Source organism: Lutjanus erythropterus, chromosome 3 (assembly GCF_056507025.1).
Source record: "Lutjanus erythropterus isolate fLutEry1 chromosome 3, fLutEry1.hap2, whole genome shotgun sequence".
Taxonomy (NCBI): domain Eukaryota; kingdom Metazoa; phylum Chordata; class Actinopteri; order Lutjaniformes; family Lutjanidae; genus Lutjanus; species Lutjanus erythropterus.
In genome coordinates this window covers 36,647,918-36,936,275 of record NC_139319.1, presented here as the reverse complement: position 1 = coordinate 36,936,275, position 288,358 = coordinate 36,647,918, and the positions used below count along the sequence as shown (strand labels likewise).

At 39.2% G+C, this 288,358-nt stretch overlaps 18 protein-coding genes and 1 long non-coding RNA gene across 28 annotated transcripts in view; 3 read left to right on the top strand and 16 right to left on the bottom strand.

Moving 5' to 3' along the window:
* The window catches only part of mri1 (methylthioribose-1-phosphate isomerase 1), a 16,872-nt gene extending 7,069 nt beyond the window's left edge, over nt 1–9,803 (bottom strand). Inside the window, exons 1-2 of the mRNA XM_084716019.1 lie at nt 8,899–9,803; nt 4,028–4,251 (exon numbers count right to left, since the gene is read on the bottom strand). Of these exons, the coding sequence (XP_084572145.1) occupies nt 4,028–4,251; nt 8,899–9,030 (356 nt within the window). The 5' untranslated portion in view covers nt 9,031–9,803. The remainder of the gene's footprint in view (nt 1–4,027; nt 4,252–8,898) is intronic.
* A 4,765-nt stretch (nt 9,804–14,568) lies between these two features.
* cc2d1a (coiled-coil and C2 domain containing 1A) lies at nt 14,569–41,444 on the bottom strand. The gene is made up of 28 exons (XM_084716017.1): nt 41,241–41,444; nt 40,891–40,961; nt 40,626–40,761; nt 39,699–39,802; nt 39,212–39,460; nt 38,703–39,021; nt 37,727–37,836; nt 37,554–37,626; nt 36,074–36,172; nt 35,821–35,948; nt 32,700–32,772; nt 32,374–32,510; nt 31,151–31,238; nt 30,951–31,027; nt 30,691–30,786; nt 28,678–28,800; nt 28,390–28,448; nt 27,603–27,719; nt 25,272–25,345; nt 25,126–25,184; nt 24,887–25,038; nt 22,919–23,009; nt 22,680–22,835; nt 18,601–18,732; nt 18,343–18,469; nt 18,177–18,253; nt 17,075–17,122; nt 14,569–16,855 (listed from the first exon to the last, which is right to left on the bottom strand). Exons 2-28 carry the CDS (start codon nt 40,945–40,947, stop codon nt 16,823–16,825), a joined length of 2,994 nt encoding a protein of 997 aa, XP_084572143.1. The 5' UTR covers nt 40,948–40,961; nt 41,241–41,444; the 3' UTR covers nt 14,569–16,822.
* A 1,410-nt stretch (nt 41,445–42,854) lies between these two features.
* On the top strand, nt 42,855–48,415 carry LOC146330464 (uncharacterized). The gene is made up of 6 exons (XM_084714484.1): nt 42,855–42,971; nt 43,052–43,797; nt 44,649–45,171; nt 46,134–46,273; nt 47,122–47,223; nt 48,334–48,415. The coding sequence occupies exons 1-6, from the start codon at nt 42,855–42,857 to the stop codon at nt 48,404–48,406; spliced, it is 1,701 nt and encodes a 566-aa protein (XP_084570610.1). The 3' UTR covers nt 48,407–48,415.
* Nucleotides 48,416–49,931: 1,516 nt separating this feature from the next.
* nanos3 (nanos homolog 3) lies at nt 49,932–51,277 on the bottom strand. Its single transcript, XM_084714020.1, has one exon. It carries the CDS (start codon nt 51,269–51,271, stop codon nt 50,600–50,602), a length of 672 nt encoding a protein of 223 aa, XP_084570146.1. The 5' UTR covers nt 51,272–51,277; the 3' UTR covers nt 49,932–50,599.
* Nucleotides 51,278–55,045: 3,768 nt separating this feature from the next.
* Nucleotides 55,046–62,076, bottom strand: LOC146330462 (afadin- and alpha-actinin-binding protein). Of its 4 annotated transcripts, none has more exons than XM_084713991.1 (14): nt 62,020–62,055; nt 61,816–61,867; nt 61,703–61,723; nt 61,113–61,204; nt 60,970–61,032; nt 59,235–59,358; nt 59,035–59,113; nt 58,819–58,939; nt 57,750–57,903; nt 57,491–57,594; nt 57,245–57,406; nt 56,628–56,745; nt 56,363–56,528; nt 55,046–55,217 (listed from the first exon to the last, which is right to left on the bottom strand). In XM_084713991.1, exons 2-14 carry the CDS (start codon nt 61,865–61,867, stop codon nt 55,109–55,111), a joined length of 1,365 nt encoding a protein of 454 aa, XP_084570117.1. In that variant the 5' UTR covers nt 62,020–62,055; the 3' UTR covers nt 55,046–55,108. The 4 variants fall into 4 exon arrangements, with proteins under 4 accessions (XP_084570117.1, XP_084570110.1, XP_084570131.1 ...); XM_084713984.1 differs by having other exon boundaries at nt 60,970–61,038; nt 62,020–62,054; XM_084714005.1 differs by lacking the exon at nt 61,703–61,723 and having other exon boundaries at nt 62,020–62,076.
* A 1,391-nt stretch (nt 62,077–63,467) lies between these two features.
* On the bottom strand, nt 63,468–71,849 carry LOC146330461 (guanine nucleotide-binding protein G(I)/G(S)/G(O) subunit gamma-5). The gene is made up of 3 exons (XM_084716016.1): nt 71,649–71,849; nt 70,988–71,114; nt 63,468–64,444 (listed from the first exon to the last, which is right to left on the bottom strand). Exons 1-2 carry the CDS (start codon nt 71,736–71,738, stop codon nt 70,989–70,991), a joined length of 216 nt encoding a protein of 71 aa, XP_084572142.1. The 5' UTR covers nt 71,739–71,849; the 3' UTR covers nt 63,468–64,444; nt 70,988.
* Nucleotides 71,850–73,679: 1,830 nt separating this feature from the next.
* LOC146330460 (uromodulin) lies at nt 73,680–81,667 on the bottom strand. Its single transcript, XM_084716015.1, has 9 exons — nt 81,611–81,667; nt 81,436–81,527; nt 79,555–80,340; nt 79,104–79,312; nt 75,707–75,858; nt 74,479–74,721; nt 74,218–74,377; nt 74,039–74,114; nt 73,680–73,937 (listed from the first exon to the last, which is right to left on the bottom strand). The coding sequence occupies exons 2-9, from the start codon at nt 81,509–81,511 to the stop codon at nt 73,918–73,920; spliced, it is 1,722 nt and encodes a 573-aa protein (XP_084572141.1). The 5' UTR covers nt 81,512–81,527; nt 81,611–81,667; the 3' UTR covers nt 73,680–73,917.
* Nucleotides 81,668–87,012: 5,345 nt separating this feature from the next.
* On the bottom strand, nt 87,013–108,380 carry LOC146330459 (scavenger receptor cysteine-rich domain-containing protein DMBT1-like). The gene is made up of 22 exons (XM_084714483.1): nt 108,345–108,380; nt 108,169–108,260; nt 104,464–105,249; nt 103,193–103,627; nt 102,739–103,053; nt 100,726–101,160; nt 100,272–100,586; nt 98,264–98,698; nt 97,810–98,124; nt 97,443–97,651; nt 95,900–96,051; nt 93,913–94,155; nt 93,652–93,811; nt 93,065–93,140; nt 91,356–91,431; nt 89,830–90,440; nt 89,484–89,692; nt 88,747–88,907; nt 87,957–88,211; nt 87,696–87,855; nt 87,517–87,592; nt 87,013–87,415 (listed from the first exon to the last, which is right to left on the bottom strand). Exons 2-22 carry the CDS (start codon nt 108,242–108,244, stop codon nt 87,396–87,398), a joined length of 5,520 nt encoding a protein of 1,839 aa, XP_084570609.1. The 5' UTR covers nt 108,245–108,260; nt 108,345–108,380; the 3' UTR covers nt 87,013–87,395.
* Nucleotides 108,381–114,123: 5,743 nt separating this feature from the next.
* On the bottom strand, nt 114,124–124,307 carry slc26a11 (solute carrier family 26 member 11). The gene is made up of 14 exons (XM_084716014.1): nt 124,132–124,307; nt 123,767–124,023; nt 122,106–122,298; nt 121,546–121,631; nt 120,989–121,211; nt 120,645–120,823; nt 120,422–120,494; nt 119,352–119,463; nt 119,162–119,217; nt 116,981–117,121; nt 116,773–116,900; nt 115,471–115,570; nt 115,216–115,349; nt 114,124–114,686 (listed from the first exon to the last, which is right to left on the bottom strand). The coding sequence occupies exons 2-14, from the start codon at nt 123,974–123,976 to the stop codon at nt 114,522–114,524; spliced, it is 1,800 nt and encodes a 599-aa protein (XP_084572140.1). The 5' UTR covers nt 123,977–124,023; nt 124,132–124,307; the 3' UTR covers nt 114,124–114,521.
* Nucleotides 124,308–126,002: 1,695 nt separating this feature from the next.
* sgsh (N-sulfoglucosamine sulfohydrolase (sulfamidase)) lies at nt 126,003–137,961 on the top strand. The gene is made up of 9 exons (XM_084716013.1): nt 126,003–126,318; nt 127,680–127,840; nt 127,931–128,036; nt 128,135–128,505; nt 130,257–130,338; nt 130,434–130,637; nt 133,452–133,615; nt 133,714–133,931; nt 137,623–137,961. Exons 1-9 carry the CDS (start codon nt 126,237–126,239, stop codon nt 137,804–137,806), a joined length of 1,572 nt encoding a protein of 523 aa, XP_084572139.1. The 5' UTR covers nt 126,003–126,236; the 3' UTR covers nt 137,807–137,961.
* A 1,641-nt stretch (nt 137,962–139,602) lies between these two features.
* Nucleotides 139,603–143,445, top strand: npb (neuropeptide B). The gene is made up of 2 exons (XM_084716012.1): nt 139,603–139,999; nt 141,082–143,445. The coding sequence occupies exons 1-2, from the start codon at nt 139,736–139,738 to the stop codon at nt 141,208–141,210; spliced, it is 393 nt and encodes a 130-aa protein (XP_084572138.1). The 5' UTR covers nt 139,603–139,735; the 3' UTR covers nt 141,211–143,445.
* Nucleotides 142,794–176,903, bottom strand: gnav1 (guanine nucleotide binding protein (G protein) alpha v1). 4 transcript variants are annotated; one of them, XM_084716008.1, is made up of 9 exons: nt 176,577–176,903; nt 175,396–175,487; nt 165,273–165,365; nt 164,415–164,575; nt 160,920–161,048; nt 151,605–151,734; nt 151,385–151,489; nt 146,790–146,877; nt 142,794–144,098 (listed from the first exon to the last, which is right to left on the bottom strand). In XM_084716008.1, exons 1-9 carry the CDS (start codon nt 176,701–176,703, stop codon nt 143,908–143,910), a joined length of 1,116 nt encoding a protein of 371 aa, XP_084572134.1. In that variant the 5' UTR covers nt 176,704–176,903; the 3' UTR covers nt 142,794–143,907. The 4 variants fall into 4 exon arrangements, with proteins under 4 accessions (XP_084572134.1, XP_084572135.1, XP_084572136.1 ...); XM_084716009.1 differs by having other exon boundaries at nt 151,385–151,456; XM_084716010.1 differs by lacking the exon at nt 146,790–146,877.
* Nucleotides 176,904–181,108: 4,205 nt separating this feature from the next.
* LOC146330454 (uncharacterized) lies at nt 181,109–182,154 on the bottom strand. Its single transcript, XR_014769318.1, has 2 exons — nt 182,119–182,154; nt 181,109–182,087 (listed from the first exon to the last, which is right to left on the bottom strand). It is a non-coding gene; the product is annotated as an uncharacterized LOC146330454 (long non-coding RNA).
* A 1,097-nt stretch (nt 182,155–183,251) lies between these two features.
* On the bottom strand, nt 183,252–195,759 carry pcyt2 (phosphate cytidylyltransferase 2, ethanolamine). Its single transcript, XM_084716007.1, has 12 exons — nt 195,454–195,759; nt 192,424–192,512; nt 190,854–191,015; nt 190,610–190,761; nt 189,439–189,480; nt 189,176–189,314; nt 189,001–189,083; nt 188,199–188,276; nt 187,589–187,654; nt 186,493–186,558; nt 183,858–183,946; nt 183,252–183,741 (listed from the first exon to the last, which is right to left on the bottom strand). The coding sequence occupies exons 1-12, from the start codon at nt 195,576–195,578 to the stop codon at nt 183,624–183,626; spliced, it is 1,209 nt and encodes a 402-aa protein (XP_084572133.1). The 5' UTR covers nt 195,579–195,759; the 3' UTR covers nt 183,252–183,623.
* A 2,782-nt stretch (nt 195,760–198,541) lies between these two features.
* On the bottom strand, nt 198,542–205,375 carry sirt7 (sirtuin 7). Its single transcript, XM_084716005.1, has 10 exons — nt 205,133–205,375; nt 204,852–204,989; nt 203,324–203,428; nt 203,177–203,247; nt 203,001–203,073; nt 202,799–202,897; nt 202,199–202,435; nt 201,657–201,737; nt 201,458–201,564; nt 198,542–199,446 (listed from the first exon to the last, which is right to left on the bottom strand). Exons 1-10 carry the CDS (start codon nt 205,235–205,237, stop codon nt 199,242–199,244), a joined length of 1,221 nt encoding a protein of 406 aa, XP_084572131.1. The 5' UTR covers nt 205,238–205,375; the 3' UTR covers nt 198,542–199,241.
* Nucleotides 205,376–207,658: 2,283 nt separating this feature from the next.
* On the bottom strand, nt 207,659–221,322 carry cp110 (centriolar coiled-coil protein 110). 2 transcript variants are annotated; one of them, XM_084716003.1, is made up of 10 exons: nt 220,880–221,322; nt 219,705–219,830; nt 216,458–219,098; nt 215,302–215,429; nt 212,119–212,220; nt 211,500–211,616; nt 210,187–210,288; nt 209,903–210,019; nt 208,503–208,585; nt 207,659–208,134 (listed from the first exon to the last, which is right to left on the bottom strand). In XM_084716003.1, exons 1-10 carry the CDS (start codon nt 221,006–221,008, stop codon nt 207,975–207,977), a joined length of 3,705 nt encoding a protein of 1,234 aa, XP_084572129.1. In that variant the 5' UTR covers nt 221,009–221,322; the 3' UTR covers nt 207,659–207,974. The 2 variants fall into 2 exon arrangements, with proteins under 2 accessions (XP_084572129.1, XP_084572130.1); XM_084716004.1 differs by lacking the exons at nt 207,659–208,134; nt 208,503–208,585; nt 209,903–210,019; ... (1 more) ...; nt 211,500–211,616; nt 212,119–212,220 and adding an exon at nt 212,230–212,779.
* Nucleotides 221,323–229,169: 7,847 nt separating this feature from the next.
* mafgb (MAF bZIP transcription factor Gb) lies at nt 229,170–249,111 on the bottom strand. 3 transcript variants are annotated; one of them, XM_084716000.1, is made up of 3 exons: nt 248,841–249,111; nt 231,067–231,132; nt 229,170–230,976 (listed from the first exon to the last, which is right to left on the bottom strand). In XM_084716000.1, exons 2-3 carry the CDS (start codon nt 231,100–231,102, stop codon nt 230,491–230,493), a joined length of 522 nt encoding a protein of 173 aa, XP_084572126.1. In that variant the 5' UTR covers nt 231,103–231,132; nt 248,841–249,111; the 3' UTR covers nt 229,170–230,490. The 3 variants fall into 3 exon arrangements, with proteins under 3 accessions (XP_084572126.1, XP_084572128.1, XP_084572127.1); XM_084716002.1 differs by lacking the exon at nt 248,841–249,111 and adding an exon at nt 231,289–231,608; XM_084716001.1 differs by lacking the exon at nt 248,841–249,111 and adding an exon at nt 231,307–231,608 and having other exon boundaries at nt 231,067–231,136.
* A 9,624-nt stretch (nt 249,112–258,735) lies between these two features.
* On the bottom strand, nt 258,736–269,894 carry pycr1b (pyrroline-5-carboxylate reductase 1b). The gene is made up of 9 exons (XM_084715999.1): nt 269,738–269,894; nt 268,632–268,725; nt 267,411–267,481; nt 267,056–267,235; nt 266,375–266,482; nt 266,182–266,295; nt 262,891–262,983; nt 261,786–261,949; nt 258,736–259,679 (listed from the first exon to the last, which is right to left on the bottom strand). Exons 2-9 carry the CDS (start codon nt 268,696–268,698, stop codon nt 259,505–259,507), a joined length of 972 nt encoding a protein of 323 aa, XP_084572125.1. The 5' UTR covers nt 268,699–268,725; nt 269,738–269,894; the 3' UTR covers nt 258,736–259,504.
* A 13,119-nt stretch (nt 269,895–283,013) lies between these two features.
* LOC146330448 (myeloid-associated differentiation marker-like protein 2) lies at nt 283,014–287,325 on the bottom strand. Its single transcript, XM_084713965.1, has 2 exons — nt 285,825–287,325; nt 283,014–285,163 (listed from the first exon to the last, which is right to left on the bottom strand). The coding sequence occupies exons 1-2, from the start codon at nt 286,103–286,105 to the stop codon at nt 284,512–284,514; spliced, it is 933 nt and encodes a 310-aa protein (XP_084570091.1). The 5' UTR covers nt 286,106–287,325; the 3' UTR covers nt 283,014–284,511.
* Between the last annotated feature and the right edge of the window lie 1,033 nt (nt 287,326–288,358).

Below are 288,358 nucleotides of genomic sequence, written 5' to 3'. Positions count from 1 at the left end.
AGTACTGAACAATTATTATAAATTTTATTGAAACTGCAATTTGACCTACTGCAATTTTCAAATCGCAGGAGGAGCAAAGAGTTTATCAAAACATCACTGGGCCAATGGACAATACCATTAAAAGCCTTGTGTATTTGTGGTAGTGTGTCCCCTTAGAGTTGCTATAAGGTTTGAGTTTTTAGCAAACTTCTGTTTTTGACATGTGGGAAAGAAAATAAAAAGAAGCTGTTGCTGGTTATTGCACCATGTCTCCACCACTATATTTGTTAATGGTTTTCTTATTAAACCTGTCCAGTAAGGTGAACCTAAGACACTCTGTTACACTCTGTTACTGTTTGGTGGCAGTGGTAGTTCTTTTCTGCGGGTAGTTGTCAGTGTTTCCACCAACGTCATCGTCCATCACACGTTTCACTGTGGACATTGTCCTGTGCCAGTTAAGTAGAAACCGCTCGGCCCTAATCGTGCTGCCGAGGTGTCTTGAGATCATATTCTACAAAAGGTTGTCAAAAGTATCAATACTTAAAAAGACCAAGTGTTAAGATCAATACAATACTTGTTAATTATAGTATCAAGCCCCAAAGCTATATAAAAAATTTTTTTTTCCTTTTTTTGGGATTGTAGTAAGCTGTTAGTTAGTGAAAAGAGTCTTAGTCAAATAAGTTTTCATTTATTCGTTTGTCACAGAAAATAAAAATAAAAATACTCCATTTGGGAGCTGCACCTTGCTGTTTGGCCTGCAGGATTGTTGTAACATGGACCTTTTCTTTGGTAACACTGTAGTCAGCTGTGCACTATTGCTAATTATACTGTAGCTGGTACTAGCTAGTTAGCTCAGTTAGGAGTCCTATTAGACTGAGACGCAGCCTACAAAACTGACAGTGGGCAGTTTGACGATGAGGAACAGAGTATCGAGGTAATTTAATGTTACAGGGCCTCCGACCAGGACTCTGACTCCAGGGATGATGAACACACAGCGGGTTCAGGCGAGGACTGAAGGCATGAAGAGGGTGAGGAGCAAGTTTATAACTTAGCGAGGTAATTAAGTATACATCATGCATCGTGTTAACTAAGTGGGTATTTGTTTTTTCATTCATTCATTTTGTGCCGAAAAAATATAGATCTAAAAAAAAGAACTAACTGTAGTCACTCAGCATTTTTCAGTCATTTGTTTCATATAGTATACACAACATGTTTGGAACCTGGCCCACAATTCAACTCATGCCAAGTCTCAAGAACCGAAAATCATCCAGTATCACTCCTCAGCACAAACTATTCTATGTTACACACTGTATAAAGCAGTGTATATGTATATGTTTCCTGTTCTATATTACAGTTTCAGAGTAAAACATCATTAACTCAGAACAATTAATTGGCGCCTCCACTTTGCTGCACTGTTACTTTTAGCTACACAGATTAATCACCCAGCACCAGATGTGCAGGCAGAGGTGTTTTCTATCACCCAAAACGAGAGACGCCTTGATTCAGATTTTTCTTTCCTGATACTGATTATGATCCTTCAACTCACTTTATTTGTTGATATTGATTCCCGCTCTGTGTTTTCTTTGTCCCAAACTTAAAATCTTTACACGTCTCTGTGTAGACCTCCTCTGGATCATTGTTCTGTGGAGTCGGGAGTCCGCTGTGACTGAACGACTGTAACTGATACCAGAAACACTGACTTTTAGAAATGACATTGACCAAGAAACTGTATTAAATGAGGATTGGTCACATCTGGCTGACACCTGATCCGTTCAGTATTTGAGCCCATATTGATCGGTCGTATTGGATCAGCGAATCTCTACCCAGAATTGGGTGTATTGTTCTAACATGACAGCCACTATCCACCTGGATCACCTTTTTTCCATCAATACAAACACCAACATCTTTCCTAACCCTTCACATATGTTCTGCTTCTTTCTGAATGTGCAGCTCTAAACTACAGTGTGGCGGAGCAGATGAGGACTGAGAAGATAACACTACTCAGGGTGCTTCTTTTTCAATTACTCTGCAATAACAGGTTTATTATATGGCCTTCCTGGTTTTCACAGTATCGGATCTGTAACTTTCACAATTAAAAAAGGAAAACAAAACGAAACACCTGCAGCTGGTGTTGAAGGAGGAAGTGCTACAGCAGCTCCTATCCTGGTACAAGTTGAGATCATTATAATGCAAAATGAATGTCACAGCCCATTTTGAAATCTGAAAATCTTCTGCAGCCCACTGAAATCACAACTCTGATCAATACACAACACTAATCATACCAACGACGAGATATACAATACATTTTGGTGTTAAAATGACCGGCCATCAAATACAGGTTAAACTAGACTAAAAGAATAAACTCATAATTTAAATCATATGTCTTTGTTTAATTAGTTCTGACTACTTGTTTTTAATAATAATAAATAATCCATGGTAATGTCAAACCTGAAATGTTTTATTTATTTTTAATGACTTCCATGCCCCACCTGCAGTACCTTCACAGGCCACCAGTGGGCCGAGACCCACACTTTGGGAGCACTAATGTAAACAATAAAATGGCAGCACTTGAGGAGGCTACTATTGTGTTAAAGAAACAAACAAATAATATATCCGCAACAGTTTTTGAAAGGTGAAGTAATGCTTCTCCTAGATTTTTTTGGATTTGTGAATGCATGATTCCAAAAAAAAAAAAAAAAAAAACCCTGACAGGTCTAAACAAAATCTTTTGTTTGTTTTTGTTTTATTCAATGAACAAGCAGCCACTTGAATGAAATGACTGGCTGAATGTGGCTGAATGTTATAAATATTACTGATGGCACCTTTAATTCTGAGATAGGCACCGCCCCCTGCTCCATTTTTCCAACAGTTTTTGTTTTCTAAAATGTCACTGATCTGTCGCCGTGACAATGACACATATAGATGATAATTGTAGACTGTATATTCACATTATTGATGATTATTTATCAAAAATCTCAACATGTTAATAGTTTGTGAAAGCACCCACACTTTATATACTGCTGGAGAGATTAATCTACAGCAATGAATGGTGTTCTATAATATCATCATATATTGCACTACTTAATGGAAGAACTAAAAATATCAAGATATCATTTATAATCCATACTGGCCAGCACTTTTGTGGAGACTACTTTCTAAAGATATGAAAAACTAACGCTCCAAATGAAGGATATGTGAGGCAGCCTTCATGCACGCACAAAGGGGTAGTTAGGGCAAATATATCTCCAGGTTTAAGAGAGGTTAAAAAACCTGTACTGCAGAACTAATCCAAAGTCTTTAGAGTGGCCCGTCATTTTGGGGTGATGACATACTGAAGTCATGTGTCACTGAGGACAACTGGGAGGAGAGTGTCGTTTCTAATAAGGCCTGTTCTGGAAAAAATGTAAGGGCTGTAAGGTCTAATAGCGGCCGTTCTCACTGTTGTTCAAGCAACTATTTTGCATTTGGAAATTCCCACATGGTCAGTAGGTGACAAAAGAGCCCCCCCACCAGAAGAGTGTTCAGGAAAAAATGCACAGTCTTCAGTCAGTGCATTTCAAAATTTAGCAGAAGGCAACGTTCAGCTTTGGTTAAACATTATCCAACTCAGGCCAGCTTCAGCAGTCTGAAATATCAAGTGGGTATCTTCCATAGTTACTGTGTTTATAGTGCATAATTTCCTCTTTTTATTTGTTCAGACAAAGTTTTCTTGATTCCAGGTGAAAGGATAGTGACAAAAAGAGAGAATTCTGCAGAAAAACACTGCAGCCTTTGAAGATATTGGTTTCATTTGACTAAATCAAACTGCTGAAGCAATACATTCGCTTTGGTTAAACTTTAAAATGCCTTTTTTAATGAAGGAGGACTGTGAATTTTGTCCCACATCACCGGCATCATGTGGATCAGGGTGTGATCTGTGAATTTATGTACATCTGTACTTGAATGAGTGCTTCAATGAATCGAATGACCACAAACCAGCCGACAAACTCTGAGTGTGTGCAGTGGCTCAGCTGGTAATCCAGCTCTCCCATCGCTCTGACCAGCCCACCTTTCTCTGAGCTGCTCCGAGTTCTTCTCCATGCTCTCGTTCTCAGCAAACTCCATCAGCTCGCGGGCAGCGCGGCCCATGTTGACGGCAGTGGGCCGGGCTGAGGTCAGGTGGCACAGAGACTCCCTGATGAAGGTCACAGGGTCATCACCCCCTGCGCCTGCCCGCAACTCCACAGCCAGGCTGAGGCAGCCGACGATGGCGATGGCTGGGGCGCCCCGCACCTGGATGAGAAGCAAGGGGGAAAGTCAGCACCACGTTGTGATCCTGGGGCTGGAATACAGAAAATTCCTGACTTGTGGATCCTATCTTAACTGATTTGTAACCATGGTAATTAGGTTCAGGACCTGGGGCCTCCTATATAAAATGGATTTACAATCAATTTTGATCTTAAGAATAACTTCAGCAGAAAACCACATTTAAGTAGTTATTTATAATATCTTAGTTTGACAAGGAATTGATCTCTAAGCAAAGTCTAGTCCTGACTTAAAGCTGTGGACAGCTGCTGAGAGCCGGGGAGCTTTGGGGGAGAGAGCCGGGGACAACAGGAGCTTCTGGCTAAAGAAACACTACAGTCACACTGATTTTGCTGTGGTGTGGACTCCTTACTGGCAGAAGCATGGCTCAGTGTTTATGTTGCAAACTTTTGGGATTAAAAAGTTGATTCATCTTGACTGTCACTTCTCAGCCAGTGTGCAGCAGTGACATGCGGAGGAGCCGACCTCACTCGTCTGTTTACCGCTAATTAGTATCTCTGTCCCTGTTGACTGCTGACCAGAGGAGAAATGTACTTTAAAGTGACTTTATAAATGTTCAGAGAGGATGGGGGGAAAGAAGAGGGACATGAGGGACAAAACAGAAAGAACTGGCTTCTGGTGCGCGCGCACACACACACACACACACACACACACACACAGAGCTGGTGCCTACTGGCTGGTGCTCACTTGCTGCAATTGCACGACTGCAGTTAGGGCGGACAGCCTCCTACCCAAAACGCTGGTATCTCACGTCCTGGAGATGAGACTCAACACTCAACTGTTTTTCTAGGCTTTCTACCTGCTGCAGCTATAGGCAATTTTATTCCTGGTTATGTAGAGGTATTGCAGCCTGTGGTGATTTTATCAATTAAAGGTCTGAGGACACACTCACTGAATGATTAAAAAAAATCACTAAGAACATAAAATTTGGTCACAAAATCATGAAAAAAAGTTTCCTCTGCGCTGAAACACTGGGGACGTGTCCACTCTGTTGTCTCAGTGTCAAACACCACTACGACCTGAAAACAACCTGAAAAGTGGATGTTCTGTCAAGCAGCTTTATTGGACATGTCCAGATATGTTTGAGCCACCAGAGCCAGAGGACGGTGACAGGGTGGCATTTTTTTCTTCTATGTTGGGTTGTTGGAACTGAAGTGAGCTGAAGTGAACTGAAGTGAACTGCTGGGCTGATGTGGATTCAGAGAGTCATTGAGGTATGTTCTTAACTGACTGTTAGGGAGTGTGAGGGCAGGGGGACATGGTTTGTGGAGCTTGTATACTGTTGGGGACCATAGCTCCAGCACATCAAAAAAATCCTGAACACAATAATCATGAAGAGTTTAAAGATCTAACTCTAGAATTATAGTTCTCAGTCTTTTCATGTTTTCCATAAGACTATGTTCTAACATGTATAATGTGTTTTCCTTTACACAGACTTTGAGCACATCATTGAAAAGAGTCGTGAGACTAAGTTCAAGTACAAATCTAGAAACATTTTTCTAAATAAGGTCCCAGATTTAGGAAAAAAAGGCATTACAGATAAACAGTTCCTAAGTCAGTGTTCTTCTCTTGTGCAGGCTATTACACAAGCAGTCCAACTTCCCCAAATCTTACATAAACTATTCTAACTTTAGGATAAATGTTGAGCTGTCCTAAGTTTCACTTTTCCAGCTGTAGCAGTGGCTAACTTACTAATTAGCTAATGGCAGCTAACAGCAGTGTTCACTAAAAGTAGCTATGGGTAATGTTAGCTAACAGTAGCCAACGGTAGTGTTTCCTCAGAGTACCCAACTAATTAGCTAACTTGTATCATCCGTATAAATGTTTTGGGTTTTTTTTTTAATTGCTTTGACACAGAGGATGACAGATACGCTGGATCATATATCTGCTATCTTAGCCTACTCTGCTTTTACCTCCTGAGTTAGCATTGTTGTAAAAGAACATCTTTGGATTTCTCTACCAACACCTCTAACTTGTAGGGTGTCAAGACGTCCCCAATTTCCAGGGACAGTACCCGTTTTTGGTGGCGTGTCCCTGGCTGGAGCTGTCCCAGGAAATGTCCCTGCTTTTTTTAACAGTGCATAAACACAGACTGCAGAGTGAAATAATAATTTACGTGGCAATACCAGCTGACATCTCTGGATCTTGTATAATTTTTCATTTCATTATAAACTTTATATTTTGTTTTGTTTTTTTGTTCTGAAGACATTTTGATACTTCAGAGTAATTAAAGTACAGGAGTGCATGTAAATGTAAATGTGAAGATCTTACATAAAGAGCATAGATCCAGTTTACCATATCAGACTACTGAACACTATGATTATCTGACACAGTTTACGAGGTTATTTGGTATCCAGTTTTATCTGTTGGCCTGCACCATACTTTACAGTACAGTTACCATGGTCAAAATATAAAATCGGAAATGTCCCCTTGTTTTCTCGCACAAATAATAACAGTGGATATTTTAATGACATCTTGACCACTTAATTGGAAATGTCCCCTGTTTTCATTCCAGAAATCTGGTCACCAGCTCGTCTGTCTTGAACTTGTTACTGCCATCAGAAGGAACTCGAGAACTCGTAATTACGACATGGGAAGCTGTGTACACGACTCATGAACTTACGATATTGTGAATACCACAAGAGGGGTTCATATGAACTCTTTGAATATGGTAAAAACGACCCCATTTTCCACCTTGCTTTTTGCTCCATTTTTGTTGTTTTGTTTCAATGTATGTTTCAAAAACAATATATGACAATGTATGTTAAAAAATACAGGTTACTACTGGTGTGTTCAAATGGGGTTGTGTTTACTGTGTTTACGAGGTAAGACCATTTGAACACGCCCCTCATGTTGTACTCACAGCATCGTGAACTGGAAGTTTTCCGTTAGCTCCAACTTCACAATGGTCTATTTATGACTTCTGTCTCGTAATTACAACTTCATGAATTCCATTTAAACACAGCAAAAGATTTTTAGCTTGGCAGTATGAGAAAAGTAGTGTCAGTTGCTAGGTAACAAACATAAATGTTGATAAGTGATCATGGCCTGAGTCTTTAGGATTTCCTAACCTGCGATAAGACAAGATGAAGCGAGATAAGATTACTAAAGTTACTTATACCAATATGGGAAAAATTCCCTCTTGGGCATTTTCACACCTTCGTTGTTTGGTCAGGACTCTCTGACTTTTCAGTTTGATCTGGACTGGAAAATTGCAGGTATGAAACCTCCAGACCATTATCCAGACCAAAAAGCCCGACTTCGGTCTGGTGAAAATAGGTGGTCTTGGTCCAGATCAAACTGAACCATGGTGTTTAATTAACATCTGCCAACTTTATGAAGAGTCAAATGGAAAATAAATTATGTGAATCTGTTCATTCATCTCTCTCCATAAACAACCACTGAAGTTAGACTACCTGCCAAACTGTACACAACCCAACGTCAGACACACATCCATCTACAAACCAATTAGTGTCAAATATTGGGAGACACAGCCCACATAGGTGATGACGACAGGATACGGGTCATTTAATGTTCTTTAGTCCGCTTGAATAATTGCAATGTGAAACTAAAACTAACTGGACCAAATGTAAACAGTGTCTCAAAAAAAGAACCTTGATTTGGACTTTTAGGTGTGAAAGCACTCTTTGACTCTTTTTTATCTTAAGTTAAAATATAAGAAAGTTTTTGTAGTATGGGTCCAGGTCTTTGGTTTCTTTGCCAACTTCCAGCAGCTCTCTCCAAGATTTCATGAGGGTTATTAATCTCTCTCCACCACAGAGTTGTAAGGGGGTGATGATCGCTGGGCCAAAAGTTGTCACGACAGCTTTTGACTGAAATGAAATCATCTGTCTTGGAGTCATTTCTCTCTTTTTGCCATTAGACTCCATTATCATGACATCACTCTCTCTGCTTATGGTACATTCCTTCACTCTGACACTCTCTCACTCACTCACTCTCTCATACACACACACACACACACACACACACACACACACACACACACACACACACACACAGAGGATCAAACGTGCAGGCAGCTGCTCTGTGTGTGTGTGTGTGTGTGTCACTGGGAAGACAAAAGAGTGAAATATCTGCTCAAAGCATAACATGTGAACCTGCTGAACTTGAACACCTCTGTATGTATGGGGGGGCTTCAGGTACTGATGGAGGAAACGAGCTGGAGGAGGTGTCACTGAGTGCAGCACAAGACCGAACAAAAAAAAAAAAACCCTGGCAAAGGTCATTAATAATTCATCAATAATCTCTCCCAAAGAAAGACGAGGATGGAGGGGGGTGTTTCATGGGTGGGTGCAGATGTAGTTTGTCGCGCTTGTAGATGATAATGTGAAAACTATAAAGAAGGATGGGGGAGGTTTGTGGGGGGGGAGGGGGCTGCAGGTGCATCCAAAACAAAAATACAGGCCGACAACGGGAGCGCGGCGGCGGGCGTATGGCAACACACGCGTGCAGCGGTGGGAGCACAAAAGATCCGACACACACACACACAAAAAAACAACATGCACGACGGGGGCAGATACACATTGCAGCGGGCGGGCGTGCATACAGGTCGGCCGGGAGGTGGGAAAGAAAAAGGGGTGGAGGAAGCCGTACCTTCATGGACTTGATGGCCTCGTAAGCGTCCTGCACCGAGCGGACCTCGTCGTACACGGTCTGGTGTGGCAGCAGCAGCTGGTTGAGGACCTGCAGAGAGCCGGCCCGGTAGCGGATCGCTTCCAGCGTCATGACCGAACAATCGAGGCGGGATAGCGGGAGAAATACCACGGATGGACCGGCTGCGGGAGGTCACTCACACTCACACTCTCTCTCACACACACACACACTCACACACACACACTTTTTCCCCCACACACACACACTCGGATACACGTTGAAGTGACCGCGGCCTGGCTGTCGGCAAGTCCCGGGAACCGACCGTCGCAAAGTGGAGCAGGAGGTGCGGGTGGGACGGAGTAAAAAAGACAGGAGCAGATCCGCCGTGTTATACGGGAGGATAAAAGAGGGGGAGAGGAGTAAGAGAAGGGCTGGAGAGCTTCACACACTGACAGACAAGCAGAGGGAGGCAGACACGGAACCACGTGTTCAGCTGAGCAGGAAGCCCGAGTCTTGGTGACCACGCCCACCAAAGTGTCGCGGGTCGCCCAATTCGTTTTCTTTTTTTAAACCACCACCAAGACTGAAGACTCCCCTCTCTTCCCGTGTCTGTGTGCACCATCCCCCCTCTCTCTCTCATCTTTCCCCCCTTTGTCAGGGGAAATTTCACATTCAGATACGTTATTAGCATAACACCAAAGCCCCAAGCTTCCCCCACAACAACAGCAAGCATTGTCTGCAAAAGATCTATTTTTATCTGATTTTATTGTTTTAACCCCTGTCTTCTGGTGATACTGACTTTACTTCCTCACACACCTCACTGTAAATAAATTGTATCTATTATTACAAAATCAACCAATGTGTTTTCCTTAAAATATATTTTCTTTTCTTATGACCTTTTAAAAACCTGCTGTGAAGGCCCTTCCCTCTTACAAACTGAGCTTGCACATCTGATGGTGGCAAAACACAGAAACGACCATAAATATTATACTAAATAAGTTAATATTTCATGTTTCATATTCAATATGCAAGAACACACATTTTCAATTAAAAAAGACTTCCAGTAGGGATAATATTAATATTTTTAAAGCTACTGCAAGGAACCTTCGTATTTTGTTGATTTTGGAGCCCCCTGTGGACAAAAGTGGTGGTGTTTCCATCACCATAAACAGAAACTATAAGGGAAAATAAAATGATCTCCATCATTCTGCTTCTTTCTAATGTACTACTCACTGTACCTTTGGCTGAGGAAATGTGAACACGGGCTCGTTTCAACTGATTTCAAACTGAATCTTGTTAACTTATGTTGGTCATATAGAGGCATTAGTATTAAACTGAGACTGTTTCATAACCAGTTAAAAAGTCCTTGTAATAGCTTGAAGCACTGGACCCACAACCCCCTAGGCCCCTAAATTTGGTGGCCAAAGAACATTTTTGGTGGCCCAAATGTAAACTTATGTAAAAAAAAATCAGAAATCAGATGAGGGAGCAAATTTTTCTTTAGAAATTCTTATTTTTAACTTAATATTTTGTAGTTATTATGGTGGAAAATTAAAGTTAAAATGTGTGACAAAACAGCATTATAATGAAGTACTATATTGCTCTAGAGATGTCTTGGCCTACAAGTCTTGTTCTCCACATGTAAGAAATGGTGACAGAATAGAGACATTACCATAAAGCAGTGATATTACACACAAGTGAATATTTTATCTTATAATGTTTTCCAGTTAGAAAAGACTTCCAGGTGCAGACCTCTACATCTGTGCGTCTGTATCTACATGCATGTACAGTACTTCGGGTGAGATATGCTTTGTAAAAACATCCTCACAGATTTAGATCATATGACAATTAATTGTGTTTACCAGAGCCTGGCCACACTCTGGATTTTTGAGACAGATGCCTTTACACATTTTTAACAAATGTGTAAACACTTTGCAAAGACATGTAAAGACATGTAATGGAGGTAGGGTATTTTACACTTTAACAATAAATGTTATTGTCCATGCCACTGAAACAGTAAAGTGTCACTGGTATTTTTTACTAATTATAAATAATTGTAGATCAAACAAACACAAATAGAACAAAATATATATTAAAACTTGAATTTTAAAAATGATCAACATTTCATAAAATGGTGCCTATAAAGCCAAAAAATAAAAACATTACAGAAATATGCACTATGATCTGTAAAAAGAGTTTTCTCTGTGAATACTGGACAACATACGTGCTGATACTGATACAGGCCAATATATAGTTGTGATAGGTCAATATCAGGCTGATAATATTGGTCAGGCTCTAGTGTTTAACCACAATTTGCAGCTGTTTTCTCTGAAAACCCAAACAGAGGCAATTTAAGTACATTTTCTGTGTCGGACTTCTGAAACATGAGTAGAAGGTAACACACACAATACTGTCTTTGTCTCTTTTGTGTTGTGTGGAATCAGATCTTGAGACGCGTCCTTGTGACGAAAACATTGACCTTTTTTAATAGATTAGCGCAGGGGTGAGAAGTGTGTGTGGGAATGGACCTTTTTCTTTTGAATTAGACTTCAGAAAGTGCCATCAGTTGAAAATCAGGTTTAGAAAAAAATCCTATGCAATTAGAAAAAGTCATGAAGTCAGTTGTAAATATATACTATGTTTTAGGGACAGTTAACCCCAAAATCTGGCCTGTAGTACCATTCATCCATCTGGACTGTCACAGTGTGATTTGCAGTGTAGATTATACCTTAGAAAGAAAGCAGTTCCTGCATGAAACAGCTCACCACAAGCTCTGTGGATTATCTTGAGTCAGGACTTCTGGAAAAGGACATCACTGTTAAGTTTCAAACATATTTCTGGGGGCTTTGAGCTCCGCAAGCCACATGCCGTTTAGTCCCATTATACTTGAGAGAAAGCAGACATCTCTTTGTCTGATATCTATAAAACTCTGCAATCCACACCAAAACAAGATGGATAAATAGCACTACAGGCCAGGGGAAAAAATAAGTAGTATTTATTTTGGGGTGAACTGTCTGTTAAAGAAAATTCTGGACAGGGGTTTTCAGTTCAATGAAGACAAAGAAACTCAGTGCTGTTTCACCATTTTATTCATGTTAACACTGACCTCATACATGAGATAATGAAGCCTAAACAATCAGGCCTTCATACATTCCCCCTTTTGAGCTGCACAAATCATGACGACTTACACTTAAAAATAGAGACAGTGCATATTATGCTGTATATTTACTGTATATAAATATTACATTTATACTGATTGCCCTTACATGACTTAACAACAGATTAAAAAATGTATTTTCCCATGCCCAGATGAATACATTTACTGCGGCTGATCAGGACAGAAATACCAACAATTATGACAATTCACCAAACTTTCTCCTTTTCAAATGGAGTGTAGTCAGATTACAGAATAGGATGGGGAAAAAAACAAAACAAAAATAGAGCCACACAAAGTTAAAAAAGCGAGATGGTGGGTGTGTGTGGTGTCTTGTAAATGGAGTGTGAGTCACCAGCAGGACAAACTTTAACAATATGTCCCTCTTTCCCGGGTCCTGACCATCCAACTACCACACTGAATGCTGATGAGCTCGTTGCCACGACAACGGGACAGCCTCAGAGGCCACGAGGTTAAATGAGGAGTGGGGTGATGTGGCAGGAGTGTGTGTGTGTGTGTGTGTGTGTGTGTGTGTGTGTGTGTGTGTGTTTGAGGTGACATGGGGTTAAGGGGTTTGGAGTGAAAGAGAAGGTTGCTGCACAGTTGCAGTTTTTGTGTGTGCGTTCAAACGTGAGTGCTGCGATCCAAGTTTTACATGTTTCAGCCCATTTACTACAAACCACAACTACGTCACATCACAGCTGGTCCTGTCTGCAAAACATGTTACTGTTATGTTTAAGAAATGGTGAGAACTTTTAAAGCCATAACACCAAATATTTCCTATTGTCCAGCTTCTGAATCGTGAGGATTCGTTGCTTTTGTCTTATGTGATAGTAAACTGAATCTTTTTACTTTTTTTTTGCCACTGTGAGTCGACAAAACAAGAAATTTGAAGCTGTTGCTTCGAGTTTTAGGAAACTTTAAGAGTAATTCTTAAATTTTATTGTGGTATTTGATCAATCTATATATCGAGAATATAATCATCAGAGTAATCAATAATGAATTGCGTTTTCATTAGTTTCCACACAGTATGAAAACCACTTAGTAGACTTGAAATTTGCTTGAATTCCATTGAGTCTGCATTAATTTCCATTAGTTACATTATCTTTTATCTGTAATATATTTACTGTAATCATAAATCATAATGATCACGAAAAATCATCAGAGATCAAGGAAAATGCTATGTTGAAAAACTTGCAACTCTGTTTGAATTAATGTAAAATCTTCACCAAATGTGTAAGTGAGTCGTAAGAAATCATTAATAATCTTTCAGAAGGAGTAGATATAACAGTTTAAGTGAGCAAAATGTTAATGGAGTCTGGCAGACAGAAGAAGAAACTCCAGAGTGTATATTTTCAATGAGCTTTTCTTTTCAGGATAACAGACTTAACTTGACTTTAACAGACAACTGACAGTTATGAGCAGCCGATAAACTTACAGTGTAGGACTCATCACTTATTGTCAGTTTACAACGTTGCGCTCGTCTTGTGCTCCTGCAGTGCTCCTACAGCCTGCCTGAGCTTTTCTCAAGTTGGGGGAGGAGGGGGTGAGGGAAAAACATCTCACTTTAACTACAGATCATATATTAAATAGGATTTCAACCTATTTAATATACAGTCTAAGGCTCCAACTCACTATTTGGACTGCAGTACTTGTTCTTGGACGTGCAATTGGCCCGTTAATCTTTGTCATTAACACACAGCATTTTAAATAAATCTGCATTTAAACTGCCCTACTGCATAATGCAGCATTGACATTAATGCAGACTTGATGTTTACTGTGATAGATTACACAATTCAGTCGGCAAAATGTTTGGCTCAAACTCAAACAAATTTCAAGAGTCTGCTAAATGATTCGAGTACTGAACAGAAATAAACAGAAACTACTGGCTGCTTGGAACGGTGGGGAAAACATTTCCAATCTGAAACTGTCCTGAATGCACTGAAAAACAAATAAAGGCAGAATATGCAGGATTTGTCCGTTGCTGTTTGTAAATGTGCCGTTCAAATGAGAGAGAAAGAGCAGCAGTGGTCAAGAGAGCTGGAGAGTGTATGAAGTGAGAGAGCAGTGTTAGCAAGAACAAAGCAGTGAATCAGAGAAATAAAACATTATTTTCTTTCTCATCGGTTAAGTTCTAAAGCATAAACACGTCCATGCTTCCACACAATGCAGAATTTTGTGTGAATACAACCATGGTGATGTGTGTGTGTATCTCTCTCTGGAGAGAGTCACAATGTTACTGTTGATCGCTGGATTTTATAGAGTACTGACCTCAAAACCAGCATGTTGTTATTGGCTTGGGGCGACACACTACCACCAAAATGCAGATGTTCAGAAATGTCCTGAACAACTGTAAAAAAAAAAAAAGTAATTGCTTTTATTTTGATTGATATTGCAACTGTGATATGATTTTTGATACTGAGGTGAATAGTCATTTTTAGATAATTCTTCTCATTTTCATTGAAATAGATTAAATTGATATATGGTGTGACTTTAGCGGGGATCTGTACCAAACAAATCCTGTAGAAAATTATGTGAAGGCAGGACATTTCTGCAGCACAACAATATTTAAATTAAAATGACATTTTGGAACGCATTACACCTTTAACAAATACTGCGCCTCCTGCGATTTGAAAATTGCAGCAGACCATATCGTGATTTTGATAAGATTTCAATGAACTGTTAAGCCCTACAACAAAATAATGAGAAAATTAAAAAATATAGGCAGAGGGTGGGGGCCTCTGCAGATACAAACACCACTGCACACTTCTAGTGGTCATAAGTGATGATTTAGGAGGATTATTTTACTCTTTTTTTTCTTTTTTTTTTTTTAGGAAAATCCTGCATAGTATGCCTTTAAGGAGCTAAAAGTTGCAAACAAACTGAAATAGTCCTTTAAGTGCCATCTCATATTAAATTAAAGGTTATTATTTCATGTTAAGCCTTATCTGATCCCACCTAAAACAATATCAGAGTCATCAACATCCTCTCCCAAGAGATTTTAAAAAAAGTGGGGGCAGGGGTGTTACATCAAAATCAACACAGACTACGAACGGCCACATCAGGTCAAATTTAACCAGGATTATTTGCTAATGGGGTGAGGCAGCGGATGGATTAGAGCAAACACATGATCCTCTGCTGTGTCACGTGACCAAAAAACTATTAGTGGAGTTAACAGACATCATCCACATTAAAGAGTCAAATAAAAAAATACAGTAAGGCCCATCTAAAGTAGTCTGTTACATCTTGACCGCCTGCAATCAGCATGGATCAGCAGCATCTGCTGTCGTCTGCTGTCAAGTTAGCAGGTTGTCAAACACTTAGAGGAAACATCTGTCCACAGCACTAAGCAGAGCACAGAATACATGGCAGCAATGTGACACATTTGTCAGTGTTGTTGTGGCAAAATAAATTATTTCATGGCGCCTGCACTCATCACACATTTTTATGAAATTTTACCCAGTTCGTCTGATTTCTGTCGCCTTGACTTCATGGTCAAAAAATGTGTATAGTTGAGAGGAATGACAAGGATGCCTATGACAGGGATGTCTATGGGGGAACAGAAATAGAAATGAGCAATTACCCAGCCTCACTGACATTGGGTTGTGTTTCTGTGGGCAGCAGCCACTGTGCTGCCACTGGAGAGCTCAGTGGGACAGAATCTGGTTTTGTAAACGGCATATGCCAAAATCTGTGAAAAACAGCAGCACACTGACGCAGCAGCCGTTAATTATTTTCTAATCGACAGCACAATGGACTTAATATTGTTTAGGGGTTAAAGAAAATCCAAGAGGAGCAGCCCATTACTCATGACTCTGAATAATCTATGAATATATGTGAAGGATTTCGTGTGAAGAGAGTGAAGATGAAGGAGACAACAAAGAAGAAACAGCTGATGAAGAAGAAGAAGAAGAAGCAATCCTTTTGCAGAGCTAAGCTTCTGCCAAATTCACGGCACGCCGTTAACACCCCCTCTCCCCAGCCCCAAAGGCGACTCTACGTCTGATCTAGTCGTCTCCTTGGTGACACAAACACTAATCCCTCATTATGGGATGTAGGCTGCGGCGCCCCGAAGCCCCGTTTTTTTATTCCCATATCACACCACTCCAAACGGAGCAGATTACTGTAATCTGGGAACACTGGAGCAGACAGATTAGATTAAGCTCATTACACACATAAAATATGGGAAAAGGGGTTAAAAACACCTCCATCCATTGGTTAAACACACTTCAGAGCACACACACACACACACACACACACGCACACACATTTTTGGTCATCTGTAGACACCAAAAGACTCTCTGAGAGTCTCTGGTGTCAAATGTAAAACTTTAAGTCTTCTGAAGAATCTCTTCACCCACAGTTCGCAAAGGAAAGATGAGGATAAAAAACAATTAACCGAGTGCAGGTAAAGTCTGTAAAGCCGTACTTTAGAAGCAGCTTTCTGTAGTGTCTGTCTTGTTTAAGTGCAAATAAACCTGTCTCTCCTTCAGCTTTTTTTTCATTGTAATGTTTGCTTTAATTTGTGTCCCTTCGTAGTTACAAATCTGTTCTTAATTACTGCGGCAGACCACGAACCACAAGTGACACAAGTTATATGATGAGCTGACAGAACTGTCGGGTTGGTTCATGCAGTTGTCATGGACATGAACAGCACAGAGTCATGCTAAAGGTGCTCAAAGTACCCACTGTAGTGTTTGTATATGAATGTGTATGAGAGAGAAATGATATAACAGTATTTCAGCCAAGTCTCCACTGCCGACTCTCCTCTCATCCAGTGCGTTTCCTTTTCAGTGATTCCAGCTGGAGCAGAGAGAAAAGCAAGTACATACATTGTATATATGTACAGTCATGATCTTTATAAAACACACACACTGTCAGTAAGGTTATTGTAGTTAACTAAAACTAAACTGAACTGAAAACAAAAATTAAAAACGAAATGAAAATAAAAATAAAATGAAGGTACAAAGAAAAAAAAAAAAAACACAATAACTCTGACTGCTACAACACTGCGAGCCTTACCTCATTCTCTACCATCTTCAGCCTGCCCAGTACATCCTTGGCTGCGTCCTATAAAAAGAGAATTACAACAATAACTGCTTGATTTCACCGGACACGACTCAGTGATGTTTTGATCTGTCCTCCACACAGCTTCATAGCCCATCAGGAGAGTTGCAGAGGTGGTTGTGGAGTGTTTTGCCCACCTGATTTTGTTTTTTTCCCTTGATTTTTGTGCTTCTAACACGGGTAGGTTGCTACATTGTTAAATGGTTTCCTTTTTCTCTGCACGTGTTGTTTTATTTTGAAAAGTGAATCGATTCTCTATGCCATTCCTGTGTCTCACTTCCTTCCCAACTCAATCTGCTCTTTGCAGCTTGATATGGATTCCATCAAAAATAGACTCTGGAGTCTACAGTGTATTTCCCACAAAGTAGTGTGAAGAGCCACTTCTGAAACATGCTGTGGCATAGGCTTGGCCAGTAGAAAGGTATCCCAGTATGCCAGCAGCTAAGCCGAAGAAGACAAAATTGCCTCTGTTCCTGTCATGTAGAATTTAGTCCTGATGATAAAGGTGAGCCTGCAAACACTGCAGATGCACTGATTACTCGGAGAAGTGTAGTGTGCTAAGTGAGCGCAAGAGAGAGTGAGCGTCAGACTTATTACTGTCTATGGAGGCAGATAGTGACAATGAATGGAGTGGAGGAAAAGGTGAGTTGTGGAGTTGTCAGTCTGGTAATAAAAGTACAGTTTCTGTACCAAACCAAACCAAAATGTACCAAAGCAAAGCTCCTGTGTGTGTTGTTTTTTTCCAGCTGCAGGAATAGCCTCACTATTGCGGACAGTTTCGGCTACACTGAGGGAGTGCTGTCTGTGATGGAGCAAATTCAAGTTTTACACAAATTTTACACAAATACTGTCATGATACCCAATACCCCAGTAAAATACCAGGGTGGTATGAAGGTATGACAAAATAGATACTGGCCAAGCCTACTGTAGGGGGCCTGGTGGAATCACAAGCATTGTCTAGAATGGCCACAATCGGCCAGTCAGACCCAACACAAACACACAAAAATGCAGCCACAATCACATTCCAGTCAACAGTCAGCTCTGATCCTGTGCTCACCCTGTTGCCTTGGCCGGAGTATTTCTTCACAGAGTCAGCGAGTCCTTGGGCTAAACGCCGCAGCACATTTTCATACTCTGCAGATGTGGTGAAGGGAAATGAGGGTGAGACATATACTTGTCTTATTAAGGTACATACTAGTGTGTATTCTCTGTGTGTGTGCTACCTGTCAGCAGAGCAGGAGGGGCTCGCTCCAGCTGTGCTTTCTGCCACTGCAGCCTGTGTGTGACCTCTTTGTGTTGATGGATGAGGTCAGATGGGGGATCCCGTCGCGCTTTTCGGTATTCTGCCATCTGAAAGACACACGCAATGACTGACAAGACCTTCATGCCTTTGGGGGCCATTAGAGACATTAGAGAAGTGGATGTTGTGGACAGGCTCAGACCACAGGAACACACACACACACGCACGCTCACACACATACCTTTCTCTCCAGCCGCTCCCGGTCATAGTTGAGGAGGCTGAAGCTGTAGAGTTTATACTGTGGAGGAGAACTGTTGGGATGGCTGCTCCTGCTGCTCGCTTCTTGTCTGGGTCTGGACCGAGGAGATGGAGCCTGGTTCAAACAAACACACAAACACACAGTGAGACTTAACTGAACTGACACTATCAATATATTTTTGTGCCCGTGGTGTTAGCTTCTGTTACTTCTACTTTTAGAGATCAGCAGCTTACATTCTGACTGAGTTCGGCTCGGAACAAACTAGTTTGTATATTGTGCCATCCAACCAGGTTGAATTTTATTTATTTCATTTTTTTATTTTACCTTTATTTAACCAGGCAATGCATTGAGAACAAATTTTTATTTACGATGACAGCCTGGCCTGTCTAAGGGCAAAAGCACACTTGAAGGCCTGGTGAAAAGCCTGCTGTCACAAGACAGTCCATCCCTCCAAATATAACACATATTTTAATCTCCAGAGATCAGCAAAAGAAAATGCAAATTAAAGGAGTTTCTACGCACTACCATTCTGCCAGTACTAGGAGTTGATTCATTGAGATATACAGGTGGTGGCACCAACAGCCGTCGTACACGAGACGTGACACACAGGTAGGGTGGAGAAGGATTTTTTTTACCTGCTACACAGACTCTGTCATTGTAGCGTGTAGTTTCTACCAGCTTTAATTTCTGAAGAGATTTAAAGGAGGATAGATGATAAGCTTCACTGTGTGCATACTGGTTTTGCCAAGTGTGGTTATGCACAGTTTGGAAGCAGAAGCTCTATCAACTTGTACTGAATTAATTAACTAGATCATTTTAGTTACAGGATCATGGATACAGATTTATTTGTGGTGTTAAAACACTCACAAGGTCATTCTGCTGCATTACTACTAGTACAATGAGATATTTTTTTAAATCATTTTTTAACAGATTGCGCTTGTTTTTTTTAATATTTAATATTAAAATTTAACAACACCCACATAAACTCACAAAACATGGCTTCAAATCCCCTCCCTGTCCCACCCACATACAAACTAAAACAGGACTTCACTCTAAAGTAGAGTGAGTAAGTAGACAAATTAAATCTGAAATCAATTTAAAATTGAAAAGAAAGGAAAAAACAAAATAAAACAACAACAGGCAATGTAAACAATCCTATCTTACTCTGACAACATTTTTATATCACATCTGATAATATGTAGGTCCAACAGGGCTGATAAATCTTCTGAAAGTGTAATGTGGTTTTCATTTCCTAAAACCAGAGCACTGTGGGGAGATGGGAAACAGACTTGCACATAATTACTAGACACTTCCTGACATCGCTAAAGCTATTTCTGAAACCTTTTTGGAAGTTTCTTAAATGTGTACTAATGGTTGTAACATTCCCTAATAAACAAAATTGTGAATCCAATGAGATTCATGTTTTGTCACAATGTCACTGAAGTTGGGTCAGAATGTATTAAGTTTTCTACATGACCAGGTAAAATCAAGAAAGAGTCCTCCTACACACAGTTGATACCTCATGTTTATATCAGTGATTACACTTGTTTTTTTTTGGGCATGTGGTGGCACATGTGATGCTCTGCGCCCATGCTCCCATGTATTTCAAATAATTGAAGATGGCGTGAGGAGATGGTGGAATCAAAAGAGTACTTTAAACGAACGAATGCTATGTAAAAACATTATGGAAATAAGGCAAATGCTAGTTTGACTATTTCATAACCAATTAAAAACTTCTTCTAGTACATTTAACAGGGACCGTACACATAAACATTGTTATACAGATGAGCAATGTAACAGATGTGATGTAGACACGGTGTCAGGCTGCAGCCTTTGTAGCCCTGGTCCCTGGTTAGGCTTCTTTTTCTCAACCACAGACAAGTGTAAACTTTTTATGTGTGACATTAAGATTTTTCTTTTCAAGTTTCTGGCATTTCTACCATCTTTTAATGTGAAAATTGAAAATAATCAGAAAAATCAGTGGATGGAAATGCACTTATAGAGACAGAGCACAAAGTGTCAAACCACACCCAGCGGAGGGGAAAATGATCGGCGCCACAATATGCAACCAAAGGGCTGAAACTCTAGATAAACACATTAGATTTCAGTGTGTCAAAGGATTTTCTAGCGACGTATGTCTACCAGAGAGAAAAAGTTACACTGACATCAATATTGGCTGTACATCTCAGTATCTTGTTTTTCTGAGAAATGATCCCAATAAGTAGACAGAATTTAAATAAATAAAAAATTTATAACTATTTGATTGAATACAGATCATAATTTACCTTTAACAAAGATCAAAACCAGGCCTTTTATACTTTTGTTAGCTTCAACCTTTGCAGATTATCTGGACAAATTAGCAACTGTAACTTATCAGGATCCCACAGGATTTCCTATGCTAAAGTTCACTTTTTCTGTTTACCAGCTTTAAAAAACTTAGTTTTGTGTTATTTACTCTGCTGGTAGTGCATCCCAGCACATAACATTTTTAGAAATTTTTCTGTTGTTTGCTAGCAGACAGAAATGAAGAGGAGGCGCCTTCACACAACACAAAGACAATAGCCTTCCGGTGTGGGCGAGGCTTAATTGAGCTCTGTCTCTATATAAAGTGTGGCGAGACATGATGATGATGTTTCAAATACTTAATTTTAATTTCAAGTGAGTTTCTTTTACAAGCCCTCAGTTTTTTTTTCATTCCATCTGACCATTTTTTATGCTATTACATATTTCCTCTCATGTATTTTATTATAAGCGCAAATAAAGAACTAAAGAACTAAGAACTATGGATCACTGGTTTCGAAACATTACAAAAATCACAGCTAACCCTGGAAAGGTGTGGGGACCGGTTTGATGATCTGATAAGCACTTCATACAGAGCATACCGTCCTGAAACATAGGACCAGAGGCACTATCTATGGGGAGGCATTGCGTTTGCCACCCCACAGTTAAAGATGGGGTTGCAATGCCCCCAATCCTGAGGCAAAGCAGGAAAAAATGCAGTTGTTACTACTTAATTTACATGATGAGACATAGCGTTTGTGTTGTTGCTCCTATGTGTTGCTGGCTGAACACACAGAGCGCTTTAATGAATTAGTAAACATGATTTCTGCCAGCAGCTTTGTGTGGAAATACTACAAAAGATTAAACAATGAGGATATCAAGTGTGCGCTGAGTTATACGGTGGGATCAAATGCACTGGACTCAGGTTTGCTGCAACATTTGGAATCTTGGGAAAAACCCCAAGTGATAGTCCAAAGCGTGCAACAACACTGGATTTATACTTAATTCAAAAACACTTCTGGGTGAAATACTGGCAGACATGGCAGCATATGATGGATGTACCTTCAGCGATTGGCTGTGGTGAAATGTGCCTCTTACTGAAGAAAGATGGCCAAAATCCATCCAAAATATTACACCAAATGAGTGAGAGCTTTTTTAGAGTTTTGCTTTTTAACTTTGAGTATCAGTAACTTTATTAGGCCGACTGTATCTGACACTGCAGAGTGCACGGTGCCAGCCTTCTACTGGAGACGCACCAGCAGCTTCTGAAGGAAAACAGAATATGGAATCTGTCTCAGCTTAATAAAGTGACGTTGAAAAGACCAAACTACTTAGTGTAACACATTTTGTTAGTTTATAATATGAAGAATTTTGAAATATCAGACAGACAGACAGTCACAAATCACAAACTGAACTTGGCCTTTCACCCCCACTGCCACAGCAGAGATCAAGCTGCATGCAGCATGCACAGTTTATATGCTCATTATAATGTTGATGAATGTTGAAATGAAATGAATTGCTCTTCTGCCTCAGTAATTATTACCACCAGATAATACACTGAAGTGGTCAAGCTTTGAGCCCACATACATCAGAACAATTTTTAGGATTGCATGCTGGCTCAAAGTTCTAAGTGTGAACTTGACTTGGATGACCGCAGCCTTTGTGATGAGTTTGCGTGTTCTTCCTGTGTCCTCTGAAATCCCACTTCCACACAAAGACGGAGATTTGCTCTGTTTCGGTCTACACACATGCAGGTCAGCGGAACAGAAAACTCTACTCACTCGTTCCTTTTGTCTCTCTGGAGGAGAGAGGGAGGAGACGGGATCGAGAATCAGCCACTTCTCTGTCACTGGGTGGAGATCAATTCCTGATAACGGCTTATTGATCTTCACCCTCACCTCCAACTTGCCACCTGTAGCTTTGCGTCCATCCATCACCTACAAAACACACACACACTCTTTTATAGGTCTGATGTGTACATGTGTGTATGTATTTGTGTTGACATGTTATCAACACTCACGTCGATGATCTCTCTGATCTCACAGTGGTTATCTAGAGCCTCGAGCTTCAGCTGAGCATTGCCCACAACTTTGTCTGTCTTAAACAGGCCCCTGTAAAAACAGAGAGAAGAGAGATCTTCAGCTCTCTCACACAAAAGAGGGAGAGGTACAGCGGTAGTGTTTATATTGGAGCTGACATAAGCTAACATTGATGGAACATAACTATATACACATAAGCTACATAGCTTTGTGTGGCCTGTCTCGACAATGTTTAGCACAAGCAATGTTTAGCTTTGCTACTATCACTTTCCTTTCTTTATGTTTAAATGTTTAAAACGACAACTATTCCTCCTGACTAATCAAAACTTTTGTCGTTAAGAATCATTTGAACATGATTTGGGGCATCTGACATTAGCTTGCATAGTTGGTCTGTTGAAAAAAAATACAAAAGCATTCTCAGACATTTTAAACTGCAAAGTTAACAGATACCACATATTATACAGGCCTTGTACTTTGAAAACACTGCTGGCTGCCTGCTCCCAATGCCATGAAAAACACTGCTTGGATGATCAGTTTATTTTTAGAAATTCTGAATTTTATGTTTTAGAAAAAAGAATAGGGTCAGGAATCCTGAAACAAAAATATTTCTCTATTTCCCTTTTTTTAAAGGTTATTTTTTGGGGCTTTTGCCTTTATTGGGCAGGCCAGCTGAAGAGCAGACAGGAAAGGGAGTCGAGGGGGGGGGGGGGTGACACGCAGCAAAGGGCCACAAGTGGGAGTCTAGCCGCTGGCTGCTCTACCGGCTGAGCTACAGGGGCGCCCTGTTTTTTCCATACTTATCTAGACCTGGAAATTACTGAAAGCAAAGTCCCACCTGTGGTCTATTTGCTGCGCATCATCTCTCTCTCTACCAGCTTTCCTGTCATATCTTCAGCTGTTCCTATCAATAACGCCACAATGCAAAAATAAATCTTTAAGAAAAAAAAAAAGTTTGATATGGTTGACATGTTTTGCAGATGAACTCGTTGTGATTTAGGGAGACAAATTTTATGACAGAGGATTTGACTGACATCTCTTCTCATACAGCCGCAGCTTGTTCTCCTGTCTTCTACATTCACTTTCTTGGAGAGTATGGAGGCATTTGACCCTTTCCCCATTACCAGTAGGTCTTTATGTTTTTTTCCCCCCAGTGTGTGCTTAGACTCAGCTCATGTGTATGCAGGAGAGCAGAGAGAAAGAGGTTTTTAAGTCTCTGTATGTTCAACTCTCAATTCTTTTGTAGCTTCCTAATTATATACAGTGATAACCTTGTTGGTTTGAAGTTTAGTTTCTCTCCTGTATTATAGTTGGTACTTTCAGATATTTGCCTTATTTTACTGTTTCATACTAGCTTTCATCTGATTGAAGTCGTGTTAAGTTACTGCTGATGAAAACTCAACATTTGTTGGATTTCTGATGTTGCTGCTTTATCACAGAAACTTTTAGGGGACTTTTATTGTGAGGGATTTATATGAAGTAAAATTTTTATACACATTCAGCTGCCTCAACTAAGTCAAACTAAGTCAAACAGCGTGTGTGAAAAAGGAGCAAAAGACGCAACCAGCTTTCATTGCCTGTGCCGAAAAGGGGTATAAATAGCATGTCCACCTGGATGTGATGTTTACATCATTGCCGATCAGAGCAGGAATGAATAAACGCCTGTGACTACTGCTGGGTCATTTGACACAGGAACCCTTTCCCACTGAAGAAGAAAGCCAGATGTTAGCAGATGTTACAGAGTTTTTTGTCCAGTGGAAAGGGGGCTTAGGAAGGAGTTATAGGCTGAATTTGAAGGAGTTAATTTTACATCCAATCACAGTAATGATGTTAAGTAAATCAGACAACACACAGTTGTCAACAGGCAATTCAGTGATATCTCCATAGTTGTGGTCTTGAAATAAAATTCTCATTGTCTGAGAACTTTGTCCCAAAGTTGTTGTGGTTTTTACCCTTTGTGGATGATTTCAAACTTGATGCCTTTGGACTGGACGACTCGTTTGAAGCCTCTGTGAGTGCGGTTGATGTTGAGTTTGAACTGCTCTTTAAACTCTGGACTGCTGGTGTTCTTCACTGTGCTGGTTTTGTCCCTCTGAGCCTCCTCCTACACACACAGTAGACAAATTCATTTAACACACTGAGACATAAACAAAGAGAAATATGCATAATCTACTCCCTGAGTGAGTCTTACCGCACTGGGAAAAGGAAACTCAAACTTCACACTGGCGTCCAGATCGTTAGGTGAGACACCTGAAGACAGAGAGGGAGGTGAAAGTGAACGTAAATTTCACACACGACAGCCCGGTTAATTCAACAATGCAGACTTTCCTTCAGTACCTGAGGGAGCGGGTAGGTTGATGCCTCTGATGATGTACAGCATCAGGTCATTAGATGTCAGGTTGGAGTAGGTCCTGTATAACAAACACAAGAGTCATGACCATTCAGAAACAGCATCAGGGGTGAGAGACAACAACCCATCTGCATCACTGAGAGCCAAACAATCCCGACTGTTGAGTGAGTCACTGCCAGAGTCACCTAGCTGTTAGGTTGGTATGATACTGGAGCAGAGCCAGAGTGAGTCACAGTGAGTCACTCTGACTCATCTACCGCCCTATAGTCAGGCAACGCAATCCTCTTATTGTCTGTTTTCAAAATTAAATAATTGATGTATGTGTTGAGAATCTTTATAATCAAACATATGTTCAGTTCAGTTTTAAAGCCTCCAATAAAACATTAAGTTTTAATTATTATTATCACAATTCATTACATTTACAATTAACAATTTATCTGCTGACTGTATTGTCATTTAAGACGGGGAAAGACCAGGAAGGACTACTATAAAAGTTAAAACAATTACTGGTATCCTTAAGTGTTCTCATTCCCTTAAAGGTCCAGTGTGTAGGATTTAGTGGCATCTAGCAGTGATCTTGCAGATGCTAACACCTTGTCTCACTCTTCCTGTCCAAGCATGCAGAGAACCTACAGTGGCCGTGAATTTCCAATGAAGCCAGTGTTTGGTTTGTCTGTTATGGACTGCTGCAGAAACATGGCAGTTCAACATGGCAGTCTCTGTGGAAGAGGACTCACGCTCTTTGTAGAAAAGGACTCATTCTAAAGTAATGAAAACACCACAGTTCTTATTTTCAGGTGATCATACACTTATGAAAACATTACTGAATTTGAGTTACTTGTGTAACACTGTTCATAAGTATAAATTACAGTTAATTCTCTCAATAGTAATCAAATTACTTTATCAATTACTGCATTCAAAAGCAATTAATTACCAAGCAACAAAGTGTTAGCTTTTTCTTATTCATGCACGAATTCTATTATTTTAGCATAGCTACATTATTTTTGTGATGAAAAATTTGTGTCTATCATTGTACCATTATCACTGATAGGAATAACAAACTCAAACACCAGAGGGCAGCGCGGTTAGTGTAAGCTACAGTTGTATTGCCCATGCTTTAGACCACAGACATATATACTTAGACACCACATTGACCACTTCGGCTTCTCGCCTCGTTATGTTGACATTGCTGCTATTTTTGTTAGTTTGAGACTGACCTGTGAACATGTAAGCAGGTGAGACGCATTTTTTCTGGTTAAAAAGTGGTGTAACTTTTATTCCTCAAACCTTCCCAATAAATGGTGTTTTATTCTGGGATTCAGGATTTATGTGCGGTAAATCAGAAAAAAAACAAACCTTTTTTTTTCTTACAATATGTAAATCATAAACCCTTAAATACAATCACACTCAATGATATCGGTTGAGGAATTAACATTATAGTGCTTTTTAACCACAAAAACATGTTCGTCACTGGTCAGTCTTGACCTAATGAAAATGACGGCAGTGTTAATGTACAATTGAAAGGCCAATGCAGCGTCTGTGTATTTGTCTATGGTTAGGATGTAATAGAAGAAGACCACAGGCTTGATGTTAATCAACTATTGCAACAGTTAATAAATAATAATATGATGAACCGTTTATATTATACAAAAAGCTCACACTGTCTGAACTATCTCACACCACCGTAAGGTCATGTGACAGGCTGAGTTTGTCTACTACATCTGCTGTCCTCTGCAGCTGTCCACTATTTTCAGGTAAGACAAAAGCAACAAACCCATTTAAATTGTAGTAATTGTAATTGCGTAATTATTATTTTTTAAGTACTTAGTTATATAGCTAGTTACTGCTGAAATTAGTGGAATTACTACTACTACTGGTACTGTTTGTGAGTATTATATTCCATTTCTGCCATATTCTGCCAATTACAGATCCCTATACCGGACATTACTGGACGTTCCACACTGGACCTTTAACTGGGATGAAACAATTATGCAATCAGAGCTGATCCTTATATGTACGTAAAATGATTTCTGGGGGTGATTAAAAGAAATCACTGATGGTAAGAATTCAGCTATTTTAGGCATTTACTGATAAACATTGAAAGACTAAAGCTCTGCGAGGCTATCTTTATGCACAGTGGTGCTTTGACTAAAATGCTAACTCACAATCACAATGCTAACATGTTTAGCACATATAACTGTTGCTATGTTTATCATCTTAGTTTAGTGTGTAAACATACAATCATAAGCACTAAACAAGTATACATAACACATATATATAGCATAATATCACATATTATCTGTGAGTTAGTTGCTGACTTGGCAACGTTGAAGGTCCTCTCCTCTGTGTGGCACTTTGGGACTGGCTGGCCCTTGGCGTGGGCATTCTTCAGTATCTCTATGCTCTTCATACACTCCTCGCACAGCTTCTCAAACCTGGGGAGAGACAGATATTAAATATATCTGTAAATAACGTACTCTTACAGGATGGCCTGATGCCTGAAATGTCACAGGTCTAATCTATACACAAACTGCGATCATAGTATGCCAAACAGCTCTATTTTGCCAAATGAAAACATGAATTCCTGCATATTTAAAGGTTTTGGATCACACTAGAAAGTTGTGAAAATAAAATACTCTTTTGTTTCTGGGCAATAACAATATTTTTAAAGCACATCTGAAGAAAGCGGAAGCAATGCAGAACAGGAATGCCAACGACAAAGTGTAATGTATGATATGTAACAGTAAAGAGTATGAAGAAAACATGCAAAATATGCAGCGTGGTATGAAAGTCACACTGTATGTATTAAGAGAGTGAGGTGCTCTGTGGAGACACAGTAAAATCACACAGTCTTGTGTGTTGCCACAGTGACACCACACTCCATAACTGTACTCAAAGCATATTGATTCTTGTTTTGAGGTGATTATACACTTGTGAAAACATGTGTAGGAATATTATACTCCATTTCTACCAATAGATCCACCTCAATGTCATACTTAACCTTTAACTCAACGTCTAGCAGCAGAAGAGTATATTTTTAATTTGATCATGGCTGCAGATAACGTGTGATAAAATTCACATATAACAACATAGAATGCCTCTTACTTCAGAGCCTCAGTCACGTTGCCCTGCTTCATGAACTCTTCAATGTGGCCCAGGCATTTCTGTAGATAAACATACAGAGCAAAAGAAGGTGTGGTCAAGAAAACAGACAATAGCCAAAGACCATAAGATAAACAATTGTGATCTGAAACTTCTCTAAACTTCTGCACAACTAAAAAAGGGTTGGACAAACTTTAAGGCCATAATAATAACCAATATTAACATCAGTACAAGTGGGTCACTGATATACAAAAATATTAAAGATAAAAGGAGAGTGAGGTGTGTCCTGACCTCGCGCTGCTTCCGTAAAAGATCCATGAGGCCGTGGTACTGTTCACTGGACCGAGGGGAGAGGGGGGAGGTACGGGAGCGAGCCAGGGAGTAGTCCTCCTCACTGACCGGAGCACTAGGAATCTGTCATGAAGGACAAAATTGTACATGTGGTGAGAAATAAAAAAATGGAAAGGAAGGTAATTATACGCACATCACATTGGTGCAAGGTTGTCAGAAACAGCATCCTCCACAGGTGTGGTTCACGCCCTCAATGCATATAAGTTTACCACACATATGGCCAGCCAGTAACTGACAGTAAGAGGCACTATATCTTGTTCCATGAGATTCCATCTGTCTCATCAAATGTCCATGTGGTTTAGCATATGTGGGGAAAATGCATTTAAAACCAGAACAGCAGAGCACAGAAGAAGCATTAGGACCCAAGACTAGTATAAGACAGTAGTACATTTCAGAAAGGCAGATACATTGGTATGGAGCATGTTAGATCTCCAAGAAGAAAAGGTGATTTAAATACCCTCTTACTCCAAAGAGAAAGTTTTTTTATCTTCACTCTCCAAACTCTCACTTCTAGAGGTCTAAATTAAGAGCAAGGGATAAAACATTTCCTCTAAATAAAAATGGTGGCAGTATCATGATGACTATCTGAATGTGTGTTACAGACCATGACACACACACACACACACACGTAAAAATGTTGGGTTTTTAACAATACACCAGGTCTATCTATCTTTTTTACTTTGTTGTAATGTGATTTTTTTAATAGCTTATCTTTTAATAGAGGAGTGTTGATACTAATTTTTTGCATGTGTTTTGTACTCTTTTCCTCCAAATACAACATATTTTTTGACTTTAGATGATGAATTTGATGTTATATATGTTTCATATAATAATGAGTGGTTTGTATGGCTAACCATGCCTGCCGTCATCAAGCTTGCCAGCTTATTGAAGTGCTTGATGTATAAATATTGGTGTGGTTTCCATTGTTCAAACATTCTGATCTGTCAAAGATTCAAGTGGGATCAAAACATCATTATTGAACTTTTGTGCAGGTATTTCCTATTTTCTTTGAAAAGGAAATGTTAGGCATAAAATAAAAACAAAGGCACACTCAGAGATCCCAAATTGCCACTTGCTGTTGTGTCAAGCAACATAAACTACGACCAATTCAATAAAAGTTAAATCGATTTTTTTTACCCTTTAAATATTACTTTATGATTTGCAACAAAGTTTTGAGAAACTCAAATATAGATGCGCCAGAATCTAATCAGCTGTTCCATTGCAGAGGCCTTTGTTTGTCTATCTGTCCACTAAAAATTATGAATATCTGCTTCTAAGCTTTTATGATATTCTGCAGACAGACAGGAAGACAAACTAGCAGAGGCACAAACATAATATTCTTGGCAATTACACTGTGGGAATGAGTCAGATGGAATTATATGGCTTATATGAGGATATTAAGATGCTAAATAAAATTGAGGCAATATGAAGGAAAGTCATAAGGGATAAGTGGCAACTATATGAAATATGAATAGTGTAATGACACTGAAAATATCCTAGAATCACACATGCACACACAGGTGAGCAGTGCTGTGCATGGCTGCGCTAAAAGAGTAGCGTTCATTAAACGCCGTCTTTGGTGAACAGTGAAGGAAGTGGCAACATTAATGTCACATCTCCATATAATGATATCCAAAATCTAAGATGATATCTAGTTTCATATCATGATATTGATATAATATTGATATACTGCCCAGCCATTCTGTAAACTGAACTTTGAGCTCGCTCTTGTGAAGTGTGAACTTGCACAACACTGCAGGTGAGAACACAGAGGAGGTGAGACCATGATGAGACAAAGGTGTTTTGATTCCCGTCTTCTATTTCTATCACATTATGTTAACACTCCTCACACATTTGTTTGCTTCTGTGACATGTTCAATACATGCATGCACGCACACACACAGACACACTTTGTATGTAGATTGTGCATTTGCACAAGCATATATTTATAACCTTTGTGATATCAACAGGTAGGCCAGACTTGGCAGCGGTGATCATGGGGTCCAGTCCCTTGGCGTTTCTGAGGTGCTGTGCTGCTTCAGCCATTTCCTAAACACAACCGCACAGCAGCAGGTGCATCAGTCAAAACACAGCAACATGACAGATGTTCTTGACAACCCCCCCCCCCAAAAAAAACAGCAGCATCTACAAAAACACAAAAATTGCAGGGAATCTACTGACAGCAAAGACAGAGAAAAAAGTCCACAGCTTACCTTCATCTGTTTGGAGCGCAGCGCAGCACGCAAAAAAGCCTGTCGCCTTAGCAACAGGAAATCAACTTGCTGTTGAGCTACAAAGATAATTAAGAGAAAAATAAGTGACACTGCCTTGTGTAATACTCAAATACTTTGCATGCCACATTTTGTACATGCAGGCAGGTGTGCACATACAAACACCAACACTCTGAACTCACCTTTAGGCCCCAGTTTTACAGCCGAGGAGCCTCCAGGGGCCTGAGGAGCTGGAGACTTTGCTTTCTGGGCAGGTGGACGCACCACAGGCTGGGGAGAAAGATAACATGAGCTTAGGGATCATCAGACAAATGCAATGAACATACAGACAGATTTCAAGGTGCAGATTGTTCACTTTGTCATTTTGTAAAGCTACTACAAGGAAATTTTGTGTTGATTTTGGAGCCCCCTGTGGACAGAAGTGATAGTGTTTTCACTGTATTAACCACAACAACTAAATTCCCTAAACAAAAATCTCCCCTTGCTTCTTTTTAACTGGATGACTAACTACTCATTCTAACTTTGGCTTGGAAAGTCTAAACACATCTGACCTGATGGCAGGCATTAAAAGGAACTATACAGAAAAAGATGATCTCATTATTTATGGATACTTGTCATCAGTACTGGCTAATCTCAAATATTACTATGTGAGTTTAAGGTTGTCGCACAATTACAAAGTCAGTAATGTAATATGCCCTTTAAAATGGTGAATATGTTCCAATTTATAAAATCTATTTTGAATATACACTTTACAGACGACTTCAAACAACATAATAAAGGTCAAGCACACTGGAAATTGATAATTGTGTTATTTTATTTTGATCCAGTGTACACTATATATAAACATTATATTTGACTGTGTACTATGACTCTATTTGTTCCCGTCTATTTGTTTCCCTCGATTTCTTGTTCTTCCTTATTTTTCTTACTGTATTTGTATATGAGGTTGTAGATATTTGTTTGCACTGTGCCATGTTGTTATATATGTTTAAAAAGACAATAAATACAGTAAAAAGAAAGAAGAAAAGAAATAGATAATCTTTTTACAGATCGTCTTGTTTGATTACGCTGGTCATATAGAGGCATCAGTATGAAACTGAGACTGTTTCATAACCAGTTAAAAACTCCTTGTAGTGAGTCTAAGTATCTCAACAGCAAAGTCTTGACTAAATTTAATTGTGAGTTACTGTTCTGTAAATAAGTACAGTGTTTATAAGGCTGAAGCTGAGGTAATACGGAGGAGGTGCAGCAGAGAAAACAGTCATGATTCAGGGAGCGACCACAGAAGCTTGAATGGCAAACAATAAAACAGTGTTAGCTTTGGTTAAAAGGCAGCCATTCAGATTCCTTGGCTGTACAATAACAACTTGACCATGTGGTCGTGCCGTTATTAATTTATTTCTACCTTGGCTGCCTCTCTCTGTCCATCCTCTTCTTCATCTTCTTCTTCATCTGGATCCTGATTAGCTATTTTCATAGCTGTTTCCAGGACACCCATGAAGTTCTGCTGACCCCCCTCTGAGCCCTGAAGTGGTGGACAGCCTAGAAGAGCAACACACGCGCACACACGCACACACACACACACACACACACACACACACACACACACACACACACACACACACACACACACACACACACACACACACACACACACACACACACAATAAGTCGTGTGTGTGTGTAACTGTGCAGTGCAAGCTATCCTGAAACACACCTGCAGAAAGTTACCTGGTGGCACAGGCAGGTCAGACAAGCTGACAGGTCGTCCAGCTTTGTGAGCTTTGATGGCATCCTGGTATTGCTATAAAGAAAAGAGGAGATGATTGATAATTCTGTTATCACAATTAAAGGGAAAATTCAACCCTCCAATAATCTTACACTGTATTATACAACAGTTAGTTCTAACCAGGTAATATGATTGCACAAACTACATATATCACTCTGTTTTACAGCTTTTATAATAACTGTGATATTGATGTTACAATAACAATGATTCAGGTATTATTACCGTTGGATCGCTGTAACACACATTTTAATCTGAAAAGTACAAAGAAATTGATACAAGAACAGCAGTTTTGACAGCTTTTGACCTATTAATCAGGGAAAAATGCCTGTACTTACATACATACAGTATCTCACAAAAGTGAGTACACCCCTCACATTTCTGCAAAATGTGACATAACACCAAATTTAACACACCTGCTCCCCATTCACACCTGAGACCTTGTAACACTAACGAGTCACATGACACCAGGGAGGGAAAATGGCTAGTTGGGCACAATTTGGACATTTTCACCTAGGGGTGTACTCACTTTTGTAGCCAGCGGTTTAGACATTAATGGCTGTGTGTTGAGTTATTTTGAGGGGACAGTAAATTGACACTGTTATACAAGCTGTACACTGACTACTTTACATTGTATCAAAGTGTCATTTCTTCAGTGTTGTCCCATGAAAAGATATAATTAAATATTTGCAGAAATGTGAGGGGTGTACTCACTTTTGTGAGATACTGTACGTGTTACCATGGTAATGAAATGATTTGCATGAATATATACATGACTTAAAGTGATCAATTACAAGATTGCTTCCTAAACATATTTCACAATCAGCAGATGAATTTATTATTAGTTCAGCTTTTGAAATCATGCTACTACAATAACATATCTGCTGTCATAAAATCCTGTGCTTGGTTTGTTTGTTTTCAGATCACAAAGAAATGCATGAGAGTCCACTTGGAAGTGGACCAAGACCCACCCTTTTCAAACTGTTTCAGTCCAGTTGTTTGGTCTGTACCAGGGTGAGTCTCAAAAATATAAACATGGACATTCAGACTATTAAGACGAGCAAGCTGAATAGAGTCTTGAGGCCGTTTTCCACAGGTGGATCCTCCCAGAAAACTAAAGGTGAGCTCTACTGCGCTAATGTGTAGACCTACACAAAGTAGCTAGTAAGCGTGCAAGTGTGCAGGAACATGTTTATGTGTTGCTTGGAAACAGTCCAGTTCCAATCGAGGTGTGGAACTATTCGTGTTGGCGGAGCAAAATAAATTAGAGTTGCACTGATCCATGTTTTTTCAGTTCTGATCCGTTTCAATACCTGAATTTGGATATCTGCCGATACAGATATAGCAAAGTAGAAAAGTTGCTGTCTTACTTTTCTTTGTTTTTTTCCCCCTTTCTGTTTCAAGCCAACAATATTTCCAAACTAAGGACATGCTGAGTCACTCAACTGTTACTAGTCTCAAACTGTCAGCACAGGGGCCATTTCTGGCCCTCCCATCCCCATCCCACTGGCCGAGACATGTCAGAAATATAATATAATCCAGCCAGCAAAAATTATTTAATTTAATTACTTGTTCTACTTGTTTAACACCAATTTCAAGTACTCTTCAAATGTATGCATGTATTTATGTATTTCCAAAGGATTGCACTTGCAATTCCGTGATATTCTAATTATGATGAGTTAGGCAACAATGTTTTCACCGAACACTCTGGAGTATGATGAAAGCACAGACAAAACTAACAGTGCTTAGTGAGGCATTTACATCAGGGATATGAACAACCAAATAAAAAGTGACAGAAGAGTTGCTCAGTTTGCGTCAAATGAACAGCTAACTAATGCGTATAAAAATGTATAGAAACTGCTGTTTGCATTTTCCTTGTTATTTATGACAAAAATATGCTAGTAATGGAAACAAAAAAGTAGACTTTCAAAAATTGTGCTCTTTCTTGCAGTACTTGAATGTTGCTGTGTTGGCCCCATTATGTAATGACAATATCATCAGTGGTCCCAGGCCAATTTGAGTTTGAGACTATTGTGATACACTACAGCAGGTTGATGGTCCAGAGGAAGCTCCATCTATTAGTCTAAATCAGAGAATTCTGGGAGACAAAAAAGTATGGGTACTACTGGATATCTTTGTTGAACTGATCAGTGTTGTCAATCTGATATGTGATGACTGAGTTACATTGGTATTCACACCTGATGCGGATACTGGATCAGATCACTCACAACCCTAAAATTAATTATTAAATAAACAAACAAATCATAATCTGTTGTCACTCATTACTATTTACCGATGAATGGCGCTTGTGTAACTGTATAAAAGCAATATCACACTTGAGTTTGTGATATCACTGTGATAGTCAATGCATACAACATCAGCACTGCAAATCGGAAAAAATAAACCCTATTTGCACACACAGAACCTCACCAATTTTCCATTCCCACCCCACTAAAACACCAACACAAGAGGGGTCAACTGAAGAACAAAGTGTCTTTCTTGCATATAAAGACATAAAAACAATACCATGCTGAGAGAAAGTACAAAAGCAAAACTCCCACATGGAAATCAATGTCATCAATGTGTCCCGCTCCTACAAAAGCAAAATACATGCCCCACACCAATTTTTTTTGTTTCATGTTCTTGTTTTATCCATGTATCCTGCCTCAGCCAAATCTACTTCATCTAGAGGTTTCCTATTTTTGGCACAATCCAATTCAAACAATCCTTAGAGAACAGACAGAGACAGACGCTATTGCAGGTTATTCTGGTAGGTAAAATGAGCAATAGTGGTAGTTACAGTCAACACAATAAGAGGGTATTTCCAGTCAACATAAAGTGAGTCACGCATCAGTTATTCAGGGAAATAAGAAAAACACACCACCAAACAGCAACACAGAGCCAAGAAGATATGGTGCATCACAAACAGCTGGATCTTTCAGAATATCTCATTCCTTATTTGATATAGTTTCTGATCTAACTATGTATAATATGCATGAGATTTATTCAATAATTATGTGTTAATAATTGAAAATAATAACAACACTAGAAATGCATGGTGGATACCTTGACTATGCGCTGGTGCATGCGAGCCTTGCGATCATCTCCTTTGCTCTTGGCTCCCTCTGCTGCTGACTTGTATATGTCCATCCTCTGTTGCAGAGCTTCTGCCACACTGCTGGGAGCAGGGAGGTCTTTGTGGGGCACACACAGACATGCACACACACTTTATTTTTTTAATTTAATATGCACCAGTTTTATCATCTGCCCTATGCTGCACGCTAGTCAGAAGGATGGACTAGGCCCACTGGGGTCTTACCGGCAGTGGCCACCTGGGTGGGTGCAGGAGCAGCGGGCGCCGCAGGTTTAGAGGATGACTGAGGAGGAGGAGGTGCACGGTGCTCTGCTACGACGTCTCCTGCAGATGATCAAACATTAGTGGAGGTGTGGAGATGGGGTATTATTATTAATATCATCATTATTCTTATTCTTATTCTTCTTATTATTATTATTACAGCCTTTAGTCAGTGAAGAAGGAGAAATTAGACACACATTAAACCTTTGTAATTAATTCTGTTTAGATTTTAGCATTGTTTTTTGGTGTCAATCTTCCTAAGTCCAGTATTTACTCACAGAGTATCAAGAATTAACCAGTGCCATTTATGAATAAAAATGACAGTATAGCTATTCTCTTCTTGTTCAAAGTGAGGACCATCCTATTTTTTAATATCGTACACATGATGAGTCTAACATTTATTTCCAATAATGAAATGCAGGGCACAGTGGTAATCTACATCGTTATTTTAAGGTGGAATGAGCAGCATGAGAATACAGGAGATCTCATGATGATTGATCACATAATTTTCTATTTAAAAAAAAAAGAACAAAAAAAGTTTTTTTTCTGATATAAGACAACCATTTTTACTTTCAGATTCTGTGCCTGTTGTTCCACATGAGCTGCTGTCCAACCAAATTCCCAGATATTTATAATAATCTAAGGTTTTAGGTTGGATGGCAAGAAGATAGAAATTTGCATTCTTGAGAATGAAACTGAGGTTATATAGTAATATCCGAGGAAAGTTAAAGACAGACTTATCTACACATGGCTCAAGTTGGAAAAGAGCCATCTGTACATGAAAGATATAAGCAGATATTTTGAGTTTGTGTTAGAGTAACAACATTGTGTATGTAAATAATAATGGACCAAGCACAGGACCTTGTGTCATGTCCTGGGTTATTAAACAGGAGGTTGATGTGAGACCATCGGTACAGATCATCTGTGTTGTCTTACCAGCAAGACCATTCAAACCAAGAAAACATACGGGCCCATTGAGATGATGTATAGCTCATGGTCTAAAGTGCATGGTGCAAGTGCATTTTGGGTGTGTCTGACTCCACTTTGATATTTAATCTGCACATAATCTGAGCACAAAGTATGGCAAAAGGCACATGGGGATTGTCTTAATTAATCATGGGCATAAGATAAATTTCACTAATCCATATGTCATGTCCCATTCCCTTTAAGAGCCAGGGGTTAATCTGTGGGTCGGGCAGGTCAGGTCATAAAATAGCAAAAATGTATGTGGCTGAGACGTGCATACAACTGGAACCCAAGACCTAGATTACACTGTGCCAAACTAGCTCAATAAACATTTGAAGACTTTAGTTGTTGTATCAGGAAATTCATACAACTCTTGGGATCTCCGTTCACCATTTATATAAAGAAATCAGGCTTCAGTGAACAAGTAATCCAAGTAATAACTTTAGGTCAAGTATTCCTTCAAAGTAGTTGCACTGACCAGGAGGAGGTGGCAGTGAGCTCAGGTCTACTGGTTCATCTCTGTCCAGTGCCTCCACCAGTGTGTTCAGCCTCTGCATAAAAAGATTTCAACTCAATTAGGACTGACTTTCTATGTACACTTACAAAAAAACACTTGTGTTCATGTGGCAAAATCGGCAGTGGTTCTCTTACCTTGGCAATGAGATAGTGCTGTTTGGCCTGGTCGATGTTGCCGCTCTGTTTGGCGTTTATGGCGGCCATCTTATACTCCCTCTGTCTGGACAGCACTGCTTGTTTCAGCTCTGAATGGAGGGAAGTCATACGTTAATGTTTGTGACAAAATGAGAGAAAAGAAAAAAAAGACTAGTTTAAAAACTCTGGAGGACCACAGTGACATTTAGCAGGCACAAAGGAGGAATACTGATTATGCAGTGCTTGTTTGTTGTTTCTGATAATGATTGTTTTACGATGTAAAATACATATCCCACGGCTCAACAACAAGGACTGTCTAATGAGTAAAATGTCTTGTCGGACTAGTAAATCTAGTAACTCCCTTTCCAAATCTAGCAAGTGCTAAAAAAGAACGATATACATATTCTTTTTCTAGTATTGATGATGGAAGTAGCAAAGGAGTGAGCCATATCGCTTCCTTCTCATCTCTACCAAACAGGCAACCATAAGAAAATGGTGGCAGTTAAAGACAAGTTTATGAGCTGAACTGCAAGCAAGCCTTTCATTTTTCCCTGGAAACAGGAGTTTAGTTGGGTGGTGTTAGAAGATGTGGCCAAAACGCAAAACTATCTAGTGTGCATTTTCCCGCAAGTTTGAGAGCAAGGCGAATAAAACTGGGTCAACATTTCAAGTTTCCGAAAAAAAGCTGCCATAACAAGAGCCGATTACATCTTGTTTGCTTTGCAGCTAAGAGGGCTGCCAACAACCCCCTCCTCCAGGGCCTTGCCAGTGCTTGTACAAAACATGGACACTGAGGCAAGTGGGGTTATGGCAAAACAGATTACCTCAGAGTATAATTTTTCAAACAAAGCTGTTGTTCAGTGCGTACTCCAGTGCAACAGGACTGACCTGCGTACCACAACATACCACACCAGCATGACTTCTTGGAGACAATATCTTATGTGTGTGTTATCGTGTGTGGTGCGTGTGTGTTTACCTGAGTGATGTGCGTCAGGCTGGCTGGGGGTGAGGGGAGAGATGGCAGGTGTTTCTGGGGTGATGGCAGCAGCAGGCTTTTGTGGCGGGGTCAGATGGAGAGGTTTTGTATTAGGAGCCGCTGGTGCAGCTTCCCTTAGAGGTTTCTGATTTGTGGGAGGGGAGGGGATCAGCGTGGGCTGAGGCGGTTCATACTCCTTGACTGACTCGGGCTCAGAGGCTGTGGCGTTGGGCTTTCCACCGAGAGCAACAGGAGGCGGCATCTCCTCCTCGTTGACTGGTTTTCCTTTCCTGACAGATGTTAACATGGACTGCAGTGTCTAGGGTTCAGGAGAAAAAGACATCAACGTAGATTTTCAACATTACAGAGAACAAACTGTAAAGTTTAACAACATTAAGCATTAGATTCATATTTAGAAATCTTATTTAGAGATTTCAAAACACTTGAATGAAAGCAGAGTATTAGAATAAATTTGTACTGAGGCTGTACAAGATGTTTCCTCTGTTTACCTTTAACCCTCGGTCATATCTGCGAACTTTGCTCGTCTCCCCCGCAGCCTTGGCATTGGAAATGGCTGTCTTATACATTTCAATGCGCTCCAATAGGCGGGACTCCAACCCGGTTGCACCGCTGGGAGCAGCTGGAGGAGAAGAGTGGGATGTGGCACTCACTTTGGGAGCAGTCGGTGTGACAGCAGGAGGGGTGGGAGCAGGAGTTTGTTCCTCATCATCATCCTCTAAAACCTCATTCAGTTCTGCCTGTGTACCGACAGAGGAAAATCCAGATATATAAAACCTACACCTAATCAGTTTACTGGCAAATTCAGCACAATGGGGAAATTAGGACCAGCCAATAATAACAATTTTAACATGAAAAAAAACTTACACGATTAATCTATTATAAAAAATAGATACTAATGATTTTTCTGTCAACTAATCAATCCATCCACTAACTGTTTTAGTTTTAATAAGGATAGAAGCAGTGTGAGTATGTTACCAGCAGATCGTCATCATCCAAATCATCATCTTCCATGTCCTCATCATCCAGGTCTTTCATACAAAGAGCTGCCATTCGCTCTATCTCAGCCATGGGAACAGGAGCTGAACATGGACAAATGAACCACAAGTGCAGATCATATTAAAATTTAAGCACCAGTATGTGGATGAGACAGAAAGAGGAAAACTTTTCTTTACACTGGTAGCTGTCCATGCTTTAGATGAGTGGTTTTCAAAGGGGGCTCCCAATACTTTCAGGGAAGGCTCGCTCAGTGAATGGAAGTGAAAAAATATTTGTTCAAAGTGATAATTCAGAGATACAGGATATAATGGGAATTTTACTGTTTTCCCCCACTTTTCCAGAGTCAGAAAAAAGCATGTTAATGATAATTAATATAATTAATTGCTGTTAAGAATTTAACCAATTATAATTTAGTCAATTAAATATTTAGTAACCAGTAATACATGTTTTGTGTACGATTTCTCCAGAGCTCACAGGTTTTCTCACGGTTTGGTTTGGTCTGCCTTGTTAGTCTACAGATGGCAGTAACTAAGGTCCATTTGACATTAATTTATTTGGCTGAACCATTTACTGAATAAGGACAGACAGACAAAAGCAGCCCTTTTGAGTGAGAGTCTTACTGTTTAATTAGTCTGTTCAATTAAATTGTTTGTGCTTCAATTAATGTTTCATATAGCTAATGTGCTGCTTGAGTTGAGAAACTTAAACTGAGAAAAAAATATCTTAATAATAAATAATATATTTGCCCTTTAATTGTTAATGAGTAATCGATTAATAGATTGTCAACATTTAAGGAAAATGCACAAAATTTGCAACCCTGGTCAGCAAACTAAAGAATGCCTGTGGGCAGTCTCAGATATTTTAAACTCCTGCATTAGATTATAGAGAGAAATTAGTTCACCTCACCTTTGCCTTCACCTTTCTTCCCTCCTCTCCCTCCTCCACCTCCTCCCACCAAACTCAGAAGCTCTGCCTCCAGCTCCTCATCATTCCCTTCATCATTCATCCCTCCGTCCGGGGACAGGTCAAGCAGCAGCCCCATCTGAGACACGGTGAGACAGACACAAGGCAGGACAGGGAGAGAGCTGCTGAATCATGCCTGTTGTTGATATATGAACAGTAGACATCAGTCACACATGCCATTATCAGACATGGTGTGTTGTGGTGTTACCTGTTTGGCTCTCGCTGCCCCTTGACCCCGGGATGGGGGGTTCCGACTGCGACTCATGGACTCTTAACTACCTACAAGTTAACGAGGGATTCAATTAGTTAGTTGAACCAGTGAAAAGAAGAAGGGTGATGAACGAGTCCATAACTGACAGTATTCACTGAGCACACCTGAGTAGAATCAGCATCGACTTCAGTAGCAGCCACTTTGTGCCATATTGTGTAATAATTCAAACTATTCAACTGACTTTTGTAGGGTTAGCGTCTACACTCATGCTAGCTAACAGCTGACACGAGATATAATCAAATTTATACATACCTAATGAGTATAACGTTACCTTACAAGCTATTTACCTTGTCAGTCTCACGGTCCGTGGTGTTAGTGTTACAGTTAGTCGGCTCGGTTATTCAAGTCGAAAACTGGTGAGAAACAATAGCGGAAAAGACGAAGCTAATAAAAGCAAGCGGGTGTATTTAACGTTCGGTTCAAGCTATCAAAACAAGAACGGTGAGCTGTGGAATTTACTTCCTACATCGCGTCTCCTATGGCAACGCACGCCGCGCTTTACGGCTAGACGAAACACGCCCATCACTAACGTAAAACACTAACGTAATATGTCAGGTAAAAGGTCGGGAAGGGAACTCTTGATTTGCCAAACTCTCGCGAGATGTGTCTTCGTTCTTTCTACGTTATGTATATTTTACGAACGTATTATATTTTATGATGTGAAAATGATGTGGTTAAAAATATGTATATTTTTAGGGCCAGAAAACACTCGATTAGGGTTAGGCAAAGATCATGATCTGAGATAAAATGCTCACTCTCGCGAGGTCTTTCGCTGGTCTTGGGTTACCTTATGGAATACGCGGTTCAGGCGGGTGGTTGTATTACCGTGGGAATTTGTTGCTGTCTACCAGTTGGTGGGAATTAACTTATTCAGCAAAAAAGTTATTTGAACATTACAGTCAACACCTGAGGAATATCTTCAACATATCTTTAGTCAGTGTAACCTTTTTGATGTTAACTAGCTTCCTACTGTGTGCATTTACTGCTCTGAGGGAAAAATGTCAAACTATTGTTAGTTGGCTGAAATGTTAAGCTAACCATCAAGATAGAATTGCAGGGTGTTTATACGGGGTATATTTTTTCACATTTCCTTCTATGTTGTCATGTCTTTTATTAAATTAATTTCTTTTTATTCTTTAGGAAGAGGAGATGGCCAAAGGAAAGATGAAGAACAACAGCAGTGGTAAAGGAGATGCTAACTTTGATGGTTTACTGGTGAAAAGAAATAATAAATCATTATGGGATATTTTTTGATGACCCCCAGATTTTAAACTAAAGCCAGACACATATATCTGTCAGCTGATGTTATGGCTCAATATTGGCCTAGCATAGCTTTATTGGGCCATATCAGTATTGGGGTATCTGTTATCGGATATGTTTTTACAGAACATAATGCAGATTGTTTTTATTTCTTTTTTTCAAGTTTTAGGCAACATTTTATGTATATTTGATCCTTTTCTTGATTCAGGTTGTTCTATTTGTGTTTTAATTTATAGTTATTTATACATTTTAAAAATAGCTGTAAATGCTTAATGTTTCAGTTCCCTGCTGTCATTTTGAGTTTTATAAATGCACAATTTCTTCTGGTCAGTGATGTGGTTGATAGAAAGTTCGGTAGAAAGAAAATAATACCAAAGTGAAATTGCTCACAACAGGGTCTGTGGATTATCTTGAGTAACTGGGTCATGATCTCTGGAAAGAGACATTAATGTTTTGTTTTTCAAATGTATTTTTTGGTACTTGCAGGAAGACAAGTTGAGTGCCATATTGGAAAGAAGGCAGACACCTCAGCCAATATCTCCTAAACTTGGCAACTTACAGCAAAACTATCTAGATAGATAAATAGGACTACAGGTCAGAGGAAAAGTAAGACTATGCATTTTTGATTGATATGATTAATTATGTGTTCAGACAGCTTAGCTCCGCCCCAGCCTCGGTCACTCAGGTCAAGGAAGAGGGAAAATCTAGGTGACGAAATATCTGTGACTAATGATGTTCAGACAACTCTCCATCATCAGGTAATTTAGGTAATTATCACAGATCCTACATTTCCATCTTATCAAGACAAATGGTTAACAAGTAATTCTATTTTTTTTAGGACACTGAAAGAAATAATACAGCAGTGGATGCTGCACTGCTAGAGCACCACCAGCCCTTCCAGGATGAGCATCAGGCAGAAGAACAGTCTTGTCACACCAAACAAGATCCTGCCACGGAAGAAATATGTGCAGAAACAACAGCTGTTTCCTTGAAAAATGTGACAGTTAAAGCTGTTGAAACACAAGAAAAGACTACAGTCACCAAACCCAGTGATGATTCTCAGCTGGAGGGTTTTGGAGTTCACACTGATGACTATGATGCCAACCAGAGTGCAAAAGACAAAGGGGAAATAACTACAGGGAAATGCAACAGCTCAGCATCTCAAATCTGCACAGATGATACTTTGGAGGACCAAATGCTTGTAAGGGAGAACCCTCAATGTAATTTGGACCGCAACCAAGAAACCAGCCATGAAGAACACAGCAATGTAGCTGATGTGAAGGAAATCAGAAAGGAGGCTCTGGCGGGGCTACCGGCAAAAAAGAAGCGACGGATGGGTATGTGTGGTCTGACAGAGAAGGAGCGGAGTTACTTCCTACAGACACAGAAGCATGAAAATGGGCAAAACGGACTGGGGAGAGCTGCGAAACAGATTTGGAGAGGCACTGATGACCTCGGGGCTCAGGAGGAGGTTATATCTGCACCCCCTTTACCCTTCTCACCATCCATCCCAGCAGGCAGTGTCACAGAGCAGAAGGAGGCTGAGACCAAACTTCAGTCTAGTCACTGTGGAGGGGGTGACAGGTGAGAAGAATAATGTAGTGAGGATCTCACAATTTTAGTCTCTAAGTTTAGTATTTGCCAAGTACCACTGGTGGAAAGAGTTGTGTCATGTGCTGTTCAAATTAGATTAAAAGTCTGTACTTGGATGGATTTCTTTTGACTGTAGTCATACACACACAAGTTTTAGTTAAATCATTGGAAAAACTATGGATGCACATTATTTTCCAATTCATTTTGGCCACTTTCTGATGCTGATATCAGCACATTTTTCCACCTAATTGTAAAAAACATCAGGTCTCTCCTGTAGTGGAATTAAGATTTTATTATGCCTACTCTTATTGTGATGACTCACTGACATATTTAAAATACAATGCTTTTCAAGATGTATACACTCACTGGACAAAATAAGAAAAGTACTGTTCACAAGTGTTTTTTTAGTAAACCCAGACTTCAGTGGCCCCAACATATTGATAGCTAGCTGCTGTTTTTGTAGAATGTTAAACTAAAACGTGAAGGAATTGGGATATTGTTGAACTGTGACACTGGGCTGGCAAAGGCTTGCAATACAGGGATAAAACTTGGTGGCCACAGGGCCACATACATTAAATTTGGTGACCACAGAGTAACTATTTGTTTTGCGAGCTATTTATTTGGACCATAGTGTCTAAGTCTGGCAGATATCCTCCCGTTGTGTGCACATAATTACAGTGTCATCTTATTGGCCTGATATTCCATTTTAAAGCCTTTATTGGTTGATACAGATGATGTGCTGATATTATTATTCTTCCCTAGAAGAAACACTCCAAATGTATAATAAAATGATGTAATTTGTTACTTCCCCCTTTATGATAACATTGTTTGTTGACACACAGGACACAAACTGAGGGCCACATTGCTGTCACCACCTCAGAGGAGACCAGTACTGTGTGTGATCCAGGCTGCTCAGAGGGACAGAGTGGTGAAGCTGAAGGAGGTGTAGCACCTCCTGCTCCAGAACAAACTGACACAAAGTCAGAACCACCTCCAGAGGAAGAGATTTTTGGGAGTCGGGAGCAGCAGGAATTTGAGGGATGTACAGCTGAGACAGTGGCTGAAAAACCTCAGGAACGAATGACAGACACAGAAGATGGATCAGCAGTAGTAGACCAAAGTCCTGCCATCAGTTTTTACTGCAGTCCGATGCAAAACGAGGAGACTGAGAACCGGGATGCAATCAAGGCCGCCTCTCTGCAGGTGAATAATGTGACAAGAGAAGAAAAGAAGGAAGAGTTGAATCAAGATGGTGACACAGCTGAAGCTTCATCCACAGACTCACAGTCGGGAAGATTCAACTATGTTTCTGTGGAGCTCAGTGAGGCTGCAGTGTCACCCAGTGGCTCAGAGAGGAAAGACAGTGTGTGTGGTGGTACCACAGCTTCAAATACCAGTTTAGTGAAGCTGTGAGAGGTGTTAAAGTCACTCATTTGTCATTTTGCGTTAAACAGTTATGCCCTCGGGTGTCTTTTAGTCAGCATGGCTCAGGCCAGATTTTCCTCCTCATTAATGCAGTTTTTTTTGTGTTTTACATCTGATGTAATTCTAGGGATGCATGATTTTAGATTTTTACCTATATCCAATAAGTCAATATTATCCAACACAATTTTGCCAATTTTACCAGGATTGGCACCTGTTTTTTAATATGTTATCGACTAAACAAAATGATTAATTGAACAAAAATCTACAGAGTAATTTAAATGAAAACAATTGTTTAGGTATAGTCCTACTGTTAACCGCAAATGTAAAAAACTGCAGCTACACAAATAATTTGTATTAATGTGAATACTTAAAGGTGTGTAAGATTTAGTGGCATCTAGCAGTGAGCTTGCAGATGGCAAATGTTCCAAACGTGTAGGAGAAAGTATAGTGGTGCAAAAAACTTAAAGGGCCACATCTAGAGCCAGTGCTTGGTTTGTCAGTTTCTGGACTACTGTATAAACATGGCGATGCAAAATAGTGGATTCCTTCCACCATTTCGGACCTCCTTCTTCTGTAGATGTAAATAACTAATTTAAGGGAAGAAGAACACAATGAAACTTTTTTTGTAGATGATTTTATACTAATGAAAACATGGATATTATATTCCACTTATACCTTTATCAAACAGTGTGTTGACTTTAATAGACATCAGCTGTTAAATGAGTTACGTATTTAAGGCAAAATACAGCAACTAAAATGTAGAGAGACCTAATCGCTTTCTGAATTTCTGTAGCTGACAGTCTTACTAAAAACAATGAACAAAGACAAATTGATATATACATTAAGCTATTTTACTAATTCTTTTACAACTTTACTGAAGTGGTTGATTTTGTTGCACACAGTCTAATCCTGATGATGAACCTTGCGCTGGTCCTTCTTCTCTGAACGCTGTGCACCCTCCGCCCAGGGACACCACTGACCCATTAGGATCCGGGTACTTGGATTACGTGTCGGACTCTCAGCTGAACAGCATCACTCTGATGTAAGGAAGTAGGGAATGGACTTAAATCTAGGGCTGAACAATTAATAAAATATTATCAAATTCATGATATGGCTAATTGCAATATTTATACTGAAGATTGACACGCTGCATACGTTCAAATCTGTACCCTGGGCCGATAATTGTCAGAACTACCAGAAAAAGCTGGGATTTCCTCTCCTCCATGACACGATTCCTTCCTCCCGACTCATTTACGTTAAAATTGAACGCCCATCTTTCCTTGTCCATTTACAAGCCAGCTAGTGACAAGTGAGAGGCAGGGTTCACCCTGGACTAGTCACCAGTTTATCACAGGGGTGACACATAGAGACAGACAACCATTCACTCTCACATTCACGCTTATGGGCAATTTAGAGTAACCAGTTAACCTATTATGCTGCATGTCTTTGGACTGTGGGAGGAAGCCGGAGTATCTGAAGAGTACAGTGAACAGGAAATGGAAAATTTCCATTTCCACTAAAATTGTGACTCGTATTGCAATGGCAATATCTGTCAAAATAACTGCAATCTGATTACATGAGAACTCTGACGGTGGTGAGAGGAAAAAGGAAATGTCAGGGAAGCGGATGAGCCTTTGTAGACTGGCTCTTCAGATAAATGCCCAGTGTAAACAATCTTCTGATATAGCTCATTTTAGACTTGGGAAACTCAGTGGTGGTATTTTTTCACCTTGAAAAACAACTTGGCAGGTTGTAAAAAAAAAAAAATCAAAGAGGAAGGGACAGACAACAGGGACAGAAGAACATGGCACATTCAAATGTACGATTTGTTTTAAACCTATGCACCACTTTTTTTAAATCTGTCCAACTTTTTACTTTCTTCCCATTCAGTGAGGAGGAAGCGATGGAGGGGAAGGAAGATCTTGGTTGCCCAGACTGTGACGATGCTACAGACCTGATCTGTGGCCTCATCAGAGAACTCTCCTCGCTGAAGTTAGTGAATAGTTCTGTTTCTATTTTATACATCTTTCTTTTTATGTTGCATGTTATGTGTATCTTTCCAACCTCCAGCTCCAGCTCCAGCTCCTGCTCCTCCCTCTTACCAGAGTTGAACTTTTGACTTGTAATACAATTGGTCAGTCTCATCCTCCTCACTCTGTGCTCATTGGCTGGAGTGTATCATCAGCTCTGTCAGCTTTAGACTGCTTGGCACCTTTTGCCAGGGTCACCTGAGGGGCTCTGCTCTTTATGTAGTCAAGCCCTGAATGACTGAACTTTGACCAACAAATCAAACTGATATACCCTCGGTTTAAGAAGACATATATAGGGGTCAGATTGACTGTGACTTTTGGGTGATCCATTGGGCTATTAGGAATAAAAATAGTCTTAATTCATTCTGAAAAATTATTAGAGGTTAGAACATACATATAGACATATTTTAACAACCTTAAAAGGGGTCTAACCAAAAGAATCAATGTCAGTTTAAGTGTGCATCAGAAAACCACCATTATATAAGCCAAATATCGCTCTCTCCAAAAGCTGCCAGAATCCTTTGGTAAAAACAGTCCTTTTAAATTGCAGAACACATGAGTTGCTAGTCCACTATTTCCTTGATCACTTAGGTAGTTTGTGATATTGTGTGACATTCTGCGAATCCAAACTATCCACTGAAACACCAAAGTCTCAAAATAACACAAACAAATGAACTGACTGAGGCCGCAGTAGACGAGCAGCTCCTGTGTTCTGCAATTAAAATGACTTGTAAAATGTTTTTGTCAAAAGGAGCCTGGTGTCTTTGGAGAGAGAAACATTTGCTTTAAATAACGTTATAGCATACCCTTAAACTTAAACTGATCCTGATGATCTAACATTGATGTATGATCTAATGTTCTAATATTGATGGAGGCATTTTGCAGTTTTCTTTAAAGTTTGTATACTCACACTGAGCTGCTTGTACCAGCACGCACACAACCCTCTGTCAGACATTTATCCTTCACTTAACACTTTCAACCTGCCTTAATCTGGCCTACTTGTTGTCAGACTCAAACCTGGTAGAGAAAAGGTTTGAATATCTCCATTTGTCCTCTTGTTGCTTTCTTCTAGTCGAAAGGTCATGGCCACTTACAGAGAGCTGGAGAACCTGCGTCGCAGCAGTAAAAGGTCGTCAATACGTTGAGGATTTGTTCTCTTGATCCTGATCTTACTGTTGCCCCAGTGGTTTCTGGGTAATAAAATGCTTTTGCCATTATACAGTTGTTTAAATATTTCACAGTAAGTCTAGCTTTGCTCTTCTTGCATCATTGTAAGCTGACATGTTCGGTGTAATGGCTTAGTTGTTCTGGTTCCCCCCAAATAAAGCTAGGTGTTGTTTATTGGGACAGTCTGAGTATTCTGTTATCATATAGTATCAGACTTTGTTGAACATTTTGAATTATCTTAATTTAATCAAGGAAATCTTTCATTAAGTAATTTTGTCTGGCCAATTTGATTTACTGGAGTTTGATCAACTTCATTTATTAGTGTAATTTTACTGCTGTAAAATTAGTCAGACCAACCCTATGAAATTAAGTCAAACTTAACTTCAATAAATAAGTTGAATCCATGGGTGTGAGCGACCCATCAGGGACCTTTGCTCCCGCATCGTGTTCCTGCCCATCTTTAGGTGAAAAGACCCACTCTAATTTGACTTGCGGTCAATACAAAATCAGATCTTTGCCACTTTAACACATAAAATAAGGAAAACATATTTTTGTTTAGCTAGTAGGAGCCCAAATTCTCTGACCAGACAGGTGAACAATTAAGGTATGTCTTTGCCAATGAAAGCTGCCATGTCACAAAAAAAAAATTAAAATAGGGGTGCTTTCCGTCTGCCTCCATCAAAGCGGACAAATTTGATTTACAGCCACCTTATTGAATCTTAATATGTATTCCAGACATACATCACTTTTTATATCATTAAGACACTATTTAATTTAGATGAAACTCAATACTGAAAGCAGGTATTTTATGCTTTATATGTTTTTAACAGTAAACACTAGTTCCACCATAACCAAGACTCTTGTCTGATTCACGCTGATCTACAGACACAACAGACACACATGATGTTTACTCAGTGACATCATTAACTAAAATGTGATGAAGTGTTTGCCACTGACACAGATACTGTCTGGAGCTTTTACAGTGTTCCATCTCAGGCAAAGGAGTCATGGTCATAGGACATATGGGCGACATATGGCTGCTCTCATCCATTCTAATAAATTATAGTGACCCAACACAAGTAATTTAGTTGGGTCAAACCCCAATAAATACATTCAATCAGTCCTAATAAGCAAAGTTGACCCAACACAAGTACATTAAGTTGGACCAACAGAATTACTTAACACTGAAAGATCATGTGGAAATACTTTCCACAGAGTTATTTTTTGAATGAAAGTATCATCTGTTTACATCAAAGGCAGAATTGTCAATTCTCACAGCATTTTTTCCCTCCCTACCCTCAACACCTTGTGCTGTCCAGCACCTGTCAAAAGAAAAAACTGTGGCAGAGCTGACCTTAAAATTAAAATGAAGTTGTGACTTTCAAGAATCATGACACCCCTATTGATTTTATATCCAGATGTGCACATGCCCCACATCTTGGCTACCTTAAATTCTGTCAAATGATTTCAAAGAACAGAGAGTGACAAAGAAAACACAAGTGCTGTCAGTTTAGATATTTATAACGTCTGACATACAAGAATATTTAGAAATTTTCACACAACTTTTCTCCACAAAGTCAGAAGGGCTTAATTGACATTTTAGATTAGCCACATGCACAATATCAAAATAAAATAACAGGCCTCAAGAACAGGTATTTACAACCCAGAACAAGAACAAGTTGCTCATATTTTTTTAAAAAAATTTAAAATGCTGAGATGGTCACATGATGTTTACGTACCGAAGTGAAGTTTTTACTGATCACTGTGTGTCTTATAAAGGTGTGATAGTGTTCTAATCCTTAAATACATGGACAAGAGAAATGGAACTGGACATCACACAGCCACATTTAAAAAAAATTTTAAACAAACACACATTTTCCTTTGAAACATGACCTCTTTTTTTGTGCTCCCAAACACAATATCAGGTAGTCGTTCTTTATAGTACTGCACAAACTCCAAACACCAATCAGACGCTGTTAGAGGCAAAAAGAGCAGCTGGAAAATCAGTATTATCAGTATTATAGAAGGCTGCACAGCAAACGTGCCAAAGCATGCAAATGAAACACAAAACATACACCAAAGCAAACACACGCGTGCTAAAAAACAGAAATCACACTCATTGGGGGAGGATCCAGCCCTTTGTGCCTGTTTGCTACCTGCCTCTGGTCGATTCAGCGTCTGGACTTTGTGTACACGGAGCTGTACGCGCTGTCCACCTTCGGACAGAAGCGCTTGGTGTGAGCTCTGGCCCCTGTGGCCCCGCACAGAGGACACACATACTGCCGCAGGTAGGGACACAGAACGTCTCCGGCCTGGTTCTTCAGCCAGTGGGATCCGTACACCAGCTCGGACTCCCCGTTGTGCTTGCAGAAGCCGCAGATCATGCGCTCAAGGGAGGGAGGTAACGCGGGCGGGTCCGGTGTCTTGAAACGAGTGCTCTTCTTGCGCTCTTTTGGCCCGCGGGAGCCCGCTGGTCCGGCTCCCAGCTTCAGATCCACTTGGTTTGGTGGATCAGCAGGAAAGGAGTCTGAAGTGCACCACGAGCCATCAGATGGACTGTAAGATGCCACAGAGCCTGGAAGTGTGGGTTTATTTGGCAAATCGGGCGCACAAGCTGTGCCGAGGTCTCTACTTTGGCAAACTGCGCCTATGCGCGCAGACAGCAGTGCGTGGCACAGGTCATCATCAGCATCAGGAACTTTGGAGATTGGCAAGGGGAATTCAGTGGTGGTGTCCCGGCCCAGGATCTCTCTGATCGTGTCTGACAGTCCTATGTAGTCTTTCCAAGGTTGGAAACTTTTGCTGTTCGGTTCCATGAAGTGGGGTAGGTGTCCCCAAACCATGCCGCTCAGGCAGAGTGATGCTGTTGTCTACCTGACTCCCTCTCAGTGCGATGATACGCTGTTGACTTTCTAATAACGATGAACAGCAGACACACGGCGCCAAGCGCGCCTAACAAGGTTTTGATTGGTAATTGAGTACAAGTGGTGATCAGAGTCGCAATCGTCCCCCATGCCAGCAGCCAATCACATGAGCTCCTGCATTGCACGTGCAGTCTCTCCAATTATCTTGAGTGATACCATCCTGCCCCCTCATGCACAACACATGCACATTTGTCTCTAATACAGTCCAGGCCTTTTACCCAAAACATACAGATGCTGCAACATAAACAAACTGAACTGATTTTGGATCCTCAGTGTGTTCTGAAAAAAAGTCTTAAGAAATATAATTAGGGAAACGTTTTGAAACCTCACACAAATAACAGAAAATCTGACAAATATTAATTTAATTGTTCACGACACTCTCCTCTGACTATCAGTAAAAAGTTCTAAAACATCTAAGTAGTGGTTCAAAGGTGTCCCTTATCCATAACCAGGTACAACATTTTTCCTTCCTGAATTAATCATTTAAAACTACTACACGTTTTTAACTGTTTATGAAGCCCAATTATTTATTGCCTCTGTATAGCTCTGCATGAGGGTGGGGGTGACAGGGGGGTTTAACTGGATAGGAAAAGTAAAACCCACAGCAGCTGCAGAGGAGTGACAGCCTTGGTACATGAAGTGTGCAACTGAGCAACCAGGGTGCCCCTGATTGCCTATTTCTACATATATATTGTTATTCTTAATGCCTGCCACTGTGTCGCATCCTCCAAATCAGATGAAATTACTTATGGCATGCAGACAATCAGAGTGTTTAAATTTTCCTAGGTAAAACTTTACCTGGGAAAATTAGTCAGAAGCAGGAGATTTTTCTTTAGATAATTTCTATTTTTGATGTTATATTTTATAGTTATGGCAGTGGAGACGCCACTGCTTTTGTCCACAGGGGGCTCCAAAATCAACACAGGAGAAGTTGCTTGTACTAACTTTAAATCAGCATCACTGTGTTAGTACACTTTTATACAAGGAAACAAAAATGAGCATAATATATGTCAGTGATGGCATTGCTTAACATGAATTTCAAGTAAATTATTTAAATATCATTTAAACAGCACTTACTTTGAAAATATTTGTGACAGCAAAATTGGCACTAAAATGTCATGCAAAGATGACCGTAAACATTGACCCATTTATGCATGCAATAGTTAAGAACTTCCTTTTGCACAGTCATTGTACTGTATCCAATGCCATGTTTCATGTAAAAAGTTTCTGGTTGATTGTGGATAGCAGTGAACTTGTATAATGCCTGTGCCAACATTCAAATCTGTCATAATTTATGGTTTTATGTAAGTGAAACAAGGTTTTCAAACTGAAGCAACAACCTTTACTACTGAAGACCGCTACTATTTTCCCAAAGGCCCATAAAAGACAGGAAAAAATGTAAAAAAAAATAATTAATAAGTGACTGAGATGAACAATACAGGTATGTTCACCTGTTGTTCTAGTCTCATAAATTGGTAATAACACTTATAACATCTCAAACATCTTGTGAAATCCAACTGGGTGAAAGTATTGAAAACACTGAAATCTGTAATGCCACAATTTCCCACTGCCATGTTTAAAAACTGATTTGTGTGTCATGTTTTCTTGTCTGTCTACACAAAGGATTCAGTGGCATTGCCAATTAACCAGAAACTGCACAAGCGGATTTGTTTTTTTGCAATATCTCTGAAATTTAAGATTTACTAAAATGCTAGTTTTAAATAAAAGCCAATATGGTTAAGTTCATGTTCATCATAACCCACATTTATGTTGATAAATGCCAATTTGGTAGTGAGATATTTTTAAAGTAATATAAAAGTGCTATTGGTTTTCTGCAGAATAAGTGATGACTGAAAGGATTATGCTGTATAAGTTTAGACATTGTTTTGTTTGAGAAGATGCTGCAGATAATACCTTTAAAAATTATAGTAGCAGCTCTCAAGATGGTAGTCGCTGCATGATCGCTCAGCTCCACAGCTCTGAGGTGAGACGCACCATCCAGCGCCTGGTAGGCGCGTTGCGGGACAAACTAAATTATCGAGGACAAAGGATTCGCATCTGCCCAGATATGACCATAGAGCAACAGAAACAGTGGGCCCAATTCAGCAACATCAGGGTGCTTTTACGCTCGGCCAACCTGAGACATGGCATTACTCACCCAGCCAAACTGCTGATAACTTTTAAGGACAAAACACACTCCTTCAGCAGAGCAACAGAGGCGTTGGAATTCTTCGAGCAACAGGTGAAACACTCTCTTAATACGGTGAACTCTACTATGGATTGAAAACTCTCTAATAGTTTTGGGAGTTATTCCAAGAAGCAGTGAAAAAGCGTCTCCCCTTCTCCTTGTTTAAGCTTGTCACAGCTCTACACAGATGGGGTGGAGTAAAAGGAGTGAAGATAACAGGACAATAATCCATCCTCAGCACACGATCAAGTGTTTGAGGATAGTAGCATTTATGTCCTATATGGGTGCAGGTGGGTGGGTGCCTTACAGTGAGGTGAGGCTATGGAAGGAAGGGTTGAAGATTAGAAGGGAAGGGGTAAGGGGTTTGATGGCCAAGGATAATTTGTTTGCACATTATGTAATAATAATGAAGTTGGAACATATTTACAGATGATGTAGGACTGTCCAGATGTTAAGCACTTTTGGTGTAGTGTAGCACAGTGTTCCCCAACCCTGGTCCTCAGGGCCCACTGTCCTGCATGTTTTATATGTTTCCCTGCTCCAACACACCTGATTCAAATGATCAGGTTGTTATCAGGCTTCTGCAGAGGCTTGATGATGAGCTGATCATGTGAATCAGGTGTGTTGGAGCAGGGAAACATCTAAAACATGCAGGACAGTGGGCCCTGAGGACCAGGGTTGGGGAACACTGGTGTAGCACATATTTTATCAGATGTGATTGGAACAGCCTACCTAATGTCTTACTTCTGAATGACGATTCAGTGATCAATATCACAAGATCCCAGAGAAGAGTTTTGCTTTTAGGTTTGACAGCTGCCAAAAAATGTTGATATTAAGGTGGAAGCCCCCCCCCCCCCCGATAAACTCTGGATTCCTGAATGGATTCGATCCTTTTTAGACATTATCTCCTTGGAACTCTCTATAGCTTGAATTAACGGTGCTGAGACAAATACACCTGACACCCCGTCCAGGGCACTAGAGAAAGTAAAATCAAGTTATATGGACTAGACAATGAAATACACCCCCCCTTTTTTTTTTGTTTGTTACATTTGTTGTGTAAGTTTATATATGTCTGAATATTTATGTATATGGGTTATGTTACGCATGCGCCGTCAAGATGTGGCCAACAGGTTTAGGTGTAACTAGAGCCCCTCTGAGGTAGTTCATGAGTTGATTTATGGAAAGTTCTTTTCAAATTTATTTATTTATTTATTTGCATCCGTTAAAATGATCCTTGCATATGACCTCATAGAGGCTGCTGATCTTCTGTTACACTCTAACCTCTAGCATGGAAAAATGAAATAAAAACTTGGTCAAAGAAGGAAAAAAACTATCAGTGTAAGCCAGTCGGAGTCGGAGTAGAGTGGGTGATGTCACTGCCATCTGATACCCAATCCATCAATTTAGGCTGTCAGAAGCATTCCCGATACCGATATCAGAACAACCCTAGTGTTTTATTTGCCAGCCTAGATGGTAACAAACAAAACAATTATTATTTGTATATTAAAATATGTCTTTATTGATACTTTTAAAATGTGTAAATAATAAATGTACAACACTATTTTTAATTACCACCTATCATCAAAAGTGTTGTCTAAGTGTGGAGGCTGGGGTGAGAGCACCATCCCATCTGCTTGGCCATCCCACATCTCTGACGAGTGATCAATCTCACTGGTTCTGAAGGTGAAGAGAGGAATGACAGATGTCAAAATAATAGCTGTTGTAACTGGAAGAACGTAAAAGATGAAGTAAGCTTTTAAGATTAAACATAATATCAGTGATTTCAGGAGGTCTGGCAAACAGGATCATGAATCACTATTCATCGACGGGACTGCTGTAAAGAAGGTCAGCAGTGTGAAGTATTTGGGGGTTCACATTGATGATGACCTCACTTCAACCACTAACACCTCAAAAAAGCTCAGCAGCGACTCCACTCCCTCTGCAGACTCAGGAAAACAGGCCCCCGCACCACAAACCTCACCACCCTCTACAGGGGCACCATTGAAAGCATCCTGAACTAGGGCTTCACCACCTGGTTCGAGTGCTGCAGTGCGAAGGACAAAAAGCGGCTTAACAGACTGGTCAAGACAGTCAATCATCAATCATTGGTGCCCCACTCCCCTGCCTGATGGAGCTATACCAGCGGCGCTGCATCAGCAGAGCCACCTCCATCATCATGGACCCGCTCCACCCCTCGCACCACATCTTCTCCCTTTTGCTATCAGGGAGGAGATACAACAGCATAAGTTGCAAGACTAACAGGAAGCTGAACAGCTTCTTTCCCCAGGCTGTAAGACTTATTAATGGACTGTTCCCCATCCCAATACACACCCACACTCACCCTTGACAGCTAGTCACCTGTCAAGTCAAGAGACTGAATGCACTTTGAGAGAACTGACTGTTTTTATCTGATTTTATTCCTATTTATTAGTCTATTATGATGCTTATATTTTATTATGTTTACTATTTTATTGATGTTTCTAGTGCACTGCAGTCACTGATTGAGAAACAAAATTTCATTCTCTTGTGTATGTAAAAGCACAGTGAAAATGACAATAAAATTCCTTGATTCCAGTGAAGTGCAAATGGACCCAGACTTAATTTCCCCTTCCCAGGTTGTCACTGCCCATGTAAACACTTAATGGTATCAGTAGGACTGAACTGGAGTAGTGTAGTAGTTGGGTTTATTCAACATCAGCACCACAAAAGGCCAGATTTAATATTGCAGTGAATTCTTCATTCATTTATGAACAGAGGTAAAGCTCAAAATGTTTTCTGGTGGTTAATTTTTTTCCTGTCTATGACAGCAGGACTTGACTAACCTGCAGTTGTATGACAGATTGAGGGCAGAGTAGAGCTCAGGAGTGCTGGGGGTTTGAACTCTGACTCTTCCCTGATGTAACCCAGAAACAGCAGCTGTCCCCGACTTGGAAGATGGAGTAATGGGCAGACAGCCTGATATGCTGGTGGGCCCCAAACCTGAGAAATCTGGAGCCACAAACGCATAATCTATTTAGGGCCTTTGTAGCTGAATATTTCACCACATTAAAAACACCACTGCACCCTTTAGTTTGACTGAATACTCACTGAGAGCAGTGCTCTCCCTCCTGTTGTTGCTGCTCGGTGCTCCTTTACTAAACAGAGGGGAGTCACACAGATACTGCTCCTTCAGGAAAGAGGCCTTTTGTTGCTCAAAATCACGACGCTGTAGAAACAAAAGATACACTTACAGCGTAACAGGCATCCTGTAAGAGAAATCTAATAAATTATAAGATGACCATGATACCCCAGAGATCAAGGAAACATTCAGTTAAGTTGAAATAGTTGCTTCTCTGGCAACAATATTACAGCGACAGTGTCCCCATTTGAAATTTCTATTCTGGGCCAAAATAAGTGTTTTTGTTTGTCTGTTTCACATTAATTAGAGTTCAGATTAATGCAGAATTTTCCTTGACTGAGTAAATGTCTGATGACTATGACAGCCAGTATGCTGTGCTCTTTTGTATGAGGAGGCTACTGTAAATGCTCAGTCTGATCTCTGGACCAGGTGCCCTCTGACAGGAATACATTTTTTCCCCTCATAATAACTGCTGCACTTCCTAGCCTTACTTTGTTCATTTTCATCTCAGCATGGACCTACAGCATAGGACAAAATGTTCCAAGCAGTGATCACATGTAACTTTAAAAACAACGGCACACTCTACCTCATGGCTCAGTCGGATGGCAGCATCGGTGAAGGACTGCCTCTCCCTTTCAAATGTCCGTCTCAGATGGCCGAGCTCTGCCCAGCACGCCTGAAGACGTTCCCATTCTTCCAAAAAGTAGGAATCAGCCAGTTCAGAGGGGATGGGTGAAGCAAGGCTGTCCTGCAGACACAAAACAAGGAGTGTATTATGTGTGATGCCAGCAAAATCTCTTATGAGGAAGCGTGTTTGTGATAGCAATCATACCTGTAGCATTTGCTGTTGTAATCTGACAAGCTGCTGACTCTCCCTCAGGTCAGTTTCAAGTCGAGCCAGGAGCTTGTCATGGTCGGTACCAACACCAGTGTGGCCTGCAGTGAAGAAAGACAAAGATACTTTCCTCTCTAAATCACTGGTTGACAAAATGAATTAAAGCCGAATAAATACATCTGAAAAGCATTTATCCTTAAAAACTGTACAACAGATCAAAGCGTCACTTAAAAGATTATTCAGCTTGGGTGTTTACCTTCAGGCTGAACGTCACTCAGTCTCCTCTGCACCTGCCTCCAATTCTGAACCACACCTCCTGTTACATGGTCACCAAGTGCCACCTTGGCTTGATCCAGCCTTTTGTCTTCAGTCCGGGCCTCATTCCGACGATCCGCCATATCTGACAGGGTCTTAAGAAAACAATTCAACCAATTTTGTTATGTTTACTAGTTGGATTTGACATAACTTAAAGATTGAGAGTATTTGAGAAAAGAAGATATTTTAGAAACTGTTCTGAGCATTTGATAGCACTATGTGATCTTCCCAGTTATCACTTGAAAACAGTTCGCCCAAAAATCAAAAATGCAGACTTTTCCCCTTACCTGTAGTGCTATTTATCCAACTAGATTGTTTTGGTGCAAGTTGCTGTGTTTTGGACATAGACCATACAGAAGTTAACCTTCTCTCAAATATAATGGAACCAGACAGCACTCTGTTTGTGATGATCAAAGTACATCTGGAAAAATCTCAACAGCAATGTCGCTCTTCATGCTCACAAGGCGGCGAGTGGATTATCTTGAGTAAGTGTGTCACGTCTTCTGGAAGGAGACAGCCGTTGAGTTGTTCAAATGTATTTTTTGGTGCCAAGTGCCTTTTAGTTACATTTAACTGCAGCAATGGTTCACACCAAAACTAGAAGGATAAGTAGCACTACAGGTAAGAGGAAAGATAAGCATTTTTAATTTTGGGCTGAACTGTCATTTTAAGGTCTCAATCATCACCCACGATCTACCAGAAGGGCATGGCAGCGCCTGCATCCCGCCCTCTGCCTGTACTTTCTTATTTTTCGTTATTTTGCTGTGCTCAGAATGCTTTAACAACCCAAAACTGCACCAGGGTCAAATGCTCCCTGAAATCAGATGAAATGAGCCTGTGTTTACATTTTCCCAGGAAAAATTACAGTAAGTAGTACATTAGCCAGAAGATTTCTTTAGAGAAAAATTCTATTTTGTGGTTATGGTTTTTCCACAGAGGTCTCCAAAATCAACACAATATGAAATTTCCTTGAAGTAGCTTTAAATAAAAACATCTCTTATTTGACTCACTTGCTCCATTTCGAAACTGAGTGCATCAAGAAAAATGTTGAAGCTGTGGCGCAGCTTCATCGCCTCTCTGAGCTCTGCTTCTCTGCGCTCCAGCATTACACGCAGCGTTGCCTCTTCTCGCCTGCACAGTGGAAAGAGCAAGCGAGGATTAGAGGGGAGGAGAGAATACATTTGAAAGCAACAATCAGAAAGCAATTATAATAGCAACCAACGCACTTTGCAGTAGACCTGAAAGATCTGATCGGCTGGTCTCTTTTGCCTCGACCTCCAGGCAGACAGTTCAACACCTCTATAGCTGGATCGAAAAGTGCAAGACGGTAAATGTGAGTCATTTCAGTCAATATTTCACATGTAAGCAAATAGCTGTGTAAAAGATTCTGTGAATTTTAACGGCAACATGACAGAGTGACTCTCACAGGGTCCTTTCTCTCTGTGTCTGTCAGTCAGCTGTGACAGCCGCTCCTTCATCCTGTTGTTCTGCTGCTCTCGACGCCTGAGCTCTGCCTCCTGCTGGTTGCACCGCAGCTGCAGACATGTGCACTGACAGAAGGGAACAGAGAATTTTGAGGAGGAGGAAGAAGAATAAGAATATATTAAAATATTCCACTATGTAGGTAACTTATATGCCAACACTGCCTTTCATAAAATCAGTTTTAGGATGGCCCCAACACTATGGAACAGGTTAGTGCTGAGCTGTGAGGGAATTTAATAAAAGGGTTTTAATGCGACTCCAGTGAATAATTTCCAAGGAGAAACATGCTGTCTACACTTAGAGATTATTTTTACAGAGAAACACAGAGAGCTCAACGTTATGTCACAATGACATTAACCCTTTGGACATAAAATGTCACCACTTCATAATTTTAACCTATAACAGATTTGTCTGGAAATGAAAACATAATTAGCGTATGAATTTTAGAGTTATGACAAAAAATGTTTGAGGTCACAGTGACTTTTGATCCAAAAATCATTAATCCCTGAGTCCAAGTAGACATGTGTAGCAAGTTTGAAGAAATTCCACCAAAGCATTCTTAAGAGACTGCATTAACAAGAATGGGACAGATGGACATACAGGTGTACAGACGGACAACTCAAAAAGATAATGCATCCGGCCATGGCTGTCGCCGGCATGGAGGCATAAAAATATTTGGCTTCATCTACCATTGCAGGGTACTTACTTACGTACTGTGGCTTATGTAACCATTGTGTTAACATAGAAGTAATTAAACAGTTCAGTGACTTCAGTGACTAATAAAGCCGGTGACATTAAAAAATTCATTAACTGTAACCCTATGTTTGTTGTGTGGCGTTTATCAGCGATTGCGTTCACATAGGCCAGACAAAGAGACAACTGAAAGACAAAGTCTGAGCATTAGTATACCATCTGAATAGCAAATGTGGATTTCCACATGCACAAGCACTTTTATAATGTACATACAGCAATCCAGATAGCCTTGTGGTTGAAGGTCTAGAAGCAACCAAAACAAACATTGGGGGTGATGTTCGAATTAAGATTATTGCAGAGAGAAACTCTGTATATACACCAGATACAGGCCACTGTTTATGCTGGTCTAGGTCCTTTTTTGTAGTTGTTTTGATGTACATACTCTGTTACTCTAAATGGCAGCAGCACAAACATCCCATGTTATGGATGCTATTGGTTTCCAGTGGTATAAAGTCCCGCTGTTCCGGCGTTTCTGTCATAGTGAAGCCAAAGAATCTTGATCTACCTTTGGTGGCGGGCTACAGGACAAGTTTAAGTCATTTTAGGTAGTTCTTATTACGCTGACATTTGCTCAAGTGTTCATTTCTCGGATCAGTTTTGGTTTTAACTAGTCATTTGACTACATAAAACACCAGCTCCAACACTGGTCACTACTGCACAGACTCTGGCTCCAAATAATGTCACCAGCACAAGATGGCAGCACGCACAGTCGGGATATTTTGGCCGTAGTTTTGTACAGCGGGAGGAACAGGATACCATCTTTTATTTATGTCAGTGGTTGTAACCAAGTTCTATTTTAACGTGTACAAGCATTGTCCATGTTTTTAGAATTTCACCATGAAATAGTCCTCTGAGTAAAGGCTTTTTAACTTTTTGCCAGAGGAGTGCCTTGGATCTTTTTTCTTTATACACATAACATAACTCACCTTGGCCCGTTCACATCTCAGCATGTCTTGAAGCCTCACCACGTGCTCGTCCATCTCTTGCAGCTGCTCCTACAAGACAGAAGTTTAGTTACTTTCCTCCCTATTTAGCACTAATCTATGTAATTCACCTGATGTTTACCCACCCTGAGGGAGTCTCCTTGCCCTCTGTGCTCCTCCCCGTCAGCCCACCAAGAGGCGCTGTGAGAGAGCTCATTCAGAGGACTGGGGCTGGAGTCTGCAGACAAGACAAGCAAGGAGTTGCATTATTACCTAAATCCCTAAACCATAAACATTGATTTCTTTTCTTACAAAAGATATCCAGATAGAGTAATCTCGAATAACAACTTAATTTGAATTTCTAATTAACAAAATCACTATTACCAAGTTTCATATACACAAGTGTTGTTGCTAAAGCCATCTCCATTGTGGAATGCACGCATGATCAAAAGCACTCATGCCAGAAAAATCAGTGTACTCATGTCTTAATATGATTTGCTCTAGCCCCTTAATTTATTTGATTTACTATTTAAGTTTTTATTTGTATTTCTACTTGTATGCTTTATTCCTTGTTTACCGTCTGTTTGACAACTATAACAACTAGATTGTTGCAACTTTGCACAAAAGACTCTTGGTTGAATGTATTGTACTGCACTTTGTAAAATGTTCCTAGGAGATGTGACACTGTACTGAACAAAATGTTAGAGTCATGCGCACAAAGAGTTTGTCAATGTACCTTTTCTTGTTGCAAATAAGATTGTTTAAAAAGGAGGGGAAAAAAGGATGGTGGGGAGTGGTCTAAAGTTTTGGACTCTATATGTCTGTATGTCAGGAAAATGATGACATTACCTGAGCACTCCGGGCGTCTTCCAACTCTCCTCTGTCCAAACCTAGAAGCCATCTGAGTACCATGTTGACATATTCACACGAGACATTTTACACACATGAAAATGTAACCAGTGCGCACCACAACAGGATTAACACAACATGTACTTTTGCATTTAAATGAAAAACATTGCTATAGTGACAAGTTGACATGTTTTAGTTGCTCACCTGAGCAGTAACACTTCCTCAGACAAATGCTGCCTCTTCTAATGACAGGTGACGGCACTTCAGCTAATTACCACTGACAAATACATCATATCCGTCGACCACGCCCCTTTTTGCATGAAAACAACCGAGAACCCAATTAAATTGATATCAAAATATGTCGCCATTCTAAGTGCCGTGAATGCCAAATATCATTTACATACATGTAAATATTTGTGATGCAATTAGTTTACCATAGAGCCACAGTGGACAGGCTACTAAAACAGCTAAATAGTTAAAAGGTGACAGATCTCATAAATACATGATAGTGTCTTCCATTTACCTCGGAGTGTGGGTGAAGCAAATACAGCATGTATTACTAACATTTGTACAACTTTCTCTTATAGTCGCGCCCTTTTGTCAGTTTGGTTTTAGATCTAAAACCGTGTTTCCCAAACTTTTTTTTTTCCGAGGACCCAGATTTTTGAAATGACAAACCATTGTGACCCAAGTTACAGTAAATTCTGGTAAGAATTAATTTGTGCATAAACGAATGTTCCTGACCATTTTACCGTCATTTTCACATCACCCTGTATTATCTCAACATTTAATTGAAAACATAAACACGTTAAGACTTTATAAATGAGAAATAAATTACTTTAGGCTGAGTGAACAGGCCATTTCATTGTTTTTATTTCCTCTTATTAGGAAAACAGCACAGGACATTTTAGCCTACTTCATAAATGACACAAAATAAGTCAACTTAGAATTAGACTCGTTTTACCTCTCATCAGTAAAAAAAAACATTTTAAATGCTTTATAAAAGGTGTACGGCAGATATAAATCTTAAATGTGCAATATTTCCTCCAAAGTTATTTATTTATATGGGGACCCAAATAAATTTCCCTGTGACCCACCTGTTGGCCCAGACCCAGTCTTTGGGAATGACTGCTCTTAACTATATAGGTAGTCGCAGGTGAACAAAATTGGGTCCATTCCCCCTTTTGAAAGATACCAAATCACCCACTGCCTATCTGTATAGGAAAACACAACCCTGAATCTGGCACACAGTGTTTCACATGAATTTACAATTAGTTAATGGTCCCACCTGTCTGGTATCATTCTGTACATTTATGACAGTGGCCATATGTCCACTAGTCATTATTTGATGAAGTAAATTTAATCCTGCCCTACAAACAGCCACCCGATTCATTTTATTATGTCACTTTGTACAAACGATATTCTTTCAGATGTTGATGCTTACACACTTACATACCCTTCAGTCTTTGTGCTTTAATTCTGAATTGTCAATAAAATCAAACAAAGAGGCTGCATCATCCATGTACTAACCTCTTCTTTGACCCTGGTGATGTGTTTGTAGTAAGAACAAAGTGTCATGACACCTTATAAACAATTAAAAAGAGACACTTTAAAAGAAGCACTGACATACAAAAATCACATACAATCATTCATCAGTGTCTGAAAAAGTCATTTAATTTCTAAAGGGTTGCCCACAGTAGCAAAGTTAAGAAAGATACAGGTTAACAGTAGTAAAAGTTTTGGTTGATTGGAATAGGTTTCCAGTGTGGAAAATGATTAATGCAACAAGTCACTGCACCATGATTCATTAAATACAAACATGTGGAAGTTTAAAACAAATAAATGAGTATTTGTTGTTTGGCCATTTGTGTATGTAAAGTGATATACATTAAATTTGCTACCAGGTTGCACCAAATAGTGTTAGGTGTGTTTTTTTTCTTCTTAAATTAATGACAGGAAAATACAGGCTAATAAAAGCAACCCGAACAGGTTGTTAAATATATACAGAAAAAATGCAGGATGTAAGGTTAATCAACAATCACCTTTCCCTGCACTAAAGGGTTAAAGTCTGTACCATGTTGTCGTACCTCAGAAAAGTAGTAACACCTTTACCATTGCCACAAATACATGAATAGTTTAAGATACATTAGGTTCATTCAAATGCTATCAGTATGTCTGTTGGCCACCATATGAAATATAGTGTATAGATAATAACAACATATTCTTATTCTTGAACAGCACCTGGTTAAATTAATGTTTGATTGTTTCACACAAAACACAAGAGGAAGTTGCACTTTCAGTAGCCAATCACATGGGCTGAATTTCACTAACTGGAGACAGAGGCCATTGGATCAGACATGTTAAGTACTAGGTAAACCAAGAATGACTTAATCATTAGTCAAGTTAGTGTCATAACAAGTGTTTTTGAACGTGTAGAGTTTGGCCCTGCTGTAATGTAACAGATGGGAGTTATGATACCATTAGTTTGGCAAACAAGTGGAAAAGTTCCCTCCCCCGAACCCATCAGTCCCATGTTGCATCATCCCAAGAGGAGCTGCTGGTTCAGCCCACAGCGGCATCAAGTAGAAGTGAAGAAAGCCTTCGACGGAAAAACCATCTTTCTTTCTTGCTGTTAACAGAAAAACAGAGATTATTAGGGAAACGTTTTTAAAGAAAACTGTCACAGGTTACATATTTATATATATACACACATATATATGTTCTCAAAATGACTAGGGCTATTTCATTTCATCCATCACATTAAATCAGATGTCATTGAGCTGTAAACAACCAAAATTATGCTTTGTGATAGAGTTCTACAGACGGGTGAGAAATTAAAAGAAAACAAACAAAGTTTCATGTTTCAAAATCCGTCACCTGTCGGTAAATTGCCATTTTAACAAATCCTTTTAATTCAAACCAACGCTCATTGAAACAGCAACCTCTTGGCACATTATCAACTGTGGCAAGTGAGGCTCATCGTCTTCATTTTATGTGAAAGGCAAAAGCAGTTAGGCTGTCTTCAACTTATATTTCTTTCTTTATCTAAAAAGTGAACCATTCAGTTTGATTGAAATTAATTATTAAAGCAATGCAACTACAGTTTCAAGCAGCTTCAAGCACTTTAGCCAAAAGCTAAACACTTTTTTCAAACCTTTAAAACCTCATTAAAATTTAAGCGTTTTTAAGGATTTCCAGCACCTGTATGCACCCTAATTGTGACATGTCACAGCAGGAAAAGCTAACATGTAAATAATAATAAAATAAATATTGTCTGAATTCCATTAAGCTGCTTCTGTTTCATGGTCAGGTTCATGCTGGGTCACTGCCACAGTGTCATGACTTACTAGGGCACCTGAATACAATAGAGACATTGTTAATGTTATTAGTAGTACCTGTGATTTTCCTACTATGACAAGTTTAAATGTTTGCTGTGAAAAAGTCCACTTCTTCTGTTGTCTGGTGATCTCAAGTAATTCCCTGTTCAGCTTCTCAGAACTTCAACCTTAACAGATGTCTAATCAGCCAGAATAAGTGAAAACACCTGATAGGGCTGTGTGGAATAGTTTGAAGCTTCGTTCATACCTTTGACATTCAAATTCTGAATCAACATTTGCATACTGTGCAGGGTTTTTTTTTCTTTTTGCATGCCTTTTCATTCTGCTGAAACTGGTATTTCTGCACAGTTACGGATAAAGAATAGTGCACACAAATATATTTAGTATTATACTATTTGTAGGATTAGAATTCAGTGGTGGCTACATGGGATGTTGTGAAGTCCAAAAGTCAAAACTGATTGAAAAAGATAAATGTAATAATTTCAAAAATTCAAAACATGTTTTTAAATATTCTGCTTTAATCTGCATTTGTTGGTGTCCAACATTTTCACTGTGGTGAAAAACGATCCCCTCTCCTGCTTGCCACACACAAAGGTAGTCACACCCCTGTACTAACAGGCTTAGCAGCAATCTAGCAGCACCATAAATTACATTCATGTTGACGAAACTAAAGAGTTATATTCAGTAAAAGAAGCTGATTTAATAAAAATAGACCAAGGCTTTTCCAGATGCGAACAGCAAAGCCCATACCTTATGTGGGTGTAATATTTTCTATTAGAAATATTTTTTTATTGATCAATTGACTGTTAGTAACACTGAATATACAGAATAGCTGGTGATTATTCACAGCAAATTTGTCTCCAGATAAATGTGTTTTTAACATGGCTTATTTCTCTATCGTTGTCATCATTGCCAAGGCAACATTAAAGGCCAAAATGCACTACAAGCCTGAACTGATGTGTATCAATAGAAGATTTAAAGATTCAGATTTAAAATTCCAAGACCACAGAACCAGCAGTAACATTTTAGGAAAAGGTATATATTTATTTCTTTAGTATAATCATTGTTAATAATAGCTTATTTCTTTAATAAAATCCTCACCTTTTTTCAGATCAGTCTATATAATGAAAAAATAGTACATTTATATATTTTTTAATCTGTATCAGTGAGGATGTTTTATAGGGATGTCCCGATACAACTTTTTCACTTCCGATACGATACCGATATTGCAGCCTTGAGTATTGGCCGATACTGATATCGATCCGATACGATATCAGCACGAATCATACATACTTTTATTACTTATTTTGTAGTGTGGAATGTTAGAAAAGGCTTGATCAAGTGATGTTACTCAAACAGAGAACAATAGTCAGCAACCAGAGTCACCTATGGATAGAAGTGCTGGAGCAGAAAATGGACTGCTTATCGGAGCGCTTATATTGGAGATTTTAGATGCAGTCCGATAAAATCCAATACTCGTTTTTTGGCTGATATTGGACCGATATCCAATATCAATATCGGATCGGGACACCCCTAATGTTTTAGACAGCAGCAGACAGCAAACTGCATACCGACACACACAGAGAGGATGAAGAGGAAGAGACAGAGTCCAGACAGGTCATCATAGTATATAATAATGCAGCGCAGTGACAAACGTTTTGTGGAGGAGATGAGCGTCTGTCCGTTTGGCTTTTACAGAGACAGATATTTAAATCTGTAGTGTTTAAACCACAGAACTGTACAGTAATATTATAAGTCATGATCATAAAAAGTTTTTTATATCAAGTTGGCACATCTGTCCATATTCACACACTCTCTCTCTCCCTCTCCGCTGCAGGTCAGATTTTTTTTCCCTTTTCCCTGGTTGAAGGTTGAGCTGCAGCTCCATAAGCACTCGCTCCTCATATAGATGCCTTTTCAATTCCATTTAACTCTCCCCAAACACATATTGCAGGTGCAGAAAAAATGCTCTGGTCCTAATTTGATGCTCCAAAAGCAAAACAAATTTGGAGTGGTTACATCAAGGCAGTTTAGTGCGTATTCTGGCATTTAGAGCGATGAGTGTATTTCAAAACACAAGAGTCAGACACTTATAGTGCATTTTGGCCTTAACAGTTGGAGTGTTGTGTGTCCTTGCTGCTGAGCTCATGCATTAACTTTACATTGGAGGATTTGCTATCACCTCCTAAATCACCTTTTCTCCCAGTGAACTTGAATGAACTTTGATTATCTTGAACTTGAATCTATGATGCTTAAAAATTGTCTTAAAAAGTCAGTTCATTAATTGTTGTTTTGTTATCGCTGATCATTCAAGACCCCTGACCTTGAATAAAAATCAGATGCAGACCATCAGTAAAAAGTTTAACAACCCCTGAAATACATTAACTCACCTAATCCAAACAAATTGAGGATTTTGTTCCAGGATATTTATTTTTTTTATGTTGATTATGATTTGGTACAGCCTTAACACTTGGAATGCCACTAATAGACCTTTTTGATAGCAACACTGTTGATATGAAATAGTCAAGTAAACGCAGGTGTTCGATTATTTGAAGTGGGGCTTTATGAGATACTTATCCATTGTACCTCCATAAGAAACTATCGATGCAATGGTTGCAATTTTCTTGGCTGATTCTGATTTTCTGTAAGTATAGCAGTGAAGCAGAAAATAAATGAGTCTGGTTGAGAAAATGTTTGGGGAATGTGGTCAGCATGGATTGTTCATTCTTCAGCCAGAACTGGACATTAGATTTAGAATAGCTGTATGCTGCTAGGTAATGTTATCCTGAAGGGTTAGAAAGTTTGATCCTGTTCATGAAATCTATTGCTCCTCCTATTCACACCAATGACATGCTGCATGTGTAGCTGTGACCAGGGACATTTAATATGACTGTAACGTTACCGTCTGTGTTGCTGCATGCATGATGTGACTATCGTGGAGCATTTGTGTAATTCTGACTGGTGCAAAATCAGATATTTGATGCTGGCACCAGAAAACCAGCCAGCCAATTCCTATAAGAAACTTCGATCCAGCCAAAAAAAAAAAAAAACATAAGTCCAGATTCACAAAATAACACAAACAAACTAACTGACTGAGGCAGCAATAAACAAGCAACCCCCATGTTCTGCGAGGTAAATCATTGTTTTTGCCAAAGGAGTATGGCAACTTTGGAGAGAACAATATTTGGTTCATATAACAGCTTCTTCTTGTCAGTAAAGGAAAAACAATGCTGTGAAAATATTCTAAATATAGTGTACACTTAAAGGGATGGTTAACCCAAACATTAAAATTTATTCCTTATCTACCAATTGAAGGACAGGTTTAGTTTTTTAGTCCACAAAACACTGCTGGAATTTCATAGGTAAACAGCATTGCAGAATTTCCCCAACAATGGAAGTGAATGGTGAACAGTTTTCAAACATAAAAAAGACAGAAAGAAAGAAACAGAATAAAAACATAAAATGCCTCCATACTACTCGTCTGGAGTAATCCAAGTCTTCTTAAGTCCCAACAGATAAAAAAATTGTTATTTTCATCATGTTTTTAGCCTAAATCCTCACTGTAGATCCTTAGCTTGGAGCCACATTTACATGCACATGCACATGCACACTGTCTGAACTAGATGTGTGTGGTGTGACAGTGTGCAAACAGCATGTCGGGACTTAAGGAGACTTGGATTACACCAGATGAGCATTATGGATGCATTTCATGTTTTGTTTTTGTTTGTTTTTTTCCAGTTGCTTTTTATGTTTGAATGCTGGTCACCATTTTACTTATATTGTTTGGGAGATTCAACATCATTCAACAATGATTTCCTGTGAAACACTAGCAGTGTTTTGCAGACTAACATAAATCAATGAGCATGAGGGTGAGTAAATAATGACTGAACTTTTATGTTTGGGTTAACCATCCCTTCAAACTAATACTGATTTTTTTTTTAGGTCGGCCCTCTTTAAGTGGCACTGTTTAGCTTCCTACACCTGCATTACTGCTGCTTCACCAAACTGGGGAATGTGCTGAATGCCATCTACGTACATAATACATCTATGTACATAATAAACTTACTATAGATAAGCACCTCATATAGCCCCACTTCAAACAATACAAACTATACCTTTAAGGTCCCAATCCATTTCGTGTGGCAGAGCCTTTCCAGTGAGTCAAAATATACAATAGCGACCCCCTGGGGGCCCGATCAGATAAGACGCACTTTTGTGGTGAGATTTGTCTTTTTCCAGTTGTTTACTTTGTTTAAAGGTGAATGGAACAGAACCTTAATTAGTATCATTGCTAACACCTGTGTTTACACTACTATTTCATGTCAAAATAGCTGGTGGGAGAAAGGTCTGTTTTCAATTTTTTAATCAAAGTTACGGAGGCACTTCACCAGGCCACTGAACAAAAGTTGTGTCTTGAAAAACATGTTAAAATGACTTTTTTTGGGCAAGAATCTGTACCAAATGAAGATAGTTTTTATTTTTCTGTTTTTTAGTTTTTACCTTAAACAGATATTGTACTTCCTGTGATTTGAAACTGACAGAAATTACTTAGACAATTAGTCAATTATCAAAATAGTTGCTAATTAATTCCTAATTGAATAACTAATTATTTCAGCTCTATTTTAAGTATAATAAGATTTAGATTAGAACTGATTCACAAATTTGCTTTTAGCTTCACAATGTGGTCAAACATCCATATTAGAAAATATAGTTACAGACAAGTATAAAACATAGTAGACCACCATCAAAAAATGGGCAGAGAATCAGCAGCCTTAAAATGAATTAGCAATTGTTTTGATAATCTGTTTGAGGGTGTTTTTTTTTTAGTCAACATTTGCTTGTTCCAGCTATTCCAATGTCAGGATTTGCTGCTTTGTTCTCTTTTATATGACTGTACACTGTACACAAAATTAGCACCAGCCACTAGCCAAATGTTGGTAACTATTCAAGTACATGGTACATTTGTTTCACTCACCAGCCAAAAAACCCAAAACAAAACAACAACAGTATCTATTGAGTGGCTTGTAAAATTTGGACCTTCACAAGCCATTTGGCCAGTGGGGGGGGGGGAAAACGCCCAGATTAAGAATACAATGTGTTTAGTTTAGTGGCTGATGGTTGGACAAAACAAGCAATCTGAAGACATTTACGGATAAACATTATCATTTGCAAATTAATCTCTGATGAGGTTGACTAGTTAAGGCCCTTAACTTGTATACAGGTGAGTGCAGGTGCCTTTAACATCAATATTGACTACAGCCCAACCAATATTATAGGCCCAATACTGGCCTATTAAAGCAATATCATTCTATTGTTTGTTTTTGCAAAATGTAATGCAGTTTGTTTTTATTTAATAGCTTTACTGACAACATTTTAAGTGTATTTGATTACTTTGATCACATTTCATATGCATACAATTTACTCTATTATTCTTTGTTAATAGTTATTCATTGTTATTAAAATACCAGTGAAAGATTACAGTGATAACCATTTTGAATAATCTCTGAATAAAATGTGTGTTTACGTATATATTCTTGCATTATATTATGTATACAGAATATTGGCCAATATATTGATGTTGGGATTGATCCCGATGAGGTGGTTGCCACCCAGCTGTACAGTATCAGTCGGGCCCTAATCATGACTCATGTCATGAACACCTTTTGTACAACCCCTGGGTGGCTCTTGGGGCTCTATAGCACCTGGTTAAATTTAGTAAATTGATTTCAGTGTAAACTCAATGTGGAGGTGTAACCAATTTCTTCCCTAGAGTAATTAACCGAACAGCTTAAGTCTTCAGCTGAAGCCTGGATGAAGGGAAAAAGCAGGCCTACCTCAGAACAGGGAGCAGGATTTGGGGGGTCTGAAGGGATTATCGCTGGAGGAAATCCCGACCAAGAGAGGGTCCTTGGAGGCATTTTGCAGACAGAAGTTTCTCAGCTCAGCTGCGGCCTGGGACACCTGCAGAGCCAGACATATGACAATGGCGCGTGTGAGAGGAAACATAAACAGCCTGTATCACATGTACATTATGTGTACTGCTCCAGACTCGTTACTCTACCAACTCTCATTTACGTACACTGACTAACTGGCACTATTTTGCATGACATTTGCAAGCAACGGCGCAACAGGCTACATGACGGGTGTGTCTACTGTGTAACTTTTTTGACAAACAATGTCTACCCTCGTTTAAGTGGTTTAATTTGTACAAACGTGTCACTTCTGTCGATACGTTGACACTTTTAACTGGAAAACAGACCGAAACTAGAAGAATACAACTGACAGCCGTTAAAAGGCGGAAGAAACTTGTTCGCTTTTAGCTGTGGTTTGGTCAAGCAGAAACCACTTCATGTGTAACTTTGTACACCAGTTCTTTGAGGGCTGAGAGGTAAGAGTCCAGTCTGTCATTTTTGCTACAGTTTGTCTCCGCCATTCAACAGTAGGTTGGCTCAGTCTTCCGTGTTTGTGTGTCAGTGTTGCGGGGTTCGTTCGTACCTTGATCCTCCGGATACTGGCCTCTAACCGGAGCTGTTTCACGGCCCTCTGAGCGATAATTAAGTTGTTGCTGGCATTGTTGTTGGACATGACGACGGCTGTCGGCGGAGAAAAGTTGAGGGCTGCTTGATATTAACGGCCACCGCTGGGCGGAAATTAACCCCAACTGCTCTAAACCCTGAACCCGACTGGGAAACGTTGGTCACTTTGAGCCTCGCCCCCTCTGCTCCAGCAAGCCACTCTATTGGCTTGTAGACTCGTCAATCAAAAAGTGAAGATAGAGCCACGCCCCCTACATACACTGGCCATTATTATGAGTTTCCTAGAGAGCAGAGAAGGAGAGTATCCTGTGACCTTCAGATGGAGGGTGAACAAACAAAACGTACTGGTTAATCAACACTTCATTGAACTTACACCAGTTTGGTTCTGTTTTAAATAAAACTTGGTACACGCTTAGGATTTGTGTTGAGTTTCACTGCACCAAATGCATTGTAGTGTTGGAGGAAGCCTGCTCAGGCAGACCAGACAAAAAGCTAGAGTCGTCAGTATTTAGCAGTTTGGTTTGGATCTAACACCAGGGCCAGGATCAACAATACTCTGTAAAAATCATATGGGAATTTAGTGGAATACAAGTTTGATTTGTTGAAGTTAATTAAACTTAGAATTGCTAGCATTTGTTTTCAGAACATGTCAGAACGTATAACTATGAGTTCTGCTAACTTGAAGTCTTTTGATTTGAAATGATGAGCTGAATAAATGTACTGTAAAACAGTCAATCAATTAATTAAATTAAGTCTTTAAAGAAACATGAACATCTTATTAGCAGACTTCCCAGCATGCATTGTTTGAGAGTTAAAACTTTCCTGAGACCCTCCTTTTATAGTTTTTGAAGAAAACATTTGATGAAAACTTGCTATATATCTCTAAATCAGTTTAAAATAAGTCATGGTTGCTTGTTTTCACAACGATGAAATAACTGCAAACCATGGGTTATGAATTCAGTCTCCATCCCCTGACACATAGTTTCACATATTGTGTTTGTGCCAATGCTGTACAAATTATTTATCTGAAACGAAGAACTGACTTTTCAAACTGAGAAAATGTAAAAGGAAATCAAATTTGTTTGTAATGTTCTTCAGTGTGACTTAAGCTGTGGCTTCAACTTAATATCTCAATATAACAATTTTCACAACTGAATTGTTATCATATTTATTTGACCAGAAAAGTTTATTTGTTTTTAATCATTTCAAAATTACCTCAACTTTTCAGATTCAGTCAACTTAAAATTTTACACCAACATTATTTATTTATTTTCTGTATTTATTTATTTATTTATTTATTTATTTTTTTAGTTAAAACAATTTTTTGAGTGTGATAAGTATATCAGATAGACAAGAGACTTATGTTTTGTATATAACTCTGTGCAGATAGCCAGGTATGGTCACATGTCTGTAATAAAAAAATATATATATATTTTGTTGCCCAAAAAACAGGAGCACAGGAACATCAGCACCTAAGATTGTTACTGTGAAACCTCATACCAACTGTTGTTGAGACATTTCACTCTCAACTTCACAAAAGTCAACCTCATGGTGGCGCCAGAGGAAAAGTCATGGCTTTATAAAACAGGGATAGTTGTGCTAAATTTAATGGCAATTTATCAAATAGTAAAATAAATTTGAGTCTGATCCAAAAGCCATGTGTCATTACTGCAGCTTGGTTTTGCATTTTATTTGTTGACTACTGCAGCTTCCACCATCAAGGTACAGGACTTTATTACAAAAAAGAAGCTGGTATTAAACACCATGCACACATATCAGTTGGAGTCAGCAGTCACTGGATCTACAGAATAATCCATAATATTTTTTAGATATATGGTTCTTAGCCCGAGTAACAGAGAAAATACCTTGTAAAAAAAAAAAAAAAGCAACAAAGTATTATTTTTTTTAAAAAAAGGATTTATAAAGTCAAACATATATAACATATTCACATCAAGAATGTGCTGGAAATAATCACAGAGACGAAGGAGAGTATTGGTACCTTCACCTTTATTATAAACCCTGTAGTTTCTGTGTGTGTTTAGTAACACAGCCATTGCAAAGGTAATATAACTGAGGAATGATACAAAGTGTGGTAATATGAAAATGTAATATTGTATATCTAATATGCAATTTGATCATCTTATGTCTTATAAATCATCTGGAAAACATCTTAAAACAAAAGTAATATCACAATATGTAATGTGTTATGATTATTGTATGTCACTAGCTCAATCAAGTGACTTCTCCCCTGAAGATGAAAAAAGAGAAAAAGAAAACATGATTATTAATTTCATATATTTCATTGTGTTGAGGCATTACCTTTGAAACCACATTGTAAATCATACTCACAAATGATTGGTCCAATGCTGAGGGGCTTCACAGGTTCAGAGCTGGAAACAGAGCGCTGCATCCTCCTTGTGCAAGGCTACATGGATGAAAAAAATAAGATATACCATTAAAACTCTGTGTTTAAGCAGCTTTGATGATGGACTGACAATGTTATTGATGAAGTGAAATGTGTGACTTACTGGAACACAGGAGTTGGTCCTTCGGTCACACAGGCTCAGGCTGCAGTGAAGGAAAACATCTCTGTATTCATCCTGGAGCAGGAAGAACAGGGCAGTGAACCGAGCCTGGAGGGACGAGCCGCTCTCAGTCACTGACACCCGTCGACGGTCACTGGGACACCTGACAGAGAAGATGGTGAGGCTCATCTCTACACATTTAACCTTTTCCAGTTTCCATTATATTCCACAGACCATCTGCTGAGGCTCCAGAGGGACACTTACTTGTTCTGGATGAAAAAGTGTCGCATGGGATCATCAGGGTTTGATGATTGAGTGGCGTAGCAGTCCTCCAAAACAACTGCAAAGCCTGGATCTCTCTCCTCCACAGAGACGCCCACGTACAGTGGTGAGCCCAGCGGCAAGGTGACCTGGCCTGCTGAGTAAGTCTCAGTGTAGCTGGAGTCACGGAACAGAGACATGGAGGCTCTGGCTTTGGTCCCTGAGTCCAATATGCCACCTTCCAACCTGTCAAGAGGACATGCTTTTTTGTTAAGGTACCCAAGTCTCTCTTTTCCACGTTTTTTCATCTTGTTATTGTAATATTCCTTGATTATTTTAGAATGCTCAGGATATTTATTGATGTAAAGAGGTGTTTTCTTGGTTCTTTAAAGGAGTCCATTAATTAACAAAGAATAGGCAATAACATCTTTTTTTTTTACTAAATAATCAACTCAATAGCTATATAGTAGAACCATCAGTCAGGCCTCTTCAGGCACAGCTTTGCTTGTACCATGCTCTGTTCTTTAAGCCATAATGAAGGGACGAAATGTTAACTAGGATGGAGGTAACAGCTTTATTGCATTGTGAATACTGATAGCTCATTGCCTGGATGCCATTTAACACAGGGCTGAATTCATCATTTAAGACAGCTATTGCTCTCACCACTGTGAATTATGAGAAAAAGTTAGATGGTCACCATGACATCAGCATAACTGTTTTTGTCTACTGTATAATGCCTTGCTATCTAAAGTATCATAGCAGAAAATAACAATGATACAACTCACCAACTTTAACTGTAAATCCAGATAAATTAGAAATAATCATTCCTCTGCGGTTAGGTTTTACCTGCTGATATGTTTTCCAAAAAATGTGTGATTGTTTTAATAATTCTTTCTATATGATTGTTTTGTGTGACTGACTTATCTTGTGAAATCATATATATATGATTTGTTCAACATTGTTTCTGTAATCACACTTCCTTTACAAAAGAGATCTTGATCTTTATTGCTGAATATGTAATGCATAAGTAACCAACAAATTAACAGAACTGTTTTATCCATTTCGTGTATTACAAAATGTGACACTGCAGTTCAGCATGATGTGGATTTGAAAATCCGACTCACGTGACGTTGGTGACTCCCAGTGATTGTATAAAAAAAGACACTAGACTAGAGCCATTTTAATTACACACACAGGAGCTTCATTATCGCTATTATTACAGGCTACTTACTCCAGGAATGGTCTGATAGCCAGGTTCAGGCTGGCGTCTGTGTCCAGGGGATAAGCACAGGAGAAGGGAAGACTCATGGGAAGGCTGAAGGATGCATTGCTTAATGGGTAGATAAATAAACTGTTTGAGTAGATGGCATGTGTGCTGTTGGTCTGAAAGACAGAAGATGATTAAATTATCAGTCAAATGATTAAGTCTGCTTGAGAGCATGTTCTGTACACAGCAGCATGACTGAGTGGTTAAAGAAACTGTCCTCCTCATTTGGAGACCAATGACCATGTCTTTATAGCAGTAATAATAGATGGATGATGGTATAAAGACTATATGGAGTCTTTGTATATGACAGTGCAGTTTGTGTATGAGGTCTGCAAAAATCCATGTGGCCTGAGGAACCAACAGGTCAAAATTAGATTAAAAAATGTATGTGTGGGAGAGCCTCTTGTAATAAATGTGATTTTATTTGAGGTGCTCTTCAGGTAGGGATACATATGTGTTCAAAAATCACACACACACAAAAAAACAACCTTGTCATGGCATGGTCATATGGTCATGGTCATATGGCGTCACCCCACACTGGCTAGAAACTTCATGCATTGCAAGATTCTCCCCTAGATGGATTTAAACACTGACAGGTTAAGAGGTCAGCAGCTACGACATGGAGAGATGAGTTTGATGAGGAAATGAATGGCATCATTGGAGCCAGGGCAAGGATTGATGCAGATTGACTGGTATCTCAGACACGCCTGCAGCAGACGAGAGAAAGAGTGTGATATTGCCAGAACCCACCTTTGACTTAAACATAAAGGAGCTAACATTAAAGGAGATTAACAAAGTCTTCAGGGCTGCTTGAACATGCTCAGCCCCAGGCCTTTACAATGTCAAAGAGGGGCCTCAGGTGATCTGGAAGAGGGGGAAGGTAGCTCAGCAATGGAGATTTGCTGAGGGCATCTGCATGATGGAGAAGAATATAAGCACTACCAAGCAGTTCAGAACCATCTTACTCCTCAGTGTTGAAAGCAAGATATCAATATAGATATCATATGCTCGATGCCTGATGAAGTTTCTCCTGGGGGTCCCAAAGGTCTTAGGATGTATTGATGTACAGTGCCTTGCAAAAGTATTCACCCCCTTTGGCTTTTTACATATTTTGTTACATCACAAGCTGTAAATTAGATGTTTTTAAATAATAAATAAAAAATAAAAAATATATATACATATATATATATATATATATATATATATATATATATATATATATATATATATATATATATATATATATATATATATATATATACACATATATACATATATATATAGCATATATAGCATATATGAAGCATATATGAAGCCCCTAAAGTTCTGGTGCAACCAATTACCTTCAGAAGTCACATAATTAGTGAAATAAAGTCCACCTGTGTGCAATCTAAGTATCACATGATCTGTCAGTATATATACACCTTTTCTGAAAGGCCCCAGAGGCTACAACACCACTAAGCAAGAAGCATCACTAAAAAAACAGCATGAAGACCAAGGAGCTCTCCAAACAAGTCAGGGACAAAGTTGTTGAGAAGTACAAGTCAGGATAGGGTTATAAAAAAATATCAAAATCCCTGGATCACCATCAAATCCATCATGATCAAATGGAAAGAACATGGTACCACAACAAACCTGCCAAGAGAGGACCGGCCACCAAAACTCACAGACCGGGCAAAGAGGGCATTAGTCAGAGAGGCAACACAGAGACCAAAGGTAACCCTAAAGGAGCTGCAGAGTTCCACAGCAGAGACTGGAGTATCTGCCCATAGGACCACTATAAGCCATGCACTCCACAGAGCTGGACTTTATGGAAGAGTGGCCAGAAAAAAGCCATTACTTAAAGATAAAAATAATAAAGAACATTTTGAGTGTACCAAAAGGCAGGTGGGAGACTCTCCAGATGTATGGAGGAAGGTGCTCTGGTCAGATGAGACTAAAATTGAACTTTTTGGCCACCAAGGAAAATGCTATGTCTGGTGCAAACCCAACACATCTTATAATCCCAACCTCCACCATGTTTTTCAGCAGCAGGGACTGGGAGACTGGTCAGAATTTAGGGAAATTTGGATGGTGCTAAATACAGGGATATTCTTGAGCAAAACCTGTTTCAGTCTGCCAGTGATTTGAGACTGGGACGGAGGATCACCTTCCAGCAGGACAATGACCCTAAGCATACTGCTAAAGCAACACTCAGGTGGTTTAAGGGGAAACATTTAAATGTGTTGGAATGGCCAAGTCAAAGCCCAGACCTTAATCCAATTGAGAATCTGTGGTCAGACTTGAAGATTGCTGTTCACGAGCGGAACCCATCCAACTTGAAGGAGCTGGAGCAGTTTTGCCTTAAGGAATGGGCAAAAATCTGTGTGGCTAGATGTGGCAAGCTCATAGAGACTTATCCAAAGTGACTTGCAGCTATAATTGCCACAAAAGGTAGCTCTACAAAGTACTGACTTTAGGGGGTGAATAGTTATGCACATTGAAGTTTTCCGTTATTTTGTCCTATTTGTTGTTTGCTTCTCAATAAAAAATAAATAAATCACATCTTCAAGTTGTAGGCATGGTCTGTAAATGAAATGATGCAAACCCTCAAACAATCCATTTTAATTCCAGGTTGTGAGGCAACAAAACACGAAAAATGCTAAAGGGGGTGAATACTTTTGCAAGGCACTGTATATCATCAGCACTAACTTGACACAACCCCAACACAGCTGAAAATGAATATGAAACAGTAAAATAATGCACATACCTGAAAGTACAAATGGCAACAGAGGAGAAAAACTACATTTCAAACGAAAAAGATTCTGCCAGAAGCTACAGAAGTTCGGAGAACTGAACATAAAGAGAGTTAAAGAAACATCTTCCTCTTTGCTCTCCTGAACACAAATGAGCTGAGTAGTACAACATGCACTTGCTCGAGGGGAAGAAAGGAGGGTCACCACGGGTTGGCTGCGGCCAGCAAGATGTCACCACAGCCCATCTGGAGGAGGGTCGGGTTCATGCGTTGGCCCTACTCCAAAGTTGGTCCATCTCAGGCGTGGCTCAGTGCAAGTTGGCGCACTGAAAGCGATAATGAAAATGCACTTCGTTGCAGTGCAGTTTAGCTCAGCGTGGCCAAAAGCATGGGTGGAAAAGGCCCACCTGTTGTAATGGAAATGCAAACCCCTGCTGTCCTGGGCTGACAGCCCCAGAATTCAAGTGTCTACAGCTAAAGAAGGACTCAGAACATTTAACTATGCCCATACATCACAGGATATAGTAGTAAAAGAGCAAGACACACAAAACATATTTTTATACACATGCCAATAATCAGGTTTACAGCAGGAAAAAAGACAAAAAAAAACAGTAGTTAAGTCTTTACCCTCAGCGTGTTTCCACAGGCACCCTCCGTAGCCTCCACTTCGTACCACACAACATCATCACGCTCTCTGACCCAGGAGCAGTTGTGTGCTGCTAGGTTGCCAGAAAATGGGTCCATACCAGAGGAAGTCAAGCCAACCAAATCCACCCCTACTTGGAGTTTATCATGGCCACATGTGAGCTGAGGAAGCCAGGGTTCAGAGTGCCGGACTAAAGAAAAATATATAAAGTGTAAAAGAAAGGAGATTAGATATATACTAGAAGAATTCACAATGAGAACCTCCTTAAACCCTCACCACAGTATTATTAGTATGTCATTTTAGATATGTCAAGACATTGCCAAATATAAAAAGAAACCTACATTCACAAACAACACTAGGAGAAGTAGTTCATTCACTTGAAGAAAACTGAATTTGTTTGTACAGTAAAAGATGTTTCAAATGGAACAATACCTGCACAGTATGCAAAAGAGCATCCAGATGGCTTCACAAGTTTGTAGATGTAGTAGCGTTCATAGCAGTGCTTGACATGGATGGTATGCAAGTCAAAATAGCAACAGCTGCCACCCCAGGCATTACACACATTGCGTTCAACAATTTCATCTGACCGTGTGGGATGAGGTTGTGTTATCCACAGAGTAGCATGGGTTCCACACCTCTTTTCACCCACACACCTCTCTGGAATATGAGCACTTCTTTTCCCCAGAAACAGCCGATACCAGCCCTGCCAGTTAACATCTCGGTCGCAGTGTATGGTCTGATTCGATGTGTTATTTACTGAACGCCAGTCATCATTCAGGACAGTGTAGTGCCCACAGGGGTCAGCACAGCGGAGAGTCCCGTTAGTATTGATGCAGTCCATGCCTGGAGGACAAACTGTATTTCCACAGCTGAACTGGACAGATCGGGAAGAGGGACCTGATCTGGACCTGGAGGAAGGCATCAGGCATTCGAAGGAGCCCGGGGTGTTTTGGCAAACCTGAGTTGGTTCACAGGGTGAATCTGGGAGGGAGCACTCGTCTGTGTCCACACAGCCGCTGTCTGATGACCAGTGATAACCTTGGCTACAGCAAGAAGAGTCACTGCAGAGTTTTTTATTGTAACAGGTGAGACCATCGCCTACAAAACCATCTTTACAGACACAAGAGAAAGCGTGGTTGATGAAAGAGTCGCCTCTTTCTCGTGACTCCAGGCAGGTGGCTTCATCATGACATGAATCACAACTGGTGACACGTGTCCCTGTGAAAAGTACAAGGACAGTTAAGTTTGATGCATTCTGTTGGTAATTTTAGTAGCTTTACCAAATGAAACAGATAATTGGTGTTAAGCTGTCATGTGAATACAATTACACGGAAACCTAATTTGCTCAATTTCACTAGCTTTGAAGTGGTACCAGGTGAATTATTCCCCACCTGAGAAACAAGTACACTAGACCATGTCAACATAAATGTTCCTGGCAGCGACAAACCTCTTCTTTGTCCCCATTTTGGTCAATATGACCACATTTCCCTGCTTCTCCTGTGTAACTATCTACACATAAATTGATAAAAACAATCAAAGTGTGGACAGTGGAAGCTACAGCAGCTCTGTAGGACTGTTTTTTAATCATTTTTTTGGCACTTTTGCCTCTATTTGACAGGGACAGCTAAAGATATGACATGAAAAGGAGTAGAGAGAGAGAGAGGGTACAACACGCAGCAAATGGGCCACAGGTGGGAATCAAAACCGGTGGCTACTGCAAAGGCTGACAGCCTCAGTACATGGGGCACAAGCTCTACCAACTGAGCAACAAAGGCGCCTCCCAGGATTGCTTTCTGAGTACACTGACTGGCAGATGTTCAGAGATGCCACCTTAAGGATCATGCATCAGTGACATCATATGTCATCAAATATGTTGATAATGTGGTGAGAACAAAGACAGTAAAGACATTCCCCAACCAGAAAGCCTGGCTGAATGGTGCAGTGGGGGCTCTTAACCTGACACACCAGATAGTTTGTTACACAGGACCATCGGGGAAGTTGTCCTTAGAAACTCTGGGCAAACACTTAAAAAAACACTTGGCAGGTGATTGGATGAATCATCTTTATTAGATCAAACACAGGCTATCTTAAACCAGTCAAATCAAACTCTTGCCAAAGCCAGCAGAGCAAAAAAAATATTTTCCATTAAGAAAAGCCTTCAGTATTCAGTCACTTCCTTGGACATTTCTTACTGTTGTCGCACCTAAAACCACCCCCATAGCTGCCAGTAGTCTCCCCTAGGACGCTGATTGGCTGCGTCTGTGTGATTCGTCATATTAAATTTTTTAGATAATGATAAATCAGATGGCTTACCTGAGGTTCTTCCTATAAAAATATGCAGAGTTAGGAGCAACAGCAAAGCCCCTGGCACCCCCATTATGGACCACATTCACGGCACAAACTTGCTGAAAAAGACAAAAGAGATTTCTTCAAATTCCATTTTCAATTATGCTGCCATGCATAGAATTCATTACTTTGCCAGTCTTACCTTGGAGAGGCTGTTTGGCGATCCAGCAGTTAGTGAAAAACTGCCTGTGAGTGAATTTATAGGCCTGCTAGTGTGTTCAAACTAAGTAATCTCTGGTGAAACACCAATCATCGGCAACACTGATACATACGACATAAAATAGTTACTTATTAATCAAAATAAAATAAAGAGATGAAATTAAAACAGAACTGGCACACAATGACCTGAGTAGATATAATTTATGCTGCCACATCAATATCAGATTAGTGCTGAAACACATTATGTAATATACTAATTAGCCCATTTATAACTGCCACTTGTCAACAGCACTGATTGAAATGACATGAGAGGACATTAAGTTTTTGAGCATAAAAGTTTATTCCTGACCATGGAAAAAGTAGTTTTAATTTCTTTTTTCTTTTCTTTTTTTTTCTGCACACATCTCACAGTTTTAAAGTCTCGTCTCACAGTTTAGCTGAAGAAATTCCACTGACATCCATTTCTGGAAGCTGTAAGTGGATCATAGATTGAGATTTTTTTTGTCCAATAAATGTTCAAAGGAAAAGTATTGTCATGCAATTATAGATTTCAGAGGATAAACAAACTGGAAACTTTAAAGTTTGGAGCAGCTCACTTGTATTGAAAACAACAGTGCACTAGAGAGGATGACCTTTTCTTGATTTTATTGCGCTATTGTTACATTGATATGTTACTTATCATTATGGAATCGTTATAAATCTGAACTTACCTCCTCTTTAGTGCTTTATTATTCCTGTAAATAGTTGAACAGTGTGTTGTTTCATTACATAACATGTGATAAGTTTTTATAACACTTAAGTACCTGTGTACAACAGCTTGCCCTTCATATACTGAAATTATGCTACAAAGCATTTCAGTTTTGGATTAAATTAAGTTTTATTTTGAACATATCAAAAGAAAAGAAAAAAGCATATACAAGTATGAAAAACAAAAGTCCAAAGTAACAAATGAGCTTAACAACAAGTGTTCAGCAGGAATAAATAATTAATGTCTGAAAAGGAGTAGGTAGAAGTAAATAATAACAATAACAATATAATAATAGCATATACAAGTATGAAAAAAAGTAACAAATGAACTTAAACACATGTTGGAATGAATAATTCATTTTTAAAAAGGAGTAGGAAGAAGTAAATACATGTCCTGACCCCTTTATTTATATTTCAGTGGTAAACTATCTGAAATGCATCAGTATTCCTGCTGTTTTCACCAAACACAGTCAAATTAATAAACATAAACATTCATAACACAGCAAGAGCAAATAAGCTGAATAAAATAAATAAAACAGTACATATTAAAATTAAGCTACACCTCCTATCATGTTCTTACTCTGCTTCACCTCTCAGATCATCCATTCCATATGCATGTTTGTAAATTATTCAGTGTTGGACGTGTTTTCATTTCGTCACTACAGTCATTCCACAGACTAACTGCTTTGATTGTCTTTTAGGATTAGTCCTCAGTGGTTGCATATTGAACATAAAACTTCCTCTCAAATTCATCTCATTTGAAACAGCATCTGGATACTGCTGGGTGATAACTGATTTTTTTAAAAAAAATTTAATTAATTAATTTATTTATTTATTTTTTGCTTTATACATGATTTGACCCATTTTAAAGTTGACCCGGTCTTTAACTTGTGGTGCCTTTAATTTGACAAAGAGTGGGTGGTGAGTGGTTCTGTGTAGGTTGTTTTATTTAACAGTATGAGGTATATTATGAAGAATTATTTAATTTATATCTTACTTTATATAATATTGCAGTTGATTTAGATATTTTAGTTTAGATATAATTTATATTTGGCTTCTAGCATACTTTGTTATCTACTATCACTCCAAGAAACTTAATTTCGGTGCTCTTTCTATTTGTGTAATATTTATCACAAGTTACTTAAGTTATTTAAAAAATATATAAATTTAGTTTTACTTAAATTTAGCTTTAACTTGTCACAATCAAACCAACTCTTAAGTATTTTCATTTGTTTCTCCAAAACAAGATACATTTGTGTCTTCTGGAAATAATATAGTCTTCATCACATATGTTATTATATAATATGACTACCAACAGTCTCAGCACTGATCCCTGGGGAACCCCACAAGTTACCTTCTGTAGGTCCAGCATGTAAGACTTAGGCAGATCTATTAGCAGAATATGGCAGAAATGCAATATGACATTCATTAGAATTCATTAAAGAAAAAATGCCTATGAAACATATTCACCCCCCTGTGGATGTTTCATTGTTTAACAACACTGAAGCAAAGATGCGGGACACAGAACAAACAGAAATTATCTAATTAAAATACAAATATAATACAAATTAGTATTATTATTCATTCTGCCTATTTCAGCACCTTCATAAAATCATAAAATCATAAAAATCCAAAATGGGGATCATTCCCCCTTTGTGAGTTTTGGAAAGACAGCGAAAAAGTTAGTTCTGAGTCCTGTACTATAACTATGTAATGCATCTGTTTGCCTAAATTTCCTCAGTCACCATTGCACAAAGCACATTTCTCCCATCATCCTAAATTACATTTACTGCCGTCCACCTACTGTCATCATACCGCTGACAGCCAGTGAATCAGTTGTTGGAGGTAGTTCATCTCTTTTCAGCTTCATAATAGCCGGAGAAACCCAGATCATAAATATCACTCATGAGTGTTGTTGCTGTATCAAACATCTCTTCAGTTGGTCTACACTGTCTGTATATGTGAAACCTTGCAGATCAGCTGCTAGGAGGACCTCCAGAACAGAGGGCTGAAGGTGGGAAGGAAGACAGAGAGAGTGAGAACACGAGGAAAAAGCAGAGGAAGAATATATGTTTTGTTTTTTTATGTAAGAATTTAATTCGAGTCTCAAACAAAAAGCTTTATATTTTGAAATTCTGAATGAACAAATGTGCCATTCTCTCTTCTCTAATGCCCAATAATATGCACTCCATCTGTACTCAACCAGAACTATTGCCTCATGGTTTTATGCCTCCTCCAATTTCCCCTTCTAAAGTCTGCCCAGACTCATATAATATATGTAGTGAAGACTGTAAGATTTACAGAGATTATCAGTATACGGCAGAAGTGAAATAAAACATTTATGGTCACAAATCAAAATGTATAATCACCTAAAAAATTAGAATGAGTTCATCTTTGAGTCCAAGTGGACATTTGTTCCAGATAATAATAAAAGTACATCCAGGTGTTCTGAGGATATCACGTCCACAAGAATGTGGTGGACATGAGTTTACAGTGAGCTTGATGATGACCTTTGATGTTTGACCACCAAAATCTAATCAGTTCATCAACCGGCTGTCACCAGCGTGGCAGCAAAATAAATAAATAAAAGCCTGTGAGTGGGTGAGGGCTGAAGGTTGTACCTGCAATCTGGAAAATAACAGTCAGACTTCCTGCAGTTTGAACTGCCTCAGCAGGTCCCAGAGTTCAACGATCACTGAGTAATGATGCTGACATGGTGGCAATCCAGGACCAATGACACAACATGTGACCATTTTTTATAACACTTAAGTACCTGTGTGCAACGGTTTGCCCTACATATACTGAAAGTATGCCACAAAGCAGATTATAGATTAGATTAACATTTATTTTGAACATGTTAAAAGAAAGTAAAATAGCATATACAAGTATGAAAAATAAAAGATAAAAGTAACAAATGAGCTTAACAGCAAGTGTTCAGCAGGAATAAATAATTCATTTTGAAGTTGACCTGGTCTTTAAATTTTGGTGCACTTAATTTGACAACTAGTGGATCTTGTACCATGGCAGATATGGAATACAAAATTTAATCAATCAATAATCACAAATCAAAATGTATAAACACCTAAAAATAAGAATGAGTTTATCCTAGAGTACTTCTGGAATCAGTCAAGACCGCCCAAAAATGTCCAATACCCTCCAGGATCTCAGGGTGAATCTCATCCATACCTGGCGTCTTGCTTCCAGAGAGCTTCTTATAACTACTTCTGTCAGGGATATGGACAGGATTTCCACTGAGTCTTCAGACTCAGCCTCCTCCACAGAGGACATGTTGCTCAGGTTCAGGAGTTCCTCAAAGTGCCCCTTCCACCGACAATATCCCCTTTCCATGTCAGCAGTTCTCTTCCCTGGCTGAATACAGTCTGGACAAAGTGCTGCTTTCCCTTCTTGAGTCACCAAATGTTTTGCTAATCTTATTTGTGATGAGGTATTTATTAGAAAGCATCCAAACCTTCTATTAATATGTTATCTACAAACTTATTCAAATATACTGTAATATACTGGGATTGAGACAACATCTCTTTTAAATGGGCCACAGATGGCTCTGTGTTCATTTACATCTATCATAGGGCTGGAGGACAACTCTATTTTAAAGTTACTTTGTGGATGTACGGAGGAGGGAGGAAAGAGGAGGGACAGGAGGGACAAAGCAGAAAGAACCTGCTTCTCAACTGACAGCCCTTAAAAGGTGGAAGGAACCTGTTCGCTTGTAGCTTGGTCAACCAAAAACAGGTGTATGTTTAACTTTGGACAGGCATGGTCTCAGAAAATATTTTTGGTCCAAAAAAAAAAGAAAACATATAATACTGTGCCTTTTACACATTAAAACTGCACCTGACACACCGAGTAGGGATGAGAAAAACAGATTCAACATCAGCACCCAATATTTTGTTACTGTGAAACCTCATACCAACTGTTGTTGAGACATTTCACTTTGATGCACAAATGTCAACCTCATGGTGACGCCAGAGGAAAAGTCAGGGGTTCGGACACCATGGATGGCAGTTTATCAAACGGTAAAATGTATTTTAGGATGGCACAGTGGTGAGCACTGCTGCCTCACAGCAAGAAGGTCCCAAGTTCAAATCCCCCAGCTGGCTGGGGCAGGGCCTTTCTGTGCGGAGTTTGCCCGAGTAACAGAGAAGATACCTTGTAAAAAAAACGCAAAAAAAGTATTTTTTTTAAAAAAGGATTTATAAAGTCATACATATATAACATATTCACATCAAGAATGTGCTGGATGTAATCACAGAGACAAAGGAGAGTATTGGTACCTTCACCTTTATTATAAACCCTGTAGTTTCTCTGTGTGTTTAGTAACACAGCCATTGCAAAGGTAATATAATTGAGGAATAATACAAAGTATGGCAATATGAAAATGTAATATTGTATATGTAAATATGCAATTGGATCATCTTATGTCTTACAATCAATATTATTCAAAGACTATATGAAAATAAATTTTTGTGTGATAACAAACCACAGGATCTGCTTGAAACCACATAACATATGCACAAAAAAAAGTTCTGCAGTTCTGGGCAAAGCCTGACACATTCTGGATCATAAAGCACTGCATACTCTGTACTGTTCTTTGATACTGCCATATTTAAATTATTGTGCTGAAGGATGGGAAACACCTACAAAACCACCCTACAACCATTATCCATACTGCTAAACAGAGCAATACACATTACACAATGTTGTATATAGGGAGCCCACTAATAAACGTTTTTGAAGTCACATGAACTGAAATTTATGGATGTGGTGGATTTTAAAAATGCAAGAAATAACTTAATACCTGGCATCATACAAAAATGTTCTTAGACAATGTTTCTCATTGTAAGTTTGTTCATTATTTATTGTTTTGTATGTTGTTTTTTTTCCTCCAAGATATTTCTTTAAATGTTCAAAATAAATCAAATCATAAAAACATCTGGAAAACATCTTTTAAAAAAAGTAATATCACAATATGTAATGTGTTATGATTATTGTATGTCACTAGCTCAATCAAGTGACTTCTCCCCTGAAGATGAAAAAAGAGAAAAAGAAAACATGATTATTAATTTCATATATTTCATTGTGTTGAGGCATTACCTTTGAAACCACATTGTAAATCATACTCACAAATGATTGGTCCAATGCTGAGGGGCTTCACAGGTTCAGAGCTGGAAACAGAGCGCTGCATCCTCCTTGTGCAAGGCTACATGGATGAAAAAAATAAGATATACCATTAAAACTCTGTGTTTAAGCAGCTTTGATGATGGACTGACAATGTTATTGAGGAAGTGAAATGTGTGACTTACTGGAACACAGGAGTTGGTCCTTCGGTCACACAGGCTCAGGCTGCAGTGAAGGAAAACATCTCTGTATTCATCCTGGAGCAGGAAGAACAGGGCAGTGAACCGAGCCTGGAGGGACGAGCCGCTCTCAGTCACTGACACCCGTCGACGGTCACTGGGACACCTGACAGAGAAGATGGTGAGGCTCATCTCTACACATTTAACCTTTTCCAGTTTCCATTATATTCCACAGATCATCTGCTGAGGCTCCAGAGGGACACTTACTTGTTCTGGATGAAAAAGTGTCGCATGGGATCATCAGGGTTTGATGATTGAGTGGCATAGCAGTCCTCCAAAACAACTGCAAAGCCTGGATCTCTCTCCTCCACAGAGACGCCCACGTACAGTGGTGAGCCTGCGGGCAAGATGACCTGGCCTGCTGAGTAAGTCTCAGTGTAGCTGGAGTCACGGAACAGAGACATGGAGGCTCTGGCTTTGGTCCCTGAGCCCGATATGCCACCTTCCAACCTGTCAAGAAAACTTTCCTTTTGTTAAAGTAACCAAGTCCAAACCAACTCAATAGCTATATAGTAGAACCATCAGTCAGGCCTCTTCAGACACAGCCTCTCTTGTACCATGCTCTGTTCTTTAAGCCATAATGAAGGGACAAACTGTTGATGGAGGCAACAGCTTTACTGCATTGTGAATACAGATGGCTAATTGGTTTTCTAACTGGGTCCAGGTTTTACCTGCTGATATCTTGATATCATGTAATTATTTTTTATGACTGACTTATCTTGTAAAATCATATGTAATTTGTTCATCTTTGTTTCTGTAATCACACTTCTTTTGCTAAGTAATGCATAAGTAACTAACAAATTAACAGCAGTTTTGCCATTTTTTGTATTGCAAAATTTGACACTGCAGTTCAGCATGCTGTGGATTTGAAAATCTGACACAAGTGACTTAAGTGACTCCCTGTGGTTTTATATATATAAAAAAACAGACTAAGACTAGAGCCATTTTAATTACACACACAGGAGCTTCATTATCGCTATTATTACAGGCTACTTACTCCAGGAATGGTCTGATAGCCAGGTTCAGGCTGGCGTCTGTGTCCAGGGGATAAGCACAGGAGAAGGGAAGACTCATGGGAAGGCTGAAGGATGCCTTGCGTAATTGGTAGATAAATAAACTGTTGGAGTAGATGGCATGTGTGCTGTTGGTCTGAAAGACAGAAGATGATTAAATTATCAGTCTGCTTGAGAGGATGTTCTGTACACAGCAGCGTGACTGAGTGGTTAAAGAAACTGTCCTCCCCATTTCGAGACCAATGACCATGTCTTTATAGCAGTAATAATAGATGGATGATGGTATAAAGACTATATGGAGTCTTTGTATATGACAGTGCAGTTTGTGTATGAGGTCTGCAAAAATCCATGTGGCCTGAGGAACCAACAGGTCAAAATTAGATAAAAAATATTTGGGCCCACTGTAATAAATATGATTGTATTTGAGGTGCTCTTCACATAGGAATTAATGTGTGTTCAAAGTCACCCAAAAAAAAAAAAACTTGTCATGTATAGTATACATAACAAACACTTTGACACATTTTGGTATACAACCCATTGACAGGGAATCAAAAACTATGGCTTATGACTGTGCCATTACAATAAAGGCGATATAGTGACTTGAAGTTTTGTGATTTTCGAGGCCAAAATGAGATGCTCAAGGTGGCGCAATTCATGCAGTGCACAGAATCATCAGCAAAAAAAAGAAAAAAACAAAACAAAACAGTAGCCAAGTCTTTACCCTCAGCGTGTTTCCACAGGCACCCTCCGTAGCCTCCACTTCGTACCACACTACGTTATCACGCTCTCTGACCCAGGAGCAGTTGTGTGCTGCTAGGTTGCCAGAAAATGGGTCCAAACCAGAGGAAGTCAGGCCAACCGAATCAACCCCTACTTGGAGTTTATCATGGCCACAAGTGAGCTGAGGAAGCCAGGGTTCAGAGTGCCGGACTACAGAAAAATATATAAAGAGCAAAAGAAAGGAGATAAGATATATACAAGAAGAATTCACAACATTCACAAACACTAGGAGAAGTAGTTAATTCACTTGAAACAGATAAATGAATGGATTAGAAAAATAACAATACCTGCACAGTATGCAAGAGAGCATACAGATGGCTTCACAAGTTTGTAGATGTAGTAGCCTCCATAGCAGTGCTTGACATGGATGGTATGCGAGACAAAATGGCAGCAGCCGCCATGCCAGGCATTACACACAGTGCGTTCAACAATTTCATCTGACCGTGTGGGATGAGGTTGTGTTATCCACAGAGTAGCATGGGTTCCACACCTCTTTTCACCCACACACCTCTCTGGAATATGAGCACTTCTTTTCCCCAGAAACAGCCGATACCAGCCCTGCCAGTTAACATCTCGGTCGCAGTGTATGATCTGATTCGATGTGTTATTTATTGAACGCCAGTCATCATTCAGGACAGTGTAGTGCCCACAGGGGTCAGCACAGCGGAGAGTCCCGTTAGTATTGATGCAGTCCATGCCTGGAGGACAAACTGTATTTCCACAGCTGAACTGGACAGATCGGGAAGAGGGACCTGATCTGGACCTGGAGGAAGGCATCAGGCATTCGAAGGAGCCCGGGGTGTTTTGGCAAACCTGAGTTGGTTCACAGGGTGAATCTGGGAGGGAGCACTCGTCTGTGTCCACACAGCCGCTGTCTGATGACCAGTGATAACCTTGGCTACAGCAAGAAGAGTCACTGCAGAGTTTTTTATTGTAACAGGTGAGACCATCGCCTACAAAACCATCTTTACAGACACAAGAGAAAGCGTGGTTGATGAAAGAGTCGCCTCTTTCTCGTGACTCCAGGCAGGTGGCTTCATCATGACATGAATCACAACTGTTGACATGTGTCCCTGTGAAAAGTACAAGGACAGTTAAGTTTGATGCATTCTGTTGATAATTTTAGTAGCTTTACCAAATGAACATTTTATGCTTGCCTGGACCTTCTCAACAACGGGTCAGCTTCAAAGTCTACTTTGCCTATCCACAGAGGATGTGAGAAACATCCTGCTGTGCCTGATAACACCCTGAGCTGTGTACTAAAAACATGTGCCACCTAGCTAGTAGATGTGACTACTGACATTTTTAAAATATCAGTGTGACAGGAGAGTGTTCCCACCTGCTTAAAGACAGCCACAATCATCCCTGTGCCTCAAAAGTCTGCAGTGTCCAGTCCCTGCGGTATTCATCCTAATTCTGATCATCTCAAGTGCAATTATCTGACCTTCCCCGCCCACTTTGTCAGGTGGATCTCATGTCTGTGTGAGGTCTGCACATACTTAACTGACCTTTTTTTAGTTTTTGCTTTCCATCCCTGGAACCTCAACACTTGTGGGAGAAGTTTGCCTTCAGGGCTTTCTACCAGAAAGAAACTATGCCACTTTGGTCCACAGGGGGCTCCAAAATTATAATATGAAAGATTGCAGCTTTAAGGAGAATTTTCCTGGTATCTCTGATGAAATTAATGTCTATGTTTCAAGGGTATTATCTGTGTTATCCATCATATTTAATTTTGGGTTGGTGAAAGTACAATTACACAGCAGATGTGTGTCATAATGTCAAACCCAAGATAAAAAGAAGTCAAATGGCTTACCTGAAGTGCTTCCTATAAAAATCTGCAAAATTAGGAACAACAAACCCCCTGGCATTCCCATTATGGACCACAAAACCTGCTGAAAAAGACACAAGAGTGTTAGAATGGGTGAACCGGATGAGATCAGACTCAAATGCACAACTCAGGAAACTGCTTTAGATTAAAGAAACAGTCTTACTTGTCAAAAGAGGGTTCAGTACACAGGAAGTCAATCACAGTAGAGGCAAATGAATCCAGAAGGGAAAAAGGGGGAGGATAGAGAGACACAGATCAGATGAGACAAGTAAGGGCAGGGCAGACAATCAGACACAGGTGAAGCCAATCAAAAAGAGAGGGAAAACACACAAGTGCAGGAAGTGAAGTATGAAATGAGAGGAAATGTGAGTATCAAAGTAAAACAGGTCCTGTTTTCCATTCATTTCATTGTTTTCATTATGCATGTTGTGATTTCAAAGACACTTGAGGTGTGTCAGTGTCTCCTCCTCCTTTAAGGACGGCACCTGATGTTCCAGGCCCAACACAAACTTGATGAAAAAGACAAAAGTGTTACAACTGTTAAACCAGGTGAGACAGACCAACTGGCACCGAGTGAAAACACAACACACACTCAGTAATGAAACACATCATGTAATGTATCTACTAACTAGCCCAGTCACTTCCTGTTTTATTTTGTAGTTTTGGTTCTCCTTCATGTGTTTTGTTTTTACTTCCTGTCTTTGTCTGTTTTCCCACTCTATTTGATCACTAATTATTTTCACCTGTCATTGACTACCCTCACCTGTGCCTTGTTATCCCCCCACCTCCCTAGTGTATTTGATCCTATGTCTTGTTCTCCTTAGTTGTTGGTTCATACTCTTCTTTTCTCAGTGTTTCTTCCTGGTATTGTTTCCTTGTTGCTTGTTTCCCCTTGTATGGATTTTTGTTTTTTTTCTCCCTGCCTGGATTGAGGACTCTCATTTGTTATTCATGTAAGCTTTTATTGATCTTTTTCTTTCATTAAATATCTTTTGAATTGCTACCTCTGTCTCGTGGTCTCCATTTCGGTCCAATCCTGACTATTCCCTGATTGTAACAATTTGTTAACTCCTGCATATTCCACTATCAAGGTACAGGACTTTATTTTTACAAATGGCCAGTTTTAAACGCCATGCACACATATCATTTAGAGTCAGAAGTCACTGAGTCTAAAGAATATTCCATATTGTTGTTTAGAAATATGAGTATTAGCCCAAGTAGAAAATGTCTAGTAAATGCATGCAAAAAATGGGTACATAAATTACAACGGATATATAAAGTACATACATACATAAACATATTCACATCAAGTACTGAAAATAACCAAAGACGTGGCATAAAGTATTGACACCTTCACTTTTATTACAAGTTTAAATCTTATAGTTTCTGTGTGTGTTTAGAAACACAGCCATTACAAAGGTAATAGACTTGATGAATGATGCAAAGTGTGATAATATTACAAAGTAACACCAGTTTTTTTTTATCAAACCATGTCTTATAAATCTTAGGAAAAAACACCTTAAAACAAAATAATGTCAAAATATAGAATGTATATGTATCACTATAAGTTGTCAGCTCACTCAAGTGACTTCTCCCCTGGAGATAAAAAAGAGGGAAAAAAAGCATGGTTATTAGTTAATATAATATAATATAACTTATTGTGTTGAGGCATCAACATTGTAGTTCATACTCACAAATGATTGGTCCAATGGTGAGGGGCTTCACAGATTCAGAGTTGGGAAAAGAACGATGCATCCTCCTTGTGCAAGGCTACATGGGTGAAAAAATAAGAGATACTGTTAAAACCCAGTGTTTAAGCAGTGTTGATTATGGATTGACACAAGGGCACATATTTCATGCGCCAGCTGGTAAGGACAATAAACATGTCCCTGTTGTCACAAAGTTTCAGAGCGACAGAGACACTTGTAGTGTCCCCACAACCATGGTACAAGCTATCAGTCTCCTGGTGCATGGTGCAAGGGGAGAGACACTGTGCTGCTTCCAGAGGAGTGCTGACTAAGATGACAGCAGTTGTGATAGATTTGTGCATATTTCTCCCTTCCCCACAGATTTGTACAGAATTTGTACGACACGGGTACTTTGTCACAGTACTGACTAACTCACTGGACACTGAGAAACAATATTTTTTAAAAATCAAAATCATTGCTAGGGACAATTCAGTAGTCCTTGGATATTAAAAGGGACATGTCCTTACCGTCCCTACCCAATTCTACATCCTTGGATTGACAATGCCACTGATGAAGTGAAATGTGTGACTTACTGGAACACAGGAGTTGGTCCTTCGGTCACACAGGCTCAGGCTGCAGTGAAGGAAAACATCTCTGTATTCATCCTGGAGCAGGAAGAACAGGGCAGTGAACCGAGCCTGGAGGGACGAGCCGCTCTCAGTCACTGACACCCGTCGACGGTCACTGGGACACCTGACAGAGAAGATGGTGAGGCTCATCTCTACACATTTAACCTTTTCCAGTTTCCATTATATTCCACAGACCATCTGCTGAGGCTCCAGAGGGACACTTACTTGTTCTGGATGAAAAAGTGTCGCATGGGATCATCAGGGTTTGATGAGTGAGTGGCGTAGCAGTCCTCCAAAACAACTGCAAAGCCTGGATCTCTCTCCTCCACAGAGACGCCCACGTACAGTGGTGAGCCCAGTGGCAAGGTGACCTGGCCTGCTGAGTAAGTCTCAGTGTAGTTGGAGTCACGGAACAGAGACATGGAGGCTCTGGCTTTGGTACCCGAACCTGAAATGCCACTTTCCAACCTGTCAAGAAAACATGCTTTTTTGTTAAGGTAACCAAGTTGTCTTTATTTTCATCTGGTTATTGTTATATAGAAATCTTTGAAACAAGTCCAGTATATCATTACATACATACATACATACATACATAGATACATATGTATAGCTAGATAGCTCTGTGGTAGAAGTATTAGACTTGTTCAGATATGTCCTTGCTGAAAACCTAAAATATGTCTGAAAATACACATCAAAACTGTCCCATTCATAAGAAAACTTTTTTTTTTTTTTTTTTTTTTTTTTACACAGCATTGACAATAAACTACCCATGAATCGTCATGCAATTACTTGAGCTAGCTAACATCCTAAATCACTATCCATAATAGTGGGCTAGTTAGCTACGTATTATTGAAACATATTGGCCTGTTAGCTGTGGTATTATCCCAAGTGACCCTCTTGTGAGCCAAAATTGATTGTTTTGTAACTTTACAACCAAGACACTCTGATGTACCCTCCACCTCAGAAACCACGGGTGACACTGCAGAAGATGAGGCTAACACAGATAATACTGGCCATGCTACAACTGCTGCTGACTTAGCAGCCACAGATAAGCATGTCATTTTTAATCTTAAAGAGGTTTTCAATATAAAACTTGTAGAAATGATTCCAGTGTGTATATCAGTGCTTTTTGAACATTTTCAGCACATTTTAACAATACCCTGATAATACTGCTAAATGTGATAATGTTGATCGCTATAGTCAGGATTTTAAATTTTGATACAGTTTAATTTCTAGTCTGTACATGCTGCTGCCACTTACCCTTAACCACTGGATGCCATCTACCATTGGAGGCATCACCAGTGTGAATTATATGAAAAAGCTGGATGTGTTTTTATCTTTTATATAAGGCCTTGCTGTCTAAGTTGGTGAGGCATTTCATGCAGGTGCTTAAGGTCAAAGTTCATAACAATGATACAAATCAAAAACAAACTGAAATTAGATATAGTTGAGGTTTTACATGCTGCTATTTTTTTGATTGGTGATTGTTTTACTTAGATTGTCTATGTGACTCACACACACACACACTATTATTGTTATCCTTTTACCCCCCCCCCCCCCTTTTTTTTTTTTTTCTCTCTCTTCTATGTTTTTGCAAAACAAGAAGGGAGGAGGAACATATGTGAACATATATGGATTATGGCTTTATTTTGTATATTTACTATGTAACCAGTAGGCTCATGTTATTTGTTTCTTTGTTTCTATGTTATTTGTTTTGTTCTACTCTACTTATTTGTCCCTTATTTTCGTTTTGGTCTATTGTCTATTGTCTAATCCTGTTTGAGTTGTTTACGCACTTGTCTTCACTTGTTCTGTAATTGTGTTTGTGCAAATTAAAAAAAGGAAAAAAAAGATTGTCTATGTGATTCTTTTCTGTGACTGACTTATCTTGTAATGTTTAATCTATATGTATTATATATAAATAATACACACAAACCAACACAGTTTTACTATTCTGTGTATTACAACACGCAACACTGCTGTTGATGGGGATTTGAAAATCCTGCACACATGACTCTAGTGACTCCCAGTGGTCGTATCAAAAAAAAGACACTGTTTCAGACAATGATGCACGCTTACTTACAATTAGATAATTGCTTAACATCACCATATAGACTAGAGCATTTTTAACAAGGTCTGCTTTCATTTTTAATAACAGACATAGGAGCTTTATTAATGCATCACTGGTCACATTCAATGACAGGCTACTTACTCCAGGAATGGTCTGACAGCCACGTTCAGGCTGGCGTCTGTATCAAGTGGATACGCACAGGAGAAGGGAAGACTCACAGGGAGGCTGAAGGATGCATTGCTTCTTGGGTAGATAAATAAACTGTTGGAGTAGATGGCGTGTGTGCTGTTGGTCTGAAAGACAGGAGATGATTAAATGATCAGTCAGTTGAATGATTATGTCAGCTATAGACAATATGATATAAGCAGCAGCAGCATGACCATGTGGTATGAAAATAGACGTAACTATCACTGCCCACATTCTTTCATGTGTCCTTCATGTTGGCATGGATGTTTAACAATACATCCACTAGAGGGCGCTGCTTATACGCAAAAGTGACCCCAAAGAAGAAGAGGAGTTGTCAGAGGTTGTAATAATGTACCTTTTTATGAAGAGGCAAAAGCAGAGCCAGCGTTGTAGACTGCTGTGGTCTGCGATGCCATTAAATACATCGCAACATGTGGACAGAGAAATCTTTTCACTGACTAATTGATGACAAATGTCATTTACAACACTTTGGGGTTTTTAAAGCCTCTTCATCTTGTCCTGTGGCTGCTAGTTCTGATTTGACTTTCCTGCAGAAGATAAGTGAATAATGATTTCCCCTTCATGCACTGCGAGCTTCACCTCAAGACAGATCTGAACATTGACAGTTCAAGTTAAAGTGGTCAGCAGCTAGATTAGGAGATTTGCCGGGGGAGTCTGGATCATGGAGTAGAAGAAGACAAGCACTATTGAGCAGTGTTGAAGGCTCAGTGCTTGCCTCCTGAAGAACTCCAGCAGCACCTCTGTTAAGAAAGTGGGAGTGCCAAAGGTCTGAGGATGTACTGAGCACATAAAAGTCACAGAAACCTGGCTGTCCTGTGACTGGACCTCGTCATTGCCTATGGCTTTACAACAAACAGCAAGGTAAGCAGTCCTGCTGGAGTTGACTGTTTCCTGCTAAGATGGAGGAGGCCTTTCAAAGAAAGAGAACTGAATACACAGACCAGGTAGGCGAATTTCAGAGCCGAGGGTAGCATGAGCAATTTAGACTCATTGAGAGACTTTGTTAGCCAGTCCTTATGGAGGGTCTCACACTCATTGACATCAGAGGAGGAAGAGAGCCATCAGGAACATCAAGTGATGCCGCAGATATGATGGCTGGAGATAAAGAGGGGCAACACATGGACCGCACATGCTTGTTGGACACAAGCTGGGGCTGAGGATGTAAATATAGAAATTCCTGGGAGTCTTGTACTGTCCATTGTGATGTGCGATATGTAAGACTATGTCCTTTTAAATTTATATTGTTCTGTGTATTGTCTATTGTTGCATTGCCTTTGGCCTGCAAAACACTTGCCCTCTGAAATCATAATTAAGTTGAACTTGAAATTAAAGGGGCCTGGAATTTCAAGGTATGCCCTTGCATCACAGAAACATTACAGGGTAATACATAAAAGAACGGGACAACGCAAAATGATTTCTATAGACATGCCACTAATCAGGTTTACAGCAGACAAAAAAGTAGTAATTAAGTCTTTACCCTCAGTGTGTTTCCACAGGCACCTTTCATAGCCTCCACTTCGTACCACACAACATCATCACGCACTCTGACCCAGGAGCAGTTGCGGGCTGCCAGGTTGCCAGAGAATGGATCCAAACCAGAAGAAGTCAAGCCAGCCAAATCTAGCCCTACTTGGAGTTTATCACGCCCACAAATGAGCTGAGAAGGCAGTAGTGGAAGGGGCTGGACTAAACAAAAAGAAAATGTGTGAATGTGACAGAGATGAGATGGTAAATACAATATATCAGAAGAGACCATGATGAGAACCTCAATAAACCGTCACCACAGTATGTAATTTCAATAATACATTATGTCAGAACATTGTCAAATACAAAAGGAAACCTACATTCACAAACAACACTGGCATCTTCAACGTGACCACAGTTGTGGACCCCAAACCCTGAATGTCTGCAGTCTGTTATCGATGATTCATTGCCAGAACAGTTGAGATCATCCAACCAGATGGGTCCACTGCCCTGTCCAAAAGCTGCACTTTGTAGTGCTGAACGAGCCACGCCACAGCCCAACTGTCTACACACCACGTTGGCATCCCTCATGTCCCAGCCATCGTCACACACTGTCCCCCACTGTCCCTGGTGGAAGATCTCTACTCTGCCAGAGCAGCGGCTGTGAGAGTTGACCAACCTCACTGGTGAACCAGCTAACAGAAAACAGGCAACACAGTGTTGTTGATATGAGACACAGATGAAAGATGGACTTTATGAAGATGATGATATCTTTGAAACACTACCTACAGCAGTGAGACTTCATTGTCTTTAGTTGTACAAATGTGTTTTTACCTTCACAGACGACACCAGCATCCTCATTGTGATTGCAGTTGTGAGATCCAAACCCTCGGTGCCTGCACTCAGTGAGCTTTGATTCAGTTCCTGTGCATGTGACGTCATCCAACCAGATGGGCCCTCTGCCCTGTCCAAAGCGTGCACTTCCTGGTGCCGACAGGACCCTGCCACAGCCCAGCTGTCTACACACCACCTGGGCATCAACCACGCCCCAGTTATCGTCACACACCGTCCCCCACTGTCCATGGTGGAAGATTTCCACTCTGCCAGAGCAGGAGCTGTTTCCTCCATCAGCCAGGCGGACCTGCCCCTCAATTCCCGTGCTGTTGCCCGCTGGTGTTGTGGTACTGACGTTAGATGGCACTTGAGCAGTGGTGAAGTTCTGAGGTCTTGGTGTGGTTGGTAAAATTGTGCTGTTGAATTGCGGTGGAACTGAAAGAAAAGTCTCTGTGAACTCACAAGGCAACTACAGCCTGCATTGCCATCAGCATTAATGAGGAAAAGCCCCTTTTCTTTATCAGCAATATAACTGATTATTATATAGTTGGAAATAAAACACCATTTATGTTTTTATTCACTAACTTATTTTTTTTTTTACCGTACATCAGGCTTATTGTACTATAAAACAATATCAGTTAACCCTTCGTCAGTCCCGTCAAGTTGAGCAAGCTTGGTACCCAGCAGAGCCTCGGTCAGCTTTCTTCTGTCCTCTTACCTGCATTTACATGTGCTCAGATTTGGGGAGTAAAGGATTACATGTGATGAGATAACGTAATTAGGTTACAAATAAAAGGTAACTGTATTTAATTAAACTTCTAAAAAAGACATAACCAGATTAGTTATATTTATTAAAAATGGGGATCATTTGCAGGCTTACATTAAAAAAAAAAGATCAATATACTACTAAGTGCAGTGCACACATGCTACAACACTTCACGAGCCTCAGCACCACTCTAGTCTCAGTGAAACCAGCAAATCTGACAGTTGCCAATTCATTTCCCTTGAAAAAATGCTTTCACCTGGCGGAAATTTCACCATTATCTTGTCTCAGCATATAATTTAAGGAAACATTTACATGTAAGATCAACCACTAATGTTAGCTACACAGACCAAATGCCAACTAAAGCTACACAGAACAACGTCTAATGTTACCTTCATAGAACAACCTCTAAAATTAGCAACACAGACAAATTGCTAAAATTAGAGGTAATCCAAAAGTAACGGAATCAAGTTACATTACTTTAATATTGTGATAATTTGATTATGTTACTGACTACATTTCATAACAGGTAATTAGTAACTGTATCAGAATACATTTTTAAAGTAATCCTCCCCACCCTGTATGTGCTCAGGTTGTCTGTGATGCAAAGAAAACTGCATTTTAAAGTTGGCTAACAGATGTTGCATAGGGACCTGTAAAAACAACATATATTGTTCTAACTTATATTGGTTAATGTTAGCAAAATCCTAGCTAACTAGTTAGCTAATCTACATAAATTGTTAACTACTTACATCTGATAGCTAATGTCAACAAAACACTACCCAACTAGCTAGCTCATCAGCATCACCCATTAGGTAGCTACTTAGCTAGCATTTTGCTAACATTATTCAACTCAAAGCTACTACAATGAGTTTTAACTGATTGTGAAAAAGTCTCAATTTAATACTGATGCCTCTTTATGAGCTACAAAGGTAAACAAGACCATTCATGACTTGATCGGCTATTTCTGTATAGTTATTTTTAATGCCTGACAGCTGTCGTCAGCATAAACAAGCCTAGCACATAGCATATCTAAATACAGGAAACAGGAGAGGAGAAGGTTGACCGAGGTTCTGCCAGGTACCAAGCTTGCTCATTTGTTAGTGGAGCGCAGGACAACAAGGGGCAGGTGTTATGAAAGGTCAGTTGTGTGTGGTAAATATTAAAACTTGTTGAGGCCATTTTTCTAGTTAGGTGTGAAACAATAAGAATTGCAGTGTGCTTTCAGTGTGTGTAAACATTTACCTTCACAAACAACACTGGCATCTTCAACGTGACCACAGTTGTGGACCCCAAACCCTGAATGTCTGCAGTCTGTTATCGATGATTCATTGCCAGAACAGTTGAGATCATCCAACCAGATGGGTCCACTGCCCTGTCCAAAAGCTGCACTTTGTAGTGCTGAACGAGCCACGCCACAGCCCAACTGTCTACACACCACGTTGGCATCCCTCATGTCCCAGCCATCGTCACACACTGTCCCCCACTGTCCCTGGTGGAAGATCTCTACTCTGCCAGAGCAGCGGCTGTGAGAGTTGACCAACCTCACTGGTGAACCAGCTAACAGAAAACAGGCAACACAGTGTTGTTGATATGAGACACAGATGAAAGATGGACTTTATGAAGATGATGATATCTTTGAAACACTACCTACAGCAGTGAGACTTCATTGTCTTTAGTTGTACAAATGTGTTTTTACCTTCACAGACGACACCAGCATCCTCATTGTGATTGCAGTTGTGAGATCCAAACCCTCGGTGCCTGCACTCAGTGAGCTTTGATTCAGTTCCTGTGCATGTGACGTCATCCAACCAGATGGGCCCTCTGCCCTGTCCAAAGCGTGCACTTCCTGGTGCCGACAGGACCCTGCCACAGCCCAGCTGTCTACACACCACCTGGGCATCAACCACGCCCCAGTTATCGTCACACACCGTCCCCCACTGTCCATGGTGGAAGATTTCCACTCTGCCAGAGCAGGAGCTGTTTCCTCCATCAGCCAGGCGGACCTGCCCCTCAATTCCCGTGCTGTTGCCCGCTGGTGTTGTGGTACTGACGTTAGATGGCACTTGAGCAGTGGTGAAGTTCTGAGGTCTTGGTGTGGTTGGTAAAATTGTGCTGTTGAATTGCGGTGGAACTGAAAGAAAAGTCTCTGTGAACTCACAAGGCAACTACAGCCTGCATTGCCATCAGCATTAATGAGGAAAAGCCCCTTTTCTTTATCAGCAATATAACTGATTATTATATAGTTGGAAATAAAACACCATTTATGTTTTTATTCACTAACTTTTTTTTTTTTTTTACCGTACATCAGGCTTATTGTACTATAAAACAATATCAGTTAACCCTTCGTCAGTCCCGTCAAGTTGAGCAAGCTTGGTACCCAGCAGAGCCTCGGTCAGCTTTCTTCTGTCCTCTTACCTGCATTTACATGTGCTCAGATTTGGGGAGTAAAGGATTACATGTGATGAGATAACGTAATTAGGTTACAAATAAAAGGTAACTGTATTTAATTAAACTTCTAAAAAAGACATAACCAGATTTGTTACATTTATTAAAAATGGGGATCATTTGCAGGATTACATTAAAAAAAAAAAGATCAATATACTACTAAGTGCAGTGCACACATGCTACAACACTTCACGAGCCTCAGCACCACTCTAGTCTCAGTGAAACCAGCAAATCTGACAGTTGCCAATTCATTTCCCTTGAAAAAATGCTTTCACCTGGCGGAAATTTCACCATTATCTTGTCTCAGCATATAATTTAAGAAAACATTTACATGTAAGATCAACCACTAATGTTAGCTACACAGACCAAATGCCAACTAAAGCTACACAGAACAACGTCTAATGTTACCTTCATAGAACAACCTCTAAAATTAGCAACACAGACAAATTGCTAAAATTAGAGGTAATCCAAAAGTAACGGAATCAAGTTACATTACTTTAATATTGTGATAATTTGATTATGTTACTGACTACATTTCATAACAGGTAATTAGTAACTGTATCAGAATACATTTTTAAAGTAATCCTCCCCACCCTGTATGTGCTCAGGTTGTCTGTGATGCAAAGAAAACTGCATTTTAAAGTGGGCTAACAGATGTTGCATAGGGACCTGTAAAAACAACATATATTGTTCTAACTTATATTGGTTAATGTTAGCAAAATCCTAGCTAACTAGTTAGCTTATCTACATAAATTGTTAACTACTTACATCTGATAGCTAATGTCAACAAAACACTACCCAACTAGCTAGCTCATCAGCATCAGTCATTAGGTAGCTACTTAGCTAGCATTTTGCTAACATTATTCAACTCACAGCTACTACAATGAGTTTTAACTGATTGTGAAAAAGTCTCAATTTAATACTGATGCCTCTTTATGAGCTACAAAGGTAAACAAGACCGTTCATGACTTGATCGGCTATTTCTGTATAGTTATTTTTAATGCCTGACAGCTGGCGTCAGCATAAACAAGCCTAGCACATATCATATCTAAGTACAGGAAACAGGAGAGGAGAAGGCTGACCGAGGTTCTGCCAGGTACCAAGCTTGCTCATTTGTTAGTGGAGCGCAGGGCAACAAGGGGCGGGACTTATGAAAGGTCAGTTGTGTGTGGTAAATATTAAAACTTGTTGATGAAGCCATTTTTCTAGTTAGATGTGAAACAATAAAAATTGCAGTGTGCTTTCAGTGTGTGTAAACATTTACCTTCACAAACAACACTGGCATCTTCAACGTGACCACAGTTGTGGACCCCAAACCCTGAATGTCTGCAGTCTGTTATCGATGATTCATTGCCAGAACAGTTGAGCTCATCCAACCAGATGGGTCCACTGCCCTGTCCAAAAGCTGCACTTTGTAGTGCTGAACGAGCCGCGCCACAGCCCAGCTGTCTACACACCACGTTGGCATCCCTCATGTCCCAGCCATCGTCACACACTGTCCCCCACTGTCCCTGGAGGAAGATCTCTACTCTGCCAGAGCAGCGGTTGTCAGAGTTGACCAACCTCACTGGTGAACCAGCTAACAGAAAACAGGCAACACAGTGTTGTTGATATGAGACACAGATGAAAGATGGACTTTATGAAGATGATGATATCTTTGAAACACTACCTACAGCAGTGAGACTTCATTGTCTTTAGTTGTACAAATGTGTTTTTACCTTCACAGACAACACCAGCATCCTCATTGTGATTGCAGTTGTGAGATCCAAACCCTCGGTGCCTGCACTCAGTGAGCTTTGATTCAGTTCCTGTGCATGTGACGTCATCCAACCAGATGGGCCCTCTGCCCTGTCCAAAGCGTGCACTTCCTGGTGCCGACAGGACCCTGCCACAGCCCAGCTGTCTACACACCACCTGGGCATCAACCACGCCCCAGTTATCGTCACACACCGTCCCCCACTGTCCATGGTGGAAGATTTCCACTCTGCCAGAGCAGGAGCTGTTTCCTCCATCAGCCAGGCGGACCTGCCCCTCAATTCCCGTGCTGTTGCCCGCTGGTGTTGTGGTACTGACATTGTTCTGATTAGCAGTAGAAGTCAGTGGTGTTGGATGAGGTGTGGTTGGTAAAACTCCAGGGGATGTACTGTTCACCTCTGTTCAAAATGAAAAACAGTGAGGAACTGTACAGTACAACAGGCTATTCACTAGTCTAAAACAGTTCAAAAACAATGATATCCAAATATGCTCCTTATAAAGTCTTACAAACAAAAGTGGTGCATAGGGCGTATATTACACCATGCAAATTACAAAAAATTGATCACTCCCTCTCACATTTATGTTGGCATGGTTGTGGTTGGGCAGGGTCATTTATATATCTGTTGTGGCACTGCCCCCCAATGAGATGTTTTTGGGATAAGGTGATATTAAGTTTTTCTTCTATTTTGAATGTGAAAATACCTTGGTGTCCATCAGTATGCCTCTTAGGCACAAGGATAGAAAGTATACGGTCAAAGCTTACACATTGCATTATTGCTCTAGCTTTTATGTCAGTTAAATGGATCATCATGATGAATTGGAAATCACACAAATTAAATTGTTTTAATATAGATAATTGGTTAAAAGACTCCTTGGATTTATTATCAATGGAATGGGCAGCTTCAGCCCTTTTTGAATACGACCATGGAGATGATGGACCCTGGATTTTTATAAGATCTTATCTAGGGAAAATGGTTCATGATTGTACTTCACTGTATTTGCTCTGTACCCCCAACATCTGTTATGTTCTGTTTGATTTTATATTTCTGTATTATGTCACTGCTGTGTTATTCTTTTACAACGTGTATGTTATATGTAGTATGTCAGTGTACTGTCTTCTGTGACATGTCAGTTCAAAATGATAAAAAAAAAAAAAAAAACAGTTCAAATCATGGATTAGATGTGAAAATTGAATTTGCTGGTACAGTGCAAGATCTATCAAATGGAACATTACCTGCACAGTATGCAAGATAGCATGCAGCTGGATCCACAAGTTTGTAGACATAGTAGCTTCCATAGCAGCGCTTGACATGGATGGCACGCACGTTAAAAGTGCAGCAGCGACCAGACCAGGAACCACACACCCCGCGACTGACAATTTCATCTGACCGTGTGGGATGAGGTTGTGTTATCCACAGAGGAGCATGGGTTCCACACCTGTTTTCACCCACACACCTCTCTGGAATATGAGCACTGGTTTGCCCCAGAAACAGCCGATACCAGCCCTGCCAGTTAACATCTCGGTCACAGTGTATGATCTGATTCGATGTGTTATTTATTGAACGCCAGTCATCATTCAGGACAGTGTAGTGCCCACAGGGGTCAGCACAGCGGAGAGTCCCGTTAGTATTGATGCAGTCCATGCCTGGAGGACAAACTGTATTTCCACAGTTGAACTGGACAGATCGGGAAGAGGGATCTGATCTGGACCTGGAGGAAGGCATCAGGCATTCGAAGGAGCCCGGGGTGTTTTGGCAAACCTGAGTTGGTTCACAGGGTGAATCTGGGAGGGAGCACTCGTCTGTGTCCACACAGCCGCTGTCTGATGACCAGTGATAACCTTGGCTACAGCAAGAAGAGTCACTGCAGAGTTTTTTATTGTAACAGGTGAGACCATCGCCTACAAAACCATCTTTACAGACACAAGAGAAAGCGTGGTTGATGAAAGAGTCGCCTCTTTCTCGTGACTCCAGGCAGGTGGCTTCATCATGACATGAATCACAACTGGTGACACGTGTCCCTGTGAAAAGTACAAGGACAGTAAGTTTGATGCATTCTGTTGATAATTTTAGTAGCTACTCCAAGCAGTGGACATGAACGTTTCTAATTCAGCATGATTTATTTTTTTAGCTATTGTGTGATTATTATTATGCAAACAACGAATCCGCTCAATCCAATTTGGATTTCTGCTTTTCAATTATATTTCCATTGTTTATTATGTATTTGTGTTATTTTTATAGATTTGCAAGGATGTAATTAAAATCCCCACAAGTTTAGAGTGTACTCAAATAAAGGCAAATTTAAGTAAAGAACTTCACTCAAACTTCATCAAACTTCACATTACTATTCAGATCTACTCATGTACTTAAGTTACAAAAACGTAAATGATTATATTTGATGAAATTGAAATTGTGTGTCCTTGTAGATTGAAAACATGCATAAAAATCCATAGTTTGGGGATATTTTTCTCCTCACATTAAGAAAACCTTTTGGTTTGAAACCACCACTAACACAACTTCTTAAGTTTACCAACAAATTTGCCCTTAGTTCAGTAAACTCAAAAAGGCTTCGTTGGGCCCTTTCATTGCCTGCTTTCCCTCCTTTCCACATTTTCTCATTGCCCCACCCATCTACACCTTCCAGTCAAATTTCTCAACTGATTTCAGTGAGTTGTTTTTATATTCAAGGGTTCATGATCTACATGGAGGAAACAGTTTTCACTACTCCATGTCAATCTTAAACCCTTGAATATAATGTGACTTATCGGAATCAGTTGAGAAATATACATGTTATAGTGCTTTTTATACAGAAAAAAAACACAGCTCCCCCGTTTACATGTATTTGTTCAAGGCCAGTCTTGCCAGATTCAATATAGCAGCAATGTTGACATATTGCAGCAACAAGCTGAAGTGGCTGGTGCAGTATCTATGGATTATATGTTTATGGCCTCACCTGCCCACCTCAATACCACATCGTATTTCCTCGTCAGATCTGCAGATTCTTAACTGGCCCTTTCTAGTCCATTCATCTACTTAGATATGCTTGGCCCACACACTGTAGTTGCAATTTTGCTTTCTAGCCTTCTGATTTTGCTTTTGAGCTTCTGCTGTCTGAACCTCAACACTAGAGGTAGAAAGCCTGCAGGGCTTTCTGCCAGAAAGGTTAGGGTAAGGGAAAGGGCTAAATACACAATATGTAAATTATGCTGCTCAGGGTCTCACATCAAACAATAACAAAAGATGTAGTCTACTGACAAAATCATGTTCATTGATGAGGTATTATTAAAGTTTTATTTAGGTTTTGTTTAGTCACATTCATCTTTCTTCCTTCCTTCTGACGTATCTGATATATCCCATGTTTTGCTGGAATTTATAGCAACAAGCAACAAGCTAGAAAGGGCTAGGAGGAAATGCATTTTGAATTGATTGCAGATTTCTCTGTGTTTGAATATTGTTGGAAACGTGGGATAATGTAAAATACACAACTCAACAAATAATGACATAGGTCTAGATCTTAGTCATATTATATATTTTGTTACATATTATATCTTTAAGGCTTTCTGGCTGAAATCCCTGATGGCGAACTTCTTTCTTGTGAAAACGTAACCTACCTCCCTGCATCTATACCTGCCTGTCTGCCCACCAGAACTCACGGTGGAAATAATAATATTACCCAACTATAATTAAAACTACTGGTGTTATCAGAAATCATTCTTGGCGACAAAAATACAGATGAACTGTTTGGACATTAATTCAAATTATACTCAGTGCCAAATTCTGATTTTAAAAGTAACAAGGTAGATTGCATTGCGTAATTAATTTTTTATGTACAAGTAAAATTTCAGTCTTAAAAAAGACATTAATAAAAGTACAAGTACACAAAAATGACTTTATTACAGTAATTTGAGAATTTGTAATTAATTCCAAAAAATGAAATTATGAAATGTGAAATGATGTGTAAGAAATGAGTCAATGTAATAATAATACTGTTTCAGTGAATCAGTGGGATATAAATATGTGACTTTGATAATGCCAAATAAAATGTTTTATCTTAAAGTAAGGAGCAATCTGAGGGAATCACTCAGGAAGTTTAAGTCAACAAGTTCATATTTCTAAGGGTGTTTGGTCTGTGTGGTCTGTGAATCATATTTTTTTTGTAATTCACTTTACCAACCACTCAAGAAAAAGAAAAGAAAAAAAGACTAAATTAAATTAAAATGTAATAAAATAAATATAATAATACTAAAAATTATAATACAATATTCATAGGGTAATATTGTCTGTACTTATCCCATTTAAATTACTCAAATAATAGCAATATCTGTCCCATCTACTGACATAATCATAATGTCATATTACACTGTGTAATCAGACATTTATTACAATTATAATGTGACATAGTAGGCCACTTCTCACACATGATAATCACTGTGACACTGTTCACTTCTCCCTATTTTCAAAATACCTCCTGTCTGTCAAATCAGGAGTTCATAATTGCCTATTTTAGTAATTTCTCCCAACCATTCATTAAATTGGATGTTTTTTTTTGTTGTTCATGCCAGAGGTAAGGGTCAGTCTGTACCACAGCGTCCGCTGAGCCGATAAATACATCCCCTCTACTGTACCTGAGATGCAAACCATGACACACTGTAGTAACAGAGTATTTTATTTAGGAATGTAATTAAATTTTCCCATGATTCCATGCTTTTTGGCATTCATATAGTATGTGTATAAGGTGTATCCACTCCTATCACATCTCCAGCATATATATGATTCCCAGAATTTTAGTCGTGTCATTTTACAGGGAGTCCAATAACTCCTATGAATGATACTATCATGTACTGATCCATATTTAAATCTGGGTTGGGCAAAATTAACATTACACAGCAGATATGAGTCATAATGTCAAACTCAAGATGATGATAAGTCAGATGTCTTACCTAAAGTGCTGTTTATAAAAATCTGCAAAATTAGGAACAACAACAAACCGCTTGGCACCCCCATTATGGACCACATCCACGGCACAAACTTGCTGAAAAAGACAAAAGAAATGTCTTCAAATCACATTTTCAAATTATGCTGCCGTGCATAAAATTCATTACTTTGCCAGTCTTACCTTGGAGAGGCTGTTTGGGAATCCAACAGTTAGTGAGTCAAAGGGTGGGAATTTATAGTCGTGCTTGTGTGCTCAAACAAAGTAACCATTGTTGAAACACATAGATGGGTTGTTGGCAGCACTAATACATATGACATCAAATTAGTTACTTATTAATCAAAATAAGACAAATGGATGAAATCCAAACAGAACTGGCACGCAAACAAAGGCCTGAGTCAATATACTTTATGGTAGCACAATCAATCTCAGGTCAGTGTTGAAGCACATTATAATGGGGACCGCACATTCCATCGCTTATATATTTTTTCTGACTTTTTTTATAACCGCTACGTGTCAACAGCAGCGACTGAAATGCCAGACAGTTCAGTGAGCTTCTGCACATAAAAATTTATTCCAGACCTTGGAGAAAGTAGTTTTACCAAGTAATCTTAACTCAAGGTTGACTTACTTACTTTTTTCAGCCTGGTTTTACACTGTGAAACTTTAATGCAACTTTACCCGGTTGAAACGCAGGTGAAACCAAGTTGCAGTTAAGTTGGATGGTGTAAAGTCCTCTACAATGCACTTAAAACTTGTCTAAAACTGAGCTTCAACAGTTGCAAAACTTGACTTTGTTAAACTACTTTAATGCCACAAGCAATCAAAATGCTGACAATGCGGTGACATCAAATGACTGTATGATGTAGTATCCCTCCAACTGATTTTAACTAATTACTGTCACTTAACTACTGCTTACCACCAGAATCAAAACAATAAAACAGAAGATGGTCTTTTGGATGTTTCAGATGGAAATTATCTCATAGACTTCATGTGAGGTTCTTAACTCTGTCAACAAATGTGTGTGACCTTGGAAAAGTTTGTTTACATTTCATTTAGCATCTCACTAATGTTACTGCTAGCTTGGTTAGATATAGCTTTAAACTGATTGAATATTTTGACAAGAATCAGCAATGCTATCAATAAGCATATCAATAAACACATCTAAATTGATATTGTCCAGCAGAAAGTGATCCAAAATAAGATCAGGAAGATGCAAATGTAGTTACAATGACACTACTAATCTAATGTCTTAGAGGACTTAAGAAATCAGAAAATATTTAGACTTGAGAAGCTGATTTCAGAGAATTTGGATATTTTTTCTTAAAAAATGACTCAAAATAAGTAATCAATTATCAAAATAGTTGGTGATTAGACTAATGGTTGACAACTGGATTAATCAACTGATCCTTGCAGCACAAGACTGAAATTCTTGTAATATCTATTTCCAGAAGTAGTAAGTGCACCATGAATTAAGATTATTTTGTCAAATAAATGTTCAAAGGAGAAGTATGGACATGAAGATAAAAATCACAATTACTTAATTACACAATTACTTCACAAATTTGTGTTTTGCAATTTGTTTCACATTGCATTATGGGTACTTTTCATGAAGTTTCTTGTAACTAACTGTATATTTCAAATTTGCAGTATTCTGCTGTTTACACAAAAGCTGTAGTGCTACTGTAGTTGAAAAAACAGACTTCTGGCTGTACTAATTTAAAAATGTCACTTAAAATTGAAAGTCAGCTCACAAAGCAACACTTTTTAAAGTGTGTAAGCATGTGAAGCAGTGTAAACACTTTAATGAGATCACTTTAATGAACCTGTCTTTTAGCAGAATCATGCAAAAACTACAATGCCGATTTTCACTAAACCCCATGGAGGAGAGTAGAATGGGCCAAGGAGTAAAATCATTATTAATATTAATCAATTGTTTTCTTTTTATACCGTAACATTAAGTTGCAGTGAAAGTATCATACTGTAAATCACATGGACTGTTAAGCTACTGTAAAGGGATAGTTACAGTCACTCACTGGCATTAGTGCTGCTAATTTTACTGATATGTGACTTCTTATCACCATTTACTGGAATGTATTGTAATTGTATTTCTGAATTTACTTCCTCTTTAGTGTTTCATTATTCCTGTAAATAGGTCATTACAAAACAAATGTGATAATATTTACAACACTTACATTAGTACCTTTGTACCTCAGTAGCGTGCTCTACAAATGACTGAACGTAGGCAACAAAGCATTTCATGCCCTCCCTGGAAATCATTTAAAAGTACTAAGAAAGCATGTTTACTTGTACTTGATGTATTTGAGAACATTAGCTTAAAGACTCGATAGACAGAAGCGATAAACATTGTTAAAATTTGAAAAGAAAAAAATCTTTCTCTCCTTAGCATCACAGGATGTGACTATGGACCTTCATTCACTGAAGATCACAACATAATAATTAAGTTCTATCAAAAACACAGAGTTTATTACTCCAAAACTCAGCTCATCTGTTGCATCAGGGCCGTGTGTGTGTGTGTGTGTGTGTGTGTGTGTGTGTGTGTGTGTGTGCTGTGGGTGTGGGATGTGACTGACAGTTCTGAGAAATGCTAACATCAATATGCTAGCATGCTCAAAATGACAATGCTAACATGCTAATGTCTAGCAGGTATTTACCATGATTATCATCTTAGTGGTGATGGAAATTACATTTATTTTATGAGAATGTACCTTTCCTAAGTTTGCCACTGTTCCCCAGTCAGGTTGCTTGGGCTACTTGGCTAATGTTAAAACGCTTGCAAACCATCTTGCTAATGATTGATGCAGATTAGAAAGCTAGGTAGCTACCTTTTTTCTAACGTGAGTTGAGCTGCTCGACTGTCATTGGAGCAAACAGGGGTGGGCTTTATGAAGGGTCGGTTGTTTTTTAAGCCAAAGTATTGGACTTGAATATCTGTTCTGCTTGGCTTTGCATGACAGTTAAAACCAAAAATATCAACCTCACAGTGGCAATAGAGGAAAAGTCAAGGTATCATCATAGTCAGTATATACATCATCTGGGCATTATGAATGTCTGCACCGATCCATCCAACAGATGGAAATAATTTTCACAGCAATAGTGAAAGCTTTGGTGGCACCACAAGAAAAGTCATTTGATCAATAAAATCACTGGAATTGATTCTCTGGGGCCAGTATTTTCAAACTTTTAATCAAGATAGATAGATAGATAGATAGATAGATAGATAGATAGATAGATAGATAGATAGATAGATAGATCTGGATAGGACTAAGTCTAAAATTTGGCACGATGGACCCCTCAGGAACCTATGGAGAGGAGGAGGAGAGGAAGAACCAGGCAGAGAGAAAGGACGAGGGGGAGGGTGTGGAATATACTCCTCAAACTCTGCTAGTTTCAGTTCATTCATATTTTGCATATTCAAGTAACACCGATCATGCCAAAACAATATCTATTCTAAATTAAACTAAATTAAATTAAATTAACCAGAAAAACAAAACAAAACAAAATAAAACTTTACTATTAATTAGAACACACACACACACACACACAAAAAAAAAAAACTTCAAGCAGTTGTTGTGTAAAATACGTAGGTGCAAAAACAAAATTTTCACATTTCTTCCTCCGAAATGCAATGTGCAACATAATTCTCACCTCCATCATGTTTAAAAAATGCAAGGTAAAAGATGCACCTCCCAGCATTTTCACATGTCTGTGCTACTTTGACCAACAAATAGGAGGCCTGTGACTGTGATTCTAGATTCTGTAACCCTGATCTTGTGATGTCTGGATCAGAATGATTCTATCTGAAAAAACTTTGTACAACCAGGACAAAACAGGCAAAATCTGGATAATTCTATTAAATTTCATTGTTGAGATATTTTAGTTTAGACCAACCGGCAGACTGATATTGCCATCCCTGAAAATCCTGTCATCATATTTAGATGTTGCTAAACTCTGATTGGTGCAACTGGTTCCAACTGAGCCTCACCCACTTCAAACCGGTGAGACTCTGGATTTTCAGGGTCATTCAGGTGTTTGACTCTGTTGATTTGGGTAGATTTAACAGTGTCTTTCTGGTCTTCAACCAAAATGGGACTGTCATGATCTTCCCATTGTACCTGTTGGACCTGCTGAGTAGAAAGGCCGTCACCACCGAGTTTTACACTGTAAATTAATTTGTGGATTGATGATATTGATGTGTTGGAGAAAACTGTCAATTCTTAGCTTGGTGAATGTGTTGATACAATGGGAGAGATGAGTGATCCTACAGCTGTTCTTTTAGTTTGCTTTTAGGGATTCCCCTTGCTAAAACTGATTATCAATGCTTCAGCAGGTCTCTGGTGAGGATGATTTCCCAGTGGTGTAACAGCCTAGTCAATAATTACTAAAACTGGACAAACATGGATGACATGGTCAGGATGATGAATGAAGAATAGATTTAGTCGACCCAAAGTGCACAAACACTTCAGCCTTTTGTACAACTGCGCCTGACACCTATGACCCACTGAAGGGCTGGACTTTCTCTGTATGAAGTGACCCAAAGGACTTGATCAACACACACTAGGTGTGGTAAAACTGCTTTTTTATGAGCACTTTTTTTTTTTTTTTTTTTTCAAATTTCTTGCTGACATTTTGAGTACTTTATGGTATTTATTCAGTGCACATACAATGTAGGCTTTTATAGACAATCAGATGATTTATATCCTTTATTATTTGAGACAACAAAGATTATTGCAATACCTATAAAAAGTATTTACATCACATTAACAGAAATTAATAGAAATAATAACAGAATATTAATAGAAAACTTGTTGCAGCTCTAACCCTTTGCAATCACTTAATTTAATCACACATTTTTTCTCAGTTACTATAATGGAGTACAATTACATTTATTTTGTAATTTAATTATATGTAACTAGTTACTCTCCAGCAATGCCAGCGTTCTATTAGTTAGCTATTTGTGTAGAGCTGCAACATTTAATCGCTTATTAATTATTAACTATTATTACTAAGTTGATGTTGATAATTGATTAATCCGTTTGAGGATTTTTTTAAACGAAAAAATCTGAAATATCTGATTTCAGCTTCTTAAATGTGAGTTTTTTTTCTGGTTTCTTTTTATAGACAAAATAACTACTAATCAATCAGTCATTAGGTGCAGTTTTCTCATATTTAGCATCTGTATTCTTTAATAATGGTACAAAAAATATTATGGTCAAAAATATGTTTTCTAATCAGTCCAATCCTGTGGGCAAAATACTGAAAACAAAGAGCTGTTCAGGTCATTGATGAATGCTACAAGTTCTATAAAGGTCTTGTTACAGCTTTCAAATGAGAATGGTATGCTCCATGTATTCACATGTATATTAATAAAACCTACTGTAGATTAATGGAATGTGATGTGGAAATCACCTCACATCTCTGCTTGCAACAAAATCTGTTGTTTTTAACACTGATGCTGCTGGATCACAGATGAATCGCTCTTAATATCTGGCAGAGACCCTCTATGACGACACCGATTTGTGGAAAATGGTGTTGGGACGAGGTTGTGTAGTTGCAGGTCTTCTCCTTGAAAGCATGAATTTGAACACTGCAAGTCATGACAATATGACTAATTGCATTTTGATATGTCTTCTGTACAAGTGTGACTTCACTATCAGACAAACACACACAAACATGCATCCATACATATGAAAATGTAAATGTTTTATTCAGTAAAAATCTTTGTTCAGATGTGGTGATTTGGGTTAATAATATAATCAATCAGTGTTGTTGTGATGAGTCAGTTAAAATCATTTAGTACTGCGTTTTACCAAAAGTACCCAAAACAATATAAGCAACGAAAAAATAAGAGCACTGAATCACTTTACATTTCCTTTTGTATAGATAAATAAAACGACTCATAATTATTGATCATGTGTGTTAGCTTTGTACTGTTTTCACCCCCCTGTGCTTCTTCTGTAAATTCAGACTTGGTCTCTGCTCACTTATCACCTTCAGCCCCAAAATACAACAGAGGAAGTTCTCTGTCAGTAAAAAATATATATGTAATATCATTAAGAAATATTATCTCTTTATCTTCCCATTCATACAAAATAGACCATGTCTCTCAAAAACAGAAAATGCCATAAAACAAAGAATTAGACTTCTGGTCCAATGTTACTGTGCAGAGGCAATGTAGTGTTGTAATCTACAGTGCAACACTTTCCTTTGACAGGAAAAAGAGAGACATCACTCGGCCACTGGCAGTCGTCATACCGCTGACAGCCAGTGAATCAGTTGTTGGAGGTAGTTCATCTCTTTTCAACTTCATAACAGCCGGAGAAACCCAGATCAGAAATATCACTCATGAGTGTTGTTGCTGTATTGCATCTGTCCCGCATCAAACATCTCTTCAGTTGGTGACTGGACAGTTTTTGCATCAGTCATCAGCAGCGCTGCCTCCACACTGTCTGTATATGTGAAACCTTGCAGATCAGCTGCTAGGAGAACCTCCAGAACAGAGGGCTGAAGGTGGGAAGGAAGACAGAGAGAGTGAGAACATGAGGAAAAAGCAGAGGAAGAACATATGTTTTGTTTTTTTGTAAGAATTGAATTCTAGCCTCAAACAAAAAGCTTTATGTTTTGAAATTCTGAATGAACAAATGTGCCATTCTATTTTCTCTAATGCCCAATAATCTGCACTGCATCAGTCTGTCTAGACTCATATAGTATCTGTAGTGATGAATTTTAAGACCCCCCTCAAGTGGAAATCTTGTTTTTAACCTTGTTAACATGTCCATGTGGTGTTTTTCATGTGTAACAAGACACATGAGGAAAGAAATAAGCAGGAAACGAAAAATTTGTGCCAGATGTAATAAAACTCCATCCAGATGTTCCTGGAATATTGCGTTTATAAGAACGGGATGGACATGACTTTACACTGGCCTTGACCTTTGATCTTTGACCACCAAAATCTAATCAGTTCATCAGCGGGCTGTTGCCAGCGTAGAAGCATTATAAAAGCCTGTGAGTGGGTGAGGGCTGAAGGTTGTACCTGCAATCTGGAAAATATCAGTCGCACTTCGTGCAGTTTGAACTGCCTCAGCAGGTCAGTGAGTTCGCTGATCACAGAGTAATCTATGATGCTGACATGGTGGCAATCCAGGACCACTGACCGTGGAGGAGACGCTGGGGGAGAGACGTTAAGAGGAGATAAATGAGAGAGAAAATGAATGAGAGGTGGTTAAACAAGACCAGATCACCACACACTATGTAAGTGTCCTCTACATAAAGATCAACAAATGCTTACCCTGCAGAGCCTGAGTGTGTATGATGCAGCTGAGATACTCTGTAGCAGGAAAACTGAGTCCACTGTCCAACTCCATCACTAGGACACCGTGATCAGACACCTACACGTTGTTCACACAAAAACAACCTGTTACTCTTGCCCCACAGACACCAGCAGCATTTTGGCCTTGTGGTTTCACCCAGTTATCCTCAAACTTCACCATCTTTATTCTACTTCAGTCTGTGAATTCCTGCCTCACAGTGGACCAGAGAGCTGGAGTTAGATATTACCCTGTTGAGTTAATGCAAAAAACCCCATGAGGCTGACAAAAGCGGCTGAGTTACTCTCTCCTGTGACTGCTGAGTCAACACATCACATTACAATAATATCCAAAATCTAAGACAATATCTAGTCTCATATCACAATATCTATATAATACTGTTATATTGCCCAGCCCTATGGAATTATGTCATTTTACATTATGATATCAATCAATATTATTGAAGTTAAAGTGATAAACAGTTGGTTTTTGTTTTGGTTAATCCAGTAAATTCATTTCCTATGAAGTAAATGTACTTCATGAACAGTGGCAAATCGAATACTGCCAGTCCTGCTCATTCATTTACAACTTAACTATTAATTATTAATGTTAGGATGCCTACCTCACTATGAAACAGTGTAGAAAAATCTCCAACAGTTGCTACATAGCTGCTGTCTCCTAGTATACATCATTATACTGTCTAACTCCATCACTGAATACAATGGGAGCAGTTCTAGTGTTTTCTGAACAGCCGCCCAGCAGTTAGCCTCAAACTCATACGATCAGATTTTATTACAAGATGCAGTCTGCAAAACATGCTGGAAAAAGTACAGATTTCTGGCCATTTTAAGCTATCATCAAACTGTGGAGTGTGTTTTAAACAATGACAACAACAAGAAGCACACTGTCTTCTAGTTTAACTAATTTAGTTTGTGCAGCTGTGGTTGGTTAAAGGCTGATCCAAACATCGGGATGTATGCAAAGTACTTGTGGTAATAGTACTCATATCCAGTAACAAAGCTTCTACACAAGCAAATAACTAACGTACCTTTACAGGAAACAGAGAAAACAACATTTGTGTGCTGGGTACATCAGGGGTGTTCATTTTCATACCTCTGTTTTTTTTAATTTTCCTAAATGATGTTTTCGTGTGCAATCCAGGAAATGTCAAAGTGGTGTTGGTTGATTCATTGTAAGAATGGTGTTTGTCTCTTTATGCAAATGAACCCAAAATGTTTTACAGTTGACTACTTCTTAAAATGTCACACAGAGTGTAATGGTACCTTTATCTGCGGTCTTGCCATGTGGTACAGCAGCAGGGCTCCGGATACAGCTACACCTCCTAAGATGCCGTACTGCACCTGCCAGAAGCTCATCAGGAAAGTCACCATAAAAGGCAGCAGGTCCAGCTCTGTGGACGATACGTGAGCATGAGCTCCACAATTACGCAAACAGATACACACTTCACTGACAAACTGAGCAGACACCTACTGCGTATCCTCCACATCTTCGCCACGACACGGTAATCCACCATGGGAGCGACCGCACAGATGATAACAGCTGCTAGCGAAGCTTTGGGGATGTAGTAGAAGGCCGGCATGAGGAACGCCAGCGAAAGCAACACTATAGTACCTGCAAGAACAAGGTGAAATTTAGAGAAAATCCTTGCACGCTGAGCAGAACTAACAAGTCAACACTCACTTAAATACAAGAGAGAAAGAGAGAAAGCAAGAGGATGGAAAGACACACAGATATATTAATCTGTGTTTTTTGTTGGTCCAGACAATGAGCCTCATTTAGCAATCAGTTATACTAACAGATTCATTCTTAAAGCTACTACAAGGAACTTTCATATTGTGTTGATTTTAGAGGCCCCTGTGGAAAAATTTTGAAACAAAAATCTCCTCCTGCTCTTTTTTTAACTGGCAAACTGACTACTCACTGTAATTCTGTCAGGGAAAATGTAAACACAGGCTCGTTTCATCTGATTTCAAGAAGGATCCGACATGGATAATACTTAACACACATATACTTAACACACACATACATACATAAATTATACTTCATAATTATATTGACATTGCCCTGTTTGACTGTTTGACTTGCAATTTGAATCATAATAAAAGGGCATAGTGGGGTAGAAAGCCAAGTAAACTCAGTGTACCCACCTCTTTGAATTGGGAGTTTACTCATCTCTTTTTAATCTTTTTTTTCTCAGTGAGGGGAAACAACGAGGGTAACACACAGTTTGCCCACCTCTGTATTTACCACTACACCTCTGATTATATTATGATCATGAATTTATTCATATAACCTAATGATATCTTCATAACTTTGGATCGGCTATTCTGTCAGGCCTGTTGGCCATTGTTTATACCATTTATTCACATGTGGGTTTATGCAAGTCGCTGTCCATCCTGTGTTGGAATGCACGTCCCCTATTACATCCATCTTCACAATGAGGACTTCACCTTGACCCCTCATAACAAACAATTTTTTTTTATTTCAGTGACAGTACAACCCTCAGGTGAAATGGCATTAACATCACTTATTCATTTTCCTCCTTCCTTCACTTTAACAGGTCCCTTAAATCTACTGCTGACACTGTTTTCCTGCAACACCAGGACTTCAATCTCTGATCAAATCTCTGATGCCATTTTCATTGATGAACACTCCCTGAAATATATCGCAAAATGCGTCGCCTAATACGCTCTTATTGGGATCATGCTCATGCGTCCTCATTAATGAGTCAAATTTGCATGTCTTACAATGACAGAAAATAACCTGACAACATGTTCATTTAGACTGTCTTAGCCATGTAAACTTGGGTGCTACCACTCCATCGGTTTCTGAGAGAAAACTTATCATTACAAGAGAGAAAACCAGAATTAAGTTTAAGAAATAATAAGCTATTGATTGAATTGAGTTTAAGAAATAATATTGATTAATGGTGGCATAAACATCTGCATTTTTGTGGAGTACCTCTTAGTTATTGAGAAAAAATGTAGCTTGTATACAATGTTATACTGAACTTCATTAACATGGTGTGTTCGCCAAAGTGGCCACTTGATGGCGGTATTAGAGCACAACTGTCAGTCTGTTGAATTCTGAGTAGAACTGGATGTACTGCAACCTATCGATTGCAAACTTCTCCTTAAACTTTTAATGTAAGCATGTCCTGTTTGGTCCTTTCATCAACAGACTGTTTATTAGGAATCACAGTTTTCTGAGAGTGACTACAAAAGTGTTCTGTTCTCTGACTGGTCAGGGTGTGAATATTCATGGTTTAACCCTAAAAATGCTGTTTTATGATCTCTTTAGTTCCTTAAAGGAAGAGAATAATGGTGGAGAGGGACTGGCCATAGAAAAAGGCCACATTAATGTTCATCTGTGTTTTTTTTCTCTGTTTTAATAAAAACCAAACACATAAATCACTCATGTCAACATGCTGGCTGCCTCTGTTTCAGAATATTGTTGTCTTTGAAAGACGGTTTTTGATGTTTCCTTTAACACCTCTACCTCTGACCTCCATGACAACACATAGATATCCCAACAGAGGAGACAGAGTGGGACAAGGAAGCAAAGACATGAGCGCAGTGGGGAAAATATGTGATAACACAGACTGCCACAAGAGGGCAGAAGAGATAGAAGGTTGAAAGTGTCAAGACTCACTGGTGATGATTCCTCCAGCTGGACTGCAAACTCCAGTCTGAGAGTTCACAGCTGTCCTGGATGTGAGGATAGATAACATGACACTGTAAATATATCACACACACACACACACACACACACACACACACACACACACACACACACACACACACACACACACATTTATATATGCACATAGGCACACGCAAACCTCCCAAAGCTGCCAGTGACAGGGTAGGCTGACACAAAGGAACCCATGATGTTGGTCACACCAATTGCCAGCAGCTCCTGGTTGGCATCGATTCTGTAGTTGTTCTGACTGGCTGAAGAGAAACAGGAAGTTCAAATCATGATTCAAATGATCTAATGATATGACATGTTTCATTAGATGTTTAAATAAAGTCTAAAATTCTAATAATTATTGGATATACATAAATTCATATGAACATCTTGAGGGAGTTGAAAAATCTACAGTCACACTAGCAATTCTGAGCTCCATGCTAATATGCTGAAGTTATAATGTTTACCATGATCACAATGTTAGTCTAGCATTAACATTTGTTAAAAAACAAAAGGGTAGAGCAGAAAGGCTGGGGGTGCATCTGAAATGAGATGCAGTAGGTGTTATGGTCTGCATGTGGTTGCTAGTAAACAGATTATGCTGGAACACAGCTAGAAAAAGTTATTGACAATCTTTAGTGAATACAGCGCATTGTGCGTGATATGTTGATGAATTTGCAGCCTGAGAGTAGCGTCACACCCTAGTGCAACAGTGTTTCACACAGCGATTCACTGTTTACCTTTTGTAAATCACCTCAGAATGATACCAGGCTGTTAAAGTATAACCATATAGACCTCCACTCACATCAGAGTGGTTATAACTCAATATTCTGCTGTTTTATGAGAGAGACATCTGGCTATCAGCACTCATTGTACAAATAGATCATATTTTATCCTTGAAACACACTGCAGCGCAAAAATTGCTGTGTAACATTAACTTCTAAACTATGTGAGCACATACATGGTTGTCATGTTAAACTTTGACTTTCAGTGCTTCGTTGTAATGTTGTTTTGTCATACATTTTATCTTCATCAAAAGACCGCAGCTTTTTCGATTTGGATAATATAACAATAATAATAATATTTAAATTAATTGTGCAGCCCTACCATCTATTAGTGGTTTAGATATTTCAGTTTGGACCAAAGTATTGGAGTAACCAACTGACTGACTGGCATTTCCATTCCTAGAGCCATGTTGCTTGCGTGGCTAAAGACACTTACCAAAAGCTTTAGCAATAGCAATGCTCTCCAGCAGACCCATGAAGGGAATCACAGCAAGTCCTCCTCCAAAGCCCTGCACAGAACACACAGAGAGGACTGACTAGTCAGCTGCTCTTCTTGTGAAATGAAAACATTTTGGGAAGTGAAAGTTGCGACTCAGTCACTCAGCAAAAACCTGAACTCCCCTTCACCCTGTGTCTGGCCTCGTCTCTCTGCTCCTTACCTCTACAATCTCTCCAAAGGAGACAACGGTGCCATTGGCTGTGGTGTCTGTAGTGGGTGGGGGCCTGAACGGTGGAAGACCCCGGGAAATTTCCCCAGTGATTGTAAACACGTGGTGACCATAAGCTTCCCAGGAAAATGCTACGAAGGATGCAGCCACAACTACCAGGGCGTTACGCACTGACCGAGACAAATAAGAAATGAAGAAAGTGGAGGAAAGAGGAAGGTTTTAGAAAAGTGTTTCTAAACATGTGAAATTCAGATGAATACACTAACTTACACAGTCATTGGTGTACATACATGTGACACACACAGACACACAGTGACAACCACACAGGTACTGACTGGTAGCAACAGTCCACACTAGCTTCCTGGCGACTCTGGAGTAGCTGGAATACAGAGCGTCGTCAGAGCCCAGATTCGTCTTCATAAACAACAGCATGACCAGCAGAGCCAGACACAGCAGACCCAGCACCACATCACCTATCCTGGCTTCTGGGATCTTGTAGAAGGTGTAGTAAACCTCCAGGAAGAAATCGTGGGGAATGCCCTGGAGTCCCAGAATATTCTAGAAACAAACATAACAGTACTTTTTGTATGACTACAGCTGAAGCGATCCTGTTTGCTCTGCCCATGTGTGTAAAACTCTTTATGCAGCTCTCACAGACGGAGAGCAGAGGAAAGAGATGGAGACAGCGATGTAACTGTTGTTGCAGTTGTTCTGTTCTGTTTTTATGTTGTGTTTTGTTTTACTATGATCAATCGTTTATCTCTGTAACTGCGGATCAGTGGCAGCTTATGCTCAGGGACTACAGATGAAAATTAGCTTTTAGCTAAGTCTGGTTCATGTGTGTATTGTGCATTGTTCCTGTTGAAAAAACCATTAATAAAAACTCTCTCACCTTGACCTGGCCAAAGCCAATGGTTACAGCAGCGGCACAAGTGAAGCCTTTTATTACAGGGAAAGAGATGAAGTCCAGCAGGAAACCTGCAGAAGATGCAACACAATGAATGATTCACAGAGCCACAACACTGACCTTGGACTGAAAATAAAAGCCTGGTTGAGATCCGCAGATTTTGACTGTGTGTGGTTAAACAGGGGAAGTCATAGATGTGGTGGCAGGAAGTGAACTCATAAACTAATCTCCTATTTCACCACAGTCTCTGCAGTCCTGTCCCCTGACAAATTGTTTTTAGTATTGCAATACAATACTGTTATATCAAGTTATGATACAGAGTTCACTCTAAATTTTACAGATTGAAGATGTAATGCTAAAATATCTTTGGTGTTGGGTAAAAACAGTGTCTCACACTGTAAATAAAAACTTTAATTTAGCTCAAAATTCCTTTTGCAAGTTCATCCATCACCACCAACCATCACGAGTGTTGACTAAATTAAGAAAACCCCCAAAACTGGTGTCACAAGGTTTTCACATGACCTTAGTGGCCTCTCTCCTCTCACCTAATCTCAGTAATGCCATTACAGCCTGGATGAGTCCACAGAGGAGGCTGAGCAGCACAGCTTGGTGCGGCTGCCCCCCCACCACGGAGAAACACAGGAGGGACATGATGGCCGTGGGACCCAGTGTCACGTCCTTAGAGGTCCCCAGGAGGGTGTAGACAAACCCCCCCATGAAGGCAGAGTAAAGGCCGTACTGTGGGGAGAAATGCTTTTAGATCATATGATGAATAAAGTTACGACTAACAATTACTTTTATTACTAATTAAAGTCTGTGCAGAGTTTGTTTCCACATTCATCTGCCAGCGAAACTTTCTCTGGCAGAAACTGAATATAATGTTCATCTAAATGTTTTCATTAGTATATAATCACCTGAAAATAAGAACCACTGTGTTTTTGATATCTAAAAATTAGATGTTTTCATTTACATAGGCTGCAGGTCTTCTTGCAGGGAGGCTGCAAGGTTTCACTGACATGTTTCTACAGTAGCCCAGAAAGGACAAACCAAACACTGGCTCTAGGTAAGTTTCGTGGCCATTACAGTTTGTCCTGCACACTTGGCACACAAGTCGGTTGCAATCTGTTATGTCACTGCTAGACATCACAAAAGCCTACACACTGGTCCTTTAAATCAAAGCTTAAGAAAAGCATGTACCAGTATGATCTGTGACATCAGAACTGGTTTGGAAGCCAATCATGATTCAGTATGCAGCTTTTACAAATGTGATGCGAGAACTTCAAAAATTCAGTTAACATACACTGAGAATGGCCTTTTTAGTGAAGTCAGAGGCACCTTGTCACATTGTGACCAACATTTATTTAATATATTTAAAATATTTGCATATTACTAATTTTTTTAATTAAACCTTAATTTTAATAATTTTCTCAATTAATCCTTTACACACTTGTCACAAAATTGTGTAAAAATGAGCATCTTCCAGGGTCTTGTTTTGTCCAACCAACAGTTCAAAACCCAAGGATATTTAACTTTTAATGATATAAGTAAGAAAAACAGTTGCAAATATATGGCATTACTGCTTGATTGATTCACAAAATAGTTGCCAATTAATACTCTGTCAATCAACAAATTGTTTCAGCTGTGATGATGAATAAATCCAGGTTATAATCTTATGGTGTAAAGCATCAGTAAAAAATTAACGGAATGATACATGATGTTATTAATACACAACGTCTACTTAGTTGAGAAGAAGTGACAGAAATATGGAGGGGACGCTCACTAACAGACTAGTGATCATTTTTTGGAAGCCAATTAAAGAATACTAGAAGAAGACGATTTTAAAGATACTACAAGCAACTTTCATATTTTGTTGATTTTGAAGGCCCCTGTGGACAAAAGTGAGTATTTCCACCACAATAGCCACAAAATATAATGTCAAACATAAAATGACCTAAATATAAATCTCCTGCTTCTTTTTAACAGGCTAGTGTACTACTCATTGTGACTTTGGCTGGGAAAAGTTAAAAACAGACTCGTTTCATCTGATTTCACAGAGAATCTGACCTGGTGGCAGCCAAGATATTTCTGTAACAACTATACAGAAATATCTCTTGTGAATGGTCTTGTTACCTTATGTAGACTGTTTTCATAACCTGTTAAAAACCCTTTGTAGCAACTTTAACAATTCAGCCCAGCTAGGACTCACCTGTACAGGAAGGCCGGCCACTTCAGCATAAGCAAGCGCCTGCGGTACAGTCGTCAGCCCGACGGTGAGGCCTGCGAGCAGGTCCATCTGAAGCCACTTCAGCTTGTACCTGGGCAGCCAGGAGAGGATGGGCAGCCAGGCCTTCAGGGTGCTGTAGGAGCAGCAGCCCCGGCTGACAGCCAACACTCGTCCAAGCAGCGGCTGGTCCATCGCTCGAGGATAAGAGGTGAAGACGAAGAACCTGGAGAGGATGAGGACTGCAGAGAGGATGAAGAGACAGCAGCAAATACACACTGATAAAATTACATTTTGCATATTCAAAATGTGTGCATGAGTGGGCTGATAACAGAATAAAAGCCACTTACACTCAAGTTTCCTGCTCTACTTTAAATGTCAGTCATCAGCTTTTGGGAAGTGAAGCTTTTTTTCTCTGGCTTTGGTTTCCCTCCTCCTTCCCCACAGGCCCAGCAATCAGGGGAACACAATAAAGAAGAGCTCTGAGTGCATGTGTCAGTTTGTCTCTGTGGTTCTCTGGAAAAATGCACAGTAGATCACAGAAAGTGGACGCCATGTCTTCAGGCGCATGCTGTCATCTGTGTGTAACAGAAAAGAACAAGAAGAGGTCATCGGTGAACTAACATCAAGCTGCAAGGTCAGACAGATGATAATCACTTAATACACATCTGTCGACAAGTTTGTGTAGTGTCTTAACACCTGAGAACAGACAGTCCATAGGTATTTCTGTGATCCTTGACCTTAGTGAGCTTTATTATCATATGATGATCATATGACAGGTCGCTGCTTGGAATACCTGTCTGTCTCTGTCCAGTGACTGTTTTACAACAGCCACACCGTTTCCTCCACAATCACCTACAAGCCACAAAACTCCCTGACAAAGAAATATTCACTCACATGTTCCTTAGTATTATGGGATTTACCCACAGCCACATCTTACAGTTTGATATTTTGTTTATCTCCCATTGTGACCTATAATGTGTTTGTTATGTTGGCCCTAATCTTCATCTAAAATTGACTGAACAATAAGATGTTGCATTGACAAAGTGAAAGTATGTGAATAATAAATAGTGGTGTGAGAGAACAGAAGAGCAGAACAGTGGATAATAAAACAGAACAACAACACAGCAGAATAGAATATAAAAAACACCATAGAATAGAATGGGGTAGAATCGAACATAATAGAACAAATCAGAAAAACAGAATAAAACAGAATTAAAAAAAAACAACATATAGAACAGAACAGAGGACCTACACAGCAGAGTAAAACAGAATGGAATATTATAGAACAGAAATACACAATTAAATAGAACAGAAAAGCAACACCATAGAATAAAATAGAAAAACAAGAACAAAATAAAATAAGAATAGAAAATGCACTATAGAAGACTAGAGAAAACTACACAATGGAATAGTTTAGAAAATAACACCACAGAATAGAATACAACAGAAAAAAACGACATAATATAATTGAGTAGAATAGAATAGCAAAACAACAGAATACAATAGAACAGAAAAACTACAAAGCAGAATAGAATAGAATAGAATAGAATAGAATAGAATAGAGCAAGGACAGAATAGCATGGATCAGAACAGAAAAACAACACAATAGAATAAAGTAGAAGTAGTAGCAGTAGGGATGCAATATCATAGAACAGAACAGAACAGAACAGAACAAAAAAGAGACACAATAGAATAAAAAACCAGAAGTATAGATTAAAATAAAAAAGGAAAAGACACAGCAGAGCATTATAGAAACAAAAAACACTAACAGAAGAGAGAGGACAGAGCAGAATAACTACAGAATAGAATAGAATAGAACAGAATAGAGTAGAGTAGAACAGAATAGAATAAAGCAAGAACACAAGAGTATAGCACAGAAAAACTGCACAATGGAAGAAAAAAGGAAAAATTACACTTGAATGTAATAGAAACTACATAATAGAATACCATAGAATCGAAAAACAAGAGTAAAGAATAGAAAACAACATTATAAGACGCTGAAGAGACACAACAGAACAGAGTAGAAAGTCTTTTACCACAGCTGGTGTCTTCTTCTCTGGTTAAGCTGTGATTTCAGGTCTTTTTCGGACAAAGCGTTGCTGTTCCTTTTGACTAAAAACCACTTCCTAAATTTTGTGTCATTTTGCCGATGAAGCGCGAGAGGTTCCTGTTGTCTGTCGTCATGTGACCTCTGTCATGTGACCGCGTGTGGGCGGGGCTTAAGTTGTTTGAGGAAGTCACAAAAAATGTTACCAGCGCGTAGCTCTGAGCTTCTCTGCACTTCTGGTGTTAATTTTGACGAGTCATTTTTTTGTATTTATCGGATGTAATTGTTTTATTTTGACTCGCATGAAATGTTTCAAACTCAAACCAGCAGAGGCTGTGAGACTTTTGAGCAGGCGAGATATTTGTTTGACAGTGAAGAGAGCTAATTATTATCATCATCATCATCATGCTGCTTGGGTTGTTTTTTCTCATGTTGGCATCATGTCCCAGCGGGGAGTCAAAGAGAAGAAATGTCCTTTTGATAATCGGTAGGTGAACTTTTACATTTCTGTCCAGTGGTAAATCTAGTCAGTTTTAAACACAGAACTCAGTTTTTAAGTACACTTAGCTGAAACTAATAACAGTCCTATAGTAAATCCTGTTATGTTATACAGAGAGGTGCTTCTATTATTTAGCCTCACAGATTTAAACGGAGTGGACAAAATAACAGAAACACCTCTTCATATTAGATTTCATCAGCACCACGTATTACATCCTGCACAGTGACCACACAGCTGAATCAACACCTGTCTAAAACAGTTTTAACAAACACTGGATGTCATATACTTCATGAAGGTATGATGTTTTATTAGACTGCATTAGTTTATCTAGGGGTGTGTAATGAACTGTCAAAAATCTATCTGCTGCCTGTGTTGTATTTCCTGGAAATTCAACTGAGAAACTGTTAATGGATAAAATAACCATCTGTTAATTAGATGTTTAGATCACCAAATGAAATACCTAACAAATCAAAGTACTTCATTGCGTTGATGCAAAAAGCAGTATATTGTGCATGTGTGAAGCATGTAAAATGTGTCACAACTAGAGCCTGATTGATATGTGAGTTTTGAGATTGATGCCGATTTTAAAGGGGAAAAAATTCACAGATTACCAATATTATGGCCAACATAGTGAAACCTTGAACTGGAATGAAAATAGACATTTTCTGTGTGGATTGTGAACCAATTTTGCACTAATATAAATGAAATATTCTTGAATGTGTTGATTGTCAACCAGTTGTAGAAATGAACAATGTGAAAGTAAAGAATAAATAAAAATAAAATAAATAGCTAAATAAACATCGGCCTGCTATCAGTCAGTTGCTGAATATATTAATAATGTCAGTCAATTAGAGTCAGGTTCTAAATCAAGAAGTTTAAGTATTTAAGACCTGCCAGGAAGCTCCTCTTGTCCTCATAAATATTCCCTCATTGTGTTAAATCTAAATCACCCCAAGCTTTGTTTTCTGCATTCTAAGTTTTGCAAAAAAAAAAAAAAAAAAAAGTTTCCATATTGGTGCATATTGGAAAACGTTTATGCAGTTATGATATGTCTGTAATTCACTATCATGCTCATATCGGGCCGGTATATCGGCCAACTGATATATCAGTTGGACTCTATACCATTATAAACGAAGCATCGTGGTGCTGCAGTCTACATATCATATCCTCCATGTGTAAGGGAACATGCTTGTTTGTGAAAATTAAATGCAGAAATTGCCATTCCCACTAAAATCATGGTTCATATCACAATCACAGTATCTGTCAAAATAATCGCATTGTGATTTTTTAATTTTTTGTATCCTATCCATCCATTCATTGTAAGAATGTGGCCATTTTTTCTCTCCCAGCTGATGATGCAGGTTTTGAGACAGAGGTGTACAACAACTCTGTGGTCCACACCCCTCACCTGCGCTCTCTGGCCCAGCGTAGCCTGGTGTTCAGTAACGCCTTCACCTCTGTCAGCAGCTGCTCCCCAAGCCGCTCCACCATCCTCACCGGCCTGCCACAGGTAAAGAAAAAAAAAAAGCCTGCACATATGTATGCCTCTGATTTGTTCATGGAGTCACAGTACTTGGGTCTGTTTGATCTGTGTTTTCAGCACCAGAACGGCATGTACGGGCTACATCAGGGTGTTCACCACTTTAACTCGTTTGATGGAGTACAAAGTCTGCCGCTGCTCCTCAGTCAAGCCAACATACACACAGGTAAATAACAAAAATGCCTGTTTATTTTAAGTCACACTGTCTTGCTTTTTATCACCATTTCTCCCTCTGTCTCTTTTTTTCTACTCTCATTCCCACAGGTATAATTGGGAAAAAGCATGTTGGTCCTGGGTCTGTATACCCGTTTGATTTTGCCTACACAGAGGAGAACAGCTCTGTTCTCCAGGTGGGGAGGAACATCACCCGCATCAAACTGCTGGTCCGCAAGTTCTTCCAGACCCATAAAGAGGAAGCCCTTTTACGAAGGCAAAAGAAAGACGAGAATAACGACGACAATATAAAAGATGAAGAGAGGCCGTTTTTCCTTTATGTTGCCTTCCACGACACTCACAGATGTGGACACTCGCAGCCCCAGTATGGTGCGTTCTGTGAGAAGTTTGGGAATGGTGAAATGGGGATGGGTAGAATACCTGACTGGACACCACAATATTACACACCAGAACAAGTGAAGGTCAGTGATATAAAGATTTTCTGTTTTCAAATGAAGAAAGAAATCTCCTCACCTCTCACTTTGAAACACAAGAATTATTAACTGTAAACCATATAAATTACTAAATGTATCATAACTTTTTTTCATGTTTGTTTTATATAAATGTAGATTATGGAATTAATCACCAACTATTTTGATCAGCAGTTCATCAGGTTAAGCAATTTTTAAAGGAAAAAAAGTAAAAATTCTTTGAGTCTGGCATTTTAATATATAATAAATATTTTCTGGTTTCTTTACTCCCCTCTAATAATCTAAGAATATCTTTGGGTTGCTGGCTAAACAAGACATTTATGGATGTCATCTTGGGCTTTGGGAAATAATGATCAACATTTTTCAAACTTTTCTGGTATTTTATAGACCAAACAACTGATCTGTTAATCAAGAAAATAACCAACAGATCAATCGATGATGAAAATAATTACTTTATTAGTTAGTTACCGCCCTGTATAAGTGAATATCGTTTCCACAGCAGCAAATTTCATAGAATAACCTTTGTGGTTCCTCATGATGTACCATCAGGTATAAACATGTACATTCTTGTCAATAATACAAACTATTACTTCAAAGTGAAACGAGTGACAGATTCTCTTTCTTGTCTCTACTGAGGAGGATTGGGGCTACATGCGAAAAATGTGCTCTGGGCCAAATTCTGGGAATAAAGTCACGGTTAGCAGGCCGGACCAACGTACATAACAACACCTACACATGGACAAAAAGTGGGGTGGGGAGAAGACATTAAACTGTGATTGTCTACATTTCCTCTGCATTTGTGTGTGTATGGGTTTGGTTCTTCAGCGGCACAGAGATTCAGGATTCTGAGCATGAAGTCAGAATTAATTTAAAGTTAGAATTCTGTGTTTACAGTGAGAATGTTGAATTTAAAGGGATAGTTCACCCAAAAATGAAAATTCAGTCATTATCTACTCACACTCATGTAGATTTAAGGTTGGGTTTATTTTCACAACATACTGATGGAGTTTGGTTGAAAAATCTCCCAAACAATGGAAGTGACTGGTGATCAGCTTTCAAATGTAAAAAAAAAACAACAGAAAAAAACATGAAATACCTCCATACTGCTCATCTCGTGTAATTTAAGTCTCCTAAAGCCCCAACATGCCAAGTTGACTTGAAAGATATCATTTACACCATGTTGTTAGCATAGATCCACATTCACATGTGCATCCGCAGTATCAGAACTGGGTGTGTGTGGTGTGACAGTGTGTAAACGGCATGCTGGGGCTTTGGGCGTTTTACTTTTTTGTTTTTTTACATTTGAAAACTGGTCACCATTCACTTAATTGTTAGGGAGATTCAGCATGAGTGTGAGTAGATAATGACTGAATTTTCATTTTTGGGTGAACTATCCCTTTAAAGACAGAATTCTGAGAAGAAGCACATGAAGCATTTATTTGAATTCTGAGTTTTTTCTTAAAAGTCTGACTTGAAAATTTTCACGTGGCCCTAATCCTTTTCTTCTCAGATAGAAATGCATAGTTATTGTTTTATAGTAAATAAAGTAATATTTCAACTATGTATTACTGATTTTTATTTTCAATTCTACTGCTGTCTGTGTGCTGCTATTCTGTCTCACTGATTTTTGTATTGAAATATATTTGAAAGACACATAAGCTCAAAAGCTGATCCATGAATCTTAAAATCTAAGACTTCCTGTCACATGTTAATCTGGTCTGGCCTCATCCCGTTCACTTCAGGTTCCTCCTTTTGTGCCGGACACACCTGCAGCACGAGCCGACCTGGCCGCACAGTACACCACAGTCAGCAGGCTGGACCAAGGTATGTAACAACACCTACACATGCACAAAAAGTAGAGTAAAGAGAAACCATTCTTTTAAAACACTAAGCTCTGCTGTTGCTCATTTCCTCTGCAGGCATCGGTTTGGTTCTTCAGGAGCTCAGGGATGCTGGTTATGAGAACGACACTCTTGTCATCTACAGCTCTGATAACGGCATCCCTTTCCCGAATGGCAGAACCAACCTGTATCGCTCCGGGACAGCAGAGCCCATGCTGGTGTCCTCTCCAGAGCACAGGGAGCGATGGGGAGACACCAGCCAGGCCTACGTCAGCCTGCTGGGTAAGACATGGGTGGCAGAAAGAGGTTGAGGGTGTTGAAAGTGGTCTAAAGTCTATCAAAGTGTCCATAGCAGATTTGGTCACACAAACGTCTCACAATCTATTTTGGCTTGTGACTCCTTATAATGAGGCAGCAAGTTATGGCCTCAGTGAGTATTAACTTGTGACCAATTCAACCAAAGAGTGATTTTTTATCACTCTAAGATGGTTTGATTTTAAGGAGTGTTATAGGCTAAAAAAACATTTCAGACGACAAGGAATTTTTCCATGTCCCTGGCTGACATTATTCTCTTTCAGAGGCTGTAGCTGGTTCAGACCTAAGGAATATGTTTGTATCAACCATGTCATTCTAGCTTGTCTGGGAGGAGACTAAATAACGTTCCAAAGTTAGGCTAGATTTTGGTGATGATAAAACTGGCATGGCAGCTTTCAAAGGGCGCTCTTGATGTCTCATCTCAAGATATCTGAATGAAAATAGGGTCTGTGATAAAGATCATGTTTTGAATATTTCTGCATACTGGTGTCCCTAAACAGCGTTAGCATATCATGAATAGAGTCTGACTGGGTATTTGAGACTCTTATGAGCCCAACTGTGTTTATGTGTGATGATGTTAGTCGATATAATTGCCGTTTTATTGTAGTGAGATCATTTTTTTTTTAAACTTGACCTCACTGTATTGTGACCTTTGAATCTCATGAAATGTCACAAACCATTCAGAGGATGGACGAGGCTTTTCTAGGTATAGAACAGAATCACCAGACAGTTCTAACAGAAATCTTCAAAAGTCAAAAGTTTTTCATACCAAATGTTTTAAACTTCTTCTATGTGCTATATACTGTTGACCCCCCAATAATGGGTATACAGTAGGGAGAGAAGGAGTGAAAGTGGTTAATCATCTTGTGACAGCTTAGATTTATCCTGGGACCCCTTGGTGGGTCTCAGTCTCTAGGATGGCTGCTTACAAAGATCAAAACTCGGGACAGTGAAAGCGTTTGTCTGATGTGCTCCATCAGCCACAAGAGGGAGACTTAACAATGATACATCTGCAGCAGATCTGTAAGATGAACTGAAAATAATCCCCAGAAGGGGTAATAAATTGATGTAAATATGAAAATAACTTAAGTTAAACAATAATAACAACAAATAGTGGGGAAAAGAAGATAATTACAACACATTAAATATACTGTAAACCAATGGCCAGTATTTAAGTACATAAATGCAATGACATTAAGTACATGAGACATTAACAAAAATCTTAATTCACTGCCCTTTGAAAACCATGTATCTCCATAATGTCAGCTTGTCATGAGATAAGAAAAGCAGCCATGTTTTTGTGACAATGCATTTTTCAGATACGCCAATAAGTTTTAAAATTGTTTATTTAGCTTTAAACAGCAGGGCAATTTTATCAACCCACAAAGAAACATTTTGATTCTTCCATTTAAGTGAACAATACCAAATAAGTTGGAGATGCATGTTTATCATTGTTCACTGACAACAATTAACTGTTTATAAAATAAACAAACTATTTAATAAATTATTAATAATGAGCCTGTGTGCAGTATTTATGCAGGACAAACTCCATTTCCAGAATAGTTAGGATGGTGTGTTAAACATAAAAGAAAACAGAATGCAATGATTTGCAAAAAATTAACCTATATACAGTGAATACTGTGCAACGACAAGATATATATCAAACTGATAAATCTAATAATTTTTTTGTAAATATACTAAATGTACTAAATGTAAATACACTTAATGCCTTGCTACATGTATAACTTTAGTTGTTCAACAGTTCAGGGTCTTGGCATTATCTTGCTGAAATAAGCAGAGGCGTCTCTGAAAAAGACGTCCTCTGGATGGCAGCATGTGTTGCTCCAAAACCTGTATGTACCTTTCAGCATTAATGAAAGTTACCCATGATGCCAAAACTGAAATGTGGACTCATCAGACCACAGCAAATTCCTTCCACTTTTCGTGGATGAGCTCGAGCTCAGAGGAGTTTGTAGCATTTCTGGATGTTGTTTCTTTTTGCCTGGTAGAGTCTTAACTTTCAGTTGTAGATGCAGTGATGAACTGTGTTTACTGACAACCATGTAGTATTCTTTATACAGTTATGTGGCTTCTTAATACAATGCCATCTGAGGGGTCAAAGGTCGCAGGCATTCATTATTAGTTTTCTGTCTTGCCCCTTATGTGCCAGGAATTTTTCTTGATTCTCTGAATCTTGTTATCATGGATTGTAGATGGTGAAATCCCTAAATCTCTTACAGTGTTTTTGGGCAGAATCTTAAACTGCTGAACGATTTGCCCAAACAGTTTTTGACAAAGTTTTGAAGCTCACTCTTCACTCAAGTCTTTTGAGGATGTCGCTTTAATACCCAATCATGATAATACCACTTGTTACTCATTAACCCGTTTACCTGTTGAATGTTCAAAACAGGTGGTTTTTGAGCATTGCACATCTTTCGCAGTCTTTTGTTGCCCCGTCCCAACTATTTTGGAAGGTGTTGCAGGCATCAAATTCAGAATGAGTGTATATTTGCAAAAAAAACAATGAAGTTAAACTTGTCTTTGTACTGTATTTAATTGAATATAAGCTGAAAATGATTTGCAAATCATTACATTCTGTTTGTATTTACATTTAACACAGCGTCCAAGCTTTTCTGTAATTGAGGTTTGTACTATAATTATTATATGAATATTGAATTGAAATCTAAGCTTTTCCTCAGATGAGCAACTAGTTTGTTTTACTTTTATCCGTCTTTGTCTTTTCTTTCCTTTGCTCTTCTTCTCTTTCTCTTTTCTCGGCAGACATCACTCCCACCATCCTAGACTGGTTCTCTGTCCCTTACCCATCCTATAGTCTCCCCGGCAGCCCCACCGCGGTCCTCCTCACCGGTCGCTCCTTACTTCCTGCTCTCGTCACTGAGCCCAGCAGCTGGCACACCGTTTACGCGAGCCAGTCCCTCCACGAGGTCTGTGAGCACAGCTGCTTTCAGATGGTCAGAAACACACTTTGATGAAGGAAGCACACACAAGACCTTGACGGCTCTTCTGTTACTTTGACTTGCAGGTGACCATGTACTACCCAATCCGCTCTGTCCACCAGGGGGCGTACCACCTCCTCCACAACCTACACTACCGCATGCCCTTTCCCATTGACCAGGACCTGTACGTGTCGCCCACCTTCCAAGACCTGCTGAACCGCACCAGGCTGAGTGAGCCGACTCACTGGTTCAAAAACCTGGAGCAATATTACTACAGAGCGCGCTGGGAGCTGTACGACTCCAGGTCTGTCCCAGGATTCATCATGTTTTCAGCTCAGGAGAGGAAACGTTCACTGTGACGAGTCACAGATACATATCAGGCAGTAAAAGGGTATCTGCTTAATGAGTTTGGAGATCAAAGCCGTCAGCAGAATGATCACAGTACTTGATCTTGATTGGTGGATGACACAAGTTCCTCTGAATTAAATGAGGTACACATTTTATATTATTGTCAGATAATGTGATTTATGTCATGTAAGAGTCACATCACTGAGCAGTTCCTGCCATCACACATCACATCCACCCACCCTTGCCCCCTCCCAGCCACACCCTTTTAGTCCTCTGCTCACTTGTTAGTATTTTTCAGACTTTTCAGACTGCAGTAGGTGTAGTCAGGCTCAGACCTGTGAGTGAAGTTACACTTTAATATCATTCATATATTTTAAATTAAAAAAAAAATAAATTAAAAGCTCATGTTTTTGAGCTGTAAACTTAATTACATTTATTGTACTGTGATGAAACACATTAATGCTGGTGCTAATATTATATTTCTTTTATAAAAATGGATTTATTCATTTATTGGGCTAAAAATTGCTCACAACACCACCTACTGTTTAAATTATTTTGAGCAAATGGGCTGCCCCACGCCACTGCATTTGAGTGCAGTGGCACACACACACACACACACACACACACACACACACACACACACACACACACACACACACAGGAGAGCCTCTCAGCCTCTCTGAGCTGCGAGTGTTAGCTCAGCAAACACAGATACAACACAGAAAAGTTTTCAATAAGGGCCACAAATGTGCTTCTAGTGATCGTCAAAGTTTCAGTGGACTCTGGGTCTCCAGTGTTTCTCTGCCGACATGGCGAGTCTGACAGCAGCTGCCTGTGGTTGGTTAGCTCTAACTGCTGGTGGTGTTCAGTTTATCACACTTATCTGGTGTCTCATTGCCTACTATGTAGCCATGACGCCATGTTTCTTGTAGTGTTTGTCCTGTGCGCCCCTCACTGCCCCCTCTCTCTACCCATAGCCCACTTAATTGTTGTCTGCTTAATACCTTTAATCATATATTATATGACTATAAATATAAATATTATAAATATTATATTTTGATTTAAAGAGTAACTTAACACCCCTTAAAAATCTTGACTTGGCTGACCTGTACTGATTTCACTTCTTGTATACTCCAGGACGCTGTGACATCACTGTTGGGTGTGGTTATGGGTTCAACAGAGGACACTTCTGACCACAACCAGCTAAACCTCACAGAGGAGAAACAGGCTTGAAATTCTCAGCCAGAGGAAGCAAAACACTGCTTTTCAGCATGATGTTAATTCACTACTTTAACTAATTTTATTTACCAGTTTGTGTCAATTATTTATTTATTTACTGTATTTATGAGTCACAATATAAAGAGAAAGGAGGCAGTTGATAAATGAGTTATATTTTCTTCATAATTTAAGTTTCATCCTGAGAACGAAAAATCTGATAGCATAGCAGAAAATCATGAATCTGGAGGTGCACTAAGAAGAAACACAAAATAACACTGGTGTTTTCCTTTGTGCTGTGACTTTTACACAGAGGTCAAATTTCACTGGCTGTTTTTCACTATTTTAGAATATTTTATACACTAAATGTCAAAGTCATTAAAAAAAAAAAAAAGTCATATGCAGCCCCGCTTCCTTTGCTTGACTGTCATCTGATGCTTCGAGAGACAACAGACATGTTCTCTGAGGTGAAGAGCTGAGCGCTACAATGACTCACGTCTTTGTGAAGAGCAATCAGGGATGTTTGCTCACACCACTGCCTTTTTTAATTTTGTTTTTGAATTTAAATACTAACAAAAAATCACAGGTTTTATGTTTAAATCATAAATTAGTCTTGAAAATCTTGTTATTCATCACAGTCACACTCAGGAAGATTTGGGTTAAGACCCAACTGATAGTGGATTTGAGGCCAATGCCAATACTGATATATAGGAATAAAAAAATATATTAGCCAATTTTCTTTTTACAGAATATAATATAGAATATTGAATATATGCATAAAGGCATATTTTTTATAATCATCTCTCTGAAGTGGCCATCACTTGTTACAAAGAATGTAACCAGGATATTTTACAGTTAAACAATAAATGTTTTCATGCAAAATGACATCAGGGCAAAGAAACAGTAAACTATCACAGGTATTTTTAATAATTCTAAATAAAAATGAATAAAACCAGTCGACCAATATATCCGTCGGGCTCTACTTTGGGTGTTACATGATGGGTACAATTTAGGCTGATTCTAGTATTTTTTGACTTAGTATGTTTAAAGTTGGCTACTTTTACATCAACAAAATCAATAAATATATTTAGTATTCCTTTGCCATAATTGTAACCTCGGCAGTATGAAGAATGTTTTGGAACAGCATTTAGACCTTCATGATAAGAATTAAAGGAGAAATCTGTAGCATATTTACTGCATTAAATCATAAAATGACTATGAGATGTTAAGTTCAGACACTCGCTACTCTGACAAAAACACGACAGCTGTGTTGTCCCCCTTCAAAATCTTTATTCAGGTCTGTAACTTGTGTTATTGTTTGCCCATTTCACTTTAATAAGTCTCCAAATTAATGCTGAATATTTGCAGAACAACATGAGTCGTTTGAAATCATAAATAATCTTTCAGGAGTAGATGCTTATAACGGCTAAACTGAGCAATATGTTGAAGGTCTATTTAATAAACCTTCTGTGGCTGCAACTTATGAATTGCAGTACTCTTTTTTTCATCAGTGTTACATCTTGATCCTTTAAAGGACCAGTGTGTAAGATTTGGTGGCATGTCGCAGTGAGCTTGCAGGTTGCAAACACCTTGTCTCACCCTCCCTTTCTATGCATGTGCCGGGGCAGCACAACATGCCACAAGTCCAAAAGCCCGTTACTAAAGCCAGTCTTTAGTTTGTCTGTTCTGAGCTACTGTAGAAAGATGGTGACCTCCATGGAGGAGGACCTGCACCCTCTGTAAACATAAACAGCTCATTCTAAAGTAACAAAAACATAATGATTCTTAATGATACGCTACATACAACTAACAAGAGGAAAGAAGAAGAAAGAGACAGGGGAAAAAAGAGATATAATGATTCATCAGTAAAATAAATCATAGTCCTATTGTTTAAGTATCTCTCGCAGGTTCCAAGTCAAAGTAGTCCAAAAAAGGCTGCCAGACCTTATAAATACCCTGGTTGAGTATTGCAGTTTCTCAAGCTTTAAACGCTCCATCTCCAGGAAGGGTAGCTGATTTCCAATTAAATAAATTAAGGCTTCGAGCTAAAAGGCTATTGCATCTGACTGGGAAACACATATCACCACCACAGACTGCAGTTACAGGGTCAGGGGCTGATCTCTTTGTCACAAATGAAAGAAACTGTATCTAAAATGACTGGTTATACACTAAGGAAAACATGCTTATGAATATTATATTGCCATATTCTGCCAATAAATCCCCATAAATCTTAAATTCTGGACCTTTAAATCAGCAAAGCTTTATTTTACTATCAAGAGTTTGCTGATAATTTTCTAGGAAGTTTCCAGAAAAGAAATGTGTAATCTGATACTTTTATAGAGAACTTTGAAACCTCAGTATTTTGTAAAAACTTGGCTCTGCTCAATCTGTTTTCTGATGATTAAATTTGATCAAATACTCCACCAACACAGAGCAGACCCACTGGAGACGAGGAACCTGGTGTCCGACCCGTCCTACGGCGCCGTGCTGGAGAGCCTGAGGCAGAGTCTGCAGAAGTGGCAGTGGGAGACGGGGGATCCCTGGGTCTGTGGACCTGATTACGTCCTGGAGGACAAACTAGAGCCACGCTGCAGACCGCTCTACAATGGACTCTGATGGTACTTTTACTCATCTTGACTGACATGATGTCCACATACATGAACACATTTCTCTTGAAATAAGTGACCTGTATTTGTATTTTTATTTTTGTATGTCAGTGCTGCTTTTACTGCTAAAAAAATTAAAATAAAACAAAACTTAAATTGCCTTAATTCCTGTCAGTGTTTTCGGTTTAACATCGTTCTTCTATATGTTACCAGATAATTTCATCATTCAGGTCAGAGGTCCTCCTTATCTGTTTCTATACATTTCAGGTACATTTCCCATCATCCAGACCCCCTACTAACTGTGTTTCACCAAGAAGCAACTTGGTTACACACTAACTGTTATTTGTTATTATTTAATTGAAACAAATGTAGACATGTATCCATCTTTGTTTAAGTCTCCATCATGGTTGTTCTCCTGCTGATCTGCTGATTACACAGCCACTGGAGTTCATGATGCATGACCGGTGAGGTCGGCAAATCAATCAGGAAAAGGGTTTTATTGATTCCTCCCACTCTGAAGTGGGACTGATTCTCAATCCGTCCATGTAAAAAGCTGTTGGAACAATTTGGATCAGCTGATTATTCACTCATGTTTATTGATCTGCTTATTTTATTTTTCTTTTAATCCTTATCTGTCCATTTCAAGTCTTTTGAAGCTGTGTGCACTGATTCTATTTTTGGTACCTTTTGTTGCATGCAGTTAAAAGAGCATTGACGCAGTTTAGTGGCTTTTATGCATTTGAGTTGTGGTTTTCCAGACAAATTGAATCCAGATCTCCTCATTTTATCAATTGACTTTTCAGGGTCAAACTAAGAGTTATTGTGGGAATACACCATAAACCATTTTAAAGGGATGGTTCAGATTTTTTTGAAGTTGCGTTGTATGAGGTATCTATTGATAGTCAGTGTATTACCTACAGTAGATGGTGGCAAACATGCTCCCAGTTTGGAGAAACAGAGAGGAGTATCCACATGAAAGCTAAGCATAGACATTACTTGCCAACACTAATGATTTTCCTGGGAGACTCCTGTTTTTTATTGCGCTCTTCCTATTCTCTCCTGGACTCACAATTCTTCTGTGTTACTCCCAGTTCATGACCATTTTTTGATCATTTTGAACTAACCTTTTAAAACACCGATGTTACACAATAACACAAACTAACAGATGGAGGCAGCAGTCAACCTGCATCTCCAATGTTCTGTGGAGTAAAATGACTAATTTTAATGTCACTTTCCCATTGGAAGAGGCTGTCTGACAGCAATGTATAATGGTGAAAATATTTAAAATATAATGTACACTAGATTCTTTTTTTCTTTTTTTTGGATGGATATTGTTTTAGTTGGCTAAAACATGTTTCACGGTGGAACCTGTCGACAGCAATAGTTGCTCAGCTTCCTGCTGCTTCTCCAAACTTAACTATGAATAAGTACCCCATACAATAATATACACTTCAAATAATCCAAACTATCCCTTTAAGTTTGAGATGTTTTTGGACAATCAGACAAATTTTAACAATTAACATGTCAAATTAGTGAAACACAAACCACCCCCGCAATAACTTAACTTAACAAACTATCTGCACATCTTTTTGTTTTGACCACTTACGTCAGTCAGGGTCTATGTTGATCCACTGATAATCAATTTTACTTTTACCTCTACAAGCGTCACAGAGGCGCTGACGTCCCTATACATCTCCACCCCCCCTCACACTCTATACCACACAGACACACACACACACACACAGACACACACACGCGATCATCATCCACCCACCACAATTTTCATTTGACGAACGTCGTGGGTCACGATAACGTCGCCCTGTCCGCCTATATAAGCAGCAGAAAGTTTCTCAAACAGCCAGCAAAACATAAAGTCCGAGAACAGACGAGAAAAGGCGCCGTTTCCCTCTGCGTAAAAAGTGCCAAGCCGGTTCCAGACATGGAGAGGTCAGTCAAGTTCGCCGTTGTGTGCGTCGCAGTGTCTCTGCTCATCTCCTGCCATCCAGTCGAAGCCTGGTACAAGCAGTCGACCGGGCCCAGTTACTACTCGGTGGGCCGCGCCTCCGGTTTGCTGTCCGGTATCAGGAGGTCGCCGTACGTCCGGAGGTCCGACTCCGAAGAGACGCTGATGGAGAGCGAAGAGACAGCAGGTAACAACGTGATTCCAGAGACTAACAGGCAGATCTCCATCCTCAAAAGCATGGTGAGTACAGAGCATCTACTGCAAACTTTAGTCCTGAGTCCTGAGGAGTTCTGTTTTTTGGTTTGTTTGTTTGTTTTGTTTTGTTTTTTATTGCACTGATAATAAAAAAGAAGAGACGCGCGTAAAGATTCGTTCCCTTCAGCGCCAAAAGAAGCACATTTATAGCGATACTTGCATATTTAAAGTCAGAAATATTTCAAGTAAACATTTTTTTGTTTTGGTTTCATGAAGTCGATGAAACAAACAGGTGAGATCAGAGAAAATGTCGAAAAAGTTGGAACAACTCGTGCGTAAAGGCGCAGAGGTTTTTTTCAGGTTCATTTGGCATTACATTTACACGTGACAGTGTAACGTCAAATGATAGAGGCATGACTTCCGCAAATATGTCTCATTCAACATGCCAATAGTATATAAAGTACATGTGATGAATACGTAAAACAAAAGAAAATGTTAAAAAAAAAACGGGTTCAAATTTTAGAACCACAAATGATTGTAAAAAAACTATATTACCTTAATAGAGGAGGCAGTTAAAATTAAGTTTATTTTAAGTCTTTTATCCTACATAACAGAGTTTCTTCATGTCAAAGTTGACAACAAAACGGTCATTGACAAAATAACGTTCAGAATCTTAAATATCTACAGAAACCATCCGAATAAAATTATAAATATAGAAAGAAAATGAAATGTTTTGACAAGCAACAGCCTTACTGCAAAATTAATAGTCCTGATAATTTGTCTGTAAGTTTTATATATAAATGAAATACAGGCTGTAAAGAGAAAGAAAACAGGATCACTAAAAGATAATTTAGTTGCATTTTCAGTGGTTAACTTTAAAGGTACAATCAGTAGGATTTGTAGATGGTTGATTGCTGAGTCTCATTCCCAAGACATCAAATACAAATCTTTTGGGTTGGTAAGGTTTCCTGAGCACAGTAAGATCATGAGATAATAAAGAAATACAGGCATAAGGCAGGATTTCTGTACATACAGTCATATTTTTTATTTGCGTCAATAGATTGTTTTTTGAAAAAACGTTTTATATTACACCTTTAAATTCTTTCATCTTTCACCTCACCCACCAGGCCATCTGTGTGAAGGACATCTCTCCAAACCTGAAGAGCTGCGAGCTGCTGCGGGACGGGACAGGCACCTTCCAGTGCAAGGCGGACGTCTTCCTCACCCTGGACTCCCTGGACTGCCTGTCCGCGTGAGTCCTGGTCAGGACTGTCCTGGTCCTCCTCCACCACCGACCCCTGGGAGCGCTTCTCTGGGAACGAAGAAATGAAAGACGAGTGTGTGAGGGTTATGGGGAAGGTGGTGGCGCAGAGGAAAAACCCGATCATTGTCTATGATGGACTGCTGCAGACTCTGAATGTTCTCTCTTATTTAAAAAAAAAAAACACTAACATTGGTCAATTTTTTGCTTTGGTTGTAGACAGGAATATAAAAGAGAAAAAAAATCTGTATGAGAGATGTTTGCTGACACCATCTTCTTTCCAGATGACCTGCCATCTTCACTGTTTAACCTTGACATGTACCCACCATTGCCAATGTGTATTAAATGTCCAGAAAGTTGACTGCAGAGCAGATTTCCTGGAAAGTACTTTTATTTATTTTATTTATTAAAATGAACAAACACTGGTAACCTGTTGTGTGGCTTAAATTTGTCTGGAAATATTCAACTAGTGGGGTGTGAGAAGAGGTCCAGCGCTACCTTGATTTGTTTAATTTTTTTTCATTTATAGTAAAAGAACACGGAAATATGTTAAAGTCATCAGCCTGCCACATTTATTTTGTATAGCAGTTGCAGCAAAATATAGTAAATTAAGTACAAATCATAAAATAACAGTCTGAGGACTCAAAGAGGAGAGATACAGCATAAAATACAAAGGATTATTCTGAAAGTGGAAAATAAAGAGGGAAATATACCGACATTTCATAAACATATGAAGCATCTAAATTACACAACATCAGAATCACTTCATCATAAGGCACTCCGGGGTGTTTTTCTCTTTTCTTTCACCTTCATTATTCATATCAGACCGTATCAGTCATCACCATATCTTGTTTATTACTCCAGTCAGAGAGGAGCTGGTGTGATAACGCAGTCAGTTGCTCAGGGGAGCCTTCAAAACAGCCAGACCCCAGCAGAGTTAATGCCACACAAATCACATATAGGAGGCACCATCCTGGTTGATAAATCAGGGTTTATGAGCGCGTGTGTGTGTCAGATGTTGGAACAATAATCACTAAAAGGAGGGAAATTAAACAAGTTAGAGGCTCCAGGGGTGTTTCTTTACATAGACTTCTCAATATTTCTGATATGAAGTTTCTCGGCATCATTGCTGAATGGTACAAGGAAGATTAAAATGAACGGAGTGTGTGTGTGATTTCAGCTCAGAACAAGTAAACACAAACTGGGGTGGCTTTTACAGCAATCACCGCCTCATTAGGAGGGTGTGACGCACAGGATATGCACGGCAGACGGACACAGTGATGGATGAGCGGAAAACACACGATGGTATGCATGAGTGAACCCCGCGCAGAGGAGGTAACGGACAAACAGTAAATCCTCACACCCTCTGTGTCCTGCCCACACACACACACACAGAGGAGGAGAGGGGCAAATAAATGGCATGTGTTCATATAAAGTCCTCAGCAAAGTAGCATCACCATTCATCGTCTGATTTTATAGCACAGTACAAAAATATAAACGCCTGTTACTCTCAACACAATGTTTCAAAAATCAGCATTTTAGGGCTCAACCCCACGACAAAGGATAAATCAAGTGGTCCTTCAGTGGATTTTAAAACAGTTTTTCTACATCAAATCAAGCACACCATGAAAAAAGATGAGAAAACTCATAATTTCAAGGAAACTGCCTTCACTAGATTTTTGAGTTTTGAATCAAACTCTTAAAGCTGCTACAGGGAACTTCCATATTTTGTTGCTTCTGAAGAAATAAAAATCTCCTCACGCTTCTTTTTAACTGGCTAAAATGTAATTTATCCTGGGAAAATGAAACAACATACTTGTTTGATCCGATTTCAAGAACAATCCAACAGGACAACAACTTTACAGAAATAGCCGATCTTCTGTGATGGTCATGCTGACTTATGTAGGTCATATAGAGGCATCAGTATTTAACTGAGACTGTTACATAACCAGTTAAAACTCCTTGTTGTAGCCTTAAGTTTGTAAATTAAGACATTTTTGCCAACCCATAATCTTTTGTTGAAATAATTAGCTTTTTTCTTCAGATAAACTTTAATTTTTGAGTTTTAGAAACTTAAAATTTGTATTTCAAAAATTGTTCACAGTGAGCTGTAAACCTGACTTGTCATTATTTGTGTGCTTGAATGAAGTTAAATGTTTGCATTTGAAAATATTAATAAAATTATCAACAAATATTCACTTTTACTTCAGTGAGTTTATTCAACAATTTCTGAGATACATTTTTTAGGGTGATTTCTAAAACTCAAAGATTCAAGTTTATCTGACGAAAAGTAAATGATCTCAACAAAAAGTTCAAGGTCGGCAAAACTTGTTTAGTTTATTTTAAAACTTAAAGCTCAACAATGACTTTTTAACTGGTTATGAAACAGTCTCAATTTATTACTGAAGCTTTTTACTACTGAAGTAAATTATCTCAACAAACTATTATTAGTTGGTAAAACTTTGTTTGAGTTTAGCTCAAGACTCAAAAAAAACAATTGAAATAAGTTGGCTTGAAGTTTTGAGCTTTCTCAGCTTAGTGCTTCACAGAGGATTAAATGCCACAGTGGCAAAGAACGTCAGGGACACTCGGAGCAGATGATCTTCATGTTCCGTTCACTGCCTTTTATTTCCATTTCAGTCTTTTAAAATGAGACAGACTGTCCAGTGAAGTCTCAGACCTCGGCTGGCAGTCACAGGAGCGACACGGCCTCCAGGTTCTCTTTGATTATTGTGTCCATGACCACCTGGAAGACGACCTGGATGTTGGAGGTGTCAGTCGCTGTGGTGAAGTGGTGGTAGATGAGTTTGCTGGGCGTGGTGTTGAGCGAGACGAAGGTGGCAGCGATGAAGCGGGCGGCTGTATCCACATCGCAGTCTGCACCTGGAAGAGAGATGGACTCACAATGAAACATCACAACATCCTCTCCAGATATTGTTATTTGAATCTGTTCAACCAACAAAATGATCTGTCTCTGCATTCGGAGAGAAGAGCAGAAGTGGGTGTGGTTTATGCCAGATGTCACATTAAATCGAGCAAACGTTGCATTTTCTAAGTTATATTCAGAATTCAGAATTAAGGATGGAATATATTTTCACATCCTCATAGTGTACTTCTCTCTCTCTCTCTCTCTCTCTAAGCATTGTTGGTATTAATAATTAACTCTTTTTTTGTTTTGTTTTTGGTAGGACATGATTCTCAAGAATGAAACTGGCTGAATCCCACCACCACCTCCCCTTTAACTGGGGGAATATTGAAAAATGAGATATACAAATACATAAACATGTCCTTCAGTTGAAGGGAATAAATAATTAATTTTTTAACTGGGCCAAGGAAATAATGTTTCTGACATTTTCAGAATAAGAATGAATATGATAAAATGAAAATGATAAATTTGAATAAAAGAAATATCTGTTTTCATCACACTGTTTGTTTTCCTCAATAAGGTTCGGGTTGACCCCTACTCCTTCCCACAGAAAACTGAAAAAATGTATCTGTAAGTTGTGCATTAAGACCGGTGAATCCCAACCAGAGGCTATGTGGAAAGATTGTGAAGTACTTGGAAAACAATAGAATGTGTTTTGCTGCAAATGTACTACAAGTTTGTAACTGGTTATCAAACTTTGCCACTTTTCATTTTCATCTTTTCTCTGCTGTGAAACTTAAACCTGCCTGTTTCTAGCTGATGGTCATGTACTTGAACGTAACTGTGCACATAGAGATCTTTGACTTTTAGTTCAACTCCGCTCCACATACGGCTCTACACTTCGTTTTAAATGTGACAGTTTGTCTGTACTTCAGCTTTGTACCAAACATCAACATTTTTTCTTAATATATAAGAAAAAAATGGCAATAAGCGTCATGTATATTATACCATAATCTGTTTTGAAAAATAAATGAATCATACAAAACAAAGATTTCGTCTCAGTAATCCAGGCAAGTCCATGCACAAGTTCCCAGTTAAAGATGTGACTGTTTATAACATCCAGGAAGATAAAATATCTTGGCAGTTATTGAATTTGAAGAATGAATTACTTTCTGCCATGAAAACCCAACTATATCAACCTAATCCAGAGATATGAATACAAAGACAGACTGATAATAAGCCCACAGTGTCTCTCACTAAGGACACACAAACACATATACACACTGACTGTGTTATTTTGGGGGTGGGGGGGATTTTTGTATCCGCTCAGCATTTCGCTCCCCACGACTCAGTGGTCACAACAGGAGCTGTGTCCTCTCTCCTCTCATGCAAATGTCAATATAAATGCTAAAACTCTTGGGATTGGGGTCTGCCAGCAGAGCATGCGTCCATTTCACACTGACCTCAGACGTGATGACTAGTCTAATACACTGGATCCCAACCCCCAAATCTGCTTGATGTACTGCCACAGACTGATTACCCCCTTCACCAACAACCAAATGTGTTCAATTCATTTTAAACTGACTCTGATATAAAACTAGTAATTATATAAAAGGGGGGAGAGTTACAACATTTTTTAAATACAAGATGATCCTAAATTTATCAGTGTTTAGGTCTGGGTTTGCATTTCCACTGCTATCACTCACAATGGAAGAAACTTAATGTTTGAACCATTCATCCATTACTTTTACCTTTGGTTACACTTTATTTGAAGGAGTGTGCATAAGACTGACATAACACCATCATAAGTGCCACCTGACATGAACATGAAGGAGTCTTCCAAATGTTTATGACTGTTGTCATTGAATGTCATTCAGTCTGTTATGTCACATTTAATCAGTGGTAAATCATATTTTCCTATAAAACTGAACACAGTCATATATATATATATATATATATATTTTTTTTAAATCAAATTAGGACTCATTAGGTGATGCCACATTCAACAAGACGTGATATGTTATATAATGTGAGAAATTATTGCTTTCACGTGAGTCTTTCATCCTCCTCTGCCTCTCCAGGCACACGTACTGTAACAGCACGAACAGACGCACACTGAACTAAAGGAAGCGAAGGAACCCGAATGTTTGTGGAACTGTATGTAAATGTGTTTGTGACAGCTCGCAGTATGGAGATAAAACATGGAGGTCACGGGGGGCTTACAATGTGAGGCAGCTGGAGTTGCAAGATCACGTGAGAATACATTAACCAGGCTCCAAGTTATCCAAGTTATTATCTGTGTCTGCACCAGAGGTGGTGTAAGCCAAAGTTAACAGGGAGCTACACGCTCACAAGCCATCAGGTTTGGTTAAGTTTTCAACGCTGACTCAAACATTCACAGTTTCTTTCGTGTTCATGTATTTTTTTTTTTTTTTTTGGTGGGGGGGCTTAAACACATCTTAGTGTCCACAGCAGTTCCTTGTTCAACTAGTGGTGCTGCTGCTTCTCCAAACTGGGAGTGTGTCTGTGACTGTCATCTACTGTAGCTGATACACTGACTATGGATAAATACCTCTTACAACCCAATGTCAAATACTCTGAACTATCCCTTTAATGTCCCACTATTGACCACTCCAGCTGTATTCTTGGTGTCTTATAAGTCCATGTGGACACTTGCATGTTCAGGACACAACAAATATGAATCCTACCTTTAAACTGTGGCAGGTATAACCGCAGATGTCGCCCAGAGTGTAAAATCTTGTCTTGAAAAAGGTCTATCTTGTTCATGAATAAAATCTGCAATAAAAACAAACACACACACAAAAACACAATCAGCTGAGAGCACAAGAGGCTCGTCACAAGTCAAAAGGCTTCCTCTCCGGTGGAAAAAGGAAAATCAATCTGAAATATCATGAGAAAAAGGAGGTGTATCTGATTTGATGACTCCCACCTGTAGCACTGCAATAACTAACTGAACAATGAAACCAATAAATCAGATTCAAATATATTGTAGTTGCATTTATTGTCACTTTACAGATATCTACACAAAATGTGAAAATCAATAGCTGTGTTAACATCAGCATGTGATGACGGCGAATCAATGACCTCCCTCCCCTCATCAGTGTGCAATCGATCACCCATGTAGTCTCACTCAGCTCAGCTACTTCTTCGATAAATCTCCGTCCCTGTGCTGCTTTGTCTCACTGCCTCTGAACTCAACTTCTGCTCAGCTGCCGCCACGTTTCACAGGTACTTTTAGCTTTGTAGTCGACCAATTAAAACTATGACCAAGTTCTCTCTTTTCCGGCCCGTTTGATCGCAAAAAACGGACACATGCACACACGAAAAAAAAGCCCCTGATAATAGCGAGAGAGGGATGAGGTAGAGAGGATTTTCAATGAACAGGATGCAGAGCAACACCTAGGTGTGTAATTATCACTGATCAGCCACAGTGAAGAGTTAATTGAGGTGGAGGTTACAAATTTCCCTCCTACGTTCAAAAAGGTATCATTAAACACTTTTGTTTAATGAGCCTGTTAGCCATGTTAACGTGCAGGCCCACACACAACCCTGCACATAAACACATCACACACAGACGTTTAATTGCCCATTTGGCTCTAATGAAGCCTTAAATAACATTTCTTTATGGTTAGAAAAAGAATAATTTACCTAAAGAGATGTATTAGCATAACACTAATTTTCTTGCTAAGATTTTTGATATTTTCTGTCTGACAGTATTTTTAATGACCATAGGAAGAAATATATGTATGAGTGTATGTGAATGTGCATGTATGAACATAAAGAATTAATAATGCTGAACCAAACTCAATCATAAGTCACCCAAAGCACATCTAAACAGGTCTCTGTTCAATTATTGTTATTTCTTTTAATAATTCTCTTTTGTCTTTCTCTTTTTTATCCCTACCAGGTGTGAGAGAGGGGATCAAGCAATCACTTTCGTGTGTGCGTGAGTGAGTGAGTGTGTGAAGGACCTCTGTGATTCACAATTTTGGAGAAAGGTTAAAAAAAATGTTTTTATATGCCTCCACACCAGTGACAGCTGTGGTCAGAGGTGTTATGTTTTCAGGTCGTCCCATCCCATTTCTGATCAATGACCACCTGGACTCAAGGATGAACTGATTAGATTTTGGTGGTCAAAGTCACTTAACACATTTTTGGCCGTAACTCATGATTTCATACACTTATTATGACATAATTACATACAAATATCTAATAGGACAAAATGATGAGGTGATGACATTTTACACCCAAAGGGTCAAAGGTCAACTTTGCTGTGACATCACAGTGTCCAGCTTTCTATCAGTCCTCTGCAAAATTAGTCACAAAGTGAAGACAGCATGTTTCTGACTGGAGCTTATTTACTGGGATCACATGTATAGTGATTACTTACATTTTGCCAAAAAAATACTACATATATTATATGAGTCTGGACAGACATGGATGTAAACTGTAGTTTGACTGGTTGCTGGCAACATAAAAGTGTGAAGCAGTAATTCTACTTTTTGACTGCTCTGTTTTATACAACCACTGACAGCTGACTTCTCAGTCTTCTTAACCAGCAGCTCGGGCCACAAATGATCAACAACTGCCTCAGTTTGAAATCTTGTCTCAGCTCAGGACAATGTATGTGGGGGTCATGCTGATGTCGACGGAACTGACAGTTGTGGTGGCATTGCAGTAGGTGCTTCACCATCTGTTGGCTGGCAGGGAGTTGCACTTTTGAGTTTTGTTTTTATTATTTTCATTCATTTTTTTTCTTTGCTGTCTTCTGCCACCTGTGTCCAATAAGGTTTTTGTATTTCGTGTTGTTGTCCATATTGTCTGTATGTAGATACCGACTGTTAAATAAAGGTGGAAAAGACACTTTCGTGTAACACAGATTTTTTTTTTTTTTTTGCAAAGATGTTTGATATTTTCTGTCTGTGGCAGCATTTTTTATGACCGAACACCAACCATGAATGATTTACCTGTAGAATATCAATATCTCAAAACTGAAGCACTGAGTTTTGATTCATGAAGTGCCTTTGTTTGGTCAGAGACTGGGCGTTTTCTTTCTCTACAGGCTTGTCAGAAAAGTTAAATCCAGTGTTCACAGTGAAAGGCTTCTGCAGTTGACACTCTTTTAAATGGGCTTTAAATAGGAGTTAAGTGGAATAAATTGAACAAGCTCGTTACACGCTTGTTTTAATGTGATCATTTACCGGAAACGGGGAATGGAAAAACACAGAGAGGGGAAAATGTCACCTCGCCAAAGCTCACCCTAATTACAACTTGCTGTTTAATTACAAGTGACAGGGGACTCAGAGACAAAGGGCTGAGGCTGGACCTTGTTTGCGAGTGTGTGTGGAAACAGCATTTATAAAACACATTAGTGTTATTCTTGTCTCATGGTGTCATAGAGAACAAATGGCAAGCTACAAAAGAGATTTCGCGTGTGTCTCCTCCACTCATTCATGTCTTCAATCCACCAACTGAACTGTCAAACCGTGGTTCCACCCTCTTCAACTGGAGCCTGTTGTTTCCACCTTTTTGTCTTGTGTTTTAAACGTCCAGTGTGTAAGATTTACAGGGATTTATTGGCAAAATGTGGCAGAAATTTAATATAGTATTACTAAGTATGTTTCCATTAGTGTATAATCACTCAAAAATTAATAATCAAGGTATTGTCATTACCTTAAAATGAGGTATTCATATCTAAAGATGGTACGGGTTCTCTAGTTTCTGGACAAATCAAACACTGGCTCTCCGTACAGCCTTTTGCATTATGCATGAATTTCGCAGCCACTGTAGGTTCTCCTACAAGCTTGGAAGGGGAGGGTGAGATGAGGTGTTTACAACCTGCAACCTCAGCACTAGTGACCACTAAATCTTACACACTGGTCCTTTCAAGCTTCTGGAAACGTGGCTTTAAATAGTAAAATGCATTCATGATATTAAAGTTAGATCCTCTTTAACTATCCATAAAGATCGGAGTGAAAATAAACCCAGAAAACTATTAGAAACCTTGTGAAAACCTTTTGCTGTTTAGACTATATCTCGGGACTGTGGGTGGAGCAAATCACATTTGATTAACAGCTCCCTCAGAAGCACAAACAGAAGGTGAGCAATGTGCTGATGTGTGTGGACCTCTGTAGAAGTGGGCAGCAGCAAAATGTATTTTAGCCTAAAAAAGGTTAACCTGGGGCGTCCCTATAGCTCAATTGGTAGAGCATGTGCCCCATCTACCAAGGCTGTCTCTATTGAAATAAAGGCAAAAAGACCAAAGAAAAAGACAACCTGAAAAAGAAAAAATATATGTTTAAGTGTACGCTATATTTGCAACATTTTCTCCACTTTACTTTGCTGCCACCAAACTCCTTGGAAAAAAAGAGTCATTTAACTTTGCAGAACACGACGCTGCTGGTCTGCCACTGCTTCTACTGGTTAGTTTGTTTGCGTTGTTCTGTGACTTTGGTGTTTTAACACATCAGTTCAGATCAGACCTACATTACTTGCCACAAATCGAGGCAGTGGTAGACCAGCAACTTCAGTGTCCTGCAAGGTAAAATGACTGTTTTCTTCAAAGGAGTCTGGTGGCTGCGAAGAGAGCAGCTCCCCATCAGAAAAGGCTGTCTGATGGCAAAGTAAAGCGGTGAAAGTAATATTCATTTCAGCCAGGTAAAATTACTTGTCTCAAAGGAGTCTGGAGTGATATAAAGGCCTCAGTGGCCTCCTTGTTGGGCTGGCTGTGACTCAGAGAGCAGCAGCGAGACAGGAGTATTGTTGCACCCACTTAGCAACTGATGTGAATTACTTATGATTGGTTTTTATAATTAATTTAATTTGTAATAAGTGTTAAGAGCAGAAGCAAGCACAATTCACACAAAATCCAGTTCTAATACTTTTTAGAAGCTTACTATTATGTCCATTATATCCTAAAGTACATAGTTAGAAGGCTGTGGTGGATTGGCCAGTCCAGTCCAGAAGCAGCAGTCCAGTTTATTTAGTTATAAACAATTAGCCTGTATTCCTGTTTCCTTGGTCAATATAACACTTGCACTTGCATAAGGTTTCTCCCTGATGAAGGACTGATGTAAAATGAGTCACAGTTTATTTGTTTTAATGTCTAACATGACCATGCTGTGACAATCAAGGTATTTTAATGGTTGCAAAAGAGAATGCCTTGGAGATTTTTCTGATTTTTTTATGTACAAGTGTCAAGAAAGCACTCCTGTCTAAACCTGTTTTAACGTTTAAGTATCTTTTCTCCTGTGGTGGAAAAGGTGACTGACGAGTTTCTCACCATGGATGTGCTGCGGAAGAAAATGTTGTTGCAGATGGCTGAAAAGAGTTTCATGCTCTCCTGAAGACGATTCTGCAGAGAGGAGACAGTTACACCGTCAGACGGCTGCAGAGGAGCACACACAGCAGATACTTTGACTTTCTCTGTGAGGACAGAACATAATCTTATTGGGTCTCCAGTTGTCTAGACTGGAGAGAGACTGGTAACGTGCAGGCTGTACCATGGAGGGGTCTTCCACAAGAGTCATGTCGTAACCGCTGAGCGACACCACGAACAGCACCGCCCTGACATCCTCGAAACAGCTGATCCACTTCCTCCGCTCCGTTCGCTGGCCTCCAACATCGTACATCCTACACACAGAGAGATGGAGAGAAGATGAGAAAAATTAACAAAGCAGAAGAAGGAGGAATAGAAAACATCTCAAACAACATAAAGTCATCAGAATTTTCTAAAAGACTTTGATATATTTAATTCTCATGACAGTAATTTGGGATGTGCTTGAAACTTGAGGGTTTAAGACTCGGAGATTTAAACGTGTGTCTTACTCACATTGTATTTTGCATCAGTCTCTGTGAATATAGTTATTATTATATTAGTTATAGTTTAAACTTGGGGGTTAACAAGTAACAGAATCATGTAATCTGGATACAAAACAAGGCGACTGTATTCCCTTAAAGTTACAGTCAAATCAAAAGCAATCAGATTACAGATGCATTTCATAAAATGGGGATAATCAGTAGGATTATAATTTTCAGTTGCTAATTAATTATCATGGCTTCTAGTGAAAAAATACCTCACTGAGTGGAAATTTTCATTTTTGCCTTCAAATCAATCAATTGCACACAACAAAAGAAGGAATAAACCTCAAAACAAACATAAAACACTTAAAACTTCAACAATTGATGCATTTATGATTGTGAGAGGATTAATTAATTGATTAATCATTCTGAGTCATTTTTAATTAAATGTGAATATGTGAATATTTTCTGGTTTCTTTACTCCTCCTGGCAGTAAACTGAGTTTTCAACATTTCTTGACAGTTCATAGACCAATGAATTGATTAATGGAGAAAATAATCAACCAATTAATCAGTGATGAAAATAATCACAGCAGCCCTAAAACACTACATTAGGCTGAATAATTTCAACATATTTTATATTGAAATAACATATTATAAACAAATACATTACTACTACTTAATATTGTAATACTTGGATTACATTACTGACTACATTTTTTAGCACATAATTAGTAACTACATCGGAAATTGGAAATAGTTATTTATGTGGTAATTTGGTTAGCCTACCTTGGTGAGTAGTATTTAATGGTAACCATGGAAACTTTCAAGGTAGAGGAATTTTGTGGGAATGATTTTGGGTGCATTGATCTGCATTAGCTCAATATTGTGAGGCAGTGATCAATAAAGAGACTAGAAAGCGATGGAGATTGTGGGGGCTCTCATTTCGTCCTTGTGCACAGGAGAAAGAGAACAACTTAAGAAAGAGAGAACTGGAGGGGATGTTTCCGCTTGATGTGACAAAGTTGGCAGCAAAAGAGCAAAAGCAGTCTAAAGCTAACAACAGTATCTCACAGGACAGGCACAACACTGGTTTTGAGGTTTCCAGCTGTTTGAGACTTGTGCCAAAGTTTAATTGTGATGATGAGAGCTCTTTCTTTGAAGCGTTTGAGAAAATTGCAGATGAGCTAGACTGGCCTGAGGATAAGTGGATGTTACTTAAACAGAGTGTATTTGAGGGTAGAGCCCTGGAGGCGCATGCAGCATCAGATGCTCCTGATGCATGACGCTGTGAGGAGGGCAGTCAGCCTATGAGGTGCTGTCTGAACCCGGCAAGTTCAAGTCTCTGCTGCAAAAAACAGGTGAAAAAAATAACCCCTGTATTATAAAAATGACTAAAAACTAATACTGAACCTAAGCTGAGCTGAACTAAAATACATTTTTAAATAAAAGAAACTAAAGTGAAATGAACAAACTCACCCTGGAAACTAGGGATGAACGATTTTGATAAAATATCTAATTGTGATTACTTTTGGCTGATATTGCAATTGCGATATGATTTGTGATAATTTTCACATCGTTATTCTTATTTTGATTGAAAACATTTTAAAATGACTATGGTGGGATTGTTTTTTGCAGGAAACTGTACCAAAGGAAGATGTTTTCTGTAGAGTCTGATTTGTAGGACAGGACATCTCTACCTTACGATTTTGACAGACATGTTGCCTTTTAAAAAAAACATTGCAGAAAGCCATATTGCAACGTTGATAAAATTTCAATTAATTGTGCAGCCCCACTGAAAATGAAACTGAACTGAAAACAAATGTGAAATAAAAATTAAAAAAAATGATTAAAAAAATATACAAAGCTATAATAACCCTGACATTGTTAAGATACTGAGTATTTTGAAAAGAAAGTAATTTGTCCATAAGCTCTTAAATATCACAATTTGTGAACTTCCTTTGCTGCTCAGAAAACAAGATAGAAGAAACATTTTCTATTCTGTCTAATTTTGGGAACAAAATCAGTTTATTTATCATTCATCAGATAGTGCAGGCAGTTCTGTATGTGTGTGTGTGTGTGTGAGAGAGAAATGACATCTCATTGTGACTGACATGTCCTTTTTCAGGATTCAATTTCCAGTAGAATAGTGTGAGGCTGTGCTCTCTGTGTGTTCATGACCTTGCATACTGATGGTGGAGCCTACTGTAGCACTGAGGATCACCTCTGATCAATGACAGATTGTATTAGTTTTGGATAAGGTCAGATATTCCTAAAATATGAGATTTACACACACACACTCACACATACACACAAAGAGGAGCGTGTCCCTGCAGACCAGCCCCCCTCCCTTTTTTCAATTTTCACCAAGACAATCACAACATTTTCTGAGACAATCACAGCACGGCAGCACAAAGAGCGTAAAGGTCAATGTTCTCCAAAAGAGAAAAATACAGCAGAGACAGAGACACAGATCAGTTCATCCCACTTCACCCATTTCCAAAGCCAGATGTGTCATCTCACACCTTTCATTTGAGCATCCATCGAGTTAATGCAGCTCTTTATTGAGAGGGGAAATGAACATGTGGAACATGTAGAAACCTAGACGCACAAGAAGGGAAACAAAGAGTGACAGCGGTACAACGTGAAGACGAGATCAGATTTACGATGGAAATTTTCTGTTGGAATTGAAGCCTGACAGGACATGACAGTGAAGCTGATGCTTCATCACACTTCACACAAACATACCTGCTCAGGAGCATGTGTGCACATCAACCACCCTGATGACACACACGCTACGTGTGCTGCCTGCTCACAGATACACACTGACCACCGTCTCCTCACACAGTTAGCTTTCATATCAGATTCAGATAAGTCCTGCATCCAGCAACCTGCTGTCAAGTCTGCCAGTCAGGCCAGGAATGTCCAACGCTGAGCAACCAACAAAACATACAGTGAGTGAACTGTAAGACAAGTTACTTATTCAGGACAGAAGAAGGCAGAGGTGTGTACTGGAGTCACATGACTGCTCATCACTGACAAATCTGAGGACCTCAGACAAAACTGGACTGCACAAAACTCAACAAGACTAAAGCTCTAGAGACACTCTTGCAGCTCTTTCAGGCTGTGATTGAAAAAAGTAAAAAACTAGTTCCTACATGAAACTACTGACAACAAGAACTTTTGAGTAACCATGACATGATTTTTGGTTAGAGATACTGGTTTTGAATTTTTCAGATCTATTTTTTTGGCAGACATCTACAAAACTCTGCAACTCACACCAAAAAAATGCACTACAGGCCAGGGGACAAAACATGTATTTTTGATTTTGTGGTGAACTACCCCTTAATTCTGGTTAATATATAATATCTTTGTATTAAAGATATAAGTGAAGGTTTTGTGAAATATCCTGCCTCCATGACATATCTTTACATAGGTATTAACCATATTAGAGGATTATTGCAAAAAGTGTGTTAATAGATCATCTATCTTCTGTATATTATATTCTGTATAAAGAATATTGTCTGATATATTCATATCAGTATCTTTTACTCCTTACTAATCTGTGGAGCTCTGAATGCTAACATCTGCATGCTAACATGCTCACAATGGTTACGTTTACATGAACACTAATCTTCCACTGCTAATTAGAATATGATAATACATAGTTTGATATGAGTCATGTAAACAACATATTCCTCTTGGAAATTCAGAATTAGGCTTTATTGTGAATTTAGCATTTTCCACGTGCATACAGTGCATATGGAATAAGCATCTCAATCTGGGTTTTTACTGCAACTTGATGACCAGAGGAGAAATACAGAATGAAACAAAGATGAATGAAAATGATTTCAGGAACAGAAAAAAACAAATAATCCCATCACTGATCCCATCATGCTCAACTTTATTTTACTAAAATTCAGCTTGAATCCTTTTTTTTTTTTTAAATCAATGTCTTTCCCAGTTATTGTTAATGACTGATAATAATCCTGGGGTGGGGAGGGTGTGCATTTTTTCAGCTTGTGAAGGGGGGCATTCCAGAAAAGGTTCGGGAACCACTGAGCAAACCGATGAAGCTAAATGCTCTCTACACAGAGAGACAACCTCCTCCTAGGTTTACGTCATCTTCTCCTCCTCCCCTCACTCCACACCCGCCACTCTTGCCCCATAATGTTCATCCTCATCTGCAGTGTTGTAATTGTAATTATCAGAGCAGTTGATGTTAATGATGCAGGAAAAGACCCTGATCCTTATTACACTGAGGGGTTGGAGGTCAAACAGGACATCTGTATGCAAACGAGGCTGTGTCTGGGTGAAAAGTTGTCAGACTGTACGCTCTTCCACACACATATTTCTCATTTGCATGCAAACACACACACACACACACACACACGTCTGCACACACAGACGCTAGAAGAAAAGACAGCTTGATGAAAGATTGTCATCACTTGCACTGTTTAGTATTTGATAACACAACACAAAATGATAACACTTGGAATGACGCTAATTTATGGATGACTCTTTTTAAAAAAAATTAGCTGTTGATGACAAGCAACAAAGGTCCTGGTCAGGATGGACCTCGGAGCGTTTAGGATACATGCATGGTACAGTTAGCATGACAGACCACGCAGGGCTGATGTGTTTTTAACCCACTGTAATTTGTGACTTGAAATCAGATTCAGCAGAGCAAAAACATCCTGCAGCAATACTGAAAAACTGTCAAGTTCAATGTAAAACAATTCTTAAATAATAAAAGCAGGAGTGCAGGGCGCAGATGCTGGCTCAGATGAGAAACCTTGAGTGTCAGCCAACAAAACAGAGACAGCCATTAAACTGAGGGAGACAGTTTCACATTGTGTTAGCGACAAGTGCAGCCTCAATGAGACCAAGCCGGAGCAGAAATCTCCTTTTCCATATTAACTCTGCTGCTTTCCCATAACCCTGCTGAATTACAGGGTAACTTCAGTATTTTTCAGCCTGGACTAGAGCTGGTTATGGTTTTACAAAAGCATGATACCAACACGAATACCCTTAACGTGACACTGATACCACTGGAGTACTTCATGCCACACCTTTTCACGAAGGTTCGTCATCTAACGCTTGCAGTGTTCAAACATGTGAGTAACATAGGACAACCATTTCTGAAGTGTCTGGCAACATTATGGAAATGATCTCTACAGAGAGAGAGACACTTTTTTAACATACCAAACCCCCCTCCCTCCCCCCTCATATTCACACCCATTACTCTGGACCATTTATGTATGTTTACTATGTACCCACTAGGTTCTTGTTGCTGTCAATGTTATTTGTTTTACTCTATTTCAGGTTTCTCTTTTTGTCCCTTATCTTTGTTTTCGGTCTATTGTCTAATCTTGTGTGAGTTAGGTATGCACTCGTCTTCACTTGTTCTGTAATTGTTTCTTTGCACAATTAAAAAATATATGTATAAATGACGGACTCAACTGAAATGAAACAAAACAGTGGAATAATAATAAAAAAAAGATTTACAGACAAACGTTTTCTTTAACCAAAAATAACTGTTTTATTGCACTCGCCAAAATCTCCAGACTCTTGAAAAACTCTAATTTCACCACCTTCATCGTCATCTTCATTCCAAAACCATCTTGGCTTGTCTTTCCACAGCTCCAACAATCACCAACTCTAGTTTGGTTGAAATAAATCCTTAATTAACTGCATTAGATGTGAAAATATTCTGGTTGTACAAGCTGCTGCTTCTCTGATGTCTGAAATCCTTCTTGCTCCTCTCCCATTATCTTTACATTTAATGCTGTGAATTACAGGTTTATTTCAACCAAAAAAACAGAGTTGGTGGTTGTTGTAACAGTGAAAAGAAGACACAAAATGTTTCTAGTGATTTAATTTAAAGTTTAAAACATATGATAGTCATAAAAAAGAAAGTCTCTCTGTAGCAACCATTTCCATAACGTTGTAAGAAACTTAGAACAACAATCTGAACCAAGACTTTAAAAATACAAAAATCCAGTGTCTCTGCTTATAAATAAGGAAAACATTCGTTAATGTATAAGTTAATAAAATACATACAAAATAAATACTGTCTATATCTGCATGGAAAAACTTGCACAGAATCCTGCTGTTTATTTTTCTCTCTTTCCAACAAACACAAAACATCTCCTTCCCTAAATCCTTTTAATATCCTTTTTGTTGTTGAGTTTGAAATAATTACATCAACTTATGCTAAGCTCTTCATCAACCCCAAGGACTTGATCTCTCCAAGTCACAGACATGCACCTACAAACACACATAAAGACACACAAACACACACACACTCATAGTGCTGTGTGTCAATTAACTATACCCAATTATTTATCTCCTCAAGAATTCAGGCAGATAAGAGAGACGATGTGTGAGAGAGGGGAGGCTGCGCTCCGTCCCGAAGCGCCACCTGGGACTCTGCTCCTCCTGCTCAGATCTGACACCGTCACCTTGTGGTGACGTCACCATGACAGCGTCTCACAGGAGAAAACAACACACAAATGAAAATTTAAAGCAAGCAAAAACAACTAGTCTCTGAGTGACACAAACCGAAGGACTGCGAGGAAGAAGCAGCACAGATAGTGGAGACATCAGATAGTGTGATGATCAAAGCGTTTCCTTGCAGGTGAAACTTTTCCTGATGTGAAATATTTCCACTGTCTGGATGAGATCCCTCAGACACGCCAGGCTGAAGTCATCTGCTGACAAACTCATTCTACCATGTTTATATGCTAAACAGAGATCTTATGAAAAGCTGAGGTAATGTGTTTTATTGTTATAATTTCATATGAGATGTAATGTCGAGTGTGGATGAAGGACAGGTTGATATTTGGGGAGGATGAGAGAGATGCTCCTCGGGTAGACATTAGTAAGAAAGAGGAAGAAAATAATGTGATTTTCTCGATATGATAGATACACTGTAGACACACAGACACACAATGAAATGTGTGTAGCACTGAATGTATTCTAGTTTAACCCTACATGGCCCATTACCTTTTCCAATAAAACCAAACTGTGCAAAATCACCCACAACCTCACAAGCTGTCGTTATGAGCCAACACTCATAATAACTCATAATTTGTAATTCTACGGACCACAAACGTTCAGTGTTCACTGGAAACCCAAGAGGTTACTGCCCAGTAACACTCAATCTGAAGTATCTGTTACAAATGAATGGTGGAATCATCTTTTGTCCAATTTTACTCTAAAATGTCTTTAGATTTTTCTCATTTTGTTGTTTTGGATTTACAGAATCTTTAGGCATGATAGCAGCAGTCTTGGTCTGTAAATCCACCACTTTGGTGCAAACTGAAATATGTGATGGATTACTACAAACGTTTGTACATTCATGATCCCCAGAAGACGACGTGCACTCAGTTTTTTGATCCACTAACTTTTCCTCCACCACCAACACCAAGTTTTCACATATCTTGTGAGAGGAATGCGTGTTACACTGCCATGTTTCTACAGAAGCCCAGAATGGACAATACGAATAAAGCCAGATACAGACTACAAGCTTGGAAGAGGAGAATGAGGCAAAGTTTTTGCAAACTGCAAGCGCACCACAAAATGCAACTAAGTCCTGAACACCGGTCCTTTAACTCAATTGAATTTTCAGATAATGTGCCATTTCACCCTACAGACACAATTTACTCCAACTACTTTCAGTACAGTACTTACACTACAGCTGACACTTTAAATTACTTTTTTTTTCAGTTTTATCTGAAAATTTATCAGACCGTTGACTAATATTTGAACTCCTGTTCATTTGAATCGTTTTGGTTAATTCTGTTTTACTTTGAATTACTGCCTTACTGTTGTTTGCCTCCTTCATGCTGCAGTTTACATCCATGTCTGTCCAGGCTCAGATAATACCTGAAGTGAAGACTTCAAAGGAATTTAATAAAAGGTGTTAAGTGCATTTTGAGGGACATGAACATTATCACTATATTGACATTTCTGATCCCAGTTAATAATTTCCAGTGAGAAACATGCTGTCTTCACTTAGAGACTATTTTTACAGAGGAGTACAGAGGACTGATAGAGCAGAACATTATGATGTCACCGTGAAGTTGACCTTTGACCTTCTGCATATAAAACATCATCACCTCATCATTTTATCCTATTCATTATTATTTTATAAAATCTTGAGTTATGGCCAAAAACATGTTTTGACGTGTGACCACTAAAATCTAATCACTTAATCCTAAGGTCCTGAAATTGGTGCCAAATTTGAAAAAAATCCCTCAGGGTGTTCTTGAGACATTGTGTCGCGCTGACGACATGAAACCTCCAGCCACAGCTGTTGCGGAGGCATAAAAAGTATCATTTACCAAAGGTTTAGAGATGGTGTTGGTAGCAGTATGGAAAATATCTGAACTGAACACTTACACAATAATCCATTGGTGTTAAAAAACAGTTTCAGTGAGTGAGTGAAACATCAGTAACAATAACTGTTTTTTCTTGAACGGTAATAGTGTTTTAGTATCAGCTTTACGTTTGTTGTTCTGCATCAGTCAGGCTGCAGATAAATCAAGTTCATTAATATCTATCGCCCTGTCATGACAATCAGCTCCTTCAGGAAATGAGTTCAGCCATTCGAAGATGATAAAGAAGTTGGTATTATGTGACAGCGGCTCATTGATCAGAGATGAATATGGGCATCTGACATTAGCCTCCACGGCTCAGATACCTGCCCCCTGCTTGTCCACTGATAAGACCGAGCCACCGGTGCTTTTGAGTGTGTGTGTGCTGTCAGCAGACGAGTGTAAAGCCGACTGATAGGTGCCATATTGACATATTGAATGAAGCTGGCGATCTCCAGGGGGACTATCATATGGCTGGAGACAGAGATAAGAGTGTCACGGCAAAAGAAAGTGAAGTAAGTTGGTATGACAGTTGCTCCTGGAGAAGTCCAGTGCAGCCCCGAGTGAATCAGTGGTTATAAGCAGCCTTGTGCTGCAGTATAATGTCTTAATAAAAAGCCGAGTGAAAGGACTCTACCTGAAAATGAGATGGTTGACTTTAAACTGGGTCTCTATGACGCCTGTGGTCCTCAATCGTACTCGCAGAACATCTGTCTCTGTGGGTACATAATCTGGAGAAGTGATGCGGGTCATGTTCTCAAAGAAACTACAAAAAGAGGAAGAGGAAGAGGAGGAAGAAGAGAGGGGGAAGAGAGACAGAAGGGTGCAAAAAAAAGGGAAAAAGAAAGAGAGAAATGAAATTTAATAAGCTGCAGACAAACTTAAGATCAAAAGAAAATAAAATCAGGTATCAGTTGCGTGTGTGTACGCCGTGGCCGTGTCAGCTGCCAGGCGGCGGGTGGGGTGTGCAGTGATAAGGCTGGAGCCCCAGGGGGTGCAGCAGCTCATCACGATGAATATTCACTCTGAGGTTTACCATAATAACACACTGAGGCTAAGCTTTCAAACAGATTAGCTATTAACACAGCTAGTGTAATCAACTGTATCATGTGTGTGCGTGCACTCAGTGACATGTGATCTTTTTACACACACACACACACACACACACACACACACACACACACACACACACACACACACACACACACACACACACACAATGACGTCTCCAGCCTACCTGAACCGACTGTGACATTCTCAACTAGTCATCCTGAATCAGGTTCCTGGGCAGCGACACACATCCTGCTGCTTAAAACACACACACACACACACACGCTGCCCGCTGGACGCTGCACAGACAACATGCGAGTGTCAGCTCTGTACTTCTGTATTTATGAGGACCATTCTGAGTTTTAGTGAGTGAGTGATCATTTTTCCAGTGAGCACATTTTGACCAGTCCTCCATTCTTCAAACGGCTTAACTGTTGGAATTTACACTTCCAAAAGATAAAGAGCTATTTTAACATTCATTTAAAGTTGTCTTTTGGCCAACTGAGGAATGTAAGTCAGATATTCTCCTTTTAGCTCCGTGTTTGGCCTCTACCGGCCCCTGAGGGACATATCTGTCTGCTGCATTGTAAAAAACAAAACAATGCTCCGAAAGACACTAAATCACTTCCAAGATCTCAGGGAAACTGTAGAGTTGAGTAATAATTCTCTTTAGCTTTATCACTTCATCACTGTGAGCAAAACCTTGCACACATCACATTATTGTGGGTGTGTAAATAACTGCAGACAAGTTGACCATAACAACATGGTGATGATGCATCAATGTAGTCATCACAATTGTTTCCATTGGCCAATAAAATACAACCTGTTATTGCAAGTTTAATATTGGGGTTACGTTTGGGAAGAAGACATCATCCCATCAAAAAAGCTTCATGGACCAGGAGTGGCCAGACAGCTCAGTCAGATTATCTAAACCACTTTATTTAACAGAAAAACAAGAGTGAGCACACCTGACATGTCTGTAAAAATCACTCACTGCACAGGAAAACTGTGGTTACCTACAACTACACTACGTAAGGTAATTAAAATAATTCAACTTGATCTAGCAAACCCAGAAATAAGTAGTGATATAAGACTGATTAATTGGGTTGATTATCTGGCTTTTTATTTTCATACCATCATCTTTTCTAAACTTTAACATGTTTCCTCGATGCAAAATGTTAGGAAATCTAATCTAAAACTGTTACTGTGCAGCATTAAGGGAACAATATGTAACAGGCTGCAGAAGTGCAATACCAGTGCAAAGTTATGAGTGGACAATAACAAGCAACGACAAGACCTACACTGTCAATATAACTGTCAGTTATCTGTCAATGTACAGTTCAGCCCGTTATCCTGAAAATAAAAGCCCACCGCCCTGAAAATACACAGTCTGGAGTTTGAGTTGAGTGGCTGTCTGCCAGACATTGCTCAATTTAACAATTATAAACATCTACTCCTTCTATAAGATTATCAATAACTTATTATGACTCATAAACAGACACCTACTCATTTGGCAAACATTCTGCTTTAATTTGGACTCCAGTTAAGGTGAAACAGGCAAAATATTATTCCAGCCCGGAACGTCAGAGTAGCAAGTACTTCAATTTAGTATATTTCCTTAATCTTGGAAAAGAATATATATCACGGATTTCTCCTTTAAATATATATAATGTTATAAATGAGTGATGTCTCTTCTGACATATTGTGCTCTGCTAGAGGGGAACACAGGAGTGGATTTTCACACTTGTTCCATCCCACTCCCACAAAAAATACTCCCATTCTACCCCAATCCCTTGACAGAGAGGAAAAAAAAAAGAAATTCTGTCAAGTCCCGTTTCTGGAATAATGATTCCTCTCCCATCCAATTTCCATCAATCCACAGTCCACACGTGACTTATTGTTATTATGATTACATGTCCTGTGGGATTCTGAAAAATGTCATCCTCTATAGCCCACTTTCCTCAAAATACTAGTCACATTCTGAAATCTACAGCACACCCAATGTATTTTTCTTTTTCATTAAATAATGTCATGTAAAACAACATGTTACTAAGTGATAACCATGTATATTAGATTGTAATATGAATGGGATGATGGAATTATACGTGACTTTTCTTTGTCTTGATATTGTTGCTGCTCTCTAAATATCAGCCTCTGCAATCGAAAAACCTATATCAGTCAGTAACATATCTGAATATCTGACCACGTGTTTCTTGCCCCATTTGACTTTTTAGTGAAGTTGTTGTGTTCTCTCAGAAACTAACTTGGTAAATATTCTTATTTTTATTACTATAATATGCCATCTTTAAAAAAGGTTGATCTAAAGTGAGATTTCCCTTTAACATTAAGATAAGGGTCTAGAAAATGCATTATGTCAATAAGGGTCCTCCCAAGTACAGAAGTACAAGTGTGTGTGTGTGTGTGTGTGTGTGTGTGTGTGTGTGTGTGTGTGTGTGTGTGTGTGTGTGTGTGTGTGTGCGTGCGTGTGTGTCTGAGGAGAGCAGAGTATGATGGTGATGTACGGTGGTTCTCAGTGGGAACCAGGGGGCCTGTCGGTGTAGATAACCCAGAGCCGAGGCCTCTCACTGGGGTAGAGGATGAGAACAGACGGCCTCCCGGTGGGTCTCAGCTCTGTCTTACTTCTGCATCACACACACCATCCCCTCTACATTTGTTTCTTACTTTCAGTCTTCATTCCCACTTCCTCACTTCCATTATTGTGCCTGCACAGTTTGACTTTTTCTTAAATGTGCACATTTTTAAACATTCTCTGTAAGCACGTCTCTGAGTTTGAACAGTTTCTGTATTGCATTGCTTTGCCCATATATGCACACAGTCAAAACCAATAAAAAGCAAACACATATGTATTTTAAGGATGTTATTTGGATGTATATGACAGCCGTGGATGTACATGTAACTACAGTTTACTTGGGTTTGTCTCCCTCCCTCTTCCCTTTCCACTCTCCAGACTCTGATTCCCAGTGACAGCAAGCACAAGGATGAGCATCAGCTGCTAAGTCCAGCTAATTAGACCCCTGTATCTCCTCAGCATGACGTGAGTTTGTGTTGGAAGAGTACTCACTACAGCGCCGAGTCATTGAGCTCATACTCGTATCCCCGGGCTGCCGCGGCCCTCACGCCCTGGTCGGCCCACAGACAGGACAGGGCGTGGCTAAGGAACGGAAACAACACCTGCTCTTCATCAAAACACCGCCCACACGACAGGACAGAGTGGGCATGGACCTGCAAGAGGAGACGGAGACAGATATATGGATAGATGGGCAGCTTGTCAGTGAGGGGCTGAGGCCAGATGGAAAAAAGGATGTGAGCCTAAATGACAGAAAAAGTTTTGGAGTCTGCCTCTGCTCTCTAGACTTGGTAATCAGTACAGAAGCACAAATGAATGGATATGTGCACACACACACACACACACACACACACACACACACACACACACACACACACACACACACACACACACACACGTGAAGATACACACAAACACACCCTGCTGACATTTAATAGAGGAAATACTTTGGTCATCATCTCTAGCAGGAAGTGCAGAGTGGGTGGATTGTGTATGAGCTCTGATAACTTTGACAATAAAGATCAAATCAAATTGAACCTCACAATCAAACCACCCACCAACCGTCTAACTTTCTGCTCTCTCTCATGTAAACAAAATTTTGCTGTATGTGTGTATGCGTGTGTGTGTGAGGGGCTGCAGTGCTGAGATGCTGCTCTCTAGTGGAGATCTGAGTGCAGTGCAGGAAAACTAGAAGCATAAAGCTCAGGATGAATTTGAACCTAAGAGAAGCAGGATGAGAAACGGAAGAGACTGATACAAAGAGTCTGACAAAAAAACACAAAAAATGATTAGAAATAAGACAAATAGAAAGAAAGACAGTCAGGGTGACATTGAGACATGCAGCCAGACTACCTTATTCCTGTTGTTAGCCAGGTTGACCCGGAGGATGCCCATGCCGTGGAGGACAAACTTCATGGAGGTCAAGAGGTTATCCAGCACTGCAGGCTGCCAAAGATCAAGGTTCATGTTAAATTCATGACAACAAAAAGCCTGGTTTGGACAAAAGCCTGCACCACCAAAAAACTGTTAAATTTAGGGCTGCAACTAACAGTTATTTTCATTAAAAGAAAGAAAAATAGTATGTGAATGTTCCTCAAAGACCAAGGTGACATCCTCAAATGTCTTGTTTTGTCCACAACCCAAAGATATTCAGTTTACTGTCATGGAAAAGTAAAGAATTTGAAGCTGAAATCAGAGAATTTGGACATTTTTGAATGATTAATTTATTATCAAAATAGTTTTTTAATTTCTTTAATAACTAATTAATCAACTAATCATTTATTGCCCATCTGTACTGTTTCTTTTAACTAGAGCTGCAACAACAGCAACAACAAAAAACAATATAGACAACCTCTCTGTTTAAACATGCAGAAATATTTCCACATTTGTACAATAAATATGAAGCTACAGCAGTTTATTGAAATCCTATTTAATATACAATCTATAGTTGAAGGGAGTTGTTTCCTCCAACCCCCTCCTCCTGAGACTCAAGGACGCTCAGGCAGGTTGCAAGAACACTGCAGGAGCACAAGACAAGCACAACATTGTAACGATAACGAGTGACGTCTTACACTAACCCTGCCATACTCCATTAATATATTGCTCCATTTAACTATTATCAACATCTACTCCTTTTAAAACATTACTCATAAACAGACACTAATTCTGCAAACACTCCGCATTAATTTGAACTCTAATTAAAGTGAAATGAGCAAAAAATAACCCAAATTATGGACCAGAATATACATTTCAAAGGACTCCACAGCTGTAGTGTTGTTGTTATTACAGATTTCTCCTTTAAGCTTTTATGGTTTGTTGCAATGTGGAAACTAACACAAGGTGAATTTTTAAAATTAGCCAAATGGGAAACTGACCATTCCACTGTGGGCCCTCAAATTACTTTTAATAAATCAAATTTAGACTGGCATTTATTTATTTTCTGCTACACCTGAAAATGGGGATATATGTAAGTATATGTGGGGTATGTTGTGTGTGTTTGCATCATCACACTCCATGGACCAGTTCTCGAGCCTCCTGAGTGTATAAGAGTGAAAGTACCACGTAACTCACATAAATTAAACTCATAACTCTGTTTTAGTGCTTGGAAAATGTAAGACTTAAGCGATGAGCAGAGTGACTCCACCACAGAGATGTGTGTGTGTGTGTGAGTGTGTGTGTGTGTGTGTGCGTGCGTGCGTGCGTGCGTGTGTGTGTATCTGTCTGTCTGTCTGTCTCCTGCCAACTAAAGATAAGCTTCACATTCCATCACGATTCTATCACAGTCTGGTCGCTCTTCTCTCTGTGTGTGTTTCAGTGTCCACATTGAGATGTGTTGCTCTCCCGGTGAAATGTGCGAGGCGAGATAACTCAGCAAGGTGATGTTACGACGAGAGCTGGGCTGAGGGCTGCTGACACCACGGCATTAGGGACAAATTAGTCTCTTTCAGAGGAACCTTTGCTGACAGCGCTGCATTGATTTGTGTCAGAAATAAGCAGCTTTGTGCGTTCGTCTCCCTCTGCCTCGCCATCACTGTCATCTGCTCATACATGCGATTTCATAATAATGACACATTCTTATAGTCTCAACAACAATAAACTGGATCTTTATGTTTTATGATCATAAACATCACTAAAACTAGGTGATGACAGTCTTGGGGTTTGAGAACTTCATGTGTGTATCACCCAAAAAGCTACATGTAGTGCTGAGTGTTTAGTAAAGCGGTCTCTGCTGCAGTGCTCATGAGCAAGACAATGAAACTGGAACTTTTTTGGTTATGAAACAGTCTCAGTTTATTACTGATATCTCTATAAGAGCTACATACACAACTGAGATCTTCAGTGAGAAGATTGGATATTTAGGTACAGTTACTCTTAATGGCTGTCTCTGGGTCAGATTCTCCGTCAGCTCAGACCAAACAAGCCTGTGACTTAACATTTTCCCAGGTAAAGTCACAGTAAGTAGTCTGTTAAAATGAAGCAGGAGGAAATTTTAATTTTTGCAGTTATATTTTGTGGTTATGGCAATGGAAACACTACCACAACTGGCCTCCAAAATCAACAAAACATCGTTTTAAGAAATTAGCTTTGCAAATGATCCCATGTTATGAGGGATGGAAATACACACAACATATACTAATAAGATCTCAAGGATACACAATGTATTTGTGACAAACACTGGATGTAAACAGAACCTTTCTTTGTTTACTCCACAGAGGGCACCTTTGAGTTAATAAAATGCAACATGCAAAGTATTGTAGAACACTGAAAATTACAGCCCCTAAAATTTACCCTACAGTTGAATCACCAATTTTATTTGACCATCTCAGCAAAACTCGAGCTTTCTAAGCACCACAAAGGCATGATTTATTTGATTTATCAAAATGCATCATATTATACAGGTGCTGCTGTTAATCTGTCAGTTTCCTGGAGTTAGAACAAATGAAATTACTGTCCATTCTCATGTCTCTGATCCAGTTGTTGACTCTTGTCTCTGCCTTTACTTGCTTCTTCCTTCCTTCCTTCCTTCCCCCTCTCCACCTTTGTCCTCCTTATCAATTGTTTCCAAGTTCCTCCCTTACTGACTCAATGCTCACTTTAGTTTAGTGTTGACAGTAAAGGTGGGAGGACCAGAGAGAGGACGAAGGCCATGACTAAACCCCCACAATATCAGACGCTTGGAAACAAAATGTGGCCTCTAAATAATATTTTTGGAGCAGCTGACCAACCAACTTGTTGCAAATAAACCCACTGTCCTTCAAATGGTCACATTACTCTTATCATACAAACACTGTGGCATTTTTTCTATGAATGCCAACACACACACACTTACTTATGTCATTTTCGAGGATATCACATAGACTTACATTCATTTCCTGGAATGTAAGGCCTACCTATAGCCACTGCTTGCCAACCTAAGGAAAATGGGAGGACTTCCAGTTTCACAGACTTTGTTTCCTGCACTCTGGAGTCTCGTAAAGACTGTAAATAACAAAACAACAAGCATGCATTCTTTTGCAAACAATGCCTGCAGATGACCTACATTATTACCGACAATTCCTAGCTGGAAAACACCATAGGACCACAACATTTATTCTTACCTATTCCAATTTCAAATTTGATCACAATAACACAGAAAATTAATATTCTACAAATGTTGTTCTATATTAGTTTGGCTGCTCTTGTATCCACTGTGCTCATTTCTGAAAGAAACTCTTACTCACTGATGAGAGGCAAGGGCATGGATGTATTACTGGGTACAGCAGGTGTGAGCTTTCTATTTTAGAGTCATAGGTCTTATACATGCTATACAGTGTCAGAGACAGGCCGTGATGACGAGAAAAAACATTGTCATAAATCAGGAGAAATATGGAAGAATTGTGACCCCCAGAGGAAAACAGGAGAAGGCAATGAAAAGCTACTTGCCTTATCAATCATTAACTATAACAGTAGAAATGGGACCAATCCAATCCAATATCAGTAAGGTAGTCTAATATTGACATAAGGCATTCATTGGATATTGGACGTCACCAATCAACATTCTGATCTACATTCCACAAAGCTATGTGTTTAGAAACCACCATGCCCTGAACAAACACGTTACATATGCATGATGAATACATTACAAACGCTAACAATAATATTTGCGTTTTGGAACATAAAATAGCAAGCTTAAAACTCTCAGCAATGCATTATGCAAATGAGGGCCGTCTCACAGCCTGTCAGCTGCACATGTGAATGTCACAAGTCACAATCCAACAGGTCTCTGCAATGGTGGAAGGATGCCATTATACAACTTAGACTACACAAACTACACAAGCTTTCCAGGCTGAAGTTCAGTGTCAGCTAGGGCTACAACTAACGATTATTTTTATGATCATGAATCAGTCCATCATTTTCTCCATTTATAGTTGTTTGTTTTAAAATAAAATATCCATCAGTGTTTCCCAAAGCCTTTGACCTTTTTCTTAAAAAATTACTTAAACCGGTTAATCAATCATCAAAATAATTGGTGATTAATTTAATAATTGATTAATTGTTACAGCTGTAATTTCAGCTTCATGTAATCCGTATCATCATCATGAAAAAAATAGTGGTGTATTGTATAGGATCGATAGGATAGGAGTTCAATTTTAGCGAAATACATGTCAGAAAATTTCTCCAACATAAAGTCATATTCATCCAACTTTGTTTCACTCTACATTTGTCCCCTGGTCATCCACAGACGCCCTGTAGTGGCTATACAGTCTGTGACCCATTGTCCTTAACCACTGACCCAAGAATCAGCTTTTTTCCAACTGGGGACACAGCACATGCACACACACACGCACACACAAACACACACACACACACACACACACACACACACACAGCCTGGAGCCACAGGTGTGTCATTGTATGGTAATCTGAATCCACCATCAGCTATGCGTCACCTCTCTGGTAGAAAGTGTGGAGTAAAAACACACCAGATTTTTAACCAGTGTGTGTGAGTGTGTGAGCATGTGTACGACAGTTTGATGGGAAGTCGAACCGACAAAAATCTCACACACCTTGTCTAATCTTTGTTTCCTGCTGTCTATTAATACTCCCACCACCACCACAGTTTAAAGCATTGTGGGAACTCTGTGCGTCAGTGGAGATATTACAACTCCCATTACAACAGTTTAATCTCTTAAATCCATCCAGACACACTGAACTATTGTTCTTGACCAGCTTGCTGTTTGGATCGGCTCACCTAACACAGAAAACTAACAGCCGTTAACGCTTGTCTTGCGTCGAAGAGTTTGCTACAAAAACACAACAACAAAGAATGTGGTTGGACTGGCGGTGGCGAACTGGTATTTAATCATTAACCACAGACTGCTCAGCTAACAGGGTATAACTAAGTTAGTGTCTGTAGGGTTGAACCCAGAGAACAGGAAAAGTTCAAATTAAGATCTCATCTTTGTCTAGCCTGTATCTCGCTGACATAAATGAGCTCAGTTTAAGACAATATGAGACTTTGACCCTTTTCTCATACTTTTTAAATTCGGCTCCTGAGAAATAACCTTTGTCTCGTCTCAGCCCAAGACTAATTTGAGCCCAATTAAAGATCTTAAAGTGTTTGTTTTTGTCTCACTGCACTGCTATTAAATTTGCCTTAAATAATCAGCTCTTGAGATAACAGTGGACTTAAAAGAAAACTCAGTTGTCTTAAATGAGATCTTAAATTTTTCTCAGTGGTCAAAGTAAAGTGTTGGTCAATGAAAAACCACTGAAACACCTATGAGCTCACCAAAAGATCTCTGGCTTTTCTTTCTTGTCTTTTGTTTTGATCCATTTTTCTCCTGAGGGGGGTTTAGAAGAAACAGATGAGACTTCAGTAAGCTCAAAATAAGAATCTCATAAGAAAAGACGGCTGTGAGAAACCGAAGTTTTCCTCTGGAAGCTCTGTTGTTGATTCATCAAGATTCATCACATTTTTCAAGATGAGACAAACGCTCACACAAACACCTGAATCAATAGAGAGAATCCAGACTGAAAAATACAAATTCACTTAATAAATGTTATCCACTGCCACGCCATACACACAAAGCCTTACTTTTGTTGACATAGACCTGTGTGTATTGGAAAAGAATGAAGGGAAAAATCTCAGTCCATCAGCCTATCCTCAGTAAAAACAACGCCACGGCCTCGGGCAGCAAATAAAGGAGGGATGAGACAAAGAGAAGCCCCCCCTTCCTACCTGTGCTCCCCTTACTCTCCTCACACAGGCTGTCCTGTCATGGTACTAATGCAATACAAACCTGGCTGGCAGGGCCACAGAGAGCCAGACAGAGAAATAAAGAGACGGGGTTATCTCGCTGTGCCTTCAGGGACCTTTGAGAGAAGGGACACGTGGAGCAAACAGAGGATAACCTGTCCAGCTCAAAGCAGGGTGGAGGTGGTTACTGCTGCGCTGCTGGATTAGTTAATGAATCATTAATATCCAACACTCCTCATATTTTTGCATCATATTTTTTGTATTGTACTGTTGTTGAGTGCCTCGGACCATCTCGCCCAGCAGGGACTCAATGGTATCCATACACTTGCCCAGTCAGGCAAGCGAGTTGCCAGATTATTTGTCCAGTGTGGCATTTTATTTGGTGGGCAATTTATATAGTGAACACACAGATACTTGTAGACACTTGTTCAAGATAGTAGATAAGAGACTGAAACAAGCATGTGTGGAAAAAACATGCACACAAGTCTGATAAAGAATGATGAGCTCATGTATTTGTGACCGTGTGTGTGTGTGTATATGTGTGTGTGCATGGGAGGGAGTGTCAGTGTTTGCTGTGGGAAGTCGGGGATGGTCAGAGAAGGGAAGGGAAGGGCAGGCTTGTGGGTTAGTGTCATTTTCCACTCGAAAATAAGGGCGTCACCTGAGAACAAAGGCAAACCTAACTGACAGAGGAGACGACAAAAGATTTAACTACTGGCTTTAAACATGTGTTGATGCTTGTCTGCATGCTTGCACATGTAAAATAACCTTGTATGCTGATTACATAGTTGTAGAAATGCAACATGAGAATGTTCTGAAGTCTATCCTGCATAGATAAAGCAAGAAAGACAAAGTTCTGCTTCTAAACATTTACAATATTATTTTTTCATTCTTTTTAATTGTTTATATCATTTTTTGTATGTACCTAGATAAAAGTGATGCAAGGAATATTTTGTGCAATTCCTTGGTGCTTTTTAAAACACTTTCTGAAGAATGAAAATATGTTATAACCAACTTAATGCTAAGTATCAATAAAAAGTTTTAGCCATGCTAGTGACACATTCTATGATCTGTTGGTCAGTCGACCACTTTGGTCCAGACTCAAGTATCTCAATATCTCAGTAAATACTGAATGGATTACTATGAAATTTTGCACATTTGTGGTCCCCAGAGGATGGATCCTATTGACTTTGTCGATTCCCAGACTTTTTCCTCTAGTGGCACCAGAGAGCTGACATTTTGGATTGAAAAACTGGCACCTGCAATGTCATTAGGCCACGACCTGAGCGCTCACTCTGCCGGTCCCTGCAGACCGACTCCTACACACTCGGAACAGGAGGGTGAGAGGAGGTACGATCTACAAGTGCACAGCTAAATACAACTAAATCCTACACACTGGTCCTTTAAATAAGATCAAAGACAAAATAATAATATGATAATAACAATACAAAATAATATGACTACAAATTAGACTATACATTAAATATGATATTTTGGTGCATGATACCCAGCCCTTCTTAAACGGATAAAAGCATAAATTTGCCTGCTCATGCTCAGGGTTTATCTGTCTTTCTCCAACACCATCCAATAACAGAAAGTATGACGCTTGTGTTGACAGCAGTGAACTCCAGACAAGGTGACTGGTATGAGACATGAGAGGCACCAGAAGGAGTGCAGGGAAGGAGCTTTAATATCTAGGAATGCATTTAAACATCCCAGCTGCCTGTACAAACAACTGGGACCTTCATATGTCATATCAGTGTGAGAGTGTATAATCCTGTTCAATGAGCAACTGCCAAAGTTTGACAGTGTTTTGCATATTTCCAGGACATAGATATTATCTGCTGCACATAACGTGATCACACACACAAACACCAACCGTCTGTGTAAATAAAGCTCTTTTATGAATTATGTAAAGTCATTTTTGGTTCAGCGTGAACTCGGCAGCTTCACTTTGGAGCCTGTTTTCAATTTTAAAGGGACAGTTCACCCCAAAATCAAACATATGCACTTGTGCTCGCAAAATTCAAAACCAGTCTGTCTGTCCAAAAGATCATGACCCAGTTACTCAAGATAATTCACACACCTTTTTGTGAGCAGTTTAATGTGGAAACTAAGGCCAATATTCTTTATACAGAAAACAATTAACAGAATGTAAACATAAACACACATTTTTGCAAAAATCTCTCAAAAGTGGTTAACACTTGTGAGAAAGTTATGTGATGGAGGCAGGATATTTTACAGTTTAACAACACATGTTAACATCCAAAATGACATCAGGGAACTGAAGCAGTAAACTTTCACTGATTATTTTAATAATAACTGTATTATAACCTTAAATTTAAAAAAGCAAAACACAAACAGAGCAAAATTAAACCTGAATTAAGAAAAAGGATCAAATATACATAAATGCTGCAAACAAATACACACAATCTTCATGATGTTCTGTTAAAAAAAATAAAGTTTTCATACTGACAGGTATCAGACAACATATCTACTGATATCTATATTGACTGATCTTGCTGTGATTGGCAAATATTGGCCCGATATGTTGGTCGACCAATTGATTGGTCTAGCTCTATTTTGTATTAGAAAAAAATATTTCCGATAGATTCTACTGCAGACAGAAAGTAGTTCCTACATGAAACTGCTCACAACAAGTGAATTCTTATGTGAATTACTTTGAGCAACCGCATGATGATCTCTGGAAAGAGACACTGATTTAGATTTTTTCAGATGTATTTTTTGGTGCTTGAAGCAACACATGGACTTGTGCCATTTAGTCCCATTGTATTAGAGAGGAGGCAGACATCTCTACAGCTGTCTCTGCAACTCACACCAAAAAAATCTAAATGGATAAATAGCACTACAGCCCAGGGGAAAAATATGTATTTTTGATACTGATTATACATGCATAACAAAAAGGAGGAGGCAGGGAGAGAAAAGAGGGAAAGGTGCAGAACAGAATAAAAATATGGGAAGAGGTAAAAGGAGGGGGATGTGGAAGAAGATAAGCCCTCAGTAAAAACAAGCTGATGGGGTGAAGCTGGTGTGTGTGTGTCCATGTACGTGTGTGTGTGCATGTAAGTGTGTGTGTGTGTGTGTGTGTGTGTGTGTGTGTGTGTGTGTGTTGAACCGTTTCCATTCTCCCCACCCCATCCCAACCCCTAATACAACGGAGGAATTTGGCTCTCAGTCGCTCACACAGAAGGAAGAGCACATGCAAGCCAAACCACCGCATACCAACTTGGGTCTGACCCCGGGTATCATGAGAAATCTCAGTCCCCCACAGGAACTAAGTATCGCCTCCTCTCCATCTCATCTCCTGTTTATCACCGCTGCCTGCCCCATCTTTAATGTCATCTAACGTTTTCTTAAGTTGTGCCTGCAGCATAAACTAACACCTTGACTTCCTCTATTCCTCCATTCTTACTTGAAAACAAATTATGATGGTAACCTAAACCAGTGGTTCCCAAACTTTTACTGGTGCGCCCCCTTCAGAAGCCAAAAAAAAGTTTAGGCCCTCCCACCCCACAATTATTATCAATCATTAACAATAATTGGAGAAGCAACTGATTAAAAAAAACGATTCAAAAGCTGCATTTTAATGAAATAAAGGTCAGCATGATGCATCAGCAAACTCTTGTTTGTTTATTTTCCCTACATAATTCATATTCATTCAACTTTGTTTACTTCTCCCCTGGTCATCCGTGCCTGTGGGAGTTGTTGTCTGTTAAACAACCACCACTGCTGATGATAATCCCTCTGCCATGACTCAGGCAGAAATCAAGTTCACGGGTGAGTTAGTTTATGTTATGTTTAGTCATGTCTCTGATGTACCTGACTTATCCTGTGTTTTCCCAGAAGTTATAGCAACTAGCTACCAACATGTAGTAGGAAAGGCATCATTACCTTGAATAAATTACGGCTGTCTCTGTACTTGAACATTGTTGGAGACGTTTGTCAAAATGTAGGTGCACAACTTCATAAAACAGAGAACAAATGGTGGTCATTTTTAAACATTAAGCATTGAATAATTTTCATTTTGCACGGCTTCCCTTTATAAGAGGAGATATGATTGTTATCCAACTCTCTTTTACTGGCAACTGTAACACCACGCTCACTGTATGCTAATAAACTCTTATCTGATAAAAACATCAGGGTGAACCAGTCTGATCCTGTGTGTGTGTGTGTGTGTGTGTGTGTGTGTGTGTGTGTGTGTGTGTGTGTCCTAACCTTGAAGCTGGTGAGCTCTTGCTTGGTGAATCCATTACTGTGGATGATCTTCATCTGTTTGACCAGAGTACTTTTACCACTCTCTGCTGCACCTGGAGGAGGTTGTAAATGCTGGTTAAACCTTGTCTTTTTAAAAGGTATTATAATTAAAACATAATAAATTATTTTATAATATAATATACTATGTTAATAATCAACTTATGTCAGTCATTTTTCAAGTAATAATGTCAAACACCTGCTGGTTCCAGCTTCTAAAATATGAGGCTTTTCAGCTTTACTTTAATTTTTTGACTGTTGGTTGGAAATAAGATACTTTTTACTCCACTACATTTATTAGACAGCATTAATTGCTTTGCAGATTTTATTTCTTTATTATTATTAAAATGATGGGTTTTATTATGAATCAAACTACCCAGCTAGTATAAAACAGTGTAAATTACCCCCAACTTTAGTAGCTGCAACATTAAACTCATGTTTATACATGAATACATCACTAATTATGATCTAGTGATATTGTATGTTATTCTTTTGAGATATCTGATGCTAATACTTACATACTTTCACTTATGCATGATTTTTACATGTAAAAGTGTATTTTAAAACTGTGGTATTGCTACTGTTACTTAAGTAAAACATCTGAGTACTTCATCATCCACTGGAATTTGAAATGAGCATTTGTTACTCTTTTTTGGTATTTTATCGACTAAACGATTAACTGATTAATCGTGAAATTGTTGGTGACAGTTTCTCAAAGCCACAAAACAACATCCTCAAATGTCTTCTTTTGTCCACAACACAAAGATGTCCAGTTTACTGTCACAAAGGAGTAAAGAAACCAAGAAATATTCACATTTGAGAAGTTGAAATCAGAGAATTTAGAGTCTCAAAACAATTAACCAATTGTCAAAATAGTTGGTGGTTAATTTATCTGTTGACAGAGAATCAAATAATCAACCGACTGTTGCAGCTCTAACGAATATTTATTAGTTGTAGTCCTGTAAGTCTGTCTCAACCTAAACTGATGGTTAACTGTCCATGAGGACATTTCTCAGGTCATTTACTGAAAGAAGTCCAGTTAGGGACTCAGCTGCAGTTCATGGTCTGTATGGTACATAATGTGCACACTCTCAGTCCCGGGGACAAACTTCTGTCAGGTCAGATCAGCATCATGTCAGTCTCACCTAGCAGGAGTATTTTGACCACATTCATCTCCCTCTTCGCGTACTCGTACAGGTCTCTGTCTATCTTGGCGCTGTGTATCCTCGCCTTCTTCTCCTCCGTGACTTCGGTACCGAGGCACAGTCCCATCCTGAGCACTCATCTCCTCCCAACTCCGGCCTGAGAGGAAAACAAAAGCAAGAAGACAAGCCAGACCGGGATCAAGCCGAGCTGGTTTCTACAAACTGCATGCTGCTGTTCCGCAAACTGCAGGGAGAAAAGTCTGGAGAAAAAAAACAAGCTCAGGCCATCTCTGAAAAGTCCTTCAAACTCGCAGGAGTTGTTGTTCAAACCGAACTTCTATCCACGCATCGCATCGATGTTACTGTGTGTGAACTGTCCTGCGGACCGCCGTGAAAACACCTAACTGTTGTGCGCCACAGAGGTTCAAACTCTGCTCTACCGCCTTGGCAAATACCCCAGATAATCCTAAAAGTGCCTCCTCCCACTTTACAGCCTGCTGCTGCCCAGATGGAAAACTTTTTGGACTTCCCTGGGAAGTGACGTGCCGGCCGGGACAAAACTGCTGAGTGCGCAGTCCCATGTGTTTCACCTGTGCGTGATCAGAAAACTGATATACAGCTCTTATACAGTGTACGCACACTGCGCAAGTTGCGTAGGGTCACGCGAGGTACGGAAGGGCCCCATCTCTCCCTGATGTCCAAGTGAGTGTCAGTGTTTACAACTTTGATGAGAGGAAGAAGCAAAATAAAAGAGAAAATAACTTATCAAGAGTGAAGGTGATGAACAGTAATCAGGTAAACTTGTGTTTCTTCCTCTCCAAGTTTGATATCATTGATTCACAGTAACGTTAAGTTGCTGCTCCTCTGTCTGTCTGTCTGTCTGTCTGTTAGCTGAGCTGCAGTCTGTCTGTCTGTGTCCTGCTTACAGACACATCCAGAGCTGCTCTGTCACTTTGTGTCTGACACAAGTCACAATGAAATAAAACTATTTTATCAGGTTTGATGACTTTCCTGCAGCAGCTTCTGTGGAGACCAGTCTAGTGTTCAGACCCTTTACTAATGCAAAAGTACTAATCACACTGTAAAAATATTTCACTACAAGTAAAAGTCCTGCATTCACAAAACCTCACTGAAGTAAAATAATGGAAATATTATCAGATAAATATACTTAAAGTAAAAGTATTCATGTTGCAGTAAAATGTTCCCTGTCAGTGTTATTATGTCTGATGTTTTTGGATTAATATTATTGCTTTAATGTTACTGCTGTTTACTTAGATGTTTAAGGTTGAGCTCATTTTAACTACTTTATAGGCCACTGTTGGCTAGTTTAATCTACAGCAATGCATCATGGTCTATAAGAAAGACAAAAAGTTAAATCAGAATCATGTGTGTGTTTGCCTGTATGAGTGTGTGTTGGTGTGGTAGCTTGCTCCATTTAGCAGTGTGTGTGACTCATTTTTCTCTTGCTAGCAACCATGAGGCCTGAGGACCAAGTGCTGAAGTAGCTCAGGTCACCACAGACCCACAAAAGGTAAAACAATACCAGCTTTCACATCAATGGTGGACTTTCACTTTCATTATGTAGACACCCTTGTGCTGATTGAAGGTCAGGTTTTCATTTATTTTTTCACCAAAGAAACTTAGCAAATATACTTATACTTTTTTAGAACATTTTGCTGAATAATTCAGATGAACTGATTTGACATTGTCTGTGAAATCATTATTAGAGTCAATATTTATCAGCTAATATTTGCATATACCGATATAGACTGATATGCTGTTATAGGCCAATATCAGTCAATAATTTATCAGTACAAATATTTATTGTGTGTCCCTAGTTATATGAACTTGTTTTGAAAATACAAAAATATCAAATTATTGGTTATCACATCAATATTAGCCATGAGAAGCAAGTAATTATCAGTTTTCAATATGGGCTGAAAGAAAATCCATGTTGTGCATCTCTAATATCATTTATCTGCTGAACTGATTCTGCTACCTGTCGGCTCAACTTGTCTCACAGCGGCTGCAGCCTTCATCAGACCGAGCTGCCTGTCACACGTCTCATGCTTTGTACAGGATGTTTACAGCAGCTGTCAATTTCTGTCAAATGTGGCCATAAAGTAGCCTTGTCATAAACATTTTTACTTTGATTTAATTAACTAATAAACTAATGTTACAACAATGCTCCTGACATGAACAAATAAAGAAGATAAACAGGATCAATAACCTCCAGTAAAAAAAAAGCTGTAACAAGGAGGAGGCTAACTAAAGAGCCCTCAACAAAAGAGGAATGGATTGGAATTGTAAAAAAATATATATATAACATGGAAAAGCTAGCTTTCAGTATGGACAAATTTACTAATTACTGGAGAAAGTGGACATCTCATTTTGATACAGTGGCTTCTACTCATGACAAAGTGTAATTAATAAAAACATATGTACATACATAAGTGTGAGTATGAAGGTATGGATGTATATATGAGTATGTGTGTGTGTACAGATATATATATGTTAACAAAGATATGTCAAGTCGTTGTGTATGTTTTTACATAAGTATATGTAAGTATATATATGTATGTATCTACGAGCAAAAGTTAGTCACTTTTAACATAGATTTTTAAAACAGACCCCTCTGATGAATAACGTATATAACAACAAACAGACGCTCTGGACTTCTAATGGAAATACATGTTTAATGCTCATTGTATGGTGATACAAGTGGATTTATTTCCTAACTATAAATCAGTTCAACAGGGAAACACTAATGGTACAGAAATGGACCAAACAACTACAAAACTTCCTAAGTTCAGCCTGTTATCATCCTGAAACTAAAACTCCACTGTTCTGAAAATACAAACTCTGGAGTTTGAGTTCAGTGACTGCCTGTCTCACTGTCTGCCAGACTTCATTAACATTTTGTTCAGTTTAACTGTTATAAACATCTACGTCTTCTACAAGATCATTAATGATTTCTTATGACTCATCAACAGACACTAACTCATTCAGAGATCATTCAGCATTAATCTGCACTCTGATTAACATGAAACAGACAAACAAAAAAAGGTTTTTCTACAAAATTCATGCACTAATTGCAAACTATTAGTGCATGAATTTTAAATTCTGAGTGTAAAAATGCTTTACAACATCTTGTAACAGTTTTCCACAATGTACTGTTTTAACTTTTTTTTTCACTTTAAATCTAAAGATCAGACAGATTAACCACTCTTTCATTTGAAGGGCAACTTTGGCACTTATGTGTTTATCCAGCCAGTATTGATGGTAAATGTAATCAATTGAAGCAATAAATTCCTTAGTGTGTGTTATATTGACAGAGAAAGAGTTCTAATGCTGCAAAATCTGTTGTTTTTCCTGCATCCAGTGTTGTCTCAGTGATGTAAGTGGTGTTAACAGAGAACTTCAGGCTACTTCAGCTTGGATTTTTAGTCTCCATCTCTGGGTAGTCAGGGGGCTGGATGAGTATTTCTGTCACCTGACACCATGTTTTGTCAAACAAAGTAACAGCTATAGGCTGTAAGGTGGTGATACATGGCGGCATGGACACTGGAGTCAGGTCAGTATGGTGCTCACAAAAACACAGAACGGATTAAAAAACACCAGGACTGGAGTGAATCTTGAAAACAACAGAGGCAGAAAGAATTTGTTCAAAACACTTTAGTGAGAATGAAAAATGTTTCTGAAACAAACGGTCTCAAACTATCCAGTTACTGAAAGTAATATTTTTAAATGTTCAGAACAAATTTGTACATACTAAACATAAAAATATCCCTTTTTATGAGATAACAACAGTTGAATAATTGTCTGTAGCAATCTGTGTGGGGGTCATGTCGCATCATGTCTGTACTGAAACAGATACCAAACAGTGTTCATTCCCTCTGGGATCTGACTTGACTTGAACAAGACCTTAAGAGGTTAAAGCTTTTCACAAGAAAAAAGCACAAAGTAAGAACCACTGTGTTAAGGTAATCCTCATCAAAATAATATTTCAATTTCAATTTCAGTCATTTAGTTTGACAGCTGAATGACTGATGTCCACAGTTGGACAAAAAACATCTACAGGTGTCTTTTGGACCCTTGAGATGCCCCTAAATCTTTATCTTCACTTTTTCACTACTAAAAACCAGAGCAGAGCAGAGTAATACTACACAACAACTGCTCAGACCTAATGTATGTGGATAGTGAGGTCTCGATGTCCGAACAGGAAAAAGACTGTGGTGAGTGATGGGATCCTTCCTGCAGGAGCTCCTCTGGGGCGCTCTGGTGGGCGGATTAAAGCCTCTTTGTGTTTGTAATGACGCTGTAATGATGGTTTGCAGTTTTTGTTCCAATCTGAGAGCAGCGTGAATGAGACAGGACCGCTCGGATTTAGTAGTTTTCTGAGCGGCTGTGGCCTCATTTCACTGAGTCAGTGGACCGTGAATATGTGCTGATCCAACAAAGATCTCTGTTATCGGGCTGCACACATCACGCTGCTGCTGCTGCTGCTTTAAAATAGACTTTAGACGACATGGTACCACATTACCAGTTTATTTATTACAAGGGAAATTTACACATTGCGATATAGTGATTGAAAGGTTGTGAAAAATCCCCAGTATCTAATATGTAGAAACATTTATTTCTCTGCCACCATCCCACCTTCCAACCCACAGACACACTTTACAAACGCCCCACCAACAATCCACCTCCAAGTAATGTGCCCCATACACTGTAAAAATGAAAAGCTGAGAAAATTTTAAAAAGTAAAGCAACCACCTTAAGTTTGTCAAACTTGACATTACTATTCAAATGTACTCATGAACTTTAGAAAACTTACATTATGTTTGATTAACTGTAACTTGTGTTCTTATGTTACTTATACTGTGTACTGCAGTTTAAGTAAACATGTGTCAAACCAGTATCAGAAACTTACTGGTCATATATCACTCAGGTGAACTCAAACTCATGTCTTCTTCTTGTGAGAAGACAAAATCCCCAAATATGGAATTATGTGCAGTGCCATTGATGTATATTTTCAATTGATAAGGAACAGTCTCCAATTCATCAAATGTAATAATTTAAGTTTTCTTAAGTACATGAGTAGATCTGAATAGTAATGTTAAGTTTGAACAACTTTAAATAGCACTTTGAGTGAACTTCTTAACCTAAACTGACACAACAAATTAGCCCGTAACTGAGTCAACTAAAAAAAATCTCAGCAGCTGATTGGTTTATTTTTAATTTATAACAGGAAAAGCAACAGACAGTGACCTTCTACAATCTACAAAGGTTTGCAGAGGCAGTTTGACATTTTGAAGGACCGTCTAGTTTTCTACAGTATTTATATAAAGTCTTTAGCGGAAAGAAGGACGACTTTATTGACAGCTGCAGACACACTCTGATTTTTTTTAATACAATCACAGCCCTTAAATTAGTTACAGCATAGCTTTGGGAATGAGGCACTACTGTCTTTTACAGCGCAAACACTCACTCACTCACTCACTCACTCACTCACTCACTCACTAACCTCACTAACCTCACTAACCTCACTAACCTCACTCGACTCACTCGACTCACTCGACTCACTCTTCCTCTCTCACAATCGCGCGTGCACACACACACACACACACTTGGTGCAAATTCAGGTAGTTAAAATCCACAGTTAAAATTAAAAACACTACTTCACAGATCATTTAACGCAATAATTTTTTTTTTGGATGGACAAAAACAGTGATTTCTAAAAATTAAAATAATTTTTTAAAGTGTATTAAAAATTAGACCACATTCAAGTTTACTGATGACATTTCTAAGACTGATCATTAAAAACTAATAAGGTTTAAAATCTAAAAACTAAATCTAAAAACTGACAATAACATTAACATTTTGTCAATAAGTTATGGCTTATTACAAATTTAAAATACCATTTCTACACCTATACATGAACATGTAGTGTGTGATTTCATGAACAAAAACAATACATGACAGAAGATAACAAAAGTTCTCTGTGAAGGACAAGGATTTTAAAGGGATTTTGCAGGTTACAGTGATGATTCGGATGATTTGAAGTGGGTTTGTCTGAAGCACTTATCAGTAGTCAATGTATTAGCTACAGTAGGTGCTGGCCAGAACTTCGAGAAGCAGAGAGGAGAACCAGCAGAGAAGCTAAGCAATGAAGCATTGCAAAATGTATTTTAGTCACTTAAAAATGCTCCACTTGAAAAAAGTTCAACTTACTGGCAGACAACCTTTTCTGATGGGACACTGCCGTTATGAGCCAAATATCACCCTCTCCAAACAAACCAGTCATTTTATTGTTTAACTTACCAGAACACGGGAGTTGCTGGTCTATCACCGCCTCAGTCTGTAAGTGAGTTTGTGTTATCATGCGACTTCAATCTTTTAAAAGGATAGTTCAAATTCACCAGAATCACACAAACAAATTAACAGATCAAGGTAGCGGAGGACTTGCAACTCCCATGTTCTCCAAGGTAAAATGACTGATTTGCCTGTGGAGTGCACAGAATGATATTTGGCTTTTATAACAGCAGGTAGACAAGGCTGTCCGATGGGAAAGTTAAGCCACTTACACTGATTTTTTTTTTTAAGACCCTTTTCTAAGTGGCTAAAATACCTTTTGTTGCAGACCCTGTCTACAGCAGGTCATGGCTTGGCTTCTGTCCTGGTACCCCTCTCTGTTTCCCCTGACAACCCAAATTTAAATAATCCAAACTATCACTTTAAATCGCAGTATGTATTAGGTGTTTGGATGCTTTGTGTTCTTGTTGAGGCAGTAATCCCATTAAGCCAAAGCAGCCTGTACTTAAAGACAGAGAGAAGCTAACCTAGCAGCATGTGTGACACACTGCTTCACCAAGTATTCAAAGCAGGATTCTGGACCCAGTGAACCAGTAGAGACTGACTGCCCCCTCTCCTGGGTCGTTCCATCGAGACAGTCCATGTGCTGTCCATCTGGGTAAAATGAATCCACCCTTTTAAAGCTGTGTATACCAGGATGAGTAAGTCAGAGACAGAACCAGGTCCGAGGTCTCACTAGTGAGCAGCCTCGGCTGCTGCTTCGTTCTGGTCCTGCTGCTCTCTCTTCTTCATGGCCTCGATCACTGCCATCTCCTTGGCCTCCTTCTTTTGGTTCCTGGCTTCAAACTGGAGCCTGGGAACGCGCAAGATAACATGAATAAACTTAAGATAAAAATTATATAAAAACAGTCAAAATGATCCACACAGAGAGAAATGAAATGCAGATGAAGGTGATGAGGAATCCCTGACCTGTTTTCAATGATCCTCTGGACAATGTCATCAGTGGTGAGATTGTTTCCACTATCGATGGTCCTGAATATCCCCCTCTTCTTAGGCTCCTGAGGGCAGAACACAAATAATCACATCAAACTAACGCAAGACCAAAGTTCCCCCGTTATCCCCTGTGAATGGTGATGTTCACCCTTGAACCAATTAGGGCCTGTGTCCACAAAGTGTTTTTGTGCCTGCATCTTTTATTCAGTCATTGCCAATGAGGAGAAAGTATCTGCAGCAGCATGTAGTTGCCAGCATCTTTTTTTCCCCCCTGAGTGTTCTGCCTTTTTTGTGCAGCCACTCTGAGCACTTTTTGTTGAATATCTCTGAGCTCTTCAGAGAGGCACTGGTGTTGCACTGTTACTTTTTTATCTAGTGCTGGGCGATATGACCTATATATTACAAATGATTTCTCAATAATTTTGTGACAATATACACATTTTCTACAAAATAGCATACCATGTATGTTCAAAAAAGCAAACATGATGATTTTATAGTAGGGCTGGGATGATTTGGACAAAATAAAATATTGCAATGTTTTTGAGCAAATACCTTGATAGGGACAGTATTGTAGGGATGACTATTGGTGCGTTCACAAAATATTAACACAATGAGATATTCCATAAATAATCATTAGTAATGTGGATAAAATGACTAAGCGGGTAGAGGCAAATAACAGAAAACAATAGAACAGTCTGGTAAGTTCAGTAAATTACATAAATAAATTAATGCAGCCTTAAAAATCAGGAAAAGACAACACTTAACACTTATATGCCATAACAAGATATTACAATATCCAAAATCTAAGAGGATATCTTGTTTCATTACAATATCAATACAATATCTTTATATCGTTACTGGCCACCTTAGTAACCAACAAACCAGAGTAGAAGCTTGTTCTGTCTGTGTCAACCAGAGACAGAAAACTCCATCTATGGGAGCCAGACACTGAATGTTTCTGGAAAGTATTCTGCTTTTATCACCCTATGTGTTGTAAACATGTTAGCAGCAGCATCTCTCCATTAATGTAGCATTAAGATAGTTTACTAATCATAATGTCAAACCCACACTCACAGTTTTTCCCCTCACTGGTTATGCTTCATCCCGGCCCTCCCCAGCGCACTGCCAGCAGTTTTCTGCCACAAACAAAAAGGCTATGTAGACACAGATTCTTAAAAAGCCAGAATGGAGCAATAACACACACTACTGGCAAAGTGTGAGATATTATGTGTTGCACACAGACAATTAAATACTACAGTGCCCCCCTGAGGCTGATCAAGATAGTCTTGAAAACCCAGAATGGAGCAATACTGCTCATCATTCTAAAAAGTTTTGTCAGATTTGACCGAATAATGCAGACTCTTCAGATTAGGTCTCGGACGACAACTCAAGGAACATCATTGACCAGTCTAGGAGCAGTCACAGATATGGAGTCCAAGTTGCAGTCTCACACACAGATAGCTTCAAAATGCTTATTTTCAGTTTTAACTGCAAAGATGATCTCACCTCTGGCTCTACAGTGGTGAAATGAAAATCCACTGCAGGCTGAAAACCTAACATCTTTTGAGACAATACTTTGTCACTCATGCTAGCACACCACTAGCTAATATGCTTGCCAATTTATTTATTTAAAAAACCATTTGAATTTTGGCACTAAAAACACTAAGTAGTAGTTTTATTGATATCTTGTTCCTGTCATGTTCAAATGCACTTATTATCACTTTGTATAACTGCCACACTAATATAATCAACCTCAAATGACTGTATATTTATACTGTGATATTTATATAATTTCTCCTTTGCTTATTGCTCTGTTTGTTTGTTTGTGTGGGCTACAGAAATACACACTCTGAGCAGTCAGATCAGTGTGTCCAACAGGGTGTTCCAGTATAGATAATTGACGGGTGAAGGCCTTGCAGACTAACTGGAGGGGCAGAGTTGAGCGCCCAGAGCAGTGACCAAAAACACACCGCATAAAGCTGTTTTGAGGACGCTTATCTGCCTGGAGCTGGGCGATAGATCAATATTATATTGATATTGTGATATTAGACTAGATATAGTCTTAGATTTAGATATTGTTAGATCATGATATGATGTAAGTGTTGTTGTTTGTTTGTTTTTTTATTTGATATAAGTAAGTGATGTAATTTTTTGATCTTATTACACTGTTATAGTTCTATTATTTACCTTTACCCACTTTATATTATTATATCCACATTACTGATGATTGTTTATCAAAAATCTCATTGTGTTCATATTTTGTGAAAGAACTATTACTCAATGCTACAGTATTGTGATTTTGTCCATACTGCCCTGCTCTATTTGATTATTTTACTGTGTGTTTTTGTTGAGAAAATGTGTATGTCAAGATATGCATCACAGAATAGCTCAAAAACAGAGATATGATTTATAAGCCCTACACCTGCCATCACCAAACCGCTGAAAGCCTGCAAAAGGCAAAGCCACATTAACGGTACGTTTTGTGTATTCAATTATTTAATATTGACTACAATCCAACAGCACATTTTGGGCTGAAAATAATGTCAAACAGTAACACATATATCATGATGTTGTTGCACTTTGATCAGAGACAAGAGGACCCTGTACTCACATCGTAGGGGTCTGCACCATCCTTGTCTGGAAACACCTCTGTCTTGCCATGACACACCAGGTCCACCTGCACAGTTACACAAATACACCTGGTTCAACCAACCATCATTATCTTTTTCATTTATAGTCACATTACTCATCTAGACCAGGCTTTTGAGAGGCACTTTAGGTAGCAACAGTGTGCAAGTAGAGCATCAAAGACAAAATGAGCATATTCAGTTCACATGGAGCACTTTTTTTATTCAATTATGTACGACTTTCAAGCTGTGGAACACAATATTATGGACAAAAGCTGTGATATTGATTTGTTAACTACCTGCAAAGTAACTGTGATCAAGATTATGTTGTTTGTTCTGATATTTCAGCTGTCCACAAGGGGGTGCTATGGTTCAGTGCTGGGGCTTTTCTTTGTAAATTTCAATGTACAAAAATTACATTAGAGACAATCTTCCAAATGCATCAACCTGACTTTGACATATTGTCCTGGCCTATAATGTCAAAGTAGTTAATCTGATTTTAATCTAATTCTGTCAAAATGTTGTGTTGTGTTTTAAATCCCAGTTTCTGAAGTGATGTACTTTGCTAAATCTAAGACTGCCAAGAGTTTACTCAGTATGGTAACTTGTGAAGCTGAGTTCAAACTGTATGACAGCTTATTAAAATGTGTTTTTACTTTATTAACAAGTCCTATTTACACATTTTTGCCTTAAAACTCAACCTTTATCAATACTCAAGACACCACTGAGGTGCAACCAAAAGTTTCAGATTAGGGAAGATAGTCTTATAGATAGATAATTAAAGAAAATGTAAAATGAAATACAGTTAGGTAAGAGCCCCTAAAATTTTAAATGTTGGGAGGTATAAGATTAAATTTTTTAAATGTTTGACAGGTCTATATGTAATGGTTTTAAGGATGTGCTGTAATTTTTCCAGGAGTCAGGTGCACTAAAATTAAAAGCAGTTTTGCAAAGTTTAGATCTCACTAGTGGAATTCATTGGCTGCAATTTACACATTACTGTATTTTGTATTATAAAATGTGCTGTCTGTCCTCCTTCATATATAAGGGTATCTATTACAAAAGTTAAATACAACTCACCTTAAAATGATCCAGCAGGTCTTTGCCCACTGCATAGGGTGCACCAATCACCACCTCTGACACGTACTACACAGAGACAAGGAAGAGGATAGGAAGAAAAAAGTTTTTCTAATGATTAAACTTTCTTCACATCAGTTAGTGCATTTCAGTTTAAATGTCAAACTTTAACTGACTGTTGGAAACAAAACAGCTCAAGGGTGATGGTGTTTTTACTGTTCACTGCTTAAATCCTGCTAATTCTGCACCTTGTCATCAGACACTGTGTAAAACTAATGGCAGAGAACAGCAATTTAGCGGTGTTATAATTGTGTAACACGTTTGGTTTGTGCAGTGTTCTCATAAGTTGGTTTAACTTGAACACAGACACACACAGTGCAGATGGGGGCACAGAGACTTATTGTTCTAGACTGATAGCTGACCAGCAGGAATGAAGAGAATGGAGCCAAGTTCAGCCTGCAGCGCTACAGTGAGTATTCAAGCTAGAAGTACACCCCACTGCTGAGCATCTGGAGGTCTGTGTGTGTGTGTGTGTGTGTGTGTGTGTGTGTGTGTGTGTGTGTGTGTGTGTGTGTGTGTGTGTGTGTGTGTGTGTGTGTGTGTGAGAACTTACCCGACAGGCCAGGACACTCAGCGTTCTCTCATGGATGTTCATGATTGGGTAATTCTTGCCCTTGTATCGATTCACTTCCTGAGGAGAATGAAGAGATCATTTACTAGTTTTAGCTTTTTTATATTTAGCCAACATACAAAAGGACAGAATACAGCACATTTAAAAGTAGCATGATCTAACATTCCTAGACCACCATAATTGCAAACAGTTAAAGGGACAGTCCACCCCAAAATACACATTTTCCTCTTACCCGTAGTGCCATTTATTGATTTAGATTATTTAATTTACTTTTTTCAAGTAGGAACCGCTTTTTTCCTACTGCAGAAATAATAGTAGAGAGAATATTTCTTCATTAAGCTGTACACAACAAGATTTGTGGATTAGCTTGAGTAACCGGGTCATGATTTCTGGGACATTGCTGTCGAGCACTTTCCATTCTAGTGGAGAGAGGGCATCTCTATGACCAATATCCCCAAAACTCTGCAACTCACACCAAAACAATTTTGATAGATACATAGCACTACAGGGAAGAGGTTAAACCGATGGGGTTACACCATTCACCCCCAAATCAAAAATACATAGGTTTGATCTTACCTGTAGTGCTATTCATCTATCTTGATAGATACTTTTGGTGTGAGTGGCAGAATTTTAGGGATATTGATAGTAGAGTGTCTACTTCTCTCTAATATCTTGGCACTAAATGACACTGCTTTTTTCTACTGACACAGCAGGGATGGTTGAGTTTCTCACTTCTGTGAATGTTTTGCTGTGTGTGTGTGTGTATGTGTATAATTAGGTGTACCTGGTCAAAGTGCAGACCCACAATGACGTACGGCCTCTCCGCCTGCTTATAAACCATCTCTAAGAAGTCAACATGGCCAATGTCTGCAAGGAGTTTGTGGTCAAGGCAACAACAGAAATGATTTTCTTACAGTGTTCAAAACTCAGTGCTGGTTATTTCTGCATGATAAGGATACGGAAGAGGTCGAATGCTCCGGCCACGTAGATAATAGTGTCTCCAGGCTGAGGCTCTGTTCCTGAGGCGAACTGGATGATCTTCTGCGACGTCTGAAGGAACTGAGACACTCCTGTCCATGGACTGTGGCCTTTAGGACCCTTAAAGACAACAAAAAACACGAGCATTCATTATACTGGGTACATGTAATAAAGGCTAGGTTTTGTCCCACTTAAAAAAAACAGACAAAAAAAACCCCATGAATATAAAACCCATGCTACTTACTTTTCCAAAATTGTCTGTATGCTGCTGGTAATCTGGATTATCCTGCAGAAATAATTAAAGAAGAAAAGATGAGACCAACACCAAAACATTGCTCATATACAAAAAAATGAGTACACACATATTCAGGCACTAAGGAAGGATTTATAATTGTGTTAAGTAATTACACTCTGGGTACGAAGCCTACACACATAGCAACAGTAGTTGACATGCACCTTTAAAAAAATAACCACATATCAGGACTAGCTTTTAAGGTACATGCATAGTCCTCTATCACTCCATTTTAAAAGGACATGACCATGAAAAGAGTTCAAGTTAACCATGTTTTCTTTTATTCTGTGTGTGATCTCGTTAACAGAGCTGCTCAACACATTTAGAATTATCACAACTGGTTGACTAATGTCTTGAACAAGACAAATACTAGGCAACTAGAAAAATTTTTAGTTTGCTCAGTAGAGAATAATAACATAGTTTAAGTAATGTTATTGCACTCATTTAGTCATTATTCATTTATTCTGTAAGAGAGACATAATTTTCCTGGAAAAAAAAACGCTTGTCCAGTGGCAGACAGAACTGCATATTGAAAGTGAGGCTTAATTGGGAACCAATCTAAACACTGATGGTGTCATTATTCTACAGCAGACCTGGGCAAATGTGGCCCACAAGGTCATCATGGAAATATCAAATTAAAAATCTCACAAAGACAGTCATGAGCATTTGGTTACCATTAAACCACTATCAGCTCCTAATGAACTGAATCTTTTATATTAAACTGTAACTTAATTCACTCAATGCTGTACATCCATGTTGTTTATGTTGTTTTTCTACTTTTGCTGCTACTATTGTTGCAACCTGTATGCAGCATGCATGGTACACTGTAAAACATTAACTTATGGACATCACCAACAAAATATTAGATGATAATTCATCACATGGCAATTCAGAAAGGGTGACCAACAGCAGATGTGCTCTATCAAGAACATTTCTGACCATTCCATTATTAGAGATTTGGACATTATTAGGACCCTATATCATTTGTGCCTGATCAAATTCTCATGTGGCCCCATGAAAAATAATTCCCCACCTCTGTTCAATAGCCATTACACTATGAACTCAACATTTACTTCATAATGATAAGTTAAATCCCTTTACGTAAGACCACAGTTTGACTCACCATGTTGCTGTGATGAGCTTTGGTCATGAGAAGCATTCGTCCCACCAGGTCAGTGGTGGAGACACCCTGTGTGCGTTTACATTCCCGATAACGTCCTTCACGCTTCACCTCTTCATATGTGTCCTTACCATCTACGGTCAGTGTGATGTCATCTAGTGCACATAAACAATGACATCATCACATCTGGAGGCTCCTTCAGGACTCCGTGTCATTAAGGACAGGAAACACCCTTAAACTGGCTTACCTCCATGCACACAGAAGTCACAATTGTACTTGTCCAGAGTCTCCAGGGTGGTGACGTAAGGTGCTCCTTCTACTATCTCATCCACCCACTTGATGGCCCGCACCATCTTGTAGCGCTCTTCCTGAGTGAAGACTGGAGGACCCTTGTGCTTGGAAATCTCAGCTTTGAAAGAGGGTGGGAGATAATCGAATGTTAATTACTGGTACATCACTAAGATCTCTATTAGAGCATCTTCATCTAAAAGCACAGAGTAACAGTGGAGACTCATCTGGTTAGTTACACTATTATACACAGTTCAGTTCTCCATGACATGGGTTTCATCTTCTAGACCAACAAAGTGAAAATCATCTGGTTCAGTGAATGTTGAATGAAGAATGCAAATAATGTTAATAAGTTCATAAAGTGCATCATCATACTGATAAATTAGTGTCAGCGTTATTGAAGTTTTTCACCACAGAAACAACATTTGCAACACAAGGTAAGCTAGTTGGAAGCTAAGACAAGTTAACACACAATGTAAGTTTGTGCCAAGAACCTCATCTTTTTAATCCTGTCTGTGGTGGATGTGGTGGTGTCAGGTCACATGATTTTTTTTGTATTGGGGAGGATCTTGTTTAAGCTCCTGGGCTTCATTCCTACTGCAAACATATTCACTGAGCTTCATTATTTAATGTCTTTTACAAGGTCACACTTGCCTCTGGCCCTCTCCTCTTACACCACCTGGGACTAACCCCCACACATACTGGTCTGCCACCAGGCTTTACCCAACCCCTGCACTAGACTCTTAAATTCTTTATTATTACCGTTGGACATTGACCTTTTGACTACCTGTTTGCCACACGGTCACTACAGTCTGTCATGTATTATAACTGTACCTATGCCACATGGTCGTTGTTTGTCTATAATGTATTATCCTTTGTATTTGGTCTTTCTTTAAACTATGCCAGCCTCAGAAATTGCTACTCGTGGTAACATTTTTTTAAATTGATTTGAATTGAACAGCTTACAAGTAACATTGGATTTTTTTTTTTTTTTGATAAACAAAAACAAAACCAATATGAACAAACAGATAAACATACATAACAATAAGGGATGTGGCCTTAAAAATTAGCACATTTATCAACTTTTAAATATAATTCAAAGCCACATTTACAGGATAGTTCTGACTGGCCAATACAGCTTGCTGTATTGTCAAGCATTATCTTATCTTAATTCTGTTTTTATGGCGATCTTGCACAATAGAGCACAGTGTGTGGCCTGAGCTAACCTTGGTTATTATACAGCTTTATTAAATACTTAATTCTGATTGGTCACAGCATTCTAAGGTCTTATTTCTGAATAACAGACAGCTGCCATGGATGCGGTTCTGATCATATTGTGATATTATGCAGATGGGGTCATATTTACAAGACAAGCCCATTTGAACGTCCCCTTCATGGTGTGTTCATGACTTTGTGAAACTCATGGAAGAAAGTTTTCTAATCATAGTCATTAATCATAATCATGTTCATTAAAAAAAGGTTTCATAGAAACATCCACATCAGAATGTGTTTGTGTGTGGTAGTCTTACCATCTGTATGCACTCCAACTATGAGATAATCTCCCATGGCTTTGGCCTGCCGCAGCTGGTTTGAGTGACCGTAGTGCACCATGTCATAACTGTGGAGATGGACAGAAGAGAAAACGACATCACCAGGACAGAAAGCAATATATACTGTAAGCACTTAAACAAAATATTACACAGAACAAATAAACAGATAAACATACACAACAATTAGTGATGCAGCCTAAAAGCTAGCACATTTATCATATTTTAAGTATTGTTCAAAGCTACCTTTGCAGGATAGTTTTGACTGACTTAAACAGTTGGTTTTATAGTTTAGTGTGGTCTTATTTTAATTCTCTTTTTATGGTGATCTTGCACAGTAGAGCACGGTGTGTGGCCTTTGCTTTAAAAATATGTTGTCTGAGTCAAGCAGTTTATATCTCAAAACACAGACTGGCACACTGATACACCTTTAACCTAGTGAGTGAAAATGATAAAGGTTACTAGGAGAAAGGTAACAACCAGAGAGGTAATGTGTACAATGTGCCAGTGTTTATTTGCTTTCTCCCATTGAGTAACTTCTGCATGTTTTCTACTGACCACGGAAGTAAATGTGAGTTCTCCTCTTTTATTGCAACATAAGTCTTATCTGACTTAAACCACAAGAAATAATAAAGGAATAATGGTATTTCTGTATTTATTTTAAGAAAATCCACATCTCTGGGTCCTAGAATACTAAGAATACTAGGATGTTGCTCAGTTCCAGTTAGGTTTGTTCAGGTTTTGATGAAAATGTGCATTTTGTTCGGCACCCTGCAGCTTCACAGTCCTAAAGTTTCAAAACACTCATCGTATCTCAGGGCTGTCAAGTTCAACCACCGACTGAGCAGCTGGTGATAAGGACACCGGGGTAAAAAGTGGTCTTAAATAATTTATTAGCAAGAGTGAGTTCATATTACACATTTCTGCTAATTCAAGATATCTCAAAGAACATTTAACTGCTGTGACTGAAGTTAGCCTCACCAATACATTATATTGATCCTCATTTTGACAACCCTTAGTCGAACTATAATTTGCATATATAATTATATTATAGAGTATAGTATAATACAGTATAACTATATAAAATAGTTAACAGTTACTATAAAAATATAGCTTTTGAGGGAGGGGAAACAGGCCCAGAGTCACCTGCCTTGTCCCCATTTTCCTAGGTGAACCAGGGATTCAAATATCACTTTTTATTTCCAGGTAAATGTTTCAGATCTTTATGACTCAAAATAACTAAGTTATTACATCTGTCTATATAGGTCATTTCCAGCAGATCAGACCACTTTAATAAAACACTCCATATGTCACTGTACTTCCAGTGAGCAGACCTCACGTCTGTAATGACATTACCACAAGCTGCTAGTCCAAATTTCCTTAACAATAATCCCCCAACATCCCTCACCTCACCTTGTCAGGATCAGTTAGACACTGCGCTGGCCCAGTTGTAAATATACAGTATCTTCTTCAGAGTGATGTATATGCAGATCTGTGTTTGGCCTTTAATAATTTAGTGGCCTGTTTTGTCAATTATGGCATTTTAAGGTCTCTTATTTCTGAACAGCAGACAGTTACTTTGAATAACGGACAGTTGCTATAGACAGTTCTGATCATGGACTCTATAGGAGCAATAAAAACATTTTTAAATTAGTATTGTGTGTCAAATTATTGCTTTTTTTTAAGTAAGTAGCTGTGTAATAAGTGGGATAATGTACAGTGAGCAGGTCATTGTTGCGAAATAAACCCAGACAGGGTGGTTCAGGACCGCGATGCAAAGCAGTAAACTATCTTTTACATAACACACCCCCTTCTAGAGAGAACCCCAGCCCACTACACCAACATGCTGCTGCTTTTACATCACTATGCTCACTATGTTATTTATAACCACAACATGAGATGGGCCATGTCATACTACCTATCAACACTTCCTTGTGCAAGCGGTGTGTAGGAAAGAATTTATGCATTGCACATCAGGAGACAGTTGTCTCTTGAGCTGCAGCTAAATCATGTGGATCATGGTCTTTCCCTTGTAGCACAATGGTGTGACAGCAGTTTAAAATAAGAATGACGACAACAGAGTATCTCTGTCTGACAAACTCTGACTGTCAACTGTCAGATGTTTGTGTCAGAGTGACACACAGACAGAGCAAATAAAAGACCTCTAGTAATATATCATTTACCAACATTACAAACCCCATGAGGCATCAAACTACACCCGCTGTGAAAACTAGTATCTCTAACATCAGTGTCGGTCACATAACCTTAACATAACCCCAGTTTCACTTCTGTCCGGCTATGGTATTTAACACAAAATATCATTCATAACCTCAGCCTTACTATGAGCTCATGAGACTGAACAGAGAGGACCTTGTCTCTACCACGTCATAAAAACTGATAACAAGTAGATTACATAACAACAGACAGTTTACTACTCATATTTGTAATATGAGATGAAGCCCTTTTAAAATTTTTAAAGTCTATTTAAATTTTTTTGTCCAATTTAAATTAAATTGTCTTAAAAATGTGTTTTTCATTTAACACCAAAATAATTTAGTGCTTTTAGTGGCAACTGTCTTTATGAACCTGTGATCACGCTGAGGTCAATAAACTAGTTATAACTTTAAAGAACATAACGCAATTCTTATATTATTTTAGGAACTACGTCTTATCGAACACATTAACGTTAATAACTGCATTGCCTTTAAACTCCCCGAGTTATTTGGGCTGTGCTGCTAGCATAAACCAAAGTTGAGAGAAAGTAAATATAAATATAGCTAACTAACTATCCCTGACACTGTAGTGAAACTACTTCTGGATGGTGGAACGATTAAACGCCTGTTGTCAAGTTACGAAGTGCTAATGAAAGTAGCTAGCTAGCATTAGCATGCTACCCACAATTGGTTCCTGATATGTAGCGCTGGTACAGTTACATAATGACCACATATAGGACAGCAAACTGTATACAGGTGTTTAATAAAGCAGCACAGTGGCGTCCACACACACACTCACCAGCCGTCACACCACAACCGGACGATTCGCTTCCTTTTTTCCGGACTGCACACTGAACCTCCCGGTTTACTGCAACCGGCTTCGTCCCGCTGGTCGTCGGCGGCGTGGTGACCGTTCTTGATCATTTTGACAGGCCCGGGCAAATTACTACGTGGTAACACGATTAAAAACAAAATGTCAAAATATTTGACCCTTTCTTTCGCTCAAAGATTATTTCAAAGGACGTCTTATCCGCCTCAGTCTCTCCAGAACAGGCAGTGACACCGGCCGGCCAACGCCTCCAACACTACGTCACATCGAACGAATGCTCTCACGCTGACGTGCTAATTGCATAATCACTCCGGTCACATGATCAAATGCAGCCTATAAACAAACCGATACGGAGAGGAATGTATTTATGTCAATATCGGAGTTCCAGTTACAACTTGTTGAGTATTTACTACACAACATTTGAGCGGGATTTTGTTCTTTCTAGTCCATCACAGTAAATTGACTGCTCTGGTTACATTTGCTGATCAGAATTTTGTACTAATTTGTTTTAAAAGGTTTATTGAATTTTAGGGCTGTGCAAATAAATGTCCTAGATTTGCAGAACAAGATTCGTGGCTGGGGCATCTCTGCAGCAGGACAGTACTTTGTTGTAAAGCTGTTTTGCCCTAACATTTTCCCTTATCAATTGTACAGCCCTAAAATGGATTAAACATATATACAATATAACTGACAGTGTCCGTTGTGCTGCGTGGGATGTTCTGACTACATTTTAGTATGATATTACTAGAATCCTTTTGTGACCAAGCTTTTATTTAATATTTTCTGATTGGGTAATAGAATCCAGAATGCAGCACTTCAACAAGTAATATTGGCTAATAATCCTAGTAATAGTATTTTACATTGCGATATTGCTCAATTTACTTGGGATTTTAATATTTTAATAGTTATTTATTTCTACTAATGATAACTACAGGTAGGAATTGATTTCACATTATATTGTATATTATGATGCCCTGAGGAGTGAGTTGCAGTTGAGCAACAAAAAATAATTTATAAACTCACAGGCAGAAAATCTAAGTGTAATATGTCATATGTATCAATAATAGTAGACATAGTAAGTTAAGTGTGTAATGTTCCAGATATCTACTCATCTAGTCTATATTACAAATAGAAGTATATTTTTAATTGAATAAATTAAGCACCTGATGCAATTAAACAGTTCCACATACCATTACCCCTTGCACAACTCAAAAATATATCATGCTAAGTCTATAAAACAAGTGTGCTATATTATTAATTCACTTGTTAGAGTGATGGCCAGTGCAATTTAAAAAAGGCAGATTATCAAGACACAGAACTTAAAATGAGGAATACTTTATTGTCTCACAAACATCAAATCTGTTTTTGCAAAATACGATGAAAACCCAAGTAACTGGTTGGAGTTTTAGGAATGCTGAACATTAGCTTATCATGGTGAGTCTGGCCTTAAAAACTTCTGACACTGTCTGGTACTGGATGAGACTGATAATAACACTGGATCTTCCTGAGACAAATTAATAGAAACACACATTTGGAGGTTTCCAGTTACTTAAGTGAACAGTAACTTACAGTAACATAAACTAACATCTGATCAAAATCTAAGTAAAAATTCAAAAATCATTTTTCCTTCTTGCTCTGTTGTAGACACAGCAGTAAAGTCTGCAGGAAAGTGTAAACATAGGCAAATTCAACAACTTACGTAAACTAAGATACAGTAGCAGCTGTACTACATAGCCTGCAAACCTGAGGATAAGTGACAGCAGGTCGACTGTAAGTCCAGAAAATAATTTATGTAAACCAAAATAACTTTAAAATGAACATCAACACAAATCAGCCATAAAAAAGGTACATTCAACAATACAATTTCAAATGTCTGAAAAAGACTACAAAAATAACTTTAAATCTGAACAAAAATCATGTAGAAAATGTTTGAGCTCCTGAATCTTTTAAATCTCCTCTCAGTAAAAGCTGTGGCAGGCTTGGTAAACTACTGCTGTTCTACACTTAAACAAGTCACTTGTGTTTTACTGAAAGATATCACTTCCAATGAGCTTAAACACAGGAACTTACAAACTTAGATGCCAGAATTTCAGTATTCAAATTTACACATAGAGATAATGCTCAAACCGGCAGCATGTTGCACATGAAATTAGTTACTATAATGCAACAATTACCAACTTGGTAAAAAATACACATTTAACAGAATTAAAAGGACCAGTGTGTGGATTTCGTGGGATCTAGTTTTCAGCTTGCACATTGCAACCACCTCATCTCAAGCTCAGGCCACACTGGCTACATGTACTTGTGCATTACAGCTTCTTTGCTGAACTGCTGCAGCTTGCACATGCATGGGGTTCACACAGGCAGCGTCTCTGCTGCTGTGCTGCTGCTTCCTGCCCCTATCTCTCTAAAGTGAGGATGCAGAAGAGTTTTTGAAGGGAAGGAAAGAGCTGCCAGAAAGCAGCATAATTTCCCCCCCTACTTCAGAGAGGGGAAAGCAGGAGAGAGATCATACTGGAAAAATACTCCCCTGCACCAGATTTTTTCATGTATGACATATTCTACAAATACAGACATTGAACTGTAGTAAATGGTGTCATGTTGCTGATATGATGCCATATGACTGTCAGCTGACCATTTTCACTGTGAATTTTGCCGTGAACTGTATGCATCAGACAGAAAAAACAGGCAAGAAGCTAAATCTCTAGGTGAAAAGTATGAAGCTGTGCTGCTCACGCAGGCTGTGTGGCTGCTCTAACCTGTTAATATGGGCACCTACATATCAAAAATCAACAGGTTCTGTGATGCGCACACACACTACTCATGCAGCCTGTGTGACCTGGGTATGACAGCCTCTCCTCCCAAGTGTGTAAGAGGCTAAAAAAGGCTGTATCTACAGCCACCATTTGGTTTGTCCCTTGTGGACTGCTGCAGAGACATGGTGGTAGAACATGGAGTGCTCGGTGAAAGAGGACCCGCGCCCTCCGTAGATATAAACAACTCATTCTAGAGTAAGGAAAACACAACGATTCTTATTTTATACGCTAATAAAAACATACTTATTAATACTTTATTGGATTTCTGCCATATTCTGGCAATAAATCTTACACACTGGACCTTTAAAGTGATAGTACACCAAAAATCTTATCTTCTGAGTATCATTAACCACCCCTAGGCTTTACGTTGTTTAAAATGAGTGTTTATGCCCCAATGAGCATAGTGATGGACAGCAGAGATAATGCTTCAGGAGTGGTTTCAAAACCTTCTTTGGGCTTTTCGATGCGTTTTCATCAAAATTTGTCACTCCTGTTATCTTTAGTAACTGATTAAAGCTGATGGCATTACTCTATGTTGTCTGACAACGAGGAAACTTTCTGCTCAACACTTTTTAAGCAAACAGTGTGTGAAACTAAAAATAACCAAAATAATTTTAGGTTTTTGTTACTCAAACTTTGTCTTACAGGCTATGCTGGCTCTACTAGCTGCATAAGGCCAGTATTTATCTCTTCTAACACAACTGACTGAGCTGCCATTAAAGCAGCATGACCAAAGCTACTTTTATATCTTACTGTTGTTAAAAACTCTATGTTGTACAAAATAATATGTTCATTCCCATCCACTCACACTGCATCTGACTAAACAATGCCAATGCAGAACAGCACCCTTAACTTGAAAGTCCAACTCATCCTCTTGAAGGCAGTAGGACTGATCAGCTGACATACTTGACCACCCTGTAAGTGTCAATCAAGTGTCTGTGATTATGCAGCTTTTTTCTTCTTCCTTCCTTTGCCGTAGCCTCGTCCAAACCAGCCGCCCTGCACAGCAGTGGCCTCTTCTGCCCGCTCCCCAGAGTCAGGTGAACAGTCCTCCTGTCCATTAGGGGGAACTATGACCTCACGGGTGCGGCTCTTGATCTCTTCTGGCTGCAGTGGTGTGGCTAGACTGAAGATGGGGTCCTCCGCCCTGATGAGACAGGATGAGGGAAACCGAGCTTGGAGTCAAAAAGTCGAACTGTGCGTGTGTGTGAGACTAAAGACCTCTTAATTGGGGACTGCTTGTCCTTTGGGGACAAAAGCAGTGTCCCAAATCTGGAAAAGGCTGATTTTTGAGTCAGTGGTTAAGAGTGGGGTTAAGTTAAGGTAATGGATAGGTTAAGTTAAGGGTTAGAGCAGTAGTTTACGGCCCACCAAATAGCATTTCAATCGTGCCTGTAAAGTTGAGCCCGTCGAGGCCTGATGCCGACAAAGTTCTGTCCAAAACCGCCCCCACCCTCATTAGCATATTTCAGCCTGAACCTGATTACAGCCTGACATTTTTCTTAACAAGCTTCCCTCTATGCACCAAACGGTAGGAGTTTCTGTGAAAGGGACAATACATCCAGGGAACTGGAACTGGCAACAATTAAATTGTGGAGAAAAATGAAAATAAATAAATATAGCAGAGCCCGAATCCAATGTGAGCCTGTGAAATTTGTGAGAAATAAGGCTCGACCTGAATCCTTTGGTTCCTGTTGGGTTTGGGCAAAGATCTCAAGCTCTACTGCCAAAAGTTCAAATCTGGCCCACTGGATGCAAAGTATGAAAACCTGCTGAGAAGTAATTTATACCAATTTTCCAATAAAATGTTATTTATTACTGGATTTATTTTTATTTTACTTTACACGTCATGTTGTTCATCATCTGTTTTGTAAACCCTAACCCTGTGAATGTTTTCAGATTGTCTTTTACTTCTTTATATATATATAAAGGGGAAAACTTTGGAGGTATTGTTATTAAGGCCTATAGGTTATTATGCAATGGTTTTACTGGTGTGATCCACTTGAGATCAAATCTGGCAGTATGTGGCCTGTGAACTTAAATGACTTATAAGACTTTGCTACAGTGCTACAGCCACAGACTCTCTGTCCTCATCTGTTACTGAATGAACTGTAGCAAGAGACAGAGAGTGAGCCATACCCAGAACAACATCACCAATTGGTTTGTGGGCTACTATTTTGAAGCCTCGAGTTTGGCATTATGGGGGTTGCCATCTTGGTTTTTTGTTACCAGAGCTGCACAGCACCACTGAGCGCGTGGAGCTGATGGGTGATGTACTGCAACTTGGACGGTTCTTGGTTTTGGCTTGTCCGTTCAGCAGGAAATAATCACCATCTTTCTCATGTTACAACTGAACAGAACACTAAAGTATGTTTCTAAAAACATTTTAGGAAAAAGTAGGCAATGCAGTAACGGAATACTGATCCATATTTGTCACCAAAGACTAGTGTGAGAGTTTGATCTAAGTTTCATGAGCTCTATGTTTCGCGCTGGATGAACTCACTGGGAATAATTTGTCAATTAGACATAGGCCTGCCCTAAAGCATACACTGCTTTTGCTCCATTTTAATCTACATAGGACAATTATTTACAAAATGAACATCACTCTGTACAGAAGAAGATGTGAAAATAGTGATTGAGATCATAAACTCATTGGGAAACTTCACTGAGGTCATAAATCAATGGACAGGTATGGTCATTTATGTACTCAATACAATCAGATTTATTTTTGCAGCCAGTGGAGTCGCCCCCTGCTGGCAATTAGAAAATAATGCAGGTTTAAGACACACCTGCCTCAGCTTCCCTATTTACTGTATGGGTGTAGTGGTTAATAGGGGTCCCATCACAGTTCACTACGTTGTGAATTTCTGGCAGCAGAAGTGCACTATTAGTAAACGTGTCACATAGAGCTCAAGAGCTCACACTCAACACTACACTCTCTTGTCAACTTCAGCAATACACCCACCAAGAGTGAAGTCGATCAGGCAAACATTGGCAATAGAATCAAAAAGGACATACATACATAAATACATAAGGACAGTGACTCTCATCACTTGAGTTAGACAGTCTTGAATTTTGTTTGTTTATTTGAATTTCTAAATTATTTTGGGGTATTGTGTGCATGTGTACTGTATGTAGTTACTTCATATGGTCCTTACCTGTCATAATCAGGAATCTTAATGTTCAGCTCCTCCATTAGGAGGCTCATGACATCATCACATTTGCCATGGATTTTCAGCACAGCCAGATCATCTTTTGGTGTCCACTAGAACAACAGCACAGCCACATAATCAGTCGCTGAGCAGCCAGAACTTCATTTGCATCTTATTCACCTCAAATGTCAAAAACTAAGTGTACCTGGAGATTGACAATGTAGAGTTTGGGCCTTTTGCTTGCTGGTTTGTTCATGCACCATAGACAAGCATATTTCTTCAGCACCTAGAAGAGTAAGAAACAGAGCCCATGAGAGTGATGATTCTACAAACAAATAAGCCCTCGAACAGAACTCATATAAAATATATCAATTGACACGTCAACAAATGTGTTTACATAATATTCCAATTTACCTGATTATATCAAGACTCTGAAATAATCTGTATAAGCACAATCAAATAAAGGATGGTTTCAAATTTAGTTGAATTACTGAAAGGAAATGTTAATTAACCTTTACTACACAGTATTTCAACTGTATTACAATGAGGAAAGGTGAGTCTTGATATATTCATTGGGCTTTGGACTATAGCATATAAACAGAATATGAGTGGATCCGTTCTGTAAGCAGTCCATGTAAACTGAAACATTAAAGGACCGCCTGATTTAAAATTAAGTCAATATTGTGATTATTACGATCCACAGTGCTGTGCTATATTTACGGACACACTGTGTTTTAAAAAACCTACCTTCAGGCTGGAGCCTAAGCAGAGGATAACGTCTGCCATCCCGGCAGCCTCTGCAGCTCCCTTCCAGTTGAGAGGTTGCTCCAGGGTCCCACGTTCCCCGAAGTGCACTATAGTGTCCCTGAGTTCGCCACCACAGTAGCTGCACCTGCGGCCTGTCCCGTGTCGGTGCAGTGAGGTCCGCTCCGTCACGTCAAATAAACGCACATACTCCCTGACTGGGGAACAAGATGTACACACCTAGAGATAGAGTGATTAAAAACAGCATGTCATTTTCTTTGGGGAACAGTTTTCTACAATGGTGTAAAATCCAAAAATCCTGTATGTATGTAGGGAATATAAACCCCTAATTTTTCCAGATAATCAGGGCTGAACTTCAGTAGTGTTTCCTCTGATTCTTTGGAGGGATGAATCTGAGGTAAATCGACAGCTTTACTCTCATTGCCGTGCTTTTTTTTTTCTGAGCAATGGGATGTTCTTGACAGCTGGTGTACCCACAGCAAACAAAGGATTAAAAATGGATCAGACTTTATGCTGATCCATCAAAGAAGTCAGTCAGATGAGCCTATGACTGAAAAAAATAAGACTGAGGATGTGTCTTACCTCAATAAACATGTTTCCATGAAGCTCAGACAGGGCCTGTCTGGGTAGACCACTACGCAAGTGAAGCCCGTCACAGTTTTGAGAAACAACATGCTTCACCTGTGTAGACAAACACACACACAGAGTATATCTAAATACCTATATGTATGTGTAAATACCAGTGGAACATCTTCTAGTATAATTCTCTCAGGGCTTCACATACCAGTTCTTCCTTGTGTAGCGTCCTGATGCACATGTGCGTGAGGGTTGGCTCAGCTTTACTCAGGTCAGATGAACTGGTTGCAAAGAGAAACAAGAAAAATAATAGAGGTAGGAGTTTAACTGATTTCAAGGAAAATGCAGCTAATATCACATCAGGGCAAAAACAACATGTCTCACCTGACTGTCCGCCCCTTCTGTAGCTGTGTCCACACTCCATTAGGACCCCTGTAGTCTGGGATAGAAGCTGCCTGAAAGCAAAGACATCATCAGTCCTGTGAAAGTTTAAAACAGAAAAGGAAAGTGTGGGTGCAGAGTCTGGCGTACCGTACTGATGCCGGCTCCGGTGTAAACCACCAGGTGTTTCGCTTGTTTGACCGCCGCAGCGAGCTGCCTGACTTTATTCTTCAGCTCATCAGCACTGTCAAACACCTGCAGACATGACAGGAAAAATAAAAAGTAACAACAACCACACATTCATGTTATATCAAGAAACAATGACAGCAGGTTCTTAGATCAGAGGACATTTTGGCCTGATGGTGGAGATAGAAGATCATTCAAAACAACAAGATTCATTCTTTGTGGACCATTACCTTCAGTTTTTTTTAAATATTTATAATGTGGTCAAATAAATTATACTTGCAGCAGTGAAGGAATAAATGGTGACTTCAGAAAAGGCTTTAGACATATTACAGGTGGGGATATTACAGCGTGCCAGTATTGACAATAACTGTGATGAATCATGATCCAGTGGCTCTTAAACATACTGTACACCCTTAAGTAACTTCAAGTCTTTTTCCATTATCCCTTTGTCTCCCTCCCTCAACGTCCACCCACACACATCTTTACACTATCCATTTTTGTACGCTTTTGTACAGTTACGGTTACAAACGCTCTAACAGCCTCACTACACCTGAATTAGGTGTGTAATTCATTTGCCAAAAAATGAGATAAAATGCACAATAAACAAAGTTAAAGATGAATTTGACTAATTTTCTTTTTTTTTTTTTTTTTTCCAATTGCGAATTCTTTTGGCAATGATGATTGAGCAGTGAAAATCATGACAGTTCTAGATACTGATCACTGGACAGCCACAGATCAGGCTGACATCTTGATGGCTGATATCTCCAAACCTCTGTGACTCTGATCAAAATGACCTAGATGGATGAATAGTGCTACAGGTAAGAGAAAAAAATTTTGATTTGGAGTGAACATTCCTGTTACATTTTCTGATTATACTACTGTTAGTCTACTTAAGTAAAATCTTGAATGCAGGACTTTTATTTGTCAAGAAGAAAATTTTAAGTAAGGGATAATGTACAGTGAGCAGGTCATAACCGTGAAATAAATCTTGACAGGATGATGCAGGACTTGAACCATTATTTCACAATAATGACCTGCTCACTGTACGTTATCCCTCTTATTACATGGTTACTTGCCAAAATAAGCTGACACAAAATATTGATTCTAAAAAAGATTTTGTTGATTATTTTATTGCTCCTCCAGAGTCTATGATCAGACTGTGACCAGTGTTCTTCATAGAAACAGTCTGCTATACAACAGACCTGAAAATACTGCAATTGTCCAATCAGTACTTAACAAAGCCATGTAATTTATTTTATACACACACTTTTCTATTTTTTAGAAGTTTTCTTTTCATCTCAGGACTCTTTTTTTATTTTCTTTAAATGCTAGTCCTGGAGAAAACACTGACAAAACCTGCTTAACTTTTGTTTTTTAAGCTAAAACCACCTTGACTCTGTCACAATCAAATTAAAACCACCAACAGCTGAAAAATCCAGCCCAACCAGTTAGCCTAATAATAGCTAACAGGTACTGGGCCTGCCAGTCTCACCTCCTCCTGCTTCCTCTTGAGCACATTTCTGCGGACTTGTCTCCTGCAGAGCTCCTCCACGGTCTCTCTGTGCAGCAGCAACACAGCGGCTTCCTCCTCCGACCGCTCAGCCTCCGGCTTCTTCAGGACCCGTCCAACCTTCAGTGGACAGGAGGAGACAGAAACCAGCTCAGACAAAACACTACCTGCACAGTAAACTACTGCTGCTTTAGCCTGCTAGCATGGTTCATATCCAGCTAGCTGGAGAAACAGGCTCCAAATGTGCTGTTGTCTCGTCTCACCAGTCTGAATATCTTCCTCTCGTTTTCTCGCTGCAGTATTTTAGCTTTTTCCAGCGCCTTCCTCTCCGTCCGTGAAGAAACACCACCGTCTGCCTCCTCTGCCATCCTTTTAAATCAGCTGAGCAACAGATATCTATTCAAAACACTGCAGCTCCCGACACCACAGATCAACAACCCACAACCGGTACAGACGGCGTCCGTGTGAAGATGAGAGCAAACAGTCTGCAGCGCCCCCTGCTGCTGGGAGTCTGCACGGCTTTCACAAACTTCACAACAACTTCAAAGCATTAACAAACGTTTATTACCAAACACATACAAATAAATAACATATAAAATAGGTCCAAAGTCATTAAGAATAAAAATATTGTAAAAGTTTACATGTGTTTTGGCCAATACTCTAGGAAAAATATTTAAGGCAATACTTGGGAGTAACACACTATTCAAGTACTAGCAATAACACTAAAACTACATTCACACCGCAAGCCTTAGGGCTCATTTCATTGTATTGTTCACATCACGTTTTAAAAGTGGCCAGTATCAGATTCCAGTGTGAACTGGTCATTCACACACAGCATGTTGTCATACAAAAGAAAATATTGAGACCACTGAAGTCAGCATTTAAGCTTTCATGAAGGCAGAGTCAAGAGTGGTGGTATCGTGATGTGAATGGCTTCACAGAACCAGATGTCATCCAAAATTGCAGGATGTCGAGGGCTACTGTTAACTATGTCTGTCATCGCCTCTCTACAAGAGTCTTGTGCCAAGGCACTTCAGGCAAAAAAAAAAAATCAGATCTCTGTGATTCAGAACCACATATTAAAGTGACCCAAATCAGAATTAGACATCTGAGTCACGTGTAACACAAACACACACAAAAAATTCATTTGGGCCACTTTTGCCTGCAGTGTGAACGTAGCTCAAGATCAGGAGCTGGATATAGTATATCTGTAGAAGCGAGCACACTGTCCAACAATACTAACAGAGTTCAATATGTGCTAATACATCTGGAGACAGCCTTTTCTGGTGGCAATGAATTAGGCACATAACTTTGAAGGAAGTGAAATTCAATGATGAAGTCCATCCAACAAAGCGGTGATTTCACATCGGACAACTGGAAAAACATTGACCTAATTAATTACCTGGTTAATAGACAGAATACATTTTGACCACACCACAGCAGCGTAGGCACAGGTATTATTAATAGCAGTAATCATGGCTGTATTCCTGTTAGGTGTTTTAATTTGCAGGTCCATTATGCACACTGACTCATTGGTGTGGCTTACTTCTTGCTTACCTTTCAACCTGTTAGCCCTTAAAAACAAAGCAATGCCCGTTTGCAACCCATATTCACAGGCTGCACATAGGGATGCATTGATTGTGAAGTTCTGAGCCAATACAGATGTTTAAAATAACAATTTGGCCAACAGCCAATACTGATGTTATTTGTGGTTGTTTATTTATTTATTTTTTTTGTCGTTATTTATTCCCCCTTTTGTACCAGTGAAAAATAGAAATCTTCATGAGGAAAAACAGGGCACTCGTTGAATTGGGTAGCTACCGCTGTCTGAATCTGACCACCAATAACCAACACAGAATTTAGTAAGCACAAACTTGATGCACCACAACAGATAAACATCGGCCACTGCCTTCAGTAAAAATGTTTGTGGATAGGCTGACTGCAGTCAACAAGATCAATATCAATCAATACCGATGTACAGTGCAACCCTAGTTGCATGTCTACAAGTTATAAACAGTTAGAGAATAATTGTAGAATTACAGTAACTCAGTAATTACTGTAAAGTCTGAATTTTTTTGTTGCATATCCTGTATAGATCTTGGATGCTTCCTGTGCTAATTAATCACCTTGCAGGACCTAACTTATGATCCCCAGGTGGTGACCACTGGCTTACTGGAATATCCAAATGTAATGGAGCCATCATTAGTGCTATTGTTCCACTACTTCCCCCATCTGTTAGCAAGTTTGTGTTATTGTGTAACTCTGATGTGTTAGATGGTTAGTTTGGACTCACCAAAGTCACACAATAACACAAACAAACTAACTGGTCTACGCAGAGGTAGACCAGCAACTCTTGTCTTCTGTGAGGTAAAATGACTGATTTCAGCCATGGGGTTTGGTTGGTGCAGAGAAAGCAATATTTAGCTTAAATAATGGTGGTCTCCCATCAGAAAAGGCTGTACTGCAGCAAAGTAAAGCGGTGAAAATATTCTCAATATAGCTTTCACTTAAACTGATATTTTTAGGTAGACCTTTTTTGAGTGGCTAAAATACCTTTTGTTGCTGACCCTGTCCACAGCAATTCATTGCTTAGCTTGTGTGATGGTGTCACTCTGCTTCTCCAAACCGGGAGTGTGCCAACCATCATCTACTGTGGATATTACACTGAATATAGATATGAACCCATCAAAGGTTCAGCTAAATGAAGTCAAAAATGTTTTTCTGTCCACTCGGCATTTTTCTGACTTACATCTGCAACATTAGTACACTGAAGTTGTTGAAAAATACTGGAAGCAGACCTGGTAAAAACTTTTTGTTACTGACAGAGCAGCTATACGATGTCTTCCTCCCACCGGAGCTTCCACTCAATATCAAACTACTCCATCTGACGAAGAGAGGAGCTGTCGTCACTATATTACACCCTGGTTGTAGAGCGTGAAAACTTTCACAGTGCACCTGATGTGAGATACAATAATGTATTCATCAGCAACAGGCATCATTTTATGTCAAATCTGGATTTGGAAACTCAAATGATTAGTTATACAATATTCATGTAATCGCTAGAGGCCTTATTAGGAGTGCTCACTGGGGCCAATTAGGAAAGTGTCATCGGGGTCTAGAGGAGTAAGTGCTCTTGGGGACCCTCTGAGGATTTGCTCTGAACTGTCCTCGTTTGGTTTCTGGCAGCTGCTCGGCAGAGGATCCATTGCTGTGTCCAGTCCTCGACACGACTCCCCTGTGCCTTCCTGCTGCCTTTTTCTGGATCCTGGAGGGAAGAGAAGACATAGTTCAATCACTGGCAAAGGTACTGGTTGTGCAAGAAAAAAAAATCTTAGTCTGTGGTGCAATTCATTAAAAAAGCTGAACTGAGCTTTTTTTAAAAAATAAATAAATAAATAAACTATTGGTGTTAAAAAATACTTATGTAGAGCATTAGTAACTTTTTAACAAGTAAAATCAGAGACTTGACAAGTACCTGCCAGAAAAGACTTAATTACAGTAGTGTGAGTAGTTGTAATTCTGTACTTCCACACTTAGTAATACTATTGTCCTAATGCATGCAAGCGCAAGCACACATAAAAACACTTAGAACTGTACAGTGCACTAAAGAAAATGATCCAGATCCAAACTCACATCATTCCTCTCTTCCTCTCCAGTGATTTTTGTGTTGCAGCTGACAGAGAACTCTTTCCCCTGGGTTGGCCTATGTGTCCACTCTGAACACACACACACACACACACACACACACACACACACACACACACACACACACAAGCAAAAACATACATGTATAGAATATATTAGTCTTTGCGCTACCCAGTTGTTGGTATATTATACTGAGCCCATGTATAACACATATTAAAGGACCAGGGCGTAGGATTTAGTGGCATCCAGTGGTGAGCTTGCAAACTACAAATGATTCGTGTCACTCCCCTTTAAGCGTGTAGAAGAACCTGAGGTAGCCACCAAATTCACGAAAAACACAAAAGCTCGTGTCTCGAGACAGTGGTAGGTTTGTCTTCTCTGAGCTACTGTAGAAACGTGGTGGTTCAACTTGGCAGACCACATGAAAGAGGACACACAGCCTCTGTAGATATAAAGTGCTCATTCTAAGGCAATGAAATTGCAATGATTTTTATTTTCAGGTCATTAGACACTAATGAAAACATAATTATGAATATTATATTCCATTTCTGCCATATTCTCCAAATAAATCTTTGGAACTCTTACACACTGGCCCTTTATTAATAAAAAGAAAATATACAGAGAAACAGTAAAGAATTAATATTTCAGTCGCTTCTGTCTACTTTAAGAAATTAGATCTAGAAGTACTACACAGGAAAAATAAAGCAACAATGTTATTTTCCACCAGACTCATCATGAGGCAGAGTGAAGTGTAGGGTTGCATGATATAGAAGAAAAATATTTTGACAAATATTGTGATATAATTCACAAATAGTACATATGATAATTTTTGTAAAAAAAAAAAAAGTTCATCTTCACCGAAAAAACTGGATTGTGATGTAACATTTGTTGGGGTCTGTACCAAACCAACATGTTTTCTTACATCTGCATAAAGATTTGTTGGTGAGGGCATCTCTGCAGCACTACAGTACTTCATTATAATGCTGATTTGTCATACATTTTTACTTACAAAAATAAAAAAAAATCAGCTTCTGCAATTTGCACTTGGTCATATTGAGATAACATTTCAATCATTTGTGCAGCCTTTGTGAAATGCTGGTGCCCTGTAATGTCTGAATGGTATTAAAATAACGGTATTGTGAATCTGAATGATCAGAACTGGATCAGAACTGCTGTAATGAATCAGTGATGTTTCTGTGTAGCGTCACCTGGCTGTGATGTAACAGTCAGCTCTAACACCACAACAGGACTTTCCCACATATCATTCTGCCAGTGTCTTTTTTGGCATTATTTGTTATTACTTCTCTATCAATAGTGAGAAAACAACACTCCACCAATGTACAGTATATGATTTTTTTCAGCTCACACAGATCTTCTGGAAAGGTTACCTGTCGTCGGAGCTCCCTCTCCCGGGCCAGCTCTCTGTCCCAGCTGATCAGCTGCATCCTCTCTCTGGCTGACAGGCTGAAGAATATGTCGTTGACCTCATAACGTGCAGCACGCAGCTGGAGGAGGGAACGTTTACAGAGCAGATGATGGCTTGAATGAACGTGTGTAATCACAGTATCTGTTGTGATAACTGCTAATGGAGGGAATAATTGCTCAGATGGCAGTGTAGGAGAGAAGAGCAGAGAGGTTAACAGATGTTTACGGCACATGTTGTCTTTAATACCTGCAGAGTGACTCTCTCCTGCAACAAAACGTCCTGCCTGCTGAAGAACTCTCCTCTGCCAGGGCTCTGCTGCTGGAGGGCCTGGAGAAACTGCTGTGTGTCCTACATGTGCAAACACACACAAACACACAGCTTTAATCTATATACAAACCACAGCCTGACTGATTTTATTAGTCTGATATTGGCCTGACACAGGTATATTAGTCTACATCACTATCAGCATATATGTTATACCGATCATAATGTGGATAGTTTTTATTTGTTGGCTTTACAGGCAGCATTCTGTGTATACTTCATAATTACTTCTTGCTTCAGGTTTAATATTTACATATACTTTGCTCTACTTGTGTTTTTATTCATTTGTAGTTGTTTATCATTATTTAACACACCCAGCAGATTTGAGTATCCCTGTAGCAAATGGTGTTTTTAATAAACACCATTTGCTACAGGGATAGTCAAATCTGCTGGGTGGCCCTCCAACCATTTTCTAATTCAAAATGAAAATAAATCGATTCACACATTATTTCATTATTTCTTCAGTCCTCCTGTCCCTTGTAACTTCTGCCTATGGTGCCACTTAATTTCTGCGTGCAGTTGACCTGTGTGGGGATGCTGTGGTCATATTTGTCAACTGGCAAAGATGAGCAAAGACAGCAAACACTGAAAGGTTGAAAATGAAAACAAGGAATTCTATGAAAAATAAACAGATAAATTTGCCCCTAGTTTGCCACCTCTTAACAATCCTAAAGCACTGTGTTTAATTTGCCAAATGACATCTGCTTTATGGAAGGTTGCTAATATCAGGTGCCATTATGAGTCAAACCTTGCGAGTGCAACGTTCCTGCCTGGTGAAACCACAAGAAATTTTTATTTATCACTTCATCTGATAAATAACATTATTTTTGATGCCTGTTGATTAACTGACCTCTGTCACTATACAAAAGTGGCCCTCGGGCAAAGCAAGAAGTGTATTTCTACTTTTTCAGTGCCTGATATTATTCTAGACAATAACATTTATTGATAAGCTGCAAAATATCCTCCCTCTTTTCTATATCTGTCACAAGTGTTAACCATTCTAAAGGATCACTGCTAAAATGTGTGTTTATGTATATATTCAATATTCTGTATATGATACTCTGGATAAAGAATATTAGCAGATATTTTGATATGGGAATTCTTCTACTCCCTAAAATCAGTGTTGGCCCCCAAAATCCAGTTTTGGTCAGGCCCCAATACAGACAGTTTTTGTTCATTTGATGAAAATAAGACAAAGTGCTGCTAAGGACAGACGTGACACTGCTGTCTCTTCTCACCCTGATGGTGCGCACCAGCTGCGCCACTCTCTCGGTCTTCAGCAGCCTGCGAGTCAGAAAACCTTTCACGACTGCTAACAGCAGGGGGTGGTAGCGCTCTGAGAGTGGACTGGAGGGCTGTGGAACAGGAGGAAGAGGGGAGAAGGAGTAATGAGAGAGGTGAATAATGAGGACCAGAGGGGAAGACAGAGGAGAATGCTAATTCCATCAATGACAACCAATTAATTTCCCACGCAGATTCTCAAGGTCTTTTGGTTGGCATCTGTTTAGCGCATCAGCGCGAGTGGACTCACAGCTCATCATTATAATAGAGAGTAATAAGCAGAATAATAAGCAGCTGATGTGCTGTCACTCACTTGTTGATTCCTAAGCTGTTGCATTAAAGGGACGTGTTTGTTGAACAACTTTAGTCTAACTGAAGCTGAGCTGCAGTACTTGAATACATATTAGAGAGCAATAACAGATGATATCGTTATGGATTAAGACATCAAGGGGGAAGTATCTGTTTCACCTGAGCGTGTGAGCTAACTGGTGATGCATAAAAATCCTGTGGCCACAAGGAGAAGCAGGACAATATTCTCACACCACTGACATTAGTGAACAAATGTGATGCTAATACCTGAGAGAGGGTAGAAAAGGTCAACGTGTCCCCAAGACGTGAGCCTGACATGGAGCAAGGAAAGGACACACTCTGGAGGAGATGGTAACGTACTGCCAATGCCTGAGAGAGAGGGAGACATACAGAGAGAGAGACAGACAGGAGAAGGAGACATAAGGGTGGAGGAGGGAAGGGATACAAGGAGAAGTGCATGTGTGTGTGTGCAGACACGCATGCGTGCATTTGGGAGCAGGCAAGGTTGGAAAATATTGAATTGGAAAGGACAGCAAATGAGGCAGGAGGAAGAAATTAATTGAGGGTAGAGAGGAAGAGACAGGAGGGGAGAGATGGGGCACAGAGGCAAGAGGGAAGTGATGAAGAGAGGGAGCGGAGGAGGAGGAGAGGGATGACGGGGATGATGAGACAGGCGAGACGGAGAAAATTAATACGGCCAGAGAGTAAGAACGACGTTGGAGGAGGTATGAGACAAAACAAAGAGAGGGATGAAGAGAGGGAAAAAAGAAGAGGAGAAGGAGAAGGGACCATTAGTGGTGGCACTCGGCGGGACGATCTGGCACTTAACCACAGACGCTCATGAATTAAACAAATTATCCTTTCCTTTTCTGTGTCAATTCCCTTGGTCCCCTCCTCCCTCTACCAGAGAGTCCAGCCAGCTCGCTCTCTCATCACATCACAGATGATGGAAGGACAGAGGGGAGTCAAAAAGAAGTCTTTTTATTAAACAGCTTATGTTAATTATATTGTTGTTAAGGATACATAAATTAAACAGAGACTGTGATTAATAGGGCAAGGACACTGGCCAAGAACAAATACAGACACAAGCTGAAGAAACAAGTACTGGTTGCCAGAGAACAGCAGGCGTCCTTGAAGTCTTGTATGTGCGTGCGCACACACACACACACACACACACACAGAAACAGGCGACCATGCCAGCCCGCCTCTTAGGGATGTAATGAAACATTTATGGTAGAATCCCTGTGTGTTTTTTTTACTGGGGAGAGTCTGAAGGTCTCTTGTAATGAGCAGATGTCTGTAGTCTGCACACGACCCAGGTCTCCACAAGTACACTCTAACAGGTAGGGCGACAACATGTGTGTATATGTGTGTGTGCGTGCATATGGAACAGAGCCAGAGCCTTTCAAAGGTCTGCTTCTAGTTTCAAAAGAACATTTAGGGTCAAATGTTTTATCGCAGCTTTGGTTAGAAAACTCTCAAAGCATATTCTCTTTTTAAAAAGATTGAAACATTAATTCTTAATTTCTCATAGGTGACTTTGGGTGAGTCAAAAGCCTTGGTAGAGTGAATTATGGTTGCTCTACAGGAATTACGTAGTGCTAGATCTGTACAGCGATATGTGATGCAATTTGATGCAAGAAGCGGACCAATGGGATGGAGGAAATATCAACATGACTGTGTTTGAACCATATTTAGAGATATATAAATGTCTGTTACATCTGAAACGTCTCATTTCAGGTTTTCTTTCATTTCTTGTGGTTGGTTCATTGGTGTTTGGATGCTCAAAGGAGAGACATTTGCATGAAAAGTCAGTTGAACTTCTGCAGGAGTTCTTCATTGCACCCCTCTTTCTCTCTGTACAGCCACCACAGCTGTAATCTTTGTTATAAACAAGGGCTCAGTAACTTCCTAAAACAGCTAGACACCATAATTTAAGCAAACGTTACTCAAAGCAAATAGTAAATAGTGTTTTTATTTCTTTTTGTTTCTGCAGTGTTGTTGTGTTTATCAAATTAATTAAGACAGTTAAATACAATGCCATTTTCAAGGTCATACTGGTAAAAGCATGAAAGAAACCATATAGGGACAATTAGGTGTACAATTTTTGAAATCTACATCACACTTTTGTTATTACTTCCAAGCTGTATATAACAATAATTCCTAGTAAGATACTTAATCAATTATGGTGACCTGGACTAGGGATGATAATGATTAATAATTAATCTATTAATCACTGTTAAGAATTTAACCGTTTAAAATTAATGATAATTCACTGATAGCCTAGAAATTAGAGCAGCTGTTATTTGTTGACTGAGTAAACTTAAAATGAGGAAAAAAATGATGGTTTAGCCAATTTAAAAAAAATATACATTTTTTTAAGTTTTGATCAGCACTTGCCCATCATGAGTCAGTGAGCATCTTAGCTACAGTGACTGGCATAATCTACCACAACTAATGTTACAGTCTATGGCAGGCAAGAAAAATACTATACTATACTAGACTATACTCTCTAATGCCTTTCTTTACCACATTGAATGAAAAGCTTTTTAAGACTTTTCAAGACCTGCAGATATTCCCGATTTTCAGCCACAGATTTGGTGCAGTATTTATGGCAGGAAGACAGCATGTGTGGGAAATACTATTTTTTGGACAAGAATGGGGGTTTACAGCTATATAGGCTATATAAAGCTTTGGCTACAGGCAGTACTTGTTAGTAGGGTCAGTTGATTTGGTCTTTTCATGATATTTAATGACAATATGAAAAATATCAAATAAAGCCAGACTTATCCTTTAACTGAAAATACAAGTGAAACTACATTTAAAATTAATTTGTTTGAGCGGTTGTATAAAAAAATAGATCTCTAAGATAAATCTTTCATATAAAGTACTAATATTATTAATGTATCATATTTTAATGTCCTTCTGCAAAACTGTCTTATAAGCTATTCTGAGTTCAATACAAGATTCATGTGCACATAACCTTAAGATTACACTTGTATTATCAGATAAAACACAGCTATATACACCTGCCACCTATTTTTTTGTCTTTGTGTTAATAACATCTAATTATTCCCTCAATAATACCAATAACATATAGGACTGAGCGATGTGGACAAAATCAAATATCACTGTGTTTTTTGACCAAATACCTAAATATCGATATTGCAAGAACATTGTAGGGAGATTGTGCTTTAATACAATGACACTTTTGATAAGTATCATCAGTAATGTGGATTCAATGACTAAGTGGGTAAAAGAAAATAACAAAAGAACTAGAACAGTGTGGTAAACTCACAAAATTATATAACTTAACTGTAATGCAGTCTTTAAAGGTAGGAAAAGACAACACCTATGCCATATCAGGATATAACAATACCCAAAGCCTAAGACAGTATCTAGTCTCAACTCATTTCATGCAAATAATACAGTACACCCCCACTGACTCACCTGCAGTAGCGCTTCCTGTTGTCTCCTGTGCTCTTCTTGCAGGGCTCTGACCTGAGCAGCGTGGGCCTGTTTCAGTTGCTCCTGCTTGTCTTTTTGGCTGCCATGGCCTTCGCACCACCGCACCGCAGCTAAAGGCAGTAAATATGACAATGTGTGGTCACACAATGTATGAATAAAAACTGTTGGCAAGATAAAATTTGGACTAATGCGGCAGACGGTTCTGCCACTAGCTTTATAACCATGTGTCATGGAGGGACAAGGAGTATAATGATCAGGTTTTTAATCTAAATCCAAGCCCCATACTATTTGTATTTGGGAATCCAAATTCTGATTCTATTTATTTTAGTCATTTATTTATATTCTTATAAACTTTGCTTTAGGCAAGGCTCAAACAAAGAACACACAACCTGACTTTTTTAATTCAAAAAATCTAATCAGTCTAGATCCCGAGGACCAGCTAAAAACATTCATACTGTTCAATTTTGTTTTATTTGCGGTCCCTATCGTCCTGGGCCCATATTAACAAACATTCTGAGAATACTCTCAGAGAGCTCCTAACTCAGCCTAAAAATTTCTAGCAAACAGTCCCAGCTTTGGTGTTTAGGAAAAGCTACTCTGAGCAAGAAAGGGAGAGAAATTTTTCCACAAGCACCTCCAAAATCAACATAAAATTAAAGTTCCTTGTGGTAGCTTTAAGAAAAGTTAATATAATAATAATAATAATAATAATAATAATAATAATGATAATAATATTATTATTATTATTATTATTATTATTATTATCTCTAATGAGATTGATCACAAACATTATCGCTGCATGATCATATTTGTAGCATTTCATTAACTCACTGCCATTCAGCCTTTGGAGAATATTTCTCCACCTCGTAGTCTTTCTAACATTTTCTTTTCTGCTAAAGAAACCTGTAAGTGTGTTAAAAGTCCTCCTCATTACTCCTAACAGTTCTTCACCTCAGGAACCCTTTTAAGGATTAAGATTCTTTGAGAATAACTTATCCTTACCAGGATGTACTTTTTTTTTTTTTTTTTTTTTTTTTTTTTAGAAAATGTCATAATTCTAAGATGTTTTTTAGAATTTCATCTCTAGGCTCAATGTTTTGCTCTAAAAAGCTTTATGAATATGGTCTCTAAATCTGACCTCTAGGAGTACTGGAGTTGGGTCTGATCACGGAGCCTGCTCCTCTGCTGACATCTGCACTCTTTTCCCGCGTCTCCTCTGTCACATGCATGAGCAGCCTCCTTTTGACCTTGGATACCCCATCTTGACCTTCACCCCCGCTCTCTGGGGTCAGATGTTTCTCCTGGACAAGATGACCTTTTGAGCCCAAGTCAGACGCTGATCCTTCGAGGAACCACAGGCCAGACGGTGCGTCCACATCATAGGACTGGTTGAGAGATGGCAGGCGGGTAGAGTCGTGACCTTCTACAGCTGTCTCACTCCTCCTTTCCACTGGATGGTTACTGGTGTCTGAAAGCACTGAGACGTCACGTGGAGCCGTGGATTCAGATGGAACATTTCTGAATACGTCAGGAATTCGCCGCTGTTGCGCTACAGAGAGGATAGATTTAGCTGGAGGCTGCTGCCTTTTACAGCTGCCATGTTGTTCGTAACTCTTTGTATGTCCCTCTTTACACACATCCTTTTCCTTTGCTCTCTCTGTAGCTAATGTCTTGACTAGCCTGAGCTCCCTCAAGTTAACTGGTTCAGTTCCTTTCACCTGCACTATGAGAGGAATATCGTCCATGTCACTAATGCTTGGTTCATTTCCTGTATCTTCATGCATGCTGTTGAAATTGTCTGATGAATGTCTCTTCAGTTGCTCTCTGTACCTTTGGTCTTGATCTGCATTGCTGCTATCAGTGCCATCCTTCAGTTTATCCTCCCAATACGGACAATCACTCTGACGAAGCTGCGTATGTTGTTCATGTTCAATTTGCTCTGATTGTTTGACGCCTTCAAAACTGAACTCACTTTGCATGTTGCTCACAGTTTGGCTGTGATTACCCAAGTTTTCTTTCAGTGTGGACTCCAGATCCGAGATCACTATTTTCAGACCAGACAGGTTGGACTCAAGCTGATCTATGTGCTGCGAACTCTTGGTAAAAACACCTGTTACATCACCTTCAACCACAAGATTTACAGTGGAAGGATCAGCTGTGGGACTATTTTGTAATTCCAGGTTAACTTCTTCAACCTTGAGGTCTTCATTCAAACTGCTACTGACTAAAACATTCCTCTTTGAGGCCTCATCCTCATCAGCAGCCTCTCCATCTTGGATACCGCCTTTGCTTTTGCAGTGAACAGGACTCCTACAGAAATTAGGGGCAGGGAAAGTGCGATATTTCCTTCCCCCTTTATGAAAAGCTGTGGGACAGGCGGTCAAGTCAAATGCTTCCTGAAAAGGCGAGGTTTCTGTCAAGATGGGCTGTTGCCGGGGGAAGGAGCTGATTTGTTGAGGCTCCAATATGATCTCTTGTGATAAGTTCTGCTTGTTATTTTTGAAGGTGGCTTCTTCCTCAGCACGAGTCACTTCTTTAGTATTTCCATCTCTTGTTAAATGTGTGCTTTCAGATTTAAAGTTTGCTTTTTTCCCAATAAACTCACTCTCAATCATCCTCTCATCTTCCCAGGATTTCTTTGGTGACATTTCCACTGATGGGATAAAAGTGCCTCTCCTCTCTTTAGTTTTCTTCCCCTCTGCAGTCATGGTGCCCTTGTGAGGGAACTCATCATTCTCCTTATCAGAGAGGCTCTGCTCCTCTGTCCTTGCTTTTGGCTGTTCTTGGGTCCTCTCTTGGTTTTTAGTGTTTTTGGCTTGGTTCCTAAGCATTCGCTGGCGCCGCCGATACTCCTGAGATTTCTTTAGCAGGGCCTGGAGGCTCAGACGATAAGGCTCCTCAGATGGCTCTGCTTCGTCTACATGGTTGTCTGCTGGTTCTGTGTCTGTGGGGTTGTGCTGAATATGCAGTTCTGCCGTTGGACAGTGATGAGAGCTCAGTGTCTGTGACAACTCTGGATTGTCTGAAAAGCTGCTGTTTTCTGATGAAGGGAGTGGACCCTCAATTCTGTCCAAATGCGGATCTTTGTCAAGGTTATCTTCACCCTCTGTGCTGTCCACATGACTGCTAATAGATGTCTCCGCAGGTAAATGGTCACATATGACAGAATCCTCCTGGAGTGAGGAACAGCAAATGTCTTTTACTACTATAAAGTCATTACAAAAGGATGATTTCAGTCCACTCCTTTCCAATTCCTCTCCGTCTATGGGAGGATGGCTAATAATATCTGGCATCTTGGCGATTGTGTTTGAGGTGTTGTGAAGGAAAAAGCCACCAATATTATGAGCTCCCTCTGAGGAGCCAGACTCATGGTCCTCTCTCCTTGCATCAATCCCTCCAAAGACACTGGTGGCGTTTTCCAAATTCTCATAGGTCACATAACCTGAGGACACTGACTGGTGACTTGCACCATTAAGGGAATTCAACTGTGGTCCCTGTTGGCTGTAATGTTGGTCAATAAGGCAACCTTCTTGGTAAATCTTCTGAGGGTTCACATTGGAGGCAAAAAAGGCACTATATGTAGTTGATGTCAACGGAGGAAGGGAAACACCATCATTTTCATTCCTTTCAGGCCGTGGTGAGAGCAAAAGACTATCCCTTGTTCCTATGAAATAACTGCTCTGCGACACTGATCTACCGCTGGTGTTTTGGGAATATGAAGATTTGTTGTTGATCTCTGACTCTTGAAGCAACTCCTCAAGTGTTGGCGTCTTCCTCAGCTGCAAATCATAGCAGGACACAATAACAAATTTGAAGACAGAGAAGAAGAGTTTCGGCAATTGATCAAAACAAAGAAGGGCATGACAAAACATTACATGAAAGAAAACAACATTCTATGTTTGTACAGGACTAAGCAGTGTAAGTGATCCTTAAATCTACTACAAGGAACTTTCATATTTTGACAATACTGGAGGGCCCTGTGAACAAAAGAGGTAGTGTTTCCTCCACCATTACCACAAAATGTAATGTTAAAAATAAAATTATCTCAATAAAAAACTCTAGCTTCTTTCTAACTAGCTTATGTATTACTCACTGTAACGTTTCCTGGGAAAATGTTAACACAGGCTCGTTTCATCTGATTTCACACAGAACCTTACCAGGTGGCAGCCATTAAGAACAACTACGTAGAAATAGCCAATTTTCTTGCGGATGTTCTTGTTTGCCAATGTAGGTAATACAGAGGCATCAGTATTAAGTTAGGGCTGTTTCATATCCAGTTAAAAACTCCTTGTAGTAGGTTTAAGCAAGACTGAAGACAGTAGGAATACAAATATAGGAACGTAGGTTTGTCAGTACAACAGGTGACAAGTCAGGACTTACATTACCTGAACACTGTGTAGGATAGTTTGCACATAAGTCATTCTTGCATCATCCTTCATCTTTCTGCGGGCAGCAACTTTCTGCGCCGCATCTCTGTGTCGCTGCATCTCTTCTCTCTGCTCCCCCGAGAGCTGCCATTACCAGAAAATAGACATGGGATGTCATGCATGTTTAACAGTGCTGACACTAATGATCATTTTCACCATCGATTATTCTATTAATTACTTTATTTCTTCATTAATTGATTACTTGTGTGGTCTATAAAATGTCCATTGCAAATTTTTTGAAATTGTTTGTTTTGTCTGACCAAGAGTCAAAAACCCAAATAATGTTATAACTTACTAAAAGCACAATGATATGGAACAGGGCAAAGTAGTAAACCTGACATCTGACGAGCTAGAAGAATCTGCAGCTTTTTTGTTTGATAACTTTAATGAATAATTATTGAATTGTTGTTTCTGTCTGTCAATTGACTACTAGACCCTTTTCACAGTAGCCATACTGACCTGAAATTGTTGGTTAAACACAGTGGTGAACAGAGTGCTGAAAATCTGTACACAATTATAAGTACTGTTACATTAGTACTGAAATGCTACTCAACTATGAGTAAAATGACTGGTGTTGAAAAGTATTGTTCTAAAAAAACTATTCAGAGTATTATTAACCTTTAAACCATCGATGTTATCAATAGGCAGCATTCAATCAAAACGGATTTTTGTTTCTCCCAATCTTTAGTCTAAATTACACTCAAATCTTGTGCTGTTCCCATCAGTGTTAATGTTCACCACTCCAAATCTTTACTTCTTTTATCACAGGTCATGGTCATGGTTTCAAATGATCAGCTCTTCATCAAGCCTCTGCAGAAGCCTGACAACAACCTGATCATTTGGGGAACACTGTGCTACACTAAATGGAACATGACCTTGTTTAGTGTCATTGGTAACACCTGCGTTTATCCTATTTCATGTCAATATGGCTGCCGAGAAGATGGTCTATTGTTTTAGCACTATTATAGACAAACTACCAGTCAAACAATGACAGCACAGCACGACTATCTACACAACGAAGAGAAAGCAAAATGGTACACTCTTTAAAAGTGTTTTCAGCCCGTTTGCCCTTGTTGGCTAAGATTACTCAGGTCAATCATATTTAACAAAATGATATTTAACAGAGTTCATACCAGGGGAGGAAGGATGGGTTGTCCATAAAAGCGTATGAGGGAGGATGCAGGAGAGGGATTGTTGTGCTTCTCCTCACTTTTCATCAGATGAGAAAGACGATGCTGTACAAACTTGTCGTAGTCCTCCATCAAGCTGCATGAGGGTACGGTAAGAAGAAATGTTGATAATCTTTAATATCTTCACGTTATCTTGCTTTTTTTGCTAAATGCTAAGCTGTAACCCTAGCTAGCTAACGGGTTTGCTATGGTTGGTCTGGTTAGCATTTAATACCAAACAGTCGGTTTAAGTTAATACCTATCATTAAAAGTCGTTAGAGAAGCACGAGTAGAGCAGCTCTGTAGTGCACCTCGTATTAAACAGTAACACAATAAAGTCTAACAAGTTACCGAACAAAAACTCTCTGAGTCAATGTTTACATTTTACCCGCCTCTCCTCCCGAGGCAACAGACGGTGTCTGTGTAAGAGGGAACCCTTGATGTCCGAACCTCTCGCGAGATTTGTAGGCGTTGTCTCTAAATAGTGACGTTTGGGCACACAAAATATGAACTAATTATGCTTTTTGATATCATATCGCTGTGGTTAAGGTTTTTGTAGGTTTAGACACTGAACACACATAGTTGAGGATAGAGAAAGATTATATTTTGGATTAAAATTATACTCTCGCGAGACCTTTTGCGGGTCTGGGGTTCCCTTCACGACACGACTCAGCAGACGGTGACAGTTTGGAAACCGTCGAAACGCTCTCAAAATCTGGAGTGTTTTTTCCGCACTGACATGGATTTACAAAATTAACTAATAACTATAACAATTCAAAACACAACACACAACTATAACTCATGAAGAATCACAGCACATTAACCAAAGGAATAAAAGCTCCTCCACTTTGTCAACTATATTACTATGACGCGCTTATTAATAAAGACTAAAGCTACTCCTCTCCATGTTTTCACATCACCCAGACCTGTTTGAGACAGAGGGGGCTGAAGACAACTTGATACTGCCACCTACAGCCTGGACTGGCTAAACAAAGAAATAACCGCATGTGTGACTTAACGCTTAAGGTAAAAAACTGGTAGTACAAATTGTGCAGTACATTCCATCCTTCAACTTTGGCCTGTTGACACCCCACAAATTTAAAGTAAAAATAATTAATCATACATGATTTTAAAAATATATTCCATTTTCCATTTATATTTAAACCATGATTTCCTGTCAGAATTATTGCTTTGTATTGTTTTTACATATTTGGGGCTTAATAACTTTCTTAATTTCAAATAAATCGAAGGCTTGCAGCAAAGGTTCAAAACTTACACTGTCACACATCAGTCTATGAACCTTTTATCACAGCAGAAAAAACTAAGGTTTAATGGTGGCTGTGCAGCAACTGCAATTAACTCTGTTATTAGTTACACCTTTATTGGACAAGTCAAAATGTCTGCTATGAAAAAGTCGTTCTGGGACATATTTTGATGGATTAATACCCATACGGTGCATTTCAGGAATTCATATATTACATTGAGAATGTTCTTTCTTTTTAAATATGACAGCACAGACATTGAATGTGGCTGTAGAAAAGCTGTCAGTGATAACTGATTTTTTCTTTATATTTTCATGCAGAGGAATGAATTTGGGCTGGATGTTACAGCTTTTAAAGAGGATCTTAATACTTTTTTAGAGTATTCCACAATATACTATCTCAATATACATATTTTCTCTAAATAACATACTGCAAATTCTCAAAATGAGATGGGCAACATGGAAAAAAAAAAAAATAACAATATTTTTGACCAAGTATATCGATATTGCAACAATTTTGTATGGCTGACTTATGACACTAAATATTTACACAATGACAATTTTGATAAATAATCATCAGTAATGTGAATTTAGAAAGTACGTGAGTGAAGGCAAATAAAACAGCCTGTAAGTTCAGAAAATCACATTGTCATGCAACCTTTAAAATGACAAAAATCATGACATAATCACAATATATCCAAAAGACAATACTTTATCTCATTTTGCGATATCTTTTCCCAATACAATGGCTTACTTTATATTAAGTGTATACAGAGATTTCTGTCATGACCAAAAAAGAATATGGCATGAGACAGTAACTCATTAACTGTCTTTATTGCTTAGTAGCAATTATATTAACTTAATTAAATAATTTTAAATGCATCCTATAGCTTCTTAAAATACTGCAGTATTTAATTGAATTTCTAGTATTTAATTTTTGGTGTGGCACCCTATTCATAACAATAATAATACACTGGGGAAAAAAACATATTTAAAAAAACTTTCCTATATTCCTCAATGACACAAGGCACAAAGAAGCTGCTCCATTTCAAAACATGTTTATTGGTCATATACAAAATAAAGTAAGCTGTTTATCAACAAACATACAGTATATACATCAATAAATTAAAAGATGCATCAGACCGATGATGAAACAGTTAATTTCATGATTACCAATACCTTGTCATCATCACTTTACGTATCTACAAATTGCAAAAAAAAAAAAAAAAGTACAATAATTTAGTTGAAGATAAATACTTACAAAGACTGTCACATTTTAAGTATTTTCCCATAGAAAGTACTGTCATAGAATAATTTATTACACCCCATACAGAAATATTACAAAACACAGAATTTTCTATTACAAGGGCTTTTCTGAATAGGGTACGCCATATTCACACAAACTCACTACTTTTCTATAGCTTTAAACTGACCAGTATATACTTTTAGAAACACAAAAATATCCCAGCTCCCGTGAGTAACCTGGCCGAATGCCTACCAGCAGACACATGTGGTTTGATGGAGGAAAAGGAAAATGTTATCAGGAGCAAAATAAAGTTGCAACAAAAAGCACAAGCAAATTAAAATAATTAAAATAAAACAAGTGTGATGTGATACCTAAACTCTGAATGTTATGTTAGAGGCTGAACAACTGATAAGGGCAGGGGCAGCAGAGAGAGTAAGAGAGAGCAGCAGAAAGAACTTGGGAGGCAGAGCAAACATTATTATTGATGAAAACACCAAACAAACGATCAAAAGGAATCCTTGGCTCATTTACTCTCATCGATCGTCATTGGAAGTGGGTGAAAGGGCTTTTAGAGTCCGGTGGCGTGATTCACTAGATGGGAAAAACAAGTGAATGACTACGAATTGATTGGCCAAACAGCAAGATAAGGAGTTAATGATTTGCATCTTATAGAAGAATTTGATGTTTTTGAAGAAGTAGGCTGCTGAGTTAACTCACTGACACTTTGTCAACAAGAAAACAGAGCTGGGATAAGTGAAGTGGCACATGGTTAAAGGGACAGTTCACCCCAAAATCAAAAATACATATTTTGTACTCTTAAACCTAGTGCTGTTTATCCATCTAGATAGTTTTGGTGTGAGTTGCAGAGTTTTGGAGATATCAGCTGAAGCAGCGTCTGCCTTCTTCATATGTAATGGGACTGTATGGCACTTGGCTTGCGGTGCTCAACGTGCCAAAAAAATCCATTTGAAAAACACAACATCAGTGTCACTTTCCAGAATTCAAGACCTGGTCAATCAAAATATTTCACAGATTACTGCTGTGAGCAGTTTCATGTGGGACGTACTTACTTTTTGCAGTAGAATTTACTGGAGCTACTTTCTTTCTACTAAAAAAAAAGTACTTTCTACACAGTAATAGTAGTAGTAACCAGGTCGTGATCCCTGGAAAGAGACATTGCTGTTGAATATTTCAAATGTGTGTTTTGAGCACCACAGGCTGAGTGCCATCCAGTTCCATTATATCCAAGAGAAGGCAGACGTCTCTACGACTGATATCTCCAAAACTCGACAACTCACCAAAACTGGCTAGATGGATAAACACCACTACAGGTAAGAGGAAAAATATAGATTCTTGATTTTGGGGTGAACTGTCCTTTAAAAGTTTCATCAGATGTGTCTCCACTACTCCTCTCTGCCTCTGTAAAATATTTATAGATGTGGTTTAGGTGCGGTTGCTTGAGGTTGTGATGACATCCCTTTTCATGAGGAGGTCATGACCTCTGTACGGGCAATGGAAAATAAGGTCAGCGTGTCTTACAAGCTCTTGAACTGTTAAGAGAAGCCACCTGTCGGCTGATCACAAAAGGTCACTGTTGTCAGCCGATCGTGTCCGCCGAGGGAAAATTCGGAAGAAACTGTGATGCTGTTTAGAGACCTAACACCCTGACTCTACCACAACCACAACATATTCAAATCTGGAAGACAAAAATAATGATATTCAGTTCAACTTGCATGACAGCTACAGTATATTTTGCATTCAGTCTTTGTCTCAAATAGAGATGGATAGAACACATTTGATTTCATGTTTTCACAGTTAATTGTAAGCAACACTTTTAAAAGCAACACATAAGTCAGATTTAAACAGAGACAAACTGGCGCCGGTATTTATAACCATGTATAAACTGCTAAACACTCTGTATATAAGCTCTTTAACGTTGTCACATCACACTGTACCTGCAATTATAAAACAGACAACTTGACATTTGACACGACTACAATAGCGTCACCGCTCCTGTGTGGCAGGAGGTCTAATTTTGCCCTACACAGTTTGCATAATTAGAGATGTCTATTAGGCAGCAGCCACCATGTTAACACACTTATGTTTACACAGTTTTAAACAAGAGTAGCATAAAAATACAGACTAAGTGGACACATTTTGTTTGACAGTGGCACATACAGTACGTACAGTTTGACAAGCACTGAGCAAGTTTGATGTTTTGCTTCAACTTGACACAACCTAATATTAGCAGAGGTTGTTTCTTCCTATTTCATACCACTGAGACCACACACACATCACATAGGACTTGCCAGCAAATAACATCATTCAACAAGTAAATGTAAAGACAGACTGATTGACAGAGAAGAAGAAAGAATATATGAAAAAAATTGTAGAAAATCAAAAAATGGCATCATAGCCGTACAAAACAGGACCTTTTAAAAAAAAAAAAAAAAATACAGAGCACCTTAGAGCTGCAACGATTAATCAATTAGTTGTCAATTATTTAATGAATCAACAATCATTTTGATACTGGATTAACTGCATTGAGTCATTTATAAGAAAGTGTCCAAATTCTCTGAGATGTGAATATTTTCTGGTTTCTTTAGTCCTCTATGACATTAAACAGAAGATCTTTGGGTCGTGGACAAAACGACATTTGACACTGTCACCTTCGGTTTTTGGGAAACAGTGTTCAACATTCTTCACAATTTTCTGACAATTTATGGACCAAACAGCGAATCAGTTGATCAAGAAAATAATCGACACATTAATCGATAATGAATTAGTTGCAGCCCTAGAGCACGTACGTACATAAATGTGCTCGGTGTGACACCTAATAGTTGCTTGTAGCTGAATACCATGGAGTCCTGTGACAATAATATCAGACATTTTTCATTTGACATTTGTAGCTGTCTGATTTCACAGTTTACTGAACGTGCAAATGGTTACCAGTGTAAAGAGGATGGAGAAATAATATTTTAAAATCACAAACCCTTCCAATGCCTTTGCTCGTTGTTGACCTGCTTGAATATTATTCTATATTAATGTAGGGTACACATGAAGTCATTGCCTTCCTTATCTTAATAACTGCACAGCAGTAGGCTAGCTAACTCCGTTTTCTTCACAGTGGAAAAGTAGCAGTTCAGGTAAAAGGCTGCATGTATGTACTGTTTGTTTTTTTTAAATTATTGTTAATTGTTTCTATTTTAATTTAAATCAGGTTTTCCTTCGAAAAAAAAGAAAAGTTTGAGGCAATTGTACTTTATAAGGTAAACCTAACTCTTTGACAGACAAACCATTAAATAGCAGAATACATTTTTTTCACTTCATAAAACACCAAATACATATAAACAAATTTTGCTTCACTTCCCTGACACTTACAGAACAGTCCAAAAACAAACAAAACAGGAACAACATTATATACACATAACTATATAAAATGTACACAGCAAAAACAAATACCTGTATCACACACTATAAAAATAACTTATTGAGGGAGTAGGGGTGATGCAGCCATGTAGGCCCATTGTTTAGCTCACCACATGACCCAAAGCTTGCGAGGCTAACCATAACACTTCCTCCTCTCATCGTCATTTTATCTGCAATAATGAGCTCTTAACGCTGGAAGGACCAAAACGAAAGCCCCAAAGCGCTGTTCAGAAATGCGCGCAAAACGGGTCTGGCAAAGAAAGTGTCAAATTTAGGCTACAAATCATAAGTGCAGCAGACTAGGAGCAGATAAACACACAATCTGCAGTGCTGGAGCTGAGTGATGGGGCCGGGAGGACAAAGATTCAATGATTAGAGAAAGAGTGCAGTTACCCACGGTGTCATCACCCACTTCGGCCTGAAATCAAACAAGGATCAAAGTCATATCCATGAAATAGTGAACATTATAGTTACCTCGTCACATACCTACACAGCACACCACACGCTAGTTCACGGTTACACACACGTGCCTAGTCACTAGAGAAAAAACAAAGCTATTCAGTAGTTAAGCCACTTTTGGTACAATTGCAAAATAGAGAGATACTGTATATCAAACAGATTCTGTTATACCTTTTTTTACAGGTCGTTACAAACAATGCAAAGATAATTGTCTTTATAAAACTCCAGACTCTACCATACATAGACAAAGATTCTTTGAGTATAGAACACCACATAAGACTACTTTTTTTATGGTAAAACGCGTGTGAAATGACATCCCATTTGTGTGACTGGAAATTCAGAGAAATGTCTCTGCTCACATTTGTACTTGCAAAGTGAGCTTTGTGGTTAAAAGCAACAGGAATGCAACAAAAAGCACTTTGATTTGAAACAAGACAATTTAGCTGTGAGTGTAAATAACCTAGATTTTTAGAGTCAGTAGCCAATCAGATTCTAAAACATGTGAATCAAGTAATTAACATAAAACAAATACAAGGACATTACATTTTCAAAAGAATAATGTGTGCAAAGAAAACGAAGATGATTGCAGGCTCCTGTTTTGCAGATCCCTTTTAATTATTTTGTTTGTTTGTTTTTTCTAATATCAAAACTACATATTTTTCTTTTTACCCATAGTGCTATTTATCCATCTATATTGTTTTGGTGTGAGTTGCCTATTTTTGGAGATACTGACTGTAGAGATTTCTGCCCTTTCTTGAGTATGATGGGACTAAATGGCACTCGGTTTGTAATACATTTGAAAAATTCAACAGCAGTGTCTCTCTCCAGAAATCATGATACTCAAGATGATCCACACACATTGTTGTGAGCAGTTTCATGTAGGGACTACTTCCTTCCTATGGTAGAATCTACCGGAACTATGTTCTTTCGCTTCGAAAGAAAGTTTCTACATGAAACTGCTCACAACAAGGTGTGAGGATTATCTTGAGTAACCGGGCCATTACTTGCGGAAAGAAACAGTCATTGCTGAGCGTTGAGCGTCACAAGCTGAGTGCCATCTAGTCCCATTATACTGTAGAGGACAGACATCTCTCCAGCTGATAGCTCAAAAACTCCACAACTCGCACCAAAACAATCTAGATGGATTAAAAGCACAGGTAAGGGGGAAAATATTTATTTTTGATTTTGGGTTGAACTGTCTCATTAAGAACATGAACTGCCCAGTCACATAAATGGGTGTTATTAATATTATTACTCCTGATGGGTACTACACAGCTCATACAACAATGCACAGCGAGAGTTAAATGCTGCCATAACCTGATTCCTGATTGGTCAGTGTATCCCATTAAGCACAGGTATACAAGCAAACGCCTGCATTGAGTCTCCACGGTTCCTCATGTCCTCTTGACTTCTTCTTTATGCATATCATTAGGAGACCAAGGCACTTGCCCTTCCAATTTTCTTGAATCTTGAATTAATGAACAGAAGACTGTTTTTTCTTAATTCAGCTCTGGTGTTCAAATGTCCATTTCCCTGAAAATTCTTACAAACTGAGATAAGGTCAGTGACGTTCAGTAACTTTATCTCTTTTTCTCTATAGTATGTTGTGTGTTCTGTTTTTTTTTTTGTTTTTTGTTTTTTTTTGGTAATTATCAATTGCCACCCCCTCCCAACCGTTTTTCTGTTAGATCCAGGAAATACTGTATGTAACAACTGGAAACCAGTTGAATTTGAAAAGTGGAAGGACAGAGAAAGAATAAGTAAGAGAGAGTTGAACATAGAAAGTGAAGAGATCGTAGAAAAAATACAGCCAAATAAATATAGCAATACCAAAACAAACACGCGCCACAGAATTTCACAGAATTCCTGATATATAACAATTGACACACAAAGAACACATTTTGGACCTCATGTGAATGACAACACAGTACAAAACAGTAGAAATACAGGTACCACCACTGTGTAATATATATCTTTCTATAGTACTTTTCTCAAAAAGTTCTTGGCTGGGTGGAGTGAGATGGGATGTCTCTGCAGGTCACATGAAATCTTGTGTATTCTTTTGTTTACTTGGGGACCCATCACTTTTTGTGTCAGTCTAATCCAATGACTTTCCTATAACTAATACATTAATACAATCTTTGTGATTCTATATGTAATACATGTGTTCAAACATTATTGTTGGTGTGGCAAATTTTAAAGAGATAGTTTGGATTATTTGAAGTGAGACTGTATGAGTGACATATCCATAGTCAGTGTTTTACCTGCAGTAGATGGAGAAGCAGAGAGGAGTCCCGGCACAGGAGTTACTGTACTGCTGCGGTGAGGGTCAGCAGAAAAATGTAGTTTCGCAACCTGACAGTGGCCTGCCTAAAAAAAATGGTTTAAGGGTAAGCTATATTTAAAATATTTTCACTGCTTAACCTTGCCATCAGTCAGCTGTTTATTTTACTACCGTTTACATAAATATAGCATACACTTAAACAGATATTGATTTTTTTCTTTTTTAGGTCAAAACTTTGGCTAAATAAATACATTTTTCTGCTAACCCCCTCTGCAGCAGTACAATGTTTAGATTCCATGCCAGTACTCGTCACTGCTTCTCAAAACTGGGGGTGTTGACCACCATCTACTGTTGCTAATACACTGACTATCGACAAGTACACCATTCAACTCCACTTCAAATAATCTGAACTATCCTTTTAATGTTCTACATCTTGGTTCAGGCAAGCGACCACTTCAAAGAGAGATCTAACAGCAGTAAAACTCGACACTGAACACTTGACCGTAAACAAAACTGCATGATTTTTCCAAAGTGTTTTGTGCATTGATGTTTTTGGATTTTCTTTTTTGTCTCTGGCCCAGAATAAAATTAATCTCAAATTCTTTGACTTTTCCAGGCCCTCAGTGACCATAGGAACCCTGTGTTTCTGTCCTGTGCTAAATGATCATGCACTGACCAAGGGCTTGCATCTTTACAGTCTCAATGATCTTCCTCTGCTGCCATCTTTTCCTGCAACTGCACTGATCTGAGAGACAGGTGACGGGGAACACGCTGAGGCGACGTGATCGAGACTGCCCAGCTGTTTGAAGTCAGTGCAGGTGGAGGAGAGGCGGCCAGCAGAGAAGAAGAATGACTCTGCTGCAGCTGAACTCCACCCTCATCTATCTTTCCCTCCCTCAAGACCGTGCATCTGTTTTTGATTTCACTATTGTGATCACGCTTGTCGCTGTTGCCACCTTACCCGGTATGAGTGGACCAATGACTGACGATGGCACCCCTCCCCCTCCTCCACCCCCTCCAGCCCTGACCCCAACCCCGACGGTAGGGCTCCGTGCCACAGTCCTGGCGAACGTCTGTAATGCCTCATATTTAGACCGCAGAGCGTCCAGCTCAACACGCATCGAAGCATTCTCATTGGCCAGTTTGTCCACCTCCTGCTGCAGCTGGGCCTTCTGCTTCTCCAGCTCCTCCTTCTGGGTGACTCGTTTCACCCGGCAGCTGGCGGCATAGCCCCGGTTTTTCAGCGTGCGCCGCCGTTGCTTCAGTTGGAGGATCTCCTCTTTGGAGAGGCCTCGGAGGTGCTGGTTCAGCTCCCGCACCGACATGGTCACCAGCTCCTCGTCTGTGAGGCTGGTGCCATTCTCCCCCGGCTCGCGCTTCACCTGGAGGACACGGGAGGAAAAAGGGGAGTGAGGCAGACACAAGACATATCAAATACAGACAATTCAATGTAAAAAAAATCTCTGTCTTACCTTCAAGGCTTTATTTCCTTTGTTAGTCGTCGTCATGCCACAAGAGCCTTGCTCTTCTGAACAGACCTGCGGAGACGCAAGAGAGATGAAAGCATGAGTGAAGAAACATCATAAAATACAGCTGAAGTTCTCAGTTGACAGAGAAGAGCATTAAAAAATATTAAGAGCAATAACTCTTCCTTGAGATCAATAAAAATATAATAAGTGTGTGTCAGTACCCACCTGGACCAGTGGAGACACAACAAACTGAAAGCTACTGCTGGGACACTGTTGTGTGAGCATGTTAAAGCATTATGCATCTGTGTCACAGTGCATGAGTGAAAGTGACAAACAAACTTTTCTTTTCTTAGAATTTCCCTGACTTCCTGTTTCCTGGTGGTTACACCGACAGTGCCCACTACCTTTGTGCTGTTGAACTCTTATTGGCTGGTTTTAGGCCAATAGGAATGAAATGAACCTGAAAGAAGAGGAAGTGGTAAAATCTGTGGGAAGGACTCAAGGGGAAAACCAACTGTTGGAGCCCTAGCATGCACACACACAAACGCACACACACACACACACACACACATGAACACACGCGCACACACACGCCTTAACCGAGACTGTCGCATAAAAGACTAGAGAGAAGCAGAAAGAAAGACAGATATAGACTTACACCTACTAAGGTCCAAAATGAAGGCAAATGTCCGTTACATCATGATTAGAGCCAGACAAATATATCAGCTGACTGATATTATCCCAATATTATCTGCTAGATATTGGCCTATCACAGCTATATCAGTCTATATCAGTACTAGCATATGTGTTGTCAAATATGCGCCAATATGAAAACTTTTCTGACTGTGCGCTGATGTCATTTTCGACGATAATGTTATTGTTAAACTGTAAAATATCTTTGTCTTTGTTCTGAGTGTTTGATAGCCACTTTTGAATGATTACATTATATATTCTGTCTATTATATTCTATATAAGAACATCAGCTGATATATATCGATCAGAATTTTTTACTTCCTAATATCAATATCAGCAGTTGGCCCAAAAATCTGTTATCGGTTGGACCTCGATCATGATATAATGTTGTCTTTTCCTGGTTTTACAGGCTACATAACAATGAAGTGATGTAACTTTCTGAACTTATCAGACTGTGCTAGTTGCACTCATTATATCCATACTACTGATGATTATTTACCAAAAATCTCCTTGTGCTAATATTTTGTTGGAGTACCAATAGTCATCCCTACAATATTGTTGTAATATCAATGAATTTCCATACTAAAGTGTGTATATAAAAAATATTATATTAGATTTTATCCATATAGTCCAACCTTAATACACATTTGCACCAAAGTGGAAACAAGAGACAAAGGATGGAGACAGAGCAGTGTGAATCAGAAGTCAACAAAGGGGGAGCCTGGAAGTGCAAAAGATGAGATCAGTCCTTAGAGCGCACAGCTCCACAGATGAGCATCTCCACAAGCTCTCAATGAGACGCTTTGTGTGGTGCGTTGGTCTGGCTCTCATCTCTCAGACCTGTGTGTGTGTGTGTCCGATAAAGTGTGGCTATTGTTGCTGCTGCTGAGCGATCATCATGAGACCAGTCATGATGACTCAGCAGATTCCTGATCTCACTCTCTCCCCTCCCTCCCCACCTCTCTCTCTCTCTCTCCTCTACTGCCGCACAAATTTCTGCTCTCCTCTGTCACTTTTACCCCCCTCCCTCCCAATTTCTACACCACTTACAACCCTCTCACTCCTTTCATAAAAGGTGAGGGTTTGCCCAAAATATAGCTGCAGGCAACAAGAGGACGTGCTTGCATGTGATTGGCTGTCTAATGGACAAGTGAAATGCAGTTGTTACCACACCTGATAGTGCTGAATCAGAAGTTCAGTTAAACATATTTGCTGATTAAAGACAGCGTGTTGGGTCCTGTATGAATATACAGTCACACATCAGGGTCACTTTAAAAAAGTAAAATATATAAACCAGTTACTTGTGTTCAGTCATTCACATGTTGGGTAATTTAAAAAGTAACGCCAAACAGATATCTTGGTTGGCAGATGTTATTGACCTGATATTGGCCTGATATCTGTGTATTGGTATTGGTATGTATATTGTCTAATATATATATTTTTTTTTACAGAATATAAAGCAGATTTTTTATTTCTCAGTTTTATAGGCAGAATTTTATATGAAATTAATGATTTTTCTTAATTAAAATGGCTCTATTTGTGTTTTTTTACTAATAGTTATTTAAAATGACTAAAAATCTAAATGTTTACTGTTTCAGAGACCTTTTTTTTTCCTATTTTGGATTTTATATATTGAAATGAAGAATCTCAGCTCTATCTATCCTATCTATCCTTACTCATATTGGTATCAGCCCCAAATCCAATCCAATTCAGTATTGGTCGGGTTGAATTAAAAAGCTCCTTGCTTAGAGAAGTGATGAAATTTAAGTGACATGAAGCAACACATCTGTTCTCATTTCATTCTTACTCTTTTCTATCAAAAGGCTTGGCACTGAGCGTGCCAGTGAGCCTCCCCCACAATGCACCTCTGCCTGTCTGTCTGTGAGGGTGCGCGAGTGTTTGTGCAAGCACTGCCACAAATCCTACAGTTATAAATAGCTGTAGATCAAAGAAAAACGTATACTACATGCATGTACAAGTAATCGTGCATGCATACAATGCACACCAGATGCACAGCAAGTCAAAACTCTGTCAAAGATTCAATCAAATGATGAAGAATTTGGGAAAAGAGTGATGATCGGCTATGATGGAGCAACGGCTCTGCGTTATTTGGGGGTTAGGGTCAGTCAATTGCAAATGGTCATTCATTTAACTGTATATTTTGAGCTTCCTCATAATAAACAAATGTCTCCCATCCCTGTGTACCATTGACTGCAGTCTTGTGTTTGGTTGGGATGCAGCCTCCCACAGCTGGAGGTGCATCATCGCACAATAGATGGATCAAAGACATGAAGACTGAGGGTGGCTGTTGGGGGTGGGGGCAGTGAAGAGACAGGGAGGAAGAGGGGAAAACAGAGGGGGCAAAAAGGAGGCTGTTTTCCTACCAGGCACTGGTTTATTTCCCCTGTGCCCAAAACTCCAACCCCCTTCCCCCTCAACCCCATCTACATACAAACAAAAAGCAAGCAAACACACACATACACATTCCCCTGCCGCCATGCCAGTGGGGCACAATAAAACACACATGTAAAACGGTCGGTTGCAGGTACACAAACATGCCAGTGTAGTTATGTTTAAAGTGCTAAACAAAGCTTGATACGTGCAAGAAACTGAACATAAGAGTACATGAATGGTTTGGATATTTTATTTCATACTTGACAACACATAATTATGATGTGAGGGAATGTTTAGCTGTCTTAGATAAAAACAACCAGCAAATGGAATTACTGCAGGTGCACAGAAGGTATGTGTCTCTATCTGTACAGATACAGCCCCTGCGTAATTATTTTTAGTTTATGCAAACGTCTTAGTGTCAGATATTTTGGCTTACTTTTACTGACATGTCCTATGTAGTAATACTCATTGCTTAATCTTTCCAGTTAATGCTATAATTTGTAACATTCCTGAATTAAAATGTCTGAATGTACTGAGAATATCAGTCCTCTGCAGCAGTCCTGGTTCGGTTCCACCCTGCGGCCCTTCGCTGCACATCATCCCCCATCTCCCTCACTGCTTTCCTATCATGTCTTCAGCTATCCTATCAGATTAAGGCAGAAATGTCCAACAAATATTTTAAAAAATGCCTAAATCACATAATTTGTTGTGTTGTGTACTTACATTATGCCAAATGTTTCCAGCAATGGTCAAACCCAGAGAATTCTGTACTTTGTTCAAGGTAACGGTGGGTTTCCTGCCAGTTGCAGCTAGCTGATATAACACAGGATACATCAGCAAGTGAGAAAACAAGTCAGTTGTTATAGTCACTTATTGTTTTAATGTGCAGAATTTACATACTGTGTTAAAGAAGCATAAGCACAATGTCCACAGTTCACTTTCAGACAGTTGTTGCATGTTGTACTCCTCTCTCTATTCCTTTGTTTCCCATCTCTTTTATCACCTGTCCATTAAAAATACCCTAAAAAAAAACTTAAGTGATTAATGATATAAAATGTTGAAAAATAGTGGAAAATGCTCATCTTAACTTCCCAGTGTTATCGTCAAACAGCTTGTTTTAAGATTTTATTATAATTAAGATATTAAGTTTAACATAATAGATGACTGTTTAGGGGAGCTACAACCAATTCATAAATCAAAGATTTATTGGCAGAATATGGCAGAAATAGGATAGAACCTTCATAATTATGTTTTGATTAGTGTGTAATCACCTGAAACTAAGAATTGTTGTGTCTTCATTAGATCAGAATGAGACGTTTCTATCTATAGATGGCGCAGGTCCTCTTCCATGGAGGGCCCCAAGTTTCTAGGTTGTCAAAAATATTGAAGTATTGATACTTTTCCAGTACCATATGTTTAAAACAATACAATATTTCTCAATTATAGTATCAAAAGTACAGAAGCTATAAAAAATATCTAAGTACTCATTCAATACCTCAGTTCAATTCAGTCTTTATTGTCCTGCTTGAAACTGGGCCTGCAGCAGCAAAACCTGATACACCGGAGTGTTCATTAACTTTTTCTGTACCTGCACTATGTGCAGGTTGTTCCTAAAAAAAATCCTATTTTGTGTGCCAAGGGCTTTTTTTTTTCTTTTTGCCATGGTATCAAAAGAGAGTCTAGAGAGGGCCTTTCACATTTTTCATGAGTTTCGTGGCCACCTTAGGTTTTTCTACAAGGTTGGAAGGGGAGGGTGAGATGAGGAATTTGCGATCTGCAAACTCACCACTAGATGCCACTAACTCCTACACAAGATGAACTGATTATCAGTATTGTTATCAGTTATTTATCTAATCAGTGCACGTCTACTTTATTATTACAATAGTTATAGCTAGCGTAGTGTTAGTAGTGTACACTTGGGGAGCAGGATGGTGCATTAAGTTTGGGGGTTATTTCATCAAGGTTAGACAACAACAAACGTGACCTACACCACAACATTTAACTGCAATAAGCTGTGTGTGTGTGTATGTGTGTTCAGGCCATGTGTAAGTCACCCAGGTTAAAGATCATCTGCTGAGCAAAGGCATCGCCATTCATCTTGGGGGTACGGACCCAGACACACACACAAATGTGCACACACACACAAACACAAAGTGCCAGAGGTGTCCTTCCCATAATGCTTGCGGGGTGGTCGCTGCGGTGTGGTCAATGCCACAGTCACTGTTGCTACAACAGACAGCTTTTTTGCTGTGGCAGGCTGTATTTTTATGGAGCAACCACAAGAACGCTGACGACTCAAGAGCAGAGCTGCTTACAGTTACAGCGGAGAGACAACACACACATACACACACACACCCTCACACACACAAACAGAGGACAAGGCATGGGGACAGGGATGGAAGAAGAAGAAGAGGTGAGACATGGTGGAGTAAAATACGGCTGGAAGAGAAGAAAAGATAAGACAGTGAGGATAAAAGAGGGCGAGGATTTGGTAGGATAGCAAGGTGAAGACAGACTAGGTAAGAAAGGAAGGGGGGGGGGGGGGGTGCTGGTGCTGGTGGTGAAGGAGGACTGAAAGAATGCTGACGTCTCCAGAGCTGATTAGCGTTACAGCGGAGACATCACACCCACAACCGAGAAAAATGCTGAGTATGGAGGGAGAACGGGGTGGGGGGTGCAAATGACAAGGGAGAAAGAAGAGAGGAAAAAGAGAGCGGCAAGTGAGTAGGGAGGAGGAGGGGGGGCAGAGGTGGGGATGGAGGGAGAAACGGCGATGAGGAGGAACACGATGGGGGGGGCAGAGAAGGAGGAAAGAAGAGGGGGTGGGAAAGCGTTTGGGTGAAAATGCATCCTCAACACATTTGTAAGAGCTTAGCTGTTGGGTATGGAGGGGGGAGTAGGGGGGGTGCAGGGGGGAGAGAGGGGACCAGGGAGGGAGGAATGGATGGAGGGGGATTGGGGTAGAAAAAAAAAACCCTGAACTCAGCAACGACCACGACTAAAACCTCCAATTAGAAAAGTTCTGAAGCTGATCCAGTGCAATGAAACTACTGCTGACCATCTCTGTCTCTCCCCCAGACCTTCTGCTCTCTGCCTCACACACACACACACACACACACACACACACACACACACACAAAGTCTCACATCCTGTCTTGTTGACAAATCAAGTCTTGGAGAAAGGATGAAAACAGGAGTAATAGTGTGGCAGGAGGTGAACACAGCGATCATGGGGCTTATGAAGATAGATTAAAGACGTACAGCACGACTACTTTCTCTTCATGTAGTGCTGGCGAGTACGATGCTGAACTGTGTGTGTGTGTGTGTGTTTTTGTGTGGCTGGCTTCAGACAGAGCTCTAATTAATCTTGTTTGAGAGAACCTTTTGCTCCAGCCACTACCACCGCACAGAGAGGAATTTCTTAGAAAGAGACTTCCTACTTAAAAGCTGGTGGCATGCTGCACAGACACACACATGCAGAGAGAAAAATAAATAGCCAGATTAAGCGCTTCAAAAACGACCCGGGGGCTGGTGTGTGTGGGTGTACGCGAGCATAAACAAGCCAGCATATAGAGAATGATCAAGAATAGATTGTAAGAGTCACAAGTCGTTTTGTGATGCAGCAGCAAGTCTGTCTTTATTGAATAATCCCAACATAACAACTGCCTTAACTGCGCCTCCTCCCTCAGGCAACTCTCTGAGCAATAATGGAGAACACAAAGGATGGCAGCCAAGTGAGGCAGTGAAGACACACTGGAAGACATAAAGAGAGCAAAATGTACAGAGGTAGTGTGAATTAAAGGGGTAGTTCAGATTATTTGGAGTGTGGTTGTATGTATAGTTTATAGTAACAGAGAGGCACACCAGCACAAGAGAAGCAATGAACTGCTGTGGACAGGGTCAGCAACAAAGACTATTTTAGCCACTTAAAAAAGTCATGGCAAAAAAATCAATATTAGTTGTGTACGCTGTATTCAGATCATTTTCCCCACTTTACTTTGCTGTCAGACAGCCTTGTCCGATGTTAAAAGGTCATTTTACAAGCCAAGTATCACTTTCTCCAAACCAACCAAACTCCACAGGGAAAATCAGTAATTTCACCTCACAGAGCACAGGAATTACTGGTGTACTGCTGCCTTGATTATTTGCATTTTTGTGTGACTCAATGAATCCAAACTCATTTTAAAACACAAAATTCACAGAATAACACAAACACACTAACAGGTTGAGGCAGACGTACACCCACACCTTTGTGTTCTGCTAGATATAATCACTGATTTTGCATATGGAGTTTGGTCACTTTGGATTTTGGCTTGAAAAAGAATTTCTGACGGCAAAGTTAAGTGGTAAAAAATTCTAAATATAGCATACAGCAAAAATTAAACTGATACTGATTTTTTTTTAGTGGACCTTTTTACGTAAATGGCTAAAATAACTTGTGTTGCTGACCCTGTCCACAGCAATGCTCTGCTTATCTTCAGAGCCAGCTCCCCCCTCTGCTTCTCCAAACTGGGAGTGTGCAGACTGGCATCTACTGTAGGGAATACACTGATTATTGATAGCTCATAAAACCCCACTTAAATTTTTCCAAACTACTGCTTTAACACCTCTGAGCACCACAAAACCCCAGCTCCTCCTGGTTGCTGTCCACCTCGTCTTTTTTAAAAGAAAGAGGGAGCAGTGCTCACGCTCATTGATCTAGTGTGGGCCGAGGGTGTTGAGGGAGTTGGTAAATAATTAACGACGAGCGCTGTGTGGAAGCTAATTGAGAATTAGGAATCAGATCGGCGATAATGGCAACCTGTGTATAGAGAGGGGGCAGGCTCACAGCAGAGATACAGGGCCATGGAGAGCTGGCAAGGGGGAGAAAAGACACCAGTTTGAACTGTGTGTGTGTGTGGGGAAAGAGCAGGAAGCTATTAACTGGGAAGTATGCAGAGCGTGAAATAAGCATGATAACACAGACAGACAGAGAGGAAAGCAGAGGAGATGGAGAAAACACAGGGAAAGTGAAGGAGGAGACTTGCAAAGGAGCAAGAGCCTGGCCCCTCATATACATATTATAATATATGGAGAGAGAAGAGCGATCACTTTCACACTTTTCTGAGGGTTCAAAAAGGGTATTATGTGTGTGTGTGTGCGTGCGTGCGCGGGCTGGTTAAGTTTGCGCGAGACAGTGTTTGTGCAAGTGTGTTATTAAAGGCGAGAAAAAGTCCTGGCGTCGACACGTTTTTCCCATTCCAGGTAGTAAGTCGGAGTGTGATGACAAATTTCCCAACACAAGCAAAAAAACTGCACTGTCAGGCAATTGAGCTCTGGCTCCTTTTTTTCATAAGTGCTTTTTTTTTAAGAGGAGAGAAAGCATGTACCGTAGGTTAAGTTGGTTCTCTCTTTGTCTGAGTAACAAACAGAGGGTGTGAGGTTCACAAGGTAAGTTAAATGACATATTAGTTTTTTTTTTCCCTGGGACGCTATGTGGTACATCTCTGGTCAGCAATATTAACATGAAACAAAGAAAAAGTAAATTAGGGGGTGCATTCATCATTATCAGTCACATTAATGAGGAAATATCATCTGAAACTTATCGGCAAATGTTTAAAACCTGAAATTAAAGGAGATGTGTCAGTGGCCTTTTGCACTGGGATATTCATGGTGACCATTTTAAGGTTTGCCAGTTGTTGTCCTTCATTAACAGAGGTATGACAGGCATTGTCACCCACATAAATACACACACACTCACAGGACCACAGTATGTTTGCATGTGCATATTCTACTGTAGTGGTGTCTCTACAGTACAAAGTATTAGTCTCAAAAAGTATTAGTTGCTCTTTAACTGTTCATGTTTGATAAATTATCAATAAAGGTTTCTGTTTCACTGAATCTTCAGTCTGAATTCCTCCCAACTCCTGCTCTGTCCTGCTCAGTGGTCACAATCACCTCTACAAGGGTTGCAAACTTTGTGCATTTTTGTTAACAATATTTGAAAATGCAAACAATCAATTAATCAATGATAATCTATAAGATCCAAAACATTTCTCATATTCAGTATTGTCTGGATTTGTTTTGTCTTTATTCAACAAATGGCTCCACCAGAAGTGCAATTACTGCCATGACTATTGATTAAATATTAAGTTGTTGCTGTAACTAATGATTATTGTAATCATCAAATAATCTGTTAATTATTTTCTCAACTAATCAATTATTCATCAATTTGTGGTTTGGTCCATAAAATGTCCAAAAATGTTGGCTGTTGTCCAAAGCCCAAGATGATGTCCTCAAAGGTCTTGTTTTGGCCAAAACACGAATATTCAGATTGCTGTCAGAGAGGTATAAAGAAACCAGGAAATATTCACATTTAAGAAGCTCTACTAAATATCCATGAATACATTTTTTTTTGGGGGGGGGGTGGGGGGGGGGGCATTTTATGCTCTTAATGACAGGACAGCTGAAGACATGACAGGAAATGGGGAGAAACAGTAGGGGAATGACACGCAGCAAAGGGTCATGGAAGGGAGTCGAACCCACAGCCGCTGCAGAGGACTCTCAGCCTCTGAACATAGGGTGCACGCTCTACCAACTGAGACAAACATCAGTTACAGTATAATTTAATATATACTTTACATATGTTTATGTGGGAAAATGTCAAATGAAGTTGCGCCTCCAGAAGCAAAAGTAAGAAAAACAATGTTACAAACCTTAGGTTTATTCTGATTAAAGTGTTTTTTTTTCCTCATCTCCAAGGCTTCCTCTAAGAAACTGTCTGACTTCAGCGTTTTGTCTTCAAGATGGTACCATTAAACAAATCTGGTTCTTGTCTTCCAGCTTTGTAAGCATCAGAGCTGATTTTACTGGTTGGTGAATCAATTAGTCAAACAGAAAATTCACCTGCAACAACCGATTAATAGTTTAATTTATTTTTTAAGTAAAAAGGTAAAAAAAAAAAAGAAAAAAAAAAAAAGGAATATCATCATATGTGCAAATATTCGTGGCAGTGGTTCATTAAACGCTGACCACTTGCAATACATGGCCCTACATTTTATAGGCAAATGAATAATCAATTTAATAAATAAAAAAAGATGGCAGATTAATTATTGAAAACAAAGCACAATTCCTTTATTTTACACTAAAAATGTCTCCCATCAGATGTCATGGAGGCATTTTGTTGGCACTATACATTCTATATAGTCTTCATGTATGACATTTTACTTAAAACATAGAGACCAGTTTTCAACTACAAGTGAAATATGACTTTGGAGAAATACCTTTACACTAATCAATATCAACTCTCCTTCGACCTACAACCGCACAAATTATCAAAACAACAAAATAATTTTTTGTTTTAGCTGGGTGGAAAGAGGTCTCAGACTGAATATCTACCAGTTTTTAACTGGAAATCAGTGAAATCCCAGTTGGTACTTACTGGATCTAGCAAGCTTTGTCTACAAAGGTCAAACAGACAGAGAGAGAGAGGGTGAGTAAAAAGACTCCTCAGATATTTTCATTATCTGTATAAGTAACATAAAAATAAGCAGCAGCACCCAGAGAAGATCGACATGCATAACCCTTAGGTTATGCATATTAGGTGAAGTGGTTAAAAAATGATTAAAAAAGTTCAACCTGACAACACATTATTCTGTTTCAGAACTGCTCTAATGTGTGGTTTTCAGTGTGACCAGGGGAATTAAAATTCGGTGGGAAACTGTTGTTGCACTGAAATAATTTAATGCCACAGGTGAAGGCAAAGAGCTGGCGCCACAATTGAGTCACACACATCTTTGTTCCCTCTTTTTGCTCCTTGGCATTGATCCACACTCTGTGTGTGTGTGTGTTTTTTATTGAAGAGGTTCAGAATTTCATATCATCATACAATTCTGGGATCGTCACACTGCAGTTAGAAAATGCGGCAATTTGGCGCATCGAGATGATGCAACTGGTAGACAACCGCTGGTACGGATACTCCTGTTACCAGGGCTTTGCATCTCCACGGCTACATTCTCAATATCTCAACACTGCATGCAAAACAAAATCATTGCTTTGCTATGGAGCGTGTGTGTGTGTGTGTGTGTGTGTGTCTATTTGTGTACATGTGGGAATGAGAAGCTTCCTTTAACTGGAACCTTCTCAAAAAAGCTCCAAAATAAATCCAGATGTCCTTGGAAGGAAAACATGAGAACTTGACTCAAAGAGTGCCAACAGAGTGATTATTGATACGGAGCTCTGTAATATCGGTGCTTGAACACACCACAACCATTTTCAGGACAGAGGCTTTAATCAATAAATTGAGACACTTAAACTGAACGTAAACTTGTTTCCCATTTCTTATCCTTTTGACTTCTTGTGCATGTTGCAAGGGGATTTATCTTGATTTTGTACTTTTTTTCAGTTCTCAGGGAGGTTATGTAAATAAGGAGTCAAAACACTTGTGGAGGGAAGGTACATTTAACACACACGCAAAGTCAAAAGAACACAAGGACAAGCAGCACACTCACACGGAAGCAGGAAAAACAGTGGAGCACAGCAATGATTATGCACCAGATCTGCTTACACCATATTTCATCATTACTGTGGAGAAAAAACACTCAACTATTGATCTGCCCCACTGCTTCCTTTTCTCTCTGACTCTCACCCACTCTCCGCTTCAGTCTTTTATTTCTGCTTTTACTTCTCTCTTTTTACTTCTCTCACTCTCAGAAATTTGCAAGCATAACAAGACTTTTCTGAAATGGATCCCAGTAGTAAACAAGATCATAAACATGCAGCCGCTACTTAGAAATTATCTCCACAAACACCAAAGGCTCTCATACACAAACAAACGCACACACACATAAGGTGGACACAATATTGTGAACACCTGTGCAATCTAATGCAATCCAGTGCTATAGCTCTGCAACAGACGCATCCTTTGTGAAGCTTCTTCTTTAATGCAATCCCAGAGCGGGGATGGATAAAAAAACAAAACAACAGGAGCATGTTACAGTATAATAGGGGTGTCACAATTTCAATATTACATAAAAAATTGATCAGAAATTAACTTTCAATTTTAGCATTCAAAGGCAGAATCGCTAATTCTCCTTTTTCTCTGTACCACTGTCTATTTGTGGTGTCTGGCGTGTGTCTGAGGTTAAAAAAAAAAAAAAAGAAGCAACACTTAAGAGATGACAAAATATCGCTTACTGTCTGTTATCACTTGACACTATGTGGGCTTTTTTTTTTTTTTTCTTTGTAAAGAAGAATTTGGAAAGAATTTGGAAATGTAAATGACAGGGCATAAAAGCAATGATCTGTTGATCTTTACCAATCAAAACTCCATTGTCTAACAATGACATAGCTGTAGGTACAAAAAAATTGAAAAATAGAATTGAATCGTGACCTTAAAATCAAAAGTCAAATAAGATCATGGATTTGGGGAATCCTGACGCCCCTACAATATAATGTTGTGCATTAGGACCATTAAAATTCTAAACCACATAAACACCTCATTGACAGTTGAAGCTGGGTACTGAACCTTAAACTGTCAAGTCCCAGGAGTCGGTACTGAATTATTGCTCAGTTCCTTAGTCTTGTTTGCTTGTACTTTAATTACATATTTCCCAGGTGTACAGCTGGGTGATATGGACAAAATCAAATATCACAAATTTTTGGTGATTTTCCTCAATATCGATAGGGATGTAGGGATGATTACTGTGCTTTCATGAAATATTAACACAATAAGATTTTTGATAAATAAACATCAGTTATGTGGATATAATGGCTAAGAGGGAAAAGAAAAAATAATAGAATAACTAGAGCAGTTTGTGCGTTCAGATAATTACATTACTTTTCTCTTCCTTAAAACCAGGAAATGACAGCACCTCTCCTATATCATGATATAATGATATCCAGAATCTAAGATATCACAATATAATATTGAATGTTATCAATGCCCAGCCCTACCTGGATTACATTGAAACTTAAGTTTTCAAGTTTTTTTGTTTTTGTTTTTTTACAGCTGCTCTGTGTCGAGACAAAATTGAACACTGATGCATTTCAGCTGTTTACCTTGTTTTGTTAACAGGAAAAAGGGAAGCTTTGCAGAAAAGAAAAAAAAAACCTAACCTATTAAAAGTAAGCTATCAAATAAAACTATGTTTTTGGTATCAGTACATTTAAGACAAGGCTATAGTATTTTACTACATTTGTAAGTGACCATCTTTTTGTTATATTCTAATAAAACTAGAGCTGAAACAATTACTTGATTAATGGATTGACAGAAAAAAACACCAACAACTATTTTGAAAATCCAAGAATCGTTTCATTCATTTTTCAAGCACAATAGTGAAACTGTCAAATATTCTCAGATTCCAGCCTTTCAGCTATGAGGATTTACTTTTTCTCTTTGACATACGTCATTGTAAATGGAATGTTTTTTGATTTGGATTGGATTGATGACAATGACAGTTGTGGCCTAAATTAAAACACAAACTAGACAAAGTTTTTAAAACAATACTTATCGATAACATGAGTAGAGTTGCAGCTAACAACTGCAGCTTCTACAATTACTAGATTCATCGATTAGTTGTTAACTATTAAATTTAATTGTGATAAAATGGGAATACTGTCTAGTTTCTTTACTCTTCTATGACAGTAAACTGAATATGTTTAGGTTGTGGGAAAAACAAGACATGTGAGGACGTCACCTTGGTTTTGGGGAAACAGTTATCAATATTTTTCAACATTTTATGACATTAATGGACCAAACAACTAATCGAGAAAATGAATGACAAATTAATTATTAATTAAAATAATTTTAATTGCAGCAGCCCTGCTATTGCAAAATGCAAAAAACAATATTGAGAAATGTTTATCACAATTTCTTTAAGTTCAGGCTGACATATTTAAACACTCTACAACCCAAACATATTTGATTTACTATCAGAAAATAGAACAAAAACAGAAAATTCTCACATTTGAGAAGCTGGAAGCAGCTATTTCTTAGCATTTTTGCTAATAAATAAATAAATAAATAAATAAATAAATAAATAAATCAAAAAATAGAAAAACAAAAAAACAAAAAAAAAAGACTATTAAACTAACAATAACTAATCATTACAGATGAAATAGTATTAAAAAATTCCTGTCCTTATTATAGTTAATAAAATCGGTACAGTTTTCAGCATTGTCGTGCTATTGTTAAAATGTGCTGAAAAGGTTTAAAAAGTACTGATGTACACTCTGAAATCATTTCACCAAATTTTATATGGAAAAACTCAATGATTTGATTATCACGCTTTGCCATGTCACTGTTTCCAATGATGCAAAACAAACAAGTTTTCCAAAGTGCAGTGTTTTAACACAGCATTAATGGTCATTACAATTTGAAATGTAGTACCTGTCTACAGTTTTAACGTGGTTCATTCCAGGTATTCAGTTATTTAAATGATTGCAGATTAATTATCCAATTGACAAATCAATTATTCAGCTAATACTTTCAGCTCTCAACATGAGTGCATCTCTTCCTACCAGACAGAAAAAAAAAACACTTGTCAGAAACTCATGTCCCATCCTTCCTTCTTCACACCAAGAGGAGGCTTTACACAGTGTTACATCAACTTGACCCCTGTGCATGCAGAGAATCAAACAAATTTATATGATGATCACTAACACACACAGACACACACACCTCAGATGTAGTAAAAAAGAGATGTTACACTCAGGACTTCCTCCTGAAGAGAGAAGCTTCGGGTCAGACATTGTTAAAGGATGGAAAGGAATCAACTGACAAGGGCAAAATGTTGTAATGGCCAACTGATAGTAAAATCACTTCCCTTTGCTACATCTTCTTTCTACATCTTGCAAGAACTCACACACACACACTCTTTTTAACCTTGGTGCTTAGACACACACACACAGCCCCTAGAGCAACCAGATCTTAGCATCTTATAGGTGTTTTAGATCTCCTGCTCACTTTTGCACGCTCTCTCTCTCTCTCACACACACACACACGCACACACACATGCACACGACAAGGCAAAGAAACTAGCTGTGGTAAGTAACAAGTGAAAACGCCATCTGTCAAGCGAGAGCGCATTTGCTTCGCCTCAGCATTTTCAGGGGAATGCCTTGAAGACAAAAAGGTCCTTGTTCTCAATCTCTCCGCAAATCCCATCTCTCATTCTTCCTCCCTCTTCCTTCATCCCCCTTGCTCCGCGCGCCTTGCCGCTCCGCCACCATCAGCAAAGTTGCACACATAAGCATTGGTCAGCGTTCAATTACCGTGAACACCAGGGAAGGATGGGGAAAGTACTTGACAGAGAAATGCACTTCAAGCACTGATTAAATACTGATACCAAGTATAAAAAGTTTAGCCCCTTGGTTGTGTATGTGTGTGTGTGTGTGTGTGTGTGTGTACACGCAATGAGAAAAGGAAATGGGGGAAAATGTGTGTGTGTGTGTGTGAGAGAGAGAAATACAGTGGTGGTGGTGGTGGAGGGGGGGCTGGGGGGGGTGCTCTTCTCTCCAATACTGATACAACTGTTTCATCATTATGACCCTCTATTACAGTACTTGCCAACTTGCTTACTACATACTTTTGATACACTCCGCAGAGTGCTGACTCTAACTAAAGCTGCTGATATGGAGTCATTAGGGGGTGAAGTTTCTGTTTTTCTTGAGCCCACAGAGCTTCCCTATTACTCTTCAGTGTTTAAGAGTTGCAATGCTCATAGGTTGCTACCAGGCAGCAGATAATGGCCCATCTACAGGAGATCAATCAGAGGATATTCCATTGCACCGCATTACAGTTCATTGGGGTGCTTTCTTTTTTTAGCACAAGTTTCTGTGTGGGTTCATGAACAATCAATACTCCTCCCCTCTACGTTTCATTTGTTTTTCTCCAAATGTATTTAAAGCTACTACGAGGGAGTTTCATAATGTGTTAATTTTGGAGGCAAAAGTGGTAGTGTTTCCTCTGCCATAACCACAAAATATAGTATCAAAAATAAAATGATCTTAAGACAAATCTCCTCCTGCTTTTAGCTGAAATATGTTTTAAAAATTAGTTATAGTTATACCTATAGTCCTTGGTATGGACGGCCCCTTTACTGACAACCAACCAATCACTGTCAATCTCGTACATTTGGCGGAGTGATATATATATATATGTATATATCTTGCGGAGTCTTGCATTATCATTGCAACTTTCAGGTTTTCACAAGAAGTGCGTGAGGTCACTGCAAGGTATCGGGACAGCAAGTATCTTTGTTTGACTGTGACTTGGAAAATATTTTCATATCTCAAAAGTAAAAACAAAAATAATTTACAGCATAATATTTATCTTGTCCGTCTGTACATTCTTCCCATTTGTCTTGATTGAATATATCTATGAGCCGGCTGAATAACCAAGCCTCACTGAAAACGGAACAAATTTAGCACCAATGACATTTTAAACGCCCACACGAGCTCTAATTATCCCATAAACACGTCAACATCCACTACATGACCGGGCCTATTTATTTCAGAGCCAAGCCCCCCCAATATAAACCGAGCTCTTCCTTCCTTCGCTCCAGACCTTTGTCCGCCCGCCTGCCGCCGGTGCCATGTTGCCATGGCTCCCTCATGCCTCCGCTCTGCTCGCGCAAACCGTTGAGAAATAACATCGTTGTGATGAATCAGCATCTCTGCCGCCAGCCCGGCCGGTGTACAAGCACACCGATTCTCTCCGTGAAAAAAAAATCGACAGCACAAGTCACTTAAACGTAAAATGTTAACAGACACATGAAGCGAAGGCAGGCCTGTCGGAAGAGCAGCGTCTGACACAAAGCAAATGTCATAACAGTCGCTCCGCTAGGATATAACTAGCTATATACACTCTCTAGCTAGCCGCTGCACGTTTGACAGTTACAAATACACCACAATGACAGCTGCGGCTGCTTATTGTTGTCGCCGCGGCTTTTATTCATTAATTTCACTTATGTCACGCAAGTAGGCAAACAGCCAGTGAACGAAAGGTTACCGCAAGAGTCAGTAAAACAAAATAAAAACCCCAAGTAGCTGACTGGCCGTCTTACCTGTGTAGATGTGCTACACCAGACGAGTGAATGTGTGAAGCGACAGCGGCTGGCTCCCAGTGTCCGTCCACCGCTGCTGCCGCTTCAGCACCCCGCACACAGGGGACAGCCGGGGGAGCTAACGTGGAGGTTATGTACGTGTTGTTATCGCCGTCTTAAGTTGTTACTCTAGGTTAATGACTTCCTGTAGCTTTTGTTACTTTCCAGCTATTTAGTAGCCACAACACAAGGGAATCCCCGGCCATACCAACGGCACAGACTCTCAACTCCCCGCAAGGTCTTCTAATTCCGACACATGGCTTCTGTTTTAAGCTTGACAGCCAGCGTACACCCCCTTTGTCTGTGTTATTATGAAAGCACCGCTTGGTCGGTCGGCGTGGCCGTTCGAGCGACCGAGCCGGGTCTCGGAAGAGTATGTACGGGTCTGGGATGACGACCGGATCGTGATGATTCAGCACTACTACACCGCTGCCCTTTAAACGGCGAGTTCGGCTGAACAGGACAGCGCAGAGCCGCGGCAGCGCACGGCAGCAGCGACGGGCGCCGTGCACACTCAGCAAAACAACACCGCTATATTCAGCACTTAAAAAAAAAAAAAGAAAGAAAGAATTTCAGTTTTGATTCAGATATAGCAAGCTGACTCACCAGAAGTCAAAACCTTTCGCCTTTCGCCCACCGCACCTTCCGAAGGTTGGGGTTCGCCGATGGTCGGTCGACCCGGTGTGGAGAGAGGCAGTTGGAGAAATGTTTTTTTTTTTTTCCGCTCACGCCTTCTCGCAGCTCTCTAGATATATCCACTCCTTCCTCGCTTGTTTTAGTCTATGGTCGGAGGCGCCAGACGTCAAATGATGTTTGGATCACATGGTTTCATTCATGAAGGATCAACGCAACACGCATTTAAAGAGACATGAGACACTACTACTGTGTGATGGACTGTTGTAACAACAGTCAGTGTGTGACAAGGCAGCCCCTCCTCCATGCAAATGTCTAAACTTAGAGCTAACATCTGAAGTACTGATTGGCTCCAACAATAGCACAGAGTGAGGGGATGAAAAAAACATAACATCTGATGCTGTCATTCTTATTGATCACTTTCAGAGAATTTTATATTATTCTGAGTTAAATACGACACCACAGTTTAAGATTATGTTGTCCACATTTTCCCACATTTGACTTTTTAGTGATTTTATTAAAAAGTTACAGCTATACAAAATTACATGCATTTTTTCGTTTGTTTGTTTTAAATATTTGTTAAACTTATATGGCTGTCTTAAGAATTTAAGTTGATTCAAAACAAATACTCTTTTCTAGCCAAATTAACTCAATATTAATTCAGCTGTACTTGAGAAAACATGTTCAATAAACTTAAGATATTAAAGGGATAGTTTACCAAAAAATGAAAAAAAGAAAATTCAGTCAGATTTAAGGTTAGGTTAGTTTTTGAGTCCACAAAACACTGCTGGAGTGAAAAAACAGCATTGCAGAACTGACCAAACAATTTAAGTGACTGATGACTAGTTTTCAAATTAAATAAAGAACCGAAAAAAAAAAAAAAAAAAAAGTAAAATGCCCCCATACTACTTGTCTACTCCTCCTCCTAAATCCAATCTTCAATTGGCATGAGCGCTGAATTTTCATTTTTGGGCAAACTATGCCTTTAAGTTTAACCATCAACTCTTCAGTCACACTGACAAACATTACAAATTAGATTTCTTATTCTCAGTTTGAAAAGTCAGTTCTTCATTTCACACAAAGAACAAAGAACTAAAAGCAGCAGCTGCTCCTGTTGGATCTACTTTATTCCAGCATTGGCACAAAGGCCATCGCTGCCTCCAAACATACCCAAATTAACTCCTACATCCTGCCCGATTTAACTCTGTGCTCCAGGGACAGCAGATTGATAGCTTGGTCAACTTTCTCCTTCCTGTGTTTTTCTACATAGATATTCTATATAAAGACATATAAAAGTGTCATATATTCACATCTTAAATTAGTTAATGTTAGCAAAACACTAGCTAACTAGAAAGCTAATCTGCATCAATCATTAGCTAGCTAGTTAGCTAGATTTTTGCTAAGGTTAACTAACTTAAGATGTAATCCTCTACAGTATGTTGCTTTCACAGGAAAAGCAGAATGTTGACTGAGGCACCAATTTGCTCAGCTGTTATTGGAGCATAGACCAAAATAAGGGCAGGGCATAGGAAGGATCAATTGTGTGCCATCTTCAAAATCCTTTTGTGTAAATACACAGTAGTATGCATCTTTTCAGACACACTGCTCAGTCTTTATCATGTCCCCTCCCATACTCCATTCCAGCCTCCTCACTAGCTGGATATTTAAAAAATATATTACACCTAGCATCGTCATTATTTATGCTGGCATAGTGTCTACTGCTTGCATAGTGTAATATTTCCCTGGAAATAGTATGCACCTCGCATACTATTGGTTTCATGCTAAGGTTTCAGACACTAAAAAATCTTACATACTAAAAGTACTAAATAGCATGTTAGTATGGAATTTCAGATGGAGTAAATATGTGAAACTGTTCCCAGTGAATTTAATAAATTTCAAGTTAAAGGGGGATGAATTCAATACTAACCTTCGTCGGAGCTCACAATGTTTTCATGATATATGTTTTCTTCAAACTATGAAGAAGCAGGGTCTCCGGAGAGTTTCAAACAATGCATGCTAATATCTGTTAATATGCTGACCATGTTTCTTTAGGAGCTTAATTTATTGAGTTGATTGAGCTCTGTACAGTTAAAGTTAAATCAAACTGACTAAATAAAACTTGTATATTTACGTTTAGTTAATGAGGAAAGACTAGCTGATTACACTGTGTGATTATTTTTTTTTTAGTGTAAATGAAAAAACAGAACAACTAAATAAAAAAATCTGCATAAGTACAGATACTGTAACACACACGACTACTGTACGAAATGTTAAGTACTGTCTTGAGAAAGATACTTTTTCATACAGGTCCTGTTTGTTACGCTGACTAATTTAATTACAGAAGGCATCTGACATGTAGATTTTTATCACTGCCATACTTCCTCTAAAAGAAGGATGTGATAATGCAATATTAAAAACGGCGAGTCCCTGACTCTGGTTACAAATAACAAATTCTTCACTTTCTCACACACACACACACACACACACACACACACACACACACACACACACACACACACACACACACACACACACACACACACACACACAAACGGTATGACACCATGGGATTAAGATCTGTTTTTCATACAATTAATATGCAATATTTTTTGTTGGTATTCTTGTTTAAATCTGTGTAATTTTACAGTTTTACAGTTTTGCAGCAGTCTCCAGTGTTTAATGTCTGGTTGGCTACCTGACAACTTTATGCAGAAAAAAAACAAACAGCAAACAAACAACAAACAGGAGAAAACAAACGGCATCTTAAACCTCTATAAACCTATCATACACTATCCATCCTGAATTGTGGTACAATTTAAAAACAAAACTATTAGGATTGGCATACAGTCATTTATCAATACTCCATTTCCATTCTGAGGAACTAATGACTTTCGATACAAGACAAGAAAGCACTCAACCAGTATTAGCAGCCTATTTCCAGATAATGCATCTCAGTTTATGAAAAATGGTCGGTATTATATATTCATCGACTGACGTCTCCACGTTGGTGTTCACAACCCTTTAAAAAGTCAAAGTAAATCTTTACCAGGCTGCTGAAAGTGAAAATATGTTTTGAAATATCATTTGGCATGGTATTTTTTAACAAGCCAGAATATAATCAGACAGCCTATTAAGTCATTGTTGGATAAGTTTAAATTTTTTTTTTTTTTCAGGATCTTTTAGCATATTTCATATCCACACCACTGATGGATGCAAGCTGTTGAAGGGAGGAAATATGCCAATATAAAGGTTCATTATGCTGGTGGCTTGTAGGCAGTGGTGGAACATGACTGAGTGCAGACATTCCCTCAAGTAATCGCTTAACAGTTTTGAGGTACTTTCATTTCAATTGAGTATTTCCATTTTATGCTCATTTACACGTCATGTGCATTACATTTTAGAGGTACTTCTTACTCCATTTATCTGACAGCCTTAGTCATTAGTTACTTTTCAGATACAGACTATAAATACAAAATATCATTATCATTATAGATTAATCTACTTGGCAGTATAGACAGTAGTTAGATTGGTTATCCCCACCTGCACCTGCAACATTAAAGTGAAAGTAATGCATCAATAATTATTTTTACTTGTATTTGCAACAGAGTATTTCTACACTGTGGTATTACTACTTTTATTTAAGTCGCCCCGCTGTAAATTATAGCTGCAACAATTAATCAATTATTAAACTATTGTTAAATTAATAGCCAGCTATTTTGATAATCGATTAATCAGATTGAGAAGTTGTTGTTTTTTTAAGTCACAATTCTCTGATTCCAGCCCTTTAAAAGTGAATATTTTCTGGTTACTTCACACCTTTATGACAGTAAACTAACTCTCTTTGGTTTGTGGACAAAATAAGATATTTCAGACACTGATCAACATTTTTCAACATTTTATAGACCAAACAATTGATTTATCAAGAAACATATTAATAGACAATGAATATCATCACTACTGCAACTACTGTTACTTTTTATATTTGAGTGTATTTCTCTCTATTTATCTTTATCTTTGTTCCACCACAGCACAGAGGACAGATAATATTCACCCACTCCTACACACCTCTGTGCCTGTCTGATTCCCAGATAAGCATCAGTGGACTAAAGGTGCGTCTCTGCAGGAAATCTTCTGTACTTGTACATTGCGAGGTAACACGAGAGGGAAGCCCGTACATACTGCAGATTCACTGACTGTGTGGTAACTGTCGGAGCTTCCTCTTTCTTTGACCGTTTCGCCAGACAGCTGCACCAAGCTGATACTGTATCAGCCCGGAGATCACACTTGTGTATGGGTTTCACACACATACACACACATCATTAACAACACAGTGGTACACAAACAGAGGAACATGGAAGACTGACAGACCACAAACACCTAATTCCTCTCATCTCTAAATTTTCCAGTTAAAAAGGGATTAGGTTAGGGCTGGGCGATATATTGATATTTAATTGATATTCTGATATGAGATTAGATATCATCATAGATTTTGGGTTTTGTTATATTGTGATATGGCATGAATATTATCTTTCCCTGGTTTTAAGGGCTGCATTATCAAAATTTTTTTTTGATATTTAATTTCGTCTATATTGCTCAGCTCAGCTACTACCACAATGTTTACTGTTGTGTATTTTGTGATATTTTTGGATCTGTAACACTGCTGCATTCATGTGTATGTTGCATTTTATGTTTAAAGGGACAGTTCACCCCAAAATAAAAAAACAACAACATGTTTTTCCTGTCCTCTCCTTGCCTGTAATGGTATTTATCCATCTATACCCTTGATTCCCAAACTGTGGTACAAGCACCACAGGTGGTACATAAGCTTTCTCTAGTGTTAAACTGAGAAATATCAAGTATTTTTTAAATGAAATAAATTAACACCACATAAATACTGTCAAAACACTACAACTTTTTTTTGAATGAAAATACATAAAATATGAGAGCACAGAAGAGTAATTTAAAAAATGTTCAGTCTTTCCTGTATTTTTGTTTCAATATCAGCCTGCTACATAGTTACAATCAGACACGCACATGCATACGCCATACATGATTACCAGTAGTTACAAGCTAAACTGTGATCGCAGAGATAAAAAGAAGAGACTGAAAATTAATGCTTCAAAAACACCACAGTTGGGAACTATTGTGGAGAGAAGTGCTGATCAGGAGCAGAAAAGTTCAACCAACCGTGTAGAAAACAAAGAAACAATCGTTGAAGCTAGCACCAAACGGCGATACTTGGAGAACTCAGTATTTTGTGAGGCTGTATACAATGTGAAAAGTTTTAGAAACACTGTTCTGTACTGTGTTGGTGTGAGTTGCCTAGTTTTGGAGATATCAGCCATAGAGACGTCTGCCTTCCCTTCAGTATAATGGAACTAGATGACACTAATCCTGTGGTGCTCAAAGTACCAAAAACATATATTTGAAAAATGTCTCTTTCCAAAAATACTCAGTTACTCAAGATAATCCACAGACTTTCCTGTGAGCAGTTTCATGTAGGAAAAACTTTCCTTCTTCAGTAGACTCTACTGGACCGATTTTCTTTTCTACTAGAAACTGAACCTTCATGAAACTGCTCACAACAACATCTGTGGATTATCTTAAGGAACCGGGTCATGATTTCCGGAAAGAGATGCTGTTTTTGAACTTTTCAAATGTATTTTTTTTGGTCCTTTGAGCACCACACGCCGAGTGCCATTTAGTCCCATTATACTGGAGAAAAGACAGACATCTCTAAAGCTGATATCTCCAAAACTCTGCAATTCACACCAAAACTAGACAGATAAATAGCACTTTTGGCCAGGGAAAAATATGTATTTTTGATTTGGATTTTTCTTCAAGTTCTTAACTATTTTTGGGGTATAATAGAGGTGTAGTTTCATCTACAGCAATGCATCATAGTCTACAAGATCATCATGTTTGCACTATTTGAGAATTTACGGTATGTTATTTTAGACAAAATATGTATATCAAGACTGTATATCCTGGAAAGCCTAAAAATACTGAGATATTATCAATGAGCCACATCACCCAGCCCTGCATGAGATGGATGTTTAATGTTGGTGGTGATGGAGGAGAGAAAGAAAGAAAAAGCCTTTCCATCTATTCACTCATCTTGGTTTCTGGCACTCCTCCTGGCTTTGATACGATATGCAAACAGCAATGTTCCTGCAAAGGTCAGTGATTACATTGATTGAATGGAGATGACAGGTAGCATCTGGCCTACCTGTGGATAGAAATCCCATGCTGGGCTGGAGCACACACACACACACACACACACACACACACACACACACACACACACACACACACACACACACACACACACACACACACACACACACACACACTCTCTCTCTCTCTCATTCTACTACACATACACACAGTCCAAACTTTCCACTCAGGATTATCTGCCATTGAACTGCCATCTTAGACCTTCTGCTGGTGTCGAGATGATTGACACAGAGCACATCCTCTTCACCTTAGGTGGAGGAGAGGTGCTCAAAGCTGCCCGACCAACGAAAGGTAACAGAAGTCTAATAATGAGAGGCAAATGGAAGTCTCTCCAGGAATGGCTAATCTTAACGGACAGAGGCAGGAGCAAGCGGAGAATAACCTTTCGGAATAAAAGAGGGATTACCAAGACACTTCAGCGGCGGAGGAAAAACCATTGCACGCACAAATAAACAGCCCGAGTGCACTAAGAGCATGCGGGCCTGCAATTTAATCAAGGGACACTGGTGTGTGTATTAGTTTAAGGCAAATAAACTAATCCTACAACAGCTATAAATTGTTCAATTATAATGAGGACATGGCTCTTCACAAACCATCACTTTTCTTCCATCATTTCTACTTCACCATTATGCACCTGTGTATCGCCTGAATAGACCCACAGGCATATCTCATTCTAACACAAAGTGGCATCTGTTAATCCAAAATGCAGCAGCCTGGAGCGCAGGAATGGGCCCAAATATCTAGAAAGTACTTCACAGACTTCCAAGTCTGCTGTAGCTACTAGCAATCTCATAACATCCCCAAATGTACCTGCACTCCTGTCCTCTGCTATCACACCAATTCAGAACTCATTGATACTTAGTTTCTAAGCTTGCAGCACCCAGTGGTGGAAAGTGACATTTACTGAAAATACAAGTACCTCAATATTGTGCATAAGTGCAGTACACTCCTCAGTTACATTTTTCTGACAGTTCTAGTTATGACCAGTGGCCCTGAAGCTAATGTCCACAGCTACTCTCGCACACCACTGGAACCATTATCGTGATATTTTTGTGCACATTTATGACTGAAGGGTCAAGGACCTCTCATTGTGTAATTCAAAGTTTTTGCAAACCTTGAAAAACCAACATACAACCTATACCAACTGCTGCCTCCTCAATGCTCTAAACGGGCCAGTCGGGGCTGCAAGTCATCAACAACTGCTGGGCTAAAACAAGGCTTACCCATTATAGGTAGGGCTGCAACTAATGATTATATTTATTATCTGTTCATTGTCTATCAGTTTCTTGGTTCGGCAATCTGTTGCTTGGTCGATAAAATGTCAGTCAAACGCTGATAACTGTTTTGCCCACAACCCAAAGATATTCAGTTAAATGTCACAGAGGAAAAAGAATCCAGGAAATATTCACATTTGAGAAGCTGAAATCACAGAATTTGAACATTTTTTCTGTAAAAAAAACAAAAAACAAAACAAAACTCAAAATGATTAAGTGACTAGAAGAATAGTTGGTGATTCATTTAATAGTTGACAATGAACTGATTTGATTTTGCAGCTCTGACTAGTAGTGTTGGGTAGTAACTAGTTACATGTAACCTGTAGTTACTTGTAATTGAATTAACAAAATATTCAAACTAGCGAACCACCAATTGTTAGCTAGACAGTTAGCTAGCATTTTGCCAACATTAGCTAACTTAAGATGTGACTGTTATAAATCAATCTTTTAACCATCTTCAAAATGTGTTTTTTTCCAACACAGACAAGCTAAGTACGGAAAGCAGGACAGGAGAAAGTTGACCGAGGTTCTGCCAGATACCAAGTTTGTTCAGCTGTTAATACAGCACCAAGCAACAAGGGGCGGGACTAAGGAAGGGTGGACTGAGTGCTCTCTTCTAGTTGGTTAAGATTTTACATAAAAAAAAAACGCACTATAATAAGCTTGTGCAACACATGCATGAGACTAAACCAGTTGTTTCTAATCTTTCTGGCTTGTGACTTTTTACAAAAATGTGTCTAGTTGGGCCCCTTGTTACATTTCAGATGTCTTTGATTGATTTGAATTGATGTGAATTGTTAGCGCTTCCACGAGAGCATGATTTCCCCTCTAAATTTCTCAGATGGTTTCATTTACTTAACTCTTTGATCTATGCAGCAGAACATTTCTTTTTCTTCTTTCCTCTCCTATTAATCATCTCACAACCCCTTGGATTTATCGTGTGACCCTTTGGAGGTGTCTGACCCTTGGTTTGGGAACGATTTAACTACCAAACTGCATATAAAGTAGTTAAAATTCAACCTCAGACACAAACAACAATAAAATGCTCTGTACATTTTCTTACAGATGGACGAAAAAGAGTAAACTACCATCTAAACTGTTTTTTTCTTGATTAATCAAGTAGTTTGGTCCATAAACTGCCAGAAGACTGTGAAATGTTGAATAATGTTTCCCAAAGCCCTAGATGACGTCCTCAAATGTCTTGTTTTGTCCACAGCCCAAAGATATTCACTTTACTGTCATAGATGAGTGAAGAAACCAGAAAATATTCACATTTAAGAAGCTGGAATCAGAAAACTGAATGTGAGGGGAACATATTACTATAAAATGTGTACTTTTGCTCACTTTCAATACTTGAAGCCCATCTAGCTGACAATACCTCTGGAGTATTTTTACAGTATGGATCTGGGTACTACTGAGAAGGAGAGAGGTGAACCTGCAGAGAAATCTGTGATTCCACTCATGCTCATACGTCCTGCTGACAGAAAGCTTCCAAAATTGGACGGTTTCCTCTCAGACCAGCCAATCATCATGCAGGTCCAGGTCAGTGAGGCATAAAAAAATCATTTACTTAATGACATTTACATACAGATTTTGGCAGAGGATGAGTCTAATAGTGGCATCTGGCAGTCACATACCAGAGAAGACAGAATAGGACATGGGAAGAGTTTTGGATGACGAGTGAGTGAAATGTGTAAACGTAGCACTACAGCTAATGCCATTTACCAATAAGTGAGATGGTGTAATTATATTTGATAGTTAGTCCAGGGTCAATTTTAAGTCACTCACAACTGGCAGCTACATGAAGAGGGTAGTTTGAGCTTAGGAGACATGCGCAAATGGGTCATGTGATGAAAGGGTGCCATCTGCAGGAAAGGGTGCATATTTATTACTCACTTTTAGACTGTGTTCAGTCTTGAACTTCTAACTATGACCAAACCAAAAACTAACACACTAACTTATTTGTATTTGTTTCTGCTTCTTTAATATAGACTTTTGACCGGCAAACCAACTCAGGAGTTGATATGCCAAACAAAACAATACATGACATATAACATGGGGATAAAAACATCTAGAGCGATACAAAATTAGGACGGACTGATGGCTGATGTAATTCTTTTACATCATTATCTACATTAATATATTCTTGAACAAGTGTTTCATTGTGTAGATGAATTTCTTGTAGCACTTCCAGATAAAAATGTCACATTCCCCTTATGATAGAAAAATGTAACTTTGGGGCGAGAGGTTCAAGATAACAGTTCATGATATAGAGTCTAAGATGCACAATATCCTTAAGCACGACAAAAACTAAAACAAATGAACAGAGGGATCTGAGGAAAATGCTGACAGAGGTGTTTTAAAGCTTGGAATGACCTTTATATGTGAGAAATAACATTTTCTGGGAACAAAAGGCACAATGTTCTTAATGTGCTGGAAACTCCATTGTAATTGCAAAGAAGGTATCTTATCCATGATGCCCATAGTGTTCGTAAACAACAATGAAAAACAGCCAAATATATAGATGCAAATTATTTTGTTCGATCAATGTTTTTGTTAACAGTATAATACTGTTGGCCAAACAAACATAATTATTTGCACAAACAAAAGCAGGGTACATTAAGATTTACACTGTGGCTTCATTTTTTTTTTTAAAGATATTAAAGGCGTACATTAAGAGCTTGATGGTATCCCAGTCGCCATCTGCTGCCTGGTGTGTACCAGGATCCCATGATGGCTGCTGGGTCATTACCGTTTAACAGCCCTAGATAGTCTAGAGCCTGAACGTAGACAGACGACAGATTGTAAATGCACTTTTGCTCTTCAGTGTCTATGTGTAGACAGTAATCCTGTATCACAACATAAGGCTATAACTGTGTGCAATGCACCCAGAATACACCTGTGCTTGTGTGTAACACCATCGGGTCCACGGTCCACATGTAACTCAAGTATGAATAAATAATATGGCACTTTTGCCAATTTGGATGTGATTTCAGACCAGTTCTGAGTCCATTCTGAAACTGTTTGGTTGACCAGCTGTAGGAGATATAAGTATGTCCACATGTGTACACGTCTGTACGCTTAAATCTGTAATGTGTTTGTGTGCGTGTGCCTGCCTCCATGAACTCAATTCTTCTTGATCCCAGGGCTGCGAGTGTTGAACAGGCTGAGCCCAGCTCTGCCGTTCCCGTTAGCCACTCCGCTGACTGTGACCCCGGGCTGCTGGAGCACCTTGTCCAGCGTGGTTTTCTTAATGGCTGCTGGAGAGATGCGCTCCTGGTCTGCAAGAAACTGCAGCTCCCTGTGAGAAAAAGAGAAAGCCCAGTGTTAGATATACAGTACAACTCTAGCTGTGTGTGTGTGTGTGCGTGTGTGTGTGCGTGTGCGTGTGCGTGTGCGTGTGCGTGTGTGTGTGTGTGTGTGTGTGTCATGCAGCAACAGGCTTTAAAGTTGTATTTAGTTTCATATTACAGAGGCAAATCCTAACATACTTTGGGAATCCTGTCTTATCTTACTTTATTCCATCTGATCTCAGGTAAGAAAATCCTAAATACTCAATCCAACATCACTTATCAACTTTTATGCCTGTTACCCAGCAACCACTGTTCTCATCTCACCAAGCTAAGTCATTTTGTAACCGTTGGCGTTTCTGATTGAAACACAGCAAAACATATACTGAAACATACAAAAATAGGAGACAAAAACAGCAATGGCCACCGTTAGCTAGTTAGTAAGTTAGTTACTACTAGCCTACTGGTGGAAAAGTGAAAGTTAAGACCACTTAACAAAAGTTTGTAAAGTTTATTTAAAAATGTAATATTTTAGGAGGATAATGCACTTGTCCTGTCCTCAGTTAGGATAGGAACATCAACTTAGGAACTGTTCATCTGTAATGGATTTTTTCCTAAATCAGGTCTTAATCCTAATCAGCATGGTTACCAAACAGTTAAGATAGGAAGTTTCTGTACTATCACCCCTGGAACCTAAGTGGGGTCACGTGACATGCGTACAGCGCAAGAGAAAATTTTAAGCCTGAAATATTTTGATTTGTTAAGCATTCTTTTAAGTAAAAACATATCTCTAATATACACTGCCTGGGTTAAGAACCGTCCAACACATTATTAAAACCTAGAAGGATGGTGGTGAAACATCATCTTCAAGAAAGAAATGTGTTGTGATCGGAGATCACTTAAATGTTTGGTGAAATCAAATCATAAAAAAAATCAACAGCAGAACTCACGGCTATGTTTAATAGTGAAAGTGAGAGCATTTCCACACACACAATGTGAAGAGAACTTGAGGGATTGGGACTAAACAGCTGTGTAGCCTTAAAAAAAAACATCAAATTATCAGTGAGGCTAATCAGGAAAAAAGGCTTCAATTTGCTACAGAGCATAAAGATTGGACTCAGCGATGGAAAAAGGTCATGTGGTCTGTTGAGTCCAGATTTACCCTGTTCCAGAGTGATGGGGGCATCAGGGTAAGAAGAGAGGTGGATGAAGTGATGCTCCCATCATGCCTAGTGCCTACTGTACAAGCCTGTGAGGGCATTGTTATGATCTGGGGTTCCCTCAGTTGGTCAGCAATGTGTCCAAAAAATGAGGTTAGCTCACTACCTGAATATACTGAATGAACAGCTTTTTCCATCAATGGATGTTTTGTTTTTTCCTGATGGAACAGACATATTCCAAGATGACAATGCCAGGATTCATCTGGCTCAAAGTGGTTGAAAAATTAATGCAACTCTGGACAAAAATAAATGCTGTGACATTGCATAAGCTTATCGAAATGATGCCATGGTGAATTCATGCCATAATCAAAGCTAAAGGCGATCCAGTGAAATATTGGAGTGTGTAACTTTTTTGGGAGCAGGCAGTGTATAATCATTTCTATGTTGTTCCTTCCACTAAGCGTCTGTACACATGGTATAATAATACAGCTACTTGGCCAATATGATAAAATAATATATAGCTAACTAGCTTGCCATTATTGATGGATGCCTCACAGTGATTTAGTAGATTAGCTAGCTAACACGATTGCACGAGGATTCATGAGTGGCCTTTTGTCAATATTGTATTTTGGGTTTTTTTTACAAATGGGATGATTTAGCTTTGCTATTAATATGTTGGATTCATGTTAAAGTGTATTCTCAGACATATTCATTTTTTAGGGAAAAAAAACAATAGCAGTCACTCTGTTGAAGACCCATAGAAAACACAATAAATCAATTGAATAAAATATTAAGCAGATTAACAAGAAACTAAAACGATCTACAACATGTTCAGAAGTCAATTAGTTGTGGGAATTTTGAGGCTCAAGAACAGCAGTAGGTGAGAAAAAGTTGAGAAATCCAGTCCTGGTGATGGAGCAGATGTGTGATTTGCATTTATAGGGGCGAGTGCCTCACCGTGTCCTGATGCATGAAGCCTCCACTGCGTTGATCAGGAGGCTGCGGAAGCCGCCGCTCTCCAGGACATGCAGGGCGTGGATGGTGGCGCCCCCTGGTGAGCACACGTTGTCCTTCAGCTGGCCGGGGTGCTGTTCTGAGTCCAGCAGCATCTTAGCTGCTCCCTGAGGAGGAACAGGAACATGAGAATGAACTTAAGAAAGACACGGAGATAAGGCATTTACACAAAGGACCACCTCTTGTTTCCTCCTGCATGGCCATGGAGTGCTGATACAGCGTACCATCCTGAGCAGCAGAGATGCTTTTGTCATCATTATGATGCCAGCGGTGCACATGAGCATTTCAATGTAGAATTATTCACAAACAAAGATGAAGTTCCTCCAGGAGATGAAGTCAAATTGAATGTACAGTCAGTAAAACATGTAAAAGGCAGCCCTTCTTCCAGGTTGCCCGTTGGTTTAGCATATGTGAACATGACTATGCAACTACAGTGCTTTTGGTGAGTGTTTCCCGCAGACGCGTGTGTAAACAAGAGGAGACACTCAGACCAAGAGTGTTTACTGCCTGCAACAAATAACAACATCTGAAAAGACTCCCGCAGAAAAAAAGGCAAAACACAGAACACTGCTCATAAAAATGCAGAAAGGAGCTGAACACACTGAGACAGTCTGAAGCAGCTGCCGAGATGACAAAAACTGTTTGAAGCGAATCATTTCTACTCATCTATGTTGACAAATTATGATCACAACAGTGTTTGTGGTAACAGAAAAGAGTAATATCTGTGTTGATAACCTTGGTTAAAAACAGCAACTTTCAATCACCTGTGTAGACCCTGCAGACAGCAGCTCCATGTTGATTGTTGATTTTTAGTCTTTAGTCAGAAGGGTTTTATTTTTCTGGAGTTTCATCATTTTCAGTGAATTTAAGTCAGCAGTGATAAGACAGTAGAAATGTTTGTTGCTGTGAAAGCAGCAACTCAGTCCCACTGTGTTCTCTGCCTCTAAATATGCAGATGACCAGTGAAACAGAACAGACAGTGAAAGACGTGTTAATACCAGACACACACACACACACACACATAAAAAAAAGACTAAACACAACTGACCAATAGAGCCTGAGCTCCAAGCCTGACTGCCAGTCTCCTGGGCAGACCCATCTTCACTCCTCCGTCTGCGAGAGCATCCAGCGCTGTGAACGCCTGTTAAAATAAATACACATTAACACATACACACAGTTGCAGATTTAGGCAGCAGTGTCATCACATATTTAACAAATGTACAACCACAAAAAACAGGGTTCCTACACACGCTTCATTTCAAATTATCACACTTTTCCAGGCTAAAATTTCTAGACCATATTTGACTAGCTGTCTTTTCCCATTTTGAATCCTTCACCAACCAGGTTTTATATTTGGGATTGTCAAGCCAGCCCTTGCTACCTACACTTATTATCTATACTATTATTTTCTCTTAATATATTGAATAAATATATTATTGTTCCACCATATTTCTAAACTCTTTTAAAAATAAGAACTGAAAATGAGTTTGAAAGTTAAATAATTAAATTTTCATGCGCAGCCGTCTTTATTCACTGTGTCCATGGAAACGATGATGGAGACAGCATAAAGATGTAGGTTCTTACACAACTCATCAACAGAGCTTTCCACAAGACTCTTCCATCATATACGCTTATTTTAATTATTGGCTATTTTAGTTAGTTTGCCTAAAGAAGACTTCTTGTGTGTTGTAGCCCACACAGACTGTAAGTAACTATTAATATTTAAAACTGCAACTACTCCCAACTGATCACACTGATCAGAACATGATTAAGGGAATCTGACACTAGTCCACATAATCAGCCAGTGGCAAAAAAACTCTACCATTCTATTCTATAAGTGTTCTATAACACTTTAAATAGTAAAATTACAGTGTGGGGCTGAGGCAGAGTCTACGTTTTCCTCATACGACACAGGCCTGTTGCTTTGACAATATTCCCTGCGCTGGCTGCTTGCTCCAAATGAGTGTGTTTTTTTTAAATTAGAATTAGAATTTTATATTTCAGAAAGCAGAATAGGGGAAACAATTTGGAAACACAAATATTTTTCCATACTGACTTTTCCTTTTTCAATACATATCATGAACTGGAAATTACTTAAATCAAATTCAACACTTTTCCATATTGCATATAAACAGTCTGATTTATAAAGAATTTGAGTCAAAAGATGAGGGTTAGTCCATCTTCCTTTCTATCTTCCTTATTATTAAGCCTCCAGTCAGCAGAGTCTGAGGAAGAACAATAAGTTGACTCTTTAACATCCACTTAATTAAAAGTTACCTCACAGTTTGGATGGCCAAAAATGTATTCAGACACTGTCAGGCCTATATTTAAAAATACCTGTCTACAGCACAAGCTCTATCCAAACAGCAGATAAAACCCACCGACACAATTATTCTTAATTTCCTCACCGCTACACACCTCTGTCTGCTATGCAGTGCGTTTGACGTGACCGTTTTATAAAGCAGGAATGATTGAGAATTGGGGATAACTGGAAGATACGCACACAGCAGTACAAGCCATTACCACAGCTGGGCTCCCTCATATTATCTAACGGAGACATTCAATAGAGAAAAATGTATCCTGATTCAGAAAAACGTTAGCACACATTTGATTTCTTCCCCTGGCACTGTTTTTCCTGTCTACACGTCAAGTCTGAAAACATCTATGAAGTAATATCTCCAGTCATTCTGTTTAATCAAAGTCCATCAACACACCAAAAAACACATTTAAAAAGTCCAATGTGTAAAGCTGATTGGATTTATTGGCAGAATGTGGCAGAAATTAAATAGAATATTCATAAATATGTTTTCATTAGTGTATAATCACTTGAAAATAGGAATCGTTGTGTCTACAGATATACAGCCTTCCATGAGTCTCGTGGCCGCTGTAGATTCTCCTACACGCTTGGAAGGGGAGGTGAGACAAGGAGTTTGCATTCTGCAAACTCACCGCTAGATGCCGCTTAAGTCTACACACTGGTCCTTTAAAGCAGTTGTTCTCAAACAGGGGTCCACAGACCTCTAGGGGTCTGCAGCACTCTGTCAGGGGGTCAGTGAAAAGTTTTCAAATGTATTAATTTAAACTGTCACGATATTAAAAAAATATTGATTGATCCATATATTTATTTTTTACCAAATGCTTCATTATAATTTGCATTTGTTTTATGATAAGACTTAGCAATCATTAGTTATTTACACAAAGTATTTTCTTTTCACAAACAATCTTAGCTGCCTATCAAGTCCCAGGCTAGGCCTATTATTGTTCTTTTTTTTTATTTTTTTATTAGTCCTATTTTATCTTGTCTACTATGTACGTTTCATATTTTTATTTTACATTATTTAAAATAATCAGAATCCAATTTTTATTTTATGAAAACACTAAGAGTGAAACACACTCTCTTGGTAGGCTCCATCACATTATTTTAAGGGACATACATGAGGGGGTCCCCAGTATATTTTATATCTTGTAAGAGGTCATTAGCTGGGGGAAAAAAAAGAGAACCTCTGCTTTGATGGGATTTGCTATGGAGTTTGGTTGCTTTGAAGAGAGCAACGGCTGTCTGATGGCAGAGTAAAGCCGTGAAAATATTCTAAATATAGCATACACTTAAGCTGATATTGATTTTTTTAAGTGGACCTTTATACCTTTGGTTGATGCTGTTTCCATGTTTCTCAAAACTGGGGGCGTGCCGACCGCCATCTACAGTAGGTAATACAATGACTGAGTGCTTCATATAGCCTCACTTAAATAATCCAAACTATCCCTTTAAGTAATTCATCAAGTAAAAATACCACAGATTTGCTGCTTACAGCTTTAAAAATTTGATTACTTTTCTCTAAATCCAATTATGAATTGACTGCAAAGAGTTTCTGATCTTGTCATTATTTTTGATATTATATAGACTACATAATTTATCAAAAAACAAGTGATAGATAATAAAAATAAACAGTCATTAGTTTAAGCTCTGACTACAAAGTTTGACAGCTGTAGATAAAGATAAGTAATGGCAACCAGTCCTCCAAAAACACTGCACATCAGATAATCCGAATAAGTCTCTGTAGCCCTTTGAGTGCATAAAAAAAGACCTGTGCAAAAAAAAAGGATCCTGATAGAGAAGCTGCGATCAATCCTTTGACTGTTGACATAAAGTTTAATCACCAGCTGCAGCAGGCTCCTGTCTAGTCTATTTTAAGATCAAGATTTACACAGATTATTATACCAGATCACATGGTATTTGCTCACACCTCTCTCTGTGACAACTTTTATTCTGATTCTGGGAGGATCCATCACACTTCACACACAACCCTTGTGACATACAGACAGCCCTGAAGTTACTTACATAGGCTGGTCCACTGCCACTCAGACCAGTGACGGCGTCAATGAGGTCCTCCTCCACTTCCGTGCAGAAACCCACGCTGGCCATCAGCTGCTCCAGCAACTTGCCGTCCTCCACCTGAAAGAGGGAGGACAACATGTTGGTGAGAACTAGTCAAAAACACAGCTCCATTAACTCATCGGATTCTCCACTTCACCTCTGCATGAGTCCCAGTGGCGTAGACTGTAGCTCCTTCTTTCACCACCACCGGAGTATTCGTCATACACCTCATGACTTTAGGAGCTGAACGGTACTGAAGCAACTTCTGTAAAGTCACAAAGAATAGGATCAGAGGATAGGTGTGTTGAGGAGGCAGGATCCAAAACAATTTAGTCAATTAAGTTGATTGATTAATCGATTATTAAACAACCATTAAATTAATGGACAACTATTCTGATAATCGATTCATTGTTTTGAGTCATTAAAAGAAAAAAGTCTAAATTCTCTGATTTCAGCTTCTTAAATGTGAATATTTTCTGACAGCAAATTGAATATCTTTGGGTTGTGGAAAAAACAAGACATCATCTCAGGCTTTTGGAAACACAGATCAATATTTATCACCATTTTCTGGACCAAACAAATAATCAACTAATAGAGAAAATAATCAACAGACTAACCGATAATGAAAATAATCATTAATGAATTTAATTTGAAATAGGGAGGGCCAGGGGAAAAAACATAGATCACAGTGAGGTTTGAGAAGAGGACAGAAAAGACTGGTGAGGCTGGTTTTGACTAAAAGATAATTGGGCTAAAACAGAACCACAAACTGCACACTACAGATGGAGACACCTGGAGCTTGTGAAACTAAATCTGGATTACAGAGGCAGACGCAGACCTTCTCTATGGAGTTGATGGTAACTCCCGCCGCACAGGACACTATGAGATGACGGTCCTCGATGTCTGGGCCAATCTCATCCAGAACAAAGGGAATGATGTGAGGTTTCACAGCCAGGAAGAGCACATCACTCTTACTGACGGTCTCTTTGTTGCTAGTCGTCAAGTTCACTCCCATTTTCTGCAGAAGAAGAAAAAGGAATTGGTGATGATGAAAAAAGGAGGTTAAGGAAAAGGAAGTAAGCAAACAGAATTATTACAGCAATATGGCCCTCCTAGACAACCCTACACACACTCACACCAATGTTTCCATTTCACTTCCAGTCACACAACAAAGCAGAAAGTCGTCTTCTCACCCTCAGCCCTGTCACAGTGGGTAGGTCTGTGTCTGGGGAGCTGGCTGTAATCCTGTGTGTAGCAATAACACCTGGAGAGGCAGACAGGAGGAAGTGGACGGTGAGCTATGAGGATGTACAAGATGTGAAATGACAAATGTAAGATTAGACCTTACTGATCCCCTGTGGAGATCACCGATCCACCGTTTTTCAGTTCCAGACCATTTCCAATACCTGAATTTAGATATCTGCAGATAACTGACAAAACATCATTGACCCCTCAACCAAACATTACAGGTTGCTGTTTTTTTCTGTGTTTTGAGAGTAAATACCTCCAATATTAAGGACAAGTTGAATTAGCCAACTTTCATGAGCTCACTCAGTTTCAGGCTGTCTCATGTTGAATTATGACGAGTTCATAATCCAGTGTAAACTGCACTGTCTGTACGTCTAACTTAGAGAAATTTAAGAGACAAAAAATGATGGGTACTACTGGATGTCTTTGAAGAACTTACTAATTACTAATTGATTAACTGGTGCTCTAACATTTTTCATCTTATTTTTTATTTGTTCTGCTAATGTAATCCAGATCTCCAGGAGGAAGGGAAAAAATCATTTATTAATTAATTGATCAGTTGTCAACTATTAAATGCTAACTATTCTGATAGTCGATTCATTATTTTGAAAGATTTTTTTTTTCTTTAAGAAAAATGTCGAAATTCTCTGATTTTAGCTTCTTAAATATTAATATTTTCTGGCTTCTTCAGTCCTCCATGACATTAAACTGAATATCTTTGGGCTATGGATATTTAAGGACGTCAACTTTGGGAAAGAGTGCTATTTGCACCATTTTCTGACATTTTATTGACCAAACAACTAATCGATTATTCAAGAAAAATTAAAAGTTAAAAAAAAAATGTTATTTTGCCTGACCCTAGTGAAAACCTAAACACAAAGTCAAAATAGATGGTCTGTGCATTACAGTTCTTCTTCTTCTTTTCAAGAGTTGTCATGATATCAGACTTTCAAACCTTTAGCTATGGGCTCACACCTGCATCATTATATATGTACAGTATAACTAACTAAAAACTACTACAGAATCTGGATCAGTACGTTGATCTGTGATGTCAGTCTGACATTTGATGAGTGAATTACTCCAAAACCTGTTGCGTATGATTTGACATCAGTGACTTTAGATTAAGTTCAAGGCAAAGGTTGCACAATAAAGGAAAGTGGCCTCACCTGCAGCTGTGAAGCCTTTGACCAGTGCATGAGCCAGCTGGCCCGCTCCAATGAATCCAACACTCATCCTGTTAGATGATGTGGCTTCTTTGACCTGTAAAATTCAGTCAGAGTATATTGGCAGACTGCCATGCATTTCAATGGACAAACACCCTAACATAGCAGGGCTGCATGATATGGTTAAAAAAAAAATATCATATTCATCTCATAATGAATTAACGGGACTTATCATTTTGCATCACCTCCATTTTCACTGGAAGAAAAACAATTAAAATCATGATGATGTGACATTTGTTGGGGTCTGTATCAAACAAACTACAGTACTTCATTGTAGTGTTATTTTGTCACACTTTTTTCTTTTATCAAAAAAATGCAGCTTTGATTTGGATATTGCACTTTGCACTTCCCATATTGAGATTTTGATATTATTTTGTTTAATTGTGAGGCCCTCCTAACACACAATACACCTTTCAGATTTCTCCTCTGACCAAAAGTGAAGCCTTGTTAATTTGAACTTTTTTCCATAAATTAAAAAGCAGAGAGACAGGCTTTGGTGATGATGTAATCTGAAGAAAAATCCTGGAGCCGGCCCACAGACAGTGACTTATGATGAAACACTTCTTCTGACACTCTGGCAGCACCCATGGGTGATTTTATTGGAATACGGGCATATTTGTTTATCTACAGCTCCGACCTTTACATTCAAATCAGGTTAGTTTGCATAAAACAAACAAAAAAAACGTCCGAGCCCACAGATTCAATCATTTTAGTCTAACATAGTCTGTACAGTGTCATCTGATGACATCTTCAAGTGTAAGTCAAAGTGTTGATTTTCAGCTGAGTTTAGCGTTAAAACATTATTATTCAGAGTCACCGATTAATCACAATTAAAACTCTGTTTCACTGTTAGCTTTGCCTTTTAACACTGTCTTTTTGACTGTTTGCTAGCAAGCCACACATTTATCCAGCGCTAACGAGTTGATGCTGATAGCATTTACAAGCTAGCCGATGACCGCCTGTCCGCGGCTAGCTGCTCTCTTAGCTAGGTTTCACAGCAGGAAATGAATGACAAATACGACACATTCATGTAACACGGAGACAGCTACCTTTCTAGACGTTTCAGCCGAGGCTCCTGACTTCACAGACGTAAGTTGACGACGGGACCGTTATTTCCCAGCGGCGGAAAAAAACTGAAAATACCACTTTTTGTGTCAACGTGGCTTCCTTTTTACTCAACCCCAATGTGCTCCATGACTGTAACGGACAGCGTCGCTAGCCAATCACGACAGAGACGCGCTGAGCTTCAGACCAATGAGAAAGCGTATCACAAAATAAGGGCGGGGTTTCACGCTCCGTCACGCCCAGTTTCATCAGATCTCTGGGTTGTAGCCCGGCAAAGCTGGCAGGGAGAATGTGGGTCAAATATAAGAACGGTGTTGTGTAAAAGTAGGTTATGTTTATGATGGCCAAAGTTAGTAACGACAGTAGCTATTCAGACCATGTATGACTGATTCAACACGGATAGACTGGACTTGAGTGTGGTTGGACTTATACTGCTGTTGTGTCTCTCTTCAATGAAAACTGTCCCTTACAAAAACACTTATTAAGACACTACAGAGGCCCCATCTCACCATCTCAGTACTCACGCATACATAAACACCTGCACTCAACCCAAAGATAGGTTCGTATAATGTTACACAGATAGATAGTAACATCACAGTCTATAAATCCTTCAATGATCTGGGTTATGTTTGCACAACATAAAAAATGAAATGCCACGCAGACCTGTTATAAATTATTCCTGTCTTTACTGTCTCTTTACTAAAACCATCGTAGTAAATAAATTACTAAATGAATATATCATGACTACAACGTGTATAATGTCCATACATGTACTTACAGAACTCATTCAGCCCAGTTGTTAATCCCAGGTCCAGTTACATCAACATGTAGGGGAGACCAGGGGCAATTAAAAGAGACAATTTCAATACAAAGTTTAGATTACTTCAAATGTAAACTTACATCCATTTTATCTGTATGTTATTGGTTAACTATTAACATTAACAAAATGTGCCAATATAGGTTTTGCTAGCTAGTTTATAAGATTTTTATCATGGCAGCAAGATCAGGAGCAATGTTAAAACAACACCGAGCCGGTGTAAGCACCTTGTTTGCCTGTGTTGACACACCTTTCTATCAGAAAATGAACATATTTTTCTAAAATTAAATGTAAAATTACTTTTAACTAAATTCAAATTATTAAAATATAGTTACCTCAAGGGCTGGATATCAGTAATAAACACGTTTAAGATCTCAGTTGAAATAACCCAGTACCAAGTAGTGGTGAATCCTTTCCAGTCAAGCAATACCTGCATTTAATCCTTTTGGTACCCAGGTCCAGAAAGCCAATTAATGTCAGCATTCTTCATAAAGAAGAACCTTTGAAAAAAAGGTACCAGATGAAGTATTCAGTTGGTATCACTTTAAGGGTGCTGACACTGATACTGGTGGCGTAATTTTTTAAATGATACCCGGCCCAGTTACCACTAAAATAGCTGGTGAGTTTTCTTGCTTTGAATGCATACACTGGATGACATCTAAAAGAATTTGTACCGTATACAAGACTAGACGAGTGTACTCAGTAGAGTGCAGATCCCCACCAGGCAACAAACACACCTACTGGTGAAGCACCCACTGCAATGTCACTACAACTGCCAACTAAAAATAACATGAAGCAGCAGACTTTATGTTCATGACCTAACATGAAAGGCCAAAGTTGAATTTTCATTTTACAGTACATGTAACACCTTACTACAAATAATTTACTGTATACATACACATGTATATCCTTTTTCTGGGTACTATAGTATTGTGTGGTGTTGATTTTTCACAGTAAGTTTTCACCTACTGTCTAAATCTAAATCTGTTCATCTAGACAAAACTGACACTCTGTTACAGTACAGTTAGCGGTCAGTGTCAACAGAAAAGTAGAAGAAAGAGCGATTTGTATATAATTAGTAACATTTCCAGTGTTGACTGCCATGGTGAAAAAACATCTGACCATTTTGATCAGCTTACTGACTCAATAACTACATTTAAGAGCTTAAATGAAATGTTCTGGTTGACTTCCAACCTTTTGCAGACATGAAACAGTCATGACGATTGCACTTACAGTTGACATCAGGGCTCTTCATGACATTATCAGAATTGTATTATGGCCAAGTGCAATATTCAAATTGCAAAATCCTGCATTTTGTTTTTGATAAAGGGAGAAAAGTTTTACAAAACAGCATCATAATGAAGTACTGTGGCACTGCAAAGATGCGCCCTGAGCTGTCTGGGTCTCCAGGGCCGATTTCACAGACAAGGCTTAGATTAATCCAGGAGTAGGCCTCAATCTGTGTGAGTTAAACCAGGACATTTAAGTAACTTTCATGAACATTACTTAAATTTGGCATTTGATTTGATTTATCATTTATGCTGTTTTATTTTTGTGGGTTAAAAAGTCTCTTTAAGAGGTGCCCTGGTAGCTCACTTTGTAGAGCGTGTGCCCCATGTAATGAGGTTGTAGTCCTTACTGCAGCAGTCCCAGTTAAACCCCAGCCTGCTGCTCTTTGCTGCATGTCGTCTCCTCGGTCTCTCCTGCTCTTCCTGTCAACTTTGCTGTCTAGTCCAATAAAAGCACAAGGCCAAAATCATCTAAAAATCACCTTTTTAAAAGTTACCTAAAAACCTCTGATTTAGATATTCCAAATAGTTGATGCTCCCTTTCTAACAGCAGTAGGCACAAGTTAAAGCTGCCTCTTTGAAGGATTAGTTAAACTTCAGTTAAGTCCCAAAGCAGCTCTAATCCTCCCTTTTGCAATCGATATAATTTAATCCAAAACAGACTTTAAGTTAACACTTTAAGGTAAAAGAGCTTAAATAGGCGTTTTAGTCCAGGCTTAAACCTTCTGTGAAACCAGCCCAAAGAATTTCAAAGAAAGATGAGTTATGGTCCTTTCAATGTTCGTTCATTTTATTTGATTATTATTAGTGCAGGTTTATTAATTGGCCCTTGGCCTCCTGTCAGTTTAATGTTTACATAAATTACATGATGTACAAATACGTTGTGGCAGTTGGCCACATTATGCGGGGATAAATGTCAAGAAATATTGTAATCTGCTTTTTTCTCTCACCTCCTCTACCCTGTCACCTGTCTGTCCTGACAGCCAATCATTTACCTGATTTTGCACTGCTGGTCCTGCGTTACTTCCTTTATTATGAGAGGGAAACACCAGTATAGTGTCTGATAGCAGCAGAAGACGAAGCACAGCCAAGTCAGTCCTCTGAAAAGTTCAAAGACCTCTAGGGACAGCTGATCAATAATCCCTCTCCACAGCACTGGGAGTTGGTGAGAGCCAAGTCTTCATTTGTCCCTTTTTGCCCCTTTTTGCCCCTTTTATTTTCTTATCTGAATCTCAGTTAAAATTGGCCTTATGAATCCTCTAGAAAACAGTGTTAAAACCTTCAGATGTGATTATATACTGTAGGTGCAGAGTTTGAGATACACCAGTAAATCATTGCCTCTGTTTTGTGATTTATTACTACAGACACTGTGTCACCTTTTTACATGCCAACAGAAAAATCTTCCACCAGAACGATTTGGGCATATGTTCAGTGTTCATTATTTTGAATGCAAATGCATTACGATTTGAAGATGACTCACCAGAAACACTTGAGGGTAAGAGAAGTGGCTTGTGATATTTGTGGGACCTGAATTTGAATGAAGGATTGTTATTCTAACAGGAGACTGCAGACCAGCGCTTCTTGCTCTCCCCTTAGAATCTGAAATAAAGCAGAATCAGATGGCATGTGCGCTAATGAGCCTCTGCATTCGAATACAGTTTGGCTGCCTATCCCCTGGTACTTAACCAATATGCATATTCTCAAAATTAGTCATGAACTTGGCCTGTAACTGTCAGTTTGATGCTAAAATCTCCCCTCTGCATATTTTAATGGGACTGACCCTCCTGTCTGTCTGCAATTCTCATGCCATACCATGAATGCCAGACTAAATTTACACTTCACAAGAGGTACTGTATGTCTTCTTTGAGGGACCTCGTTCCATTTATTTTCTCACAGTGCTATTGGAGAGGAATGCAAACTGAGGGATTACGTATGCTGCTGTCTATATATAAAGCAGAATGCATGGCACTCCAACAGCACCAGCTGTCACTGTACTCTTCCTCCTCAGTAGGCTGGGCAGTGATATAATCAGTAATAATCATCAGTTCGTTCTCTACAGGTGTGCATCACAACACCTTGAAAAAGTCATTTTTGTCATATTTTGGGTCGTCACCAGGATCTTTGAAATACTGCGAGGATTAGTCCAAAGTTACTTCATTATTTAAAGTAGCAATATATAACAACTGTTCGTCCAAAAATTAGTCCAAATAACGAGCTATAGCCATAGACGGTATTTTAAATAGGTTGAAGCAAGTTGTTCCCCCCGCCCCCCTCTTCTCCAGACTCGAGGAAGCTCAGTCAGGCTGCAGGAACACTGCTGGAGTGCAGGTTTGACAAATGAGTTTTGTCAAACTTCAGGCATCAGTTTGAACTCAAATTAGCATAAAATGGGGAAACAGTAACACAAGTTATGGACTAGAATAGAAGAATGGAGCTGTGGACTGGAATCACATGACTTGGGCTCGAGTTAGACTCAAGTCACAAATTTGATGACTTTTAGACTTACTGAATCTAGTCTGATTCACCAAATGTAGACTGTGTACTGTGTACAGGCCTGCCAACGGGCGCCTGTTTCAGGCAGCGTACGCCATATCAGCCATCTGCGTTTACAAAGTCCCTGTTGCTACGGGAAACAAGTTTCCTTGAAATTATGAGTTTTCTCAACTTCTCTTTTTACAATTTTCCTGGTGAAACCCTCATCTGTACTTTATTATATAAGGGGGAATCACCGATAGTAAGTAATATTGAGATTTATAGATTAAGTTACAGATTTTCTTCTCAGAACCTGCTTCTCAGAATCTTTTATGAATTGAACTTAACACTTCATTAGAAATGAAATGATTTTTGATGTTGTTGTTGTTAATAAATCCATGTCAAACTGTTGAACTGCATGTCTGAGTCTCACTTTTGGTCCAGTTTTTACTACACAGCTTCACAGAAAGGGTAATTCTAAATCACTGGCATACCCCTTTAATTTAATATTTTTATTATCTGGTATTTAATAATAGCAGCAACTCATCTCATCAGTAAAACCTTTTGAATTCCACAAAACAACAGTGAGGACACGACTTAATTGTCCTCAGCATTAGCTCTCACCCTGACTTGTCTCTTTTTTTTTAAACTCATAATTTGTCACATATCATCAGAAGAAGTTTTGAGGTGAAAATGTCAGATTGAGGTGTAAATTAGGGAACAATACTATAATTCATTCCCTTCTGATGTTACAAAGTGCAAAACAACAACAGCTGGAGTAGTGTCTGAGGGGGTGAGGCAGTGTCCCCCTTCCCCTTGTTGCGTCGGTTTGTGGAATAATTACCCCAAAACTGCTCTCCGAACCTAATCTCAAACAAGCTGAAAATTTCATTGACGTATCCCTGCAACTCTGCCTCTCAGTCACATACACATACACACACAAAGTCAATTTACCACTGCATGCTTCTGTGCTATCTATCACTCAGACTCGGCATGTGTGCTGAGGCGTGACAACACTCATTCGGTCTTTCTTTTTTTGACAAAACCCCGAGAGATTTATTAAAAATACCACAGTGCACAAATCTGTTTTTTTTTTTCTTTTCGCCACAGAGCAACAAGCGGATCTAGGTGAAGCGTTCACAACAATTTGTTGCTTGCAGTGATTAGGGCCCAGAGGTGTGAATATGTGTGTGTGTGTGCGAGAGAGTGCTTGACAATGTAAGAACAAGAGAGGAGGATTGAGAAAATGCAAGGGAGACAGACAGAGAAGTAGCTTTGTTGAGTGAGAGAAGATGTGAATATTTAATATCACAGACAGACAGAAAATCTTTCCCAAGTGTGCATACGTCTCCCTCCTGCAGTCTGAGACAAGAATGAGTGACAAGAATGAGTCAGAGACAAGAATGAACACAAATGAATACAAAAGAGACGGCAGCAGAGAAGTGAAGGCAGCCAGTGTAATGTCAGCTATCAATTTTATGTAAAACCCCCAAAACTAATAAAGGATTTCCCACAGCACATCACCAAATCTCACGGACAAATCAGAATGAAAATCCCAAAAGAACATGTGGAGACTGGAAAGCGTACAATACGGCATATTTCTGTTGGTCTTCTATCCTCAGTTTAGCGGGTTTTGGAGCGAGGATGAAATGATCTAATTAGATAAGTGAGATTTTCTTCTTTGTTCCTGAAGGTGTCAAGGCACACTGTAAACCCAAATAAGTTAACAGTTCTCAAAAGAACTGAGGCAATCAGTTGCCACAATTGTTTTTAGTTAATAAACTCAAAAGTAAGAGGTTATCAGAGCTTACATATTTAGTGTTACATTTAGTATTTGATTACAGTTAATCTTTTTTTTTTTAATTAGGCCAACTTAACTTAATTTCAAGTACACATTATTTCACATTCAGTAAAGTAAACTTCTAAACAAATAAAACTTCCATTTGTGACCCGGAATCTACGTGACTTGATACTGAATCAGATCCAGTATCCCCTATAATCTGAAAAAGGTATTGTAGGCTTCCAGGAAGTGGACCTGTTCAGCTGTTTAGGGAAATTTTTTACTACAAAATATTCTTAAAGTCTGGAGGTTAACTAGGAAAATAGAGGACCTGGAAAACACTACATCCCACCTGACACCCCTGTTTTCCAATCCAGATTTCCCCCCTGGTCTGGAATGGAAGTCTTTTTGCGTACAGTCTGATGAAGGCATTAAGACACCAGGAGACAACGTAGAAAATGTGTCAATTTTGACTTCTGATCAGCTTAAAGATACAGACAAGATCCCACACACCCATTATTTTAGGTATTTACAGTGACACACTATAGTATATCTAATCTCAAACGGTCTTGATATTGTGGTGCATCTCCCCTGATCTCCCCTTTAGAAAAAATATTTACCGATGGCGAGGACCAAACCAAATTAGTGGCATGATTTTATAGAACACTGTCTGGGAAAGTGAAAGAAAACACATCTAAATTTAAATCAGAATGAGAGACTGACTTTGGTGTTCAAATTGAGGATGAAGAGTGGGATGATATCTGGCTAAATCTGTCTAGTTGTTTTACCACTAACAGAGGAAAAAACTTAAATTTAAGATAAACCATAGACTACAGCCATACTGAATCCTTCTTTTCTGTGCTATAGGAGATGTTGAAGTGGGTGTCAGAGGGAACCTCCTCGCATCATCCAGTGAATGAGTGTAGTGTGTTAGTGTTCATGACGCTAGAAGCTCTCAGCTTTTATTTAAGAGAGGAACCTTTTCAGGTTTATAAAGTCTGGAGTCCTTATTCATAACTTACTTGGGTCCTGACTGTTTGGAAACAATAACTGCGGGGCTCTGTGGTCTCAGTGGATGTATTACTTTCAGTGTACTGTGTCCTGACTGTGTCTGTACATTCCTGCGTGTTTTTTTCTTGTTTGTTTTTTTTATTGTTATTTACTGTCATTGGCTTACTCATGTCTCAAATCTGTGTCTGACTGAAAACCTGTTGATGTGAAACAAACAAACAAAAAAAAAAGATCATGACAGATTACAATTAATTGATCTGAGCATTCAGTTTTACAGCGCGGCCAAAAGGTTGAGGAGGGCAAACCGTGGCCAGAGCAGAAAGTCTCAGGAGGACATTTGTTGATTGTGCCCTTTTTGTGTTGGTTCACTGGTGTGCACCATCATGGTGACTGAGCACTAAAAGGTTGCCAGGCTGGTTGCATCTGTACTTTGACCTTCTAGTGGAAATAAATGTGAAGGGGGCCTGTGTTTGTCAATTGAAAAAGAACAAACCTTGGACTAAAACAACACTGTAAATATACATGAAAATGGGGCATCATCTAAAAGTTAAGTTGAAGTTGTTGTTCTTGAGTATTTTTCCTTCAGTGGTTGAGTACAGAACAATACACATTTAATGAGTATAGATCAGTCATTTAACATCATATAATCAATTAAATGTAGTATGAAATTTAAGTTTGATGACCTTGTGAAGTAGCTTGGGATCATGGGAGCTGTTAACTTTTGAACAAAATCTACCTGACATGACTCAACTCATGTTCATGGACAAGGTAATATCAAAGTTTTATTTAGGTTCTCGTTCACTGACTTCACGACAGCCTTGTTTGAGTGAGCTAATAAATTGGATTCTGATGTTGAGTACATGTTGCTGCCATGATCAAATGGCGCAAATTAAAGCTTTTCTTTGTTTCCAGGCACCCAACAAAGCTCTGGAACCAATATTAGTTTTTTTTTCAATTTTGTTGAAAAGTTGTCATTTGGCTGATCGTGCTACCAAGCAGCCACACAGAAAACGCCAGATTTCCACAGAAAATACTTTTAAATGTGTGAACCACTGATCTTTGTTCTTAAATCATGTAAATCGTCTGCAGCTGGTTTATTGGAGGTTTCCAGAAACAGCTGAAAGAAAGTGATGGATACAGCCTTTGTTACTTACACCCCAAAGCTCTGGAACACAGTACCAATAGATGTAAGAGAAGCCAGCTCACTAAATAGAAAATTAAAAACTTATCTCTTCACTTTAGCCTTTAGCTTTGACTCTGCTCATACAGGCCTGAGACTTTTGCATGACCACGATGCTGCACTTCTTTTAAAATGTTGTATTTTCCTTGATCTAATGCATTCTATATACTCTATTTTTAACATTAATGTTATTAGTATTATTTCAATAGGTTTTATTTCACATGTTTTTTTATGCAATTTATTTTATCCTTATTTATATCTTTCTTTTACTAGTATTATCAAGTGGGTTTTATCTATGTGAAGCACTCTGTGTTCTGTTCCCATCGTATTTTTACATGAGGGTTTTATTTTTCATCTTATTTTACATGAATTATGGCATTATATTTCTGTTTTTATGTTCATTCTATGAACATAAAACTTTTTATGTGAAGCACTTGGTGCATGTAATATCTTTGTTGTAATGCTTTGGGCTGCATTGCTTCCATGAAAGGTGCTCTACAAATAAATCTTCTGAACTCGTCCTCATTAAGTAACATCACACTTGGGTTCATAATGAAAATCCACTACAAGCATTCACACATTTTCAGACTGTCTGACATATCCAACATATCCTATGTTTTACTATGTTTTCCTGCAAGTTATAGCAACTAGCAACTAGCTAGCAATGGCTAGGTGGAGACCCAGGACACACTGTTACCTTGATTAAATCATGGATTTCTGTGCATTTGAATATTTGTTGGAAACATTTGGAGCAATGTAAATGCACAACTCAACAAAATATATAACACATATCAACTGTTTTAATGCACAGATGTAACACATTAAAGCTTTAAAAGTCCAACCACAGGTCTGATGTTACATTGTGATTACTGTCAGCACCTCCGTAGCGAGCGCCGTTTCTCTTCTGTGTACAGTAGCTTCCTACAGGATGCTCAGCGAGGGGAGCTGGCATAGTTTCAAATCCTCTGGGACCAAAGATTTAGCCTTCAACAATGTTCCACACAACATTTGGCAAAACAAGAGCCAAGAGCTAGGGGCTGAAGCTGACATCAGCAACATGCGCCATCAGAGATTAGTCACGACAGCCAGCAGTCCCCAGTCCCTCCATGTCCCCCCGGCTGCAGAATCAGGAAAGGACGCTTATGATGGACACCTGTCGCAGCTCATCTCTGTCAGAAGAGTTCACACGCTGAAGGCTGTGTGTGTGTGTGTGTGTGTGTGTGTGTGTGGAAACACAGCTATGTTTAAGGCCGAGGCCCGCAGGGAGTGAGAAGTAAAATGAGTGCCCAACATGGAACAGCTGCTAAATGGAGCTCCGGAGAGGAGCAGGGAGTACACAGGGCTTAATGGAGCTACAGATCGCTCTGTGGCAACACTGTCTGTTGCTTTCAGTGGGCTCTGACATATTCCACTGATGTTTTATCCTACTTTGGAAATATTAGTCAGGGTAAGAGTGCAAGTGTATGGAGCGCTGCTTCCAGAGGGCCTGTCGTTAGAAATAATTCTGCAGGATTTATCGGAGGATGAAAATGCTTTCGAAAGCAACAAACAGCACACAGCATACTGTACGTGCCTGAGCAGCGGAGCAAGTGGAGCAGCTGCACACACACTGTTAGACTTGGGGGAGCCAACGTGGGGTTGCATCCCCGCTGCTGCATCTACGCTTTTTGGTCAAATAACTTTACTATTTTTGAACATTTGAGGCATTTTGGATCAAAAATCATTAACAATCATGATAAAATGAAACATGTTTACAGGAATCAGCAAAGACAGAGGTAGATATTTTAGTAATGGTCAAAAAAACTCCTCAAATTCTGTCACACACGCATGCACACACGGTAAACTGTCAATTAAAGTGTCATGAGCAGGTTTGGGAGGATTCATTTAAAAATGTCTTCTGATACAGTTACTGCCTGTGTTATTAAAGTAATGTAATGCAATCACAACATTAGAGCAATGTAACTTGATTACTTTCAGTTACTTTTGGATTACCTCAATATAAAATATGGTGAATTGGTGTTTTTTTTCTGCCAAATATAGTGTCTGCAACTATTTTCATCATCAAATAATTGATAATATTGAAAATTTGAAAATATTCACAAATAAGAAACTGAAATCTTGATTTTTTTTTTTTTTTTTTAAATTACTCAAAATGATTAAGGGATTACCAGAACAGATGCAGATTAATTTTATAGTAAATTACTAATAGATTGATCTTTGCAGCCCTAAGTGTTTTATGTTGGTTGTGAGGTTTATTAGTTTGTCCAGCTGTTCCTTCCTCTGTTGTGTGCAATTTATTGATTTATTGATTGATTTAAAGACAATTATTTCCACCCAGTGAAGTATTTTTTTTTACTAGAGGCCATGATAATGAATTGGTAAGTGTGTGTGCACATGGTGGTTTATCGCTTTTAAAATTGTAATCCTACTAATAATCTACATTTTTACTAAATGTATCTGTAATGTGATTACTTCTTTTTTTACCTGCTGCTGCAAAGGAATACAGTTACCTTTTTTCCAGATGATGTAATCCCATTACATGTAATCTGTGACTCCCCAAGCATGGTCATGAGTCAGTGGTTAATTTGGCCTGTATCCGATTCACCAACCAGCACTTATTTTAGTGAGAATTTTTAATTTTTGAAACCTTTCATTCACACTGTCCTCTTCAATTAAAATAGGGCAGCTAACCAACAGAGGCTGGTAGAGTTGAGGTAACAAAATGTAAAGTTTGTATGGAAATACAGTTAATAATGATGAATTATATTGATGCTGAACTGACAAGAAGACATATGATGCCTTTCATCTTGTGTTTCTAGAGTTATGTGTTTTTCCGAGCACGAAAGGAATTGTTAATATGTCAAATTTCTTAACTGGAGTTTGGTGTAATATTTTCCCCAGAGAGCACAGGGATCTCTAGTTAACTCAAGCAGGTAATATGTACATTTATTTTTTAACATTTTGTCATCACAGCAGGAAATATTTCTTGGCACTAATCTTGCACTCTCACTTTTATCTGTAACTTGATGCAAATGACACACAGTATATATATGTGTTGAACAACATAATGTTATTTATTGCTGCAAAAATCACCACCACTTTACATAAACCCCCTTAAAATCCAGTGTTCATCTGCTCTTTCTATCATGTTATTCATTTATATTTACTTGCTAATGTACAAAAATTGGCACAATGTCTGAAATAGCAAATCTCTAAGACACACAGTGACGTTTTCAGTGGTCTTAGATAGATTTGGACACAAGAGCGGCCAACTGGTGTTGGATTTGCTGCTGAGCACAGAGACAGTTTTGCTTTACGTATGTGGCACAGTGGCTTCTCGAGGACTTAATATAATACATCCATAGCACTCACAGATGTGACAGGGGAATACATTGATCCTGGATTAGAGAGATGAGATTCACTGAGGTGACCAAAGCAGAGAGGAGTGAAGGATGGAGAAGAGGAGGAGGGGGTGACTGGTATGATGTGTGACAGAGAAATGGAGTGAGGAGGGGAGGGTGAAAATCTGGAGAGAATGAGTTAGAAAGAGACGACATGAGAACAGGAGGAGGAGGACAAGGAGAGAGTGGTACGGCTGGATTGCAGCAGCCAGATGTCTTCTTCTGTTTTATTCTCGTGGAAGAATATAAAAGTGCTGACAGAGAGGAAGGCAGCCAGAGAGGCCTCCGTCTCTCCTTCTTCACCCACAAAGTGTGCACGGAACAAATTTATACTGTCTAGCAAAGGAAGGATTGAGGACTGGTCCGAGATTGAGTCTTTGGTGAATATCTGTTTAGTTATTCTCAAATTGAAAGACATATTTCTGCCTAGTGAGAGTCGGGACCTTAGTTTCAACCAATTGTTTGATGAGTGCTTTTGAATATAGCTCACTTTTAATATTATAGTTCATTTATAATGAGATGTTAGATGTAGTTCCCTTAATGCTTGCGTCACACAGCCTGTGCAAAGAGGTACAATGGAGGTACAACTTCTTTTTGAGAACTTAAAAAAGTTAAAGTATATAAGCTTATATTTGCCCCGTTGCCACTCTGTTGTGTTGTGATCAGTAGGAGTATTTATCTTTTAAATATATTTTTTTTAAATACAGGAATACAAAAAAATGTACCATACTGCAATATAATTAACTAGAGCAGAGCTTAGAAATGGTATATTAATGTGTTTATTAAATTATTACTTATAGCACCTACAGAATAGGACCTACTTCATGCCACCCCTGCATAAGTTGGTGCCCCACTTGGGCCACCCCAGTCAAAAAGCCTCTGACTGGTTCAAGTGATTGATATGACTGAGAAGAAAAGGGTGAGGGAGGAAAGCAAATACAAGACATATTAATATTTTAAACAAAACCCTGAATTAATCGTCTATCACTTTATGCAATCAATAGACCCCCACTGAAGATCATTTAAAAAACACATTTAAAGGTGAGTTGCATATTGACGTAGGATGTTGTAGCTGTAAACCACCTGAACAACACTTGTGCTTGTGTGGCACTGGGTTGTAGAATGACAAACTATTACACCCTCGGATTTAAAGGTCTATTTATTGGCAGAATATGGCAGAAATGGAATATAATATTCATAAGTGTGTTTTTATTATTGTATAATCACGAGGGAATAATAATAATAATAATAATAATAATAATAATAATAATAATAATAATAATAATAATAATAATAATAATAATAGAGTGCAGGTCTTCCTCCATGGAAGCCACCATGTTTCTACAGTGGCCAAGAACAGACAAATCAAACACTGACTCTAGAGAGGGACTTTTGGGTTTTTTGACACTTGGAATGCAAGCGTGATTATATCAGCTTTAAGTCTGGTATCAATGTTAGGAGACCTGCAGCTTATAGTCCTGTAAGTTTATTTGAGTGTAAAATCCCATAGTGTCTCAAAACCATCAAAAACCATCTAACCACACAAATCATTTGTGCAAATGTAAGTGAATTTGCTTTTTATCTGACCTGTTTGGGCACATTTTAGGTCAAAGGTACCATCTTCTGTGAAAATGTGCAAACATTCCTCGGTCACACTGACCATGTGTGTGTTTTCAGGCAGCAGGTCATATTAGCAGTGCTGTCAGATTAAACGGCCTCTACCTTTTTTTTTTTATCACAGACTGAAGGAAGCATTTCATGGAGAGGTTTTAAAGACACCAGCCTCTTATAAATGCTGTCTCACTGCTTCAACATGAGCGCAGACAACCCGTGTTTATTTTTGGCAGCCTGGGTAATGTGCGTCGATCTCTGGTGTGGGGTTTGCAGATGACAGGGATGCCATGGATGCCAATTCCAGATTTACTATTTATATTCAAGACTTTTATGTATTATTTGAGCAGAAATGCATTTAAGCGGAAATACAAGCAGCAAGTTAGTGTGTGTGTGTGTGTGACTTATGCCACAGGTCAAGAGTAGGAGGAGTGTCTTGGTTTATGAGGATTTGGCAGGACATACCAGTGGGCCCTGGGTGCTTGGCTGAGGCTGGCTGATGTCCCAAAATCTTTAAGAGGGCAGCAAGGGTAGGTTAAAGAGATGGGGTATCACCTCAGACGGGTGTGGCAGAGGGGCCGTAGTGGTAAAATTCCTTGTTCACATTCCACAGTGCTTTCACATTAAATATGGGGTGTTTGGGTGCCTCAGCAGCAGACCACATGCAGCACCAGTGATGTCCTGTGATCTCTGACTCACATCCACCTCTACCCCTCAATATTTTCTGTCTTTAAATATCAAAGAAATACACAAACAAAATCATAAACAGTGAAGGAAATGAATAACTTAAAGGAACGGTTCATCCCAAAATCAAAAATACATATACTTCCTCTGGCCTTTAGTGTTATTTATCCATCTAGATAGTTCAGGAGTAGAGATGTCTGCTTTCTCCTCAATATAATAGAACAGTGGCACAAAATCCATTTAAATAATTTAACATCAACATCTCTTTTCCACAATTATGACATGATTACTCAAGATAATCCACAGACCTTGTGGTGAGTGTTTTTTTGCCGCACCATAAATGCTATCTAGTTCCATTATATTCAAGAGAACGCAGACATCTCAGTGGCCGATATCTCCAAAACTCAGAAGCTCACACCAAAACAATCTAGATGGATAAATAGCACTAATAGAAATATATATTTTTAATTTTGGCTTTAACTGTTCCTTAAAACCTGTTGCTTCCATATGGTGCTACACTCGTGAGTTAGTGGGTCTATGTGAGGAGGTGAATCGTATCCTCTGGGAGTAGACCAGGTCGGCCACGTACAGTCCAAAGTTGACGAAGGAGAAAACCGCCACCACAACCTTGCTGTCCCATGGGCACCTGCCCTGAGGGCATGACGACGGCCTCCATGGTGAACCATATTTTGTGTCAAAGCAGAACACCGGCCACACCACTGATGCACTCAGGTAGAGCAGGACTTCCAGGAGGGTGCACACCACCACGAAGCGGTCAAAGGACATGCACCGCACAGCCTTGGTCCTCCCACAGACGGTCATCACGACCACCAGTGCAGTCAGAGCGAAGCAGAAAGCGTAGACCACAACGCAGTAGATAGTGGCGGCATAACGGGAGTAATCGCTCCTGTTGGCCAGAGCTCCGAAGATGATGCAGGCCACGAAGCCCTGAACGACTTTGAGGAGGCCAGAGACGGTGGCCATGTAGCCCACAACGGCCTGGCCCGGCCTGGCTCGACACAACGCCACCTCAGCCCCGTAGGCCACGGTACCCAGGATGGAGCAGACAGTCACAGCGATGCGGAAATTTCGGACATCACAGCCGGCATAAGGGCACTCAGATCGTACAAAGAAGAGTGGGTAGACCACAGAGGCTGTCACATACCTGCAGGAGAAGATGGACTGAATGTCACTCGGCTTGTGGTGCTTAAAGAACTAAAAAAAAAACATTGGAAAAAAATTAACAGCAGCGTCCCTTTCTAAAAAATATGACCTGGCTACTGAAAACAATACACAGACCTCACTATGAGCAGTTTCATGTAGGAACTACTTTCTTTCTGTGGTAGACTTTACCAGAACTTCTTTCTTTCCTACTAGGAAGAGTATAGTAGCCAATGTTGCTTTCACTGGATCATCACACCTAAACCATGCCTGCCAGGAGTTTGTCACAGGATAGGAAAAAATATAGGATAATAAACTTTTTAAATCTGACCTTCATGCTAAACTCAGCGTTCCTAAGTACATTTTCACTTATGATAAACATGTTGATTAGACAGATAATTAACAGTTGATTTTGGTCGGTGTCTGATGTGAACACAGATTTCAGATATATGCTGTAAAAGAGGTGTTGAGGGAAAAGATGAAAGTGAAAATGTAGCCTTCCCATCATTCTTTGGTACACCCTGAATGTACCCTGGATGTGTTTTTTTTTTCACATGATGGAAACAAAACATGTGGAAGCAGCAGCACCATTAGCCAGAAGTTGTGTTTGAACATCAGCATCGCTAACCCAACTGAGGAAAGTTACACCTGAACGTGTGACTTACATGAGTGTCGCGAAGGCAGCACACGTGACCGTGAGGTTGTCCCAGGATACGGGCAGGCAGCTGTGGAGACGAGTAGCATCCAGGAAAAACACTACAACTGTCATGGCGAAGCAGAAGCACCACGCTGCCATACAGAACACCCCCTGTGAACCGCTGAAGCCGGCACTGTGGGTCACCATGGCAATCACAGCACAGCCCATAGCTAACTGGCAGAGGCGGGCAGCACCCAGAGGTGAGCAGAGGGCCCTCTTGTTAAGGTATGGACCACCGTGTGGATCCATGACAGCAAGATCCTCAAGAGGTGAAGCCTTCAGGACTTCAGAGAGATTGTGGATGTCCAGTAGCTGCACAACAGAGGATGATGTGGAGTTTAAAGTCTGAACAAATCAAAGTTTTTTAAGTTTTACCTCAAGTCCAAAATAGTGCCAACAAAAATAAGATCCAAGAAGTGTCCTGGTGCAAAAGATGTAATTTTGACACCCGGAGATCAAGTTGTGCCTGAAGTCTTTCTCATTCCGGCATCTTGACAATGTCTATCAAAGAAAAGCAACATATATCAGGTTCAGACTTATCACTGTGTGCTGGTACCTCGCCCCTCTCATGAAGCAGTCTCTCTCTCTGTGCCCTCTTCATGCACTTCCACTTTTCACCCCTTCAGATCAAGTCACAGCACTGTTATGAGGCTGGAAAGCACCGCTGCCTGCACAGTCAGAGCTCTTTCAAAGACAAACCAACGTTTCTGCTTTTCTGCACAAACATTGCTGAAACCTCCAGTGTCCTTGATAAACACGCGTCAGACTATCCGGACGCTCAGGTGTGTTAAGGTGCTAATGTCACCTTGTGGGGGGGTTTTGGGTGCATTATTCTGTCACCTCTCCCCTCTTTCTGCTGTGCTTACAGACTTGCTGGGGACTTTCTGAAACTCTATTTCTGTGTTGATGAATCAGAGCATTTCACAGACGTAACGTATGAAATCTCTCTTTGAGATCTTCTGGAAGAGCTCAGCCTGGCACACACACTCACCTTTCTGCTGAGATCACACTGAGTCATCAATCACAAATACATAGACTCAGCGCTGTGCACCCTGCAAAGCCAGAAAGATGGGTTGAAAGTCCACCTGGCTGCACTTATGTTTTGATAGAGTAGGCTATTCCTTCTATTATGAGATACTGTAAATCCAGGATGTTTATCCAGCAATCGTCAGTCGAGTCAAGTCCTCTGGGAACTAGAAGCCACAGCAGAACCTGGTCAAGTCCAAGCATTCAGCTGAAATGGTCCGGTCCAGACGCAGAATCCTTTGCTGAAACCTTCTCGGACCAGTCATCAAGATATGTTCGTTTTGTTGTCTGTTGCCGTACGCGTTTACAGTGTGAGTCCATGTGGCCACATGAGTCAAAGACACCATCAGCTCTCCTCAAATGTCAGCTCTCATCTTCTCATGTTCTCTCTGTCACACACTCCTCTCACACTTTCTCCTTCCTCACTGTCCCTCGCTGTGCTGCGAGGAGGGGGTCAGTCCAACCAGAATGGAAGTTATGTAGGGTTGGGCCATCACCACATGAGTGTGTACATGTGGTTGGGCGTGGAGTCGGGGCATGCAGACACATTACACACCCTGTGGAATGAGGTGAAATAACTGACCCCTAAGCTGACAAGACGTGTACAGATCAGGAACAGTATGATAATCAGCTGACATTTATCAAATCATATAGCTGGGAGTGTTGAAGTGACCAGAGAGAGAGAACATCTGAGCAGTGAAAACTCTGTATAGAAAGGTTGTTAGGTCCTTAAATCACACTTTATCTTATTGTATATATATTCATCTTTTCTCAGCCTTTTCCTCTACTTGCATAACTTCTGTAACATTACCTTTGCCTACAAACTTAGCTTGATAAAGTGTTAATAGTATTTACCATTTGTTTGGTATGTAGTGTTTCTGAGCATTTTGATATTCACCTCAATGTCTTAGATAACTGTTAGCAATGTTAGCTAGTTAGCGAACATCGTCGTCTTCATACAAACCTGACAGAAACAATTTAAACCACCGAAAATGTCTTTTCTTATGTTTCCACTGCTCCATAAATCAAAACAAATGGTTTGATCAAAATGAAGCCTTTATCCACCATGTCAGAAGTGAAAACGTCAACATGAGAAGAGCAAGGTCAGACATCAGAAAAGCAGCGAGGAGAAACAGCATGTAAAGCCAAAATATTCTCACAGCTAACGCAGTGAATCGAAAGGTTTATGTATTTTGACCAAACACAAGTTGGTGATTGTTGGAACAATAGAAAGATGAGCCAAGATGGTTTTGGTGAGTTTAATTTTGTTTCTGTTTGAATGAAGAGTGCAGCTGGTGAAAGGAGCCCGCAGTGTAATGTTTATCCTTATGGACACCGTCAGTCCATCCACAGCCTCAGATTTGTATTACATGTGTCTGAAAACATTATGGCCCAAGATGTGTTTTGTTTGTCAAACTTTCAGGGAACATTCCTTCATTCTGGGAACATTTAGGAGAACATTACCATAGGATGTTC

What these genes read in the sequence shown, in the direction of transcription:
- cc2d1a (XM_084716017.1), bottom strand. Translation starts at nt 40,947, where the DNA reads ATGAGTCGCAGTCGGAACCCCCCATCCCGGGGTCAAGGGGCAGCGAGA. An exon ending in GAAGAAAGGTGAAGGCAAAG is followed by an intron (nt 39,803 to 40,625) that starts GTGAGGTGAACT and finishes GTCCATGTTCAG; the next exon opens with CTCCTGTTCCCATGGCTGAG. An exon ending in GCCTGACGCACATCACTCAG is followed by an intron (nt 37,837 to 38,702) that starts GTAAACACACAC and finishes CCCTCCATTCAG; the next exon opens with AGCTGAAACAAGCAGTGCTG.
- LOC146330464 (XM_084714484.1), top strand. Translation starts at nt 42,855, where the DNA reads ATGTGTTCAGACAGCTTAGCTCCGCCCCAGCCTCGGTCACTCAGGTCA. An exon ending in GCTCAGAGAGGAAAGACAGT is followed by an intron (nt 45,172 to 46,133) that starts GTGTGTGGTGGT and finishes TGTTGCACACAG; the next exon opens with TCTAATCCTGATGATGAACC. An exon ending in AGAGAACTCTCCTCGCTGAA is followed by an intron (nt 47,224 to 48,333) that starts GTTAGTGAATAG and finishes GCTTTCTTCTAG; the next exon opens with TCGAAAGGTCATGGCCACTT.
- nanos3 (XM_084714020.1), bottom strand. Translation starts at nt 51,271, where the DNA reads ATGGTTTGGGGACACCTACCCCACTTCATGGAACCGAACAGCAAAAGT.
- LOC146330462 (XM_084713984.1), bottom strand. Translation starts at nt 61,867, where the DNA reads ATGGCTTCTAGGTTTGGACAGAGGAGAGTTGGAAGACGCCCGGAGTGC. An exon ending in TCTTTCAGGTCTACTGCAAA is followed by an intron (nt 58,940 to 59,034) that starts GTGCGTTGGTTG and finishes TCCACTGTGCAG; the next exon opens with GCGAGAAGAGGCAACGCTGC. An exon ending in TACAACAGCAAATGCTACAG is followed by an intron (nt 57,407 to 57,490) that starts GTATGATTGCTA and finishes TTGTGTCTGCAG; the next exon opens with GACAGCCTTGCTTCACCCAT.
- LOC146330461 (XM_084716016.1), bottom strand. Translation starts at nt 71,738, where the DNA reads ATGTCCAACAACAATGCCAGCAACAACTTAATTATCGCTCAGAGGGCC. An exon ending in CCAGTATCCGGAGGATCAAG is followed by an intron (nt 71,115 to 71,648) that starts GTACGAACGAAC and finishes CTGGCTCTGCAG; the next exon opens with GTGTCCCAGGCCGCAGCTGA.
- LOC146330460 (XM_084716015.1), bottom strand. Translation starts at nt 81,511, where the DNA reads ATGTGGTCCATAATGGGGGTGCCAGGGGCTTTGCTGTTGCTCCTAACT. An exon ending in CACTTTTTCATCCAGAACAA is followed by an intron (nt 74,378 to 74,478) that starts GTAAGTGTCCCT and finishes CTTCTCTGTCAG; the next exon opens with GTGTCCCAGTGACCGTCGAC. An exon ending in GGACCAACTCCTGTGTTCCA is followed by an intron (nt 74,115 to 74,217) that starts GTAAGTCACACA and finishes TCATCCATGTAG; the next exon opens with CCTTGCACAAGGAGGATGCA.
- LOC146330459 (XM_084714483.1), bottom strand. Translation starts at nt 108,244, where the DNA reads ATGTGGTCCATAATGGGGGTGCCAAGCGGTTTGTTGTTGTTCCTAATT. An exon ending in CACTTTTTCATCCAGAACAA is followed by an intron (nt 93,812 to 93,912) that starts GTAAGTGTCCCT and finishes CTTCTCTGTCAG; the next exon opens with GTGTCCCAGTGACCGTCGAC. An exon ending in CTCTCTTGCATACTGTGCAG is followed by an intron (nt 89,693 to 89,829) that starts GTATTGTTATTT and finishes ATTTTTCTGTAG; the next exon opens with TCCGGCACTCTGAACCCTGG.
- slc26a11 (XM_084716014.1), bottom strand. Translation starts at nt 123,976, where the DNA reads ATGGACCAGCCGCTGCTTGGACGAGTGTTGGCTGTCAGCCGGGGCTGC. An exon ending in AGTGTGGACTGTTGCTACCA is followed by an intron (nt 120,824 to 120,988) that starts GTCAGTACCTGT and finishes TGTCTCGGTCAG; the next exon opens with TGCGTAACGCCCTGGTAGTT. An exon ending in GTCACTGGCAGCTTTGGGAG is followed by an intron (nt 119,218 to 119,351) that starts GTTTGCGTGTGC and finishes CCTCACATCCAG; the next exon opens with GACAGCTGTGAACTCTCAGA.
- sgsh (XM_084716013.1), top strand. Translation starts at nt 126,237, where the DNA reads ATGCTGCTTGGGTTGTTTTTTCTCATGTTGGCATCATGTCCCAGCGGG. An exon ending in TCCTCACCGGCCTGCCACAG is followed by an intron (nt 127,841 to 127,930) that starts GTAAAGAAAAAA and finishes CTGTGTTTTCAG; the next exon opens with CACCAGAACGGCATGTACGG. An exon ending in TCAAGCCAACATACACACAG is followed by an intron (nt 128,037 to 128,134) that starts GTAAATAACAAA and finishes TCATTCCCACAG; the next exon opens with GTATAATTGGGAAAAAGCAT.
- npb (XM_084716012.1), top strand. Translation starts at nt 139,736, where the DNA reads ATGGAGAGGTCAGTCAAGTTCGCCGTTGTGTGCGTCGCAGTGTCTCTG. An exon ending in TCTCCATCCTCAAAAGCATG is followed by an intron (nt 140,000 to 141,081) that starts GTGAGTACAGAG and finishes CTCACCCACCAG; the next exon opens with GCCATCTGTGTGAAGGACAT.
- gnav1 (XM_084716008.1), bottom strand. Translation starts at nt 176,703, where the DNA reads ATGGGACTGTGCCTCGGTACCGAAGTCACGGAGGAGAAGAAGGCGAGG. An exon ending in GGTCAAAATACTCCTGCTAG is followed by an intron (nt 175,488 to 176,576) that starts GTGAGACTGACA and finishes AACCTCCTCCAG; the next exon opens with GTGCAGCAGAGAGTGGTAAA. An exon ending in GTCAACCATCTCATTTTCAG is followed by an intron (nt 151,735 to 160,919) that starts GTAGAGTCCTTT and finishes CTCTGTGTGTAG; the next exon opens with GATGTACGATGTTGGAGGCC.
- pcyt2 (XM_084716007.1), bottom strand. Translation starts at nt 195,578, where the DNA reads ATGATCAAGAACGGTCACCACGCCGCCGACGACCAGCGGGACGAAGCC. An exon ending in AGTTGGAGTGCATACAGATG is followed by an intron (nt 191,016 to 192,423) that starts GTAAGACTACCA and finishes CCTCTTTCAAAG; the next exon opens with CTGAGATTTCCAAGCACAAG. An exon ending in CAGAGGATCATTGAAAACAG is followed by an intron (nt 183,742 to 183,857) that starts GTCAGGGATTCC and finishes GCGCGTTCCCAG; the next exon opens with GCTCCAGTTTGAAGCCAGGA.
- sirt7 (XM_084716005.1), bottom strand. Translation starts at nt 205,237, where the DNA reads ATGGCAGAGGAGGCAGACGGTGGTGTTTCTTCACGGACGGAGAGGAAG. An exon ending in TCAAGAGGAAGCAGGAGGAG is followed by an intron (nt 203,429 to 204,851) that starts GTGAGACTGGCA and finishes TCATGTCTGCAG; the next exon opens with GTGTTTGACAGTGCTGATGA. An exon ending in ATGGAAACATGTTTATTGAG is followed by an intron (nt 202,436 to 202,798) that starts GTAAGACACATC and finishes CTCTATCTCTAG; the next exon opens with GTGTGTACATCTTGTTCCCC.
- cp110 (XM_084716003.1), bottom strand. Translation starts at nt 221,008, where the DNA reads ATGGAGGACTACGACAAGTTTGTACAGCATCGTCTTTCTCATCTGATG. An exon ending in CAACTCCAGTACTCCTAGAG is followed by an intron (nt 215,430 to 216,457) that starts GTCAGATTTAGA and finishes TACTGCCTTTAG; the next exon opens with CTGCGGTGCGGTGGTGCGAA. An exon ending in AGCTGGTGCGCACCATCAGG is followed by an intron (nt 210,289 to 211,499) that starts GTGAGAAGAGAC and finishes TTGCACATGTAG; the next exon opens with GACACACAGCAGTTTCTCCA.
- mafgb (XM_084716001.1), bottom strand. Translation starts at nt 231,365, where the DNA reads ATGCATAATGCTTTAACATGCTCACACAACAGTGTCCCAGCAGTAGCT. An exon ending in GCAGTAGCTTTCAGTTTGTT is followed by an intron (nt 231,137 to 231,306) that starts GTGTCTCCACTG and finishes TCTTGCGTCTCC; the next exon opens with GCAGGTCTGTTCAGAAGAGC. An exon ending in AAGGAAATAAAGCCTTGAAG is followed by an intron (nt 230,977 to 231,066) that starts GTAAGACAGAGA and finishes CGTGTCCTCCAG; the next exon opens with GTGAAGCGCGAGCCGGGGGA.
- pycr1b (XM_084715999.1), bottom strand. Translation starts at nt 268,698, where the DNA reads ATGAGTGTTGGATTCATTGGAGCGGGCCAGCTGGCTCATGCACTGGTC. An exon ending in GTGGCAGTGGACCAGCCTAT is followed by an intron (nt 262,984 to 266,181) that starts GTAAGTAACTTC and finishes TTATTTTAACAG; the next exon opens with GCGTTCACAGCGCTGGATGC. An exon ending in GCTTCATGCATCAGGACACG is followed by an intron (nt 259,680 to 261,785) that starts GTGAGGCACTCG and finishes TTTTTCTCACAG; the next exon opens with GGAGCTGCAGTTTCTTGCAG.
- LOC146330448 (XM_084713965.1), bottom strand. Translation starts at nt 286,105, where the DNA reads ATGGATCCACACGGTGGTCCATACCTTAACAAGAGGGCCCTCTGCTCA. An exon ending in GCTGCCTTCGCGACACTCAT is followed by an intron (nt 285,164 to 285,824) that starts GTAAGTCACACG and finishes CTTCTCCTGCAG; the next exon opens with GTATGTGACAGCCTCTGTGG.